The following is a 288358-nucleotide window of genomic DNA, read 5'->3' as shown; positions in this document are numbered from 1 at the left end:
AGCAAATAGTGAATGCCATTGAGTCTAAGAGATCCAAAACCAAATAACTTGAAATATATAGATTGTTCTTTTGGCTAGGTCATGTATGAGAAGAAATAATCTGCCGACTGAAGAAAATAGGTATTTGGACTCATTGATTGTTAAATCATATCTAGTCTGTAAATTATCTCTTTGAGGATTAATGACTAAGCTATCCTTTATGGGTCAAAGGGATAGGACTACTGAGATACTTATCCTAATATACACACAATGTGCATGGCCCATTTGATGAGTTAGATTAGGAGGTTATTACTACTTCATCACTTTTATCAATAAAAAATCATGGTATCGATATGTATATGAGATATAAATCTAAAAGACATTGAAAGATTCAAAGAATTCAAATATGAAGTAGAAAAGATAAATCAAAAAATTTTTAAAGGTACTTCGATTAGATCAAATATGCAATATCAAATAAAAAATTTATTGATTATCTAAAAAGAATGGCTTAATTTCATGCTGGAATTCTCCTTGTACACCTCAACTCAATGATGTATTTGTGAGAAGCAATGATGCTATATGAGATATGGTTCAGTCTATCATGAACGTCACTAATTTAATTATTATTTCTTTAGAAATAAAATTTAGTTTCTGAAATTTAAATTAGATTTCCTCTAAAGTTGGTTTCACCACACCATATGAGATATGATATAGTGAACAAGTTAGAGGATAGGTCTATGAGAGCTCATTTATGGGGTATCCCAAAAGAGTTTAGGATATCACTTTCTCTTTCCAGTGATTCACAATGTGATTGTGAACAATCATACTATTTTCTTAGAAACAGTGGGAGGATGAACTCAAAGAGAAAATCTCTAAAGAACAATGAGTCACAGGATCTGTACAACCTATTTAAGATGAGCCAGTATATGTAGTATATCCTCCACCTCGTAGATCCAGTAGGATCTCCCATCCTTTAGAAAGGTACTTGGTATTCTTACAAAGGATTCAGAGAAAGTATTTCTCGAGGGAGATTGAGAACATAGGGATGATCCCAAAATCTACAACGATGTGATATGAGAAATCATGTAGTTACATGAATGATAGTGGGAGGGTCTCATACTAACATCGATTATGATGTGGTTATATATAAAATTTTTTTATCAAAGATCTAGGTCAAATATTCTGAAAATAAAAGGTCTATAGAGATGATCCTAAAAGGATGTTTGGTTTTCACAGATACGTACATAGAAGAGGTGCTGAAAGAGTTCAGCATTGAAACCTTCAAAAGGGATCCGTTAGCCTCTTAGGTATGGGAGTATGCCATGCTATGTACTCGACTTGGTATATCTTACTATGAAAGTCACGAGTAGATATTAGTCGAATTCAAGCTTGGAGCATTGGATGGCTGTGAAAATATTCCTAAGTACTTGAGAAGCACTAAAGGATTATTCTTCATCTTTGAAGAAGGATTAGTGCTAAGAGTGGGAGGATATACTGATGTTGATGGTAGAATATCTACATCAACATATATTCTTGAGTTATATTGGTTTGATATATTAGAAGGGTTCCAGATAATCGATCAATGAAAGCTGAATATGTTATAGATATGCAGGATGCATTATAGTTCTTATGATAATTGTAAAATTTAATATCATACCGTTAGATGCTATGACATTATACTGCAAAGATAATGGTCCATAGTCTTCGCTAAGGAGCCAAGGTCTCACCAGAAGTCCATGCATATAGAGCAAAAATATGCGCAATTATCTCAAATAGAAATACATGGAGGTAAGGAGAGTAAACTCCACATAGAATATGGTAGGCCCGAGTCACTTAACCAGCTAAACACCAAAGTCTATCTTCAGAAGATAGGGCTCAGGTATATGGTAGATTGGCTTTAGTACAAATGGGAGTTTGTTAGATATGTGTCCTAGAAATCAATCTTGGCTGACATATACCTTTCTCTAGGACATGTTTTATACTTGATGGGTAGTCTTTATAACCAATCATATTTATGTGTCCATGATTTATCCTAAAAATTAACAAAGATGATTTTGTATATTCTCAAAGTGTTGAAAATTTGAGATATACATCATTAATGGTTAATTTCTAAAAGCTCCCGATCGAAGGATCATTACGGAGGACAGTGATCAATCTATTCAAGATCGGTGCATGGATCACCTCTCTTTTGAGTAGATGAGTCTCGAGTCTATGGTGTAGAGATACTGAGATGAGAGTGCAGGTGGTTGTTAGAGAATAACTTGCACTGAGTGTGATCAATACGTAAAACCACTTGGATATCTACTCACTCGTCAGTAATATTTTTGATGCTACAGTAGTGTGATTAATACTTTGACCTACGATGTGTTGGCTATTCGCAGCGAGGCTACTTAGTTTGACTGTACATTCTCTTGATCCCTAGCCATTTAGGTCTTTGCTATGTATGTTGGCTATTATAGGTTCAGGTTCACTGTTTGGAGTAGGATGAACCTAGACGAAATCTATCGATCTTAATAGAAAAGGAGAAGTCCTATGCGATTCGTAAGATTAAGTTTAGAAAATCTCTAATCAGAGTAAGTGTGAATACTATAAAAGAGTTTTCATGGGATTCACAAATGAACTTGAATCGAGCCAATCTAGTATATGACTGACGATGGGGTTTGATGAGTTTTTCATGACCTCCATCAAATCGGGACTCATGATAGAGAGATTGTATCACATGATAACTGTACCTAGGGGTTCACTTTTTTATTCTACTAGGTTGCCACTATATATTGCTAGATGTCACTGGTGGATCATGAGAACTCACTAAGATCATTTTCGAATCAACAATCTTTGTTGAGGTGAGTTGGAATTATTTTAGCCCATTGAAAAAAATTTCGATGATACTGTGACAGAGATCATGGTATGTCTCACTACCAGATGGAATAGAAACTGAGGGGTCATACACAAAAAGAGCATGACTTGATGAATGGCTTGGATCATATTCGAATTATCAATCAGATTGATAGTTTGAATTTTAGAAACTGCTAATTTGTAATCGTTATAGTTTTAGCAGCTGCTAATTGTTAACGTAGAGACTTAATTATAAATATTATAATTTTTTTGAGATTGATTAAATTATAAATTAAGTTTTAATTAATTTAAATTAAATTAAATTAAATTTAATATTAATTGGGTTCAATTATCCAAATCAGATTTGGATTTCAAACCTGATTGGATCAGGCTTGATAGTCTTTTCGAATTTGACTCGTTTGGGACTCAATTTGAACTCGATTAAGGCCCAACTTGAATCAGAAGAACCATGACTTGAAGAGCCCAAGTTTTCTAAGACTCTCTCTCCAAAAATTATGCCAAAAAGAGAAGAGAGGCATTATTTTTCTCATCCTTCACTTCTTGCACGCATGAAAGGAGAGGGGGCGCCAATAGTTGGTGCCCCACCTTATCTAGAATTCTTTCTCATCTAATTTTTTTTATTTAAATATGATTCAAAATAAAAACAAAATATATCTGATTATGGCATGAAAGATTTTTTTTTTGTAATAAAAAAAAATTGGAGAAGATGGGCATGTGCTAATTTGTGAGAAAAGATTTCTTTCTTACAACACAACTCTATCTCAATGCCCATCTAACATTTGATTTGGATTTGAACGCCTATGATTCAAAGAGATTAGATCTCTAGGGCATTAAGAAAGGTTTTAGGCATGAGATATGTGGTGGTGTGTGACAAAAATTAAAAAGGTGAAGAGGAGGCATGCGTGAGATGGTGAGGAGTCTTCTTTCTTACATCATATCTTCCTTCCCAACACCTCCTCCTCCCTTCTCCCCTTCATCCAACACCCAGATCTGATGGTGATCAGATCTAAGAAGAGAAAAGAGAGAGAAAAAGAGAAGAAGAAGGGTTGTTCTTCTCTTCATAGTGATCTGGTTCAGATCCCGTCAGATCTGTGCGAAAGAGTTCGCGCAGCGATCTCCTTCTTCAAGATCTTGAAGAAGAGATCTAGATCCAAGGATGAGAAACGAGATCTACAAGGTGCTAGCACACTGACAATCTTGGTGCTCTAATCAAATATCTCTATGTAGATACCAATAGAGGCCAGATGCGTGCGTGGCTACGATCAGAACCCGAAACATCCGGATCCGAGATATTGAGATCTGATCTCCATTTGATTTTTTCTAATTGATTGTTTTTCCTTTTAGATTTCAGAGTATGGTTGATTGTTTGTATCAAGATCCTAACTGTAGTTTTTAGATCAAATTTGGTACGTATTCAAATTAAAAATATTTTAATTTATTTATTTTCACTGCATAGATATCTAGAAAAATTTTTGAACTACACGTACAAAATCGGAGCGATTTTCTAGTAGTACATAGATACCATGCTGAAATGGTTCAGCATGGAGAATTTCAAGAAAGGCTATATTCCGATAGACTAAGGAATTTCTCTTTCAAAAGGAGATTATCTGACAACTCTTCAAGAAAGAGAGCATATAAATAAAATTTCATATGCTTCGATAGTGGATTCTATTATGTACGCCATGACATGTATGAGACCAGACGTGGCATACTCATTAGGGATAGTGAGCAGATACCAGTCTAATCTAAGAAAGAATCACTGAAAGGTCGTAAAGACCATTCTTAAGTATTTGAAAAATATTAAGGACTAGTGGCTTGTGTATGGTGAAACTGACTTGAAACTGATGGGGTTCACCGACTTCAGCTTTCAATCAGACCATGATGATAGTAAGAATGTGTTAGATTATATTTTTATTCTAAATGATGGAGCGATTTACTGAAAAAATTTCAAGTAGCACATTGTGGCAGACTATTTGCGAAGCAGAGTATGTCGTGGCATTCAATGCTGCAAAGAAAGTTGTATGGTTGTGAAAATTCATCGACGAGCTCAAAGTGGCACCCTCCGTTGATAGCTCTATCTTGTTATACTATGACAATACTGGAGCCATTGCTCAAGCTAAGGAGTCGAGGTCCTATTAGCGTACCAAGCATATTCTGTGCCGCTATCACCTTATCCGAGAGATTGTGGATCAAGGTGACGTCGACCTTCAGAAGATCGACAGAAAGAAGAACCTAGCTGATCCATTTACTAAAGCTTTCGAAATCAAAGAGTTCGATGATCACAAGTCGAAGATGGATATTCGATACTATACCGATTGGCTTTAGTCTAAGTGAGAGTTATTGAAAAATATGTCCCAAAACCAATCATTAGCATGTTGACGATTTTGCTCATCTTGTAAATTGTATATGAATTTTTATTAATAAAAATTATTTTATATTTTTATTATAAATTGATCATCTTTGAACTTCTATGTTGTAATGAAGTCTTTAAGACTATAATTAATCGATAAAGGAGAATTTATCGTTAAATCTTTAAAAATATTCGTGACCAAATGATATGCTATTAATAGGACGATAGTAATATCGAGTATAGGTCGTTGCATGCCATATGAGTTAGTTGTCCTTTTAACCAAAGAGTATGGAGATACTGTTATAGCATACAGATAGAATATAGACATACATTCGCATCAAACATGACAATGTGCCAAGCACCTACTGTCAAGAGTAGCTTGTGAAGGGTATGAATATAAGTGTCTCTCTGATCTGAGACCATCATGATGACTTGTAAGCAACTCATTATATTTTAGTATCGGACCATCTGAGTTTCTAACTTAGTGATAGAAGGATATTGGGTGTAATCAAGTACTTGTCAAGTCGGTGTGTGAGTCAAGATAAAATTGATCTCTCTGAATTAATAGGAGATGTTGGTGCAAAAATCCGCTCGCACCGGAGAAGCTGGAGTCGAGGGAGTCACGGTCGCTGTCGGGACCTGCAAAGGAAGTCTAAACCGGAGGTGGGGTTGCTCCGGTAAGACCCTTCGACGCTCAAGTCAGTTCTCTGCCTCAACAAGAATGGAGTGCTCGAACGGAGAATTTAACAGAGTTTTTAGGTAAAAAATGAGAGCTTATAGAATAACGTATATGGGGTTCCCTTTTTATAGACGGAGGGGGCAACAGATTGATAGCGATGCCTGTAACTGTCCGGTAGTGGGCCGCCCAGAGTCAGGAGGATTTTATTGTGGAGGGTAGTGGAGTGGGATCGTGGCTATCGCCATGACTCGCCATGTGGAATCAGTTACGGGGATTGGAGCAGCGTCCGCTATCGTGACTCGTCAGGGGGTGGTGGAATCGCACGGGATCCGCCGCAGGGAGTGGAGCAGAATCGTGACCGTTAATGCGGCCTGTCAAGGAGTAATGGAGCTGCGTACGGTCCGTCGCAGTGGGTGGAGCAGTGTTGTCCGTTACTGTGGCCTGCCAGGGGGTCCAGACTTATCGGCCGAAGTTCGGTTGGAGTTGGTAGCGAGGTCCGGCACCCGTAGGAGTTTGGGCGAGGTCTTCCCACAGTCGGAATGGAAGACAGAGTCTGGCTTCCATAGGAGTCTGGACGAAGTCTACTTGCAGTCGGGGTCATGGGCGGAGTCCGGCTCCCGTAGGAGTCCGGACGGAGTTTTCCTTGCTGCAGAAATTATAGACGGAGTCTGGCTCCCGTAGGAGTCCGGGCGGAGTCTACTTGCGGTTGAAGTCGTGGATGGAGCCCGACTCTCGTAGGAGCCCGGGCGGAGTCTTCCCTGTGGCAGAAGTCGTGGACGGAGCACGGCTCCCATAGGAGTCCGGGCGAAGTCTTCCTTGCGGCAGAAGTCGTGGACAGAGCTCGGCTCCCGTAGGAGTCCGGGCGGAGTCTTCCCTGCGGCAGAAGTCGTGGACGGAGCCCGGCTCCTGTAGGAGTCCGGGCGAAGTCTTCCTTGCGGCAGAAGTCATGGACGGAGCCCGGCTCCTGTAGGAGCCTGGGCGGAGTCTTCCCTGCGGCAAAAGTCATGGACGGAGCCCGGCTCCCGTAGGAGTCCGGGCGGAGTCTTCCTTGCGGCAGAAGTCGTGGACAGAGCCCAGCTCTCGTAGGAGTCCGGGCGAAGTCTTCCTTGCGGTAGAAGTCGTGGATGGAGCCCGGCTCCCGTAGGAGTCCAGGCAAAGTTTTCCTTGCTGCAGAAACTGTGGACGGAGTCCGGCTCCCGTAGGAGTCCGGGCGGAGTCTACTTGCGGTTGAAGTCATGGACGGAGCCCGACTCCCGTAGGAGCTTGGACGGAGTCTTCCCTGTGGCAGAAGTCATGGACAGAGCCTGGCTCCCGTAGGAGCCCGGGCGAAGTCTTCCTTGCAGCAGAAGTCATGGACGGAGCCCGGCTCCCGTAGGAGTCCGGATGAAGTTTTCCTTGCTGCAGAAACTGTGGACGGAGCCCGGCTCCCGTAGAAGTCCGGGCGGAGTCTACTTGCGGTTGAAATCGTGGACGGAGCCTGGCTCCCGTAGGAGCCCGGGCGGAGTCTTCCCTGCGGCAGAAGTCGTGGACGGAGCCCGGCTCCCGTAGGAGCCCGGGCGGAGTCTTCCCTGCGGCAGAAGTCGTGGATGGAGCCCGGCTCCCATAGGAGTCCGGGCGAAGTCTCCCTTGCTGCAGAAGTCACGGATGGAGCCCGGCTCCCGAAGGAGTCCGGGCGGAGTCTCCCTTGCCGCGGAAGTCACGGACGGAGCCCGGCTCCCGTAGGAGTCCGGGTGGAGTCTCCCTTGCTACAGAAGTCACGGACGGAGCCCGGCTCCCATAGGAGTCCGGGTGGAGTCTCCCTTGCTGCAGAAGTCACGGACGGAGCCTTGCGAGGGTTGACCCTGCCAAGAACTTCGGTCGAGGGTATTTTATGCCCAACACCAGTCCCCCTACTTCCGAGTTTGAATTTCGAATGAAGGAAGTACGGATAAGTTATCGCGGTCGAAGTTCTTCCCCTGACGTCCGGGCGCAACCATCCTTGGATATGTCGGCATTTAATGCGCGCATGCCAGAGCTCTTTTTTCGATTATGGTAACCTGAAGAGTCTTTTCGAAACTCCCACCGAGATGTGATCCCAAGCATCGCATCATGGAAATTTGCGAACAGTCAATCCTCGATAGCGATGAGTGGGACACGCGGGACACGTGGCAAGCCCCGGTTGGTCTGAAGATGCCCACCATCATAATTGTGCCAAGGTTCGCTGCCTATTTAAACCCCCTACCCTTCCCTCGGGGCTTTACTCCGCCAAAAGGATGGTTCCTTTCTTCCGTCTGAGAGCCTAGCTACTTAGCCACTCTCTCGGTGTCCCGGCCAACTTCGAGTACCTTCCGCACCGGTCTTTGCCGTCTTCAGCCCCTTGATTTCTCTCTAAGGGGTTTCCCCACCATGTCCTCCACCCCGGAGGCCATCCTCAAGGGGATGTCAGGGGCTTGGAGGGAGGCAAGGAGGATAACAGCGGTCCGTGAGTTCTCCGATCATCGAGCGGCCGCTGGAGGTCCCCGTTGTTTCAAAAGGGGCTCGAGGAAGGATTCCTTCAACAACAGGGGTTTACTATCGGGGACCGCCGGTAAAGGTGTTCTGCCCGAGAATTTTGGAGTAGCAAGATGGGGTGAAACCGGTCAGGAGGGCAGAGCTGTCGTCACGAGCCGTGGTGGGATCCTTGATGTCGCGAGGCCGAAGGACCAGAAGCAGTCGGCGTCGACGGTGGGGCAGTAAAGCTTGTTGCGGGGGCGGTGGAAGTAGCGCATGCCGACCTTGTCGGAGCATCTTGGACGGCGGCTGTCGCGGAGCATTCAATGATGGCACATATCTCTGGCACCACCGCTGCCCCCAGGGTGACTCCGGTTCTTCTTGAAACAGGTCTTCGTCACTGCTGTCGTTGCCCTTACGGCCCCCTGGAATCTATCCCATTTTTTTCCCCCTAGGGTTGGGACTTCGGAGATAGGGCGAAACAAGGCGGGGTGAGAGCCGATAGGCCTGCTACACGCACTAAAAAATGCGGCCGGGAAGGACAGAGACGGGAAGAGAAGTTTGCAGCTTGAAGCGGCCTCCGGTGTGTCCTTTCTAAGCCGTGTTCTCAAGCCTTGTAATAATGTATTCTTTTCTGGCCCTCCAGGTCTTGTAACGTACATCTTGTCAGTTGAAAAATGAGAAGAAGATTTTGTTACCTTGTCCGCACCTTGCATCGAATCGTTGTCTATCGAACTTCCTTCTTCTTCTTTCTTCTCTCTTCCTCTTCTTTCTCTCTTCTTTTTTTTTTTTTTTTGATGTCGTCCTAAGGTCGCCGGTGGCCCTTTTATTCATGTTGAATTGTCGTTTGCTGAGCTCCTTATCGGCTTTTACATCATTCGAAGGTACCTGGTTGTCATCGTATCAACCCATCTTTTCCGTCAGTGGCCGCAGGTTCGCCTGGGGCCATTCGGGCTTGGTGTCCCCTCAGGGCTTGAGCTCGGAGGTCCGAGCTTCTGTCGCCCTGAGGAAGTTATCATATTTTGCGTCGAAAGCTTCCTTGAAAGCTGGGACTCCTGATGGGAGCCTCAATCCTTGCTGTGACAGGGTTCTATGCACCTCGGGCGCTGTTTGTTTTCCAATCATCGTTGATGTGGTCCATCGCCTTCCTTTTTCTTTTTTGCTTGGAATCTTTCTCCGCTCTCAGCGAGGCGACGGGAGTTCGGCTCTCGTAGGCGAAGTCGGGGCGAAGTTCGGCTCCCGTGGGAGTCTGGGCGAAGATCGCCAGCAGTTGAAGTTGGTGACGAAGTCCGGCTCCCGTAGGAGTCCAGACGGAATCCTCCCTGTGATTGGAGTCGCAGACGGAGCCCGACTTCCGTAGGAGTCCAGGCGGAGTCTTCCTGCAATCAAAGTAGGGTGCGAAGTCCGGCTCCCGTGGGAGTCCGGATGGGGTTTATCAGAAATCAAAGTTGGCGACGGAGCCCGGCTCCCGTAAGGGTCCGGGCTGGGCTTACCACCGGTTGAAGTTGGTGACGGAGCTCGACTCCCGTAGGAGTCCGGGCCTTCGACTCTGCTCAATCCAGGGCGAGGTTCTCCTCCTGTCCTTAGCAGGGCTGTGGGGGCATGTATGGGCATTGCAGGGCCTCTGCCCCCATCCGGTCTAAATGGAACCGGACCTTCGACTTTGCTCAAGTTAGGGCGAGGCTCTCCTCCTATCCCTAATAGGGCTGTGGGGGCGCATATGGATGTTGCAGGGCCTCTCCCCCCATCCGGTCTAAATGGAACCGGGCCTTCGACTTTGCTCAAGTTAGGGCGAGGTTCTCCTCCTGTCCCTGACAGGGCTGTGGGGGTGCATATGGGCGTTGCAGGGCCTCTCCCCCCATCCGATCTAAATGGAACCGGGCCTTTGACTTTGCTCAAGTTACGGCGAGGTTCTCCTCCTGTCCCTAACAGGGCTGTGGGGGCGCATATGGGCGTTGCAGGGCCTCTCCCCCCATCCGGTCTAAATGGAACTGGGTCTTCGACTTTGCTCAAGTTAGGGCGAGTTTCTCCTCCTGTCCCTAATAGGGCTGTGGGGGCGCATATGGGCGTTGCAGGACCTCTCCCCCCATCCGGTCTAAATGGAACCGGGCCTTCGACTTTGTCGGGACGAGGTTTTCCTTTCGTTTTTGATACAGTTTGTTTGAATTGTCCGAAGACATATAGGTATGTAATTTTCAATTAAAATGAAGTTACTGGTAGTACATCCGCAAGTTTTTCGAGCTCCACGGTCGTGGGAGGTCGGCTTCTTCGAGTTTCTTAAGATAATAAGTTTCGGGCCGGACTACTTCTTTGACTTCATACGGTCCCTCTCAGTTTGGGGCGAGTTTCCCTCGGTCCTGAGGTTGCGAGACAGCGGCTCGTCGAAGCACTAGATCTCCCGCTCTAAAGGCTTTGTTCTTGACCCGGGCGTTGTAATATCGAGCGACTTTCTGTCTGTAGGCTGCCATTCGAACCTGAGCTATCTCCCATCTTTCATCCAGTCGGTCAAGGTTGGCTCTAAGACTTTGCGAATTTTGATGTTCGTCGAACGCCACGACTCGTGCTGATGGGAGTTTAAGCTCGATTGGGATGACAGCTTCCGTACCGAAGGCTAAAACAAAAGGAGTCTCCTCCGTAGGTAGCCTCTGGGTAGTTCGATACGCCCACAACACATGATAAAGTTCGTCCGCCCAAGTTTCCTTCGCCTTCTCAAGCCTTGTTTTAATTTCCTGCAAAAGGGTTCTGTTGGTTACCTCAGCTTCGCCGTTCGCCTGGGGATGGGCTACTGATGTGAAGTTTTATCCCTAACACGGCTGTAGGGGCACACATGGGCGTCGCTGGGCCCCTCCCCCCCATCCGGTCTAAAGAGAATCGGAACTTTGACTTTTCTCAAGTTAGGGCGAGGTTCTCCTCCTGTCCCTAACAGGGCTGTGGGGGTGCATATGGGCGTTGCAGGGCCTCTCCCCCCATCCAGTCTAAAGGGAATCGGGCCTTCAACTTTGCTCAAGTTAGGGCGAGGTTCTCCTCCTGTCCCTAACAGGGCTGTTGGGGCGCATATGGGCATTGCAGGGCCTCTCCCCCCATTTGGTCTAAAGAAAACCGGGCCTTCGACTTTGCTCAAGTTAGGGCGAGGTTCTCCTCCTGTCCCTAACAAGGCTATGGGGGCGCATATGGGCGTTGCAAGGCCTCTCCCCCCATCCGGTCTAAAGGGAACCGGGCCTTCGACTTTGCTCAAGTTAGGAAGAGGTTCTCCTCCTGTCCCTAACAGGGCTGTGGAGGCGCATATGGGCGTTGCAGGGCCTCTCCCCCCATCCGGTCTAAAGGGAACCGGGCCTTCAACTTTGTCGAGATGAGGTTCACCTCTTGCTTCTGATACAATTTATTTGGATTATCCTGTAGATGTAGGATAGTGCCAAAGACATGTAGATATACAACTTTTAATTAAAATAAAGTTATTGGTAGTACATCCGTAAATTCTCCGAGCTCCATGGTCGCGGGAGGTCGGCTCCTCCGAGCTCCTTAAGATAATAAGTTTCGGACCGGACTACTTCTTTGACCTCATACGGGCCTTCCCAGTTTGGGGCGAGTTTCCCTCGATCCTGAGGTTGCGAGACAGCGGCTCGTCGAAGTACTAGATCTCCTGCTCTAAAGACTTTGTTCCTGACCCGAGAGTTGTAATAGCGAGCGACTTTCTGTCTGTAGGCTGCCATTCGAACCTGAGCTATCTCCCGCCTTTCTTCCAGCAGGTCGAGGTTGGCTTTAAGACCTTGCAAATTTTGATGTTCATCGAATGCCACGACTCGTGCCGACGGGAGTTTAAGCTCAATTGGGATAACGGCCTCCATACCGAAGGCTAAAGCAAAGGGGGTCTCCCCTGTGGGCAGCCTTTGGGTAGTTCGATACGTCCATAACACATGATAAAGTTCATCCGCCCAAGTTTCCTTTGCCTTTTCGAGTCTTGTCTTAATCCCCTGCAGAAGGGTTCTGTTAGTTACCTCAGCTTCGCTGTTTGCCTGAGGATGGGCTACTGATGTGAAGTTGTGGAAGATGTTCAGATCTTCATAGAATTCGGCGAATTTTGCTCCCGCGAATTACCGTCCATTATCAGTGATCAGGGTTCTAGGCAGATCGAACCTACACACGATCGACTTCCAGACGAAATCTTGCACTTTTACTTCTGTGATTTTCGCTAGTGGTTCAGCTTCAACCCATTTGGTGAAGTAGTCGATCGCTACAAGGAGGAACTTCCTTTGCCCAGATGCCATGGGAAAGGGGCCAAGGATGTCCATCCCCCATTGTGCAAAAGGCCAAGGGGCACTCAAGGGTGTGAGCTCGGTGGCGGGTTGTCTCTGGACGTTGGCGTATCTCTGGCATCGGTCACACTTTTTGACATATTCAATCGAATCATGATGCATCGTTGGCCAGTAATATCCTTGGCGGAGCAACTTGTGGGATAAAGATCTAGCCCCCAAATGGTTTATGCAAACTCCTTCATGTACTTCCCACAAGGCGTAGTCAGCCTCCGAGGGCCGGAGACATTTCAAAAGGGGTAAGGAGTATGATCTCTTGTATAATTTACCCTCATAAAGGATGTATCGGGAGGCTTGATTTCGGAGCTTCCGAGCTTCCTTCGCATCCTGGGGGAGAACTCCATCTCTGAGATAGATGATCAGTGGATCGACCCAGCTGGGCTCATGGTCAATCTCCATTACGGGCCGCGATTCTTCTGTACTCGGGTGTTTTAGAACTTCGAAGAGGACGCCTTTGGGCAATTCGGCCGGAGCCGACGTCGCCAGCTTGGAGAGAAGGTCAGCCCTAGTATTTTCCAACCTTGGGATCTATCTAATGTTGAAGCCGCTAAAGGCGGGAGTGAGCTCCTTTACCTTCTCAAGGTATTTGGCCATACTGTCCTCCCGCGCTTCGTAATTCCCGCTGACTTGCCCCACCACCAGTTGAGAGTCACTGTGCACCCGAAGCTGACTTATTCCCAGCTCTCTGGCGATCCTTAGTCCTACGATCAGAGCTTCGTATTCTGCTCCATTATTTATTGTGGGGAACTCAAAATGCAGAGCGTATTCCGCGATGACTCCCTTCGGACTGACCAAGATCAGGCCCGTACCTACGCCCGACATGTTGGAAGATCCGTCCACATAGATGGCCCTAAAGCGATTAGCGGGATCGGCCTCTTCTTCGGGGGAGTTCGGTTGGGACTCCAGGTCGTCACCTTCGCTTTGTTCAAGTTCAGCCTCCTCTGGGATGGTACACTCTACTATAAAATCTGCCAGTATTTGGGCCTTCACTGCTGGCCTGGGTTGATAATTGATGTCGAATTTCGTGAGCTCGATCGCCCATTTCGCCATCCTCCCGGAGGTGTCCGCCCGGTGCAAGACCGCCTTGATTGGTTGGTCGGTGAGTAGTGTCATGGTGTGCCCTTGAAAGTAGGGACGGAGTCTCCGGGCTGTAATCAACAAGGCGTAAGTTAATTTCTCTAATTTGGTATACCTGGTCTCGGCATTCCTCAACGTGCGGCTAACGTAGTAGATCGGCCGCTGGACTTTCGTCTCTTCTTTGACAAGGACGGCCGTGAGGGCCATGGGAGAGACCGCCAAGTATAAAAATAGCTCCTCCCCAGGCTCAGGCTTTGCTAACAGCGGGGGTGATCCAAGGTAGCTTATTAATTCTTCGAACGCCTGTTGGCACTCAGGGGTCCAACAGAAGTTCTTCGGCTGCTTGAGGGTTTGAAAGAAGGGCAAACACCATTCGACCGACCTTGCAACGAAACGATTAAGGGCTGCTATCCTCCCCGTGAGGCGCTGAACCTCTTTTATCGATTTTGGGACGGTCATCTCCTGGATGGCGCGAATTTTCTCTGGATTGGCCTCGATTCCGTGTCCTGATACCATGAAGCCCAGAAACTTTCCTGAGGTTACACCGAAAGCGTATTTAGTTGGGTTCAGCTTCATTCTATATTTCTGGAGAGCGTCGAAGGTCTCCTCGAGATCGGTGACATGATCTCTGAAAGATTTGCTTTTTACGAGCATGTCATCCACGTAGACCTCCATGTTATGACCGATCTGCTCCTTGAAGATTTTGTTCACCAACCGTTGATAGGTTGCGCCCGCATTCTTGAGGCCGAAAGGCATGACCCTGTAACAGTAAAGGCCACGATTAGTGATGAAAGCTGTCTTTTCTTCATCTTCCGACGCCATTCTAATTTGATTATAGCCGGAGAACGCATCCATGAAGGTGAGGAGCTCATGGCCCAAGGTCGCGTCCACCAGTTGATCGATTCTGGGAAGGGGGTAGCTGTCCTTCGGAAAGGCCTTATTCAGCTTTTTGAAGTCTATGCACATCCTCCACTTGCCGTTTGCCTTTTTGACCAAGACAACGTTGGAAATCCAATCAGGATAATTGACTTCCTTAATGAATCCGGCCTTAAGGAGCTTATCCACTTCCTCGACTATCGCCTTCTGCCTCTCTGGAGCATGACTTCAAATTTTCTCTTTCGTCGGTCGATGTTTTGGATCGACGGCCAGATGATGCTCCATGACTTCCGTGTCAATCCCCAGCATGTCTGCTGGAACCCAAGCAAAAACGTCCACATTCTTTTGTAGAAAATCAATGAGACACGCCCGCACCTCCTCCCCTAGGTTGGAGCCGATCATTGCTACATGCTCCGAGTTTCCGTCATTCAAAGGGATTGGTACCAGATCTTCAATGGGGGCACCCCTCTCTTCGGTGAGGTCATCGCGAGCATCCAGTCCATCGACGGGGCAGGAATCAGATTGGTCGCCTCTTTGCAAGGCTATATTGTAACAGTGTCTGGCCAGGGCTTGATCTCCCCGGACCTCTCCGATCCCTTGGTCGGTAAGGAACTTCAACTTCAAATGGTAGGTTGATACGATGGCTCGGAGAGCATTGAGGCCAGGTCGGTCGAGGATTGCGTTGTAGGCGGACGGTGCCTTCACCACCAAGAAATTCACCAGAGCCCTGGATTGCCTTGGATATTGATCTGCGGCCACAGTCAAGGTTATTATCCCTTCCGTCGGAATGGCATCGCCGGTAAACCCTACCAAGGGGGAGCTAATCGGCCTCAGATGACCGTCAAGAGTGGTCATTCTTGAAAAGGCATCGTAGAACAAGATGTCGGCCGAACTTCCATTGTCGACAAGAATGCGACGGACGTCATAATTTGCTATATTCAAGGAAACTACGACCGCGTCATTATGAGGGAATTAGACTCCTTGAGTGTCTTCTTCGGTAAAAGTTATGGGCTCTTTAGTCTTTTATCGCTTGGGGGATACATACGGTATGTTGGTCGTTTCCCGTCGGGATCCTCCCGAGATGGTGTTGGCGGAATCCGTCGGAGGCCGATTGTCCGGCCACTCCATGCTGGCGACCATAGCTGGAGGATGCGGGGCCTGGGAAACCAAAGGCGTGACCGGGGTCCGGGATATGGCTGCGGAGGCTGTGGGTATTTGTGTGGACGCTTCGCGAGAAGGCATCAGGCGAGGATCCCGTGGGGGAAACAAGGAGTGGGTGCCGGAGGAGGCGATCGGAGGCGGTTTCGTTGAGCGCTCCTTTAAGAACAAGGGTATTGCGAAGATACAGCGCCCTTCCTCTAGCGCCAATCCTATTGGTACAAAAATCCGCTCGCGTCGGAGAAGCTGGAGTCGAGGGAGTCACGGTCGCCGTCGGGACCTGCAAAGGAAGTCTAAACTGGAGGTGGGGTTGCTCCGGCAAGACCCTCCGACGCTCAAGTCAGTTCTCTGCCTCAACAAGAATGGAGTGCTCGAACGGAGAATTTAGCAAAGTTTTTAGGTAAAAAATGAGAGCTTATAGAATAACGTATCTGGGGTTTCCTTTTTATAGATGGAGGGGGCAACAGATTGATAGCGACGCCTGTAACCGTCTGGTAGTGGACCGCCCAGAGTCAGGAGGATTTTATTGTGGAGGGTAGTGGAGTGGGATCGTGGCTATCGCCGTGACTCGCCACGTGGAATCAGTTACGGGGAGTGGAGCGACGTCCGCTGTCGTGACTCGTCAGGGGGTGGTGGAATCGCACGGGATCCGCTGCAGGGAGTGGAGCAGAATCGTGGCCGTTAATGCGGCCTGTCAAGGAGTAATGGAGCTGCGTACGGTCCGCCGTAGGGGGTGGAGCAGTGTTGTCCGTTACTGTGGCCTGCCAGGGGGTCCAGACTTATCGGCCGAAGTTCGGTTGGAGTTGGTAGCGAGGTCCAGCACCCGTAGGAGTTTGGGCGAGGTCTTCCCGCAGTCGGAATGAAAGACGGAGTCTGGCTTCCGTAGGAGTCCGGACGAAGTCTACTTGCAGTCAGGGTCGTGGGCGGAGTCCGGGCGGAGTTTTCCTTGTTGCAGAAACTGTGGACGAAGCCCAGCTCCCGTAGGAGTCCGGGCGGAGTCTACTTGCAGTTGAAGTCGTGGACGGAGCCCGGCTCCCATAGGAGCCCGGGCGGAGTCTTCCCTGCGGCAGAAGTCATGGATGGAGCCCGGCTCCCGTAGGAGTCCGGGTGAAGTCTTCCTTGCGGCAGAAGTCGTGGACAGAGCCCGACTCCCATAGGAGCCCGGGCGGAGTCTTCCCTGCGGCAGAAGTCGTGGACGGAGCCCGGCTCCCGTAGGAGTCCAGGCGAAGTCTTCCCTGCGGTAGAAGTCGTGGATGGAGCCCGGCTCCCGTAGGAGCCCGAGTGGAGTCTTCCCTACGGCAGAAGTCGTGGACGGAGTCCGGCTCCAGTAGGAGTCCGGGCGAAGTCTTCCTTGCGGCAGAAGTCGTGGACGGAGCCCGGCTCCCGTAGGAGTCCTGGCGAAGTTTTTCTTGCTGCAGAAACTATGGATGGAGCCCGGCTCCCGTAGGAGCCCGGGCGAAGTCTTCCCTGCGGCAGAAGTCGTGGATGGAGCCCGGCTCCCGTAGGAGCCCGGGCGAAGTCTTCCCTGCGGCAGAAGTCGTGGATGGAGCCCGGCTCCCGTAGGAGCCCGGGCGAAGTCTTCCTTGCGGCAGAAGTCATGGACGGAGCCCAGCTCCCGTAGGAGTCCGGACGAAGTTTTTCTTGCTGCAGAAACTGTGGACGGAGCCCGGCTCCCGTAGGAGTCCGGGTGGAGTCTACATGCGGTTGAAGTCGGGGATGAAGCCTGGCTCCCGTAGGAGTCCGGGCGGAGTCTTCCCTGCGGCAGAAGTCGTGGACGGAGCCCGACTCCCGTAGGAGTCCGGGCGAGGTCTCCCTTGCTGCAGAAGTCACGGATGGAGCCCGGCTCCCGGAGGAGTCCGGGCGGAGTCTCCCTTGCTGCGGAAGTCACGGACGGAGCCCGGCTCCCGTAGGAGTCCGGGTGGAGTCTCCCTTGCTGCAGAAGTCACGGACGGAGCTCGGCTCCCGTAGGAGTCCGGGTGGAGTCTCCCTTGCTGCAGAAGTCACGAACGGAGCCTCGCGAGGGTCGACCCTGCCAAGAACTTTGGCCGAGGGTATTTTATGCCCAACAGGAGATATGCATCAGTGTATTTCAATTCAGTAAAATCTTGGCCAAAATAATCTATGAGATGGATTTGAAAGGTTAAAATATAATGTGATCAACTAAATTAGGGTTGACAATTAAACTCTAGGTCACCTTGAGCATTTATCAAAAAGATGAATTATACGGTAACCATACGTCAGTAGGTTCTAAAAAGTTGCTTTGCAATACTTCGACCTATCTGGTCATCGGATCATCATTGCTAGATGATTACATCGACTGGTATAAAAAGTTATTTCTATACTATCGACTTAGGTTCGAACCTATGGAGTCACACGCATTAGAAGATTTGATCAGATCGGAAGGCTGAAGAGTTCAATTGGATTGTGACTCTAGTAAAGAGTCTTACTCAGACTAGGACTCTGGGGGAGAGTCCCATTGAGACTAAGACTCTACTATTTTTAAAAATTTAATAAATATTTAAATTATTAATTAACTCAATTTGATTGAGCAAAGAGCTTTGGATTATGTCTACTTGAATTAGATTCAGTTCGACTCTGATTGGGTTTGATATGATCGAGTCCGATTACAAGAAAAATTTGATCCTAATTCGATTAGGGTTTTGACTCGGCTAATTTTTAATTGAGTTAGAAATTTGATGAGATATTTAAATTTTTAATTAGGTTAGATTTATTTCTATTAGTGAGTTCAATCCAAATTTGATTTGGATTAGAATTGAATTAGAAATGAAGAGTCCAAGTCAAATTAGGACTCTATCCTTATCTCCTGCGCCACTCTTGAACCCATGCCAATTTCTCCATGTCTAATTGGATTTGGGATGTGATTTTTGGCATCATGATAGAGGGTCCAATAAGAGTGGGCAGCAATAGCTAATGAGTCATAATATTATCTCTTGCTTAATTCGAATGCGACCCAAATTAGAGATAAGAGGTAAACTATAAAAGAGATTTTTCAAATATAGAATATTATTGGTGCTGTATTAATTTTTTTCTTATTTTTCTTGAAGAATCTTTTGGTGTGTGAGACTCCAAAATCTTCTCCACATCCTAATAATTTTTTTGAAATTTTTTGAGATGCCAAAAGGAGGTTTTGGTGTTGACTCTTAGTGCCCTTCCTTGAAAAATCCTAATTCCTAGTCTATAAAAAAGGATCCTCTCTCTGGGACATCCCATGATCTATCCCTTGCTGGTTTTTATTTTCAGAGCCTCTTCTCCTCCTCCTCTATTTCTCTTCTTGATCCTCTCTTACTTTGGAGTGTCTAAGGTACTTGAAGAAGGGGGAACAAATCAGCCGTCGAAGTTGCTTGTAGGCTAGCACCTCCAAGTCCCTGATCTGCATCTGTCTTCACGTGGATCTTCCTATAGAGGTCAGACAACTCTGTGTGACTGCGAGGGACTTGAAGAACACCTTCTCTAATCATTGGACCAAAGAAGATCAAGATCAAATTTGTTTAGTAATGATCTCTAACTTATTTGATTCCTATGGTGGATCTAATAGTTAGATCTAGAATTTCAGCATCGATGAGATTGATGCGATTTTTATTTTTTAGATCTTAAGTGCATATTTTTATATCAAAGATCATGACATGGTAGTCTAAGATAGGATCTTATACATATGATTAGGATTAAATTATTTAATTTTTTATTTTCACTGCATAAAATTTTAAAATTGCATGTACTGCACTACCATATATTTCTTTTAGGAAAGTCATTTATTATCTACATAAGTACCGCACATATGAAAAATAACTCATTCATCAAAGCATCAAAAGTTGAAATATCTTGAATGCTCTATAACTATTTCAGCTCAGTAATAAGAGGCTATAAACAGACATCAATATCATTTCCTACCTCCATCGGTCTAGGGATGAGCACTACCATGAAAGTGAAGGGTTCACATATATTTATGGTGAGAGGTTGTAAACTCGAGTAAACACTAGCCATACACTATGATTAGTATTCATGTGCTTGAAGGGGTTAAAACCATCACATGACAAGCCCAACCTCACATTGCATATCTCTTGTGTGAAGTCGAGATATATTTCATTAAACTTTTGCCATACCTCTACATCGGCTGGATGCCTCAATGCATTATCTTTTGTTTGCTCCTCTTTATGCCATCTCATATCCTTCGATGTCCTTGCTGACATAAATAATTTTTGTAGTCTTGGTATCAGAGGAAAGTACCACATCAACTTTTGAGGAATACAGATCAATGTGCCATCTTTGTTTTGTTTCCATCTTGATACATTACACATTGTGCACTCATTTTCGTTGGTATCCCCCTTCTAATAGAGCATGCAATCGTTAAGGCATACATGTACCTTGTTGTAAGTAAAGCCCAACTACTCAATAATCTTTGATATCTTATAATTATTCTTCAAAATTTATACATTATCTAAAAGAATGTCTCTCAAAAGCTTTAGTATACAGTTCACTCCACTATTACTAAATCTATTGGAGCATTTTGCATAATTCAACCAGATTAAAAACTTAAGCTTCACCATCTTTTTACATCTGGGATACAATGGAATATTAGCATCCTCCATCAACTTACGGATTTTCTTCACATCCTCATTGTTTGTCATTCTACTAACCACAGGATTAGGCATGGACATAAATGCACCGTCATTGTAACCAAAAAATTAGAAGATATCACGAACTATTTGTTCCACTCCATCATATTGATCACCTCCTTGCAGTCTACACTCACCATGTTGATCCCAACAAATTTCATAGTCAGATTTAAAGCCATAAATAATGAGGTGATAATTTATATTTTGATGAGATAGCCAAGGCCTGTCCATACACTTCTTATAAGGATATTGGATAAGTCTATGGTCTTCGAATTTCTCTATAGTAAAATTAAAAAATATTTGAAGTCCAATCTCATATTCTCGCAAGAGCCTACTCAATTTCAACCACCCCATATCCATTAAAAAAATGATGATACTATAATTAAATCATGTGTGAAAATAAGACACAACACAATAACATCAAGATAATTTGATAGTAATTGCTCATAATTTATGCATGCATACTAATACTTAGAGTTCATAACATCATTATATAGGCAAAACAAAATATATTATTTTAATCATGACAAGTTGAGAAAGACTAACTAAATATTACATGCATATAAACAAATATTTGAAGGAACAAAAATACGTTAAATATCATTTTTAGATATGTAATAAATACATCCTATCATCAATTAATAGATAAAAATAGGTCCTATTCTATGCAAGAAATATATTAATTCTATAGGTCTATTACAATAATCAAACAATATATAACAGAGGCTGAAAGAAATTTTGGTAGTATTTTTTCTTAGTTCTTCCATGTAGGAAGAATAAAAAAAAATATTTTTCAAAATTTCTTTCGAACTCTCAACATACCATTTGATTACTATAATAACCTATAGAATTTTTTATATTTTTTAAACTATTCATAATAGACAATCAATTGACCAATGTACATAATTTTTTCATCCGTATAAAAATAAATAAATATATAGATATATTAGAATATGTACAACAATCAACTGATGGATCTATCACTCTATGCAATGTAAATTTTATTAAGATTAACACATAATTAATATTGTCTGACACCTTCCATTGGTCTGAGTGCACTGGACATGCAAGGATTAGATGCCTTGGATGCCAGATATGACTTGAAGCATGGGCACGCCCAGATCTCATGTTTGCAATGTTGCCCGACACCTTTCCACCAGCATGGTGCAGAACCCACCGGCACAGCCTAAAATCCATCGACATGATCCAGAACCCGATGGCCTAAAATCTAATGGCACGGCCTAGAACCCGTCGGTACGGCCCAGAACTCATAGGCACGGCCCAAAACCCACTAGCACGGCCCAGAACCTGATGGTCCAGAACCCGACGATATGACCGACAGCTGCCGGCACAGCCCACAACCCACCGATGGGGGTTGTCTTTAAATATTTTTATGAAATAATTATAAATATTATTATAAATATTATAAATGATTATAAATGATTATAAATATTATTATGAAATGAAATAAAAAAAAAGAAAAGTCATACTTGAGGCTGTGGGGAGGGGGTCGCGCAGAGCTGCGGGGGTCGCCGGCGGTGGCGCTAGAGGAAAGGGGGTGGCGGTGGGGCAAGGTGTGGGGCCAAAGGGGGTTGGGGCTGAGGAAGAGGGGTGGTGCTAGAAGGAGGGCAACGGCCAAAAGGGGTTGGGGCCGAGGGAGGCATGGCATGGGACCAAAGGGGACCGAGACAGAGCGAGGGGGATGGTGCTAGAGGGAGGGTGGCAGCGCTAAAGGGAGGGCGGTGGCCAAAGGGGGTTGGGGCTGAGGGAGACTGGGTCGAGAGAGGCGAGGCCGAGGGAAGAAGGGCCAAAGGGGGCCGAGGGAGGTGGGGCGGAGGGAGGTGAGGCCAAAGGGGGCCGACGACGGAGCTAGAGGGATGAGGCGGCACTGGGTCAAGCTAGCAGTAGGGGCAGGTAGGGTTTTGGGTAGAGAGGAGAGAGAGAGATGCCAATGCGTGAAATGAAGAAGAGAGGGTATGTTTGGAAGAAATTCGCAGACTTATGGTAGCTGTTTTTGAAAACCACCGTCATAGATCTATAGCAGTGGTTATCAACCATTGTAATAGATATTCAGGGACCTATGGTAGTGATTTTAAAAACCACTGCAATATACCTAACCACTGCTATAGAGCATAAATATAATTTTTTTCATATTTTTCTCTGAATATGATATAATTTTAAAATTTAAAGTCTATCTTCATCATTCATTATCTAAATAATTATTGTTAGAGTATTATGATAAAAGACCATCTTGATTTGATAGTCCTAGCTATGTCGATCAATAAAATTTGATATCGATGGTCACGAACGATCACATGATGATCTTACAGATAGAGTTTATCAATGGATCTGAAAACTTACAAATGATGATCTCGATGATATTTATAGCATACTATCAAAATTTTACTTCAATCAGATATTATTATCATGGTTAATTTAGCACGAGATAATTTCGGTCGCTAAATGAAAAATAAGTGATCAAAAAGCCAAATAGCATCCAATTATCAGATGATTTTTAAATAAATGATCTTTACTACTACTTTAATCATTTATATAGTGGTGATCGTAAAATTCAAACCACATATATATGAATGATCTAAAACTATATGTCTCTTGATATTCATTCTTAAAGTCCTTAGATAATTATGCTTGTACTTTTATGAGATCTACTTAACATGGATTGTTTATATAGGCACGGTTTAGATTTTATGATCACCGTCATACAAATAATTAAAATAGTAGTAAAGATTATTTATCTAAAAAATTATTTTATAATCGGATGCTATTTGACCTTTTGATCACTCATTTTTTATTTAACGGCTGAAATGATCCCGTGCTAAATTGATCATGATAATGATGTCCGATTGAAGTAAAATTTTGATAGTATGTTACAAACATCACTGAGATTATCATTGCAAGTTTTCAGACCCATCGATGATTTTTATCTATCAGATCATTATACGGTCGTTCGTAATCATTGAAATTGAATTTTATTGATCAATATAGCTAGGGCTATCATATTGAGACAGTCTTTTGTGACGATACTTTAACGATAATTATTTAGATAATAAACGATGAAGATAGACTTTAAATTTTAAAATTATATCATATTCAGAGAAAAATATGAAAAAAAATTATATTTAGGTCCTATAGCAGCAGTGATTAAGCAGCGGTTATTTAGGTCCTATAGCAGTGGTTGTTTAATAATCATCGCTATAGGTCTATTGCAATGGACAAGTAACTGTTGCCATAATAGTATAGCAGCAGTTATAAGTAATCGGTGCCATAGGTTTGAGATATGACCGTAGTTATATATAACCGCTGCTATAGGACGAACCTATGGCAGCGGTTATACGTAACAGCTGCGATAGGTAAAACCTATGGCAGCAGTTATGTATAACCACTACTATAGGTTCAATATTTGCCAGTGGTTAATTAACCGCTGCTACATCTCAAGCCTATGACCGCTGCCACTGGTCGAATCTATGGCAATAGTTATGCATAACTGCTACTACATTTGATCTGTGGCAGTGGTTATAAATAACCGCTATTATAAATCCCATCTATGGTAGCGATTTTTTATAACCGCTATATAAGCTATGGCAGTAATTTTCGAACCGCTATAATAGTAAGCGCTGTCATAGATTTTTATTATAATAGTGATAGTAATGTGTAATACATATAATGCTTTTTATAATAAAATATTATGAAAGAGTGTTATAGTAAAACTCTGGAACCTTATACTCTTTGGATGGTCATGATTGATGATATGTTGATCTATTTTGTTCCTCTTTTGGTTGTATTGGATGGGATCGGATGAATGCTGCAACACGTATCACACGTGGCTGGGAGTACGTGTAGGGAGGAAGGTTGGATGGGAACTTTGGGCTGTAACCAAAGTTCACGTATACGTTATTGCCCTCGTATGAATCCATTTTTACATTTTATTCTTGAAGTCCTGCTCGACCAGTACGTGTCGTCGCTGTATTTCCTGCTCCGAACAATTCAAAAAAGAGGACAACTGGCCACGGACCGGATTGATTTGGAACGGAATTAGTTCAATCATCTTGATCGGCTTGGTTTAGAAAAGGAAGCCATTTGGCTTGGCCAATACCAACTTTTGGAGGGATCCGAACCCTAGGAAAATTGGTAAGCATGACCGGATACAATCAAATATATAGATAAAAATGATATGGATATTATTCATCCAATTTTATTTTTATATTTAAATTAATATAAATTTAAAAATTTAATTAATATCTAAATTTTTTAAAAAAATTATGAATATAAATAGACAACCATCTTATTCATATTTAAATTTATATATAATTTTATATAATTTTATATAATATTTATTATTTTTTTAAAAAAATATAAAATTATATAAATATATTATTAACTTAATTTATCATCTATTTAATAGTATATTTAATACTTGTAGCCATAAAGTTTAATTATATAAGTTACAAAAATCGTTATATCTTTATTTTTTATTTCTAAATTATATCTATATCTATTTAAAATAAATATAAATATAATTTTTTATATTTAAATTATATTTATATTTTTATTTATTAAATAAAATAAATATAAATATAAATATATTGGTATCGGATCCGGATCTCATCTAATTTCAATCCTAATCAAATATTACCGATCTTTGATACCTTTCGAGGATGACGTTCGACTCAACTGGTTCCAGAGTTTACGCCAACATAATTTTCTTGTTTTACCTCTTTCTGACACTATTTATTCTTGATATATTTTCAACTTTCACTGTCAATTGATTAGTACAACTTTTTGGTTTTTAGTTGTTGTCCATTAACTATCCTATGCCTGTTTACCGTACTCAAAACAGAGCCCACACCCCGAGGCAAATCAAGCCATTGCTTATAGAACCAAGGATTAGTATAATTGGGTCCAAAGAAGAAGGGGGCAACAACCATCTAAAATTGAATCCCCACCCTTTATCTAGAGATGGAAATTTAATTATCTTATGAATACTGTATAGGTGCATGTATTGACATCTAAAGGCACCACCTTGGGTGTGCAATCATGAAACTCTTTGTGGGATGCAATAGCATCTCCCGAGTGTGATATAGTTGTATAACAAGATACAAACCCATCCAAACAGCTTCTAGCTCAACACAAGGTACTAAAGATGTTTACTAGCAGCCTATAACAGAGACCGATCATCATTTTTGTTAATATACATGGTAGCTATAGGCTTAGTGGCAGATTCAAAAATTTTATTTTATAAAATTAATATAATAAACAAAGCAAAGATGCTATGGAGAGAGAAAAAATAATAAAATATTTATTTTTTAAAAAATTTTAAAAAATATAAAAAAATAATATGTAATATCTTAAATATTTTTTATAACAAAATATTATAAAAGAGCATCATAATAAATTTTAGATATTATTAAATATTAAAATTATAATAGTGAAGCAAAAATTATTCTAGTCATATATATTTAATATGAGTAAAAAAAAAGAAGATAAAAATATAAAAAAATATTATAAAAAAAAAGAAGTTAAAAGAGAGATATCTAATTCAGATTGAGGAGAGAGATAAAAAAGGGCATACGCAGTAATTCAAAATATATGCATCACATTCATAAATTATAATTAATAGAATGTAAAAAATATTTGATAGTTTATTGATAAATCTAGAAAAAGTGATGCACCACTTACCTCACATGTACTCTAACAAACCTAAATAATTTTTAAATTTTTTTTTTCAAAATCTTCAGTTAATAGATCATATTGTAGTATTCCATTACTGGATATCTTTTTCTTAAGATGACCACACTCCTGTATAAGATCAAGTCCAATAATTAAAAAGGATATGAATAACTAAAAAAGGTAGGATGGATGGTAGTCACATCCAATGGTCCAAATCAATCCAATTATCTAACTTAATGCGATAAAAATTAGACTAAGATATAGGTAGTTTAACAGAGATTGAGCATGATCAATGCAGTAGTGTCCGACAAGAGTCAAAGTAGAGGTTGGCACACTATCCAACAATCAGAGGTTAGTTTGATTAGATCACTTCATTTAATCAAGGTCATTAAAGATGCAAGGATTTGATAGAAATCTATAAAACTAGATCTCATGATACCTACAAAGACTCAAATGGTATGGGCATACTATCCCACCAACAAGATAGTTCTAAGTCTATCTATTAGATCAGCTTAGACTCAAAGCTATGGAGCTTGGACCTTTTACTGATTTCATAAATCAAGTAAAGAGAGAATAGTAGAAGAAAGAGAAGTTAATAAGATGGAATAAGACTGATTAGATGGGCATTGTCAGGCATTCCCACCAAGCTGATCAAGATAATTTAATCGAATCATGATTAAACTAGTATATAGATTATTCAATAAACATGGATGATCATATCTGATAGACTCAATCGTGGCTAAGGGAAGTGCCGATATGCTACTCGATGATCATGGGTTAGGATTTTTCACTACACTCGATTAAAATCATTAAGAGAATTTTTTTTTTGAAGATCTAAAAAATACTTTTAGAGAAAAATAATTTAGAGGGAGAAATTTATAGAGAGAGAAAGTAGAGAAAGAAATTAGAGAGAGAAAGTGGAGATAAAGTGGAAAGAGAGTGGAAGGTAAGAGGAAGAGGGAAGAGAGAGAAACTCTTTTTTTTTTTCTTTCTTCTTCTCCTTTCTTTCTTAGTGGAACAGGGGACCTCCCATTCCCTTTGTTTCTTGGAATAGAAGAGAGTTTCTTATTGGCAGTGGCAGTGACTGAGGATGCAGGCCATACCGGCATAGTCAACGGATCTCAAGTAGATAGTCCGCAGAGACAACTGTCACTAGAAAAATCAAGAAAAATAGGTGGAAAACAAAAGAAAAATAGGGGAATCAATTGAGCCCTGGTTTCGACAAAATTAAGTGGTTCACTAGCCAAAATCCTTGATCTATGGTCATGGAGGATGGGAAACAAGATTATTCAATAGATTAGGGGAATCTTAGCTCATTTTTAGTGATGCTCAGGCTGTGGTAGTCATAAAAACCATTGGTGAAAGCTCAACAAACTCTGACAATTTTCCTTCAGCTTGAGTCCAATCTTTGATGGGAAGAAGAGGGAAGCCCTCTTCTCAATGCTTGGCTCTGATTAGGAGTGGATTAGGAGAAGAACATTCCCGATAAGAGTCTTCTCTCAAATATTTTTAGCCTTAGTTTAAGATTTGTGCAATTGGGTTGGGGTATCACGCTATCAGCTGTTATAAACTTAGGAATAGTTGATTTGAAAAATCCATCTTAACATTTAACAATGTGCGCCAATGAGTTGATGGTACATTGGATAACCAAGGGTGACTGAATACATTTTCTGAAACCCTGAACCAATAATCCATAAAGATGATGCTCAATTATAGGACCTATGCGACAATTTTTATTCCAAATAGCTGAACATGATATAGGTTTTTTATAAGAATACCATGATCTTGGAAATCTATGTTTGGCTTTGACTAATTGACCAAGGTATAAGATGAAGCCCTTTTTGATCCGAAATGTGCCCCACAAGAAGGATCAGAACGATCTGTCCAATGCATTGAGCACTAAGAAAAGAATATGAACACATGACATGGGATTTATACGGACCAAGGACCACCCATTGAAGGGTTGCCCATCTCACAAAGGATAGGGTCTTCCATTATCACCCCATGATCTTCCTCATGACCTTATCCATAAGATAATTAAAATGAGATGGGTTCAAAGCTGTACCTATCCTTGGGACACCCAAGTATTTCCACACTCCCCTCTTCACAAGCATCTGGAATAGGCTTGTAATCTGCACCTGAGTGTTTCTCGTGACTAACAGGTTGAATATAATATGGGGCTTATAGAAACATTAATTGCCACTCCAGGATATAAATAATAGCTTCCAAGTATATAAATTTTAAAGGTAAAGCATCCCTTACTACTGCTTTAGTGACTAACAAATAATCATCTGCATAGAACACATAAGATCATATCTTGAATAGTGCGTCTAGGCCAATAAACTTTTAGTGATTTTATTTGAACAATAGCCTATAGTGAGGAAGACAATATTTCAGAATATAAGATAAATAAATAAGGGGACAACGGGCAGCTCCAAATTATTTCACAGCAGGAGAACACCCAATTTGATGGGGTACCATTCACCAAAAGTGCAAATTGCAGGTGGGCAATACAAGACATGATCAACTTGACTAATCTTCTGTGAAAGTAGAATTGACTCACTTTGCATGCTGAACACTGCCTTCTCAATCTCATCTTCATCCATAGTAGCTACCAAGGCTTGATTCCGTTCCTCTTAAAAATGTTAGAAATTTCGAGAAGAAAAAATCTCTTAAAGTTGATAGAACAATTGTAAGTATTGCCGATAATTCAGTAGCAGCAAGTATCGAATCCTCTCTTCATCCTTCACTCGATCTCTTGCCCCATTAAGATGCATCAAGATATGATCTCTCTTGCATCCTAGGATTGTAGATCTATAAAAGAAACTAGTGTTCGCATCCCCCTCCTCATCCAAGTGACCTTGAGTTTTGCTGTCAAAAGACCTCTTGCATACACAGTGAATAATCTTGCAAAGTGACAACATTATTTGATGCTGTTGTTGCGTAAGCTTCCCTTGTTGGGCCTTAAGCTCCTATAGATGAATTGTAATACTCAAAACCAGTTCATACACACAAAAACTTTAGAAGAGATAATTGAGTCGATTTTGGTTATATATTTTAATTTAAGTCCTAACTTGGCAAAGCATCAGAAGATTTTTCTTATTAATCTTACTTATAGAATTTTTATTTAAAGTTGTCTAATTGAATTGATAAAAGAAATAAGATTTGATTCATTTTGAATTATAGTGAACCTATATGATGATTTTTGAACATGATATTAGATTTAAAGATTGAGTTAGATGGATATGGTCAATGCATATTGAGGATGAGGCTTAAAAATTTATTTTAACTAACTTGGATGCTAAAAATTTTGGATCTTCTCAATACAAAGTAATATTTGGATTGAAAATTTTTTATTACATTCAGAGAAATTTTGGTAGTTTAAACCATAGTGCATAGCGGAAGCACAGTGATCTGAATTACTTTGAGCTAGTCAGTAATAATGATTTTTTTTTTTGAGTTAAAAGTTTATGATAAATATGATTTGATATTCCTTATAAAGAAAATTCATTGATAATAGAAAGGATGATGCTTTTGATTTTGGATTACTTTGAGTGTCGCTGTGCGATTGTTATAAGTAGATATTCTATCTACCATGTCAAGAAAATTTTTAGCATCTTAAGTCTAGAATGAGTGAACCACTCATTATTGATCTTTGATTTGGAATAAAGGAAGCTTATACTTTTCTATCTATTAAAAAGAATGTGGGATTTTTTATCGATCTTAGACTTCGTACTTGAATGTTCATCTACTGAGAGCATAGTAAAGTTTGCTCATGATCTTATGATCTTATGAAAGATCGACTAACTCAAGAGCAATTGATGTTTTGGCAAGAAACTTGATACTCTTATCTAAAATTAAGATATTGATTTTGAATTATAAGACATGAATAGTTCTGATTTAAATCAACTCTTGAGATATTAATCTTTTCTTTATAAAAAGATTTAATGATGAATTTGCTTCAAAAATTAGAATGTTGAAAAATTTGAGAATGAGATTAGAACTATGAATCCAAAGTAGAAAATTTTGAGGACTTTAGCAAAAAAAATTTGAGAATGAAATTTCTTTTTAGGGGGGAGAATGTAATACCCAAAATCAGTTCACACACAACAAAAAAGACACATGAATTTCCAAGCCAGTCCAAATTGAAAAAAAAGAAAGAATGGTGGATAGGGGGCAGACGAGTGCGAACAGGACTCATCTTCATCTTCTCCTCAAATTCACCAAACGAAGCTTGAGTTTGAGAAGGAATCTGGCACCCTCCCCATCCTATTTAGGGACTTCCTACTTCTCCCTTTGATTTCATACTAAAAGAGCCAGATAGATGGAAGTTCGCTAGGGATCCCATCCATTTTTCTTCTCCTTCTTCGTGGGTGGTCATCACCAAGCCACCAAAAATCATGGTTGAATACCATCAGAATATTAGGTAAGCAGCCAAAATTCCCTAAGTTACCTCCTCTCTCTCTTCCTCAGCCCTTGTGAGCCTTGAATTAGGTCAAAAATCATCAGATTTCCCTTAAAAAAATCCCTGCCCTATTTAATTTCCTAATCTCAGCCCCTCTATCTTTTAATTTTTTTTGATGCTGGTAGTCATCATTGACCATCGGTTGGAGACTTTTTTGTTGTGCCATCGCAGCCCCAATTGCTGTTGGCCATAGCCATGCTAGCGGTGCTCCTCTATTTCAAAATAAAAAGGGGAGGACCATCCTTATTTCACGATGGAACCAAGAAAGAGAAAATGAAGAAAAAAAAGAAAAACAAGAGAAAAAGGAAAAAAGGAAAAAGAAAAAGGAAAAAGGAAAAATAAAAAAAAATTCCTCTTTCTTCTCTCTCTTTTCTCTCTAGTTTCTCATTTTACTTTTTCTCTCTCTAGATTATTTCTCTCTCTTGATGGATTTTTCTCTTTAGAAGTCATCTCTTTAAGATTGATCAAGTTAAGAGCCTTTTTTCAATGATTCTGATTTGATTTTAGTAAAGAGAGTCATGATCTGCGATCGTCGGATTATTTGCCACCACCCATCTTGACTAGATCGGATATCTTTAGATTTGATCATCCATTATTTTTATTGAACCATCTATATACTAATTTAATCATTATTTAATAAAATCAATCATCTTGATTAGATCAATCGAATTATTAGATAGTGTCGCCTAGTTAGCCCATTCCATCTTATCATTTCTCTCTCCTATGATTTTCTCCATTTATATGATTTATGAACCTATTGAATCCGATCTATTGCTTTGATCTAAGTTGATTATAGAATTTTAAACTGCTCTGTCAGTTGGATAACATATATATACCATCCGAATATTTGTTGAGCATCATAAAATCTGATTATTGTTGATCTTTATTGAACTATCTATTTTCTATTCTAATCATAATTGGATAAAATTATCATAATTTGACCAATTAGGATGTTGAATGCTACCACTTTTGTCCGCCTTGTGAGAGTATCAGAACTTAAGATTTTTATTAGTTATGGCTTAAGACTGATAAAAGAATATATTTTAAATAATAGATTCTGAAGGATACTTTAAGGATCGATTGAGTCTATCTGCATAGTATTCTGTAGAGGTAGGTAATGAACTATCTCCTCAAGATATTTCATAATTTATTTTAAAAATAAATAAATAATTTTTAAAATTATGTATGATTTATGACACTATATTTTAAATAAAAAGTAAATTTTAAAATAATATGATTTATTGATTGTGTATATATTCAATGGAATTATGAAATCTATATATTATGTTGTAAAAGTGCTTTGATATAAATCAGATTTTATACTCTCAGCCTATCTATGCTCTGACCCTGTCAATGGGGGTCATACGTTGGTTTTTGACCCCTACCAATGGGGGTTATATGTTAGTTTTTAATTTTACTAATGGAGGTTGTGTATTAGTTTTTAGCCCTATCAATGGGGATGGTGCATTGATTTTTGATCTTACCAATAAGGGTTATATTTTAGCATTCTGATTGAGCTCATTATTTCTAATCTTGCCATAAAGATAAATGTGGTCATCATCAAAGAATGTTGAATTATATATATTTTATTCCAATCAAATTTATGATTATGTATATATATATATATATTTGAAAGGTTTGATTTGCATTGAAATTAGCATGGAATATGCTCATAAATTGTTCATGATATTTATTTTTGAACATCGCATCTATGATAGTATCTAAAATATCTAGTTGACATATTCATTGCTTACTAAGCTATTAAGCTCATTATCTCTTTCTTTTATTTTTCAGATTCAAATTCTTAATTATAGACATGAGTATTGCTTTGGGAGTAAGTTAGAAGTAAAAGTTGATAACATTGGTTTATTATATATTTTATAGGATTATTATTTAAAGTTTAACCGATGTAAGATTTTTAAATATTGTTAAAAGTTTGTGAAAAATTGAAGTTGATTTAGTTAGTTAGATTTTAGATTTAATTTATTATGAATTCTACTATAATGCATTGATATGATTTTTGGAATATCTTGCATGCTTATGGAGAAAGTTTTTCACAAGTATGCGGTGGTTGCTGCGACTCTTGGCTCACGATCTCGGATTGGGGGCATGACATAAATAATGGCTACATTAAGAGCCTCCCTTCATATAAAAATGTTCCCCATCACTCCCTTGTTCCATGCTCTCCTTCTTCACATTATGAAGCAGCTTTGATAGCTCAACTCAAGAAGAATAGTTTCCATTTCACATTGCTAAGCATTTTGAATCACCACTTTAACAACTTCATCACCCATCTAGATTTACTAGCCTCTTGATTTATGCTGCAACACAGAGAGCATAATAAGGGAATGGTCTAAAGCAAATCTAACTAAATGAGGAACCTTATATTCTAGGAAAGGATCAAGCCAATATTCTAGTAAAGACTGTTATGCAAGAGAAATAATTCCATAACAACCAATCTATCAATGTAAGTAAAGTTTACTTCACCCACATCCATTCTCAAAGCTACAATAATGCACCCAAAAAGCCTCGAGGTTGAGCCACGTAGTGATCATTGTTATGCAGATGTACCACCCCAAGAGGAGGAATAAATTGAGTTCTTTTAAAATTTGAAACAACAATGTGCTTTAATTATGATTTGTAGGTTCAAGTGAGATGAATGTAACCGAATAAAACAACAGCAATATGTAAATATAGAGTAAGTGAAGAAGAAAGGCAATCATCAGTATAAAAAAGTTTATAGTGGTTTGGTGCCAAATAGCATCTATGTCCACTCTCCAAGAGGACCTATATAGAAATTATTGTCCCAAGAGACTACCTAAGAGGGGGGTTGAATTGGGGCTTTCAAAAGTTTAAATTTGCTGTGTGCTATTATTAAGCTATGTGAAGCGAGGTGAGCAGACGGTGAGTAGTACATACTAAAACAATATTGCAAGTATGGAGCATGCAAAGAAATAAGAAGGCACACATATAAACACCAAAATTTCATATTGGTTTGGTGCCAAACTCAGCACCTATGTCTACTATCCAAGCCATCCTTGAAAATTCTACTATAATCATTCCTTAAATTATAGTTTGATTATTTTTTGAGTTCATAATAAAAAATCTAGCTGATTTTCTCAATGCAAATCAACCAAAACCATACTCTCAAGTCAGTTTTAGGCTTTCACAATAATTTCAATCCAATTTAAGGCTTGGATAAGCCTTTTCCAGCCAAAATTTGCTTACAATAAAGAGTGAGTGTACCAATGATAACATGAAAAAAAGCCCCTAAAAGAATAAATAAAAATTTGATAAAGCTCTTCCAAGATTGAGTTGAGAAAGTTTTGCAATCAATAAGCTAGAAACACTTTTATGCTTGAAGGTTTTGAGTGATCAGATGCTTACAGCTCTCTCTTGAATGCTTAATAAATATTCTTGAGTTTTCATTTTTTTCTCTATTTCGTGGCTCTTATGTTTGTTTGGTAGCCTTTAAAACTTTTAAAAGAGCTAAAATAGTCATTTTTAGCTATTGGAGATCAAAAACTAGCTATTAAAAAGCATCTATGCGATTCTAGATTTTTTACAGAACTAATCTTTTGAGCTGTCAGCTATATTGAGTCAACTTGAGATCAAGTAGGGATCAACTCAAGCAAACTATGAGTCAGTTCTATAGAAATAGGAGTCGACTTAAAGATTAGTCTATAGAATATAGTTTTTTATCTTTTCTAAAAGAGTTGACTTGAGGCTAAGTAGGAGCCTACTCAAGGTTTGGCACTAAAAAAATTACTTTCTATCTAATTGAGATAGTCAGCTTGAGACCACGTAGGAGCAGACTCCTAGTCTATACCACTTCATATATGCATATTAGAGTGGACACTTTGAATTTAGGAGTTGGCTCTTAGTCTCTTCCTCTTGATTTTTCATGATATAGCTTTATTCCTTCAGCTTTCTTTAGCTCCAAATCTTTGTCATTCAATAAATACTTCTCAAGAATGATTTTAGCTTTTTGAAACTTTTTTTTACAAGAACTTTAATAACTCATTATTGTCATAATAAGTACTCAAATATTTTATATTCATCAAAATCAATTCTTAAGTCAATAGGAAATGAACTATAATGTCAAAGATTATATTTTGATTGTTTTAGGTAGGATCATAATTAACCTAGTTGGTTTTGCAGAGGTTTTCCAACAAAAATCTTCCCAACTAAGTCTTTCTAGACTTAGTTGATACAACCATTCAATTCTTCACTTGGTCAAGCCTCCCCCATAATTTTCTATCCCAAGGAACTTGTAAAGAAAATGAGCAATACAAGAAGGGATTGAATTAAATAAGCTACTGCTCAAGAAAAGAAATCTTGTTGAAGCTGGGTGGTAATCAAAGTAGATTACTCTTTAATGATTTGACTTATTCTCTTTAATGTATGAGAGGCTCTTGAATGTTTGTTGAAGTTGTACTCAAGGATTCTTAATCAGTAAATATTCTTAATTTCTCTCAAAGAATTGAAAGCACTCTTGAATGATGGCTTGTCGGCTCTAAGCTTTCAATTCACTGTTCATTACTTTTCTCTTTCTTTCCAATTTAATTTTATGTGTTTTATAGCACGAATTTTGGTTGGAAATGGTAATCTAGTGTTAGCCCAAGGATTGATTTTGATGATACTAAAATACTAGAGCACATTTGGTACTAATGGATTGAGAGGATGTGCGTATGAAGTTTCTTAATGCTCAAAGGTTGTACATATAATCATGAACAAGCTCTCTTCAAATTAGCTTAAGGAAAAGTTTTCAAAGATTTTTTATGAATGATGGAAGAGAAGAGTCAGCTCTGAGACATTTGAGCCGACTCTGACATGCCTAAAGAAAATTTACACAACCCATGAGTTGACTGTAACACATCTCAAATTGACTCTAATAAAATATGAGTGGACCCTAATAGAATAAGAGTCGACCCCGAAATGACCTCTAGATGCATATAGAAAGTAGTGAATAATGGTCTGATCTCGAGTTGACTTCAGTAAAATACAAGTCGATGCTAAAGATAAAGAGGAATTAAAATTAGTCAGTTTTTGAGTCAACTCTAGTTTCTCATGAGTTGACCCCAATAGCAATTGAGTTGACCTCAATAGCAGTTGAGTTGACCATTGAATAAATATACTCAAGAGTCAAAGAGTTATTTGAGACACTTTGTCTTGTGAGTCAAATGTTGACCAATACAACTCAACCATTAAAGATCAAGAGCCAGCTCCTTTGTGTCTGACAGCTCAATAACTAGTTTTGCAGAGTAGATCTAACAAGTAGAAAAATGCTATAAAAGCTAATTTAAGTTGACTAATAGTCTTTTCATCTTTTCTAGCTAGTTTTGGACATATTTAAGGAAAAAATTGAATTTGGAAGTACATCCTAGTACCTCTAAGCATATCTAAGGAAAGAAAAACACCTAAGCAAAAAAAATGAAAAGAAGAACTCAAAGAGCATTAGTTCTACCTTTTATTATTTAATCCATTTGAGAATAAAGCTTGAGTGCATTCATTATTCAAGCTACCAATAGAAGAAATCCTTCCAAACTTTTCTTCAAGCTTCTTTCAAGCAATTAAGGAGGAAGTCAATGCATTTATGAGCATTCATCATTGACTTTCTTAAGCTATAAAAAGTTTCATTTATTTGAACTTTAAATTGTCGATCTATTGTATTCTTGACTTGTAACAACTTTCTTACAGAAAGAAACATGGGGATTTATGTTGATCCAAGCTCAAAATTAGATGATTGTATATAATTAGCTCAAGAGGGACGTAGTTGGGTAGATTGTAATTGGTGAGCCTGAACAAAACAAAGTGAATTTGATTATGAGCCTATATAAAATAATCAGGCTGTCATCAAGGAGTGGTTATAATTGAAATTCCTAAGAGAAGGTCTTGGGGAGTGGATATAGGTACTAAATTTAGCTTCTAACTACCAAAAATTTACTTTATTTATGATTTTATGTATAATTTTATTTTACCTTATTGGATGTTATTTATTTCTCCCTTGGCACCTAATAAATATATTTAGATCTTGAATTATTGCACATATTTATTTTAAATATTAAAGAACCGAATTCATACCCCCCTCTCGGATTGCTATCTTTTGGCAAGTAGAAATATCAAAGTGAGGTATTTAGCCCATTTGTTCTAACAATCAAGATCTAAAGATTGTAGCAACCTTGATTGGATTTTCTCTCGCCAAGGGTCAATCTATCAATAGACCATCTCTTTTTAATGGCACTAATAATACATATTGAAAAGCATGAATGAATATATTTATTCAAGCACTTCACTATAAAATATAGAGTATTATAATCAATGACCCTTACACACCCATTGCTATTATTGATGGTGTAATCTATCTCAAGCTAGAAAAGTATTATGATGAGCTAAGTCAGATTCTTCATATGCCTATTATAGGGAGCTCATCTGATTGTCTGGAGAACTATAATATCGCATTGAGATAAATACTTGGTCAGGACGATAGTCAGGGAGTTAGAGAAGTCTATGCCAATCATTTGTCCATAGAAATGAGACTCCTTCATAACATTATTTGCAAACTTTCCTTCCCTAGAATGGAAGGATTTGACTTTGTGATAGAGCTAGATATGGTGGTAACGTACTACATTATTAGGGATCTTCCACTCAACCTCTTCCTCTTGATGCTATAGTAGATATCTAAGTCAATTAGTAGACCCAAGGCCTCTCTTCTCTATGGTATGGTATTCACTCTTGTATTTCAAGTGTAGGAGTTAGCCTGGTTGGAGAAGTGTCTAAGACTGTGGAATTTCTAGGTGATTAACATGCAGATTATTTTCATCTCATAAAAATATGCAGTGAAAATATAAAATTAAAATAATTTTAATTTTATTCATGCTCTGATCTAATCCTACAATCACCTAGGGATCGTTTAACATGCCATGAAATAAATTTTTTAGATCTAAAAATTAAATAGAGAAGAAAGAATGATTACCTTAATTACTTTCTTTTGATCTTACTCGGATCTAGATTTCTGTCAGAGCTACACAAGTATTCGACCTCTGTTAGTATCTACACAAAGATAGCCTGATCAAAGCACCGAGGCCATCAAAATGCTAGCACCTTATAAGCCTCACTCCTTAGCATAGATCTGGACTTCTTCTTCTGGATTTGAAGAATAGGGTTGCAGCATGAACCTTTCATGCTGATCTGACGGGATCTCTTTAGGATGCCAAGAAGAAGAAAGAAACACCTTTTTCTTCTCTTCCTTTCTCTCCAAAATCTTTGTCTAGATCTGATATAGGGAGAAATAGGGCACGGAGATGGAAGAAAGGAGGAGAGGGGCGGCGTTGAGAAGGATATGCGGCAAGGAAGGAGTGCCTCCATATATCTCACTCACTCCCTCATTTTTCTTTATTTTGTCGCACACAATCCCCACTCCAACACCTAAACCAGATAAAATCTGATTCAAACAACTTCCCATTTGAATTTAAATTGGTTTGAATCAGATCTTATCAAGAAAGAGTTCCAAAGCAGAAGGGGAGGTGCCAACTTGCACCTCCTCTACTCTTCACATGCATAAGAGAAGAAGCGGCATGATTTCCCACACCCCACTCCTCGATCATCCAAAAGAGAGAGAATCTTAGAGATATAAGGGTCCTTATAATCTTTTTTGATTTGATTTCAAATTGGATTCAATTTGAATCCAATTCGAGTCCGATGCGAATCAAATTCGAAAAGACTGTCAATCCTGATCTAATCAGGATTGTAATCCAAGTCCAACTTAGATAATTAAATCTAATTAGCCTTAAATTAAGATAAATCTAATTAAATCAGATCTGATTTAAATTAACAAGAACTTGATCCATAATTTAATTAAGCCCAATTACATTGTAATACTTGTAATTAAGTTTCTTTGTTAATAATTAGCAATTACTGAATATGTAACCCTTACATAATTAGCAGTTTCTTAATTCAAACTATCAATCTAATTGATAATTTGATTATGATCTAAGCTATTGATCAGGTCATTCTCTTTTTGTGTGTGATCCCTCAGGTTCTCTTCTGTCTGGTAGTGAGACACACTGTGATCTCCATCATAGTATCATCTAAATTTTTTTTGATGGGCTGAAATGATTCTAACTCAACCCAACAAGGATCATTGATCCAAAAATGATCCTAGTAAGTTCTCACAATCCATCGTTAATATCTAATAATATGTAGTGACAATTCAATAGAATAGAAAGATGAACCTTTAGATGTAGTTACTATATAATCAAGTCTTCTATCGAAAGTCCTGACAAGATGTAGGTCATGAAAACTCATCAAACTCTAAACATCCATTATATGCAAGACTTAATTAGCTTGAGTCTAATCATGAATCCCATGAAAACTTCTTTCCATTATCACACTGTTATGGCCACAGATTTAAGAACTCAGCTACTTAGGTTGCATAGGAATACTCCTCAACTACTAAGACCGATAGATCTCCTATAAATATACTCCTTCTTCTACAGTAAATCTACTGTAGCCAATGAATACCGAAAGGCTCCAAATGGCTAGGGATCATATTTATATGTTGTCAAACTATAGCAACTCCACTATGAGCAGCCAAGGCACCATAGATCAAAGAACTACTCATATGACTACAGCATCGAGATAGTCACTGATGAATGAGTAGACATTCATGTGATTTCTCATTCTTAGTTATGTTCAGTATCGTTATTCTCTAATAATTATAGAAAACATAAGTAGTGCTATGCATGTAATTTCAAAAAATTTATGCAATGGAGGAACAAGATTAAATATTTTAATCTAAATTACATACATAAGATCTAATCTAGATTATCATGTCAAGATAAAAATATGAATTAAGATACACTTTAGATTTGAAAATAAATACTTGTATCGATCTCATCGTGCTGCAATCTTAGATCTAACTATTAGATCTAACAAAACGATCAAGATAGGTTAGAAATAATTACCAAACTAAAGAAATCTTGATCTTCACTAGTCCAACACTTGGAAAGGCTCTTTTTTAGGTTGCTCATAGTCACACGAAGTTGTCCGGCCTCTACAGCAAGTTCACATGAAAATTGATACAGATCAGGGTCCTTAGAGGTGCTAGTCTGTAAGAAACTTTGAGGCTGATTTCTTCCTTCTTCTTCAAAGGCCTTGGAAGCTCCAAAGGATGAAGAAATCTAGAGAGAAGAGGAGGAGAAGCTCTGGAAACAAAAACACTAGCAAGAGAACAAAGATGTGATGCCAAGAGGAGAAGCCACCTTTTTATAGATAAAAGCTAGGGTTTTCATCTAAGGGGAGAAGGCACCATAGAGTCCACGCCCAACCCAATTTTGGGCATCCCAAAATTTTTTGAAAGAGGTCTTTAATGTCAAGAGGAGATCTGGTATCTCACATGCCCAAAAACACTCCAAGAAAATTAAGGAAAAAATCATTTAAGTGCCAACAACTTTCTTTATTTAAAAAATTTCTTTCCTTCTTATCACCTTATCTCTAATTCAGCTCGCATTTGAATTAGGCAGGAGATAGGATTATGACTCATCAACCTTTGCTGCCTACCCTTATTAGACTCTCTCTCATGATGCCAAAAATCTCAAGCCAAATCAAATTTGGCATTGAGATATGGGCATGAGTCCAGATGTGGCGCAAAAGATAAGGATAGAGTCCTTGCCAACTAGGACTCTTCATTTTCAAATTAATTCTAAATTAAATCAAATCTAGTTTGAACCCAAAGTTAAAAATGAACCTAATCAAATTAGGAGTCCAATAATCTCAATAATTTCCTAACTCAATTAGGAATTAGCTGAGTCCAAATTCTGATCGAATCAGGATCAAATTTCTCTTATAATCAGGCTTGATCATATCAAACCCAATCTGAGTCGAACTGAATCTAATTCAATTAGATTTGATCCAAAGCTCTTTACTTAATCAAATTGAGTCAATTAGTAATCTAATTACTAATTAATTCTTTATTAATAGTAGAGTTTCACTCCCAGTGGAACTCCTCACCAGAGTCATAATCCAATTGGACTCTTCAGTGATCAGATTAGACCAAATCTTCTAATGTGTGTGATCCCATAAGTTCAAACCTAAGCCGGTAGTATAGGAACAACTTTTTATATTAATCAATGTAACCATCTAGCAATGGGATCCGATGTCCGAATAGATCGAAAGATTGCAAAGCAACATTCTTAGAACCTATTGGCATATTGTTACCATATAATTCATTCTTTTGACCCTAATGCTCAAGATGACCTAGGATTTAACTGTAAATCTAATTTAGTCGACCATATTATATTTCAATCTTTCAAATCTATCACATAGATTACTCTAGTCAAGATTTTACTGAATTAAAATATACTGATGCATATCTCCTACTAATTTAGAGGGGTCAATACCTTCTTGACTCACACACTGACTTGATAAGTACTTGACTACACCTAGTGTCCTTTCATCATTGAGTTAGAAACTCAAATGATCTGATACTAAAGTACAGTGAGTTGCTTACAAGTCATCATGATGATCTCAGATCTGAGGGACACTTATGCCTATACCCTTCACGAGCTATTCTTGATAGCAGAGTACTTGACAAATAATCATATTTGATGCAAATCTACTCCTACATTCTATCTGCATGCCATACCAGTGTCTTCATACTCTTTAATTAAGAGGATAACCAACTCATATGGCATACAACAACCTATACTCGATATTGCTATCATCCTATTAACAGCATATCATTTGGTCGCAAATATTTTTAAGAACTAAATGACAAATCCTCTTTTATCGATTAATTATAGTCTTAAGAATTTCATTACAATACAGAAGTTCTAAGATAGACAATTTGTAATGAAAAAAATAAATAATTTTATTAATAAAAATTCATATATATTTACAAGTATGAGCACAATCGTCAACAGACTGACGATTGACTTTGAGACATATTTTTTAATAACTCTCACTTGGACTAAAGCCAATCGGTACAGTATCGTATACCCATTTTTGACTTGTGATCATCGAACTCCTTAATTTTGAGAGCTTTAGTAAATGAGTCGGTAAGGTTCTCCTTTCCATCAATCTTTTGAAGGTTGACATCATCTCGATCTACGATCTTTCGGATAAGATGATAGCAATGCTGAATATGCTTGGTGCATTGATGGGACCTCGGCTCCTTGGCTTGAGCAATGGCTCTGGTATTGTCGCATTATAACAAGACAGGCCATCAATGGAGGGTGCCACTCTGAGCTCGTCGATGAACTTTCGCAACCATACAGCTTTTGTCATAACATCAGATGTCGTGATATACTTTACTTCACAAATAGAGTCAGCTATAGTGTGCTGCTTAAAATTTTTCTAGTAGATCGCTCCATCATTCAGAATAAAAATATAACCCGATACACTCTTGCTATCATTATGGTCTGACTGAAAGTTGGAGTCAGTGAACCCCACCAGTTTCGAGTTAGTTTCACCATACATAAGTCACTGGTCCTTAGTATTTCTCAAATACTTAAGAATGATCTTTACGATCTTTCAGTGATTCTCTCCTAGATCAGACTGGTATCTACTCACTATCTTTAGTGAGTATGCCACATCTAGTCATGTACATATTATGGTGTACATAATAGAACCTACTGTCGAAGCATATGAAACTCTACTCATATGCTCTCTTTCTTAAGGAGTTATCAGATAATCTTTCTTCGAGAAAAAAATTTCATGACCTATTGAGAGATAACCTTTCTTAAAATTCTTCATGCTGAACCATTTCAGCATGGTATCTATGTACGTAAATTGAGAGAGCCTGAGCAGTCTCTTAGATCTATCTCTATAGATCTTCATCCTTAGGATATAGGCTGCTTCTCCCAAATCTTTCATGGAGAATTATGACGACAGCCATATTTTTATTTTTTGTAATACATGGACATTATTTTTGATTAAGAGAATGTGTCTACATATAAAACAAGAATTACAATTATTGAATCATTAGCCCTCTTATATTTGCAGGGTTCCTCTTCGTTCCTAATGAAGCCATACATTTTGATTATCTTATCAAAACGTATGTTTCAATTCTGAGATGCTTGCTTCAATCCATAAATAAATTTCTAAAGCTTGCACACCTTGGACTCGTCTGTGGGTGTGAACCCTTCAAGTGTATCATATACACCTCTTCATTCAGCTCTCTATCTAGAAAAGTTATTTTCACATCCATTTGCCAGACTTCATAGTCCAGATATGCTGCTATCGCAAGCATGATCTGAATAGACTTAAGCATTGCCACTGGAGAAAACATCTCATCATAGTCAATACCATAATGCTGATGATAACCTTTAGCAACCAAATAGACTTTATAGGTCTTCACCTTCTCGTCTGTGCCTCTCTTTCTTTTGAAGATCCACTTACACCCTATGGGTTTAACCCCTTCAGGTGATCAACTAATGTCCATACATCATTGACCTTCATGGACTCTATTTCGAATTTCATGGCTTCAACCCATTTATCAGAGTCAGACTCCGCATCACATCTATATAGATGATCGGGTCCTCATTATTTTCATCGAATTCAATAGAATCTCTATCTCAAAAACTATAGTATCTGTTCGACTGATGCAGTACTCTATCGGATTGCCTTAAGGATGTTTGTATATTGGATTTCGGATTTGATCTTATCAAATTTGGTTCAGATTCAATAATTGGTGTCGGTTCTTCTATCTATCAAATTTTATCAAGCTCAATTTTAGAGGCATTTATTCCTTCACTAAGAATTTTTTTTTTCAAAAAGTGTGCTTTATTACTGACAAATATCTTTTGTTCAGCAGGCTGGTAAAAGTAACATCCCATCATTTCTTTGAGATACCCTACTCAACTACGGATATATAAGAGCCAAAACTGCTCAAAGCATTCCATCCAGCATAAGCATCTGGATAATCTAGAATGCGATGTGGCATAACCGAAAGCCCTAAGAAATGCATGGGAAGCTAGCCACTTCATTCAATCAATCATATGTTCTATTTTGGGACACTGGAATTCATGACTTTTTTCTTTCTTCAATTTGGGATTGTTTTTAGTTTTAGATCTTCCAAATCATTCCCGCAGTAGATCCAGATCGATTTTTTTCTGATCCTTCGATAAAAAGATCCATTCTCTTCATAAAAAAGAAGAAGCTAGAACCAATAAAGATTTCAGATTTGAATTGATGTTCTTTCATTGATTCATCCTAAAGATTTTATTTCAATTAAAATTTGGTTATTCACGATGTAAATTATACTTATCAGACTTAGGTCCGAGCTTCTTAGTTTGTAATCATTTAACATAAGCCAGACACCCCCATACCTTAAAGTAAGAGAGATTCGGCCTACACCTTGCCCATATCTTATATGGTGTTTTATTAACTGACTTGCTCAAAATATTATTGAGCACAAGATAGGTTATCTCAAGTGCATATCCCGAAAAAGAGATCGACAGAGTTGCAAACCCCATCATGGATCGAACTATATTCAACAAGGTTCCAATCCTCCTTTCTGAGATATCATTATGCTGTGGTATCCCTGGAGGGATCCATTATGAGAGAATTCTATTCTGTTGTCCAGATATGGAGCCCAAGAGGAGGGGTGAATTAGATCTTTTTAAAATTTTTATGATTAGTGCACTTAAGAAATATGCTATACTTGCTAAGTGGAGTGAGTTGATTAGCTATGAAAATAAAATCAATCACAAATAATAGGTAGGTAAGTATAAAATACAAAGAATAAGTAAAGAGATGTAAGCATAACAAACACAAGAGATTTATAGTGGTTCGGTGCCAACTTTGCACCTATATCCACTCCCCACATCTCTATTTAGGAATTCAATCCACTAAACGGATTTCATGATACAAAATATCAGACAATCCCGATCCTTGCTATTCAAGGAAGAACACTTATTTTTTGGATACAAGCTAACCTTCAACACTTCAATTTCAGGTTCGGATCAACCTATCCGAGTTTTGAAACCCTCCAAAACTCAAAACCCAAAATACAATAGTAAGAAAAATAGTGTACAAGAATTTCAGCATAACAGCCCCTTAATGAGCACAATAAATATAATAAAAATATAATACTTAAGGAGAAGAAGTCTTTGCTGAATACCCTTAATGAATTTGCATATTTGAATACAGCTAGAGAGTAGTTAGTGAGCTGATTGAATGCTTCTTTCCTCTCTTTTAGAGATTTTTTGAACTTTCACAGATGTGAGCTTTGAATACTTAAAAATTTATTGATTTTTCACCTTAAGAGAGCATTTATATTCTTCATTTTTACTTAAGAGTATCTTAGTGTCAGTTTAGAGTCGTTGGAGAGTATTTAATGCGCATTAAATATACCAAAAATAGACTGAAAACTAGTCATTATGCATGCTCGCCAGAATAGGACGTCCCATGGGATGCCTCACTGGCAATGGGACGTCCCATGGGATGCCTCATTTGGCCAGGCAAAAAACTAGCTCTCTATTTTGATCTCAAGATCTCAGGGGTCGTCCCACATGGATCATCCCACTTCATGCCACAAGCCAAAACAGTGTGTGCCGGCTACCCAATAAAAGGAGATAATCCAGATGGGTTGCTCCATTTTGTGCCAACTCAATTTTTTATGCATTTAAGGTCCAAAACTCACCAAAATACTTTCAAATACTTTCAAATCAATTCGACACTTCCAAAAGGCTTCAAAAACTTCTCCAACTTGCAAAAACTTCAACTTTGGCACGCTTGATGGAGCTTTTCGAACCCAATATTTTGGACCACCTGAAACATCACTAAAATATTCTCTAAAGATAAGAAACTCATTAGTAGTCCCCTCAAATAGTTTGTGACCATCAAAATTAATTTTTGGAGCAACAATCTCTCCCTTTTTATGATGACAAAATATTTGAGTGTTCATAAAACAAGTCCATAAAGCTCAAGAAATTAAGTTTGTGAAGCACTTGAAAGAACATGCCAAAGATTAAGCATAGAAAATCATGAGATACATATTTTCAGTAAGTTACAATATTTTAAATCATTTTGCTGAAACTTATTTGTGAAGGTATCAGAGTTTTTCAAAAATTATTTCTAATTAGCAAAATCATCTCCTTTCTTGTATGAAATAGATAAAAGTAATCATTTTGATCATTTTGAAAAAGATCTCCCCCTTTCTTATATAAAGAGTGGTCAAGTTATAAAATTTTTCTAATTGGAGCAAAGATGGTTCATAGAAGAAATTTCTTCTTCTCTTCCTTATTTTTAGTATTAGAGCAATATGTACAAAAAGAATCTTTCTTTCTCTTTTTCTTATTTTGATATCAAGGCAAAGATAAAAATATCAGAGCAAGAATTAAAAAAGAAGGTATTAGAGTATTTTACAAAATCAAAAATAGATGTATCAGGATATTTTGGTATCAAGGCAAAGATGAAAATATCGAAGCACTCAAGAAAAATGGATGTATCAAAGCATTTTTCAAAAAGTGTTAAGATAAAAGTAAAGATAGACGTATTAGAGTAAAAGATGGGCGTATCAGAGGCATATCAAAGCAAAATACTGTATCGTATCAGAAAAAAATTTGCAAAAAATTCAGATAGACTACCATCTTAACAAAACTTCTCAACAAAAATTCAGTTAGACCAAAAATTCAGATAGATTGGACTGCACTACTTTCTCTCCCTTTTTGACATCATAAAAAATGGACTAGAGAGAGTAAGATTTTTCATAGTTGTGCATCAGGTATCAGAGTAATAGTGCAATCATTCAAGTGAATTAGTCATTCATTCATTCATTCATTCAAAAATAGAAGTGGATAACCTCATTCATTAATTACAACAAAAAGAGAGGTTACAAGAGTCATAATATATATCCATAAGCATAAAGCTCTCATATATTCAACTACTAAAATAAAATACAACAACTAAGCAACCTAAAAGTCTAGTACAAAAAGATCAGATCAGTGTGAGCGGGCATCGAGCTCAAGATCAAGATAAGTGAAACAAGATCAGCTTCATCCTCGACTGAAGGGTCTGGTCCGAGTGGAAGATATCGAGGGATAAAATGCAATGGATTGGACAAAGGCTGGCTCACTAGATGCGGAGGGCCTGGACTGAAGCTGAGTCCTAATGGCATCAAGCTGGGATAAGATCCCCTTCACTGAAACTCAGAGCCCATCAAGATCAGAAGATATAAAGTTCCTGGAGTCTCTAATATCTGCTTGGATCATCTTAAGTGAAGAATGAAGTTGGTTGTGAAGTCTCTCTATCTCTCGAGCAAAATCAGCCAACTGAGATGAAGAGGTAGTCGATGTGCTTGCTCCTACCGATAGAGAATCTAAAATCAATCTGATCTCTCTCTTCATATCAAAAATCCTGCCATTGAACCTGAGTAGAGAACTCTCCACACTCTCCAATCTAGAACTCAGATCAGATAAAAGCTCCATCAATGAGGATATGTGTGGTACGATTGAAAAATTTAAGAAAGGGTCAGAAAAAAAACTCGACGGAGGCTGACGATACTACTGCTACTGCTGCACCTGCTGGAGGATCTACTCCTGATACTGTTGAAACTGGTGAAGCTACTGAAGAAATTGATCCTAAAATCGCTGCTGCTAAACAGATAAAATGTCTGCCACTCTCTCAGCCAACAGTCCCATCTCATCCTTCCCCAAACTAAAAGATAGCATGGTATGGCTCGATGAAGGGGGTACACTGACTGAGGGTCCTGCCTCAGGCTCCGATATAGGGTGATCAACTGGGCACTGCCTGTGCACAGGTGGTGAAGGTGGACCCTCCCCCTCAACATGCTCCTCCTCCTCATCCTCCTCCTCCTCAGCTGTAGCTACACGGCCCTTGGCCCAATGGCCATCCACTCTGACAAACCCCATGCATCGAAGGGAGTGGTCATTGTAGGTGTCAGTGTTTGACAATCTACAAACAATCTCTCCCTCAAAGCTCACTCCAGACTCTCTAAAAATCACTGTAAGAGCCATACCATATGGCAAGGGAGCCTTGGATCTGTTCAATGCTTTCCTCATGGCATCGATCATCAAAAAAAGTAGATTCAGGGGAGTCTCGAAAACAACATGGTGCATCAAGCAAATATCTCTACCAGTCATCAAATCATATCTTCCCCCTCTGGGGAAGAAAATCCTAGACACCATGTGGTGGAGCAATCTCATCTCCACACTCAGATCCTTGACTTCAATTTTTAAAAATCCTTCTACATCCTCTCTTCCAAGAATAGTCCTAAGCCTGATTTTTTTTTCTGGGAAGCTCATCTAGGTAGCTACCCTCACAGGGCATCTGAAGAAGTCTACCTAGCCTAGGAGCATTAAGAATAATTTGGACACCCTTCACAATTGACCTCAAAACTCCATCAGTGAGAACTAAATTCGAATGAAACTCCTTGACAAGATCAATGTAAATGGGCTCGAATAAATTATAGAAAAATCTCCATCCTTGCTTAATCAATTTTTCACCAATAGAAAAACCATCACTCCTCAAAAAATAAAAGTCTACATTTCTTCCTAGGGCTACTTTTCTTGCAGATAAAGGGATCTTACTAGGTGTGATCGGTGGAGAGGCTTGAGCTAATGCTTGAGTAGTCTTTTTCCTTCGTTCCTCAGCCTCCTAGGACCTTACTGACTTTCTTCTCTGTGGCAACCTCATTTTGGGGGCCATTGTCCCAAAGAGAGTAGGAGAACTAGTCAAGGAGATAGAGAGGGATGAAGGATGGATGAAAAAGAAGAGGATTTCGGGGTGATTATCATAGATTTTGCAAACTAGGGCTTGAGATTTTGATGAAAAGCAAGGGGGTATGCTGAGAGATAGTGTTTGCTTTAGAATTTGAAATGGAAATCTAAGATTTTGGATGGATTTGAGGCCGGTGGAGAGCTAGGAGAGGTGCCTTAGTTTTGGGATGAGAATAAGAAGAAGATGTATAGTGTTTGAGTTGCCCCACATAGGTTTTAAAGGGGGGATTAAACGGGTCGACTCAAATGAAATTCATGAAGGAAAAATCGGCTTTTTTCTTGTAGGATCTTCCAGATCTAATGAGATCTAGGATGGAATATTTTAAAAAAAATTATCCTATGATATTTTAGATCTAAGATCTATTAGATCTAATTCCTATTATCTAATATTAAATCTAAAATTAAATCTAAAAATATGAGGAATAGAGAAATACCTCTAGGGTAACTAGATTACCCTGTAGATGATCGCAGCAATGCCCGAGGTTCTAAAATAGCCACATAGTCGTCTGGCCTCTACCAGTATCTACTCAAGTAGGATTTGCATCATCTTCTCCTTGCAAATCTTTGCTCCAAAAATTAGATCTGGATCTGATCTAGAAGATCTTCAAAAGATCTCCTGAAGCTGGAGCAGTAGCTTCTCGATAAATCTCTGCAGCCTTCTAATCAGGAAGCCACCACGCCTTGGACAAGCACCAGATGGATGCCCAACCTCTTGGACATGAAGAGGGGAGGGAGAGGTGCAGAGGGGGCATAGAGAAGTGGAGAGGATTTAGGCTTTTGCTAGTTATTGAGCAGAGCCTCTTAAACCCTAGGTGCAGATAGGGTTTAAATAGACCCTGCTGTGCCATGCAGTGCCACATCATTCGACCGAACAAAAAATTTCAATTAATTATGAAAAAAATTTGATTGGTGGAGTGATGTCATTTGATTATATTAGATAAAAATCTCCACAATCCCTCCTACTGTTGGCACCAAAACTGGATAAGCACAGTGAGATTTGCACCCCACAGTCCAAGTTGATCAAGGGATCAGAGTCCTCATCTCATGGGACTCTATCCTTATCCACTTAGAGCGCATGCCATATCTGATTATGGCACCCACATTGAGGGCTAATTTAGCAGGTGGACACTTTACTAAAACTCTCCAATGACCTCTTCCCAAGTGGCCTTCAGTCCAAGGTCCATGGGTCAACGTTTGACCAATGTCCTAAAACAGAAATGGTAGGTGACAGGAATTAGGTGTTGTCTTAAATTCATCTCATGAAGTCAGACAAATCTTTTCTGAGCTGGACTGACTTCAGTCAGACTGTGAGAAATCTTTTCAAGATTCTCTGGATGAGTCAAATCATATTTGGCTTAGTCGAGATAGAAAAGATTACACGAGGAGAAAGTTAGGCTCAATCGTGTGCTAGCATGATTTCTTTGAACCTAATTGGATCTAATCCAAATCAATCAAACTGGGCTAGCTCAATTGATGACATCTAGACCCTAACTTTTATTTGTGTGATCTAGTTAGGTTCATTTTCATATGGTAATGAGACATGTCGTGATCTCATCATTGACATCATCGAAACTCCTTTTGATGGACCAGAACTCTTCTGATTCAGACAATTAGAATGATCGATCATCAAGATCATTCTAATTGCTCCCAAAATCCATCAGTGACACCTAGCAGTATATGGTGGCAACCCATCAGAAATAAATATGAACCTCTCAGTGTAGCTACCTGTGTGATTGAGTTCTTCTATCATGAGTCCTGACTGAATTAGGGTTAAGGTGAACTCGTCAAACCCAACATCAGTCATATGAATCAATCGATCGATCCAAATCCGATGTGAAACCCCAATGGAAAACTCTTTTTCATTATTTCACTTTGTCATAGCCATGGGCTTAAGGACTCGATCTTTCGATTATCATAGGACTACTCCTCTCATCTACCGAGGTTGATAGATCCCTTTTTGGTGCAATCTGGTTCCTACAATGAATATGCTACAGCCAACATACACCTCAGAATTTTGAATGGCTAGGAGATCTAGTTATGGTATAGTCAAACTATAACACACTCAAGGTGAACTGTCGATGTATCTCAGGTCAAAGAACTAGACACACAACTATAGCATCGAGCTAGTCATTGACGAGAAGGTAGACTTCCTTATGACTGCTCGAGGTGGTCACGCTCAGTACTCTCATTTTCAATGAATACCTGTACTCTCGCTCTGATATCTCCACATCGTAGACTCAAGACACATCTACCCTAAGAAAATGATCGTACACCAACCTTCCGGATCGATCACCATCCTCGTGATGATCCTATGGTCAGGAGCTGTTTATGTGTTAGTTATGTAAATTCATGTCTTAAATTTTCAACTCTTGAAAATATGAATTAACATTCCTACTAACTCAAAGGATGTATCACAGACATAATATACACAATGTGATAGTAGAATAACCCTTTTTATTCATTTATAGTCAAAATTATAAATTTGCCCTTAGATTTGTACAGAAATATGTCAACCAATCTGACATCTAGGACACACATCTAACAAACTCCCACTTGACCTAATGTCAATTGGCTACATATCTAAGTCCCATCTTCTCAAGATGAGCTTCGATCTTCTGCTACTCTAATGACTTTGTCAGTGGGTCTGCCACATTGTCTGTGAAGTCGACTCTCTTAACCTCGACATAATCTTTTTCGAGGTAATCACAGATCAGATGGAATCGCCGCTCGATATGCTTGGACTTCTGGTAAGACCTTGGCTCCTTAGCTAGGGTTATGGTGCCATTATTGTCGCAGTAAAGAGGGATGACATTCGATGACATCACTCCAAGCTCTGCAGCAAACTTCTTGTACCAGAATGCCTCCTTCGTATCTTCCGATGCAGCAATATATTCTGCCTCCATGGTGGAATCAGCAATCACCGTTTGCTTGAAACTCTTCCAGCTAACTGCACCACCATTGCAAATGAATAGACTTCTAGATGTCAACTTTCGATCATCTATATCAGACATAAAGTCTGAGTCTGTAAATCTCTAAACTTGGAGTTCTCCATTCTCAAAGACTAGAAACATATCCTTAGTCCTTCTCAAGTACTTAAGGATATATTTCACAGAAGTCTAGTGCTCTTCATCTGGATTCGACTGATATCTGCTTGTGACACTCATAGCATGGGCTATATCAGGTCGTGTACATAGCATGGCATACATGAGGCTTCTTATTGTCTAAACATAAGGGATCTTGCTCATGCGTTCAATCTCCTCAGGTGTGTTAGGGCACATCTTCTTGGAGAGATGAATGCCATATCTAAAAGGTACTAAACCTCTTTTGGAGTTTTCCATGCTAAACCTTTTTAGCACCTCCTCTATGTACATCTTCTGTGAAAGTCTCAGCATCCTATTTGGTTTATCTCTATAGACCTTAATACCTAGTATAAAGGATGTCTCTCCTAGATCTTTCATAGAGAACTCCTTAGACAACTATATTTTGACTGAGGTCAACGTGAAAATATCATTTTCAATTAGGAGGATGTCATCTACGTACAGTACGAGGAAGACAACTGCACTCTCACTGACCTTCTTGAACAGACATAGTTCCTCCTCATTCTTGATGAAACCAAATATTTTGATCACATCATTGAAACGAGTATTCCAGCTCCGAGATGCTTACTTAAGTCCATAAATGGACCTTTGCAGCTTGCAGATCTTGTGATCTTCATCACTGGATGTGAAACCAGACGACTGTTCTATATAGATATCTTCCTCAAGATATCCATTTAAGAACGCCATTTGTACGTCCATCTGTCATATTTCATAATCGAAATAGGCTGCAATAGCAAGCAATGTGCGGATGGATTTTAGCATGGCTAGGGACGAAAAGGTATCCTGATAGTCAATGTCTTCGCGCTGACTATAACCTTTCGCTATGAGCCTAGCCTTGAATGTCTCCACATTCCCATCTGCACCTATCTTTCTCTTAAAGATCCATTTATACCTAATAGGTACAATACCTTCAGGTGGATCTACCAAGGTCCAGACTTGGTTTGAGTACATTGAGTCAATTTCTGATCTCATTGCCTCTAACCATTTCTCAGAGTCGATATCTGATATCGCCTCATCATAGGTCTTGGGGTCATCACCATGAGTCTCATTTCCTGTGAGAAACATTTTCTCTACTTCCTCTTGTATAGTACCTAAGTACTTTTCAGGAGGACGAAAAACTCCAGTCGATCTACGAGGTGGAAGAGGTTGTGTTAGGACTAGTTCTAATTGATTGGGTTCCTCAGGTTCTTTAGCTCGTTGCTCTTGGGAGACATTCTCCTTGAGCTTAATTATTCTTCTGATGCCACCATCTTGAATAAACTATTTTTCAAAAAAAATAGTATGTCGATTCACAATCACATTGTGATCTTTCAGAATATAGAAATAGTATCTTAATGACTCTTTAGGATATCCTATGAACCGAGCTCTAAAAGATCTGAACTCTAACTTGTTCGCCTGCTATCTCTTGACATGAGCCGGACAACCCTAAATTCTGAGATGACTCAGACTTGGCTTCTTACCATGCCATATCTCATACGGTATGGTAGGAACGATTTTAGAGAGAACTCTATTCAATACATATATTACTATCATGAGACAATATCCCCAAAGAAACTCAGGGAGATCCGTGAAGGTCATCATGGAACGGACCATATCTAATAGGGTCCGATTCCTCCATTCTGAAACTCTGTTGAGTTGTGGTGTTCTAGGTAGAGTCCATTGAGAGACTATGCCATTGTCCTTAAGATAGTTTAGGAACTCCCGACTAAGGTATTCACCTCCTCGATCTGATCGAAGAATCTTAATGGGTTTTTTTGTTTGTTTTTCTACCTCATGTCTGAATTCTTTGAACTTTTCAAAGGCTTCAGACTTGTATTTCATTAGAAACACATACCCATACCTAGACATATCATCGATGAAGGTAATGAAGTAGACATAGTTGCCTCTAGCTGGCACATCAAATGGGCCGCACACATCTGTATGTACTAGGGCAAGTAGGTATGGGGCCCTTTCCCTATGTCCTGTAAAAGGAAGCTTGGTCATTTTGCCTTGAAGACATGATTCACAAACTGGATATGACTCGAAAGTCAATGGACTCAATAGCCCGAATTTTTTTAATTTGTTAACCCTATCTTCTGCTATATGACCTAGCCTTAGGTGCCACAGATACCTATCATTTAGACTATCTCTAGGCCTTTTAATTTCTATGGCATGCACATTTTGCTCGATATGAAATACAGATACATCAATATGTAGCTGATAGAGACCATTAATAAGAAAATTATTTGCAACTTTATTATTTTCATAAAATATGTTTCAATGGTTCTTATGAAAGCTAATCACATAGCCTTCTTGTGCTAAACATGAAACAGAAATTAAATTTTTGCTTGCTGTAGGCATATAATAACAATCTCTAAGAACTAAACTAATCCTAATGGTAATCGCAGAGGGTAGGTTCCCACAGCCACAGCAGCAACTCTTGCTCCGTTCCCGACGCGTAGGATCATATCCCCATCCCTCAGCCTCCTGCTCTCCTCAAGATCCTGCATAGAAGTGCACAAATGAGCACTAGAACCAGAGTCAAGTATCCAACTAGATGCAGAAGAAACCGTAAGATTAGATTCTATAACAAGCATTCCTCCAGAAGGACCATCCTTCTTGTTCTTCAGGGTGGCCAAGTACTGAAGACAGTTCCACTTTCAATAGCCGTTTGAATTGTAGTGAAAATATTTTTCCTTTTCAGCAGCCTTCTTCTTCAGTTTCGTCTTCTTCTTCTTCCCATCCACCTTCTGCTTCTTCGCAGACTTCTTCTTCTTTCCAAAAGACTTTCTCTTGGAAGAAGTCTGCTCCATAGTAAGGACGGAGCCTTTTGAACCCTTCAAAGAAAGCTCAGCCGTAGCCAACATGTTCATTAACTCAGTCAAGGTACACTGCATCTTTATGCATATGGAAGTTCATGATGAACTGACCATATGTATTAGACAAGGACTGAAGGATCACATCAATCTAAAAATCTCTGTCTAAGATGACATCGAGCTTCTCAAGCTCTTCAAGGTCCTTGATCATTAACAAACAATGATCTTGGACTGACTGCCCATCATGCATTTTAGTCTTAAAAAGTCTTTGGCAGACTTGATACTTGGCTGCGCGACTTTGTTCACCAAACAACTCTTGTAGATGAGCCAATATTTGGTGGATAGTCATAATGTTCTCATGCTGACGCTGCAAGTCATCAGACATGGTACCCAACATGTAGTACTTGGCTTTGTTATCGTCATCCGTCAACTTTTTCAGAGATGCTCTCTATTTAGCAGTCGGACGTGCTGGTATGGCAGGTGGGTCCTGGTCCAAGATATGAGTCAGTTTCTCGAAATCCAGAATAATTCTGTAGTTCCTCAATCAGTTCTTGAAATTAGGTCCAGTCAATCTATGGGTGTCTAGTATTTTGGTCAGGGGGTTGGACGCAGACATGTTTCCTGTAGAGAGTCAAAAGTTTCTAGTTAGATTTTGTAATCAGACTTAACCAATTTGTTTAGGAGTTTTATTTTTAAATAAATTATGCTTCCACTATTTTCTCAGATCCCTACACTTCCTAGGTAGAGATGTGAAAATCTTCGTGATTAGTGATTTCTAGTGAGTGGTGTGGTCTCACCGCTCACCACCTCACCTAACAGTTATTGGTGATGGGTTAACCGATGAGTGGACAACTCTTGTCCAATGATTCTCTAATCATGGTGCACCCAAAACTTGGTCTCTAATTCATGAAGCTCACCGTGCTCGAAATATTGCTCCAATCTTTAGTTAAGTCAGACCCACCATTTGCATGAATTAAATTCCTGATTGGGTCCCTCACCATATCCGAAATATTGAACATAACCCATCCTCTAATCTGTAGCATCCAATGCCTAATGGATATAGTTGCATCTTTCCGGTGCAACTGAGCCACTGTAATCGCCGAGAACAATCAACCCCGGAAAGGGCCCGCACATCCACAATGGTGGAAGACCTTAGACTTAATATTTTCTTAGGGAGATTTGATTTAGGTCTTATTAAACTTGACTTGATAGTCATAACAATTATGACTAACCTAGTGACATGGGCTAGCTCGAATTGTTAACCACCTCAAATCAGAACTAGGTCGACACATATGGCCAGGTAAGTGAGATCGGTGGAAGGGATATGCCATTAACTTGACAAGAATGCATTCGAGTTGAGTAGCTCCCAATTAAAAACCAGTCGGTCACATCTGCCCAATTTATCTTAGACACCAAATTATCAAACCAGAACTAATTGGGTTAGTCTACAATCCAGGTTCTAACCACTGAGCCAAATTAGGTCTTAACTTGATCGAGTCATATCTAAATGTGATTCGACCTTGACCTAGACTTAATCCTATTAGGCTAGTCAATTATTAGCTTTCATGATCCCACCTAATCAACTTTTGATTCAGTTTGATCAACCGCTAGACCCAATTGAGCTACCCAAGTCTGAACCTAATTTTATGAAAATGACTTAGGTCTAAAATTCTCAATTTTAGACCTAATTTAATTTCATAAGCTTAATTCATTAATTAAGTCTTGGGTTCATAAATAAAACATGTAAAATAAATCTTAAGATTTCAGGATCTAGAGTTTTGCAGAAAAGTAAATTTTGATTTCTGATTAAAGATGAACGCGCAGCACCCCTACATGCTATAAGAACACCCCACTGAATGGGAGGAGAGGGTCTTAAACCCTACTTTGTTCTTATGACCGGACAGCCATGAGGAACATCTTAATCAAAAATATTAATTTAACTACAAAACTAGTTAGATCTAAGTTACATATCACATATATAATTTTAGATCTAACATATACATGCTTTGCATACATATCATGTATTAAAATCTGATCTAATTAGCATGATTTTAGATCTGATACATCACATATAATATCTAAAAATAAGATTTAAATTAAACTATTCAATATAAAATCTATTCTAGACAGTTACTAAAATAATTCTATAACTAGTCTAGGCATGCAACAGATCAATCTTATATATTAATTAAAATTTTATTTTTTATTTTTTGATCTGAATATAATTTTTATAACATCAAAAAAATAGAGAATAAATTAGATCTAATTTATATTTTAATCATATTAAAATATAAAACTATAAGACTATTCATAGATCAAACTACTCCTAGTCTAGTCATGCATCTTATTCATGTTAGATCTACTTAGATTTAATTTTAAATTTTTTTGATTTTAGATCCTATCATATCTGATATGACATCTAAAATCTATTAATATCAGATAAATAAAAATAAAAATTAGATCTAAATTAGATCTAAAATAGAGCCATCAACTTGGCTCTGATACCAGTTGAAGGAAAAATTGACTTTTTCCTTGTAGGATCTTCCAGATCTAATGAGATCTGAGGTAGAATATTTCAAATAAAAATAAATCTAAGATCTATTAGATCTAATTCCTATTATCTGATATTAAATCTAAAATTAAATCTAAAAATATGAGGAATAGAGAAATACCTTTAGGGTAACTAGATTATCCTGTAGATGATCGCAGCAATGTCCGAGGTTCTAAAATAGCCATGCAGTCGTCTGGCCTCTATCGGTATCTACTTGAGCAAGATCTGGATCATCTTCTCCTCATGAATCTTTGCTCCAAAAGTCAGATCTGGATCTGATCTAAATGATCTTCAAAAGATCTTCTGAAGTTGGAGCAGCAACTTCTCGACAAATCTCTGTAGCCTTCTAATTAGGAAGCCACCACGCCTTGGACAAGCACCAAATGGATGCCCAACCTCTTGGATGTGAAGAGGGGAGGGAGAGGAGTAGAGGGGGCATAAAGAATTGGAGAGGATTTAGGCTTTTGCTAGTTATTGAGTAGAGCCTCTTAAACCCTAGGTGCAGACAGGGTTTAAATAGACCCTGCTGTGCCATGCAGTGCCACATCATTCGACCAATCAAAAAATTTTAATTAATTCTGAAAAAAATTTGATTGGTGCAGTGATGTCATCTGATCATATCAGATAAAAATCTCCACAATCTCTCTTACTGTTGGCACCAACACTGGATAAGCACAGTGAGATTTGTGCCCCACAGTCCAAGTTGATCAAGGGATTAGAGTCCTCATCTCATGGGACTCTATCCTTATCCACTTAGAGCGCATGCCATATCTGATTATGGCACCCACATTGAGGGCTAATTTAGTAGGTGGACACTTTACTAAAACTCTCCAATGACCTCTTGCCAAGTGGCCTTCAGTCCAAGGTCCATGGGTCAACGTTTGACCAATGTCCTAAAACAGAAATGGTAGGTGACAGGAATTAGGTGTTGTCTTAAATTCATCTCATGAATTCAGACAAATTCTTTCTAAGCTGGACTGTCTCCAGTCAAATTGTGAAAAACTTTTTCAAGGTTCTCTGAGTGAGTCAAATCATATTTGGCTCAGTCGAGATAGAAAAGATTACACGAGGAGAAAGTTAGGCTCAATCGTGTGCTAGCACAATTTTCTTGAACCTAATTGGATCTAATCCAAATCAATCGAACTGGGCTGGCTCAATTGATGACATCCAGACTCTAACTCTTGTTTGTGTGACCCTGTTGAGTTTATTTCTGTATGGTAATGAGATATGTCATGATCTCATCATCGAAACTCTTTTCGATGGACTAGAACTCTTCTGATTCAGACAATTAGAATGATCGATCATCAAGATCATTCTAATTGCTTCCAAAATCTATCAGTGACATCTAGCAGTATATGGTGGCAACCCATCAGAAATGAAGACAAACCTCTGGATGCAGCTACCTGTGTGATTGAGTTCTTCTATCATGAGTCCCGACTGAATTAGGGTTAAGGTGAACTTGTTAAATCCAACATCAGTCATATGAATCAATCGATCGATCCAAGTTCGATGTGAAATCCCAATGAAAAACTCTTTTTCATTATTTCACTCTGTCGTGGCCATGGGCTTAAGGACTTGATCTTTCAATTATCATAGGACTACTCCTCTCATCTATCGAGGTTGATAGATTCCTTCTTGGTGCAATCTGGTTCCTACAATGAATATGCTACAGCCAACATACACCTCAGGATTTCGAATGGATAGGAGATCGAGTTATGGTGTAGTCAAACTATAGTACACTCAAGGTGAACTGTCGATGTACCTCAGATCAAAAAACTAGATACACAACTGCAGCATCGAGCTAGTCATCGATGAGAAGGTAGACTTCCTTATGACTGCTTGAGGTGGTCACGCTCAGTACTCTCGTTCTCAATGAATACCTGTACTCTCACTCTGATATCTCCACACCATAGACTTAAGACACATCTATCCTAAGAAAGTGATCATACACCAACCTTCCGGATCGATCACTATCCTCATGATGATCCTATGGTCAGGAGCTGTTTATGAGTTTGTTATGTAAATTCATGCCTTAAATTTTCAACTCTTGAAAATATGAATTAACATTCCTACTAACTCAAAAGATGTATCACAGACATAATGTACTCAATGTGATAGTAAAATAACCCTTTTTATTCATTTATAGTCAAAATTACAAATTTGCCTTTAGATTTGTATAGGAATGTGTTAGCCAATCTGGCATCTAGGGCACACATCTAACAATCCACATATCCGTTCAATTGGGACATCCCATCCATGGTGAATATCAGGAGATGGAAAAAAGATTTAAAAAGGAGGAAAAATTCAAGAGAAAAAATTTGAAAAGGTTCACATCGACTTGAGATGATCATGAGAAGTTCAGGTAAATTTTGATATTATTTTTGATGAAATATTTTAACGAAAAAAAAATTGAGATTGTATCTGAATAGCATTGATGATTTTTTAATTATCTTAAAAAAATCTAAAAAAAAAGATAGATGCCTCTCAAAATTAAGATAATGAAGTCAAAAAATTTTGGATAGATTTTGAGAGTGAAATTATAATTGAAGTTCAAGCAGAAGGATCTAAGATGTCCAATTCTCTTCTAATTTTACAAAATTTATTTTCATTTAGTGCTTTGGTGAAAATGTTAGCTAATTATTTTTTAATATTTATGTATTCAAGTGTTATATCATTATTTTGAACATGTTCTCTTATGGAATGATGTCTAATTTCAATATATTTTGACCTAGAGTGTTGGATTAAATTTTTGGTCAAATTAATAGCACTAGTGTTATCACATCTTATGGAGATATTTTTAAGTTCAATACTAAAATCTGAGTTATTGCTTAATTTATAGAATTTGAGCATAGCAACTTTCGACTACAATGTACTCGGCCTTAGCCGTAGATAATGCTATCGAATTTTATTTCTTACTAAACCAAGAGATTAAGTTCACTCCTAGAAATTGGCAAGTTCCATTAGTATTTTTTTTATGTAGTCTACATCCAGCAAAGTCTGCATCTAAATAATCTATTAAGTTCATAGAAGATTATTTTGAGAACCACAGTCCTAGATTTTGTATTCTTTTTAAGTATTTAAAAATTCTCTTAACAATATTTAAGTGAGATTCCTTAAGATTTCACTAATATCTAGCACACATGCATACATTGAACATTATATCAAGTCTACTAGCAGTAAGATATAATAGAGAGCCTATCATGCCTCTATAGAGCTTTGAATCAATATTTTTATCATGTTCATCTTTATCTAATTTACAGGAAGGGGTCATAGGTGTACTTATAATTTTTGAGCTCTTCATTTCAAATTTCTTTAATAGTTCTGTTATGTACTTACTTTGGATGATGGAGATCCCTTCCTTCATTTGCTTGATTTGAAGTTTGAAAAAAAAAATGAGTTCTCCCATCATGCTCATCTCGAACTCCCCCTACATGAGCTTGGCAAATTTTTGGCATAAATCTTCATTAGTACATTCAAATATAATATCATCAACATATATCTGTATGACTAGAATTTCTTCATCTTTTTTTTTTATAAGAAGAGTTGTATCAACTTTTTCTCTTGAAAATTTATTTTCTAGTAAGAACTTATTTAATCTTTCATACCAAGCCCTAGGAGCTTATTTTAAACTATATAATACTTTGCTTAACTTAAATACATGATCTAAAAATTTATGATTTTTAAAATTTGAAGGTTGCTCTATATATACTTCTTCAGCAATGTAACCATTTAGAAAAGTATTTTAACATCCATTTGAAATAATTTAAAGTTCATAAAATAAGCAAAAGTAAGCAGCATTCTTATGGCTTTTAGTCTTGCAACAGGAGCAAATATTTCATCAAAATTAATTTCTTCTTGTTGATTATATCCTTTAGCAACTAGTCTTGCTTTATTTCTGATTACTTTTCCATCTTCATCTAATTTATTCCTATATACCCATTTTATTTCTAATATGGGATGATTTTTATGTCTAGCAACATGTGTCCATACATTATTTTTTTCAAATTGATTTAGCTCTTCTTGCATAGCAATTATCCAGTTATGGTCTTTTTCAGCTTCATCTATTGTTTTAGATTCTAGGTATGAAACAAAAGCTACATAGTTACATACATATGTAAGAGAAGATCTAGTTCTTACCCCTTGTACTGGATCATCAATAATTAATTTTTTGGGATGATTGTGGATATACTTTCATTTTCTTGGAAGATTACCTGTATCTTGAGGTTGTTCTTGAATGTTCTGATCATTGATGCTTTCTTTCTCATATTTTTCTTTCAATTGATCTTTATTTCACTTATTTGAGTCATTGATGGTGAGTTTTTTTATTCCATCTTCTATGATACCTACATCATCAGCACCCTCTCTCTTCCTTGATGGAAGATCATTAGCTTCATCAAAAACTACATGAATTGACTCTTCCACTATTAGTATTCTTTTATTAAATACTCTAAAAGCTTTGCTAGAAGTGAAATAGCCAAGAAAGATAGCTTCATCAGATTTGGCATCAAATTTACCTAAGCTATCTTTGCCATTATTTAAAATAAAACAATGGCAACCAAAAATATGAAAATATCTTATATTAGATTTTCTACCTTTCCGTAATTCATAAGGTGTTTTCTTTAAAATTGGTTTTATTAAAGCATGGTTTAAGATGTAACATGCTATGTTGATTGCTTCTATCCAAAGTACTTTGGGAGCTTACTTTCACATAGCATGGTACGGGCCATTTCTTCTAATGTTCTATTTTTTCTCTTTACTACTTCATTTTGTTGTGATGCTCTAGGTGCTAAAAAATTATGATCTATGCCTTTCTCATCATAAAATTTTTCAAAATTTTTATTTTCAAATTCAGTGCCATGGTCACTATGAATTGAAACAATTGGTAAACCTTTTTTATTTAAAATCTTTCGATAAAACTTAGAAAATGCTGAAAAAGCTTCATCTTTAAATGCTAAAAATAAAACCCAAGTGAAACACAAAAATTATCAATAATTACAATATCATATCTTTTACCTCCTAGACTAGTTATTCTTGTAGGACCAAATAAATCCATAAGTAAGAGTTCTAAAGGTTTAGAAGTTGAAATAATATTCTTAGATTTAAAGAAAACTCTTATTTGTTTACCTAATTGACATGCATCATAAATTTTATCTTGGTCAAAATTAATTTTTGACAAACTAAAAAATTAAATCATTTTTAATAATTTTAAAAAGTGTGTGCATACTAATATATGCAAGCCTACGGTGCCAAAGCCAACTAGTCTCATTGATTTTAGCATTCATGGCCACAAGACATTACATGTTTTGTATGAAAAGATTATCCAAATCAACCATGTACACATTGCCTTGCCTATATCCAATGAATCTAGTACTATCATCAAAAGGACTAGTTATAATACACATAGATAATTCAAAAACTACTTTATAGTCTTTATCACATAATTGACTAATACTTAAAAGATTATGCTTGAGACCATCTACAAGTAACACATTTTCAATACAAGTGGAGGGAGTGATACTAATGTTACCAATGCCGATAATCTTCTCTTTACTATTATCTCCAAAGGTGACCATCCTTCCATTTTTAACTTTCAATGTAATGAATTTAGATTTTTCACCGATCATGTATCTTGAGCATCTACTATTAAGATACCACTTTTATTTTGTTGCTTGGGATGCAAGATACATCTGCATATATAAAGTCAAGTTTTAACCTTAGGTACCCAAGCTAACTTGAGTCCTTTGGGGTTAGTCACAATGGTTCTTTTTGAAATTTATATTTTTTTAATATTTTTATCAACAAATTTATTTGATAAGTATGTATAAGCTTTATGTCCTACTTTATCATATTTAAAACAAGTAATATTTGGCAATTTGCTCATGGATGCATTAACAAAAATATTTTTCAAAAACTTTTATTTTTAAAGAGTGTTATAGCCAAGTCCGACTTTATCATATATAGTTTTTTGACTATCAATAATCATTTAAAGTTTGTTTGAACTTAGAATAAATCTATCAACTATAGGTTTCAACTTGGTTACCTTTTCTTTTAGATCTTGATTTTCTTTTACAAGAGTTTTGTTTAAGCTTGAAACTTCATCTTTTTCTTTTAATAAAGATAGAATCTTTATTTCTAATTCTTTATTTTTACTATCAACTTTTTTTTTCTTTAGCTATTGCTTGGTTTCTTAATTTTAAATTTTTATTTTTTATTTTTAATTTTTTTAGATCATCCAAAAATTCATAAAAAGCTTCTTATAGTTCATCATAAGAAAATTCATTTTGAGTTTCAGGAATTACCTCATTTTCATATGCCATAAGGTATATATTGACTTCTTCATGAGATTTTTCATCTGTGGTGGAGTCATCACTGTCGCTCCACGTAGCCAACATAGCCTTTTTTTTTTAAACTTCTTTTGATCTTTCTTGAGCTGGGGACAATTCGATCTGAAGTGGCCCGACTTCTTGCACTCATAACAGATGATGGACTGCTCTTTTTTTTTTCTTTACTTAGCTCTCCCTTAGCTGGTGGTCTTCTCTTAATCCCTTGTCTTCTTTTCCTTATGAAATATCTAAATTTTTTGATGATTAGAGCTAAGTCCTCATCTTCTTCACTATTCTCAGATTTTTTTGAATCTTCTTCTTCTTGAGCTATTGACTTGAGAGCAATTATCTTCTTTCTTCTGGTCTCTTCCTCAGAATGTTGCTTCATTGTCAGCTCGTGGGTCATGAGAGATCCAAATAGCTCCTCCAAAAGTAGAGTGTTTAAATCTTTGGCTTCTTGAATTGTAGCAACCTTTGCCTCCTATGATCTTGGTAAAGACCTTAGCACTTTTCTCATAAGATCACTGTTAGAATAACATTTGCCAAGACTTTTCAAACCATTTATGATGTCAGTAAAATGGATGAATATTTGAGTTATTGACTCTTCAGGTTCCATTTTAAATAGTTCATAGTTGTGCACAAGCATGTTGATTTTAGACTCTTTTATTTAGTTTGTACCTTCATGTGTAACTTCTAATCTATCCTAAATTTCTTTAGCTGAATTATAAGTAGAAATATAGTTGAATTCATTTATATCTAAAGCACGTATAAGATATTCATGACTTTAGCATTGAGTTGAGCCATTTTCTTATCAAATTTATCCCATTCAACTTTCGACTTAAGGTGAGACACACCATCAATCAATTTAGTGGGTGTGTAGGGTCAATTTACTATGATACTCCACATATCATAGTCAAGTACTTGAATAAAAATTCTCATCGGAGCTTTTCAATAGGTGTAATTTGACCTATTGAAAAGTGAAGGTCGGTTGGTGGATTGCCTCTCGGCTAGGGATGTGCCAAATTGGGCTACCATTGACTTTTGGCTCTTGATGGTTAAATCAAGTAAGAGCTAGAGTATCGTGCTCTGATACCACTTATTGCCTAGATATGGAGCCCAAGAGGAGGGGTGAATTGGGTCTTTTTAAAATTTTTATGATTAGTGCACTTAAGAAATGTGCTATACTTGCTAAGTGGAGTGAGTTGATTAGCTATTAAAATGAAATCAATCACAAATAATAGGTAGGTAAGTATAAATAAAAAGAATAAGTAAAGAGATACAAGCACAACAAACACAAGAGGTTTCTAGTAATTCGGTACCAACCTTGCACCTATATCCACTCCCCAAGTCCCTACTTGAAAATTCAATCCACTCAATAGATTTCAAGATACAAAATGTCAGACAACCCCAATCCTCGCTATCCAAGCAAGAACACTTATTTTTCAGATACAAGCCAATGCTCAACACTTCGATTTCAGATTTGGATCAATCTATTTGAGTTTTGAAACCTCCCAAAATTCAAAACCCAAAATACAATAGCAAGAAAAATAGTGTATAAAAGTTTCAGCATAATAGCCCCTTAATAAGCATAATAAATGCAATAAAAATACAATACTTAAGGGGAAGAAGCTTTTGTTGAACACCCTCAATGAATTTGCACACTTGAATACAGCTGGAGAGTAGTTGGTGAGCTGATTGAATGCTTTTTTTCACTCTTTTAAGGATTTTTTGAACTTTCACAGATACGAGCTTTGAATACTTGAAAACTTGTCGATTTTTTACCTTAAGAGAGCATTTATATTATCTATTTTCACTTGAGAGTGTCTTAGTATCGGTTTAAAGCTGTTGGAGAGTGTTTAACATGCATTAAATGCACAAAAAACAGACTGAAAACTAGTCGTTACGCATGCTCGCCAGAATGGGACGTCCCATGGGATGTTTCACTGGCAATGGGATGTTCTATGGGATGCCTCATTTGGCCAGACAAAAAACTGACTTTCTGTTTTGATCTCAGGATCTCAGGGGTCATCCCACATGGGTCATCCCACTTCATGCCATAAGCCAAAATAGTGCGTGCCGACTGCCCAATGAAAGGGGATGATCCAGATGGTCTTCTCATTTTGTGCCAGCCCAATTTTTTATACATTTAAGGTCCAAAACTCATCAAAACACTTTCAAATACTTTCAAATCAATTCAACACTTTCGAAAGGCTTCAAAAACTTCTCCAATTTGCAGAAACTTCAACTTTGGTATGCTTGATGGAGCTTTTCAAACCTAATATTTTGGACCACTGAAACATCACTAAAATATTCTTCAGACAAAAAACTCCTTAGTAGTCCCTTCAAATAGTTTGTGATCATCAAAATCAATTCTTGGAGCAACACATTCTCTCCTAGATATGTCAGAAATTTACTGAAAAGGTATTCATCCCCTCGATCAGATCGAAGAGTTTTAATATTTTTTTTAGTTTGTTTCTCTAGTTTATTATGGAGCTGTTTGAACATTTCAAATGATTTAAACTTATATTTTATCAAGTAGATGTACCTATACCTAGATAGGTCATCTGTGAACGTAATGAAATAACTATACCCGCCTCTGGCACATATGCTCATGGATCCACATACATCAATATGTACAAAACCCAGAACATCACAGGCTCGTTCATTTTTTTCAGTAAAAGGTGGCTTGATCATCTTTTCAAGTAAATAAGACTTACATATAGATAACGATTCATAATCATTTTTATCAATAATCCCTTCTTGAGCTAATCTGTTTATCCTATTGTTGATATGACCTAGCTTACAATGTCAAACGTAGGCATTTGTGACATCATCTATTCTAGGGTGTTTATTAGAAATATACATTATATTAAGCCTAGATATAATATAGATACCATTGTTCAACTGTCCATGCAATTGTCACACTCCCGACCTGAGATCACGAGCCGAGGATCATGGCAACCGCCACATATGAAAAACTCTCTCCATAAGTATGCAAAAAATCTCATCATGATATCAATGCATCACAGTAGAATAAAATTCAAATAATTATTATTCAACTATAATTTAAATAATTAAATCAAATATTTTATATCGAATAAAGTTTCACTAAAAATAAAATAATAGATCTAAGTTCAATGAAGTTGACAATACTAAATCTTGCCTCTAAAAGCTCTGTCCCAACATTATTACCCACACTCTCAATTAATTATCTAAATCTAAGAAAATAAAAAAAAAGTAATGAGTTAGATAGCCTAGTAAGTAATAAATATTTCAACTAGATATTTCAGATATTATATAATATTCAAGAACAATACTGTGAATAAATATAAAAATATATTTTATGCTAATTTAATGCAAATCCAATCTTTTCAAATATTTATATATAATATAATTATAAATTTTATTTGAATCAAAATACTCATAACTCAACAGCCTCGATTATGACCAACTGTTATTGATAGGGTCTACTGAATACTAGCGCACAACCTCCACTGATAGGGTCCACTAAATACCAGCGCACAACCTCTACTGACAGAATCCATCGAGTACCAACATATAATCCCCATTGATGGAGCTCACTGAAATATAGTTAGGCTGAGAGCATAAATTCGATCTGTATCAAATATTTTTGTATCATAACATATCATAATTTCTTCTGAACATATGCATAATCAATAGACCATAGTGTTTCAGAATCACCTTTTATTCAAAATATAATTTCATAAATCATGTATAATTCTAAGAATAATTATATTTACTTTCAAAATAAATATAAAATATCTTGAGAGGATGATTCATTACTTACCTTTCACAGACCACTGAACGAATGAATCGATTAACTTTTAGAGGATTCTTCAGTATCCATTATTCAAAATTATATTCTTGTATTAATTTTAATTCAAAATTAGATCTAAATAAATTCTAAATCAAAACCTCACTTAGGATCGGATCCTTCATTGGGCTAATCTTAGAAAAATATCTTTGAGAGAGAAAAATCCATCAAGAGAGAGAAATAATTTAGAGAGAGAAAATTTTAGAGAGAGAAAGTTGAGAGAAAGTATAATATTCTAGAGAGAAAAAATAAGGGTTCAGATTGAAGGGAGAGAGAGAAGAGAGAGAAACTCTTTCTCATTTCTTTCATCATTTTTTTATTTTTTTTAGTTATTTATTTTTTTTCCCTTTTTCTTTTCTTTTTTTTCATTTTTTTTTCATGGGAAGAGAGGACCTGCGCGCCCTCTTCCCTTCCTTTTCTTCCTTAACAGAATAGGGGAGGTCTTCCTCCCCCTTGTTCTCAAACTAAGAGGCCTCCCTCCCCAGCCGACCACCACTCTGACCGATGGGGCAGTCTCAGGCAATATCGAGCTGTCGGGTCTGTCGACCGGTAGTGGCCAAACCACGATGGAAAATCAAAACAAAACAAAAAAATAGGGGAACCCAAAAATCGATAATTTCAATAGATTTTTGGCTGAAAATTTGGCAAAAAATCTCAACTTAAAACCTATAGAAGATTGAGTGGAAGATGATTAGAGAAATTTACCTGATTTTTGATGGGAATTGGTCTAATTTTTGTTGGCCAAATCAAGATTAAACTGCCAGTAATCTCAAAAGAAAAGAAGAGGAAGAAGGGCACCAAACTTGTGAGTTTTTTTATGAGAAAAAACCAAGGAGTTTAAGGCCTTTAAAAGGATCTCTAAGGGAAGGGTTGGAGATTGATTCTAATTTGATTTTCGAATGGATTAAGGATGTTCAATTGAAGAAGAACTCTTTCAAGGTTTCTCCATGTAATCCCAGCTTCTCATGGTAATTCCATCTTTCCCAGCACATGCAGAGCATGTGCTGGCCCCTTTTTTTTTAATAGCTGTTTTGAGATTTTGAGGTAGGGTGTTACATTCTCCTTTCTAAAAAGAAATTTGTTCCTTGAATTTTTTTTTTAGATTGGGATTCATTGTTCAAATCTCATCCTCAAACATTTTGCTTTCCAATCCTCAATATAATTTTCATCGTTAATACTGTAAAAGTTGATCTAAATCAGAATCATTCATTTTCTTAAAATCAAAAATCAATCTCTTAATTTTAGATAAAAATCAAGTCTCTAACAATAATATTAATTGCTCATAATTTAATTGATCTATCATAAGATCATGAATAAACTTTACTATACTCTCTATTGATAAACATTCGAATATGAAATCTAAAATCGACAAACAATCTCATATTCTTCCTCATAGATAGAGAAGTATAAGCTTCAATTCTAGGATTGCCAAATATATATTTTTAACTCAAAGATTCAATATTGTTGACCATGTCAAAATAATTCAGATAATCTAGATCATTATGCTTTCGCTACATACTTTGATTCAGATCCATCAATATATTTATGTTAAATCTAGGGTATCTAAGTTGTCACAATCAATATCAGTTATTGTCCCACTATTTCAAGTGTCTACCCATATACTCATGTTTAATCTATGTGTCATATATAATTTATCCACTTATGCTTTGATACCATATTAATTGTCATACCTCCAACCCGAGATCATGAGCCGAGGGTCATGGCAATTACCGCATATTTATAAAGAACTCTCTCCATAAGTATACAAGGCATCTCATCACAATATCAATGCATCATAGTAGAATAAAATTTAAATAATTATTATTCAATTTTAATTCAAATAACTAAATCAAATATCTTATATTCAATAAAGTTTCACTAAAAATAAAATAATAGATCTAAGTTCAATGAAATTGACAATGCTAAATCTCGCCTTTAAAAGCTCTGTCTCAACATTATTACCCATGCTCGCAATTAATTATCTGAATCTAAAAAAATAAAAAGAAAGATAATAAGCTAGACAACCCAATAAGTAACAAATATCTCAACTAGATATTTCAGATATTATATAATATTCAAGAATAATACTGTGAATAAATATAAAAATATATTTTATGCTAATTTAATGTAAATTCAATCTTTTCAAATATTTATATATAATATAATCATAAATCTAATTCGAATCAAAATACTCATAACTTAATAGTCTCGATCATGATCAATATTTAATCTTCATTGATAGGATCCACTGAATACCAGCGCACAATCCCTACTAGCAGGATTCACTAAATACCAGTGCATAACCCCCATTGATAGGATCCACTAAATACTAACGCATAATCTCCACTGGTAGGATCCACTGAGTACCAACGTATAATCTTCATTGACGAGGCCCATTAAAATATAGTTAGACTGAGAGCATAAATTCAATTTGTATCAAAATATTTTTGTATCATAATATATCATAATTTTCTCTAAACATATGCATAATCAATAGACCATAGTGTTTTAGAATCACTTTTCATTTAAAATATAATTTCATAAATCATATATAATTCTAAAAATAATTATATTTGCTTTCAAAATAAATATAAAATATCTTGAAAAGATGATTCATTACTTATCTTTCATAGATCACTGAACGAACAGATCGATTAACTTTTAAAAAATTCTTTAGTACCTATTATTCAAAATTATATTCTTATATTAATTCTAATTCAAAATTAGATCTAAATAAATTCTAAATCAAAGCCCCACTTAGGATCGGATCCTTCACTGGGCTAATCTTAGAAAAATAACTTCGAGAGAGAGAGAAATCCATCGAGAGAGAGAAATAATTTAGAGAGAGAAAATTTTAGAGAGAGAAAGTAGAGGGAAAGTACAACATCCTAGAGAGAGAAAGTAAGAATTTAGACTGAAGGGAGAGAGAAACTCTCTCTCATTTTTTTCATCATTTTTTTTAGTTATTTATTTTTTTTCTTTTTTTTCCTCTTTTTTTTTCACAGGAAGAGAGGACTTGTGCGTCCTCTTCCTTTCTTTTCTTCCTTCACAAAACAGGGGAGGTCTTCCTCCCCCTTGTTTCCGAACTAAAAGGCCTCTCCCCCCAATCGACCACCACTCCGATCGATGGGGCAGTCTTCGATGATGCCGAGCTGTGGGTCTGGTGACCAACGGCGGCCAAACCGTGATGAGAAATCAAAACAAAACAAAAAATAGAGGAACCCAAAAATCCACAATTTCAATGGATTTTTGGCTGAAAAACTGGCAAAAATCTCAACTTAAAACCTATAGAAGATTGAGTGGAAGATGATTAGAGGAATTTACCTAATTTTTGATAGGAATTAGTCTAATTTTCGTTGGCCAAATCAAGATTAAACTATTGATAATCTCAGAAGAAAAGAAGAGGAAGAAGGGCACCAAACTTGTGAGTTTTTTGATAAGAAAAAACCAAGGGGTTTAAGGCCTTTAAAAGGATCTCTAAGGGAAGAGTTGGAGGTCGATTCTAATTCAGATTTTTGAGTGGATTAAGGATGTTCAATTGAAGAAGAACTCTTTCAAGGTTTTTCTATGTAATCCCAGCTTCTCACAATAATTCCATCTTTCCTAACACGTGCTCTCCCCCTTTTTTTTTTAATAGCTGCTTTGAGTTTTTGGGGTAGGGTGTTACAGTAATATTGTAACACCATTCAAAATGATATTACAAAAATTCTTTTTATTGATATTTCATAATTAGACTTGGCTAAAAGGCCTATAGAAATAATGTTAAAAAAAAAATAGGGATAATAATGACATTCATTAAGAACAATATATTGAGACTCAAATACGAGCTTGATGATTCCTAAAACTAGAACTGGAGCTGATCTTTCATCTCCAACATTCAGAAATCTCTTGCCATCTTTAAATCTCCTACTGATCTGAAGACCCTACAATGAATTACAAATATTAATAGGGCTATCGATATCTAATACTTAGGTCATTGTATCAAAAAGAGAGAAGTTACAAGGTGTTATCACATAAGTATCTTATCCAGCAATTGATTGCTTCTTCTTCTTTGACCTGTTCGGATCAAGGAAAGCTATATACTAAGGATAGTTTCTCTTTTAGTGACCCTACTTCTTGCAACAGAAGTACTCTGCCTGACTTTGATCAGTCTTGAACTTGAATTTCTGGGACTGGCTCCCAGCACCTTGCACTTTCTTATTTTTTTTATTTTTTTCTTTCTTAAAGGGATGATGACTACCCAAAGAAGATCCTCCCACTAAATTTACCGTCTCTTTGTGGAGCTGGTTATCCTTCTCAAAATTCTGTAGCAACTCCAACAAATCATGGTAGTTGACTATAGACTTCGTCATTCTAAAATGATTGAGAAATGGCAAGTAGGGCTTGGATAGGGAGTTAAGGATCGCATCCTTCTTCAGCTATTCATGTAAAGAAAAGCCGAGCTTATTTAGTTTCTCAATCTGTTCGATCATGTACAATACATGATTGGTGACAGATGCCTCCTCCCTCATCTGAGCATTGAAAATGGTGTAACTAGTTTTGTGTCCCTCAACATCGTCAGGAGTACCAAAAGAATCTCTTAACACTTGGAGCATTTTCTCTAGCTCAGCCTCTTTGAATTTTTTGGCTGAACTCATCGTTCATAGAGACCCACAATATGCAATGAACTATGGTGCAATCGTTGAGCCACTTTAAATAAGTATCTCCAACAGTGCCACGGGCATTAGGAGTAGGCTCCTTAGGTGTCGGATCTATAATTACATACAGGATCCGCTCATACTCCAGCACAATCTTGAGCTTTCGATACCAGTTATTGAAATTTAGTCTGATTAATTTCTTACTATTCAACAGTGATTGGAGCGATAAGTTTGAGGCTATATCTGCATACATAAAGAAAAATCAAAACCTAATCAGTATATGAATTTATTAATCTTAAAGACATGGACTTTAGTTTAAAGGTCCTCCCATTATTTTATAAATTAGTAGCCTTTACCTTTAATTTGAAGAATTACTTTAATCCTTTAGTAGGTATTAGAATCTACACAGACTGCATACAGGCCCAAGGATGGCTCGATCAACCCATATCCACCTATAGGTAGGTTCTCAACTAATTATTTTTTCAAATAATTTTTAGTAGTTAATTTAGCTCCAAATTTCATTTCAATAGGCGATGGGCCTCCATCGAAAGTTTCGATTAGGTCAAACTATAACATGAACCTACTCAGTGATTCTAACCAAAAAATGATTAGGTCCGAGGATAGCTCGGTCAACCTAACCATTCATCAAATAGTACAATAGAGTCATTATATGATGAATGATAATTTCATCATTTTGAGAGAACACTAGATGGATGGTGCCTGGAATGTCAATAAAAAATAATAGACTCATTATCATTCACCTTAATGGGAGGCTGTGATCTAGTTATCACCATAATCAGCCCATTTTAGAGATCTAATAATTTAAAAAATTTAATTAATTTAAAGAAAAGAGAAGAAAAGATCAATTAGTAGACTACAATCCTCTCACTAACTTCACCAAGTCATTGAATCAGATTAAAATCATATTGATTGAAATGGCACCTAGATCAGTCACACTGATCAATCTTAATGGCATGGGCTAACTCAAATCACTCAGCGATCTAATCAAACTATAATTCACCAAATTGGTTAGATAAGTCAGATCGATGGGAGGGTTTGCAAAGCTTGCCTTAGACACCATCGAAATGGCTAGGTAAGCTGCTCTCAATTAAAAACCACCGATCGAAATGCCAAGCTTATCTTAGATACCAATTGATTAATTAGTTTTGATTTGACTAACTTAATAATTTAGGTTCACCCACTGAGCTACAATCAAGATCAATTTGATCTAATCAAAGATAAAAACTTGACCATCTATAACTATTGTATTAAAAAAATCTTGATTAATCTAATTCAACATTTAGTTAGACTTAATCAATTTCTCTACATAGTCAATTAATTTTTTGATTCTAATCTTAGGTCTAACCCAATTAATTGGACTTGATTTGAGCTAATCCATGCTCCATATTTTATCTAATGTCATTAGATCTTAAATCATAATTCTAGATCTAATCAATCTAATACTTTATTTTTAATTAAGTTTTTGCATCAACATAGTTTAAGTTTTGAAATAATTTTTTATATAAACTTTTTATATTAAATCATAAAATCTATTTAGATCAAATCTAAATTTTTATAATTTTAAATCAAAATAATTTTAATTAATTAAGATTAGATGTAACTAATTTCTTTGTAACTTGCATCACATATAACAACATCTAGGATTTCAAGATCTAAGGTTTTGTAAGAAAGTAAGTTTTTCTCTTTTTGCTTTCTTCTTCATGGGACCTCACAGTGGCACCCCTACACACCATAAGAGTACCCCATTGAATGGAAAGAGAGGGTCATGTAACCCCACTTGCTCTTATGATCGGATGGCCTGGTGATTACCCAATCCAAGTACTTTGCTGCTCAGACCATCTTATCTAAACAAGATAAAATTATATTAAAAAATAAATATATTTAGATCTAATATAAATCATAAATAATTAGATCTAATATCATAAAATCAGATTTAAAGGCATAATAAATCATATCATAATAACCTGGCTCTGATACTAATTGTAGAAAATATAGGTAGTGCTATGCATGTAATTTCAAAAAATTTATGTAATGAAAGAACAAGATTAAATATTTTAATCTAAATTATATGCATAAGATCTAATCTAAACTATCATATCAAGATAAAAATATGAATTAAGATGCACCTTAGATCTAAAAACAAATACTCGCATTGATCTCATTGATCCTTCAATCCTAGATCTAACAAAATGATCAAGATAGGTTAGAAACAATTACTAAACCAAAGGAATCTTGATTTTCCTTGGTCCAACACTTGAAAAGGCTCTTCCTCAGGTTGCTCACAGCCACATAAAGTCGTCTGGCCTCTACAGCAAGTCCACATAAAGACTGATGCAGATCAGGGTCCTTGGAGGTGCTAGCCTGCAAGGAACTTCCAGGCTGATTTCTTCCTTCTTCTTCAAAAGCCTTGAACACTCCAAAGGATAAAGAGATTTGGAGGAGGAAGAGGAGGAGAAGCTCTAGAAACAAAAGCACTAGCAAGAGAACAAAGATGTGATGCCAAGAGGAGGAGCCACCTTTTTATAGACAAAAGCTAGGGTTTTCATCCAAGGGGAGGAGGTGCCACAGAGTCCACGCCCAACCCAATTTTGGGCATCCCAAAATTTTTTGAAAGACGTCTTTGGCATCAAGAGGAGATCTGATATCTCACATGTCCAAAAAATCTCCAAAAAAATTAAGAAAAAAATTATTTAGGTGCCAACAACTTTCTTGATTTGAAAAATCTCTTTCCTTCCTATCACCTTATCTCTAATTCAGATCACATTCAAATCAGGCAGAAGATATGATTATGACTCATCAACCTTTGCTACCCACCCTTATTGGACTCTCTCTCATGATGCCAAAAATCTTAAGTCAAATCAAATTTGACATTGAGATATGGGCATGGGTCCAGGTGTGGCACAAAAGATAAGGATAGAGTCCTTGCCGACTGAGATTCTTCATTTCCAAATTAATTCTAAACCAAATCAAATCTGGTTGGAACCCAATGTTAGAAATGAACCTAGTCAAATTAGGAGCCCAATAATCTCAATAATTTTTTAACCCAATTAGAAATTAGCTGAGTCCAAACTCTAATCAAATCAAGATCAAATTTTTTTTGTAATCTGGCTTGATCATATCAAATCCAATTTGAGTTGAACTGAATCTAATTCAATTAGACTTGATCCAAAGCTCTTTATTCAATTAAATTAAGTCAATTAGTAATCTAATTACTAATTAATTCTCCATTAATAATAGAATTAGTAATCCAATTAGAAATTAACTGAGTCCAAACTCTAATCAAATCAAGATCAAATTTTTTTTGTAATCTGGCTTGATCATATCAAACCCAATTTGAGTCGAACTGAATCTAATTCAATTAGACTTGATCCAAAGCTCTTTACTCAATTAAATTAAGTCAATTAGTAATATAATTACTAATTAATTCTCCATTAATAATAAAATTTTTGTCCTAATGGGATTCTCCTCTAGAGTTCCAGTCCCAGTGGAATTCCTCACCAAAGTCACAATCCAATTGGACTCTTCAGCCATCAGATCAGATCAAATCTTCTAATGTGTGTGACCCCATAGATTCGAATCTAAGCTGGTAGCATAAAAATAATTTTTTATACTAATCGATGTAACCATCTAGCAATGGGACTCGACGTTCGGATAGGTCGAAAGATTGTAAAGCAACATTCTTAGAACCTACTAGTGCATGGGTACTATATAATTCATCCCTTTGACCCTAATACTCAAGGTGACATAAGATTTAACTGTCAATCCTAATTTAGTCGATCATATTATATTTCAATTTTTCAAATCTATCACATGGATTATTTTGACCAAGATTTTATTGAATTGAAATATACTGATGCATATCTCCTACTAATTCAGAGGGGTCAATTCCTTCTTGACTTACACACCGACTTGGTAAGTACTTGACTGCACCAGTGTCCTTTCATCATGGAGTTAAAAACTTAGATGGTCGCTACTAAAGTACAGTGAGTTGCTTACAAGTCACCATGGTGTTCTCAGGTCTGAGGGATGCTTATATCCATACCTTTCATGAGCTACTCTTGACAATAGAGTACTCGATAAATGATCACATTCGATGTGAATATACTTCTATATTTCATCTGCATGTCATATCAGTATCTCTACACTCTTTGATTAAGAAGACTACCAACTCATATAGCACACAACGATCTATACTCGATATTGTTGTCGTCCTATTAATAGCATATCATTTGATCATGAATATTTTTAAGAACTAAACAATAAATCTTTCTTTATCAATTAATTATAGTCCTAAGGACTTTATTACAACACAAGAGTTCTAAGATGAACCATTTGTAATAGAAAAGCTAAATAATTTTTATTAATAAAAATTTATATATATTTACAAGTATGAGCACAATCGTCAATAGACTGACGATTGACTTGGGATATATTTTTCAACAATAATCACCTACAGTCTTGTTCTAGTATCCTCATACTATAAACTTAAGACTCGTCTATCCGAAAAAAAAGTGATCTATGCATCGATCTTGATGGATCAATCACTGTCTCTGTGATGATTCAACTATCGAAAGTAATTTAGGAGTTAATCTATAATGACACATATCTCAAATTCTTAACTCTTGAGAATATATGTCATTGACCATTAACTCTTTAGATAATTCTAAAACACATTACTCTAGAATAGAAATAATTATCCATTTTATTAATTTCAATTAATCAAGTATAAAAATATCCTGAAACTAATATAATGTGTTAGCCTACAATTGGCTTTCTAGGTCATACATTCAACAGACTCTGCTCAGAACAGACATGTATAAGGACCACTCTCTACATTTCATGGGCTATAAAAAGGTTAATGATCAGTGGATGAGAAGGGATGCAGCAGTTGGAGAACCGAGACATAAGATGAGAGATATTGATAATGAGAGTGGACCCCTAGAGCCAGTTGTGCCCATCAAACCTGAGCAGCACCATAATGACTCCTAATCCCAGGCACCCCATAGCAGCTTTGTCAAATTAGACCCTGATCAATTGAGGATAATTTTGGATCAAGTGATATCTAGTTTGATGGCCTCTAATGCTACTCGATACGAGGAGAGCAACTCTATACCAATCAATGGTCTGGAGCCACATGTGCCCTCATTACACACATTAGTCATGGATTTACAACATTAGATGGTAGATGTTTGCTTATTGATCACTCATCTGATTCAATGAATCTCTGATTTTGAGGTGGAGGTCCAAGCCATTCATAGGAGCCCAAAGCAGGCTATACCTACAATACCTCCTATACAGACCCAACCCCTTATGTCCTCTAAATGACCCTCTTCTTTTAGGGCTTCTACCAGATGCGTAGCTTACCATCATAGAGCCAAGAGTCCATCTATTGAGTTTATTGATAGTGACTCCTCTTAGGATTCCCCACCCTCCTCCTTACCCTAATGTGCTTAAGACTTTATAACTTGTACTTAAGTGTACCTTGACATCCTATTTTGACACTCTATGGTTACAGAACTTTTTCTTTACATCTATGTTCTATTCTTTCTAGTTTTTCATCATTGTAAATGAATGTTTGAAATTATCTTTCTTTCTATACAATTTTATGGAATGAATGTCATATTTCAGTACATTATGCAATGAAATTGTTGTTTTATCTATATGAATGTTTTTGCTTTTTGATAATAATAAAAAGTTGAAGAAATGTATCACAAAAGAAAAGAATATAAGAAAATAGCTGTTGGAAAATGTATCCTAAAATCAATTATCTATCTATAGATGATTGTGCATCTTGCAATTGTATATGAATTATAAATTAATAAATATTATTTAACTTTTCACCATAACTCTTGCATATTTTTTATTTTAATTCTTATATTATGATGAAGTCCTTAAAACTATATATAATCGATAAAGAAAGATCTATCAAATAGTTTTTAAACTTATTCATGACCAAATGATAAATTATTACTAGGATGATAATGTTTATCAAGTTTAGGTCATTGTATGCCATATGGATTGATTGTCCTCATAATAAAAGAGTGTAGAGACACTAATATAGCATGTAGATAAAATATAGGAGTACATTTGTAGAAAACTTGATCCAACTATGGAGTACTCTGCTGTCAAGAGTAGCTCGTGAAGGATATGGGTATAAGTGTCTCTCCGACCTGAGATCACCTCGGCGACTTGCAAGTAATGCACTATGCTTTGGTGCTAGACTATCTATATTTCTAATACAGTGATAAAAATTTTTTGAGTTCAGTTAAGTACTTACGAAATCTGTGTGAATAAAGATGAAATTGACTACTCCAAGTTGTTGGAGATAATGCTTTGATATATTTTAATTTAGTAAAATCTTGATCAGAATAATTCTTGTGAAGAGTTACAGGATTTATAAGGTTGAGACACAATGCAGATGTACTGATTAAGAGTTGATAGTTTAACTCTGAAGTCATCCTAAGCATTGAGGGTTAAAGGGATAAATTATACAGTACCATATTTTAAGGTTCTTAAATGTTGCTTTGCAATAATTCAATCTATCTGGATGTCAGGTATCATTACTAGATGGTCATTTTGTTAGTACAAAAATTAGTTTCTATACTATCAGTTTAGTATTTGAACCTATAGAGTCACATACAAGAGAATTTTCTATTTGATCAAATGGCTGATTGATGATTATGAATCATTGAAGGATATAATCGTCAATATGATTGATGATTAAACTTATGCAAAGGTTGCAATGAATAATTTGCTAAGGATTAGTGAACTATTGGCAAATTGAATAGTAATTAGATTGCTGACTAACTTAATTTGATTGAGCAATAAGGTTTGATCAAGTTTAATTGAATTAGCTCCAATTAGATTATAAGATAACCTAATAGCTACGGAAGATTAATTCTTGATTTAATTAGGTTTTAGATTCAATTAGTTCCTAATTAGATTGGGATTTGACTAAGATAACAAAGAGCCTAATTGGATTGGGTTCATTTATTATTTGGGTCTAACCAAACTGGATGTGGTTGAAGCTTGAATTGAACCAAGAGTCCAAACTAGATTGGACTCTTCCTCCCTTGCACCGCCCCATATGAAACCCTATCTTATCCTCACGCGACCTCATTTTTGCATAAGATTTTTCATTCCCCTAGAACCTTCACGTGTGCCCCTTATCTCCTCTCATCGGCCCCTTTTGGATTAGGATTAGGATGGTTTAAATTTGATTTAAACCAATCCTTATTAAGTTGTTGATTGATCCCATCCTAATTGTTGAAAATTATGTCCCAAAGCTAATCATTAGCCTATTGATGGTTGAACTAATTATTATAATTATATATAAATTATTAAAATAATAAATATTATTTAATTTTCTCATCACTTTGAATACATCTTATTTGAACTCATATTTTATGATGAAGTCCTTAGGACTATTTGAATCAATATGGAGGATATATCATTTAGTCTTTAAACCTAATTCAAGGCCAAATGATATGCTATTATTAGGATGATAGCTATATTAAGTGTAGGTCATTGTGTACCATGTGAGTTGGTTGTCCTCTTAACTAAAGAGTGTAGAGATACTAACATGGTATGCAAGTGAGATGTAGGAATATATCTCACTGAACATAACCAATTGCTGAGCACTCTACTGTCAAGAGTAGCTCACGAAGGATATGGGTATAAGTATCCCTTCGACCTAAGATCACCATAGTAACTTGCAAGTAACTCATTGTGCTTTGATACTAGACTGCCTGAATTTTTAATTTAGTGATAAAAGATTTTTAGGCACAGTCAAGTACTTACGAAGTTAGTGTATGAGTCAAAATAGAATTGATCCCTCCGAATAAGTAGGAGTTAATGCATCAGTGTGTTTCAATTCATAAAACCTCGATCGAGATAATTCATATGATAGATTTAAAGTTAAAATATAATGTGGATGACCTTTCTAAGATTGACAGTTAAATCCTTGGTCACCTTGAGCATTAGAGTCAAAGAAATGAATTATACGGTAATCATATGTCAATAGATTCTTAATATTGCTTTGCAATCTTTCGACCTATCCGAATGTCAGGTACCATTGCTAGATAGTCACATTGATTGATATAGAAAGATTATTTTTATGCTATTGGCTTAGGTTCGACCCTATGGGGTCACACTTAAAAGAAATTTTTGATTGATTATATGGCTGATCGATGATTAAAAATTATTTTAAGATATAATTATCAATTTAATTGATGATTAACCTTATACAAAAGTTATAATAAATTAATTTATTAATTATTGATAAATTATAAGAAAATTAATTAGCAATTGATTGCTAATTAGCTTAATTTTATTGAACATTAAGGTTTGGATTAAATCAAATTGAATTAGATTCAATTTGACTTGACCGATTAGGTTATGAGATGACCTAATCGCTAAGGGTATTCGATTCTTGATTTGATCGAAATTTAAACTTGATTAATTTTTAATTTGATCAAAATTTAATTGAGATTATTTGTTATCTAATTGAATTAGGTTCAATGGTCTAATTGGGTCTAACCTAATTTGGTTGGGTTAAGAATCTAATTGGATAAGAATTTGAATTTGAATTCGAATTGAACCAACCTATGCGCCACCTCTTCTCTATGCCTGCTTTTTCTTCATGCAAGAAAGGTTCTTATGCAAATATTTTTCATGCCTAGAAGTGCATTGTCACCCCCTTCTCTAGTTCCTTTGGGATGAGGGTAAGTTGGTTCTTCATTTGAATTTAAATCATTTGAAATTTGACTTGAAACAACCTTGCACTTATCCTTATCCATACCTTTGCGCCATCACCTTTGGAAAATTGAAATTTGTATGACAAATTATGAAGTGAATGGTGTAAGAAATGTCTCACACCTCAGATTTTGTGGCACCCCACTTGGATAAGGATAAATGATTGAGTTTCGAATTCAAATTGGTTTGAATTTGATCTACATCTAACCACTTTATCTTTATCCTTCACCTCTCCATGCCACCTTAAAATCCCCTCTCATTTTGTGCAACAAAAAGAGAGAATTTTATCAGGAAATATCTCTTTTAAGAGAGAGGAGGCATGAAATAGAGGGGACGGGCTTCTGTGCATGAGAAATAGAGGAAGAGACTTTCCTCTTTTAGTGTGAGGTCTAGGGTGGGATCTAGGGTTTCGGCTCTAGGTTTTCATGTGAGAAGAAATTCAAGGTCTTGTTCCAATCTTCCACACTACCATCTCCTCATGTAGCTCAATTCTCTGATCTGGAAGAGTCTGGGTGATCCAAATTAAGAAGCTTATTCCAACCATTCAATGCATTCTATGCGAGCTAGCACTCCCGGGAAGGACGATCTGATTAGAACTTCAAGTGGATAACTTGTAGAGGTCGGATGAGCTATACAGCTGCTCAACATCAGTAAAAACCTTGTACCATACCTATCAATAGTAATGATCATCGATATGTGCAAAGATAATGAGTTCTGAACTCATCTGATTAGATCTAATGGTTAGACTTGATCTAGGTCATTGATGTGATCGATATAGTTTTTTCTTTACATCAGATTTTTTTTGTATGCAAATTTTATATCATAGATCTTTAGTAGATAGTTTAGATCTGATATAAATCATATATAGGAGATTAAAATATTTAATCTACTATCTTCCGCTGTGCAAAAATTTAAAATGCATGCTTTGAACTACCGATTTTCTTTCAAATGGTATCAGAACTTTGTTGCTTTTGACATGAATATTTTATATATAATTTAATTTTAATCTAATTTTAATTATTTAAATTAGATCTAAATAATTAATCTTAAATCTGAGTAGTGTAGTAATCTAATTGGATAGATCTCCATAGCCATCCAGTCATAGGAGAAAGTAGGGCTTTATGATCATTTCTTCCCATTCAATGGGGTTCTCCTATGGCATGTAAGGGTACTGCACGATATTTTTCATAAAGATGAATAATAAAAAGAGTTAAAAATTTTTTAATTTTAGATCTGATATGTTGTATGTTAGATCTGAAATTAAAGTTTATTTGATTGTATGATAGTTTGTAAAAATATTTTATAAAACTTGAAACTATTTTCAAATACCGAACCCCAATCCATATCAGCCCAAAACTTAATTAAGAATTAAGTGATCTAGATTTTAGAATCAAAGATCTAAGGTATAAATTTCATAAATCATGGGTTTATGGGTTAGCTCGAGTCAGGTTCGTTTAACTAGGTTAGACCTATGATTAGAAATCATTGATAATGGACTATATTAGTAATTGATCAAATCTAATAATGATTAATTTTAATTGGATTAATTTTTTTCTTGATCAATTCTCAATAGTTGTAGTTGGTCAGAGTCCATATCTTTGATTAGACCAAGATGGACCTTGATTGTAGCTCCATGGTCGAACCCAAGGCTATAAGTTGATCTAATTGAAACTGACTAACTAGTTAGTGTCTAAGATCAGTATGACGGTCTTGATCGATGGTCATTAATTGAGAGCTACTCACATAGATTGAGTCTATGACAAGTTAATGGCATATCTCTCCCATCGTTCTTACTTACTTGCCCAATGTGGTGAATCATGTTTTGATCAAATCACTTAATGATTAGGGTTGACTCATGCTAACTAGAAAATCAGTATGATTGATTTAGGTGCCCCTAGTTTGACTTGTCTAAAGTATTCTTTATGACTTGATGAAGTCAGTGGAAGGATTTATGACTGATTGGCTGGACTAACTTATGCCTAATCTTTTCTGATCTAACTCGGTGAAATCAGTGGGAGGACTAAGATTAACTGGTCAAATCTTTTCTCATCTTTTATTTTATCTAATTAAATCTTCTAAACTTATTAGGTCCTTAAAAATAAAATAGTTATGATAATAACTAAATCATAGCCTTCCATTAAGTTGGATGATAATAGGTCCAACAGTTTAGATGATCATTGAAGGTGCCACATGCCTGATGCTCATCTGGCCGTCGGAATTATCATTCATAATATGTTGATTTAGTTATATCTTTCTAATGATGGTCTGGTTGGTCAAGCCATACTCAAGTCTGATCACTCATTTGTTAGATGTACTAAATTTTGATATGTTAATAGTTAGACCTAATCAAAACTTTCAATGGAGGCACCACATGCCTACTGAAGAAATGTATGGGGCAAAATTAAATGCTAAAAATTATTTAGTGAAATAATTAATTAAGAGCCTACCCATGGGTGCATAGAGGTTGGTCCAGCCATACTCGAGCCCATGTACAGCCTATGAGAATTTTGGTACCCACTAAGGAATTAGTGTAATTGCTTGAATTGGAGATAGAGACTACCAATTTGAATAGAATAGTGGGAGGACCTTTAGACTAAAATTTATATCTTTAAGCTTAATCAATTTATATACTAATTAGGTTTTGATTTTCTTTTTTACAATTATGGCCACCACTTTGTCGCTCCGATCACTATTGGACAGTGATAAATTAATGGAACCCAATTTTGATAGTTGGTATCAAAAATTAAAAATAGTCCTGAAGCATGAACGGATCTTATATATGCTGACAGATCTGGCACCTAGGGAGCCAGCTTCGAATGCCCGTAGTATGGTTTGAGATACTTATCAGAAGTGGCTTAATGATCGAACTATGATTCGTTGCATTATGCTGGCGGCAATGAATGATGAGTTCACTTGTAGATTCAAAAATGCTCAGCCACAGAACATGTTACAAATATTGAACGAGCCCCTTTGACATGCCCGATGATGTTGAGAGGCATAAGACAAGTTGTGCCATATTCTACACTTGAATGAGGAAAGAAGCATCAGTCACTGATCATATGCTATACATGATCGAGATGATTGATGCCTAAGCAAGCTCGGCTTTCACCTGCATGAGTAGCTGGGGAAGGATGCCATTTTGATCTCTCTATCAAAATCCTACCTCCCCTTCCTTATTATCGAATGACAAAGCCTACAGTCAAATATCATGATTTGCTGGGGTTGCTGCAGAACTTTGAGAAGGATCATCAGTTCCATAAAGAGTCGGTGAATGTAGTAGGAGGGTCTTCTTCTAGATGTCAATTCTTTAAGAAAGAGAAGAAGAACAAGAAGAATAAGAAGAAGATGCAAAGTGCTGGGGCACCCAAGCCCAATTAGACTAAAAAACCTAAGTCCAATTAGAGTCAGGCAGAATGCTTTTGCTGCAAGAAGTAGAGAGACTGGAAGAGGAATTATCTCTGGTACATTGCCTCTCTGGATCCGAACAAGTCAAGAAAGAAGCAAGTTATTGCTGGACAAGATAATTATATGATAACATCTTATCATTTCTCAATTTGTGATTCTACTACCTGCATATTAGATATCGAAAGCCCTTTTAATATTTATAATTCATTGCAGGGTCCACAGGTCAGTAGGAGATTTGAAGAAGATGAAAGATTCTTTAACATTGGAGATGAAAGACCAGTTCCACTTCTAGCATTAGAGATTATTAAGCTTGTGTTCAAATCCAATATAATTATTCTTACTGAATATCACTTTTGTCCTTTGTTATTATTGAATATTATTTCTATAGGCTTTTTGGCTATGACAATTATGAAATTTTAATAAAAAAAATATTTTTAATATCATTATGAATGGTGTTAACATGATGAATGGATAGTTGAACAATGAGATTTATATATTGTCATAACCTGTTAGTATAATGTACATATCTAGCAAATGCCTTAGAATTGATGATGTCACTGATTCTACCTTTGGCACTATAGGTTAGGTCATGTTAACAAGAACAAAATAAATAGGTTGACTCAAGAGAGAATTCTCGAAGTCTGTGATTATGAATCACTTCCAACCTATGAGTCTTGTCTTCTTGAAAAAAATGATTAAGTCACCTTTTATTGAAAAAGATGAGCGAGCCAGTGAAGTTCTAGTTATGATACATATTGATATATATGGACCTATGAATACGAGTACTAGAGGTGCGTATTATTATTTCATTATGTTTACAAATGACCTATTGAGGTATGGACACGTCTACTTAATAATACATAAGTCTAAATCATCTGAAATATTCAAATAATTTCGTAATGAAGTAGAAAAATAAACTAAAAAGAGTATTAAAACTTTTCGATTTGACTGAGGAGGTGAATACCTTTTCAGTAAGTTTTTGACATACTTAGAAGAGAATGAGATTCTCTCACAGTGAATCCCTCCTGAAATATCACAACATAATGATGTGTCAGAAAGGAAGAATCGAAACTTGTGAGATATGGTTCGGTCTATGATGGGCTTTGCAAATCTGTCAATCTCCTTTTAGAGATATACACTCGAGTCAGCTTGTTATATTCTAAATAAAATTTTGAATAAGTCCATAAGTAAAACACCACATGAGATGTGGATTAGGTGTAAGCCAGTACTCTCTCACCATAAGATTTGGGGGTGTTCGGCTAATATCAAACATTTAAAAACTGATAAGCTTTGACATAGGTCCGACAAGTGTCTATTTAGAGGGTATCTAAAAGAGACTAAGAGATATTTCTTCTACCTTGCTAATGAATAAAAAGTGTTCATCAATAATAGGACAGTCTTTTTAGAAAAAGAGTTTCTTGGAGAAGGAACTAATACCTCAAAGACTAAACTTGATGAAGTTTGATCGGTAGAAGAACCGACACAATCTAGTAAACCAATAGAGTCAGATTTGACTACCGTGTCAACTGAGCAGATACTATAGTTTCTTGGTCTGGCATGGTGATCTTGTTGAACTTGATCCGAACAATGAGGATTTGATCACCTATATGGATGCAATGCAGAGGTCTGACTCTGATAAGCAGCTAGAAATCATAAAATTTAAAATAGAGTCCATAAAGATCAATGATGTATGGACATTGATTGACCCACCTGAAGGGATAAAATTCATAGGGTGAAGTGGAACTTCAAAAGGAAGAAGGGTGCAGACAGGAAGGTGGAGACCTATAAAGCTCATTTGGTTGCCAAGGATTACCGTCAGTATTATTGTATTGACTATGACAAGATATTTTCTTCTATGATAATGCTCAAGTTTATTCAGATCATGCTTGCGATAACAGCATATCTGGACTATGAAATCTGACAAATGGATGTGAAAACAGCCTTCCTAAATGGAGAGCTCGAAGAAGAGGTGTATATGATACAATTTGAAGGTTTTATATCCATAAATGAGTCTATGGTGTGCAAGTTTCAGAGGTCTATTTATGGACTTAAGCAGGCATCTTGAAGTTGAAACATGTATTTCGATAAAGTAATCAGAACATATGACTTCATTAAGAATGAAGAGGAACCCTACATATACAAGTGGGTTAATAACTCTGTGATAGTATTTCTTATTTTGCATGTAGATGATATTCTCTTAATTGAGAATGACATCCTTGCATTACAAGGAATAAAGATTTGGCTATCATCATAATTCTCGATGAAGAACTTGGAAGAAACATCCTATATCCTTGAAATGAAGATCTATAGAGATAGATCTAAGAAGTTGCTTGGATTATCCTAGTCCACATACATTGATACTATACTAAAATGGTTTAGCATGAAGAATTTTAAGAAAGACTATCTTCTAATAGGCCATAGAATTTCTCTCTCGAAGAAAAATTATCCGATAACTCCTTAAGAGAGAGAGCATATGAGTAGAATTCTATATACTTCACTAGTGGGATCTATTATATATGCCATAATATGTACGAGATCGGACGTGGTATACTCACTAAGGATAGTGAGTAGATACCAGTCCGATCTAGGTGAGAACCACTGGAAGGTCGTAAAGATCATCCTTAAGTATTTGAAAAATATTAAGGACCAATGATTTATCTATGGAGAATCTGACTTAAAACTTATGGAGTTTGCTGTTAGAAAATATACCTCAAAATTCGATCTACATTGAGCCCACAGCGAGATCCAAGATAAAAAATAGAGTCTAATGAGCCCAAAAACAATCCAAACAGAGCCCAAATGAAGGAGATACACACAAAAGAAGGATGGCACGGTGCATGAGGCAGTGGTGGCCGGTGGTGGGCCGATGGAGGTCGATAGATCCCCGTCGGGCTCAGTGGAGATGTGCGTGCAACCCAACACCTAGGTGGGCCCAGTATGGGCCGGCCCAATGTGCATGGACGGGCCGACCCAGTGCGAGCGGGCACCCAGGCCAGCACTCACATGGTCCACCATGGACCGTGGGGTACTGGCAGTCCATGGGAACCATGTGGACCGAACATGCAGTCTACACACGGTCCAGGACCATTTTTACATGATCAGAGGGCCCAAAATGCAGCTGATCATGATTGGACGACTGTAGTTGATTTTGGATTTGATCAAATGATCAGTGGCCCTATTTTGTGCCATTGGGTGAATCTGGTGCGAGTCGGTCACCATGGGTGATTCTAGGCTTGATTTGAACTCTATTTCCTACTGAAATAATATTTTTGTGATTTTGAAGTTTATAAAACTCTGATTGATGAGCCGTCAGTTAAGTTGAAAAGCTGGTGACATCTTGGAGGTGCAACAAGGCTTTAACAGAGGTTTCAGAGAGCTTTTGTGAGAGTTTTGGGGCTTTTTCTTGAGAGACTATTGTACAAGAATTGAGTGGTGAGTTTCTCTTGTATTGATTTTATTTTATTCTCTCATAGTAGACTTGCACATCCCGTGGAGGTAGGCTTGAGGCTGATCCACGTATTTATATTATGTTTCTTGTTTTGTTTCTTCTTTCTTCCTGTTGCAACTGTGTGGTACTGGATCCTGGTGTTGCAACAATTATATCAGAGCAAGGTGGTGCTAGAGCATAGGTTGCAGTGGTGGTGGTCGAAATAAAAGATAGAGAAGACAAACATAATCAAGGTGGAGATCAACAGGTTTGATGGAAAGAGTAATTTCTCCTTGTGGTAGGAAAGGGTGAAGGACGTGCTCATCCAACAAGGATTGATCGATGCTCTCTTATGCGATGAGAAGCTGACTATCATGAAAGTGCAGGATTGGAGGAGGCTCCAGATGTAAGCAATGAGTACGATCTGCTTGTACCTGATGGATGAGGTGGTGATCTATGTACTTGGCGAGACTTCTCCGATGATGCTATGGTCGAAGCTTGAGGAGTTATACATGGTGAAGTCTCTCACTAACACTCTCTTTTTTTGGAGACAGTTCTACCAGCTGTAGATGACTAAGGGACAGAGCATACAGGAGCATCTTAGTCACTTCCAGAAGATCCTCACCGACCTCCTCAGTGTTGGTGAGAAAGTTGAGGAGAAGACCAGGGTGCTAGTCTTGCTAGCATCGCTTTCTCCTTCGTATGAGTCTTTGGTGATTGCTCTTCTAGTAGGGAAGAGCACCATCAAGATGGATGAGGTTACTGCGGTGATTCTCCAGAATGAAGTTCTCAGGAGGAAGAACCCAACTTCGAGCTCAGGTGGTGGTAGCTCAGCTTTGGTGATTTTTGGAGGAGCAGGAGGTAGTAGATAGAGCGATAGGAGATTGCAACGAGGGTGGTCCAAGTCCAGGACAAGGGACTTGAACAAGATCAGATGTTATCGGTGTGACGAGTTGGGGCTTCTAGCCAGAGATTGCCCTCAACTTAGGGATCGGACGAGGGCCACTATAGTGACGGCCAGTAGCGACTCAGAGGATGATGTCCTGGAGATATCTGATGAGATATCTACTTCTTTTCAAGTATTCAATTTTAGATTCTGCATGCACCTATCATGTGTATTGCAGAGAAGAGCAGTTTGATTCCCTGGATAACAGTGAGAGTACTGTTTATCTGTCAGATGGATCGAGCTATGCGATCAGAGGTATTGAGATGATCAGCTGGAGGACACATGATGGTGTAGTGAGGAGATTGGGGGAGATCTGATATATATCTGATTTCAGATAAAATCTTATCTTACTGAGTAGACTGGATTTGAGAGGCTACAGGATGGTAGCTGGTGGAGGAATCCTGAAGGTGTTGCACGACGATAGGATTGTTCTGGAGGGAAAGAAGAGAATGAAAGAATATTACTACCTAGTGGAGAGTTCAGTGCGAGGTGGAGCTTCAGGAGCCAGGAGGAGTCCCGAGCAAGGTGGAGCTCCAGGTGAAGGTGGATCAAGCACTAGACGGGAGACTTAAGAGAACGAGAGGCGATGTCATAGGGTGAGATTTCTATTGCCATAGGAGGCTTCTCCAAGCAGGTCTTTGATCAGAGTGGACAGTCCATGATGGAAGTGGGATCGAGAGGCCTGGCTTGACTCCCACATTTGTCCATCCATGAGATAGCAGGCATGCCCTAGGATGTGGGGGTAAGATGGTTCTTAGAGATAGATGGAGGTCGAATATCGAGTCGAGATAGAGATTGTTAGAAAATATACCTCAAGATTTAGTCACATTGAGCCCACAGTGAGGTTTAGAATGAAAAACAGAGTCCAACGAGCCCAAGAACAACTTAAACGGATTCCAGACGGAGGAGGTATGCAAGATGGCACAGTGTACGAGGTGGTGGTGAATGCAACGGGCTAGTGGAGCATTATCAGGCCTGGTAGAGGCGCATGCGCAAGCGCACGTGGTCCAACGCCCGGGTGGGCCCAGCATGGGTGCATACAGGCTGGCCTAGTGTGCACTGGCGGGCCGACCCAGCATGCGCAAGTGCCTAGGCTAGCACTCACGCGGTCCACCATAGATCGTGGGGTGCTGCAGTCCATGAGAACTGCATGGATCGAACATGCGGTCCATGCACGATCTAGGGTTGTTTTTACACGATCGGAGGGCCCAGAATGTAGCTGATCACGATCGGATAGCTGTGGTTGATTTTTAGTTTGATCTGGTGATCAGTGGCCCTATTTTGCATGATCGGATGGCTCTGGTGTGAGCCAGTCACGATTGGACGGCCAAGGGTGATTCTAGGTTTGATTGGAACTCTATTTCTTGTTGAAACAATATTTTTATAATTCTAGAGCCTATAAAATTTCGATTGACGAGCCGTCAGTTGTGTTGGAAAACTGGTGATGTCTTGAAGGTGTAGAAAGACTTCAATAAAGATTTCAAAGAGATTTTATGAGGGTTTTGAGATTTTCTCTTAAGAGACTCTTGTACAAGGGTTGAGTGATGAATTTCTCTTGTATTGATTTTATTTTATTCTCTCATAATAAAGCTTACATAATATGTGGAGGTCGGCTTGAGGTCGATCCATGTATTTATATTATATTTTTTATTTTATTTCTTCTTTCTTTCTACCGCATCGTATGGTACTGGATCCTGATGGTGCAATATTTACATACTTCAATTTTCAATCGGATCATGATAATAGCAAGAGTGTGTTGGGATACATTTATATCCTGAACAGTAGAGCCGTCTGCTAGAAAAGTTTCAAGCAGCACACTGTGGCTGACTCTACTTGCAAGACTGAATATATCGCAGCATCTGATGCTGCGAAGGAAGCTGTGTAGTTACAGAAGTTCATCAATGAGCTTGGAGTGGCACCCTCTCTCGATGGTTTTATCTTATTATACTATGACAGTACTGGCATCATTGCTCAAGCGAAGGAATCAAAGTCACATCAATGCACCAAGCATATTCTGTACCTCTACCACCTGGTTCGGAAGATCGTAGATCAAGGTAACATCGAGCTTTAGAAGATCGATGAAAAATAGAACTTGACCAATCTATTTACTAAAGCCCTCGGTGTCAAGAAGTTCGAAGATTATAAATTGAAGATAGGTGTACGATACTGTGCTGATTGGCTTTAGTCCAAGTGAAAGTTGTTGAAAATCATGTCCTAAAATCAATCATCAGTCTATTGACAGTTGAGCTAATTATTATAATTATATATAAATTATTAAAATAATAAATATTATTTAATTTTTTTATCATTTTGAATACATCTTATTTGAACTCCTATTTTGTGATGAAGTTCATATAACTATTTGAATTGATATAGGAGGATATATCGTTTAGTCTTTAAACCTAGTTCAAGGCCAAATGATATGCTATTATTAGGATAATAGCTATATCAAGTATAGGTCATTGTGTGCTATGAGGGTTAGTTGTCCTCTTAACCAAGGAGTGTGGAGATACTGTCCTGGTATGCAAGTGAGATGTAGGGGTACATCTCACTAAACGTGACCAACTACTGAGTGAGCACTCTATTATCAAGAGTAGCTCGCGAAGTATGTGGGTATAAGTGTCTCTCTAATCTGAGATCACCATAGTAACTTACAAGCAACTCACTATGCTTTGGTCCGGACTACCTAAATTTTTAATTCAGTGATGAAAGGTTTCTGAGCATAGTCAAGTACTTGTGAAGTCGGTGTGAGAGTCAAGATAGAATTGACCGCTCCGAATAAGAAGGTGTTAATGCATCAGTGAGTTTCAATTCACTAAAATCTCGATCGAGAAAATCCATGTGATGAATTTAAAAGTTGCAATACAATGTGGATGACCTTTTCAAGATTGATAGTTGAACTCTTGGTCACCTTGAGCATTAGGGTCAAAGAGATGAATTATATGATAACCATATGCCAATTGGTTCTTAAAATTATTTTGCAATCTTTCGACCTATCCGGATGTCGGGTATCGTTACTAAATGATCACATTGATTAGTATAGGAAGATTGTTTCTGTGCTATTGGCTTAGGTTCGAACCTATGGGGTCATATTCAAAAATTTTTTTTGATTGATCATATGGCTGATCTATGATTAAGAATTGTTCTAGGATATAATCATTAATTTGATTGATGATTAACCTTGTGCAAAAATTATAATAAATTAATTTACTAATTATTTATGAATTATAGAAGGATTGATTAGTGATTAGATTGCTAATTAGCTTAATTTTATCAAACATTGAGATTTGGATCAAATCTAATTGAATTAGATTCAATTTGATTTGACCCAATTAAGTTATGAGATGATATAATTACTAAAAATGTTCAATTCTTGATTTGATCGAAACTTGAACTTGATTAATTTTTTATTTAATTAAGATTTAATTGATGCCAACCTAATTGAATTAGGTTCAATGGTCTAATTGGATCTAATCTAGTTTGGTTGGGTTAAGAACCTAATTAGATAAAAATTTGGATTCGAATTTGAATTGAACCAACCCATGCACCACCTCTTCTCTGCACCCACTATTTCTTCATGCAAGAAAGGTTCTTATGTGAATATTTTCTATGCCTAAAAGTGCATTGTCGTGCCCTTCTCTAGTTTCATTTGGATGAGGATAAGTTGGTTCTTCATTTGAATTCAAATCGTTTAAAATTTGACTTGAAACAACCCTGTACTTATCCTTATCTATACCTTGGTGCCATCTCCTTTGGAAGGCCAAAATTTGTGTGACAAATTGTAAAGTGAATGGCATGAGAAATATCTCATGCCTCAGCTCTTATGGCACCCCACTTGGATAAGGATAAGTGGTTGAGTTTCGAATTCAAATTGGTTTGAATTTGAACTACATCTAACCACTTTATCCTTATCCCTTCACCTCTCCACGCCACCTTAAAATATCCTCTCATTTTGTGTGGCAAAAAGAGAGAATTTTATCATGTAAAATCTCTTTTGGGAGAGAGGGGGCATCAAATAGAGAGGGGGCTCGCTCTATGCATGAGAAATAGAGGAAGAGACTTTCCTTTTTGGGTGTGAGGTCTAGGGCGGGTTCTAAGGTTTCGGCTCTTGGTTTTTGTGTGAGAAGAAATACAAGATCTTGTTCCAATCTCCCACACCTCCACCTCCTCATGTAGTTCCATCTTCTGATTCAAAAGAGTCCGGATGATCCAAAGGAAGAAGCTTATTCCATCCATCCAGTGCCTTCTATGCGATCTAGCACTCCCAAGAAGGACAATCTGATCAGGGCTTTGAGTGAACAACTTGCAAAGGCTGGATGAGTTGTGCAGCTACTTGACATCAGAAAAAATCTCATAACATGCCTATTAGCAGTAGTGATCATCGATCCGTGTAAAGATAATGAGTTCTAAACTCATCTGATTAAATCTAATAGTTAGATTTGATCTAGGACATCGATATGATCGATGTAGTTTTTTTCTTTATATCAATTTTTTTTTATATGCAAATTTCATGTCATAAGTCCTTAATAGGTAGTTTAGATCTAATCTAAAGCATGCATAGGAGATTAAAATATTTAATCTACTATCTTCTACTGTGCAAAAAATTTAAAATGCATATTTTAAGCTGTCGATTTTCCTTCACTAATCTCCATGCCAACCATAAAAGAGTTATGGGTCTTGGTGTGAAGGTTGATCATAGTTCACCATGCAAGCACTTGAGAGAGGGGTGTGAAACAGAGAGGAGGCAGGGTCTTCTAAACGTGAAATAGAGGAAAATTATTCCCTCTTTGGGCATGAGACTTTTGGTGTAGGTTCCCTTGGATTTCATCTAGGGATTTGAAAAGGTGAGAAAAGTGTTTCTCCACTTTCTTCTTCCACCTTCTTCTTCTTCTATAAATCAGCCATCAAGAGGGTCTCTACATGAGCTAGCACTCTCAAGAGATCATTCAAATCTGAGCTTCGAATAGATACCCATAAAGTTCGGACGTCAGTGTGGCTGCTGCGCAATAGGAAGAACTTCAAATTCACCATAATCAACTATGGTGAAAATCGACCCACGCTCAGGTATGAGATCAGATCTCAATTCCTTGTGGATATGATCTACTATTCAGATGTGATCTATACTATTCATTTTCAAATTATGCATTTATATCATATAAACAATCCTTACATAGGTAGATTTTAGATTAGATCTAATGCATGATAGATTAAATAGTTTAATTAAACTTGTTTTTGCTATTCTTAATTGAAAAATATTTTAAAAATCATGCATGAAACCGTCTGTACTTTTCATCAAATGGTATCAAAGCCAAGTTGCTTGACATGAACATATATGCATTTAGATTTGATATAAATCTGTTTTGAACAAATTTTTTATATATTTTTTGATCTATTTTTAAGTAGATTTTTAGATCCATTTCAAAGAGATTTTACAGAAATTTTTTTGATCTGTTTTGAATAGATTTTCAAATCTATTTTGAATAAATTTTTTTAGAAACTTTTGGATCTATTTTTGAATAGATTTTCAGATCTATTTTGAGCAAGTTTTTGGTTCTGTTTTGAATAGAATTTTTTATAGAGTTTCAAACATACTTTGAACCTAATTTTTATTTGTGTTCAAATCTAATTTCTGAATAGATTTCATGGATACATAGATCTGAAGTATATGATTTATATGATGTATAAATTTTGGTTCAGATTTGAAATTATTTTGTAATGTAAAATTATATTTAGATTAAATCTAAAAAGATTTCATAATTTGATTTATCATTGTTCCATGCATACATGATATGTGTAGTGTAGTTTAATGTATTAGTAGCCTGGTACTTGGAATGGGTACATCACCATGGCCGTCTGATCATAAGAGAAAGTAGGAATTTAAGTCCCTCTCTTGGCTAATCGACGGGTTCTCTTATAGCTTGTAGGGGTGCCGCTCGTGATGTCTCATAAAAAAGAACCACGAAAAAAAATGATTACATATTTTATGCAATAGTTTTACATTTGAAATTATTTCATTCCTGTGATTAATTGAGAATTAAAAGTAGAAATTTTAGATCTAAAATTGAGAATTTAAGATCTTAAGACATTGTATAAAACATGAGATATGGGTTAGCTTGAATCTGATCTTTTTGACTAGATTAAACCTAGGATTTAAATCAACTGGATAATAGACTAAATTGAGTAGTTGGTCAAATTTAATTAAAAGTTGATTTGGATTAGCTCAAAGTCACTTTAGATCAAACTCAATAGTTGTAGTTGATCAAGTCTATGATTTTGATTTACCAAATGGATCTGATTATGGCTTAGTGGTCGAGCTCGAGTCATTTGGCTAACCAAATCGAAACAGATGAATCAATTGATGTCTAAGGCAAGTGATTGAAAGAGATTTTTAATTGGGATTATTCTCTTTTCTAAGGCCCATCGTCTAAGTTGTAAATGGTTGTGCTCTAATATATAAACTGTAATTGAATTATATTAATAAAAATTATTTTTTTTGCAAGCTCATCATAATTTTGCATCTTCTTTTAGAATTTTTTTATGATGATGTCCTTAGAGCTATTAATCATTGATAAAGGAGGATTTATCGAATAATTTTTAAATCTAGTTTGCGATCAAATGACACATTATAATTAAGATGATAACATTTTCTAATTATAGGTCGTTGTGTGTCATATGGATTGATTGTCCTCCTAATCAAGAAGTGTGAAGACACTGGTATGATATATAGGTGAAATGTAGGAGTACATTTTACTGTACAATGACTTAAATGCGGAGCACTCTACTATCAAGAGCTGCTCGTGAAGGATATGGGTATAAGTGTCTCTCTGACCTGAGATCACCACGATGACTTACAAGTAACTCTCTATACATTGGTGCTGGATGTCTGTATTTCTAATATAGTGATGAAAAATTTTTGTGCATAGTCAAGTACTTGCGAAGTCTATGTGTGAGTCAAGATGAGATTGACCTGCTCTTAGTTTAAGGAGATAACACTATGTTATGTTTTAATTTATTAAAACTGTGGCCAGAGTAATCCTTTTGATCAATCATAAGATTTATAAGGTGGAAACATAATACGGATGATTTGTCAAGAGTTTGATAGTTTACTTTGAGGTCATCATAACCATTGGGTCAAAGAAATAAATTATACAGTAATCATATGCTAAGTCTAGAATATTACTTTGCAATTATTCAATCTATCCAGATATTGGGTATTATTGTTAGATGGTTACTTCGATTAGTACAAGAATTAATTTTTGTACTATTGACTTAGTGTTCGAACCTATGGAGTCACGTATATTGTCAAGCAATGTAGAAGAGGGCTTGACCTAGAGTCTGTAGTTCAATTTAGAAGTAGGTGATTTGATTGAACAAATAGACTTACTTAATTAAGAATTAAGTTTTGAATCATATAGTATTAAATACTAGCTATATACAGCTAGCACTACACATAAGCTATAAGATCAATTTCGAGAATGAAGTTAAATTTATTTCTGATCCAAGGAATTTGAGAGAATTGAGTTTGAGTCCTAATTTGATTAGGAACTGAACTTCTGATGAGGGTTGATCTATAATAGGATTGGATTCGAGATCCAATTAATTTAAATTAGATTTAATTTAACTAGACTCAAATTTATTTAAGGCCAATTGGGTTTTATCATCTAAGTTAGACTTGGAATTAAATCCTAATTGGATTAGGGTCAACAACCTTTCGAATATGATTTGAATAAGGTTTGAATCGGATTCGAATTGAGTTTTAGATTGGAACCAAATTTGACTTGGTTACTTAGCCCTAAAAACCCTAGACTTCTCTCTCATGTGGACTGGCTAATAGGGAAGAGGGGCACTAAGAAATCCCACCCCCTCCCTTGTGCATTCGGCAATGAGAGGAGGCGCAAATTTGGCGCCTTTCTTCTTCCTTGGGTCTCTTTAGGGATAAGAGGTAATTTGAATTGGATTCAAATTAGGCCTCTTAACTCTTGATGGCATGCCACCATAAAAGGGGGCATTGAGAAGGGGTGAGAGATATAGAGAAAATCACAAAAAGAAAAAAGGTGGGCGGTGGATTTGATCTAGGCGCCCTTCCTCCTTTCTCCATGCCATCCCTCCTCGCTTCTTCTTTGGTGTGACACCTAAGCCTTCATTCCCTCTATTCCATGGAGCGAGACATGCGAGCGAAGTAGAGGAGTCGCATCAGTAACTCTCGTGAAGCAGATTCAAAACGATCCGAAACTAGTTTCTTCCACTGTGTAGACGGTATATTGATACCTCATCCTAAAATTTTTAAATCTAAAATCTGTTATTTTTCCTGACATCTTATCTGAATTTGGATTTAGATTAGAAATTTTTTCTTCAAGTGGTATCAAAGCTAGGTTCCAATCTGAATGCAAATTGAAATCTGGTAGTAATCATCTGCACAGATTTTTTAAATCTGGTTTTGACCAGATTTCTGTAATGAAATCAGATCTGATTTTGATCTGTTTTCCTTGAAATTTTGATCTGATTTTGATCAGATCCTAATGGATAGGAATCAAATCTGATTTTATAATTTTTCTGTAAAGTTTTGGATCTGTTTTGAATAGATTTTTTTTAGGACTTGTAAATCTGTTTTAGAATAGATTTTTGATCTGTTTAGAACAGATTTTTTATGCATTTTGAATCCGTTTTTGAAATAGATTGTTAGATCTGTTTTGAACAGATTTTTTGGATATTTTGGGATCTATTTTTGAACAGATTTTCAGACATGTTCAGAATAGGTTTTTGGTTCTATTTAGAACAGAATTTTATGGCATTACAGTCCTATTATTAAACCAAATTTTAATTCATGTTTAGATCTAATTTTAGAATATATTTCACACATATTTCAAATCTTAATGAGATGATTTAGATGCTGTACAAGTTATAGGTTCAGATCTGAAATAATCATGATGTTATGTAATGATTTAATTAGATTAAATAAAAATTCTGCATGCTGTCATGTTATGAATATGTTTTGATCCAGAATTTTTCTTTTACATATATGATATGCTGTGCATAAATTTTTTTAGTAGCTAAGTACTCAAATTGAGTTGATCACTATAGCTTCCAGTCATAAGAGGAAGTAGAGATTAAAGTCCCACTCTTACCCAATCGATGGGTTCTTTTATGGTGTGTTGGGGTGCTGCTGTGATTATATCTCTTGAAGAAGAACAGCAAAAAGAATTTTTTTGAATTGTTCTAATCATAAGTAAATTTAGATTAGATTTAAAAGATTTATGATTAATATTTCTTGATTTAAGCAAAATATTTAGATCCAAAAAATAAATTTTATAATCTGAAATTTTATGACATATGATGCAAATTTTGCATGAAACTTTTGTGAAATAGTTTTACATTGAAATTATTTCAATAACTAATTTTATATGCTTAATTAAGGATTAAGATATGAAATTAAGAGATCTAGATTTGAGAATTGAAGATCTTGAGACATTCCATAAACTATAGGGCAGTGGGTTAGCTTAAATCAGGTTATTTAACTAAGTTAGACCTAGGGTTAGAATCAAATATAATATGGACTAAATTGAGAAACTGATTAAATCTAATCATGAGTTGAATTAGATTAAGTCAAGATTTCTCTAGATCAAACTCAAGAGTTGTAACTTGATTAAGTCCATATTTTGATTTTAACAAATGGACCTTGATTGTGGCTCATTGGTTTGAGCTTGGATCAAAAAATTGATCTGATTAATTCTTATTGACCAATAAGTATCTAAGATAAGTTTGACAATATGATTGGTGGTTTTTAATTGGCAGCCCATTTACTTTGTCATTCTGATGGTGTCTAAGGCAAACTTTGACAGACCCTCCCACCGATTTGATTTACCTGACCAACTTAGTCAATTAAGTTATGAGTTAGGTTGCCTGATTCGAGCTAACCCATACTATTGAGGTTAATCAGTATGGCTGATTCAGATGTCTCTGAACTAGCTTGTTCTTAGTCCTTTAAGATAACTTGGTTAAGTCAATGGGAGGATTTTTGAATTATTAGTCAATTTTTTCTCTTGACTTTAAAATAAATAATTAAATCTTCTAAATTATTAAGTCCTTAAAATGATAATGTTAAGGAGTTAACAAGTTCATAGCTTCCCATTAAAGTGGACAGTAATGGGTCCAATAGTCTAGTTAAGCATTCAAGGCGCCACACGCCTGGTGTTTATCTGACTATTAGAATTATTATTTATTATATAATGACTCAGATGTGATTTTCTAATGGGTAGTCAGGTTGGTCAAGCCACACTTAGACCTAATCATTCATTAATTAGACATATTAAGTATGGTCATCTTAATGGTTGGATTTAACCGAAACTTTCAGTGGAGGTGCCACACACCTACTAAAGAAGTGTCTAGGGCAAAATTATTACTAAAAATTATTTGAAGAAGTAATCGGTTAAAATCTATCCATAGATGCACAAGGGTTGGTCGAGCTACGCTCGAACCCGTGTACAGTCTATATGGATTCTAGTACCTACTAAAAAATTAGCCTAATTCCTCAAATTGAAGATAGAGGCTATCAATTCATATAAAATAGTGGAAGAACTTATAGACTAAAATCTAAGTCTTTAAGATTAAACAATTCATATACTAATACGTCATATGTTTTTTTTTATCCAGTAATGGCTAACACATTGTCACTCCGATCACTGTTGGATAGTGATAAACTTATGGGACCTAATTTCGATAGTTGGTATCGAAAGCTCAAGATTGTCCTGCAATACGAGCGGATCTTGTATGTACTTACATATTCGGCACCTAAGAAATCTGCTCTGAATGCTCGTAGTGCGGTCAAAGAGACTTATCAGAAGTGGCTCAATGATCGAACCCTATACGTCGCATCATGCAAGGGGCTATGAATGATGAGTTCAATTGCAAATTTAGGGATGCTCAATCAGAAGAAATGCTTCAAGTATTGAATGAGTCTTTCAACATTCCTGATGACGTTGAGAGGCACAAAACATCTTGTGCCATCTTCAATACCCAAATGAGGGAAGGGGCGTCGGTCATTGATCATGTACTGTATATGATCGAGCAGATCGAGCACCTGAGCAAACTCAGATTTTTCTTGTATGACCAGCTAGAAAAAGATGCGATCTTAAATTCTTTTCCCAAGTCCTACCTACCTTTTCTTACTTATTATAGAATGACTAAGTCTATAGTAAATTATCATGATTTGCTAGGATTACTGTAGACCTTTGAGAAAGATCACTAGCTCCACAAGTAGCCGATGAATGTAGTGGGTGGCTTCTCTTTTGGGCATCGTCCCTTTAAGAAAGTAAAGAAGAAGAATAAGAGGAAGGTGCAGCATGCTGGGGTGTCTAAGCCCAATCAGACCAAGAAGTTCAAAATAGATTAGAGTCTGATAGAGTTCTTCTTCTATAAGAAGTAAATCATTGAAAGAGAAATTATCCTCAATATCTTGCCTCCCTTAATCCAAATAGGCCTAACAAGAGAAAGCAGCAAGCAGTTGCTAGTCAAGATAACTATATGATAATATCTTGTAACTTCTCTATTGTGATACTATTACCTGAGTTTTAGACACTGAAAGTTCTGTTAATATTTGCAATTCGTTGTAGGAACTTTAGATCAGTAAGAGGTTTGAAGATGGAGAGAGATTTCTGAATGTGGGAGATGGAAGTCAAGTTTCAGTTTGAGATTTAGAAATTAGCAAGCTTATTTTCAATTCTAATATTATCATTTTGAATGAGTGTCATTGTTGTCCTTCGTTCTTTCTGAATGTTATTTCTGTAGGCCTTTTAACCAAAGACAGTTTTAACTTTTCAATAAAGAAAAATTATTGTGATAGCATTATGAATGGTGTTACTATAATACGTGGATAATTAAAAAATGGTATTTATCTATTATCACAATCTGTTAATATAATGTACACATCTAACAAATGTCCTATAGATTAGATGATGGCTCTGATATCTATCTTTGGCATTGTGGGTTAGGTTATATTAACAAGACCAAGATAAATAGGTTGACCCACGAGGAAATCTTTGAAGTCAATGATTATGAATCATTACTGACCTGTGAATCCTGTCTTCTTTAAAAAATGGCCAAGTCATCTTTTACTAGAAAAAGTGAATGAGCTTGTGAAGTTTTAAGTCTAGTACATAGTGATGTATGTAGATCGATGAACACATGTTCCAGATATTGAAATTTTGGGGTTTGGTGCATGCATATTTATTTCAAAATTTTATTTTCTAAACATCGTGATAGAATACAAGATTAAAATATTTTTAATCTAAATTATGCATGCATAAAAATATAAAACCATAAGGATCTAGTTCATGTGCTGAAATTGATATATGCTGGAATTCAGATTGTGATTAAATCATGTACCTGATTCTCAATCCCTTTCTTCAAATCTAGATTTAGAAGAGAAGAGATTTTCTTCTAGCTGTACAAATGTCTGGTCTCTATGGGTATCTACTCAGAATCAGCTTGGAATAGCTCTCTTCAATTTAAATTTTTTTCTCTAAGAAAATTCAGCCTGCTGAATCTGAACGAAGCCTGAATCACGATCAACACTTGATCTCTTTCTTTGTTCTTCTTCTTCTCCTCTTCTTTAATCTTTCTCCCTTACTTTTTACTACTGCTACAATTTGAAAATCGATAAGGAAGAAGATGCCCAAGCCTTGGCGTGGAAGAGAGGTGGGACGCCCAAACAAGAGGAAGGTGTGGGATGCCCAAAAGAGAAGAGAAAGGGAGAGGAAGAGAGGGCACGGGGCTTCTCTTTTGTGGCATGTGGGGTACTGGTTGGATGCACTAGAGACTTTAGGGGAGGTCTCTTTAAATAGGCATGTGGATTGAATCCTATTCAATCTCATAATACAAGTCCTACTTGCATTAGGTTTCCTAATAATTTAAATTATTTAACTTATATTAGGAATCCTATTAGATGCCAACTCTTGGAGCCCTTGCACCTAATTAAACACACCCTCTTTTACACTTAAGGGATGCCCAATATGAAATCAAAAAGTTCTCTAATCATATGCCTAACTTGATCAAATCAAGGTGGCGCCCATAATAACTATCAAGGAGAATAATTAGGGACTTGCACCCTTAATTAATATGATCCATAACCTTAGGTACCCAATAATTGAAGTCCAATAAATCTCATTCATGTAGGTTATTAGCAGATAATTAAGTTTGAATTATCTTATTAAATAAGAAATCTAAATAGAAAGAGGAATTGAGTCCAACCATGTGCCAGCAAGGTTATCATGACCCAATGGGTTTCTCTAAACCCAATTGATACCTCATAAGCTCAATTACTTATTCCAGACCAAATTTCTTTGTTGTGTGACCCCATAGGTTTAATTCTATCTGGTAGTGAGATATACAATGATCTCTATCATCGTATCATTAAAATTTTTTTCAATGGATCGAAATAATTTCACTCTAACTCAATAAGGATTGTCGATCCAGAATAACACTAGTGAGCTCTCACAATCCACCAGTGACACCTAGCAGTATGTAGTGACAATCTAGTAAAACTGAAATAAATCTTTAGATGTAGTTAACATGTGATTCAGTCCCTCTATCATGAGACTCAATGAGATGGCAGGTCATGGATAAATCGTCAAATCTCAACTCAGTCATATGATAGATTCGATCAGCTCAAATCCAGATATGATGTCTATGAAAAATTTTTTCCATCAATCATACTACTATGGCCATAGATTCTCAGACTTAATTTTGTAAATCTCTTAGGACTACTCCTTTCTATCAAGGTGTTGGAGTTTCATGGTTTCATGCATGCAAAATTATTCAAAACAAGTATGCAGCAGAATTTATAATTTTTTAGATTAAATTTAATTTAATTCTAGCATGTATAAGATCAAATCTTCAAACCATAAATAGGATCATCATATGTGAGATAAAATTTAGATATAAAAATCAAATAAAAAAATAAATAAAGAACATACCTTAGTACAGATCAATCTTCACCACGAACTGATGATCATGGATATTTTTCGAAGGTCTCTTGTAGCCGCACAAATATCCGACCTCTACGGGTATCCACACGAGACTCCGATCTGATCAAAAATCTTTTGATCTCACTGAGGTGCTACCTTCCTTGTAGAGATCGCATCTTAACGGTTGAAAATCTTCTTTTCTCTCAAGGTGTTCTTAGAGAAGAAGAGGTAGGAGGATCTTGATCTCCACGCTAGAGATCATGAGAAGAACTCTTTCTTCTCTTTTCTTTCTAAAACCCATATACCAAATCTCTACAATAGAAATATAAAAATTTTGTCCAACTTTTGGATAAGAAGGAGAGGAGACACCCATGTTTAAACATAGACAAAGGAGAGGGAGAGATGTCCTAACAACCAACACTTGGTTGTTAATAAGGAAGAAGGGATTACCATGAACTTACCTCATGCCATGAATCAATTCGTCATGTACTTCTCTCCTTGATTTTTCTCCATGCAAAAACCTCTCTTTTGGGCATCAAACCTGATCTCATCTGATTTCTTTAGCACCCCATATGGCTCCCACGTTTAAATAGAGAGAGGAGATTGAGTTTAGGAAGGAGATCAGAGTCCAACTCTCCTTGAACTCTATCTTTTCATGCCATCCAACCTAAAATTTTTGTACACCTCAAATCACACAAAAATAAGAGAGATTGCATGAATTATTACATGCTAAAAAGAGAGAGGGGGTGTGGAAAAAATATGGCATCCAATCTGGTTGGCGTGGGGCTTTCTTATGTGCATGGAGAGGAGGAAGTTTAAATCACTTAGGACTCCTATTTAGGTGGCAGATTTAAACCAATTTAAACCTCAACCAATCTTAATCATATTAGGACCAGATAAGACCCAAATAGATAGAAAACCAAATTTGATTTGGAGTTCAAACTTTTTAGATTAGATGTCACCTAATTAGAGAAGGAGTCCTAGTCCTTTTGGACTCTCCTTTGGTGCTTGAGTCAAATTCAATTTAATCCTAATCTAATTAGGATTTGGTGCATCCATGGAAATAAAAATTTTTAATCCAAATAGGAACTCATACATCCTAGTTTAATTAAGAATTGAGTCAAACCCAAATCCTAATTCAAATAGGAATCATTCTTCCATGCAATTTAGGTTATCTTATAACTCAATCAGGTTTGATCAAATCAAACCCATGTCAAGTCAAATAAATTCAATTTAATTAGACTTGATACAAGCCCCATAGCTCAATCAAATTGAGTCACTTAGCAATCCAATTATTAATTAATCCTTCTTTAACTCACTAATTCTTTAGCAAGTTACATAATGCAACTTTTGCATTGGATCAATCATCAATCAAATTGATAATCAAATCCTGTTACGATTCATAATCGTAATTCAACCATCTAATCAGTCAAAGGTCTCTTTTGTGTGTGATACTATAGGTTCTATTGTATTTGTTAGTGAGATATATTATAATCTCTATCATAATATCATTATAACTCTTTTCAATGGGTTGGAACAATTCCAACTCTGCCCACCAAAGATCATCGATCATAAAGATGATGCTCGTGGGTTTCACAATCCATCAGTGACACCTAGTAATATGTAGTAGCAATCTAGCAGAATTAAAGGTGATGAACTTGTAGGTGAAGTTAACATATGATACAGTACCTCTATCGTGAGTCCCGATCGGATGGCACATCATGGATAAATCATCAAACCTCATCATCGGTCATATGATAGATTCAATTAGCTCGAGTCCATATGTGATTCTATGAAAACTCTTTTTCATTAGTCACACTGCTATGGCCAAAGACTTAAGGACTCAGCCTCTTAACTCCCATAGGACTACTCTCTTCTGCTAGGGTCGATAGATCCCATCTTGATGCACACCCCACTCCTATAGTGGACCAACTGTCGTCAACATCCACTACAAGAGCTCATTGAGATCCATATTTATGTGTCAGTCAAACTCCAGCAGCCTCATTACGAGTAGTAGTGCCATCTCAGGTCAAAGGATAAGTCATACAACTGCAGCATCGAGAAAGTCACTAACGAGTGAGCAGACATCCACGTGACTTCCCGTGTTGGTCACGCTCAGTGTTAGTTTTCTCTAACAACCACCTGTATTCTCGCTCCAATGTCTCTATATTGCAGACTCAAGATCCATCTACCTGAAGGAAGTGATCCATACACTAGTCTATCCAGATCATCAATCATCATCCCCATGATGATCTAATGGCTAGGGGCAATTTAGGAATCAACCATCAATGATGCATGTCTCAAATTCTTAACTCTTTGAGAATATGTGTCATCATCTTGTTAATCCCTTGGATGATTCATGGACACATAAACATGAATGGTAATATAAATGCCCAATAAAGTATAAAACTATGTCTTAAAAATATGATACGTGTCAGCCAAGATTAGCTTCTAAGGCATACATCCAATAATCTCCAACTTGCACTAAAGTCAATTTGCCATGCACCAAGCCCTATCTTCACAAGATAAGCTTTAGTCTTAGGCTAGCTAAATGACTTACCAGTAGATCATCCACATCACATGTGGAGTTTGCTCTCTGCACCTTTATGTATTTCTAGTTGAGGTAGTCACGTGTTCTACTGCTCTATGTGCTTAGATATCTGGTGAGATCTAGACTCTTTAGCAAGGGCTATGATATCATTATCTTTGTAGTATAGTGTCATGGCATCTGATGGCACGACATTCAATTCTACAACTAACATTAGAATCAAAATGCATCTTACACATCTACAGTGTACTCAGCTTCCATCAATTGATTATTTGAAACCTTTTCAAGATATCAACATAGGAACACACCCCATGACGTAGACATTCTACCATCAATATCAGATATAAAATCTAAATTGGTGTATCCTCCCACTCCTAGCTTTGATCCTTCTCTAAATTGAGAATAAATCTTTAGTTTTTTTTTAAGAGCTTAAGGATGTTTTCACAGCAATCCAGTGCTCTCAGCCTAGATATAACTGATATCTACGCATGACATTTACAGTATTAACTATATCAATTCAAGTATATTATATGACATGTATCTGTATCTGAGAGGATAACAGACCCCTCTCTGAGATTGCTATGCTGAACCCTTTAGCATCCAGTCTCTGTATTTTATCTGTAAAAATACAAGTATCTAATTGCATCTATCTTTATAGATCTTTAGGATGCTCGCTTTATGTCTTTTATGGAGAAAACTATATTCAACCATATTTTAACTGATGTTAGTATTGGACATTCCCACTGACCCTTTTGAAAACCATATAATTCTTTTTTCTTGATCAAATAATTTGATCATGACTGTTCCAACTCCAAGATTATTATAGACTTTGTGATCTTCTATCATGAGAAGTGAAATCCATAGGCTATTCCATATAGAAATCTTCAAAAGATCTCTATTCAGGAAAGCTATTTCACATCCCTTTCTTGAAGTTGATGTTTCACATCGTCTCATTGTAGATTTTGAGATCATCTCTATACTCTCCATCTCCCATGAGAAATGACTTTCTCTATATCCTCTATTGAGCATACCCAAGTACCTTTCGAGAGGATTGGAGATTTTACTATATTTACAAGATGGAGAAGGAATATACGTTTACTAGCTCATCATGAATAGATTCTTTAGGTCCTATGGCTTGTTGCTCCTCAGAGACACTCTCTTCAAGCTTAACTTGGCTCCCACTGCTTCATCCTGGTCAAATAATTTTTCAAGAAGATAGCATGTTAGGTCACAATCACATTGTAATCCTTTCAGAAGGTAGCATCCCAAACTCTTTTAAGATAAGCTTTATAGACTTATCCTCTAACATATCCACCTGCTGTCCTCGACACAGGGTGGATATCCTTGGATCTTGAAATAATCAAGATTCAGTTCTTACTATGTCATATCTCATACGGTGTGGTAGGAACACATTTAGAGTGAACCCAATTCTTTAAAAATAAAGCATGTCTCTAAAGAAATATAAATAAATCTATAAAATTTATTATGGACCATACCATATCTCATATAGTCTCATGACTCTTCTTATCTCGTTGAGCTGAGATGTACTAAGAGCAGTTCAATATGAAACTATGCTATTTTATGAGATAATCGAGAAATTTTTTTCATTGGTATTGCATCTTCGATCCAATCGAAGTACCTTTAGAAATTTATCTATTTGCTTCTCTACTTTACATCTGAATTCTTTGAAACTTTCAAGAATTTCAAATTTGTATCTCATATACTTATCCATAGTATGACTGATCATCAGTAAAGATAACAAAGTAGAGACAACTCCTTAGTTAGCACATCATATGGGCTACACACATCAAATGTGTACAAGGATAAGTATTTCAGTGGTCTTTTTTCTCTTATCCTACAAGAGTAGCTTAATCATATTTTCTTAAAGAGATGATGCACAAACTAGATATGACTCAGCAGTCAATGAGCCCAAAAGCCCATAATTCTTTAATTTGTTAATCATTTCTTCTCTAATATGACTTAGCCATAGATTCCATATATACTCTAGGTTTATCTCAATTCTGGATCTCTCAGATTCAATGACATTCACTGCTTGCTCAATTAAGTTCATAGATGCATCACCATGCAAATGATAGAGACTATCTCTAAAAACTAAATCCAAAAGATAATCACAAAGGACAGATATCCATGGCGACAGCAGCAACTCTTGTCCTATTGCCAATTTAAGAGTTACTTCCTCAGCCCTCTACCTTCCCATCGACTCTATAAAACTACTAGAATCTATAGCTCAACTGAAAGAAGAGAAAATCATAAGGATAATATTGAGCAATATCGATATGCCTACTCTAAACGTGTCTTTGTTTCTTTAGGCTCTCCAGATATTTACCCCTGAACTCTTTTAGGGTTCCTTTATTATCAACATTTTGACCAATTCAGATAAGGTGCCAAGATAGTTTTTTATATGGTAGTTTACCATAAACTACCTATATAAACTAATCAGGGATCGCAGAATCAAATCCATAAGCAATACCTTGTGCATGGTCATGTCGAGCCTTTCAAGCTCCTTAATGTCTTTGATCATTATTAAATAATGATCATAGACAGACTGCTCATCACGCATCAGATGCACTGTGCGACTTTGATCATCTCACAACACTTGTAGATGAATCAATGTGTTATTGACAGTTTACATTTGCTCATGCATACGTTGGAGTTCATTTAACATGAACTTCAATATGTAGCACCTATTTTTATTGTCATTGTCCATCCACTCATCAAGCATAGCTCATTGACTATGTGTTGGATGGGTTGTTAACATCAGAATAATCTGGTAGAGAATATTACTTAATTTTTTAAAATTAAAAATAATTCTTAAGTTTGTGAGCCAGTCTATATAATTGATTTCGATTAATCGGTTGATATCTAAGATTCAAGCTAGAGGATTGAAAGCTGACATAATGAACAGTAAAGAGCAAAGATTCTAATTAGATGTTTGTACTTATTTCATAATTTACTTTAAAAATTTTTAGATGCAAAAAGAGACTCCCACTATTTTATCAAATCTTCCACACTCTCTGAGTGGAGAAACAAAAATTCTAACGTGACAACTGAGTTTCTAGTGGGTGCTGCGGTCCCACTGATGCCATGCACCTCACCTAATAGTTATTAGTAATATAAATGAACACTGATGCATGGATAACTCTTTACCCAAATGCTTCTCTAAGCATGTTGCAGTCATTTGATCTCTAACTTATGTGGGCTCACCTAACAGTTATTGCCCACACTCTTTAGTTAAGCCAGACCCACCGTTCACAAGCAGGTACAATGCCGTCATTGAGTCCCTCACCAAACAATTATTAGATCCAACCCCATCTTTATCCTAGAGCAACTCTTTGCTAATAGAGTGATTACATATTTTCGATGCAACTAAACCATTATGACCAGTCAAGAACAATTAACATCGATAGTACACCCATACATCTACAACGGTGGAAGACCTTGGACTTAATATTTATGGAGAGATTTGGATTTAGATCTCATCTAATCAGTCATCATATGACTGATCTAATTGGTATGGGCTAAATGAAACCACCAAGTAACTATATTTGAGACTCAATCTTTTAAATTGGCCAGATAAGTGAAGATTGGTGGGGGTCCCCCTGTTGCTTTCCTTAGACACCAATAAATTAACCAAATCAGCAAACAGAACCAATTAAATAACTACCTTTCAATTACTTACCTTAAATACCAATTGGATAATTGATCTAAATAGGTTAGTTTAGGTGAATCAGATTCAGTCCATAGAGCCAAATTAGATCCTTAGGTTAATCGATTTTATATATGGATGTCAATTGATTCGATCAACAATAATTGTATGATCTTGAGTTTCATTGACCTCATTCTAATCAATACTTGACTTGATTTGATCAATTGTTAAATTGATTTAGATCCAATATGATCAAATCAGAAATTTTTTGATGTAATCCAATTATATGACCTAATTTAATCGATTTAGACCCACTGCTCATGATGCCATCTCATTTCTTCAGCTATCTTTATGAATATATATAACTTTTGATGTCTTGAAATCAATAAAAAATACCTCAAAACTTAATGAGGTATCTTCTTTCCTTTCCTATTATCAGTTTTGTATCTAGACTCACTGCATTGTGGATATTCACTTGCTTGTTCATTCTCCTTATAAAATAATATATAATTATTTTTGTAGAAATATATAGAAATATAGCCAAGTCTCAATTTTTGCATATATGTTTTTACTTCAGAATATGATTTTGAAAGTTTCTCTTACAGAAAAAACAAGCAGTTCAAAGCATGCATTTTTAAAATTTTTATAGCAGAAGATAATAGATTAAACCCTTTAATCTCTTACATATACTTTAGATCAGATCTAAACTATCTTTTAAGGATCTATGATATGAAATTTTTACATACAAAAATTTGATGTAAATAAAAAACTGCACAGATCACATCGATGCCCTGAATTAGATCTAACTATTAGATCACATCGATTGAGTTCAAAACTCATTATCTTTGCATGGGTCAATGATTGCTGCTGTTGATAAGTGTGGTATGGGATTCTTCTTAATGTCGAGTAGCCGCACAGATCGTCCGGCCTCTACAAGTCATCCACGAAGCTCTGATCGGATCATCCTTTTCGGGAGTGCTAGCTTGTATCGAAGGCTCTGGATGGCTGATTCAAGCTCCTTTCTTTAGATCAACTGGACTCTTCCAGATTAGACGATAGAGCTTTACAAAAAGGTGGTGGTATGGGAGATTAGAACAAGACACTCTTGTGGTTTTTTTTCACACAAAATCTAGAGCTGAAACCCTCAAACCCACCTTAGACCTCACGCCCAAGAGAAAAATTACTTCCTCTGATTCTCATGCACAGAAGTCCACCCCACTCTCAGACTTTTCATGCCCCAACTTTGAAGTGTCTCATGCAAAACTAAGACTTATTTTTCGCACAAAAAAACATCCCTTCTTAAGGTGGCATCCCATGAAAGATAAGGATAAGTGGAGGTGGTTTGGCTCAAGTTCAAATGATGGTTTATTCTCATTACCAATTCAAATCAAATTCGAATTCAAACTCGAACAAAACTTCATCCTTATTCATGGAACTCAGAAAGAGGGTGACAAACACTTTTGGGCATGGAGAAAAATCATGCAAGAACCTATTTCATGCATGGAGAAAGGTGGTTGGTGTTTAAGGGAAGAGTCCAACTCGATTTGGACTCTAACTTCTCATTCAAGTTCAAACCTTTTTGAACTTAAATTTAAAACCAAATTCATCCTAATCCAAAGGAGATTAGAAGTGAGCATTAATCCTCTTCTAGGCATAAGAAAAAATTCACATAAAAATTTTTCTCGTATGAAGAAAAGGTGGGCATAAAGAAAGGAGGCACAGGGGATATGGCTAGATTGAATTTGAATTCAATTTCTTATCCAATTAGGTTATTAACCCAATCAAATTAGGTTAGACCTAATTAGACTACTAAATCTAATTTAATTAGATAATAAATAGTTTTGATTAAATTTTAATAAAATTAAAAATTAATCAAGCTCAAGTTTCGATCAAATCAGGAATCGAATACCCTTAGTGATTAGGTCATCTCATAACCTAATCGGGTCAAACCAAATTGAATCCAATTCAATTAGATTTGAGCCAAATTTCGATGCTCAATCAAATTAAACTAATTAAAAATCTAATTACTAATCAATTCTCTTATAATTTATTAATAATTAGTAAATTAATTTATTGCAACTCTTGCACAGGATTAACCATCAATCAAATTGACTATTATACCCTAGAGTGATTCTTAATTGTTGATTAGCCACATGATCAGTCAGAAATTTTTTTTGAGTATAGCCCCATAGGTTCGAACCTAAGTCAGTAGTACAAAAATAATCTTTCTATACTAATCAAAGTGACCATCTAGCTGAAGGAAAGAAAAATAGTTTCCCTTCAGAAGCTCAGGTTGCATCTGAAAATTTTTTTATTCTTCTATATGATTAAAGATAAAATCCTTACTTGATTAGCAATAGAACTAAAGATTAAATCTCAAATTTTCTAGATTAAACCTTTGTAGAGGCTTAGATGTGCAGATCCTCTACTTCGCATGCACATCAGACGTCACAGGAAAGTAGGATGAACTCCGATCTAATCACCTTTGCAACCCAATCAAATAAGGAAGAAGATGTGTTGATGTGACACCTCACACCAGCAGGTGGGACACCTAAAAAGAGCCCATGCCCAAATGAAGAGGGGCGGCAACAAGGTGAGAGGTCAAGGAGAAGAAGGGACCTCTCTCTTTTCTCATGCCTCTCTCTCTCTCTTTCTCTCTTCTCTCAATCTGATTTGTTTGCTATGCATCCATAGGTAAAAAGCCTCTCTATTTATAGATGATTCCTATGACTCAATAAGTATAGGAGTCCTAACTCAAATTTGATTTAAATCAATCCAATACTCATGAAAGAAGGATTCCTATATGACATAGAATTGCCATCACTTATGATAACCACTTTGCATCCACTCCCTCATCCACATGGGATGCCTCAAACCAACATAATTTCAAGTGTTGGTCAGCCCACATGAGAGGAGAATCCTAGTGCATGTGGGAATACTCATATCTCATCAAAATGGATCTGATTCGAATCCAATTTGAAGCTAGTTTGAAATAATTTTGAAAGACTGTCAATCCCAAACTCTTTAAGACTTTTGTACTAAGTATAACTTGAATTTTTGGATCTAATTAAGTCTAATTAATTCAAATTTAATTTAAAATTAATTAATACTTAAATTCAATATTTGATATGTTTCATGGATCATAGATCAGAAACTGTTCATCCCCAAGATCGAACCTGAACCTCATGTGTAGTCCTAGCTAGACATAGTCAACTCTTCAATTTTATTTGATATATAACTTAATTCTCAATCAAGTTAGCTTATATGTTCAATCAAGTCAAGTACTTTCAAATTGAATATATAAATATAGGTCAATTCTTTCCTACTTTGTCTGACTTATATGCGTGACTCCATAGGCTCAAATACTAAGTCGATAGCATAGAAACTAATTTCTATACTAATTGAGATACCATCTAGCAATGATTCCTAATATCCAGATAGATAGAATTTATCACAAAGAAATATTTTAGAACCTATACATATGGTTACCGCATAATTCATTCTTTTGGCTCCAAATACTCTAAGATGGTCTCAGATTAACTATCAACCGAGATTGCTTCATCCATATTGTATTTCAACCTTTCAAATCCATCTCATGGATTACCCTGGTCAAGGCTTTGCTAAATTGAAATACAATGATACATCAACTCCAAAAATCTGGAGGTATCAATCCCATCTTGATCCACACACAGACTTCGTAAGTATGTGACTGTACCCAGTAGCCTTCCATTACTACATTAGAAATCCAGGTAGTCTGGCACCAAAGCACAGTGAGTTGCTTGCAAGTCATTATGGTGATCTTAGGTTTGAAGGATACTTATACCCATATATTTTGAGAGTAGCTCTTGACAGCAGAATGCTCAGCAAGTGAATCACTTGTTAAGTGATGATGTACTCCTACATCTCATCTATATGCCATACCAGTGTCACTACACTCCTTGGTTAAGAGGACAATCAATCCATATGGCACACAATGACCTCTACTCGATAAATGTCATCATCCTATAATGATGTATCATTTGGTCGTGAACATGTTTACGAACTATACAATAAATCTTCTATTTATCGTACACTAGTATAGTTCTAAGGACTTCATCACAGCATAAAAGTTTAAGGAAGATGTTATTTTATGATGAAAAATATTAGAACAACTATTATTCATTAATCAATAATTCATGTATAAGGATAAACTCAATCGTCACACGATTGATTTTAAGACATAATTTTCAATAACTCTCACTTAGACTAAAGCCAATCGAGACAGTATCTTATACCCATCTTCCATTTGAAATCATCAAACTCTTTGATCCCGAGTGCTTTAATGAAGGGGTCGGTTAGCTTCTCCTTTCCATCGATCTTCTGAAGCTCGACATTACCTCGATTCATGATCTCTCGCATTAGGTGATAGCGATGCAAAATATGATGCAGCATCCGATGCAGCAATGTATTCCGCTTCGTATATAGAATTGGCCACAGTATGTTGCTTGAAACTCTACCAGTAAATAGCTTCTCCATTTAGTGTAACTACGTAGCCCGACATGCTTCTACTATCATCACAATCTGATTGAAAATTGAAATCAGTATATCCCACAAGTTTTAGGTCAGTGTCTCCATAGATAAGTTATTGATCTTTAGTATTTCTCAAAAATATAAGAATTGCTTTCACAATCTTTCAATGCTTCTCATCTGGATCAGATTGGTACCTACTCACTACCCCTAATGAATAGGCCACATCTGACCTCGTACATGTCATAGCGTATATGATAGATCTCATTGTCATAGCATATGGTATTCTACTCAGCGCTCTCTTTCCTCAGGAGTTGTCGGACAATCTTTTTTGAAAAGAATAATCCCATGGCCCATCAAAAGATAGCCTTTCTTGAAATTATTCATATTGAATCACTTCAATAAGGTATCAATGTATGAGGATTGAGAGAATCTAAGCAACCTTCTAGAACTATCCCTATAAATCTTCATCCCTAAGATGTAGGATACTTTTTCTAAGTCCTTCATAGAGAATTATGATGATAACCACAGCTTCACACTCTACAAAGTTAGAATGTTATTTTTTAGTAACAGTATGTCATCCACATATAGCATAAAAAAGATAACTACAAAATCAGAAGCCCACTTGTAGATGCAAGGCTCTTCTTCATTCCTAATGAAGCCATACATTTTGATCACCTTATCAAAATGTATATTCCAACTTCTAGATGCCTGCTTAAGTCCATAAATAGATTTTTTTCAGCTTGCACACTTTCGACTCATCAGTGGATGTGAATCCTTCAGGTTGTATCATATATACCTTTTCTTTCAGCTCCCCATTAAGGAAAGCAATTTTGACATCCATCTATCAGATCTCATAATCTAAGTGTGCAGCGATAGCAAGCATAATTTGAATAGACTTGAGCATTATCACAGGAGAGAATGTCTCATCATAGTCAATACCATAACGCTGACAGTACCCTTGGCAACTACATGAGCTTCATAGGTCTCTATCTTTCCATCTACTCCTCTTTTTCTCTTAAAAAGCTATTTACATCCTATGAGTTTTATCTCTTCAGATGGATCAACTAGTGTCCATACACCATTGATTTCCATAGATTCCATCTCGAACTTCATGGCCTCAAGCCATTTCTGGAGTCGGACCTTTGCATGGCTTCATATAGGTGATCGAATCCTCATCATTCTCATCAAGTTTGATGGGATCACCATCCCCGAACTAGAAAATCATAGTATCTATCTGGTTGATGCGGTACTCTATCGGATCTTCTTAATGGTGCCTCTACTGACTCTGAATTTGATTCACCAATCAAATCCAATCTGTGTGTGTCGGTCCTTCCACCTCATGAATTTCATCAAGTTTAATTTTACAGGCATTAGCTCCTTCACCAAGGAACTCCATTTTCAAAAAGACTATCCGATCACTGATAAACACCTTTTGCTCTACAGTGAGGTAGAAGTAGTACCCTTTAGTTTCCTTTGGATACCTTACGAACAAGCACCTATCAAATTTTGGTCCAAGCTTATCTATCTTTAAATGCTTGACATAAGTTGGAGACCCCCAGACCCTAAGGTGTGAGAGCACCGACTTACGTCCAGTCCATATCTCATATAAAATTTTATCGACAGACTTGCTAGGCATCTTATCCAAAATGTAGTATGCAGTTTTTAGAGCATATCCCCAAAAAGAGATTGGCAAACTCGTAAAGCCCATCATGGATCGGACCATGTCTAACAAGGTTCGAATCCTCTTTTCCGACACCCCATTATGTTGTGGTGTTCCAGGAGGGGTCCGCTGTGAGAGAATCTCATTCTCTTCCAGATATGTCAGGAACTCACTGGTGAGGTATTCACCTCTTCGATCTAATCAAAAAATCTTAATACTCTTTCTAATTCATTTCTCTACTTCAGCATGGAATCATTTGAATATTTCAAATGATTTTGACTTATGCTTCATAAGATAGATATACCCGTACCTTGATAGGTCATCTATAAACATAATGAAGTAGTAGTATCCTCTTCTAGCACTTATGTTCATAGGTTCGTATACATTAGTATGTATTAGACGTAGGATATCGCTGACTCTTTTACTATTTTTCTTAAAAAGAGATTTGGTCATTTTACCAAGTAGACAAGACTCGCAGGTGGACAATGATTCATAATCATCTATCTCAAGGATACATTTCTTAATCAACCTGTCAATCCTATTCTTGTCCACATGACCAAAACTATAATGCCAAAGGTATGATTCACTGACATTATCTAATTTAGGATGTTTGCTAGGTATGTACATTACACTAACAGGCCATGATATTATGTATATATCTTGTTTCAGTTGTCCATGCATGATTGTAGTATCTTTCATAATGATATCATAAAAATTATCTTTTATTATAAATTTGTAATCAAGTTTGGCTAAAAGGCCTACAGAGATGATATTCATTATAAAAAAGGGATAATAATGACAATCATCTAATATGACACTACTAGAATCGAAGACAAGCTGCAAAGTTTTCAAGGTCAGAACTGGAACAAGACTTCCATTTCCAATGTTAAGGAACCGCTCACCCTCTCGAAACTTCCTACTTATCTATAGTCCCTGTAATGAATTGTATATATTAATAAGATTTTCGATATCCAATACCCAGAGAGTAGTATCACAAACAGAGAAATTACAAGGTGTTATCATATAAGTACCTTGTCAAGCAACCACTTGCTTCTTTCTCTTATTTTTAGCCCTGTTTGGGTCAAGAGTGGCTATGTAAGCAGGACAATTCCTTTTTCAATAACCTAGTTTCTTACAAAAAAAGTACTCTGCCTGGCTCTTGTTAATTTTTGACAGTTTGCTCTGCTTGGGATCAGCGGCATGGGATTTCTGCAACTTTTTCTTCTTTTTTCTCCTAGAGGATCGATGCTCTGCAGATGAACCTTCGACTAAATTCACTGGCTCTTTCTGAAGCTAGAAATCCTTCTCAAAAGTCTGCAGTAACCCTAGCAAATCATGATAGTTTACCGCAAGCTTCGTCATTCTATAATGACTGAGAAAGTGTAGGTAGAATTTTTGTAGCGAATTGATGATAGCATTCTTACCTAACTATTTAGACAATGAAAAGTCAAGTTTGCTAAGGCATTCAATCTGCTCAATCATGTACAATACATGATCGGTGATTGAAGCCCCCTCTTGCATATGGGCATTGAACACAGTGCAGGAGATTTTGTGTCTCTCTGTATCCTCAGGGGTGTTGAAGGACTCATTCCATATTATTGTGATCCAGGTGGTGTGCCCAAGGCCCAGGGGACCAAGGCTAAGGCCAAGGTCCATCATTCATGAGGGCTTCATGGAGGCTCTAGGGCTAGTTGGGCCCTAGGTTGAAAGGCTGTGGGCTTTTCGGGTTCTTGAGGTCTAGGTTATGTGGGCCTCAAGGGACCAACTCTTTATGGGCCAGGTCTGGGCCCAGGATAAGTGAGATTAGGTCAAGTCATGGGTGTACATGAGCTTGGGTTAACCTAATCTCCCATAGAGTTGGTCAAGGGAGTTTTGGGTTTGGGTCACTTGACCCTGTGTTTATATATACATGCACTGTATAGGTTTGATTAAGCCAAGGAATACGAAAACCCTTTCTTCCAAGTCTCTCTCTCTCTTCTCCCTCTCTCTCCAGCTATTCTCCATGCCCCAGGAGCAAGAAACCCTAGGGTTTCTTGCTGCCAGGTCCATAGAAGGTAGGAAAAGCAGGGGAGGCGCTAGGATTTTGGAGCCCCTCCCCCTTTGTGCCGCCAACCATATTGCCTCTCCCTCTCTTTTAGCCACCAAAACATTAGGTCCAAGACTTGGAATCTCTTACTACAAGGTTGGTACAAGTTTCTCTCAGATCTGGAGTTGATCTGAGGTCGTTTGAGGTGCGGGTGAGATCTCCATCAACAGATCTACAGGAAAGGCTGCAGCAGGATAGATCTATAGGGTCTGGTTCTATCTACCTTCTTCCCTATCTAGAATACCCTGATTCGAGATCTACAAATTGAAAGACCTCAGTCCAAGCCTGATCTGGTTGGGTACTAGATCTTGGATTTTTTAGAGGTGATCTTAGAGGCATTCTTCATCTGGAACGAAAGGCTGACGAAGAAGACAGCAACTCGACTGATTTCGTCAAAGACCTTCGATCGAGTCCAGAAGTCTCCAAATTTATTCGTTGCTAGTTTTGCTACACCCAAGGTCTGTGGGAGGAGCCAAAATCATGCTCCAATAGTTGGTATCAGAGCCACATTGGTGAGGAAGCGGTTCCAAGCACGAGAAGTTGAAGATCCCAAGTGCTGAAAATTTTTAGCAAGGTACCATCAAGGTATATTCTACACTTCTTGATTTTATATTATTTGTTTGGCTTGGATCCAGTCATAGGCAGAAATATGAAGGTCGATTTCGAGAAGTTTGATGGCAAGAAAAATTTTTCCATATAGAAAATCCGGGTGGAGGATCTTCTGGTGCAAGCAGATCTGGATCAGGCTTTGGATGAGATGCCTGAGGGAATGACAGATAGACAGTGGGCATCATTGGAGAAGAAAGCATGCTCGATGATTAGAGGATATTTGGCGGATGCGGCGTTGTATTTGGTACTGAAAGAAAAGACCCCAAAGGGCCTTTGGTCGAAGTTGCACACCATGTATATGGGGAAGAATATGTGCAACAAGATAATGCTGAAGAAGAGGTTGTACAGTCTTCGGATGCAGGAGGGATCTGATGTGATTGGCCACATTCAGAGGTTTGACCAGTTGCACACAGAGTTGATGAATATCAGGGTGAAGCTAGATGAGGAGAACAAGTCCCTGTTGCTTTTGTGTTCGCTGCTCGGATCATATGACTCTTTGGTGACTACACTGCTCTACGATAAGGAGACTCTGGAATATGAGGACATGGTCTCGGTGCTGAGGTCTAATGAGCAAAGAAAAAAGTTGACTAGAGATCGGGCTCCCCAAAAATTCTATGGAAACTCTTTTCCATCAATCATATTGCTTTGGCCATAGACTTAAGGACTCAGCTTCTTAAATCTCATAGGATTACTCTCTTCTGCTAGGGGTGATAGATCCCATCTTGATGCACACCCCACTCCTACAGTGGACCAACTGTCGCCAACATCCACTACAAGGGATAATTGAGACCCATGTTGATGTGTCAGTCAAACTCCAGCAGCTTCACTGCGAGCAGTAGTGTCATCTCTGATCAAAGAATCAGTCATACAACTGCAGCATCGAGAAAGTTACTAACGAGTGAGCAGATATTCATGTGACTTCTTGTGTTGGTCACACTCAGTGCTAGTTGTTCTCTAGCAACCACATGCACTCTCGCTCCAGTGTCTCTACACTGCAGACTCGAGATCAATCTGTCCGAAAGAAGCGATCTGTGCACTAGTCTATCCGGATCAATCACCATCCCCATGATGATCCTATGATCAGGAGCAATTTAGGAATCAACCATCAATGACATATGCCTCAAATTCTCAACTCTTTGAGAATATGTGTCATCATCTTATTAATCCCTTGGATGATTCATGGACACATAGACATGAATGGTAATATAACTGCTCAATAAGTACAAAATCATATCCTAGAGATATGAAATGTATCAGCCAAGATTGATTTCTAGGGCATACATCCATTAATCTCCCACTTGCACTAAAGCCAATCTGCCATGTACCAAGTTCTATCTTCACAAGACAGGCTATAGTCTTAGGCTAGCTAAGTGACTTACCAGTGGGTCATCCACATCACATGTGGAGTTTGCTCTCTACACCTTTATATATTTTTACTCGAGGTAGTCACATGTTTTGCTGTTCTATGTGCTTGGATATCTGATGAGACCTAGGCTTCTTAGCAAGGGCTATGGTGCCATTGTCTTTGCAGTATAGTGTCACAGGATCTGATGGTATGATAACTAATTCTGTAACTAACATTACAACTAAAATACATCCTACATATCTACAGTGTACTCAGCTTCCATTGATTGATTATTTAGAATCCTTCTAAGATATCGACATAGAAATACATCCTTGATGTAGATATTCTATCATCAACATCAGATATAAAGTCTGAATTGGTATATCCTCCCACTCCTAGCTTTGATCTTTCTTCGAACATGTCCTCAGTTCTTCTTAAGAGCTTAAAAATATTTTCACAGTAATCCAGCACTCACAATCTGGATACAACTGATATCTACTTGTGATAATTATGGTATAATCAGTTCAAGTACTTTATAGCATATGACTATGCTTGAGAGGGTAGCAGACCCCTCTTTGAGATTTCTATACTGAATGCTTTTAGCATCCGATCTCTGTACTTTATCTGTGAAAATAAAAGCATCCAATTACATCTATCTCTATAGATCTTTAGGATGCTCATTTTATGTCTTTCATGAAAAAATCTATATTCAACCATATTTTAACAGATATCAGTATTGGACACTCCTACTGACCCTTTTGAAACCTATAATTCCTTATATCTGATCAAACAATTTGATCATATTATTGAAATGAATGTTCCAACTCCAAGGGTATTATGGTCTTTGTGATTATCTATCACTAGAAGTAAAATTCATAGGCTATTCCATATAAAAATCTTCAAAAGATCTCTACTCAGAAAAGCTATTTCACATCCTTTCTTGAAGTCGATGTCTCACATCGCCTCGTTGTAGGTTCTGGGATCATCTCTATGTTTCCTATCTCCTATGAGAAATAATTTTCTCTACATCCTCTGTTAAGCATACTCAAGTACCTTTCGAGAGGACTGGAGATCCTACTATGTGTACGAGCTGGAGGAGGAATATACACCTACTGGCTCATAGGTTCTTAAGGTCCCAAGGCTCGTTGCTCTTCACAGACACTCTCTTTGAGCTTAAAGTTCCTCCCACTGCTTCATCTTGGTTAAATAATTTTTCGAGAAGATAGAAATGGGTCACAATCACATTGTGATCCTTTCAAAAAGTAGTATCCTAAAATCTTTTAGGATGAGCTTTATAGATCTATCCTCTAACATATCCACCTACTGTGCTAAACACAGATTGGACATCCCTGAATCTCAAAATAAGTAAGATTCAGTTCTCACCATGCCAAATCTCATATGGTGTGGTAGGAACAGATTTAGAGAGAACCCAATTTCATAGAAATAAAGCATGTCCCTAAAGAAACATAAATCAGTGATGCTCATCACGGATCAGATCATATCTCATATAGTCCTTTGACTCTTCTTTTCTTGTCGAGTTGAGATTTACTAAGAGAGATCCAATGCCATTTTATGAGATAACCAAAAAAATTTTTTTATTGGTAATGCATCCTCAATCTGATCGAAGTACCTTTAAAAATTTTTGATTTATTTCTCTACTTACATCTGAATTCTTTGAACCTTTCAAAAATTTTAGATTTATATCTCATATACAAAGTAAAGACAACTCCTTAATTAGTACATCACATGAGCTACACACATCCAATGTGTACCAGGATAAGTATCTCAGTGATCTTTTTCTTCTTGTCCCACAAGAGTAGCTTGGTCATATTTTCTAAAAGAGATGATACACAAATTAGATTTGACTCCATAATTAATTAGCCCAAAAGCTCATATTTCTTCAGTTTATTAATCATTTCTTCTCCAATATGACTTAGCCATGGGTTCCACATATACTTTAAATTTTATCTCAATTTTGGATCTCTCAGATCTAATGGCATTCACTGATTGCTCAATTAAGTTCACATATGCATCACTATGCAAATGATAGATACTATCTCTAAAAATTAAATTCAAATGATGATCGTGAAGGATAAATACCCATGGCCGTAGCAGCAACTATTGCCCAATAGCCAATTCAAGGGTTACTTCCTTAGCCCTCTATCTTTCCATCGACTCTACATTAGAGTCCATAGCTCAACTGAGAGAAGAAAAAATTGTAAGGATAATATTGAGCAATCTTGACATGCCTACTCTAGGTGTATCTTTGTTTCTTTAGGCTCTCTAGGTATTTATCTCTGAACTCTTTCAAAGTTTCTTTGTTAGCAACACTTTGCCCAATTTAGATGAGGTGCCATGATAGTCTTTCATATGGTAATTTATCACAAATTACTTATACAAACTAATCAAGGATCACAGGATCAAATCCATAAGCAATTCAATGTGCATGATCATGTCGAGCCTTTTCAGGCTCCTTAATGTCCTTAATCATTATCAAATAATGATCATAGACTGACTGCCCATCATGCATCACATGCACTGTGTGATTCTGATTATCTCACAGCACTCGTGGATGAATTAACATATTATTGGTAGTGTACATGTACTCATGCATAATACCTATCTTTATTATCATTGTCCATCCACTCATCAAGTATAGCTCGTTGACTATAGGTTGGATGGGTTGTTAACATTAGAATAATCTGGTAGAGAACATTGCTTAATTTTTTAAAATTAAGAATAATTTTTAAGTTTGTAAGCCAGTCTATGTACTCGATTTTGGTTAATCGGTTGATATCTAGGATTCATGCTAGAGAGTTGGAAGCTGACATAATGAACAGTAGACAGCAAAGATTCTAATTAGGGGTTTGTATTTATTTTATAATTTTATTCTAAAAATTTTTAGATGCAAAAAGAGACTCTCACTATTTTATCAGAACTTCCACACTCTCTGAGTGGAGAAACAAAAATTCTAACACGATAATTAGATTTCTAGTGGGTGTTGCGGTCCCACCGATGCTGTGCACCTCACCTAATAGTTATTCGTAACACGAACAAACACTGATGTGTGGATAACTCTTTGCCCAGATACTTCTCTAAGCATATTGTAGCCACTTGGTCTCTAAGTCATGTGGGCTCACCTAACAGTTATTAGCCGTACTTCTTAGTTAAGTCAGACCCATCATTCATAATCAGGTGTAAAGCCGTCATTGGGTCCCACACCTAACAGTTATTGGGCCCAACCCCATCTTTACCCCATAGCAACTCCTTGCTAATAGAGTGATTGTGCGTTTCTGATACAACTAAACCATTGTGACCAGTCGAGAATAATCAACGTCAGTAGCACACCCGCACATCTACAACGGTGGAAGACCTTGAACTTAATATTTTGTAGAGAGATTTGGGTTTAGATCTCATCTAATCAGTTATGAGATTTGGATTTAGGTCTCATCTAATCAGTCATCACATGACTGATGTAATTGACATGGGCTAAATCAAACCACCAAGCAACCATATTTGTGACTCAATCTTTCAAATTAACCAGGTAAGTAGAGATTGGTGGGGCTTCCCTCGTTGCTTTCCTTAGACATCAATAAATTGACTAGATAAGCAAACAAAATCAATTAAATAATCACTTTTCAATTACTTACCTTAGACACCAATTGGATAATTGATCAGAATTGGTTAGCTCAAGTGAATCGAGCTCAAATCAACAAGCCAAATTAGATCCTTAGGTTAATCGATTCTATATATGGGACTCAATCGATTTGATTAACAATAATTGTATGATCACTAACTTAATTGATCTAACTCAATTCAATATTTGACTCAGTTTAACCAATTACTTAATCGAATTAGATCCATATGACTCAAATCAAAAATCTTAGATGTAATTCTATTACATGACCTAATTTTTGATTTTTTTCATGATCAAAATCCTCATGCACAAACATAAATTTTAGATTTTAAAATTATATTTTAGATCTAAATTTTTTACATGAAAGTAAGTATTAAAATATGAAAATAATTTTTAAGTTCTAACATACAAACATATATCATATATATGCATGTAAAATCAGATCTAAACAAAATTATGGATCTAAATGTGACATTATATATCTTATATACTAATCATAGATCAAATTAAAACTAAATTTATGATCTAAATATGTAATCATATATCATACATATGAATCAAAATTTAGATAATAAAAAAATTCAGGTTTCATGCATGTATCTATTTCACATGAAGTAGAACTCTTTCTAGATCAATTTTCAGATCTATGCATGCATCAACATATCAACTATATATTCTAGAATTAAACCTAAAATAAAATTTTAAATTTGAAGATCCATCCATACATCTCATGTATCAAGAAAAAAATAATTTTAAAATCTTTTCAAAAAATATGTATATTAAAATTCAACATATGAAAATTCGTGGCTCTGATACCATTGTTGGATTTCGGAGTTTGAAGCATGCATATGTATTTCAAAATTTAATTTTTTAAAAATCATAGTGGAGAATAAGATTGAAATAATTTTAATCTAAATTTTACATGCATAAAAATATAAAATCACATGGACCTATTCATATGCTGAAATTGATATATGCTGAAATTTAGATTGTAATTAAATTACATACCTGTTTTGCAATCTTTTTCTTCAAATCTGGATCTGAAAGAGACGAAGCTCTCTATTAGCTACACAAGTATTCGACCTCTATGAGTATCTACTCAGGATCAGTTTGGAACAGTCCTCTTTAATCTGAATTTTGGTTCTCCAAAATTCAGCCTGCTGAATCTGAACAAAGTCTGGATTACGATCAACACTTGATTTTTCTCCTTGATCTTCTTCTTCTCCTCTTCTCTAGAGTTTCTCTTTGCTATGTGCTACTACCAGATATTAGAAACTAGCAAGAAAGAGGCACCCAAATTCTTTTGGACATGAAACTCCCTGGGATGCGCATCCCAAAGAAGGGGTGTATAGAACACCCAAGAAGAGAGAAAGGGAGAGGAAGAGAGGGCGTGGCGAGAGGCTTTGGGTGTGAGGGACTGCTGATTTTTTAATTCTCTAGGGACCTTAGAAGTAGTCCTTTTAAATAGACATAAGGATTGAATCCTATTCAATCTCATAATATAAGTTCTACTTGCATTAGGATTCCTATTAACTTAAGCTATCCAACTTACATTAGGAAGCTCATTAGGTGCCAACAATTGGAACCCTTGCACCCATAATTAGATACTTCAAAACACACCCAAAAGATGTCCCATATGAAAATAAAAGGCCATCTAATCAATGGACATGCCCAAATTAATCAAATCAAGGTGGCGCCCCATAATAACTATCAAGAAGATTCATAAGGGACTTGCACCCTAATTTATGTGATCCATAACCTTAGACACCCAACAATTAGAGTCTCATGAATCTTATTCATGTAGGTTATTAGCAGGTAATTAATAGAATTAACTTATCAAATAAGTAATCCCAATGAAAAGAATAATTGGATCCAACCATGTGCTAGTAAGGTTACCATGAACCCAATGGGTTTTTTTAAATCCAATTAACACTTCATAAGCTCAATTATTTATTTTAGGCCTAATCTCTTTGTTGTGTGACCTCATAGGTTCAATTCTATTTAGTAATGAGACATACAATGATCTCTATCATCGTATCATTGAAACTCTTTTCAATGGATCAGAATAATTTTACTCTAACTCAACAAAGATTATCGATCCAAAACAATCCTAGTAAGCTCTCATAATCTACTAGTGACACCTAGCAATATGTAGTGGCCATTCAATAGAACTGAAATGAACCTCTAGGTGTAGTTAATGTGTGATTCAGTCTCTCTATCGTGAGTCCCGACTAGATGGCAGGTCATGGATAAATCGTCAAACTTCAACATCGATCATATGATAGATTCAGTCAGCTTATGTCTATATGTGATTCTATGGAAACTCTTTTCCATCAATCACACTGCTATGGCTATAGACTTAAGGACTCAGCCTCTTAAATCTCATAGGACTACTTTCTTCTACTAGGATCGATAGATCTCATCTTGATGCATACCTCACTCCTACAGTGGACCGACTATCACCAACACACTACAAAGGCTCATTGAGATCCATGTTGATGTATTAGTCAAACTCTAATAGCCTCACTGTGAGCAGTAGTGTCATCTCACATTAAAAGATCAGTCATACAACTGCAGCATCGAGAAAGTCACTAACAAGTGAGCAGGCATCCATGTGACTTCTCGTGTTAGTCACGTTCAGTGCTAGTTATTCTCTAACAACTACCTGCACTCTCACTTCAGTGTCTCTATACTATAGACTCGAGATCCATCTATCCGAAGGAAGCAATCCATGCACTGGTCTATCCAGACCAATCACCATCCCCATGATGATCCTATGATCAAGAGCAATTTAAGAATCAACCATCAATGATATATGCCTCAAATTTTTAATTCTTTGAGAATATGTGTCATCATCTTGTTAATCCCTTGAATGATTCATGGACAGATAGACATGATGCTAATATAACTGCCCAATAAGTATAAAATCATATCCTAGAGATATAAAATGTGTCAGCCAAGTTGGCTTCTAAGGCATACATCTAACAGGAGGAGGGGTTCCACCAAGAGAGAGCGAGAGAGATGTAGAGAGAGGGGGGGATGGAGGGTTCTATCAAGCAAGAGTGTGAGTGAAAATGAGAGAGAGGGGGGAATGAAGGGGGAGTGAGGACCCACCAATCGCTGACCAAGAGAGAGAGGGGGATCACTACAAAAAAATAGCTTATTAGTGACGACTATTAGCGATGGCAATAAGCCATTGCTAATAAGTATATTTACCGACAATTTATTATGATGGAAACTGGACCCATCATAATAAGTGCAAAGAGTTATTAACGACGATGATTTTTGTTATTAGTGACTGCTGTCCGTCACTAATAAGTTAAATCCCTATTAGCAATGGCTTTAGCAATGCAATTTATCCATCGCTAATAATAAGTCCTAAACCCCCCCCCCCGATCCCCAACGGGCTCATAGAAGCCCCCACTACCTCCCCTTTCTCCCTCCCCAGCTCACCTTTTGCCCCTTTCTCCAATGCCCTTCTCCCATGCTGCACCGTCGGAGCCCCCGACCTCCTTCCCCCAATCTCACACCACCGTCCACACCTTGAATCTGGCATCCTCATGTCGGATTGATGGTTCTTGAGCCAACTTCCTATCGCCTTGGCCTCCCCTCTTCTTCCCAGCCTCCCCTCTTCCTTCCCCGTTGGATCGCCCTTTTCCTTGCCAAATCGGTCGTGCCCTGCCTCCCCCTTGTTCCCCCACCTCCCCCCTTCTTCTCTCACTGCACCACCAGAGCACCGCACTGCTGGACCCGCACCCCCACCTTCCCCCTCAGAGCGCCCAGCCGTCGCACCTGCACCGCCATCAGACTGCGTAATGCCTGATGAGTATTAGCAACGACGGTGGTGATGACTCCATCACCATCGCCACCGCCACACCCTACTCCCATCTTTTTAAATTTTAAATATTTAAAATTAAATTTATCTAATTAATTTAAATTAATAATATTTGAATTTAAATATTATTAATTAAAAAATAATAATATTTAAATTAGTAATATTATTAATTTAAATAATATTATTAAAATTAATAATATTATTAATAATATTATAATATTATTTAAATTAATATTATTCTCGAAAGATGGAACCACTCCGGGAAGCTCTCTGGCGAGAGTAGCCTTATTGCTTTCGACAGTAGGGGTTCGAGGTCAGGCCACCATCGGACTAGTTCTGATTCACTTATCTACTCCAATGATGATCTGAGTAGCTCAACAATTGGATTTTAGACCCTAGGCCCAGTCCAAAGCTCGAAAAAAAATTTTAGACCAAACTTATGGAGGGACGTAGCTCGATGTAGCTTGATCCATTTCTAGTTCTATTTACAATGCTGCTTAGTATTTTGGAATCTTTAGGATGTGATTTGCCTAGATGCCATATTGGTGTGCTCGTGCGGCCTAGTCATCTTGCACGCTCTAAGCCCACATGGCGGGATGCATATCCTGACCATCTCCATTTACAATGATGCTACATACTTTGGAACCCACTAATTTAAAAGTTTTAAGAATATTGCATTGCATATTACCATAGACTCATCTTTTGATTAATGTATATATTGTACGACATTCAAATATTTATATATTTTTATACGGGTGTAAGAATTATATACATTGGTTAATTGATTATTCAGTATAGATAGTTTGGAAAATATTATTAATTCTATAGGTCATTACAGTAATCAAATGGTATGGTGAGGGTTCAAGAGAAATTTTAGACAGTATTTTTTTTAGTTTTTCTCACACATTTTATCTATATGAGGGAGAACTAAGAGAAGATGCTGTCAAAATTTAATTTCTTTCAGTCCCTATTATATATTATTTGATTACTGTACTTAACCTATAGAATTAATGTAATTTTTGAATGAGATAGGATCTTCTATACCTATTAGTTGATGGTAGGATGTAATTATCACATAAGCCATTTGAAATGATAAAATAATCATTTAGCTATTGCCTTACATTTGTATATGCAGAATCCTTAGGTAGTGCACCATAAATCATAGTTGGATGAACCATCGAGTAGTTGACGGGGTGATTCTACTAAATACAAGGATGGTGTAGAGTGCTTTTGTAATTATGCTTTTAGGAATATGGCACTCTTACATCAAGGATGGGCTCGTTGCCGTTGTAAGAAATATGATAATAGAAAAATATTTGATAAGGATACAATGACTGTTCATTTATATAGAGTAGATTTATGTCCAACTACAAACATTGGTACCTGCATGAGGAGACATGGAAGACAGTTGCAAGAGTTTGAAATGAGCAAGACAGCGACATAGATAGAATAGTAGATATGGTTATGGATGCTGCTGGTCTTAAATTTAATTAAAATATGGAGAACGATCCAAAAGCTGGCAACAGTGATTTCTATCATATGCTGAGAGATGCTGATGAATCACAGCAATCGGGATATAAAATACACACTGTATTATATGCTGTGTTAGAGCTATTGAACTTGAAGGTTGAGTTTAATATGACAGTCAACTGTTATGAAAGAATAGTAGTAATCATTAAAAAAATGCTACAGAAGGATGAGAAGTTTGTTGGAAGTTTCTATATTACAAAGAAATTGATGAAAGGGTTAGGCATGAGATTTCAAATCAAAGTATTACCTTCTCTGTAGATTCAACCCAACTTACTACTCTCTATATATTTTTAATTTTTAAAAATTAAAATTAGTTTGATAATCACGGTGCCCTAACGACAACATCGCGAGCCTATCAATTTTTCGTGCCATTGCTGGGGAAGGTACCAGTTTTAACTTTTGATTTCTTTGATTTTCTTATGAATATAGCTTACTAACTTTTTTTGATTTTTTGTCTTTCTTGTAAAAAAAAGTAGAAGAAAAAAAAAGAAAAAAAGGGTGAAACGCTTCAAGTTGGTGAGGTCAATCCTAACCCTAATCCTAAACTACTTTCTTTCTTTTTTTAGTATTAATTACTATTTTTTTTCAAATTAATATAAAATTTACCAACATAAATCTAATAAAAATCGCATGACAAGAGTAGAAACTTAATTATTTAGAAATATTCATCATCTTAAATTTATTTTTGGTGATCGCTGGAGACAAGATAAGCTTTAAGTTTGATTAATTTCATGCATCTACTTTAGTTATATAGAACCTCTTGTTTAAAATTAGTTGTGCATATTTATATTAAAATAACTTAAGGGCAACACCCATTAATAAGATAAGGTAGAGATTTTATCACCCTTCTTTAGTCCAAAAATAACTAACTAGCATCCCGCATAAATCCAATCCTAATTAAAATTTAGTAGACGTTGGCCCTTAGGATCAATTGAGTTTAGCTTGAGTATTGTAGTGAAGTCAAGTACAAAGTAAGTTTGGACTCATCTCTAAAATTAGTGTCTAAGGCAAGAAATTACAAAGGCTAAGCCTAAGTGGACTCATGATTATTTAATTAGTTCCTTTAGCTTGCCTGGCCAATCTAATTGATATCTAAGGCAAGCAATGGGGGGACCCCCCATGACCCTACCTCTTATCTGGCTAGTTGAAGAAAGTGAAAACAAACCCAACTTACATCTAGGCCAAGACACTCTATATCGAACTATTAGATCTAAGAAATCCGTAGATGTCCTAGGTTTAATTGCTTGCTAACTTGATTGCAATTAACACTTAACCACAACTAATTCTTCTCATCTATCATCTCTAGGTTAGGGGTTTTCTTAAAGTTCTTACCTTTAGAACTTTTCTCTTTTTTTCTCTTCTCTTATCTTTCTCCCTCTTCTTAAAAAAAAAATCTGAACCACACACATTAGGGTTTGCATTGGTACATGCACGGTAGAAGATCTTTTTATCCTGACCTAGTTGAACCTAATCCTGAAGTTGAATGGCTGATTCATGTTAAACCTGAAAATCAAATGGCTGAAAATCCTGGAGAACCACCTAAGCAGATGAAAGAATATTTTGTTCCTTCCACCTATAATCCTTTGACTTGTATCCACTTATCTAATATCCTTACAAGCCATTATGAGATCAAGTCGACCATAATCCAGATATTCCCATCTTTCTATGGGAACACCAATGAAGATCCTTACAAGCATTTAGATGAGTTTTTAGAAATCTATTCCATAGTGAAGATCCAAAATTTTACTGATGATGCACTTAGACTGACCTTATTCTCCTTCTTACTTAAGGATAAAGCTAAATACTGGCTTGGCATAATAAAGAGATTGATCCGAACTTGGACTGAAATACAACATGAGTTTCTTAAAAAATTCTATCCCATAGGTCGAATCAACAACATGAGGCAAGCCATCACTAAATTTGCTCAACTTTCAGGAGAATAAATTCATGAGTCATGGGAGAGACTTAAGAAACTTCTTAGAAAATACCCACACCATGGTCTATCTAAGTAGCAAATTGTTCAAGCTTTCTATGAGGATTTAGGTGACCAGTATAGACAGATGGTTGATGCATCTTATAGAGGTGCATTCATAAATAAGAATGAAGATGAAGCCTATATCTTGTTTGAAATATTGAGTGAAAACTCGATCAACCATGCTTCATTATCTTTCTATGAAAGATCGATTCCTCACCAAAAGTGAGCAAAAATTTTTGAGATCAAACAAACAAACTCTAGTTCTAAGGTTGATTTGAACCCAATAGCTTAGAAATTAGATAAAGGCGACCTTCTTGCCCAGAAGTTAGATCAATTTTTAATCTTAGGTCAACAATCTCCTGCATAATACATACCATCTTTCAATTATCAGGAGATTTGTTCTATCTATGTTAGCCCAGCCCATCATGTGAGTGAATGTCTCATGGCTATACAGTTTTTACCTTTTATCTAAAAATAAGTTCAAGCTACTTATGGTTACTCCAAGCCTATCAATGACCCATTCTCAAACACATAATCTAAGTTGGAGGAACCACCCCAATTTTTCTTGGAGACCCCAACAAACTCAGGCTCAAACCCAAATTCCTCCCATGCAAAACTTTCAAAATGGATCCCAATATCAAAATTATACCCATAATAGAGGTCAGCCTAATCAGCCTACCCAGTTACCATATTACAATCAATCATCATACCCACCTCCTCAATAGATCAATCTAGCCAATGATAGATTTAATCAACTCCAATAATTGATTATAATCTAACAGCAATCTATCATTAGGCTAGAAGCATAAATAGGATAATTAGTTGAGTTTACTATGAGGAGAGAACCAGATCAATTCCCAGCCAACCGATACTAAATCTCAAGAACAACCCATCCACCCACCAACCATCTGGACCTAATCATCAATTCAATATCCTCCCTAAGAATCCTCAATTTGAGAATATCAATACAATTACTGACCTTAGAAGTAGTAGGATTCTTAAGGATCCATATCAAGATCAGGTGAGAAAGGCTAGGACTGATGCTAGCCAAAATGAGAACTTGAAAGAAGAGGTTAGTACTGAGACTAACCTAATAGAAAAACCTAAACCCGAAACTGATACTGATGCTAGTTCCAATTTGAGTGAGAAAGACAAAGGGAAGAAGAAAGCAGATGATTTACCTGAGTCATATAAACTTAAAGTCTCATTCCCTTCAGCCCTAGAAGCCAGTTCTTCCCACAAAAAATAAGGAGCATGCAATGAGGAACTAATAGAATTATTTAAGCAAGTTCATATTAATCTATCCCTCCTTGATGCGATTCATCACATTCCAGCTTATGCAAAATTTCTTAAGAAACTCTGCACACAAAATCATGAACCAAGAGCAATAGAGAGAATTATTCTATCTAAGGATATCAGTGAAGTCCTGTTGGACCCATTGCCTCAGAAAATGAAAGACCTTGATGCTCCTTTAATTTCATGTGTTATAAGAGGCATCACCTTTGACCAAGCTCTGTTAGATTTAGGAGCTAGTGTCAACCTTCTTCCAATCTCGGTCTACAAAAAATTTAAGATAGGAGAACTGAAACCCATATCAATTATTTTGCAGCTAGCTGATAGATCTGTAAAGATGCCATGTGGTCTGATCGAGGATGTCATAGTCAAAGTAAACACATGCTATTTTTTAGTAGACTTTCTCATACTTGATATGGAACCATCCTAAGAGCTGAATCAAAATTCTATAATTTTAGGATGTCCATTCCCAGCCACTGCCAATGCCAATATCAATTGTAAAACAGGAGCCATGGATATTTCTTTTGGAGATCAAAAGGTAAAAATTAACATCTCTAATGCCTCAAAGTATGCTTAAAAAGAGAAAAGCTATTCGATAATTGATCTGAGAGATGAAATAATTGAAATTGATTCTTCCTTAAATTTGATGGAAGATGATTTTTTGGATGAGCCCATTGAAGAAACTCAAAATCAGGAGGTGAATGCCTTGCTTGATTCACCTCATCCAGCACATTCATTACCTTGGTCAATGAGAATTAAGCCCTTACCTAAGCTAGAAATTGAACCTTTATATCCTTCAATTCAGGCCCCACCATAACTTGAACTAAAATCTTTGCCTGAATCACTTAAGTACATATTTTTAGGATCTGAGAAAATTCTATCAATAATCATTGCTTCTGACCGAACCCCTGAGTAGGAAGACCAATTGTTGAATATGTTGAAAACATATAAAGAGGCCATAAGATGGACTATTGCTGATTTGAAAGGTATTAGTCCATCAATATGCATGCACCATATTTATACAAAGGACAATGCCAAATCCATCTGAGAAATGCAAAGATGGCTTAACCCAAATGTGCAAGATGTAGTCAAGAAGAATGTAATTAAAAGGTTAGATGCTGGTATCATTTACTCTATTTTTGACAGCCACTGGGTGAGTCCCACTCAAGTTGTTCTAAAAAAATTTGAACTCACGATTGTCCACACCGACCATAGAGATCTAGTGCCAACACAACTTTTCACTAGGTGGCGTGTCTGTATAGATTATAAAAAACTTAATGCAGCCACCCGTAAAGATCATTTCTCTTTATTCTTTATTGACCAAATCCTAGAGAGACTACCTGGCCAACAATATTTCAGCTTTTTAGATAGATACTCAGGATACAATCAGGTAGTAATCTGTCCAAGAGATCAGGAAAAGACCACCTTCATATGTCCCTATGAAATCTTTGCTTTTCATAGAATGCCTTTGGGACTGTATAATGCACCCACGACCTTTCAAAGGTACATGATGTCAATATTTTTGGATAAGGTAGGAGATTTCTTAGAGATATTCATGGATGATTTTTCAATCTTTGAAGAATCCTTTGAGAGTTGCCTGAATAATTTGAAGAGAATATTAAAATGATGCATTGAGGCCGATCTAGTTTTAATTTGAGAAAAGAGCTATTTCATGGTTCGAGAGGGGATCGTCTTAAGGCATATTATATTAAAGAAAGGGAATGAAGTTGATAGAACAAAAGTTGAACTAATTTCTAAACTTCCTCCACCCACTTCTGTCAAACAAATTTGATCTTTCTTTGGCCATGTAGGATTCTACCGTCACTTTATCAAAGACTTTTCAAAAACATCCCATCCTTTGTGTAATCTACTCGCTAAGGATGTTCCTTTTAACTTTGATGAAGAATGTCTTAAGGCTTATGAATTTTTGAGAGAAGCTGTGACCAAAGCTCCAATCATCCAACCTCCAGACTGGTTACTACCTTTTGAGATCATGTGCGATGCTTCTTATTTTACCATAGGAGCAGTCTTGGGCCAAAGAGTAAACAAATGTCCCATAGTGATCTATTATGCCAACAGAACTTTGAATGAAGCTCAAATAAATTATATTATAACTGAAAAAGAGTTATTAGCTATAGTGTTTATCCTAGAGAAGTTTCGATCATATCTGTTAGGATCAAAAATTATTATTTATTTGGATCATACGGCATTGAGATATCTTCTCTCAAAGAAAGATTCTAAATCATGATTGATTAGATGGATCTTACTACTACAAGAATTTGATATTGAAATTCGACACAAGAAGGGATCTGAAAATATTATAGCAGACCATCTATCGAGGATCTTAGTTGAAGATTATGAACCTGCATCAATTAGAAAATCTTTTTCAGAGGAGCAACTTCTAGTAGTTTCACACATAAAAGCCCCTTGGTTTGCAGATATTGTGAATTACTTAACAGTTGGATAAATTCTTGATGGTTGGTTTAAGAATTAAAAAGATCGATTCTTTACTCAAATCAAGTATTATTTTTAAAAAGATCCTGAATTTTTTTAAATTTATGCTGATCAAATCATTCATAGATGTGCTCCTGAAACTGAACAATTGAGTATCTTAAAATTCTATCATACTCTTGCTTGCGGAGGACATTTTTCTAGATGAAAAATTACGGCCAAAGTATTACAAAGTGGTTTTTACTAGCCCACATTGTTTAAGGATGCTTATACTTTTAGCCAGAAATATCTTAGGTGTCAAGCTTTAAAAAATATTTCAAAGAAAGACATGATGCCTTTGAACCCCATCTTGGTAGTTGAAATTTTTGATATTTGGAGAATTGATTTTATGGGACCCTTTCCACCCTCCAATGGTTTTGAATACATTTTGGTGACTGTCGATTATATTTCTAAATAAATTGAGGTAATGGCAAAATAAACCAATGATTATAAAATAGTCATAAAATTTGTTCAAAGGATCTAGGTTCGAATTTTCATGTACTATCATTAACGATGGAGGTACCCATTTCACAAACTATCAGTTCCAAACACTGCTGCGAAAATATGGGGTCACACATAAGATAGCTACACCATACCATCCACAAACAAGTGGCCAAGTTGAAGTATCTAATAGGAAGATCAAGAACATCCTGCAAAAGACTATTGGCCTGATCGTAGAGATTGGTCAGATCGATTGGATGATGCATTATGGGCCTATAGGACAGCTTATAAAAACCCTATTGGAATGTCTCCCTATATATTAATCTATGAAAATGCATATCATCTTCTGGTAGAACTTGAACACAAAGCATATTGGATAATCAAGCAACTGAATTTTGATTTGAACAAGCTGGTTCTAACTAGATATTGCAACTGAGTGAATTAGATGAATTGAGATGAGAGATTTATGAAAATTCATGAATTTATAAAGAGAAAATGAAAGCCTTTCATGATAAAGATATTTCAAGAAAAACCTTCAAGCCAAATCAACAAGTCTGCTTATTTAGTTTAAGGCTAAAATTATTTCCAAAAAAATTAAGATCTAAATGGGATGGACCTTACATAGTAAATCAAGTATTCCCATACAGTGCAATCAAACTTTATGATCCTAAATCTAAATTCTTTTTTAAGATAAATGGTCAAAGATTGAAACCATATATTGAAGGGATGTCACTAAATCGAACCATTGATCAAGTAGCATTAACAAACCCATACTGAACTGAGCTACAATGTGTCTGGCTGAAGACGATAAACTTAGTACTTTCTGAGAGGCAATCTAGCTTCTATTTTTTTTGATATCTTTTATATTTTGTTTAGGTTAATTGAGTCTTACTTAATATATTTTGTAGGAATTTGAAACCAATATTGGCTAAGTTGGTGGGAGAACCAATTTTGAAAAGACTTCTGGATCAAGTGATATCTCTTTTTTTTTTCTTTGTATGCATCATTTATTTTTCTTACTCCATTGAGAAAATATTGATTAAGTTGGAGGGGAGAATAATAAAAATTTTTAAATTTTTAAGTCCTAAAGTAAGTTAGTATTTAGTATTTAAGCATCTGATTATACTTCAGAATCAAGTTGAACCAAATATTTTTAAAAGAAAATTGACATATAGACTAGAGAGTTTATGAGATATTGAGGGATCATGTATTAAAAAATCTAATGAAAAGTTAAGTTTAGAACTTAAATAATTTTTTTGAGTATTTTTAAATTTTTCTACTAGCATCAAAGAAGAGTTTACTTCCTATGGACTTGTGTATGGTAACTATATATTTATATATATATATATGTAAAAAAATTAAATATTTCATGCTGAGTAATCGAGTCTCTTTGCCTAAACAAGTATTGAGTTTCGCATCAAAAGGTATGAAGGACAAAGAAGTTTTATTGTAAAACTAGTTTTAACTCATAACCTGTTTAATTCGAGCAAGTAAGTTCAAGGGATATTTTATACCTAGTGCTCTAAAGTCATCTGGTTCCAGAGTCATTGGCTGAAAACTCATTATATGAGTCAAACAGAAAGCTTAAGGAATTAAAACACTTAATATTTGTATAATGTTAAAAAAAAATTAATAAATGAAGGACGGAAGTAACAATATACTTGTCCATTTGAAGGTTAATGATTTAAAGATAAAGATAGGGGTAATTTAGAAAAAAATTAGAAAAAATTTCTTATTCTTAGCTTAACTCCCATATTGATTAGTATTAATATCTCAATGACATACCTTACTCACGCTATACTGAATATCGATGGTCTTTTTGAAAATTATCTGGTGAAATTTGAAACTCTAAGTTAAATGATATTTAACTCTAAATTTTTTTTTTACTCGAGGATAAGCAAAGTTCAAGTTGGAGGGTATGATAAGTCAAATATTTATATATTTATTTTAGATATTTTTGTTAATTAATGGTGCTAACATCTTTTAAAAAATTTAATTTCATAAATAAATTAGATTTTTTTATAAAAATAAATAATTTTAAAAATATAAAATTAGAGTATATTTATGAAAAATAGATATCAAGCTAATTGAGCAATTTAAGCACCAAAATAAATAAAAAAATTAATGAGCAATTTAATTTATTTGTTTTTATTTTCACGCATAAAATTCAAGCAAAAATACCAAAAAAATTATTTTAAATAGCCTTCAATGCATGGTGGACCGACTGCTCGATCTACAGATCAGGGGCACGGTCCACAGAAATTCAAGCAGTCCACAACACGGCCATGGGTGGGCAGATGGCTTTCGCACGATTGGACGGCTGAGATTGGCTGAGACATGCGATCGGATGGTCTAGAACATGCTTTACCATATCAATCGGTGGTGGCCCACAGTAGTTGCACGATCCAATGATTAGGAGTGATCCTGAGCGAGATCTGATGGTCCGTATTCATTGCCGATGGGAGAACTAAACAGAAGAGAATTTTTTTGACACAATCTGACGGTCCAAAACCAATCTGAAGCCCAATCCGACAGTCAGCATTCTGCCCGACTGTGAATAGGAGATCAAGGGTAAGATCCGATGGTCCAGAGCCAATGTGATGAAGGATCTAATGGCCAGCATTGAATTTGACTTTCATAAGGCACTGGGCCATGATTTTTGGGCTGATCTTGTGCATCCAAACAAGATCCAACAGCCAGAAGCAAGAGATGCGGGTTTGACATGATTTTGAGGATTTTTGGGACTCAGTTTGCTACCAGATGAAAGTGAAAAATTCACCTATAAATAAAGAGGTCTGAGAATAAGAAAAAAAGTAGAGAAAAATAATGAAAAGATAAGAAAAAAATAGAAAAAAAATTAGAAAAAATTTAGAGATCTAAGGAGAAGAAGGACAGAAGTCGGTTCACTCCATAGAGTATGAAGGAAGAAGGAGAGATCCTCAACCATCTTTTCGATGAGACTGCATTGATTAACTTTAGATTTTTATTATAGTTTTATTTTATTTTATTTTATTTTATTATTATTTTTTTAAATTTTTATAATTAAATTTTAATTTTAATTAATACAATTTATTTTCTTGCACTTTAAATTTCTGTCTTTTATTTTTATTGTAAATAGATGCTAAGATCTAATTAGTTGATCTTAGTATTAATTTATTTTTATATTTTTTAAATTTTTGTTATTTATTTTTATTACAAGAAGAAGGTAGGATCTAAATAGTAGATCTTGGTATTTGATTTATTTTTTACACTTTTTATTTCTATTTTCTGACTTAAATTACTTTTCTCAAATTTTTTTTATAAATCAAAGATTTCAAATCAAAGTACTACTTTTTCTACAGATTCAATCCAACTCGCTACTCTCTACATATTTTTAATTTTTAAAAATTAAAATTAATTTGATAATTATGGTATCCTAATGATAACATCGTGAGCCTATCAATAAAAAAAAAAAAAATATATATATATATATATATATATATATATATATATGTATGTATGTATGTATGTATGTATGTATGTATGTATGTATATATATCTTTGAAAACTATTTTCTCTCTTGCCTTATCCTTCCTTGCTCCCCCAATCTTATCCATCCATTCTTCCTTGCTTCTTCATCTCATCCATCAATCTCCTAGCCCTTGTCCACATCATTAGTCCCACATCAAAAAAATATAAAAACTTCCTTCTTCCTAATACCTATAAATAAAGGTCAATGCCTATACTCTTAAACATATCTCTCCACACCATATCTCTATTAAGTTCTGACCACGTAGTGGAAAATAATTTTTAAAAAATTTAAAATAAACAGATCTAGCTTTATCAAATAGAACTATCGAGCTAGAATCCAAACCCTAGAATCACCTTGTCGATATCGATAAAACAAAAACAAGCATGCAAAAGGGATAGAATTTTATACTTTCATCAAAATAAAAAAATTGCATGTTGGTGTTCTCCACAAGACCCCAAAGTAGAAGTTCTCTAACGGTGATCCACACGAAAGTTGGCCAAAATCTTTCCCAATCGGTGCACTACTGCAGCCTTGTCTTTTCAAGAACACTACCAACTTCGAACTTGCATCACGACCACATCAAAGCCTAGTTGCTTTTGATCTTGCCACCAGAATGACACCAAGAAGACACTCTTCAGATGTCATACAACCTAAGATTTGATTTTTAGCTCTAACATATGGAAAAACCAAATCCTAGGGCACACTAGCAACACTTGCCAAAAATTTCACCACCCTTCTTGCAACTTTTGCCACTCAAATTTTCCTTTCTTTTTCTCAAATTTTTTCTAGAATTTTTCTTATGATTTTTACATCCCTGCTCTCTAATTTTAGCTAAAAATCTCAGTAGGAAACCAAGTGAGGCATCCCCTATAAATAGGGGACCAAGGGATGTCTCATGGGATGAAGGGGCGCCAACCTTTGGTGCTTCAACTTCCCATGTGGTGAATAAATTCATTGAGTAAATTTTTTGATATTCTAGATACTTGAAATAGAAGGAATGTTCCTTCTCTACATGCCATAAAAATTTTATTCAATTTTGGTGACAAATCATTAGGATTCTGATTGAGAATTTAAGGCAACACGTAAGACTAGTTCCTTCTTTAAGAAAGACTCTTCAACTTCTCACGCTGATTTGAGGTGGGCGGAATTTATTTTTTGTCATTGCTTCTAGTGGATGTAGATAAGACTTTCTCCACTTGAAACTAGTCCAAGTTGGATAAGGATCCAATTTAAATTGACCCAATCTCATTAGATCAAAGGCAACCGATGTAGGTTAGCTCAAACACTTCGAACCAAACTAATTTAGGAATTTGGGTTAATACAATGTACTAGCATATTAAATTAACCCATAAAATTTATATTAAACTCTAATTAGATCAAACCAAGGCTAAATCTCAAAGTGTGTGATCCATTGGGTTTCAAATCTAGATCAAGACTTTCGACGTAACCATAATCCGATGAGATTAGGTTACTCGAAGAGTCCAAATCAACTTGGACTCTTTCAAATTGATTCCAAAATTAAACTCTTTTAATTTTGATGAATTCATAAGTCAAGATTGATATTTAGCAACATATTATGACTATCTAAAAGATTTAAAATTTTGATAAAAAATTATCAAAATATCCTTCAATGGCAAGTTCCTGTGTAATTCAATCCTTCAGTCAAACAACATCTCAGATGAGCTGTAGGCATGAAAATATGTCAAACCCAATCACTTATCATTATATATCTCGATCTGAAGGTGATGATTTAGTTGATGATATATTAAAAATTTTTTTCTAATTATCATCCTGCTTTGGCCAAAGACTTTCAGAATCACCTGTCCTATAGGATCACGTAGGATGTTCGCTCTCCTTATTAGGATTGACTGATCCCTTATTTATCACTCACAATCTTCATATATACTTCACCATATCCAGAATACCCCACACAAGAATCAAAGAACCAAGTTAGGTAGTGAACCAAAATATGGATCCATATACATAAGGTACCATAGTGACCTCAGATCTAAGGATCACTTACATAACTCTCACTAGAGAATCATCAGTTGATATGTAAATAAAACTGTATCTGATATTCTCTCACAGGTCAATTCAGTGAACTTATTCTTTAATGAGCATCCATATCCTTGTATTAGTGTCACCACACAAATGGTTGTGAGATCAACCACCCTCATTTTTGAGCATACATAGGATATGCAAGTCTTACCAGTATCATTGATCTCCAACTCAATATACCAACGACTAAGAATATTTTAGGTTAAGGCTATCAAAGATTTAGATCTCACTAATGTGATCTCATCACGGTCCTAAAATTATTGCCCTGACCTATGGGGTTCATTATTGTTGCTCCTAGATTGATTTTGATGATTACAAAGCAGATTGAAGGGATACAAATAATTTTAAATTGAAAAAGTCCTTATGCTCTTCAAGGGTAAAATCATAATTTTACTAAAATCCTAATTTGATAGTATCAATTGGTAGAATAAGTGATTTGTAATCTATTGATGAAAATTTCATTGATTTTGGACTTGTATTTTGAAAGTTATGCATGTTTGAAAATCATGAGTCGACCCGTGAGTCAACTCATGGCACTATGAGCTGATTGGCACGCAGAATTTTTGTTGGCACACCCTGTGAGTCGACCCTCATGAGTCGATCCCCAGGCATGAGTCGACCCCCATGAGTCGACCCCTGCGGCGGAAAATGTCAGCAACGGCTATTTTTTTGCCCGTTTTAATTGCCTTTTATGCTTCCTAAAATTGCTCTAACGGCTCTTTATCTGCCTAAATTATTTTCTCTTGTTTTTTATTGCTATAAAATGTTTCAAATGGTGAAAAAAATTGCAGATCAAAAAGGAGAGATCAAACCTATATACAAAAGGATCCAAAAATCTACACGAGAAAGCCTGAGATCAACGAAATACCCAAAAGAAAAAGAGAGAGGATCCACAATATACAAGAGAGATTGTGAAAGAGAAAAGCAAGAGCATTCAAAGAGAGGATCTTTCAAGCATATTGTTCAACCTTGATCAAGAGATCTTTCAAAGTCTTCAAGAAGTTCTCAATCAAAGATCATCTTCTTCTCAAGCGTTCATTCAAGCATTCATCCACCTTGAGAAAATTCAAAAAGGGTTTCTTCATTTGAGTAAAGTGTTTTTATTATTATATTCGCTCATTTAAGGAGCTGTTATTGTATTAATTTATGCTCTAAGCTATTTTACTCTTTATGAGTATTTGTTCTTGTTTTTGGAAAATTTCCAAAATAAGGGAAGGTTGATCCGAACCTGAAATCGGAGTATTTTTGGGTTAGCTTGTACCCGAGAAACAAGTAGACTAGCTTGGGATAGCTAGTGTCGGAGTTTTCGACATTTTGTATTCGGATTGAATACAAGTTTAGTGGATTGAAATTCCTAAGTAGGAGCTTGGGGAGTGGATGTAGGTGCAAGGTTGGCACCGAACCACTATAAATCCTTGTGTTTGTGGTGTGCTTTATTATTTCTCTTTATTTCTTTATTATATCCTTGAATTCCTGCCTTTGGTAATTAATATTGAATTAAAATCTTTGTTTTGTTCATCATAAGTAATTAATTAAGCCTGAAATTTTTAGAAACTCAATTCACCCCCCCTCTTGGGTTGCATAGCTGGGCAACAAGTGGTATCAGAGCCCGGTGCTCTAGCCCTTCTTTGATCTAACAATCAAAGAGCCAAAAATCTATGGCAACCCATGTCGGTACTTCTCTAGCCGAGGGGCAATCTACAAACCGACCTCCACTTTTCAATGGGTCTAATTACACCTATTGGAAAGCTCGGATGAAGATTTTCATACAAGCACTCGACTATGATATGTGGAGTATCATAGTGAATGGTCCTCACACACCCACCAAGATTATAGATGGTGAGGAGTCAACCAAACCCGAGAAAGAATGGGATGAGGTTGATAAGAAATTGGCACAATTAAATGCCAAAGCTATGAATGTTCTTTATTGTGCACTAGATGCAAATGAATTTAATCGCATTTCTACTTGTGCATCTGCTAAAAAAATATGGGATAGGTTAGAAGTAACCCATGAGGGAACAAATCAAGTAAAAGAGACTAAAATAAACATGCTAGTGCATAAATATGAATTGTTCAAAATAGAGCATGATGAGTCCATAACTGCTATGTTTCCTCGTTTTACTGATATAATTAATGGTTTGAAGAGTCTTGACAAATCTTATACTAACAGTGAGCTTGTAAGGAAGATTCTCAGGTCATTGCCTAGAACTTGGGAAGCCAAGGTGACTGCCATCTAAGAAGCAAAGGACTTGAACACTCTACCTCTAGAAGAGCTTCTTGGATCCTTGATGACTCATGAACTTAGCATAAAGCAACATCAAGAGGATGAAGTCAAAAAGAAAAGAACCATTGCCCTCAAATCCACAGCTTCGCCTGATTATGAAACAGATGACTCTGAAGATGAAGAACAGGATGAAGAGATGGCACTCATCACCCGGAAATTTAAGAAGTTTCTAAGAAAAAGGAAACAGGGGATGAGAAAGAAGTTCACAAAAGGGGAACAAAGCAAAGAGAAAGAGAAAGATCAACCCCTTATATGCTACGAGTGCAAGAAGCCGGGACATTTCAGATCCGAATATCCACAACTGAAGAAAGGTCCCAAAAAGCTCAAAAAGAAAGCAATGATGGCGACCTGGAGTGCGAGTGATGACTCAAGCTCCGATGAGGAAACCTCAACAGAACAAGCCAACCTGTGCCTGATGGCACACGAAAATGAGGTAACTTCTGAATCCACTAGTGAATTTACTTTTGAAGAATTGCATGAAGCATTCTATGATTCAATTGATGAATTAAAGAAACTAGGGAAGAAAAACAAAGAACTGAAATTGGAAAATCAGTCCTTAGTGAAACAAGCTGAAAACCTTTCAATTGAAAAATCCACCTTGATTCAAGAAAATCAAAACTTAAAGAATGAAATTAACAAACTGAAACCTATAGTAGATAAGTTCACCTTAAGTTCAAAAAAACTAAATATGATCCTTGATAATCAGAAAGCTATATATGATAAGGCTGGACTTGGCTATAAACCTCTGAAGAAACAAAAATTTCTGAAGGATATTTATGTAAATTATTCAAGTAACAAGTCTACAAATATCACTTGTTTCAAATGTGGTAGAATAGGACATAAATCATACACATGCCTCAAATCTGCAAACACAACTATAAAGAAAATATGGGTTCCAAAAGGAACCATTCTGACTAACCTAAAAGGACCCAAGAAAGCTTGGGTACCTAAGACAGAAACTTGACCTTTGGTTGCAGGTGTGTCTAGCATCCCAAGGAGGAAACAGGAAATGGTATCTTGACAGTGGATGCTCGAGACACATGACTGATGATGAATCACAATTCATCACGCTTGATGCTAAGGATGGAGGGATGGTCACCTTTGGAGATAATGGCAAAGGAAAGATCATCGGGATAGGTAACATTGGTATCACTCCCTCCAAATATATTGAGAATATTTTATTAGTTAAAGGTTTAAAGCATAACTTACTTAGCATTAGTCAATTCTGTGATAAAAGGTATAAAGTAGTTTTTGAATCATCTGTTTGCATTGTGACTAGTCCTGTTAACGATGGCATTAAATTTATAGGACATAGGCATGGCAATATTTATATGGTAGATTTGAATGAATTAGCCAAATTAGACATGCAATGCCTAGTATCCTTGAATGCTAAAGTTAATGAAACTAGTTGGCTGTGGCATCGTAGACTTGCACATATTAGCATGCATTCGCTTTCAAAATTAATTAAAAAGGAATTAGTTCTCGGTTTGCCAAAATTGAATTTTGAAAAGAATAGAATCTGTAATGCATGCCAATTAGGTAAACAAACTAGAGTTTCATTTAAATCCAAAAATACTGTTTTAACTTCTAGACCTTTAGAGCTCTTACATATGGACTTATTTGGACCAACTAGAACCACTAGTCTAGGAGGAAAACGATATGGCTTTGTAATAATAGATGATTACTCTCGTTTTACTTGAGTTTTCTTTTTGGCACACAAAAATGAAACTTTTCATATTTTCACTAAATTTTATCGAAAAGTCACTAATGAAAAAGGGTTTTCAATTCAAAATATTAGAAGTGATCATGGAACTGAATTTGAAAATCAAGATTTTGAAAATTTTTGTGATGAAAATGGAATAGGCCATAACTTCTCTGCTCCTAGGACACCCCAACAGAATGGGGTAGTTGAAAGGAAAAACAGAACCTTAGAAGAAATGGCCCGTACCATGCTTTGTGAAAGCAACCTTCCAAGATATTTTTGGGCGGAAGCAATTAACACAGCATGTTACATTTTAAATCGTGCCTTGATTAGACAATTTTTAAAGAAAACCCCCTATAAACTTTGGAAAGGAAGAAAACCAAATATTGCATATTTTCATGTTTTTGGTTGCCGATGTTTTGTATTAAATAATGGCAAAGAAAAACTTGGTAAATTTGATGCAAAATCAGATGAAGCAATCTTTCTAGGTTACTCCTCCACTAGTAAAACATTTAGAGTTTTCAACAAAAGAACTTTAGTAGTTGAGGAGTCCGTATATGTTATTTTTGATGAATCTAACGATCTTCCTTCAAGGAAGAATGAGGGTGTTGATGATGCAGATCTACTAATAGAAGGTATGAAGGAAATCACTCTGAAAGATTCAGCAATTCCAGAAGACAAGGATCAAGAAGACAAACAAGATGAGAGAGGTGAAGAAATTCAAGAACAACCTCAAGGTACAAATGACCTACCCAAGGAATGGAGGTATGTTCACAACCACCCTAAGGAGTTAATTATTGGTGATCCTATGCATGGGGTAAAAACTCGTTCTTCACTTAGAGATGTAGTTAATCATTGTGCTTTTGTATCTCATCTTGAACCTAAAAAGAAGCTGAAAATGATCATAATTGGATTAATGCAATGCAAGAGGAACTTAATCAATTTGAAAGAAATAATGTTTGGACCTTAGTATCAAGACCTAAAAATTATTCAATAATTGGCACAAAATGGGTCTTTAGAAACAAATTAGATGAGCATGGAAATGTAATTAGAAATAAAGCAAGACTGGTTGCTAAGGGATATAATCAAGAAGAAGGAATTGATTTTGATGAAACCTTTGCACCTGTTGCTAGATTAGAAGCTATTAGACTTCTACTTGCATATGCTTGCTTTATGAAATTCAAGTTATTTCAAATGGATGTTAAAAGTGTATTTTTAAATAGATATATTGCTGAAGAAGTATATGTAGAACAACCTCCTGGATTTGAAAATCATGCTTTTCCTAATCATGTCTTTAGATTAAATAAAGCTTTATATGGATTAAAACAAGCACCTAGAGCATGGTATGAAAGGCTAAGCAAATTTCTACTAAATAATGGTTTTACAAGAGGTAATGTAGATACAACCCTATTTATTAAAAAAAATGAAAATGATATGCTAATTATACAAATTTATGTTGATGACATAATTTTTGGGTCTACTAATGAATCCCTTTGTCAAGACTTTGCTAAGCTTATGCAGGGGGAGTTCGAGATGAGCATGATGGGAGAACTCACCTTCTTCCTCGGACTCCAAATCAAACAATCAAAAGAGGGAATCTCCATCACCCAAAGCAAGTACACCAAGGAACTACTCAAAAGATTTGGAATGGAGAACTGCAAACCAATTGGCACACCAATGAGTCCCTCATGTAAGCTTGACAAGGATGATGAAGGTAAAAGCGTAGACTTAAAATACTATAGAGGTATGATTGGCTCATTATTATATTTAACTGCAAGTAGGCCTGATATCATGTTTAGTGTTTGCTTATGTGCTAGATATCAATCTAATCCTAAAGAATCTCATCTGAATGCTGTTAAAAGAATCCTTAGATACTTAAATGGTACTCAAACTCTAGGGTTATGGTACTCTAAGGACTCACAAATTGATTTATTAGGATATTCAGATGCTGATTTTGCTGGATGTAAATTAGATAGAAAAAGCACAAGTGGAACTTGCCAATTTCTTGGAGTTAACCTAATCTCATGGTTTAGCAAGAAACAAAATTCGGTGGCACTGTCTACGGCTGAGGCCGAATACATTGCAGCCGAAAGTTGTTGTACTCAAATCTTGTGGATTAAGCAACAACTCGAAGATTTTGGAATCAAACTTAATAAAACACCAATAAGATGTGATAACACAAGTGCCATAAATCTATCTAAAAATCCAATTCAACACTCAAGATCCAAACATATTGAAATAAGACATCATTTCATAAGAGAACATGTTCAAAATAAAAATATAATTCTTGAATATGTTTGCACTGAAAATCAATTAGCTGATATCTTTACAAAGGCCCTTAGTGAGGATAGATTCTGTAAAATTAGGAGAAATCTAGGAATTCTAGATCCATATGCCTAAAATTTCTCAATTTCCAAAGAATTGATGTCAAAAACTCTTAGAGCTCAATTTCCAACATCTATCCTGATCCCAAAAGCTCAAGTTTATCATTCCAAAAACTTATCTTTGAGCAAAACTCCTTCTCCCAAAATTTCAAATTTTTCTGGAATTTATTCATATTTTTTCTGAATTTCTGAACTTCATGAGTCGACCCCCATGAGTCGACTCAATGGCAAACTTGTTATTTCCTCAAACTTCCCACGGGCTCATTGTTTTTATACTGGATCCCTGTTCGTGAGACGACTCATCTTCTCATCATCCTCCTTCCAAAAGCCGTCTTCTCCAATTCTTTTTGCTCAAAATCCAAGGATTTATCTCGAGGCAATTCTCCCTCCTCCTCTCCATCAAAAATCGCCTCCTTGGAAAGGAATTTTTTGTGCTTTCTCGCATTGTTTGGCGCGGTTGGAACGTGCCCTAGCACTTCACCGATCTTCCCAAATCCACTTCTTTACTCCACCAAAATCCCTCTTCACTCTCTTGTGATCCCTCCTCCACTCAATTCAAGTCTCCTTGCCTGCTACTATATTGAATATGGCTCCAAAGATGAAACTTCCCCAAAGAAGAAAGTCAATCCGTGAGCCTGAAGAAATTGTTAGAAAGAAAAGGCAAGCTGGTCAGTCTTCTAGTGCTCCCACTCCAGTTTCAGTATCTGCTCAAGGTCCCTCTCAATCCCTCCTAAGCCCCAGTAAGAATCCTCTTTCAGATAGAAAAGTCGAAACCGGGAAGAATATAGATTTTCGGTTCTTTGAGAAAGAAGGTTTTACTTTTGCAAGTAAGATTAAAAACCAAGGATGGGAATTCTACTGCTCCCTTAAGGAAGTCACCTATGTTGACCTAGTTAGAGAATTCTACCAGAACCTACATTATGGAAATGGGTCAGTGACTTCAACAGTCAAGGGAATTGATATCTGCTTGGATTCTAGGATATTGGGAGAAATACTTCAGTTGCCTAGTGAAGGTTACTCTTATATGGAACTCCCAGTTAAAGAAGAGGGGATCAGAATTATTTTAGGAGAAACTTATTCAGGAAGTTTAAACAAATTGGAAGCAAAGGTTTTGTCCATTGAGATGAGGATCCTGCATCAGATGGTAACGAAGCTCTTCTTTCCTAGGAGTGGTAGGCATGACTTACTTTCCAGTAGAGATATATGTATTATGTTTTATGTCATCACTCAGACCCCCCTGAACCTCCCTGCACTTATGATAGAGGCCATGAGAGAAACTTTGAACAGATCCAAGGCATACTTGCCTTATGGTATGGCCCTTACTAGAGTATTTAAAAGGTTTGGAGTTAGCTGTGAGGGGGAGGCACCTACCAAGCTATCTCATGTGGACACTTTCAACCAACACAGCCTGCACCGAATGAGATTTACAAAGACTGATGGTGGTTGGATCAAGGGATCTGAGGAGAGAACTGAGGAGAGAATTGAAGAGAGAACTGAGGAGAGAGCTGAAGACAGAACTGAAGGCAGAGTAGAAGAAGAAGGTCCATCATCTCCTGTCCATGACTTCAGGGCAGCATCACCAAATATCCAGTTCATTCCTGATACAGAGGCTGGCCCTTCAGAGTTTACTAGGATGCCCACACCAGTGTATCAGCCAGAGAGCAGAGCACCTCATTCAGAGTTCAGACTGGCTGACGATCAGATCGAGCATATATCACAGCATGTGGCTTCTTTGCTCACTAGTCAGTGGGGTAGTACTTCTTTTGCACCTGGAGCCACTTCTTCTGATCAGACCATTACTCCCCACATCTCCACTATGTTTCAGATGATATCAGATCAGTCCATCCGGATCCAGCAGCTTGAGGACACAGTTTGGAGACTGACTGGCAGAGTTCTAGACTTGCAGGGGCAAGTCCTTGCTTTGGCCCATCCCAAGCCACAGGAGTCAACTATTGAGGTCACAGACCTCACTGCAGAGGCTGGCAGGCTCAGAGGAGCACTAGAAGGTGGATATGAGTTGCTGAGGAAAGAGATCCGAGGATCGAGTGAGCATGCTACCACTCAGTTCACTGCTCTACTTCAATCTATTTTCAGAGCACTGAACGTACTTGATTCTATCAAACTCACCCTTTCTGTTCAGTCCTTAGCATCTCAGCGTACTCAGCCTCCCAGTTCATCTCGCTCTCCTGCTCGTGCCAGAGGCAGACGGGGTAGAGGACGCACTTCTGATCCATCAGCTTCTCATCTCATATCTGATGACTCCGATCCTTGACTTGTCTTGATCATTACTAGATCCTAGGTGTTAGTGTCTTATTTTAGGATCTGTATTTTGGGGCCATGTATTGACATTTAGCTGGTTGATTATTATAATATGAACTATGTATTGAAACAATTATGGTTTTAATGGAATCATCTTTTACTTATATTTCTACCTTTTGTAATGATGTTGATCATATTTTGGTTATATATATTCTCCTTGTTGAAATATTATCTTCTCTTTGTTGTTGTTTGCTGTTAATAATTGCTGTATTAAGGGGGAGTAAACATCTGTGATTAACTCTAAAGGGGGAGAAATTAAAGAATGTTTCAGAAAAAGGAGAAGTTAACCATGTCTGATGATGTCAAAAAGGGAGAGAAATTAAACAAAAAGCAACTCATTAAAAGCAAAACCCTAAATTATGAGAAAAAGGGGGAGAAATTAAACAAAAAGCAACTCATCAAAAGCAAAACCCTAAAAGCAAAACCCTAAATTATGAGAAATTTGGCATCAAACAGAAATTAAACAAAAAGAAATTCAATTATGAGCAATTAAAGAAAAAGCAACCCATCAAAAGTAAAACTACAAATTATGAGAAATTAATGAATGAATTGAAGAATTTAAAGAATAATATCAAAAGTACAATGCTAAGTACAATGCAATTATGTAACTTTTAAATTACTTATTTACATATGCTCTGATTTACTTAAAAATTTAAATATGCTCTGATATACTTCAAAATTCAAACTTGCTCTGATACATCTTTTGAAATTTTATTTACCTTGATACATCTTAAGAAATTTAACTTACTTTGATACATCCTAAAATTTTTTAACTTGCTCTGATACATTATAAAATTTGCTCTGATACAATGTGAAATTTTCTCTAATACATTATAAAATTTGCTCTGATATAATGTGAAATTTTCTCTGATACATTATAAAATCTTTTCTGATAACATTGTAAAAATTGTTTTTCTTGCTCTGATACATTGCAAAATTTATTTTTCTCTCTTGCTCTGATATATCTTAAACTCAAAATGATCTAATATTCTTTTCAAATCTTTAAGAAAATGGACAAACTATTCTTGCATATGACCATTTATATTACATGCCAAAAGAATCTTACTCTTTTCAAGCATATAAATGTATAATGCATTCTTTTGAAATTAATGAATTCACATAAATGCTTTTGTTCAAGTGTTTTGTCATCATCAAAAAGGGGGAGATTGTTGCTCCTAGATTGATTTTGATGATTACAAAGCAGATTGAAGGGATACAAATAATTTTAAATTGAAAAAGTCCTTATGCTCTTCAAGGGCAAAATCATAATTTCACTAAAATCCTGATTTGATAGTACCATTTGGTAGAACAAATGATTTAAAATCTATTGGTGAAAATTTCATTGTGTTTGGACTTATATTTTGAAAGTTATGCATGTTTGAAAATCATGAGTCGACCCGTGAGTCAACTCATGGCACTATGAGCTGATTGGCATGCAGAATTTTTGTTGGCACACCCTGTGAGTCGACCCTCATGAGTCGACCCTCAGGCATGAGTCGACCCCCATGAGTCGACCCCTATGGCGGAAAATGTCAGCAACGACTATTTTTTTGCCCGTTTTAATTGCCTTTTATGCTTCCTAAAATTGCTCTAACGGCTCTTTATCTGCCTAAATTGTTTTCTCTTGTTTCTTATTGCTATAAAATGTTTCAAATGGTGAAAGAAATTGCAGATCAAAAAGGAGAGATCAAACCTATATACAAAAGGATCCAAAAATCTACACGAGAAAGCCTGAGATCAACGAAATACCCAAAAGAAAAAGAGAGAGGATCCACAATATACAAGAGAGATTGTGAAAGAGAAAAGCAAGAGCATTCAAAGAGAGGATCTTTTAAGCATATTGTTCAACCTTGATCAAGAGATCTTTCAAAGTCTTCAAGAAGTTCTCAATCAAAGATCATCTTCTTCTCAAGCGTTCATTCAAGCATTCATCCACCTTGAGAAAATCCAAAAAGGGTTTCTTCATTTGAGTAAAGTATTTTTATTGTTATATTCGCTCATTTAAGGAGCTGTTATTATATTAATTTGTGCTCTAAGCTATTTTACTCTTTGTGAGTATTTGTTCTTGTTTTTGGAAAATTTCCAAAACAAGGGAAGGTTGATCCGAACCTGAAATCGGAGTGTTTTTGGGTTAGCTTGTACCCGAGAAACAAGTAGACTAGCTTGGGATAGCTAGTGTCGGAGTTTCCGACGTTTTGTATTCGGGTTGAATACAAGTTTAGTGGATTGAAATTCCCAAGTAGGAGCTTGGGGAGTGGATGTAGGTGCAAGGTTGGCACCGAACCACTATAAATCCTTGTGTTTGTGGTGTGCTTTATTGTTTCTCTTTATTTCTTTATTATATTCTTGAATTTCTGCCTTTGGTAATTAATATTGAATTAAAGTCTTTGTTTTGTTCATCATAAGTAATTAATTAAGCCTGAAATTTTTAGAAACCCAATTCACCCCCCCTCTTGGGTTGCATAGCTGGGCAACAATTATAATCTTAAACAAGCTATAAGATACAACATATAATGAATCAAAAATATCTATTTTATTAATAACATAAATATCACTTACATGAGTCTGGAAGATAAATTACAATAAATACTCTATCGCATCTCATATGCGATTGGCTTGTAGGACATTATTCTTTCAATCTCTCACTTGCACTTAAATCCAATCACCCCTACACTTGATACCCATGCTATCAAGGTGGCGGTCAAACTGCTACATTGACAAGATCTTAGTGAATGGATTCGCTATATTATTCTTGGTGTCACTCACTCCACGATCACATCGCGTCTTTCGACAATCTCCTGAATGAGATGGAACTGTCTTAGGATGTGCTTGAATTTATGATGAGACCTTGGTTCTTTGATTTGAGTAACTGTCCCAGTATTATCATAATAGAGATGCTCTGGTTGTTCAATCCCTGAAACCACACCCAACTTAGAGATAAATTTTTTCATCCAGACAGCTTCCTTAGCAGTCTCACTTGCAGCAATATACTCAGCCTCAATGATCGAGTCAGCAATAGTTTGTTGTTTGAAATTTTTCCAGCTTACTGCCCCACCATACAAGGTGAATACATATCCAGATATAGATTTGCTATCATCTGGATCAGATTAAAAACCAGAATCAATATAACCTTTCAATTTTAATTCAGATCCATCATATATCCAAAAAATATCTCTAGTCCTTCTCAAGTATTTGAGTATATTTTTTACAGCTTTTTAGTGATCCTCTCTGGGATCAGTCTGAAATCTACTTACAATGCCCAAGGCATAAGCTACATCAGGTCTGGTATATAACATTATATACATTATTGATCCTACTGCCAAAGCATAAGGAATAGAACTCATTCTATTTCTCTCTTCAGGTATCTTAAGAGACGTCTTCTTAGAGAGTTGTATGCCATGACCTATGGGCAAGTAACCTTTTTTACTTTCCTCTATGTTGAACCTCTTCAACATCAGGTCAATGTACCTAGACTAGGATAAGCCTAGCATCCTTTTTGATCTATCCCTACAGATCTTTATACCAAGTATATAGGATGCCTCACCCAAGTCTTTCATGAAAAAATTTTGTAATAACCAAGTCTTGACCGATTGCAACATCAGGATATCATTCTCAATAAGCAGTATATTGTCCACATACAAGATCAATAAGATAATAACACTTCCACTAGTCATTTTGTACACACAAGGTTCATCCATATTTTTGATAAAGCCAAACAATTTGACTGTCTCATCAAAACGGATGTTTCAGCTCCTCGATGCTTGCTTCAATCCATAAATGGATGTATTCAGCTTGCATACCTAATTTGCTCTCCCATCTGAGATAAATCCCTCTGGCAGAGTCATATAGACTTCTTCCTCAAAGTTTATATTGAGGAAGGTGGTCTTGATATCCATCTGTCAGATCTTATAGTTATAGTATGCTGTAATAGCAAGCATTATTCAAATAGACTTGAGCATGACTACCAGCGAAAAAAATTTTTCATAATCAACATTTTGTTTTTGCCTAAAACCTTTTGCCACCAGCTTAGCCTTATAGGTCTCTACCTGACCATCTGCTCCAATCTTCTTTTTGAAGACCCATTTGCATCCTATTGGGGTCACACCCTCAGGTGCATCAACCAAAGTCCATACTTGGTTGACATACATAGAGTCCATTTTGAATTTCATGGCATTTAACCACTTGTCAGAGTCACTACTCATGACAGCTTCCGAATAGGTCGTAGGTTCATCATTCTCAATGATGTGGGTTGTATTGTCATTCTCAATGACAAACCCATACCTGAGTGGTACACTACGTACTCTACTTGACCTTTGGAGAGAAGGTGTGTGTAGTGGCTATGCCTCAATAGTGGGCACATCTGGTTGAGAATTATTTTGTGAATCCTAGATGGATTGTAGGTTTTGAACTTCCTCAAATTCAACAGACCTCCCACTGCCTCCTTCTTGGATAAACTCTTTCTCCAAGAATATGACATGCCTACCAACAAACATCTTTTATTGAGTAGGATTATAGAAGTAGTATCATATACTCTCCTTGGGATAACCTACAAACCTGTATTTTTCTGATCTAGCATCCAACTTATATCCATCAACATTTTTCACATAAGCTGGACAACCCCAAATCTTAAGATACTTAAGATTGGGTCTTTTCTCTTTTCATATTTCATATACAGTGCTAGAAACAGATTTGGAAGGTACTTTATTTAAGATATACGCTGTAGCCTCGAGGGCATATCCCCAAAAGGATATCGAAAGATCCGTGAAACACATCATGGATCGCCCCATATCTAATAAGGTACGATTCTTCTTTTTCATAATTTTATTTAATTGTGGAGTAAAAGAAGGTGTCTATTGAGAGAGTATTCTATTTTGTTTCAAATAATCGAGAAACTCACTAAACAAGTATTCTCCTCCTTGATCCAATCGAAGAGTTTTAATACTTTTATGAGTTTGTTTCTTGATCATTCTTTGATACTCTTTAAATTTATCAAAGACTTCAGATTTATATTTCATTAAATATACATATCCAAACCTAGACCTATCATCAATAAATATGATGAAGTAAGAGTATCCACCTCTAGCTTGAGTCGACATCAGATCACATATATTAGTATGTACAAGATCCAATATGTCACTCATCCTTTCTTTATGTCTAGTAAATAGAGTCTTGATCATTTTTCTCATGAGGTAAGATTCATAAGTTTCATATGATTCATAATCATAAGGATCAAAAAAATTATCTTTATATAACTTGTTAATCCTTGACTCATTTATATGGCCAAGTCGGCAGTGCCAGAGGTATGTGACATTCACATCCTCTCTATTTTTTTCTTCATATTATCAACATAAAGCACATTATCATTAAGTAAAAAAAATATAAGACCATCATCAATAAAAGCACTTCCATAATATTCATTAGAAAAGTAAATAGAATAACCATTGTTCTTTGTAATTATTTTAAAATTTTGTTCCAATAATAATGGTACAGAAATAATATTTCTAACAATATCAGAAATATAATAACAAATCTTTAGTTTCAAAACTTTGCCCGAAGTAACTTTAAAATTTTGATTCCTATGGCTTCGGCCTGAATGGACTCTCCACTAGCACCGAATAGCTCAAAATCATCTTTATTTAAATTCCTTACTTTCTGTAGACCCTGCAATGATTTACAAAGTGTAAGCCACAGGTGGTATCCAATACTCAAGAATCTGAAAATTAATGATAAATTATTTGTATCATATACAAACTTTTAGCAATATTTGCCAATTTCATGGTTGCAAGGTACTCCTTGCAATTTCTCTTCCAGTGGCCCTTCTTGCCACAGTGATAACAAGTACCTTTGGTAGAGACCTTCTTCATCTTCTTCTTGGAGATGCTAGCCTTAGGATTCATCTTTTTCTTAGAATCCTTCTTTGTCTTCTTCTTGCTAATCTTATTAACATGAAGGACCTAAGCCTTTTCATCCTTGAAATGGCTCTCTGCTGTTTTCAATATATTCAGTAGTTCAGGCAGGCTGATGTTCAATTTGTTCATGTAATAATTTTTAACAAACTGAGAAAAGAAGTCAGAGAGAGACTACAAGATTAAATCTTGGCTAAGTTCACCATCCATGGCAAAATCCAGTTGTCCCAGACGAGTGATCAAATCAATTATTTTTAAGACATATGTTTGCTCAGAAGAACCTTTAGTAATGTGATAAGTAGTATATTTTTATATTTATTGAAGATATTTTTGATAATTTATGGTGCTAAAATCTTCTTAAAAATTCTAATTTCATAAATTTATTGAATTTTCTTAAAAAATAAGTGATTTTAAAAAAAAATAAAATTAGATATATTTATAAAAAAATAGATATTAATTTAATTAAGTAATTTAAGTACCAAAATAAAAAAAAAATTTTGAAAAATTTAATGCATATTTTTTCTTATTTTTCAGGCAAAAAATCAAAGCAAAAATGAAGCCAAAATACCCTAAAAAATAAAGAAAATAGCCTTCGGTGTACGGTGGATCGGCCACTCAGTCCAAAAAGCCAGAGCACAGTCCACAGGCATGGTTCACAGTGAGAGAAAGATTCTGGACATGATCCAATGGCTGAGATTCAATCCGACCCAGTTCCAATGGCTGTTATCGCTCCCGACTTTAAATAGGATTCTTTTGTGCGATCCGATGGCTAGAACTTCATCAGAACCTAGATCCAACGGCTGACATTCGATCTGACTTTGATAAGAATTAAAACTATGATTTTTGATCAGATCTAGGTGGTTCAAGCTCCATCCGACGGTCAGGAATATTCCTAAAGAGATTAATACGATTTCTAAGGGTTTTTGGACTCCTTTTTTTACCAAAAAATTATGAAAAATTTATCTATAAATAGGAGGTTTGGGAATAAGCTTTGGAAGAACAGAAAAATTGAGTAGAAGATATAAAAAAAATAAAAAAAATAAAAAAGCTTTAGGGACCCAAAGTAAAGAAGGAGAGAAGTCGGTTCGCTCTACAGAGTACGATGGAAGACGGAGAGGTCATCAACCATCTTTTCGACGAGGCTTGGCTGATCAACTTCAGATCCTTATTATAATTTTATTTTTATTTTATTTTATTATTTCTTTTAAATTTTTTGTACTTAAATTTTAATTTTAATTAATGCAAAATTTATTTTTCTGCACTTTAAATTTCTATCTTTTATTTTTTGTATGTAGATGCTAGGATCTAATTAGTAAATCTTAGTACCAATTTATTTTTATACTTTTTAAATTTTTGTTGTAAGTAGATGATAGGATCTAATTAGTAGATCTTAGTACTAATTTATTTTTATATTTTTTAAATTTTTATTATTTATTTTTATTATAAATAGATGCTAGGATCTAGTTAGTAGATCTTAGTATCCGATTTATTTATATATATATATTTTAAATTTTTATTATTTATTTTTATTATAAGTAGATGCTTGGATCTAGTTAGTAGATCTTAGTATCCGATTTATTTTTTATACTTTTAATTTTAATTTTTTGACTTAAATTACTTTCTTCAAAATTTTATTTTATTTTTATAAAATTAAAGATTTCAAGTCAAAATTTTGCCTTCTCTATGGATTCGACCCGACTCACTACTTTCTACATATTTTTAATTTTTATTAAAATTAAAATTTGATTGATAATCATGATGTCCTAACGACAACATCGCGATCACATCAATTTTTGGCATCGTTGTCGAGAAAAGCATCAATTTTAATGTTTGATTTTTTTAATTTTTTTATGACTATTGCTTACTAACTTTTTTTTATCTTTTTGCAGAAAAAAATTTAAAAATTCAAAAAAAAAAGGGAGATAGAAAGCTTCCAAGTTGGTAAGATCAATCCTAACCCTCACCTTAACTATTTTTTTAGTATTAATTATTATTTTTTTTAATTAACCTAAAATTCATCTACATAAATCTAATAAAAATTGTATGACAAGAGTAGAAACTTAATTTTTAGGACCATTCATCATTGTAGATTTATTTTTGGTGATCGCTGGAGACAAGGTAAGCTTTCAAGTTTTATTAGTTTCATGCATCTAATTTAGTTGTATAGAACTCCTTGTCTAAAATTGGTTGTGCATATTCATCTCAAATCAATTTAAGGGCAACATCCATAACAAGATAAGATGAAGATTTCATCACCCTCTCTTGGCCCAAAAACAACCAACCAGCATCCCACATTAACCCTAGCCTAACTAAAATCAAGTAGACATTGGCTCCTAGTATTAATCGAGTTTAGTTCTGAGTATTGTGGTCAAGTCAAGTGCAAAGTAAGTCCGGACTCACTCCTGAAACTGATGTCTAAGGCAAGTGGTTATAAAGGTTCAACCTAAGTAGATTTGTGATTATTTAATTGGTTCCGTTAGCTTACTTGACCAATTCAATTGGTGTCTAAGGCAAACAACGGGGGGACCCCCATGATCCCACCTCTTACCTGGCTAGTTGAAGGAAGTGAGAACAAACCCAATTTGTATCTAGACTAAGCCATTCTACATCGAACTGTTAGGTTTAAGAAACTCATAGATGTCTAGGTTTAATTGTTTGCTAACTTGATTGTAATTAACACTAAACCATAATTAATTCTTCCCACCTTACATATCTAGGTCTAGGGCTCTTTCTTTCTTCTCTCTCCTTTTTCTCTTAAAAAAAAAAAAAGAGATGAAACAAAAACAAAACTTGAATCATACATTAGGGTTTGCACTGGTATATGCAAGGTAGAAGATCTCTCTATCCTGACCTAGTTAAACCCAATCCTGAGATTGAACGATTGATTCATATTAAACCTGAAAATTAGATAGCTGGAGATCTTAGAGAACCACCTAGGCAGATAAAGAAATATTTTATTCCTTCCACCTATAACCCATCAACTTATATCCACTTACTTGATATCCCTACAAGCCACTATGAGATCAAGTCGACCACAATTCAGATGCTTTCGTCTTTCTATAGGAATACTAATGAAGATCCTTACAAGCATCTGGATGAGTTCTTAAAAATTTATTCCACGATGAAAATTTAAAATTTTACTGATGATGCACTTAGATTGACCTTATTCCCCTTCTCACTTAAAGATAAAGCCAAGTACTGGCTTGGCACAATAGGGAGACTAATCTAAATTTGGGCTGAAATGCAGTACGAGTTTCTTAAGAAATTCTATCTCATAGGTCGAACCAACACCATGAGACGAGCCACCACTAGATTTGCTCAGCTTCCAAGAGAACAAATTCATGAATCATGAGAGAGACTTAAGGAACTTCTTAGAAAATGCCCACATCATGGTCTATCTAAGTGGCAAATTGTTCAAGCTTTTTATGAGGGTTTAGGTGACCAATACAGACAGATGGTAGATGCATCTTGTGGGGGTGCATTCATGAGTAAAAGTGAGGATGAAGCCTATACTTTATTTGAAACTTTGAGTGAAAATTCAATCAATCTGTTGGGAATAGTGTCCCAAAGTCAATTGTCAGCCTGTTGACAGTTGTGCTCTTTCTTGTATTAGTATATGAATTATAAATTAATAAAAGTTATTTTGATATTTTTTATCATAAATTATTTCATCTTCTAATGAACTCCTGTATTGTGGTAAAGTTCTTAGGAGTATTTAGACTCGATAAAGGAGGATTTGTCGTTTAGTCCTTAAATCTGTTCGCGATCAAATGATACATTGTTACCAAGGACAATAATGTTTATCAAGCATAGGTCGTTGTGTGCCATATGGGTTGATTATCCTCTTAACCAAGGAGTGTGGAGACATTGGTATGGCATACAGGTGAGATGTAAGGGTACATCTCCACTGAACGTGACTGACTCTGGAGTTTTTTCTGCTGTCAAGATTTACTCCGATGGGATATGGGTATAACTGTCCCTCCGACCTGAGACTGCCACAGTGACTTGCAAGCAACTCACTGCACTTAGGCACTGGACTACCTGAATTTCTAATTCAGTAATGGAAGGCTGCTGGGTGTAGTCAAGTACTTGACTTGTCAGTGCGTGTGTCAAGATGGGATTGACCACTCCAGTTCAGGAGCTGTGTATAGTCATGTTTCCATTTAACAAAATCTTAGCCAGGGTAGTCTTAGTGAGGAGTCACAGGACTGATTGAGTTGAGCACGATTCGGATGATCTGATCAGGATTGATAGTTTAACCCGGAGTCATCCTATACACAGGGGTCAAAAGGGATGAATTATAGAGTAACCATATTCGCGTAGATTCTGAGTGTTGCGATTGTGACTATTCGACCTATCCGGATGTTCGGTACCATTGCTAGATGGTCACTTCGATTAGTATAGAAATTGGTTCCTGTGCTACCGGCTTAGGTTCGAACCTGCGGGGTCACACACATTAGAGGTTCCTATCTGATCTGATGGTTGGTGAAGAGTCTCACTGGACTGAGACTCTTCGACCAAGAGTCCTAATACTTGGAGACTCTGAGTCCTATGTATCTGAGATTCTATGATCGAGAATCAAGATTCTCTGATCATGAGTTCCACACATTTTGGATACCGGGGTCAAGAGTCCCACTGGTTTGGGACTCTTCGATCAAGGTTTCATATCGATGGACTTTGATGCCCGATTGCCCTTCAGATTTGGACTCAGTATTTATGAGAGGTTTAATTAGTAATTTGATTATTAATTAACTCAATTTAATTAAGTAATTATTTTTGGATCAAGTCCAATTGAATTGGATTCAGTTGGGTTTGACCCGATTAGTTTAAGAGTTGACCTAATCGCCAAGGTAGTTTGGTCCCTGATCTGATCAGAGATTGGGCTTAGTTAATTCTTGATTTGATTAGGATTTTATTGAGCCTAATTAAGCCTAATTGTGTTGGGTTTAAATTAGTCTAATTGTGCCTAACCTATTTTGATAAAGTTGGTTCAATTAGATTGGTTTAAAATTTCAAACCATCTTTGACTTATCTCCATGCGCCACCTCACCCACCTGCGCCTATTTGAATTCATGAAAAGCAAGTTCTTGTGAATTTTCTCTCATGCAGAAGCCTTCCCACGCCCCTCCCTTGTGTGCCATTTGAGTGGATAAAGATTGATTAGTTGCCATTCAAATTCAAATGATGTTTGAATTTGAATGAGCAACTAATCCCATGCGCCACCTTATCCACTTGTGTGCCACTTGCTCTACATAAGAAAAAGTTTCTCATATAAATTCTCCACGCACAAAGAACCCACGCCCCTTCTCTTCTCATGCCTTGAGTGGATAAGGATAGGTTGGTTGGCATTTGAATTCAAATTCGATTTGAATTCAAGTGAGCAACCACCTAGCTTTATCCTCTCACGCAGTGAAAACGCTGTAAAGATGCGGTCTTGCACCATTTTAAAAAGAAAGAGAAGGTGGGGTGTGTGCAAATATCTGATCCATGAGAGAAAGGGTGGCATGAAAAAGGCCTTCTGCGTGAGAAAAGAAAAGAAAAGAAAAGAAGAGAGAAAGGGTGCAGGGTCTTTTGTGAGTACCCTAGGGTTTCTGCCTAGGGTTCGGGAAGTGACAAGGTGAGCTACGAGTGTCGTGAGCCCATCAGACTTCAGGGAGAGCTTCATCAACCTCTCAAATACCTTTGCTGATGATCTGAAGCATCCGAGGAGTCGACAAACATCGATCAAATGAGTTCGATCAGCATCGACCGTCGAAAGGGTTCTTCAACGAACTAGCATTCATGAGGAGCCGATCAGACAGGGAGCTTCGTGTGGATGATCTACGGAGGTTAGACATACTGTGTGGCTACATTGCAATGATCAGACCTTTTCGACGGTGATCAGACTACAGCGATCGACTACCTACACGAAGGTAATATGTTCTGAACACATAACAGTAAAATGTTTACTGTAGAATTCAAAATTTTAAATTTAAATGCATGCTATACATATCATATTTAGATCCTTGTGTAGGGTTAATACATGTTAATTAATTAGATTAATTAATAATTTTCACTATAAAATTATAATTTTGAAAAAGTTTTAAAATTACCATTTTATCCCTGCACTGAAATTCACCACACAATCATGCTTCATTATCCTCCTATGAAAGATCAATCCCTCACCAAAAGCGAGCAGAAATTTTTAAGATCAAGCAAACAAACTCTAGTTCTAAGACCGATCTGAACCTAATAGCCCAAAGATTAGATAAAGTCGACCTTCTTGCCCAAAAATTTGATCAGTTCCTAGCATTGGTGAACAATCTCCTGCACAATACACACCACTACCTAATTATCAGGAGATTTGTTCTATCTATGCTAGCCCAATCCATCATGTGAGCGAATATCCCACGGCTGCATAGTTTCCACCTTTCATTCAAGAATAAGTTCAAGCTACCCAAGGTTACTCCAAACCTGTCAATGATCCATTTTCTAACACATATAATTCAGGCTGGAGGAACCATCCTAATTTTTCTTGGAGACTCCAACAGACTCAGGCTCAGACCCAAATTCTTTCTTTGCAAAACTTTCAGAGTAGGCCTCCATACCAGAATTATGCCTACAATAGAGGTCAGCCCAGTCAATCTATCCAGCCACCATATCAAAATCAGCCACCATACCCACCTCCTCAATAGATTAATCTAGCCAATGATAGATTGAACCAACTTCAACAAATGATTATGACCTAACAACAATCTATCGCTAAGTTAGAAGCACAAATAGATCAATTAACTGAATCTATCATGAGGAGAGAACTAGGTCAATTGCCAAACGAACAAATATCAAATTTTGAAAATGACCCACCCATCCACCAATCACCTGGACCTAGTCATCAGTCCAATGGCCCACATAAGAATCCCCAATTTGAAAGTGACAATGCAATTTCTGAGCTTAAAAGTGATAGAATTTTTAAGGACCCATACCAAGATCAGGTGAGTGAGGCTAGTACTGATGCTAGCCAAAAGGAGAATTTAGAAGAAGAGATTAGTACTGAGACTAGCCCAATAGAAGAACCTGAGCCCAATATTGATATTGATCTAAGTGATAATGAGAAGAGAGCGGATGAGTTACCCAAGATATATTCACCAAAAATTTCATTCCCTTCAGCCCCAAAAATCGATTCTTCCACTTTAAAATCACCTCCTCCAGAATTGAAATTACCCTTGGTCACATCTGAGTACACATGTTTAAAATCAACTGACACCCTTCCAGCATTCCGTGCATCAAACTCAACTTCTAACCTAAAAACTCAATTCATGAGCATTTTAGAAGAACAAATAGGAGAAATTCTCGATAAACAAGGGTTTGTAAATGGGTTTGTGAACTATCTTTCTAAAATTAAGAACGGAGATGTGAACTACTTTCTAAAGATTGGCAATAAAATACTAAAATTTATCATAGGCGATCTTCATAATATTGGCAATCCAAAACCATTAAAATTTGTCAATCTAATATTCGACATGGGATAGGTGAGAGAATCAGCATGGTCTGACTGAAGACGGTAAACTTAGTGCTTCTTGGGAGGTAACCCAGTTTTCAGTTTTCAGTTTTATGCTTTTTGCTATCTTTTGCATTTTGTTTAGGTTAATCGAGTCTTACTTAGTATTTTTTGTAGGGATTTGAAAATAATCTTGGCTAAGTTGGGGGGAGAATTAGTTTTGAAAAGACTTATGGATCAGGTGATATTTCTCCTTTTCTTTCTCTTTACATGCACCGTTCATTTTTTCTACTCCATTGAGGACAATGTTGATTAAGTTGGGGGGAGAATAAAAATTTTTATTTTTAAAATCCTCAAGTAAGTTAGTATTTAGGATTTAAGCATCTGATTATACTTAAAAATTAAGTTAAATCAAGTATTTTTTTTAAAAAAATTGATGTACAGACCAGAGAATTTGTGAGATATTGAGGGATCAAGTATTAAGAAAACTCAATAAAGAGTTAAGTTTAAAACTTAAATAGTTTTTTTTGAGTATTTCTAAATTTTTTTACCAGCATCAAAGAAGAGTTTACTTTCTATGAATTTGTGTAGAGTAACTATACATTTCTTTATATATTTAAAAAAAAAAATTTCTAAGTACTTCATGCTGAGTAACCAGACCTCTTTGCCTAACCAAGCATTGAGTTTCGCATCAAAAGGTATGAAGGGCAAAGAAGCTTTGTTGTAAAGCTAGTTTTAACTCGTAGCCTGTTTGATTCGAGCAAGTAGATTTGAGGAATATTTTATACCTAGTGTCCTAAAGCCATATGATTTGGGAGTCACTGACTAAAAACTCGCTACATGGATCAAACAGAAAGCTTAAGGGATTAAGATACTCAATAGCAGTATAATATTTAAAAAAAAAATAATCAATCAATAAATGAAGGATGGAAGTAACAATATACTTGTCTTTGTGAAGGTGAATGATTTGGAGATAAAGGTAGCGATAATTTGAAAAAGTTCAGAAAAGATTTAGTGTTCTTAGTTTAACTCTCATATTGACTAGTATTAATACCCCAATGACATACCTCATTTACACTCTATTGAACATCAGTGGTCCTTTTGAAAAATTATTTGGTAAAATTTAAGATTTTAAGTTCAAAGGTACTTGATTCTAAATTTTTTCTTTACTCGAAGACGAGCAAAGTTCAAGTTGGGGAGTGTGATAAGTAGTATATTTTTATATTTATTGAAGATATTTTTGGTAATTTATGGTGCTAACATCTTCTTAAAAATCTTAATTTCATGAATTTATTATTTTTTTTAAAAAAATAATTTAAAAAAATATAAAATTAGATATATTTATAAAAAAATAGATGTTAATTTAATTGAGTAATTTAAGCACCAAAATGAATAGAAATTTTTGAAGAATTTAATGCATATTTTTTTATTTTTCAGGTAAAAAATCGAAGTGAAAATGGAGCCAAAATATCCTAAAAAATAAAGAAAATAGCCTTCGATGTACGGTGGACCGATCGCTCGGTCCACAGAGCCAGGGTGCGGTCCATAGAAAACTTCACGCGGTCCACAGGCATGGTTCACAATGAGAAAAAGATCCTGGGCGCGATCCAACGACTGAGATTCAATCCAACCTAGATCCAATGGCTGTTATCGCTCCCGACTTTGAATAGGATTCTTTTACGCGATCCGACGGCTAAAACTTCATCAGAACCTAGATCCAATGGCTGACATTCGATTCGACTTTGATAAGGACTAAAACTATGATTTTTGATCAGATCTGGGTGGTTCAAGCTCCATCCGACGGCAAGAAATATTCCTAAGGAGATTAATATAATTTCTAAGGATTTTAGGACTCCTTTTCCTACCAAAAAAATATGAAAAATTCATCTATAAATAGAGAGTTCAGGAATAAGCTTTAGGGGACCAAAAAAATTGAGTAGAAGATATAAAAAAATAAAAAAAATAAAATAGTTTTAGGGACCTAAGGAAAAGAAGGAGAGAAGTCGGTTTGCTCTACGGAGTACGATGAAAGATGGAGAGGTCATCAACCATCTTCTCGATGAAGCTTGACTGATCAACTTCAGATCTTTATTACAGTTTTATTTTTATTTTATTTTATTATTTTTTTTAAATTTTTTGTACTTGTATTTCAATTTCAATTAATGTAAAATTTATTTTTCTACACTTTAAATTTCTATCTTTTATTTTTTGTACGTAGATGCTAGGATCTAATTAGTAGATCTTAGTACCAATTTATTTTTATACTTTTTTAAATTTTTATAGCAAGTAGATGTTAGGATCTAATTAGTAGATCTTAGTATCAATTTATTTTTATACTTTTTAAATTTCTATTATTTATTTTTATTACAAATAGATGCTAGGATCTAGTTAGTAGATCTTAGTATTTGATTTATTTTTATATATATATTTTTAAATTTTTATTATTTATTTTTATTGCAAGTAGATGCTAGGATCTAGTTAGTAGATCTTAGTATCCAATTTATTTTTCATACTTTTAATTTTTATTTTCTGACTTAAATTATTTTTTTCTAAAATTTTATTTTTTTTATAAAATCAAAGATTTCAAGTTAAAATTTTGCCTTCTCTGTGGATTCGACCCGACTCACTACTTTCTACTATTTTTAATTTTTATTAAAATCAAAATTTGATTGATAATCACGGTGTCCTAACGACAACATTGCGATTGCATCATAATGCGGGCATGGAACAACTGCTTTGATATCTCATATCGAGCAGTTCGACTTTGTTCCCCATATAACTACTTAAGGTTAAGGAGAATAGAGAGAACATCCATGTCCTCATGTTGCCTTTAAAGCTTGTTGATCATGGAGGCAAGCATGATGCATTTGACAGTCACACTGTCATCTTTCTACATCTTATATGCAGCCCTATCCTCCTCGAAAGCATCTTCCCCAAGAGAATCTGGAGCAGGTATATTCAGAATGTAGGAGATTTTCTCCCGAGTGAGAACAGTTCTCAAGTTCCTTAACTAGTTGACATAGTTGAGTTCGATTAACTTATTTGCATCTAGGATACCTCTAAGTGAAAGTAAGGATGCCATCAGTGTAGTTAATCTACAACAACAAGAATACAACATAAGCAGAAGACTCATGATAATATTCACAACTAGACTAAGACTTTTATCTAATTGTATCTCCCACTATTTTATCAAACTTTATAGCCCTCAAAAAATGAAAATCAAGGAACATTCTAATATTTCTTAGTAGGGTTGAGATCCTTATTCCTCACAAACACCTTGTGGATAGCAAAATAAGTATTCATGAGTTCAAGAGTAGGTAACTCTTTACCAATTGTACCTTTATAATTCTCAACATCTTTCACTCTAGCCTCTAGATCATATATAGTCTTGTGGATAGTACAACAAACTATAGTATTCTAGTTAAGTTGACCCTTCAATCCTATATGGTCATATCCAAACAATGCTGCTCTTGTGGATAGCACAACAAAACAACACTATTCAAATATGCCATAAGCATCAATATGTACTTGATCAACATAATGTCAATTTCTATAGTAAGTTTTGTAGATAGCACAACAAGCTCATTAAGATTTTGATATACTCTATCGATCAAGTTTGAAGGAAAGCCCTTATAGTGTCTATATCACTAATCAATCTAAGTCTGAAATTCAACAAGATCAAATTGGCCAGGTAAGTAAGTGGAAGGCTTCCCATAGCTTTTCTTAGACACCAATAGAGTTGGCTAGGCCAGCATACGGGCCTAATTAGAAAACCACCTTTAACACTTTTTTTGACATTAATTGATCTTAAAGAATTCAACTTTTGATTAAAAAGTGAATCCTGACATTACAGCTTAATATAATTAAATGAGGGACTTTAAACTGATCTCAGCACATCCTAATTATAAGCGCATAAAATATACACTACAAATTTGTATGTATCTACTATTCAAAATAGCAATCACATTATCATGCCAAAAATTATATAAGGGTACAATCGAAGTCATAACATATGACTAACAAATTCATATAATATAACAAATCCTAATCTAATTAGGCATGCATAACACCCTTATTTTCTATACATCGATTTTAGCATCATATAACCATGATAATAAAATTCTAAATTATCATAAATTTATAATTTAATAATTAAAATTTAGAATTATGGTTCACTAAAAGTCAAAAATATTTTTTGAGTTTGAAGAATTAAGGCTAAAAATAATGCTACATTTTTGGCAGGATATAAACAATAATGATTCTATGCTACCATATTATACTTGTTTGATCGAGTTAGACAAGGATGGCTCTAATACCACTATTGAATTTCGACCATGCAATAAAAAATAATTTTTAAAAAATTTAAAATAAATAAATCAATAGCTTTATCAAATAAAACTAACGAGCCAAAATTCAAACCCTAGAATCACCTTGCCGATATCGATAAAACAAAAATAAGCGTGCAAAAGGGATAGCATTTTATACTTTCACCAAAATAAAAAAGTAGCATGTTGGTGTTCTCCACAAGATCCCAAAGTAGAAGTCCTTCAATGATCATCCACACGAAAGTTGACCAAGGTCCTTCCCAACTGGTGCACTACTGCAGCCTTATCTTTTCAAGAACACTGCCAGCTTCAAACATATGTCACGATTGGACCAAAACCCAGTTGCTTTCAATCTTACCACTAGAATGACATGAAGAAGATACTTTTCAGATGTCATACAATCTAAGATTTTATTTTTGACTCCAATATATAAAAAAATCAAACCCTAGGGCACACTAGCAATACTTGCTAAAAATCTCACCACTCTTCTTGCAACTTTTGCCACTCAAATTTTCCTTTCTTTTTCTCAGATTTTTTCCAAACTTTTTTTTATGATTTTTACATCCCTTCTCTATAATTTTAACCAAAAATCTTAGTATAAAACTAAGTGGGGCATCCCCAATAAATAGGAGACCAAGGGACATCTCATGGGATAAAGGGGCACCAACCTTTGGCACTTCAACTGCCCATACAGTGAATAAATTCACCGAGTTAATTTTTTAGCATTTTAGATACTTGTAGTATAAGAATTATTCCTTTTTTACATTCCATAAAAATTCCATTCAATTTTGGAAACAAATCATTAGGATTCTGGTTGAGAATTTAAGGCAACACGTAAGACTAGTTCGTTCTTTAAGAAGGACCCTTCAACTTCTCATGCTGATTTGAGTTGGGCAGCATTTATTTTTTGCTGTGGCTTCTAGTGGGCATAGAGGAGTTCTTCTCCACTTAAAACTGGTCCAAGTTAGATAAAGATTCAATTTAAATTGACCCAATCCCATTAGATCAAAGGCAACTGGTCTAGGTTAGCTCAAACACTTTGAACCAAACCAATTTAGGAACTTGGGTTAATACAATGTGCTAGCATATCAAATTAACCCATAAAATTTATATTAAACTCTAATTAGATCAGATCAAGGATAAATCTCAAAGTGTATGACCCATTGAATTTTAAATCTAGCTAGCAGTGGATCAAGACTTTCGACGTAACCCTAATCCGATGAGATTAGGTCACCTAAAGAGTCTCAGTCAACTTGGACTCTTTCAAATTGATTTCAGAATTAAACTCTTTTAATTTTAATAAATTCATAAGTCAAGATTAACATCTAGCAATGTATTATGACAACTTGAAAAATTTAAAATTTTGATAAAAAATTATCAAAATACCCTTCAGTGGTAAGTTTCTGTATAATTCAATCTTTCAGTCAAACAACATTCTAGATGAGCTGTAGATATGAAAATATATCAAACCTAATCACTTATCATTATGTATTTTGATCTAAAGGTGATGATTCAGTTGATGATATATTAGAAACTCTTTTCTAATTATCATCTTGCTTTGACCAAAGACTTCCAGAATCACCATCCTATAAGATCACATAAGATGTTCGCTCCCCTTATTAGGAATGACTGATCCCTTATTGATCACTCATAACCTCTATGCATACTTCACTATATCCAGAATATCCCACACAAGGATCAAAGAATCAAGTTAGGTAGTGAACCAAAATATGGATCCATATACACAAGGTACCATGGTGACCTCAAGTCTAAGGATCACTTTCACAACTCCCACTAGAGAATCATCAGTTGACATGTAAATAAGACTCCATCTGATATTTTCTCATAGGTCAATTCAGTAAATTCATTCTCTAATGAGCATCCATATCCTTGTATTAGTGTCACCACACAAGTGGTTGTGAGATCAACCACCCTCATTTCTGAGCATACGTAGGACATGCCAGTCTTATCAGTATCATTGATCTCTAACTCAATGTACCAAAGACTAGGAATATTTTAGGTTAGGGCTATCAAAGATTTAGGTCTCACTAGGGTGATCTCATCACGGCCCTAAAACCATTGTCCAGACCAATGGGTTTCATTATAATCTTGAAAAAACTATAAGATGTAGCACATAATGAATTAAAAATATCTATTTTATTAATAACATAAATATCAATTACATGAGTCTGAAAGATAAATTACAAAAAACACCCTATCGCATCCCGTATGCGATTGGCTTATAGGACATTATTCTTTCAACCTCTTGTAGGGGCCTGCATGATAGATGAGAATACCTACTTTTTAAATTTTTTAGCCACCTTATTCTCACTTTCTTCTGTCCTTCCAATACATGAGAAGGAGAGTCAACTAGGAGGAGGTGCAAGAATCAGAAGAAGAGTAAGCTCTACAGAGGAAGAATGTGAGAAGAGGTCCTAGTTAGGTGATTTTTTCTTTTATTTTTGGAGAGTAAATTGATTCTTTAAACTTTAATCTTGTATTTTTTCTTTCTTATAATTAGATAATCTTGTAAGCTTTTGAATTTCAATGAATAAATTTTAGTTTTGCTTTTAAGACATTATGCTTAATGTTATATGTTGTTAATCTTTAAATAGTTTATGTGTTCGTTGAGATGGATTGTGATTGGGAGATATAGTCTATGCTCAGATGAAATAGGCAACCTTAAGGATCAACACATAGATCTATTTGTTTGTTTGATTTAAGATTCTTCTTATGATTTAAGTATGAATAGCTTATACTTTAGGGAGATAGACCATGATCAAAAGATACGATCCGTGCTCAGGTGAAATGGGCTATGCTCAAACCTGAACATAAAAAATTTTAATCAATTGATCTAATTATTTTTAAAAAAAATATATTTAGATTATAGTTAAAGATGAAATCGAAACTTGAGACATTTTCCTACTTGAGATCTTTTCCTATCTGATATCTTGTTAGATTGTTATTTTCCTGCAACTAGTTAATTTTCTAATCATCTATATTTTCTAAAACAAATCTTTTTCTATTTTATTCATCATTGTTTTACTACTACTTAGCCTTCTGATCCCTCTGGAATCGACACCCAACGCACCCTATACCATTGTTTTATTTATTTGCATCAGGGTATTTTATCTTTGATCACTCTCGTGATAAGAGCACATAAAAAATCATTTGTGTAAATCTAGATTTACTGTAGAACTAGCCATTAAAGCTATCAGCCATAGTCGAGTTGACTCAAGATTAAGTAAAGATTAACTCAAACAATCTATGAGTCAGCTCAATAGAAACAGAAGTCAACTTGAAGACTGGTTTATAAAATATGATTTTCTATCTTTCCTAAGAGAGTTGACTCAATGCCAAATAGAATTCGACTTGAGGTCTGGCATTAAAAGTTTTGCATTTTGTGTGACTGAGAGAATCAACTCGACCAAAGTAAGGACCGACTCCTAGTCTGTGCCACTTCGCATATGCATGCTAGAGTCAACTTTTTGAAACTAAGAGTCAGCTCTTAATCTTTTCCTCTTGATTTTTTATAATGTGTTTTCACTATTTAGCTTTCTTTGGTTCCAAAACTTGTCATTTGATAATTGCTTTCAAGAATGATTTTAGCTTTCTAAAACATTCTTCACAAGAACTTCAACAACTAATTATTACCAAAATAAGTATTAAAATATTTTATATTTATCAAAATCAATCCTTGGATCAATACAACTTTTTCTCTTTTAAAATTATTTTTAAGCAAAAATTTACTTAATTCTTCATACCAAGCATGGGTTGCTTATTTTAATCCATACAGTGCTTTATTTAGTTTAAAAATATGGTTTGAAAATTTATGATTTTCAAAACTAGGAGGCAGTTCAATATAAACTTTTTCTACAATATATCCATTCAAAATATCCACTTTTAACATCCATTTCAAAGGGTTTGAAATTTATATAGCAAGCAAAAGTAAGAAGTAACCTAATATTTTTTAATCTAGCTACTAATATAAAAGTTTCTTCAAAATCAATGCCTTATTCTTGATTCTACCCTTGTGCCACTAACCTAGTCTTACTCCTAACTAAATTTGCTTATTTATTTATAGTCCAATTATTTTAGTTGGGTTTACAATCAACCTAGATTATTTTGCATAGGTTCACCAACTAAAACCATCCCACTAAGTCTCTCAAGGCTTAGTTAATACATCCATCCAATTTAGGACTTTGGCAAACCTCTCCCATAAGTTTCCATCATAAGAGCTTTTAAAAAAACTAAGGAATATAAGAAGGGATTGAGTTAAATGACCTATTGCTTAAGAAGAAAAAACTCATTGTAGCTCAGTTGATGTCGAAATAGATTGCTCTTTAATGCTTGAATACTTCTCTGTAATGCATGCGTGGCTCTTGAATGACTACTAAATATGTACTTAGGGATTCTTAATCAGTAAATACTCTTAATTCTCTTAAAAAATTGAATGCACTCTTGAATGATGATTGGTGGACTCTAAGATTTTAATTCACTATTCACTACTTTTATCTTGCTTCCTAATTTGATTTCATATCTTTTATAGGTTTAATTTTGGTTGGAAATAATAATCTAGCCATTATGGAAGCCATAATAGCCATTGGAGTTGAGTTTTGCCCGTTAGAAGTTGTCAGAGAAACTAGCTGTTAGGCTGTCACTTGTAGAGTAGTCGACATGTTTGTTTTAAGAGTGGACTTGTTTGACTCTCAAGTCAGCTTATGAAAACTGCATTTTTGGTCATTCTCTATCTTTCATTTTGGAGTTGGCTCATGTAGAACCAAGAGTCGACTCATTAACCTCTAAATTTTGGGCACTCTCTATCCTCTGCTTGTGGTCACTCTAGAACTAGCTCTTGCAGAACTTGGGGTCAACTCATGAAACATGCCTATTTCTTCCAACATGTCGGAGTTGACTTATAGATTTTTAGGAGTCAACTTGAGAGACCTTCAAAAATATGGGTTCTTTGTATCTATCTATGGTCATTCGGGGTTAACTTGTAGTATTAGGAGTCGACTCCTAAACTTGTAAAATTTATCTTAGAGATCCTTTTGACTTGGCTTATTTGAGAGGCTTCCTTTATTGTGGATTATTTTGACTTCATGAGAAGTCCCACAACCATTTTTAAAGTACTTTATTGGTAACATTTGTTCACAAATATTTTTATTATCACCAAAATCAAAGCTTTGGATCAGTAATCACATAGAGGCCTGATAAGTCATATATTTTTATATTTATTTTAGATATTTTATGATGCTAACATCCTTTAAAAAACCTAATTTCATAAATAAATTAGATTTTTTTATAAAAATAAATAATTTAAAAAAAATAACATTAGAGTATATTTATGAAAAATAGATATCACGCTAATTGAGTAATTTAAGTATCAAAATAATGGAGAATTAATGAGTAATTTAATGCATATTTTTTTTTTATTTTTCAGGTACAAAATCAAAGCAAAAATCAAACCAAAATACCCAAAAAAATATTTAAAATAGCCTTCAGTGTATGGTGGACTGCCCGATTGGTCCACAGATTCAAGGGCATGATCCACAAAATTTCACACAATGCACGATGTGGTCTACAATGGACGACTCATTTTTGCATGATCAGACGGTGGAGATTGCTCCAAATACAAGATTGGATGGTTGAATCACATTATCCCATATCCAGCAGTGGTGGCCCACTCTCAGTGTGCGATTTGATGGTCCAAATTGATTTGAAACGAGATTCAACAGCTACTATTCATTACCAGCTGAGAACTAAATGAAAAAGGAATCTGATGCGCCATTTGATGGTTGAAAAACTATTTATCACGTAATCCGACGGCCAAAAATGTTTCCGACTATGAATAGGAGAGATTGAGCATGATCAGATGGTCGAAAACAAATCAAACATGTGATCGGATGGCCAGCATTGATTCTGATCGAGAGAAGGATTTAAATGCTGATTTCTGGGCTGATCTAGGCAGTCCAAATGTAATCCAATGGCTAGAATTAATAAATATAGATATAATACGAATTTTAAGGATTTTAGAACTCCTTTTGCTATCAGAAAAAGGTAAAAAATTTATCTATAAATAGAAGGTCCAAAAATAAGAGATGAGAGTAGAGAAAATCAATAAAAAAATAAGAAATAAATAGAAAAAATATTAGAAAAGTTTAGAGATCCAAGAGGAAGAAGAAGAGAAGCTGGTTCGCTCCACGAAGTATGAAGGAAGAAGGAGAGGTCGTCAACCATCTTCCTGATAAGGCTGCTACTGATCAACTTCAGATCTTTATTACAGTTTTATTTTATTTTATTATTTTTTTTAAATTTTTTATACTTAAATTTTAATTTTAATTAATATAAAATTTATTTTTTTATACTTTTAAATTCTTATTTTTTATTTTTATTGCAAGTAGATAATAAGATCTAGTTAGTAGATCTTAGTACCAATTTATTTTATATACTTTAAATTTCTATTATTTATTTTTATTATAAGTAGAATCTAGGATCTAAATAGTAGACCTTAGTACCTGATTTATTTTTTATACTTTTAATTTTTATTTTTTGACTTAAATTACTTTTTTCAAAATTTTATTTTTTTATAAAATCAAAAATTTTAAATCAAAATATTGCCTTCTCTATAGATTTAACCTGACTCACTACTTTCTATATATTTTTAATTTTTTTATAAAGTTAGAATTAATTTGATAATCATGGTGTCCTAACGACAACATCATGACTCTATCAATTTTTGATGCCATTGCCGGAGAAGGTACCAATTTTAATATTTGATTTCTTTAAATTTTTAATGAATATAGCTTACTAATTTTTTTAATTTTTTTATCTTTTTGTAGAAAAAAAGAGAAGAAAAGAAGGATGAAATGTTTCAATTTGATAAGATCAATCCTAACCCTAACTCTAACTATTTTTTTAGTATTAATTCCTATTTTTTTTAAATTTAACCTAAAATTCATCCATATAAATCAATAAAAATCGTATGACAAGAGTAGAAACTTAATTGTTTAAAAGTATTCATCATCTTAGATTTACTTTTGGTGATTGCTCGAGACAAGATAAGCTTTCAAGTTTGATTAGTTTCATGCATCTAATTTAGTTGCATAAAACACCTTGTTTGAAATTAGTTATGCATATTCATCTCAAATCAGCTTAAGGACATCACCTATTAACAAGATAAGGTAGAGATTTCATTACCCTTTCTTAGCCCAAAAATCACCAACCAGCATCTCACATTAACATAAGCCTAATTAAAATTCAGTAGACATTGGCCCCTATGATCAATTGAGTTCAGTTTGAGTATTATGAAGTCAAGTGCAAAGTAAGTCTGGACTCACCTCTGAAACTGGTGTCTGAGGTAAGAGGTTACAAAGACTAAGACTAAGTGGACTTGTGGTTATTTAATTGGTTCCGTTAGCTTTCTTGGCCAATCTAATTGGTGTCTAAGGCAAGCAATGGAGGGACCCCATGACCCTACCTCTTACCTAGCTAGTTGAAGGAAGTAAGAACAAACCCAACATGCATCTAGGCCGAGCCACTCTCTATTAAACTGTTAGGACTAAGAAATTTGTAGGTGTCTAGGTTTAATTGCTTGCTAACTTGATTGCAATTAACACTTAATCACAACTAATTCTTCTCATCTATCATCTTTAGGTCTAGGGCTTTCTGAAGGTTCTCATCTTTAGAACTTCTCTCTTTCTTCCTCTTCTTTTTTCTTTCTCCCTCTTCTTAAAAAAAAAATCTAAACCACACACATCATGATTTGTGCTAGTTTATGCATGGTAAAAGATTTTTTCTGACCTAGTTGAATCAAATTATGAAATTGAATAGCTGATCCATGTTAAACTTGATAATCAAATGGCTGAAAATCTAAACCACACACATCATGATTTGTGCTAGTTTATGCATGGTAAAAGATTTTATTCCTTCCACCTATAACCCATCGATGTTTTCATCATTCTATGGGATCAAACATTCAGACTTTAGTCCTAAGGCTGATTTGAACCTGATAAACCAAAAATTAGATAAAATCAATCTTCTTATAGATAAATTTTTAATCCTAAGTCAATAATCTCCTACACAATACACACCACCTTTCAATTATCAAGGGATTTATTCTATCTGCGCAAGCCCAGCCCATCATGTGAGTAGATATCCCACAACTGCACAGTTTTCAACTTTCATCCAAGAACAAGTTCAAGCTACCCAAGGTTACTCCAAGTGTGTCAATGATCCATTCTCAAACACATATAATCCAAGTTGGAGGAATCATCTCAATTTTTCTTAGAGACCTCAATAGACTCAAGCCCATATCCAAATTTCTCCTGTGTATAACTTTCAAAATAGACCCCAATATCATAACTATGCTTATAATAAAGGTCAGCCTAGTCAACCTATCCAGCCATCCTATTACAATCAATCTTCATACCCACCTCCTTAATAGGCTCCTCCAGCGAATGATAGATTTAGCCAACTTCAACAAATGATTATGACCCAACTACAATCCATCACCAGGCTAGAAGCACAAATAGATCAGTTAGCTGAGTCTTCCATGAAGAGAGAACTAAGTCAATTGCTGAGCCAACCAATACCGAATTTCAAAAACAACACACCCACCCACCAACCACCTAAACCTAGTCATCAATCTAATATCCCACCTAAGAATCCTCAATTTGAAAATGACAAAGCAATTTTTGAACTTAGAAGTGATAGAATTCTTAAAGACCCATATCAAGATCAGGTGACAGAAGCTAGTACTGATACTAGCCAAAATATAGACTTAAAAGAAGAGGTTAGTACTGAGACTAACCACATAGAAGAATCTAAGTTCGAAACTAGTACTGATGCTAGTTCAAATTTGAGTGAGAAAGATAAAGATAAGAAGAGAGCAGATGAGTTATCTGAGATATATAAACCAAGAGTTTCATTTCTTTCATCCCCAAAAGTCAGTTCTTTCTCCTTAAAATCACCACCTCCTTCAGAACTGAAGTCACCCTTGGTCAAACCTGAGTATGCATGTTTAGAATCAAATGACACCTTTCCAGCACCCATTGTATTGAACTCAACTCCTAATCTAAAAACTCAATTCATGAGTATTTTAGAAGAACAAATAGAGGAAATTCTCAACAAACAAGGGTCTTTGAATGGGTTTGTAAATTATCTTCCTAAAATTAAGAATAGAGATGTGAACTACTTTTTAAAGATTTGCAACAAAATATTGAAATTTATCATAGACCATCTTTCTGAGATTGGCAATCCAAAACTATTAAAATTGATCAATCCAATATTCGACATAGGGTAGGTAAAAGAATCGATATGATCTGGCTGAAGATGGAAACCCAGTTTTAGCTTTTGCTTTTTGATATCTTTTGTATTTTGTTTAAGTTAATCAAGTTTTACTTAGTATCTTTTATAGGGATTTGAAGACAATATTGGCTAAGTTGGGAGGAAAAGCTGTTAGATTTGTATCCTAGAAGCCAATTGTTGGCTAACACATTATATAATTCTAGAGCCTAAACTTGTACTTGTAATCTTTTTATTATCAATAAAAGATTTTTTTATTTCAATCATATTTGTGTCCATAATTTATCTTAAAAATTAATAAAGGTAATTTTTGTATATTCTTAAAGTGTTAAGAATTTGAGACATATATTAATTAATGGTTAATTTCTAAATACTCTCGATTAAAAGATTGTCACGGAGGACAGTGATCAATCCATTTGAAATCTATACATAGTTCACCTCTCTTGTGGGTAGATAAGTTTCGGGTCTGCAGTGTAAAGATATTCAATAAAGGTGCAGGTGGTTGTTAGAAAATAACTTGCACTGAGCATGACCAACACGAAAATTACATGGATGTCTACTCACTCGTCAGTGATCTTCTCGATGCTACAGTGGTGTGAGTGGTCCTTTGACCTACGGTGCCATTGGCTATTCACAATGAGGCTATTGGGTTTTACTGCACGTTTCCTTGGTCCCTAGCCATTCGGGTCCTAGCTGTATATGTTGGCTTCAGTAGGTTCAGGTTCGCTATTTAAAGTAAGATGCACCTAGATGGAATCTATCGACCTTAGTAGAAAAGAAGAAATTCTATGTGATTTATGAGACTGAGTTCAAAAAGTCTTTTACCAAAGCAAGTGTGAATACTAAAAAAAAATTTCTACGAAATTCACAAACGAACTCGAGTCGAGTCAATCTAGCATATAACTAATGATGGAGTCTGACGAGTTCTTCATGACCTCCATCAAATCGAAACTCACGATAGAAAGATTGAATCATACGATAACTGCATCTAGAGGTTCATACTTTCATTCTACTAAGTTGCTACTACATACTGCTAGATGTCACTGATGGATTGTGAGACTTATCGGGCATCATCTTGATGATCGATGGCTCTCGAAGGATAGAATTAAAAATATTTCAATCCATCGAAAAGAGTTTCGATGATATTATGATGGAGATCATAATATATCTCACTATCAAATAGAAAGAAACCTATAGGGTCACACATTAAGAAATTTAATTTCGAATTTATCAACTGAGCCTATGAAGTTTCAATTGGGTTATGATTTATTGAAATCCTAATAGGTTTATGAGAACCATGCTAGCACATGGTTAAACCCAATTTTTCTTGAGACTTTGATTTGATCAAGTCCATAGCCTTGAACCTAATCTAAATCTATTTAGATTTAATTGGGCTCTTAATTATGAATTCAAGAAGATTTGATTAAGTTAATTAGTTGGCATACTTATCTTAATATTATCTTTTCTTTATCTCCTAATTATTTCTAAGTGTGCATGTGGAAGAAATGAAAGATTAGGTGGCACCTTCCTTCTCTTTTGGCAAGAATCGGGCGCCAAATCCTAAAGGGGCCCGCCCCCTCTTATATGGCATGGTATGGAGGAGACAGAGTGGGCCACGCCCCTCTCTTATTTGGTGTAGAAATCCTTTTGTGGGGTGCCAAGAGTTGGCACCCTAACTATCTGACATGTATTCCTATGACGTCTCTTGTACATGCTTAAACAGGCTGATCATATATTATTTATATCTGATTTTAGTTGGAATAAATCAAATTAAAAAGGTAGAAGATTCTTATGAGATAAGGATCTACCTTTTTAAGATAATTGGGTTCCTATTATGTGTCAGGATAGTATCTATATAAAGGGATGTCTCTAGGTTTTCTAGCTAATTGATTTTTGATGAAAAATCTCTCTCTCTCTCCCTTCTCCACACTTTCTCTTCTCTCTCTTCTCTTCCATGCCCAAGAGTTGGGTGTCCCCTTTTTCCACACACTAAGAGGTGCTGCTTTGTCTTCAAGAGTGAAGATCGAGGAGAAGAAGAAGAAGACTGCTAATCAAGGAGTTGATTCCATAGTCTAGATCAAGGTGTTGATCAAAGTGCTCAAGATTAAAATTTTTCTTAAGAAGAAGAGTCTTCTATGAGAAGAAATTAATTTAAAATTGATCCTGATGGATATCCATAGAGGTCGGACACGTGTGTAGCTCGAGCGTCTATGAATCTGTGATCATCAGAAGTGATGAATATCTACCTGCACCAAGATAATGAGATCTGATCTCATTTTTATTTCTAAATTCTATATTATATATATATGTTTTCTTCTGAGCTTGGATAGAATTAGATTTGATCTCTTACATGTGGGGTTAAAGGATTTAACTCATTTTATTTTTCACTGCATATTTCAAAAATTTTAAAATCTACATATGCTGCTTATCCAATTTTCTAATAGTGGTATTAGAGCCACAGATTTTTAAAAATATATATAATCTAATTTTTAGGTTAGATATGAAGGTTTTAATAATTTAAAATCAATTTTATGCTAATATAAGGTTGTCCTGGTATAGGATTTATTCCCTATATTGCAAAGGTTGTCCTAGCATAAGATTGATCGATTTTGAAAATTATTTTTGAAATAATTAAATTAAATTTTTTAGATCTAAAAATTAGCATGTGATATGTTTAATTTATGATTAGATCTAAAATTAGAATGATTAAAAATTTATGTTGGGTATAAAAAACCCCCCGGCCAATGTTTGTAAAAGACCGACCCTTCCAGGACTTTTTCGGCTTCCGACCTTGTGTGGCGTCTCTCTGAACCCCCTCGACCGTCCGAGCTTCCATAATACCGTCCAAACTTCTCCGACAATGAGCTTCTCCACCCACCTATCGGGCCACCCCAAAGGCTCTCCGGGCTTCACTATCAGCCGATCTTCTACAGCAATCAACTATTCTCCGAATCTCTTTCGGACTTCTTCCAGCCACGATCGACTTTACTCCGGACTCCTTTTGGGCTCCATTGACGTCCGAGCTTTCCCAACAACAGGGCTTTTGCAGTAGCCAGGTTCCATCCAAGTTTCCACGATGGTTGATCGCCTTCCGAATTTTATCCGAGCTCCTACGGGAGCTGGATCCCGGACGAACTTCTATCGCAAGCAGTCTACTCCGAGCTTCTACCGCAAGCAGTCTACTCCGAACATCTACCGCAAGCAGTCTACTCCGAGCTTCTACCGCAAGCAGTCTACTCCAAACTTCTACCGCAGGCAGTCTGCTCCAAACTTCTACTACGAGCAATCTACTCTGAACTCCTACAGCGGGTGGTCTACCCCAGATATCTGTTGTAAGTGAATTCCGTTCGAGCCTCTACTATAAATAAATTTCTTTTGAACTTCTATTACAGGTAGACTTCAGTCGAGCTTCTTCGTGGCCGGATCCCAGATGAGCTTCTACAAGGAGACAGGATCCACCGGCCAGGTCGCTACTCTGAGCTCCCACGACAATCGATCTTCGATCGAGCTTCTACAATAAGCGGTCCCCTTTCAGCCTTCTACAGGAACCAGACTCCGTCCGAACTTCTACAACGGATGGATTCCAAATAAACTTCTACAGCGGACGGACTCCAGCAGCCAGATTTCTACGGTGACCGACTGTCTCCAGTGTCTTCCGTACCTCTCTAGCCACCAAACTTCAACAGCACCGACCGGACTTCAACAGTTCCCAACCAGACCCCTCCAACGGACAAATTTCATCTAGCCTCCTCAAGCAGCCGACCTTCCACAATGTCCTTCAAACTCCTCTGACGGATGAACTTCCATAATGCCTTTCGGACTCTTCTATCGGTCAACCTTCTACAACGCCTTCAGAATTTTGCTATCGGTCGACCCTTCGCCAGATCCTTCATGAAACTGAACTTCTTCGATGGATAACCTTCAAATGAGCTTCCACATCAGGCGAATCCCAGATGGACTTCTCTAGCAATCGGATCCCTACCGGACTTCACCAATAGAAAGTCTCCATTCAAGCTTCTACAGCAGATGACTCCCACCTGTAGCATCTCACCTGAGGCATCCGACAACGGTAGACTCATCAACAGCCTTGGAAATATCCGAGCTTCTCCTAGATCGATGGGACAAAGAACCACTCTGCTCCATCAGATATCCCAGCCGAGCTTCAGCCGACAGGTCTGAACTCTCTGGCAAGTCACGACAATGGCCACTACCCTACTCCACTCTCCGCAACAGATTCTACGTGGCTCCACCACTCTCTGGCAAGTCACGACAACAGACACCACTCCACTCTCCGGGCTCTACCACTCTCTGGCAAGTCGCGACAATGGACACCACTCCACTCTCCTTAACAAACTCCACGTGGCCCTGAATGACCCCTGACGCCATTACTCTCCATAACAAACTCCGTGCGGCTCTGAACAACCCACTACCAGGCGGTTACAGACGTCGCTGTCAATCGATTACGCTCTCCATCTATAAAAAGGGGACCCCCAGATACGTTCTTCTCTAAGCTCTGAACTCTATCTCAAAACTCTGCTAAAATTTTTCTTCGAGCACTCCATTTCTGTTGAAGTAGAGTACTGACTTGAGCGTCGGAGGATCTTACCGGAGCACCCCCAACTCCGGTTTAGACTTTCCTTGCAGGTCCCGACAGCGGCCGCGGTCATCCCGACTCCAGCTTCTCCGGCTTCGATGAAATTCTGCACCAACAGAATTGGTGCTAGAAGAAGGGTCTGTGTCTTCACAATACCCTTATTCTTAAATGAGTACTCAATGGGACTGACTCCAGTCATCTTCTCCGGCACCCTCTTCTCCTTCTCCCTCTAGATCTCCACCTGATGCCTCCCTGAAAGGCATCCACCAAGCAATCCACGGCCTCCACGGTCAGATCTCAACGAGCTTCGCAAGATCCATAATCATCTCCAATTTCCTAGGCTCCTCCTCCTCCTCCGACAATGGCAGTCGGCATGGAGTAGTTTGACCTACTGATTCAGTAGGTCAGAGGCCTCACCGAAGCAGTGCAGGCCATGCAGCATTAGCCACGACAGCCGCAGGCATCAGTGCAGCTAGAAAGAGCATCATCGGAGTTCCAGAATCTGGCAATCGGGCGGGCCACTTGGGCAAGTCACCCTGTCTTCCCCGAGAAAGGGAAGCAGAAGGCGGAGAGCCTACCATCCGACCATGATTCCACCCCCAGAGTCCCTACCACCGTTCCATCAGAAAATCCTCGAGACCCGTAGTCGAGAGGACCTCCTGGATCGAAGACTCTAGGAGATGAACTGGCAGATCGAAGAGCTCCACTACGCTCTCCCTGCTTATGGTGAGGACATCTGTACTGACCCTCCTTTCTCTCAAATGATCATGCAGGAATCGATCCTGTCAAACTTCAAGCTATCCCAATTCGAGAGCTACGATGGGACTTCAGATCTGGTCGACCACCTGGAGGCCTTCCAGACAATGATGCTGCTCCATGGCATGCCAAACGCCATCTTATGCCGAGCTTTCCCGTCAACCTTGAAGGGAGCAGTGAGAAACTGGTACTCAGCACTGAAGTCGGGTACTATCTTTTCCTTTGACCAGATGAGCCAGCAGTTCGTTGCTCATTTCGTTAGCAGTCGGTGTCCCCAGAGAGGTTCAGAGTCCCTCATTAACATCAAGCAAAAGGAGGAAGAATCCATCCGAGCTTACATCAACCGTTTCAACATCACCGCGTTGGAGGTCTGGAACTTGGACCAATCGGTTGCGATGGCCACCCTGAAGGGTAGCCTTCAAAAGAATGATCTCTTATTTTTCCTAGAAAAGAAGTATCCCAGGGACTTCGCCGATTTGCTGGCCCAGGCCGAAGGATATGCCCGCACAGAAGAAGCCTTCAAGATGAAGGACGAGGAGACTGTGAAGAAGTGGCAGGAGGGAGGTTCCAGCAAGCCCACAGTTGAAAAAGGGTCAAGTGAAGCTCGGCCATGTTTTCAAACTCCCTCCGGACACAAGCATGTCCAGACTCCTCCCCGGGCCCGTAGGCAAAGAAGCCCGGACCGCAGAGTTCGACGGGGCTCTCCCTCGGAAAGATTTCACAGCTACGCCCCTCTCAACGCATCGAAAACTCAAGTGCTGATGGAGGTTAGGGAGCAGCTGTCGAGGTTGGAAAGATGCGCACACACCCCGAGAAACGCAACCCTAATAAGTTCTGCCTCTACCACCGTGACCATGGCCACGACACAGAGGAGTGCATTCAGCTCCGAGATGAGATCAAGGAGCTCATCAGGCAAGGTCGGCTCGACAAATTCATCCGACGCCAACCTGAGGGTAGGGAAGATCGGCCAAGGGCCCTGCCATAACTGGAGATGCCAAGGAGGGAGGACCAGCCTGAAGATCGGCCTCCAATTGAGATCATCAACTTCATCTCTGAAGGACCCCGACGGGGGGTAGACCTTTCGCGACCATGAGATTTAAAAAATTTATGAATGTACTACCAATAACTTTGTCTCAAATAAAAGTTTCTTTCATATTTGTATATCTTCTTTTTGGCTTGAGCTCATAACGACAGAGAGCAGCTCCTTTCGACAATCAAAATTAAGCATGTTAGGAACAGGAGGAGAACCTCATCCTAACATGAGTAGACTCGAAGGCCCGATTATTTAAGACCGGATGGGGAGAGAGGCCCTTACAACGGCCTTTATGTGCCCCCACGTCTTGTTAGGAACAGGAAGAGAACCTCATCCTAACATGAGCAAAGTCAAAGGCCCGATTATTTAAGACTGGATGGAGGGAGAGGCCCTTACAACGGCCCTTATGTGCCCCCACAGCCTTGTTAGGAACAGGAGGAGAACCTCGTCCTAACATGAGCAAAGTCGAAGGCCCGATTATTTAAGATCGGATGGGGGGAGAGGCCCTTACAACGGCCCTTATGTGCCCCCACAGCTTTGTTAGGAACAAGAGGAGAACCTCATCCTAACATGAGCAAAGTCGAAGGCCCAGTTATTTAAGATCGGATGGGGGGAGAGGCCCTTACAACGGCCCTTATGTGCCCCCACAGCCTTGTTAGGAACAAGAGGAGAACCTCGTCCTAACATTGGCAAAGTCGAAGACCCGGTTACTTAAAGATCGGATGAGGGGAGAGGCCCTTGTAGCGGCCCTTATGTACCCCCACAGCCTTATTAGGAACAGGAGGAGAACCTCATCCTAACATGGGCTGAATTTGATTGTGTCGGGAATAAGAGGAGAACCTCATCCTGACACAAATAAAGATCCGATCGATCAAGATCGGACGAGAAGGAAAGCCTCCTCAATGGCTCCTTTACACTCTCATGATCCTGTTAAGAGCAGAGGAAAAATCTTCACTCGAACATAAAAAAAAAAGATAGGGGGAGATGAAAAGGAAAAGTGACGAACTACACCAGTGATAAATGAAAAACAAACTACGTCAAAGACACAAGGGACCTCACCTCAACAAGGAGGGATACTCCTATCAAAAAATCCTCAATCACTAAAAGGGCACTCGACATAGGTCGAGAAGAAATCGACTTTCTTAAAGTAATGAGAAGTTCGAATCCCCAAGCTCGAGCACCGAGAGAAAGCGTCAAACTCAAATAGCCTCGAAAAAACCTATGGTCATGAACAAAAAAGGCAAATCAACACGGCAACGATCAGGAACCTTCAAACAACGTCGACGTCAAACAAGACGAAAGACAAAAGAAGTTCGATAAACAACAATTTAATACAAGAATGGATAAGGTAATGAAAAATTTTCTTTTCATTTCATTTGTGAAGTGTACATTGCAAAGCCTTGAAGGCCAAAAAAGAGAAACAACAAAAAAAAGAAAGGAGCTCTAAGGAAGCCCAGCTTCTTCCAACTTCGAGCTCTCGATTTCGGTCCTTATTAGGGATTGCCTTAAATTTTCAACTTCTTCATCTAGTTTCATCTTTCTCAACAGCATATCCCGGTACATCTGGTGGAACCACTGGCTCTCATCCTCCGACTCCTGAAGCCTCTTCCTCAGGACCTCGGACTCCACCTCGGCATCTTTGACCGCCTGCTGCTCATGGACAAGCTAAATCTTCAGCCGCTGCAGTTCGGCCTCCTCCCGCCTAAGGGTCGTAGACAGTTCTGCCATGGTCCCCCTCAAGGAGCAGAGCTCGTCGGAGCCTTGTGCAGAGGCAAGATGGACTCTCTCAGACAACTGTCTCCGAAGGCGGGCAACTCATTGGCTGTCGTTTGGAGCTTCCTTCGATAGTCCTTTACTTGTCTGCTCCAACCGACTCGGTAGATGTTGTAGTTCGCCTCGATGTCCTACAGCTGCTTTTGAAGGTCGGAGAATTTCTTTGACCAGTCTCGGTCGCGGTCGGCTTGGATTGTGAGCCAGGACGAGCTCCCTTCCAGCTGGCCAATCTTCTCCCGTGCGGCCACCAGCTCGACTTCAAGGGAGCTGATCTTGGAAGCCTGAGTCCAAGATCGATCGCTGGCACATTTTCGGAGTTCCTCAAGCTCCATCATGAAGTTGGCCTTCCTCCTGGTATATTCCATGAGGCCCTTCCTATGGAGGTCTTGAAAGCGAGTAGCCTCTGCAGTGACTTCCAAATGGCTCTTCCTCAACCGATGAAGTTCATCTTCCAGCTTATCAGACTTCTTCATCAATTGACAAACTTCCCTTCTGAGGTCACGGATCATCGACTTCAGAGGAATCCCCTGTGGCAGGGAAAGAGCTTCGGCAGGGCACTGTCGTTGGGAGGCAAAAGCGCCACAACTCAAATTAGTACAAGAAGACAAAAGAGAAGGAAAAGAATTCAGAAGAAAAAAAAAGAAAAGAAGGGGCCCTCTGTAAAGAAGAATCCAATTTCATTGATTAAATGATTTTCAAATACAAGAGAACAAAAAAGAAAAAAGTCACCACAAAGGAAAAATACAAAGCTAGAGGTTCCAGACTTTTGGGACAGAAGTGGAGGGACTCAGCGTCCCCAGAAAATCGACAGCGGCGGCCGCAGCGGTCGATGAGGTCTCGGCTAGAGGAGGACCGGCAGCGGCTTCGGATGGTCTGGCTTCATCATCGGATGCCTCATCTAGAAAACCAAGATCCAGTTCGGGAAACCTTCTAGCCACCTTCTCTTGGCAGAGTTTGAAATCCTTGATGAAGGTGTCTTGGCCGAACCAAACCGAACCTGTAGATCCTCCATCTCGGAGGAGGTCTTGAACTTCTCCACTGCTCGGGCCCCTGCCTCCGAGATCAGGGACGGGATCCATGCTTTCAGCTCAGAAACCTGCGCCTTCAACTCGAAAACCTGTGCCTTCAGTTCGGAGACCTCGGCCTCAGCCTTCTTTCTCTCCTCCTCTAAGGCGGTCCTCAGATCGGACGAGGTTTGTCCCTCTTTTTTCAGTGCCTCCGGAGGCTTAGGACCTCGACGATCTTCTCCTCGAGGCGGGCAGCCCCAGTCAGGTGGCCTTCCTTCGCCTGGATGGCCTCCTTCATGGCATCGTTCATCGCCTCGATGTTGGCGATGAGCTGGTGTCCCACTTGCAAGAGCGGCCAGGGAATCAATATAAAAGCCGAAAGGTAAGCAAAGTAAAGAGACAGGAAGAAAGAGTGAATTGATCTACCTCGAAGAAGGACCTCAGAGAGTCCCAGGCCCACTGCTCAGGGTCGGCATGGACGATCCTGCAGACAACCTCGGGCAAGATGCACCCGTTGATCAATTCCTTTATTAGATCCCTATTATGGAAGGGATTTTCTCCTAGATCTTCCTCGGATCTGCCTGCCTCCTCGATGGTAGCCTTGCGTCTATGGCTCTTGTGGGCTAGAGTCTTCTTTCTTCTCCTCCTTGTGCCCTCGAGTGCCCCCTCGGGACGAGCCTTTGGAGCGGGATCCGCGGTCGGAGGACTCATCGAAAGGGCTCAAGGAGCTTCGGGCTTGACATCAAAAGGGACGTCGATGGCAACGACCACCTGAGCAGGCACGACCGAGCTTGTCCCTTCTGTCCTAGATTTCTTCGCCGACCCCGGGGTTGAGACGCCTTTTCTCTTGTGGGTCTTGAGGCCCAGGGCTAACCTCTGAGCCACGCCTGCGTCCATGTCTGCAATACAAGAAGATCAACACGGCTCAGAGATAGAATAAGAAAAAGGAGAAGCAGCAAAAAAAGAAAAAAGAAAAAATAAAGAGAGAGATAATGGTATCGGCAGGGTTAAGAGGACTCAGGCCGACGTTGAACAAGAGTTGTTCCTTCAGAAGTTCGGAAAGGAGGGGGGCTTGATAAGCCTCGAGCTTTTTGGAGGCTTCGAGGTTGTCCCTTTCCAGGATAGAAGCCCGGCAGATGGAATCCCTCAGAGAGCCCCAAGGGGGTAATCCTAGCTCCAAGGTCGGGCATCGGACATAGAAGAACCTCTCCTTCCAGTTGTGGATAGAAGAGGGGGTGCCTTTCAGCAACCCCTTTCTATCGAACTGGGGGGAGAAGTACCACCAGTCTTTTACCGAGGGATGACACTTGAAGGTGTAGAAGTTCCTAAACAAAGAAAGAGTCGACCGAACTTCAGCTAAACTATAAAGAGAAAGAAACCCTATCAAAAATCTAAAGGAGTTCGGTGCTACTGAGACTAGAGAAATGTTTAGAAAATTAAAGAGAGTGATGACAAAAGGCAGAAGTGGAAGCCAAGTCCGACACAGAAGGCCTCCTGATACAGACAGAAGCGGCCAGGAGGAGGGGTGCTAGCCCGATCAGTTGGCCCAGGAAGCTCCAGCTCGTACTCTGAAAAAACTCCATACTGAATCCTTATCAGTGAGAGTTCATCCGAAGTCAAAGAGCTGGGGATGGTGTCCGACACAAAGACCAGATGAGGTTCGATCCTAACCATAGGTTCGTCTACGCTACAAGGACTTTGAGAAACTGGGGCTGACGAACTCCTAGAACCGCTAGAGGAGGAGATATCGGAAGATATTTTTGGATCAAATGGAAGCCACAAAAAATCTCGAAAAAAAAATCAAGAAAAACAGCAAACAAGCTCTCGAGGAAGCTAAACGAACGGAATATGACGAAGAAAGAACAGAAAAATGGCAAGAAGTTTCGAAACTAACCTAGGTTGGCCCGAGGAGTGCAGAAAGATGGCAAGGATGATGGAAGTCGACCCGGAGGATGCCTAAGGTCGAGAAGGATGCTAAAGGGGGCTGGAGCTCTTGGGGAAGAAGAGGGGACCGAGGGACTCTCTCAGCCAAAGTGAAACCCCTGAAGGAGGAGGACGTGTTTAAATAGGCAACAGGGCCCGGAGCAGTTATGATCACGGATCTCCTCTAGCCGACCTATACTTGCCGTGTGTCCCACTCACTATGACAGGCTGCTGAAAATGACTGGCAGCTGACAAAATCATTATTGCACCGTACCTAGAGCCATGCCCCAGCGAAAATTTCAAAAAAATCTTTTCGGATCGCTTTGATTTGAAAAGACTCCGACATCGGTGCGCCAATTGCCAAAATATCTGGCAACCACTGAGTGCAAAAATCGAGGGGGGCAACTTCGGCCGTAAAAATTTTTCTGTACTCCCTTCATTCGGAACCCGAACTCGAAAGTAGGGAGACTGGTGTTGGGTATAAAAAACCCCCCGACCGAAGTTTGTAAAGGACCAACCCTTCCAGGACTTTCCAGACTTCCGACCTTGTGTGGTGTCTCTCTGAACCCCCTCGACCGTCCGAGCTTCCATAATACCGTCCGGACTTCTCCGACAATGAGCTTCCCCACCCACCTACCGGGCCGCCCCAAAGGCTCTCCGGGCTTCACTATCAGCCGATCTTCTACAGCAATCAACTATTCTCCGAATCTCTTTCGGACATCTTCCAGCCATGATCGACTTTACTCCAGAGTCCTTTTGGGCTCCGTCGACGTCCAAGCTTTCCCAACAATAGGGCTTCTACAGTAGCTAGCTTCTATCCAAGTTTCCATGACGGTCGACCGCCTTTCGAATTTTATCCAGACTCCTACAGGAGTCGGATCCCAAACGAACTTCTACCGCAAGCAGTCTACTCCGAACTTCTACCATAAGCAGTCTACTCCGAACTTCTATCGCAAGCAGTCTACTCCAAACTTCTACCGCAGGCAGTCTGCTCCAAACTTCTACTATGAGCGGTCTACTCCGAACTCCTACAGCGGGCAGTCTACCCCGGATATCTGTTGTAAGCAAATTTCGTTTGAGCCTCTACTGTAAACAAATTTTTTCCAAACTTCTATTACAGGTAGACTTCAGTCGAGCTTCTTCGTGGCTGGATCCCAGACGAGCTTCTACAAGGGGACAGGATCCATCGGCCAGGTCGCTACTTCGAGCTCCCACGACAACCGATCTTTGACTGAGCTTCTACAATAAGTGGTCCCCTTTCAGCCTTCTACAGGAATCAGACTCCGTCCGAACTTCTACAACGGATGAATTCCAGACGAAGTTCTACAGCGAACGGACTCCAGCAGCCAAATTTCTACGGTGACCGACTGTCTCCGGTGTCTTCCATACCTCTCCAGCCACCAAACTTCAACAGCATCGACCGGACTTCAATAGTTCCCAACCAGACCCCTCCAACGGATAAATTTCATCCGGACTCCTCAAGCAGCTGACCTTCCACAGTGTCCTCCAGACTCCTCTGACGGATGAACTTCCACAATGCCTTTCGGACTCTTCTATCGGTCAACCTTCTACAATGCCTTTAGAATTTCGCTATCGGTCGACCCTACGCTAGATCCTTCATGAAATTGGACTTCTCTGATGGATAACCTTCAGACGAGCTTCCACATCAGGCAAATTTCAGACGGACTTCTCTAGCAATCGGATCCCTACCAGACTTCACCAACAGAAAGTCTCCATCCGAGCTTCTACAGCAGATGACTCCCGCCTTTAGCATCAGTGCTTGAGGCATCCAACAACGGTAGACTCGTCAGCAGCCTCAAAAAATTCGAGCTTCTCCCAGATCAACGGGACAGAGAGCCACTCTGCTCCATCAGATATCCCAGCCGACCTTCAGCCGACAAGTCCGAACTCTCTGGCAAGTCATGACAATGGCCACTACCCTACTCCACTCTCCACAATGGATTCCACGTGGCTCCACCACTCTCTGGCAAGTCACGATAATGGATACCACTCCACTCTCCGGGCTCTATCACTCTCTGGAAAGTCATGACAACGGGCACCACTCCACTCTCCTTAACAAACTCCACGTGGCCCTGAACGACCCCTGATGCCACTACTCTCCGTAACAAACTCTGTGCGGCTCTGAACAGCCCACTACCAGACGGTTACAGACGTCGCTGTCAATCGGTTATGCTCTTCGTCTATAAAAAGGGGACCCCCAGATACGTTCTTCTCTAAGCTCTGAACTTTATCTCAAAACTCTGCTAAAATTTTTCCTCGAGCACTCCATTTCTGTTGAAGCAGAGTACTGATTTGAGCATCGGAGGGTCTTGTCGGAGCACCCCCAACTCTGATTTAGACTTTCCTTGCAGGTTTCGACGGTGGCCGTGGTTATCCCGACTCCAGCTTCTCCGGCTTCGATGAAATTCTACACCAATAATTTACATCAAACTGATATAAGGTTGTCCTGATATAGGGTTTACCCCCTATATTATAAAGGTTATCCTAGTTTAATGTGAATCAATTTTTAAAAAATATTTTTAAAATATTTTAATTATTATTTTAAATCTAATTATATATATATTTGATATGTATAAATTTATTTTTAGATCTAAAATTTGATGTATATATGATGTATTTTTATTTAGATCTAAAATTATAAATATTTGATATATGAAATTAGGTTTAGATCTGAAACAGTTTCAAGATCATAAGCCATTAATTATATGCAATGAAATATAATCTAAAAATTATTTTTAGATCTAAAATTATATAGTTGTATATGGATATGGGATGAACAAATTAGGTCTAAATGATCAAACTATAATTAGGGTCTAATTGATTAGATCAGGCTAGAATCCGTTCCCAATTTTGAGCAGTTGATTGAACCTAATCGATGGATGATTAAGATTAGATCAAAGGGGCTCAAAGTTGAGTTTAGTTATAGTTGATCACATCAATTCATATTTTGATGTAAGTTGATTGACTCAAGATTGAATTTGGCTCAGTAATTCGGATCTATTTCAATAGGCTAACCTAATCAATTCTAATCGATCAATTTGATGTCTAAGATAAGTATTTAGATGGGGGTTATTTAATTGATTCTGTTGTCCGATCTGATCAATTTTGATTGGTGTCTAAGAAAAGCAATAGTGAGACCCTCACACATCTTAGCTTATCTGGCCATCCTGGGAGATTTAGTTTTCTGTTAGGTTACTTGTTGACTCAAGTTTACCCATGTCGACTAGGATGGTTAGACATATTGATGTGCTGACCTAATTTAATCAGTGGATGTCAGATCTACTGATTTAGAAGAGACCTAAACCTAAATCTCCTTATTAAATATTAAGTTTAGAGGTCTTCTATCGTTGTAGAGATGCGGGTGCCTTCTTGACATTGATCGTTCTCGACTGGTTATAGTGGTTCGATTGTATCGAAAAGGTATAACCATTCTATTGATATTTGATGTCCCAGGGTAGAGATGGGGTTGGGCCCAATGACTATTAGGTGAGGGTTCCTATTGGTGTAGAATTTCACCGAAGCCGGAGAAGTTGGAGTCGGGATGACCACAGCCACCGTCGGGACCTGCAAGAGAAGTCTAAACCAGAGTTGGGGGTGCTCCGGCAAGATCCTCCGATGCTAAAGTCAGTACTCTACTTCAACAAAAATGGAGTGCTCGAAGAAAAATTTTAGCAGAGTTTTGAGATAGAGTTCAGAGCTTAGAGAAGAACGTATCTGGGGATCCCCTTTTTATAGATAGAGAGCGTAACCGATTGACAGCGATGTCTGTAACCGCCAGGTAGCGGGCTGTTCTGAGCCACGCAAAGTTTGTTATGGAGAGTAGTGGCGTCAGGGGTCGTTCAGGGCCACGTGGAGTTTGTTAAGGAGAGTGGAGTGGTGTCTGTTGTCGTGACTTGCCAGAGAGTGGTAGAGCCCAGAGAGTGGAGTGGTGTCCATCATCGTGACTTGCCAGAGAGTGGTGGAGCCACGTGAAATCCGTTGCGGAGAGTGGAGTAGGGTAGTGGTCATTGTCGTGACTTGCCAGAGTGTTTGGACCTGTCAGCTGAAGCTCGAGTGGGATATCTGATGGAGTGGAGTGGCTTTGTCCCATCGATCTGGGAGAAGCTCGAATGTTTTCGAGGCTACTGATGAGTCTATCATTGTCGGATACCTCAAGCGTTGGCGCTACAGGTGGGAGTCATCTGCTGTAGAAGCTCGGATGGAGACTTTCTGTTGGTGAAGTCCGGTAGGGGTTCAATTGCTAGAGAAGTCCGTCTGGGATTCGCCTGATGTGGAAGCTCATCTGAAGGTTATCCGTCGGAGAAGTTCGATTTTATGAAAGATCTGGCGGAAGGTCAGCCGATAGTGAAATTCTGAAGGCATTGTAGAAGGTTGACCGATAGAAGAGTCTGGAAGGCATTATGAAAGTTTGTCCATCGGAGGAGTCGGGAGGACACTGTGGAAGGTCGGCTGCTTGAGGAGTCCGGATGAAATTTATCTGTTGGAGGGGTCTGGTTGGGAACCATTGAAGTCCGATCGGCGCTGTTGAAGTTTGGTGGCTGGAGAGGTATGGAAGACACAAGAGACAGTCGGTCCCCATAGAAATCTGGCTGCTGGAGTCCGTCCGCTGTAGAACTTCATCTGGAATCCATCCGTTGTAGAAGTTCGAACAGAGTTCGATTCCTGTAGAAGGTTGAAAGGGGACCGCTTATTGTAGAAGCTCGATCGAAGATCGGTTGTCATGGGAGCTCGGAGTAGCGACCTGATCGGTGGATCCTGTCTCCTTGTAGAAGCTCGTCTGTGATCCGACCATGAAGAAGCTCGGCTGAAGTCTACCTGTAATAAAAGTTTGAAAGAAATTTATTTGCAGTAGATGCTCGAATAGAATTTGCTTACAACAGATATCAGGGGTAGACCGCCCGCTGTAGGAGTTCGGAGCAGACTACCTGCGATAGAAGTTCGAAGCAGACTGCCTGCGGTAGAAGCTCGGAGTAGGCTGCTTGCGGTTGAAGCTCGGAGTAGGCTGCTTGCGGTAGAAGTTTGTCCAGGATCCGGCTCCCGTAGGAGCCCAGATAAAATTCGAAAGGTGGTCGACCATCGTGGAAACTTGGATGGAACCTGGCTACTGCAGAAGCCCTATTGTTGGGGAAGCTCGAACATCGACGGAGCCCAGAAGGAGTCTGGAGTAAAGTCGATTGTGGCTGGGAGAAGTCCAGAATAGATTCGGAGAATAGTTGATTGCTATAGAAGATCGGCTGATAGTGAAGCCCGGAGAGCCTTTGGGGTGGCCTGGTAGGTGGGTGAAGAAGCTCATTGTTAGAGAAGTCTGGACGATATTATGGAAGCTCGGACGATCGAGGAGGTTCAGAGAGATGCCACACAAGGTCGGAAGCCAGAAAAGTCCTGGAAGGGTCGATCATTTACAAATTTTGATCGGGGGGTATTTTATACCCAACACCAGTCTCCCTACTCCCAAGTTCGGGTTCTGAATGAAGGGAGTACAGAGAAATTCTCACGATCGAAGTTGCCCCCCTCGATTTTCGCACTCGGTGGTTGTCAGATATTTTGGTGCTTGGCATGCTGATGTCGGAGTCTTTTCAAATTGAGGCGATCCAAAAATATTTTTTCGGAATTCCCGCTGGAGCGCTGCCCTAGGTACGGTGCAATAATGGTTTTACCAACTGTCGGCCACCTTTAGCTGCTCGCCACAGCGAGTGGGCCACGCAGCAGTTATAGATCGGCCGAAGGAGTCCTGCAGTCATTACTGCACCAGCCCCCATCGCCTATTTAAATCCACCTCCCCCCTTCGGGGATCTCACTTTACATGGGAGTTCGTTCTGTCCCTCCTTCGTTGCCGATATGGACGCAGATGCGGCTTGGATGTCAACCAAGAGTTTCAAAGCCCACAAGAGGGAAGGCGCTGCAGCTTTCGGGTTGGCGAAGAAGGCGAGGATAGAAGAGATAGATCTGGCCATGCTTCGCCTCGATCGTCCAGAGCCCCCGCTTGTGGCACATCTTCGACCATGAGTACTTCCCGATCTTATGAAAGGGGGAAGCCGAAGGGGGACTGGAAGAAGAAATCAAAAAGAAGGGGAAACCCAATCTCAGGAAGAAGGTCATGCCTGCCGTCATTGTGAGGCAGCGGAAGCCATGGCACAAGAAGGGAGGCGCCTACATGTACTTTGAAGATAATGCTGGAGTAATTGTGAATCCACGGGGAGATTGGAAGAAGAAGTCAGACACTTAAAGCAATCCTCGATGATGGCTGAAACTGAGAGTTCGAAGTCCGACGGCACCGAGCTTCCTTGGAGCTCTTTTGCCATGTATTCTTTTTCTTTCTTGTCATTTTTTTTTGGGCCTTCAAAGGCTCTGTAATGTATACTTCACTAATGAAATGAAAAAAAAAATTTTCATTACCTTGTCCATTCTTATATTAAATTGTTGTTTACCGAACTTCTTTTGTCTTCCGTCTTGTTTGGCGTCGATATTGTTTGTGATTCCTCATCTATTCTTGCTTTGAGTCATTATTTATCGAACTTCTTTTATCTTCCGTCTTGTTTGATACCGATGCTGTTTGAAGGTTCCTGGTTGCCGCCATGCTGATTTGCCCCATTTTGTTCATGACCGTAGGTCATTTCGAGGTCGTTTGAATTTGACGCTTCCTCCTGGTGCTTGAGCTTGAGGATCTGAACTGCTCGTTACTTTGAGGAAGTCGATTTCTCCCCGGCCTGTGTTGAATTCCCTCTTAGCAACCCAGGGTTTTTTGATTGGAGTATCCTTTCTCATTGAGGCGAGGTCCCTGGGGTCTTTGGTTTAACTTGTTTTTCACTTATCGCCGGCGTAGCTCATCGCTTTTCCTTTCCATCTCTCCTTTTTTTTTCGAGTGAGGATTTTCTCTCTGCTCTTAACGGGGTCGTGAGAGCGTAGAGGAGCCATCAAGGAGGCTTTCCTCCTCATCTGATCTTGACCGACCTGGTCTTTGTTTGTGTCAGGATGAGGTTCTCCTCCTGTTCCCGACATAATCAATTTCAGCTCATGTTAGGATGAGGTTCTCCTCCTGTTCCTAACAAGGCTGTGGGGGCACATAAGGGCCGTTGCAAGGGCCTTTCCTCCCATCCGGTCTTAAATAATCGGGCCTTCGACTTTGCTCATGTTAGGACGAGATTCTCCTCCTATTCCTAACATGACTGTGGGGGCACATAAGGGCCATTGTAAGGGCCTCTCCCCCCATCCGATCTTAAATAATTGGGCCTTCGACTTTGCTCATGTTAGGACGAGGTTCTCCTCCTGTTCCTAACATGACTGTGGGGGCACATAAGGGCCGTTGTAAGGGCCTCTCCCTCCATCCGATCTTAAATAATCGGGCCTTCGACTTTGCTCATGTTAGGACGAGGTTCTTCTCCTATTCCTAACATGGCTGTGGGGGTACATAAGGGCCGTTGTAAGGGCCTCTCCCCCCATCCGATCTTAAATAACCGGGCCTTCGACTTTGCTCATGTTAGGACGAGGTTCTCCTCCTGTTCTTAACATGGCTGTGGAGGCACATAAGGGCCGTTGTAAGGGCCTCTCCCCCCATCCGATCTTAAATAATCGGGCCTTCAACTTTGCTCATGTTAGGACGAGGTTCTCCTCCTGTTCCTAATGTGCTTGGTTCGGATTGTCGGAAGGAGCTACTCCCTGTCGTTAGGAGCTCATGCCAAAAGAAAAGATATACAAATATGAAAGAAACTTTTACTTAAGGCAAAGTTATTGGTAATACATTCATAGATTTTTCGAATTCCATGATCGCAGAAGGTCTACTCTTTCGAGCTCTTTCAAATAGTACATTCTGAACCGAACCACCTCCCTGACTTCATATGGGCCTTCCCAGTTAGGGGCGAGCTTCTCTTGATTCTGAGGTTGTGAGATAGCAGCTCGTCGAAGCACTAAGTCCCCCACTCTGAAGGCCTTGCTCTTGACTCGGGAGTTGTAATAGCGAGCCACTTTCTGCCTGTAGGCAGCCATCCGAACTTGAGCTGTCTCCCACTTTTCTTCTAACAAGTCGAGGTTGGCTTTGAGATCCTGTAAGTTGCACTATTCATCGAAAGCAACAACTCGCACCGATGGAAGTTTGAGTTCGATCGAGATCACGATTTCTGCTCCGAAGGCTAAGGCAAAGGGGGTCTCCCCTGTGGGCAGCCTTTGGGTAGTTCGGTATGCCCACAACACATGATAAAGCTCATCTGCCCAAGTTTCCTTTGCTCTTTCAAGTCTCGCCTTGATCCCTTGCAGCAGAGTCCTGTTAGTAACCTTGGCTTCACCGTTTGCCTGCAGATGGGCTACCGAAGTGAAGTTATGGGAGATATTTAGATCCTCACAAAATTCAGCAAACCTTGCTCCAGTAAATTGTCACCCATTATCAGTAATGATAGTTCTGGGTAGGCCGAACATACAGACAATTGACTTCCAAACGAAGTCCTGCACCTTAGCTTCTGTAATTTTCATCAGAGGTTTAGCTTCTACCCACTTGGTGAAGTAGTCAATTGCCACCATGAGAAACTTCCGCTGCCCGGATGCCATGGAAAAAAGGCCGAGGATATCCATGCCCCATTGCGCAAACGACCATGGGGCATTCAAGGGTGTGAGTTCGGAGGTGGGTTGCCTCTGGATATTGGCATATCTCTGACACCGATCACATCTTTTGACATATTCGATGGAGTCGTGGTACATGGTAGGCCAGTAATAGCCTTGTCGGAGCAGCTTGTGGGATAAAGATCTGGCCCCTAGGTGACTTCCACAGACTCCCTAATGTACCTCCCACAAGGCGAAGTCGGTTTCAGAAGGTCAGAGACATCTCAAAAGGGGCAGAGAGTATGATCTCTTGTACAGCTTGCCTTCATAAAGAATATATCGGGAGGCCTGGTTCCTAAGCTTTCGAGCTTCTTTTGCATCAGGAGGAAGAACCCCGTCCTTGAGATATGCTACCAATGGATCGATCCAACTGGGTTCATGGCTGATCTCCACTACAAGCTGTGGTTCTTCCGTACTTGGACACTTCAGAACTTTGAAGAAGACTTCCTTAGGCAGCTCAGCCGGAGCCAGTATGGTCAACTTGGAGAGAAAGTCGGCCCTGGTATTTTCTGCTCTTGGGATCTGCCTGATGTCAAAGCTGCCAAAGGTAGGGACGATCTCCTTTACCTTTTCGAGGTAGTTGACCATACTGTCCTCCTGAGCTTCATAATTTCTGCTGACCTGTCCCACCACCAATTGAGAGTCACTGTAGGCTCAAAGTTGTTCTACTTTTAATTTTTTGGTGATCCTCAGTCTTGCAATCAGAGCTTCATATTCTGCTCCATTATTTATCGTAGAGAATTTGAAGCGCAGCGCATACTCTATGATAATTCCATTCGGATTGACCAAGATCAGGCCCGCACCTGCGCCTGACACATTGGAGGAACCGTCCACATAAAGGGCCCAAAAGTCATCAGGGAGATCTGTTCTTTCTTCAGGGGAGTTCGGCAGGAGCTCTGGGTCGACAGCTTCATCTTATCCAAGTTCAGCCTCTTCCAGGATTATGCATTCCAGTATAAAGTCTGCTAATATCTGGGCTTTGATCGTCGGCTGAGGTTGATAGTTGATGTCAAATTTCATGAGCTCCACTGCCCATTTTGCTATCCTTCCAGAAGCATCCGCTCGATACAGGATCGTCTTGATCGACTGGTCAGTGAGCAGTGTTATGGTGTGCCCTTGAAAGTAAGGTCGGAGCCTTCGAGCTGCAATCAACAAGGCGTAAGTTAGTTTCTCTAACTTAGTGTATCTGGTTTCGGCGTCTCTCAATACTCAGCTTATGTAGTAGATCAGCTGTTGAATTTTTGCTTCTTCCTTAACCAGGACAGCTGCGAGAGCCACCGGGGAGACCGCTAGGTATAGGAACAACTCTTCTCCGGGTTCGAGCTTTGCCAATAGTGGAGGCGAGCCGAGGTAGTCCTTCAGTTCTTCAAAAGCTCGCTAACATCCGACGGTCCAGCAAAAGCTCTTTGGCTGCTTGAGAGTCTGAAAGAAAGGTAGGCATCGCTCGGCCGATCTTGAGATGAAGCGATTTAGAGCCGCTACTCTCCCAGTAAGGTGCTGAACTTTCTTTATTGACTTTGGGGTGGTCATTTCCTGGATGGCGCGAATCTTTTCTGGATTTGCTTCAATCCCGCGCCCCGATACCATAAAGCCTAGGAATTTTTCTGAAGTTACTCCAAAAGCACACTTGGCTGGGTTTAGCTTCATCTTATATTTTCGAAGGGCGCTGAAGGTCTCCTCAAGATCGGCGACGTGGTTCATAGAGGATTTGCTTTTTATGAGCATATCATCCACGTAGACCTCCATATTGTGGCCGATCTGCTCCTTGAAGATCTTGTTTACCAGCCATTGATAGGTTGCCCCTACATTTTTTAGGCCAAAAGGCATGACCCTGTAACAATAAAGGCCACGGTTAGTAATAAAAGCAGTTTTTTGTTTGTCCTCTGGCGCCATCCAGATTTGATTATAGTCGGAGAATGCATCCATGAAAGTGAGAAGCTCGTGGCTCGAGGTTGCATCCACCAATTGATCGATTCTAGGCAGGGGGTAGCTATCTTTCGGGCAGGCTTTATTCAGCCTTTTGAAGTCTATACGCATCCTCCATTTACCGTTCGCCTTCTTAACCAAGACCACATTGGAAACCCAGCTCGGATAGTTGACCTCTCTAATGAACCCGACCTTCAGGAGTTTATCAACTTCCTCAACTATTGCCATTTGTCTTTTTGGTGCATGACTTCAAACTTTTTCCTTCGTCGGTCGGTGCTTGGGATCAACAGCCAGACGGTGCTCCATAACTTCAGTGTCGATCCCTGGCATGTTTGTCGAAGCCCAAGCGAAAACATCCGCATTCTTTTGTAGAAAATTGATAAGCTGCGTCCGCACCTTTTTTCCCAAGTTGGAGCCGATCTTCACCACGTGCTCTCCATTCCCATCATTCAAGGGAATTGAGATAAGATCTTCTATTGGCCCACCCCGCTCTTCAGACAGGTCGTCGCGTGGGTCCAGTCTGTCAACCGGACAGGGGTCAGGCTGTCCACTTCTTTGTAGGGTGATGTTATAGCAATGTCTTACAAGGGCTTGATCTCCTTTGACTTCTTCAACCCCCTGGCTAGTAAAAAATTTCAATTTCAAATGGTAGGTCGATCTACAGCTCAGAGGGCATTGAGGTCAGATCGGCCGAGTATTGCATTGTAAGCAGACGGCGCCCTCACTATCAGAAAATCCACTAGCACTCTAGATTGTTTTGGATACTGACCTGCAACTACAATCAAAGTTATTACCCCTTCCACTGGTACGGCATCGCCAGTGAATCCTACCAACGGGGAGTTAATCGGCTCTAACCGACTATCCGGAATGGATATTTTTGAGAATGCCTCATAAAATAAAATATCGGCCGAGCTTTTGCTGTCAATAAGAATGCGGCGTACATCATAATCAGCAATATTCAAAGATACTACAACCGCATCATTATGTGGGAATTGAATCTCCCGAGCATCTTCTTCTGTAAAAGTAATGGACTCTTTAGTCCTTTGCCGCTTGAGCGGTCCGATCGATCTATTGGCCGCTCCCCTCCGGGGCCCCCCAGAAAGGGTGTTGACGATCAGAGTCGGAGGGTGATCTTTAGGCTGTTCCTCCCTCTTTGTCGGCTCTGGCTGTAGAATGGCCTTCGACCGATCCTCCCCACCCTCGGGTCGATGTCGGATGAACCTGTCGAGCCGACCTCATCTGACGAGCTCCTCGAACCGCCAGTTCATTTCCTGGAGCCTTTGATTCAGGAGGTCCTCTTGACTGCTGGTCTTGAGGGCCCCCTAGTGGAACGGAGGTAGGGACTCTCCGGGGGTGGAATCATGGTCGGATGGTAAGCTCTCCACCTTCTGCTTCTCTTTCCCAGGGAAGACAGGGTGACTTGCCCAAGTGGCCCGCCCGATTGCCAGATTCTGGAACTCCGATGATGCTCTTTCCAGCTGCACTGATGCATGCGGCTGCCGTGGCTGCTGCTGCATGGCCTGCACTGCCTCGGTGAGACCTCTGACCTACTGAACTAGCAGGTCAAACTGCTTCATGCCTACTACCGTTGCCGGAGGAGAAGGAGGAGCCTGAGAAACTGGAGACGAGGTCGGATCTTGTGGAGCTCGTTGAGATCTGGCAGTGGAGGCTGTGGATCGCCTGGTGGATGCCTTTCGAGGAGGCATCAGGTGGAGATCTGGAGGGAGAAGGATAAGAGGGTGCCAGAGAAGATGATCGAAGTCAGTCCTGTTAAGCACTCCTTTAAGAACAAGGGTACTGTGAAGACACAGGCCCCTTCCTCTAGCGTCAATTCTGTTGGTGCAGAATTTCATCGAAGCCAGAGAAGCTAGAGTCGGGATGACCACGGCCGCCATCGGGACCTACAAAGAAAGTCTAAATCGGAGTTGGAGGTGCTCTGGCAAGACCCTCCGATGCTCAAGTCAGTACTCTGCTTCAACAGAAATGGAGTGCTCGAGAAAAAATTTTAGCAAAGTTTTGAGATAGAGTTCAGAGCTTAGAGAAGAACGTATCTGGGGATCCCCTTTTTATAGATAGAGAGCGTAACCGATTGACAGTGATGTCTGTAACCGCCTAATAGTGGGCTATTCTGAGCCATGCGGAGTTTGTTACGGAGAGTAGTGGCGTCAGGGGTCGTTCAGGGCCATGTGGAGTTTGTTAAGGAGAGTGGAGTGGTGTCCGTTATCGTGACTTGCCAGAGAGTGGTAGAGCCCGGAGAGTGGAGTGGTGTCCGTCGTCGTGACTTGCCAGAGAGTGGTGGAGCCACGTGGAATCCATTGCGGAGAGTGGAGTAGGGTAGTGGTCATTGTCGTGACTTGCCAGAGAGTTCGGACCTGTCGACTGAAGCTCGGCTGGGATATCTGATAGAGCGGAGTGGCTCTGTCCCGTCGATCTGGGAGAAGCTCGAATATTTTTGAGGCTGCTGATGAGTCTATCTTTGTCGGATGCCTCAAGCGCTGGCGCCACAGGTGGGAGTCATCTGCGGTAGAAGCTCGGATGAAAACTTTCTGTTGGTGAAGTCTGATAGGGGTTCGATTGCTAGAGAAGTCCGTCTGGGATTCGTCTGATGTGGAAGCTCGTCTGAAGGTTATCCATCGGAGAAGTCCGGCTTCATGAAGGATCTGGTGGAAGGTCGGTCGATGGAAGGTCGGCCGATAGTGAAATTCTGAAGATGTTGTAAAAGGTTGACCGATAGAGGAGTCCGGAAGGCATTGTGAAAGTTCGTCCGTCGGAGGAGTCTGGAGGACACTGTGGAAGGTCGGCTGCTTGAGGAGTCCGGATGGAATTTATCCGTTGGAGGGGTCTGGTTGGGAACCGTTGAAGTCCGGTCGGCACTGTTGAAGTTTGGTGGCTGGGGAGGTATGGAAGACATCGGAGACAGTCGATCCCCATAGAAATCTGGCTGCTGGAGTCCATCTGCTGTAGAACTTCGTCTGGAATCCATCCGTTGTAGAAGTTCAGATGGAGTCCGGTTCCTGTAGAAGGCTGAAAGAGGATCGCTTATTGTAGAAGCTCGGTCGAAGATCGGTTGTCATGGGAGCTCAGAGTAGCGACCTGGTCAGTGGATCCTGTCCCCTTGTAGAAGCTCATCTGGGATCCGACCACGAAGAAGCTCGGCTGAAGTCTACCTGTAATAGAAGTTCGAAAGAAATTTGTTTACAGTAGAGGCTCGAATGGAATTTGCTTACAACAGATATCCGGGGTAGACCGTCCGCTGTAGGAGTTCGGAGCAGACTGCCTGCGGTAGAAGTTCGGAGCAGACTGCCTGTGGTAGATGCTTGGAGTAGGCTGCTTGCGGTAGAAGCTCGGAGTAGGCTGCTTGCGGTAGAAGTTTGTCCGGGATCCGGCTCCCGTAGGAGCCCGGATAAAATTCAAAAGGCGGTCGACCATCGTGGAAACTTGGATGGAACCTGGCTCCTGCAGAAGCCCTGTTGTTGGGGAAGCTCGGACGTTGATGGAGCCCGAAAGGAGTCCGGAGTAAAGTCGATTATGGCTGGGAGAAGTCCGAAAGAGATTCGAAGAATAGTTGATTGCTGTAGAAGATCGGCTGATAGTGAAGTCTGGAGAGCCTTTGGAGCGGCCTGGTAGGTGGGTGGAGAAGCTCATTGTCGGAGAAGTCCGGACGATATTATGGAAGCTCAGACGGTCGAGGGGGTTTAGATAGATGCCACACAAGGTCGAAAGCCGAAAAAGTCCTGGAAGGGTCGGTCTTTTACGAACTTCGGTCGGAGGGTATTTTATACCCAACACCAGGGTTCCAATGATGGTTTTGCACCCTACTGATGAACGATGGGTCTGACTTAACTAAAAAATGTGCCAATAATTGTTAGGTGAGGCCACAAGACTTAGAGACCAAGCCCACTACATCTTGCTTAATGAAGCAATGGATAAAATATTGTCCACTCATTGCTCTATACTCATCAAAAACTGTTAGGTAAGGTTTGTATAGATTAATGGGACCGCAGTATTTACTTAAAACTGATCGTATGTAGGCTTCTGTTTCTCCACCCGAGGAGTGTAGGAGATTCGAGAAAATAGTGGGAGTCTTTATTTATTTTTTAAAGTTTCTAAAAGAAACAATCTTATTAGTACAAAATTTAATTAAAACTATTATCTCTGCTAATAACCATGTCGAGTTCAAATCCCTTAGCTCAATTCCTCGATACAAATAGGTTGACCGGTACTAATTACAAAGACTGACTCTGAAATTTGAGAATTATTCTCAATTTCAAAAAAACTCACACATGTCTTAGACCAAAAAATGCCTGTATTACCTCATCGCCCATCTGCTGATCAACGAGGTGCACTTGAAAAGTGGATGGATGAAGATAACAAGGTGAAGTGCTACATCTTAGCATCCATGTCCAATGATCTTCAGCAACAGCATGAAGACATAAAGATTGTCAAAGAGATGTTGGTTCACCTGCAAGAGTTGTATGGTGAACAGAGTCACACAACTCGCTTTGAGGTCTCTCAAAGATTTTTCAGAGTGAAGATGCATGATGGACAGTCTGTCAATGATCATTATCTGACAATGATAAAGGACATAGAGGAGCTTTAGAAGCTTGGAATGAACATGGACAAGAAATTGTAGGTGGATCTGATCCTCCAGTCTCTTCCTGATTCATATGGGTAGTTCATTATGAACTAGCATATGAATAAAATTGATGTCACTTTGCCTAAGTTATTGAATATGCTGGTGACTACAGAGGGCACCTTGAAGAGTTCAAGAGGCATAGTTCTGACTGTGGAGTGGGCTTCCTCTAAAAGAAAATCTTTTTTTAAGGAAAAAAAAAGCTCACGAAGAAACAAAAGAATGAGGTCAAACCCAAGAAATAGGTTCCTAAGAAGGCTGACGATAAAGAAAAATATTTCTATTGCAATGTCGAAGGCCACTGGAAAAGGAACTGTCTGGCCTACCTGGCGACTGTCAAGAGCAGGAAGAAGTATGGACCTTCTATAGGTATGTCTGAAATGCTTATTATTAAAACTAATCTAATGGTTTCCTCTTCTTCTAGTTGGGTTCTTGATTCTGGTTCAAGTGCTCATTTGTGCACTTCAATGCAGGGTCTTAAAGAAGTTAGGGGGCTGAGGAAAGGCGAGATCACTCTTCGAGTCGGCAATAGAATAAGGATTGCTGTTGTAGCCATTGAAACCTACCTTCTATGACTACTATTAGGATTTAGATTGCTTTTGAAAGACTATTACTATGTACTTGTAGCTAGTAAAAATTTAATTTCTATCTCTGTATTGGTATAGGATAATTATAATTTTTATTTTAATAAAGACATGTGCTCTATTTATTTTAAAAATAAACTTGTAGCACATGCTTTCTTAATTGACGATTTTTACCATTTACATATTGATGCAAGTGTAAACATTAACGAGCAAATAGTGAATGCTATAGGGTCTAAGAGATCTAGAGATAGAATCAGCCAAAAGTATCTATGGCACCTTAGGCTAGGCCATATTGGAGAAGACAGACTCAACAAACTGGAGAAAGATAGTCTTCTTGGATCATTGACTTTTGAGTCTTATCCAATCTGTAAATCATGTCTTTAAGAAACAATAGCCATGCTGCCCTTTGTAGGACAAGGAGAAAGGGTCACTAAGATATTAGCCCGAGTACACACTGATATGTATGGTCCATTCGATGTACAAACCAGGGATGGCTATATCTACTTCATAATTTTTATCGATGATTTTTCACAGTATGGATTTGTGTATTTGATACACCAAAAATCTGAAGTCTTTGAAAAGTTCATAGAGTTCAGACATGAAGTAAAAAAATAGATTGAAAAACTTATCAAGATTCTTCGATCAGATCGAGGAGGAAAATATCTTAGTAAAAAATTTTGGACCTATCTCAAAGATAATAGCATAGTCTCATAGTAGACATCTCCAAAGACACCTCAGCTCAATGGGATATTTGAAAGGAGGAATCGGACCCTATTAGATATGGTCCGATCCATGATGAGTTTCACAAACCTTCCTGACTTTCTCTGGGGACATGCTTTGCTTACTACGATTCATCTTTTGAATTGGATTCTCTCAAAATCTATTCCTACCATACCATATAAATTATGGCATGATAAGAAGCCAACTCTTGAGTATCTCAAGATTTAGAGATGTCCGATCCATGTCAAGTGACAACAAGCAAACAAGTTAGACACTAGATCCTTTAGAGCTTATTTTATATGGTATCCTAAGAAAATCATTGGACACTACTTCTATCTTTCTGAGGATCACAATGTGATTGTAAGCCGTCATGCTGTATTCTTGAAAAAAAAGTTTATCCAAAATAGAGACAGTGGGAGGAAAATTGAGCTCGAAGAAAAAATCTCTGAAGAGCATCGAGTCCAAGAACCTGAACCCAGTAATGAGCCAGTAGATATAATACCTCCTCCACCTCATAGATCAAGTAGGGTCTCCCATCCTCCTGAAAGGTACTTAGGTATTCTTACAGAAGATTTAGAGGAAACATTCCTTATGGGAGATATGGATATTAGGAATGATTCCAAAATCTACGATGAGGTAATGTTAGATGTAGACTCTAAAAAATAGATGGATGTGATAAAGTCAGAAATTGACTCTACGCATTCTAACTAGGTTTGGTTCTTAGTAGATCTACCTGAAGGTATTATACCTATTAGGTGTAAATAGATTTACAGAAGGAAGATAGGGTCAGATGGTAAGGTAGAGACCTATAAGACAAGGCTAGTCATGAAAAATTATAGTCAACATGAAGGTATTGACTATCATAAAATTTTTTTACCTATAGCCATGCTGAAATCCATCTATACTCTGCTTGCCATAGCAGCATTTCATGATTATGAAATTTGATAGATGGATGTAAAAACTGTCTTTCTAAATGGATACCTTGAGGAAGATATCTATATGGAGTAGCTCCTGGATTTCACATCCAATGATAGTGATCACAAGGTCTGTAAGCTACAAATGTCCATTTATGGACTCAAGCAAGCATCTCGAAGTTGGAACACTCGTTTCAATGATGTAATCAAAATGTTTGATTTTATTAAAAATAAGGAGGAGCCATGTGTGTACAAAAAGGTCAGTGGGATAGCAGTTACATTCTTCATATTGTACATGGATGACATCCTCCTGATTGAAAATGATATTTCCATGCTGATGTCGGTCAAAGTATGGTTATCAAAATAGTTCGCCATGAAAGACCTAGGAGAAGCTTCTTATATTCTTGGTATAAAGATCTATAGAGATATATCTAAGAGAATGATAGAACTCTTACAGCATATATACATAGAGGAGGTGCTGAAGAGGTTCTTTATGAAAAACTTCAAGAGGGATCTTTTGCCGCTTAGACATGACATTCATTTTTTCAAGAAGATGTGCCCTGACACACCTGAGGAGATCCAGCGCATGAGCAAGATCCCTTATGCTTCGATAATATAGAGCCTCATGTATGTCATGTTATGTATATATCCTGATATAGCACTTGTCGTGAGTGTCACGAGTAGATATCAGACGAATCCAGATGAAGAACACTGGATTGCTGTTAAAAATATCCTTAAGTACTTAAGGACTAAGGATTTGATGTTGGTCTTTGGTGGAAGATCAGAGTTGAAAGTTAAGGGATATACCGATTTAAATTTTATGGCTAATATCGATGATAAAAAGTTTATATCAGGGTGTATCTTCTTGTATAATGATGGTGCAGCTAACTGAAAGAATTTCAAGCAGCCGATCATTGTAGATTTGACCATGGAAGCCAAGTACATCGTCGCCTTTGAAGCTGTTAAGGAAGCTTTTTGGTTCAAAAAGTTTATTACGGAGCCGGGTGTGATGATATCAGATGCTATTGTACTGTACTATGATAACAACAATATCATAGCCCTCGCTAAGGAGCTAAGGTCTCACTAGAAGTCTAAGTATATAGAGTGACGGTTTCACATCATATGCGAATACCTCGAGAAGAAGTTCGTCGAGGTGCAGAGAGTCGACTCCACGCTACATGTAGCAGACCTGCTGACCAAGTCTCTCAGCCAGCAGAAGATCGAAGCTCACCTTGAGAAGATAGATCTTAAGTATATGGTCAATTGGCTTTAGGTTAAGTGAGAGTTTGTTAGATTTGTACCTTAGAAGCCAAGTGTTGGCTGACACATTATGTAATTCTAGAGCCTAAACTTATATTTATAATTTTTTTATTATCAATAAAGGACTTCTTCATTCAAATCATATTTGTGTCCATAATTTATCTTAGAAATTAACAAAGATAATTTTTATATATTCTTAAAGAATTAAGAATTTAAGACATATATTAATTAGTAGTTAATTTTTAAATACTTCTAATCAAAAGACCATCATAGAGGATAGTGATCAATCCATTTAAGATTGATGCATGGTTCACCTCCTTTGTGGACAGATGAATCTCGGGTCTATAGTATAGAGACACTGGGGTGAAGGTGCAAGTGGTTGTTAAAGAATAACTTGCACTGAACATGACCAACATGAGAACTACATGGATGTTTACTCACTCGTTAGTGGTCTTCTCGATGCTCCAGTGGTGTGAGTGGTCTTTTGACATGCAGTGCCATTGGCTATTCATAGCAAGGCTATTGGGTTTGACTGCACGTTCTTTTGGTCTCTAACCATTCGGGTTCTTGATGTGTATGTTAGCTTCAATAGGTTCAGATTCACTGTTTGGAGTAGGATGCACCTAGATAGAATCTATCGATCTTGATAAAAAAGGAGAAGTCCTATATGATTTATGAGACTGAGTTCAGAAAGTCTTTGGCCAAAATAAGTGTGAATACTGAAAAAGAGTTTCTACGAAATTCACAAATGAACTCGGATCGAGCCAATCTAGTACATGACTGATGATGGGGTCTGACGAGTTCTCCATGACCTTCGTCAAGTCAGAACTCATGATAGGAGGAGTGAATCATACGATAACTACACCTAAAGGTTCATACTTTTATTCTACTAGATTGCTACTACATACTGCTAGGTGTCACTGATGGATTATGAGACTCATCGGGCTTCATCTTGATGATCGATGACCCTCGAAGGGTAGAATTGAAAATATTCCATGTTCCAATCCATCGAAAAGAATTTCGATGATATTGTGATGGAGATCATAATATATCTCACTACCATATAGAATGAAATCCATGGGGTTATACATTAAGAGATTTAATCTCAAATTTGCCAATTAAGCTTATGAAGTTTCAATTGGATTAAAGTTTATTGAAATCCTATTAAGTTTATGAGAACCATGTTAGCACATGGTTAAACCTAATTCTTCAAGAAACTTTGATTTGATCAAGTCTATAGCCTTGAACCTAGCCTAAATCTATTTGAGTTTAATTGGGCTCTTAATTATGAGTCTAAGAGGATTTGATTAAGTCAATTAGTTGGCATAATTATCCTAACATTATCTCTTCTTTATCTCCTAATTATCTCTAAGTGTACATGTGGAATAGATGGAAGATTGGGTGGCGCCTTCCTTCTCTTTTGGCAAGAATTGAGCACCAAATCCTAAAGAGGCCAACCCCCTCTTATGTGGCATGGTGTGGACGAGAGAGAGTGGGCCACGCCCCTCTCTTATTTGGCTAGAAATCCCTTTGTGGGGCGCCAATTCTTGGCGCCCCAACTACCTAACATATATTCCTATGACGCTTCTTGTACATGCTTAAAGGGGTTGATCATATATCATTTATATCTGATTTTAATTGAAATAAATCAAATTAAATAGGTAGAAGATTCTTATGAGATAAGGATCTATCTTTTTAAGATAATTGGGTTCTTATTATGTGTCAGGGTAGTACCTATATAAATGGTATGTCTCTAGGGTTTCTAGCTAATTGATTTTTGGTAAAAAATCTCTCTCTCTCCCTTCTCCATGCCTCCACTCCTCTCTCTTTTTCTCTTCCATGCCTAAGAGTTGGGCATCCCCTTTTTTTACACATTAAGAGGTGCTGCTTTGTCTTCAAGAGTGAAGATCGAGGAGAAGAAGAAGAAGGCTTCTGATCAAGGAGTTGATCTCGCAGTCCAGATCAAGGTGTTGATCAAAGTGCTCAAGGCTAAAATTCTTCTTGAGAAGAAGAGTCTTCTATGAGAAAAAATTAGTGCGAGATTGATCTCGTTGGATACTTGTAGAGGTCGGACATGTATACGGCTCAAACGTCTATGAATCCGTGATCATCAAAAGCAGTGAATATCTACCCACACCAAGGTAATGAGATCTGATCTCATATTTATTTCTAAATTTCAGATTATATATATATATATTCTCTTAGACTTAGGTAGGATTAGATTTGATCTCTTGTATGTGGGGTTAAAAGGTTTAATCCATTTTATTTTCTGCTATGTATTTCAAAAGTTTTGAAATCTACACATGCTGCCTACCCGATTTTTTAATAAAAGTAATTTTGAAAAGACTTTTGAACCAGGTGACATCTCTCCTTTTCTTTCTCTTTGTATGCACTCTTCATTTTTCTAACTCCATTGAGGACAATATCGATTAACTTATGGGGGAGAGAATAAAAAAAATTTTAAATTTTAAAGTCCTCAAGTAAGTTAGTATTTAGTATTTAAGCATCGATTATATTGAAGAATCGAGTTAAACCAAGTATTTTTAAAAGAAAATTGATGCACAGACCAGAACATTTATAAGATACCAAGGGATTAAGTATTAAGAAAACTCAATAAAGAGTTAAGTTTACAACTTAAACAGTTTTTCTTGAGTATTTCTAAATTTTTCTACCAATATCAAAGAAGAGTTTACTTTCTATGGGCTTGTGTAGGGTAACTATATGTTTCTTCATATATATAAAAAAAAAAGAAAAAAAAAATTTAAGTACTTTATGACTGAGTAACTGAGCCTCTTTGCCTAAGCAAGTATTGAGTTTCGCATCAAAAGGTATAAAGGAAAATGAAGCTTTGTTGTAAAACTAGCTTTAACTCATAGCCTATTTGATTCGAGCAAGTAAGTTCGAGGAGTATTCTATATCTAGTGCCCTAAAGCCATCTAGTTCGGGAGTCATTAGCTGAAAACTCGCTACATGAATCAGACAGAAAGCTTAAGGGGTTAAGACATTCAATAACGATACAATATTAAAAAAAATAAAAAAAATCAATAAATGAAGTACAGAAATAATAATATACTTGCCTATATCAAGGTTAATGATTGGGAGATAAAAGTATGGATAATTTAGAAAAAAATTAGAAGAAATTTAGTATTCTTAGTTTAACTCCCATATTGACTAGTATTAATACTCCAATGATATACCTCACTCATGCTCTACTAAACATTAAAGGTCTATTTTTAAAATTGCCTAATAAAATTTGAAACTCTAAGTTAAATGGTACTTAACTCTAAATCCTTTCTTTACTCGAGGACGAGCAAAGTTCAAGTTGGAGGGTGTGATAAGTCATATATTTTTATATTTATTTTAGATATTTTATGGTCCTAACATTTTCTAAAAAATCTAATTTTATAAATAAATTAGATTTTCTTATAAAAATAAATAATTTTAAAAAATATGAAATTAGAGTATATTTATGAAAAATAGATGTCAAGCTAATTGAGCAATTTAAGCACCAAAATAATGAAGAATTAATGAGCAATTTAATACATATTTTTTTCTATTCTTCAGGCATAAAATCGAAACAAAAATAAAGCCAAAATACCTCAAAAAATATTTAAAATAGCTTTCAGTGCATGGTGGACCGGCCGCTCGATCCATAGATTCAAGGGTGCGATCCACAAAATTTCATGCAGTGCATGATGTGATCTATGATGAGCGACTCATTTTTGCATGATCGAATGATGGAGATCACTCCAAATACGAGATTGGATGGCTGAGATCACGTTATCCCATATCCAGCAGTGGTGGCCCACTTTCAGTGCACGATCTGACGGTCCAAATTAACTTGAAGTGAGATCCAACAGCTGCTATTTGTTGTCGGTTGAGAACTAAATGAAAAAGGAATCTGATGTGCCATCCGATGGCTGAAAACCCATCTATCATGCAATCCGATGGCCAGAAGCATTCCCGACTGTGAATAAGAGAGATTGAGCATGATCTGATGGCCGAAAATAAATCAAACACGCGATCAGATGGCTAGCATTGATCTCAATCGAGAGAAAGATTTAAATGCTAATTTTTGGCTGATCTGGGTGGTCCAAATGTAATCCAATGGCCAAAATTAATAAATATGGGTATAATATGAATTTTAAGAGTTTTAGGACTCCTTTTGCTACCAAGAAAAGGTAAAAAATTTATCTATAAATAGGAGGTCCAAAAATAAGAGAGGAGAATAGAGAAAATCAATAGAAAAATTTAAAAAAAATTAAAAAAATTTAGGAATCCAAGGAGAAGAAGAAAAGAAGTTGGTTCGCTCTACGGAGTACAAAAGAAGAAGGAGAGATCATCAACTATCTTTCTGACGAGACTACATCGATCAACTGCAGATCTTTATTATAGTTTTATTTTATTTTATTATTTTTTTAAATTTTTTATACTTAAATTTTAATTTCAATTAATACAAAATTTATTTTATTGTACTTTTAAATTTTTATCTTTTATTTTTATTACAAGTAGATGCTAAGATCTAGTTAGTAGATCTTGGTATCAATTTATTTTATGCACTTTAAATTTTTATTATTTATTTTTATTACAAGTAGAAGTTAGGATCTAAATAGTAGATCTTAGTACTCGATTTATTTTTCGTACTTTTAATTTTTATTTTCTGACTTAAATTACTTTCCTCAAAATTTTATTTTTTTAATAAAATTAAAGATTTTAAATCAAAGTACTGTTTTCTCTGTGGATTCGATCCGACTCACTACTTTCTATATATTTTTTATTTTTTAAAAAGATAAAATTAATTTAATAATCATGGTGTCCTAACGACAATATCACGACTTTATCAAGGTCCAATCAGTCTATTGGCCTAAGGCATAGACTCTTCTAAGAGTCTCATTTCAAGAAAAGCACAGAGCTCCAGAGCACATTGACCAATCAAAGACCTAGCACATTTAACACATGAGAGCTTAGCAGTACATCTATAGTTTCAATTAGATATTTTATGAAGATAAAACAGTATAGACTGGAAGTCCCCCCATCCCATTACCTTCACTATCATCATCAGTACCCCTCTATTGACCATGCTCCATAGACATTATCTAACTCTATCTCAATACAAAGTTTGATCGAACAGAGACTATGACTCCATAGTCAACAGCACTTCCCACCACCCTCTATTATTTAGTAAAGCATGCTTGGTGAGGAGGGATATTACCAAAATTTTAGTTACTAGCTAGGAGATGTCCAAACCACCAAAGCTGGAGAAATTGATGACAACAAATCTAGCTAACAATTTGTAGACAATTTAGAGTTGGCCATCATTTCCCTCCAGACCTCCTTTTTATAGGATGATGGGCTGACACACTTGAAGAAAAGAAGTACTCCATCGGTTGAAGTTACCAGTGGCTTGATCTTCCAAGACTAGGACTTTTTGCTGCAAAAAAAATTCTGATCCAATGGACTAGGAAGAGTGTTCAAGTTTTCCTAGGGACATCTTCCTTTTCTCCATTTGTTGGGTACATAAAATACTCATTTTCAGTTTACCTTGGCAGCATTAGCCTCCATAAGCTGTGTAGCATCTAGCTCCTAAGAAACATCCTGAGTCAATAGATTAAATCGAAACTGTGCTATAGCTAAATCCTATGCCTTAGAAACTGCTGGCGATTTAGGAGGAGACTTTTGTGTTGATCATGCTGGTCACTTCTAGCGAATAATAGACTAACTACCAAATAGAGGTGGAGTGGGAATCACCTCTTGTCTTGGCTTGCAATTGGAGAAGCCAATGCTCGAGCAGCATGAATTCATGCACCATAGATTGGTTTCTTTCGAACCTCTTCCTCAACTCATGCACAATCACACTCCTCCATTACCATGCTTATCTTCCCACATAAAATGAATGCATGTTGGATTTTGTTGACTACTTCTAAACACTTGCTCATCCTTTGCAACCAAATTTCATGCATAATATAATCAACAAAAGACCTAGCAGGTCTTAACAACCCCCTACCTTTAAGCCTTAGCTTTCTTAATGGGATGAAATTCCACAACCATTCAAATCCAATCTCAAGTACCATATATGTAGTAAGAAATAATATGACCAGCCCAAAAAGAGAGCACAATGCACTGGTGATGGATCCCATACTCTATTATGCATCTCAAGTTGTCGCCTATAGAGGGTTGTTGGCTGACATTGATGTAACCACCAATCTTGTCGACCTTTACTTTGGCTATAGTCATGCATCCTTGAACCCCTTCATTGATGGTCCCTATCATGCTACTTTCTTCAAATTGAACTTTCATTCCACAATTTAGATAGTTGCCATCCCAATTTGGCCGGTTCAAACTACTAAATAGGATTACCCAGCCAACCTTGTTCTTCTTTCTTTCTTATATTTTTTCTAAGTGTAATCACACCACGATCTACCCTAATCATTAGTTTCAGGTCAATATAGGGATGCAATCATTTTGACAAAAAGACTTTGAGCAGGGGTTTGACATTATAGCCCTCAAATCATGGTAAAACCCTAATCATTTATGTGTTTAGTTTTCGAACTAGGCTAGCATAGAGAAATCTAGGATTAAGGGAAATTCGAACATCAAAACTTTAAAATTGAAAAATTAAAGAATAACTAAATATTATCAAAATTCATGATAGTTGATCAAGGGCAAGTTGGTCATATATAGATTTTAAGTTTTTTGGACATGTTAGGCATGTATTAAGATTGACAAACACTGTATCTAGAGTTAGTTGGTTCTAGAGGTATGAATCTCTTTGCATGGTAATTTTTGTGGATGTACGATGTACGTACGTACGTATGTATGTATGTATGTATGTATATATGTATAAACATTAATATTTATTTTTTTTTTTGGATGAATGATTTTAGTTGTGCATAAAATGTGGTAGTCATTCATCATGCACTCGACTATATGAGGATATATGGTCCTATATGAACATATCATCACTCATTGATGAGTTCAGTTTATATGGAATGTGGTACCTCTGTGCATTGAATTTTACAAGAAATATCATACTAAATGGTATTTCATTTCAAAGTAAGAAATTGAAGTTTTCTTATAATGGGATGGTTGGTTATGGTTATTTGAGACTAGGCATGTTGTGGTTGTCCCACCATAGAGTCGAAATATGACATTATGCTTGCACTATCATAGGTTGGAAATGTGGCATTATGGTTGCCACATCATGGGATGGAAATGGGGCATTCTTCATTCCCCCATCATGGGCTAGATATGGTTGTAGTTCATCCAAGGCTAAAAAGCTAAATACCATCAATTCTAAAACATGCTAATTAGAAATAAATAATTTATTTGAAACCACTGTTGCTTGGAATTGTTTTTTTACTTTTCAGATTCATAGGTTGCTTGGAAAAGAAAGTTGCAGGATAATCATTCATTGATGGAGTAGTTAGTGTAACTCTTATAATAGATAAACAATTGAACTATGAAGTTGAATAAATTTGGATATTTGTTAATGATGGACTTTTATTTGGATTGATATAGCAATTATATAAATTTGTAAAACTTTCTAGTATCATCGAGGTTTTGATCATTCAGAAGGCCTTATATGTTCTCTGTGGGTTATAACTTTAAGATCGTATCGCCATGTCACATGACCAAAGTAAGTCATGGTTTTGGGTGTGACAATACGAGAACACTTCGGAGCCACTCACAGGATTTCTTTCATGTTCTCTTGATGACCCATCATAGTTCTTGTCTCTGTAGAAATATAGGCTAGAAAATTTGGCTATTCAAGCAACATAGTGACAAGTGTTCTACATCTCCTACAGTTATTTTTCAACTCAAGGCAAACCAAAGTCTAGGCCTCAACAACATAGTTGCAAACCTTAAAGAGTAATAATGTGTGTATGTGAATATATGTTTGTGTACACATGCGTGCGCGCATGCACACGCAGGCACACACATACATACATACATCAATACAAATACACATATACATATGTACGGATGTATGTATATGTATGTACATATGTATATATGTGTGAATGTGTGTATGTATGTATGTATGAGGATACATGTAACATGTCACCATCGTAAAGATAGATGGTGGGCAGTGGATGGAGATCTCTCATCCCATTTGAGTAGAAATAATTCTACAACATGTCTCTTAATCAAGATTATAATCTCCAGGAACCCATGCATAAAGATTATAATCTCCAGTTCGAACATTTCTAATTGTGAAAATTCCATTTGCATCTGCTCTGGTCCAAAATTGGTATCCCTGGCACCATGATAATACATAAGATTTATTTATGCTGAAACACAACCAGAAAGTAACAAACATCACGAAGCAAATTTTATAAAACAAAAATAAAACTTAAACGCCCAACCTTGCATTCTCTTTGCCACGATCCTACTTCTCCTGGCAAAGCCAAACCAACATAAGCACCATTTGCTTGCATGTCTTCACCTTCCATGTATTTGAGGATCATATCCCAACTTAATTATATATATGGAGATCATCCCTTACCAAGCAGTAAGCCCATTATTAAGCCCATTAACCCAAAAGAGTAATGCGAACCACGCTAAGAATATTCAGAAGCGGCTATATTATTTCTTTTGCATGTATTTATAAAGTAAGCCAATATATAGTTATCATACTGGCTTATCCTTATCCATAAACATGTTTTTCAGCACCCAGGAATAGTATTGGATTATGTAAATGTATGCAAAGAACAATAAGAATCAAGCCATGATGAACTATATTCCAATGCTCTTTAATATAACTGAAATAAGAACCACTAATTAACTTCTAAGCAAACATATGAAATTGGAGAAGGCAACTTACCTATCTCGAACTAGTAATTTACCACTAACAGAACCTCTTTGCCAGCTCTTTTGGAAGTCCTCAGAAATTGGAAAGTTATAAGGCCAAGTCTCTACTTCCCTCAGCATCTGAATATAAAGAATAGAAGCATGGAAGTATAAGCATGATCCAGTTGCATCTACTGTTAATTACACTAGTACCTTTCAATAGATGCATGCTGTGACTACTTGGCCATAGCCCTATTTGCAAGAAAATCTAGTAATTGACTTATCAAATTGGTTAGCATTGCCAGATTAATATAGTAGTACTACTGGATGATCTCGATTCAGGATCACTGAAGATAGATCTTGATTACTAGTATGCTAATAAGTTTATATGATTACCTGCATTTTTGCATCCTCCCAGAGCATTTTTGGATCTCTCCTATCCGAGGCAGAATTAAGATAAATAAACATTGGGCCAAAAACTTTTTTCCAATATTCTCCATTCCTAAACTTAGGTACAAGGTCTTCTCCAGAGTAGTGAGTACTAAGAAATACCTAGACACAGCAATAAAAACAATACATAGATATTAGATAAAAATAAAGATCTTTAAATCATGGGCATCAAATGCAGCAAATAAGAACAAAAAATTTTGAGTCATTGCATCGGATGAGTTTTTATTGAGCAATAACAATTTCTATAGAATTTAATATAAATATAATATTCTAGCCAGCACCGTGCAAAGAAACATATACGTCTTAGATGATAACCATTATGTGTTAAGTCATCTAGATGTGTTATGCATTAAGTCATCAACCACCGGATAAAAATCATTATTCTAGAATAAAGGAGAAGCAACACTTTGAGGCAAGAAAATAGCTTACAAGATAATGCATTTTTAACCAAAAATAATGATGGGTGTGAGTGCATGCATAGAAGGGCAAAACCCGACAAGAAAATTTCTTATACCAAATTCATGGGGAAACACATTCCAGTAGCCAACCGTAGAACCCCTTCCATATGAAAGAGGATAGAAATGCATGGGTATAGCCCAGTTTGCTATATAACCACATAGATTAAAAGATTTAAGACAATGAAAATAAACCTATCGTTTTATTATTGTAAATGATGAAATGACTCTTGTGAAGAGGAAGTGGTATTTGAAGCATATCACAAACTCTAAAATTCTAGATCCAGAACTTTCTTAAAAATATCAACAATATCAATTATGACAAATTTAGCTAAAAAGTGATGACATCTCTTATTATCAATGAGGGGCATCTTTTAGGGAAAAAAATTGCATAAACAAACTTAAAAAGATCTAATTCCAAAAACATGCTGTATCCTTTCCGTTGATTATCGAAGATACTATCCCAAAGATAGTAAAGGGGCAAAGGAAAATATGGAATAACCATAAGAAAATATTGAACTTCTAGAAATTGCATGATCAAATGAGAAATCAAAGAATTTCAAGCTAATAAAATGCATGTGAAAGCATAACATAAATGAGCCGGAAGTAGGATCATCAATTGTCAGCTTGGTTATGATGTAATAGTTGTTTTTACATAGCCACATGCAAACACCACTAGAATTCTCTTTGCGTTCATATTAATTTTTGCTTGTCTTCGCATTTGTTGTTCACAAACAAAATGATACTATAATCTATATCATAATTTAACTTGCTAAGACTGAATGTCACAATCTAGTGAACATTAAGAAGTTCTAAAATATGCCAATGGGACTTCGGTCCGTTGGTTCGAAACTCTCTCCTCAATCCACATGCTGGGAAGAGGTTCCAGGTTTGATCTGTTAGTGTGGCATTCCCACTTTATTTATAGAATAGTTATGGCAAAAAAAAAATAAATAAATATGAATAGGCCTTTGGAGATACTAAGACTACATACAAGAACTTGATAATAAGAAATTCCCACAATTATAACATATTTATAGTAGAAGCTTTTTGGTCTTCAAATAATAATAATAATAATAAGAATAACATATATATATATATATATATATATATATATATATATATATATATATTTCATTAAGAGAGATTTTTTTCCTGCAAGTACACTAAATGTGATGTTTAGAGGAAATACAAAATTAAAAAAAAATGGTGGGTGTCCAATCTTGAGTCTTACTGCACATTAAATACTTGGACTGCTCTAAGACTCAAATTCAGTATTTTCACTTGGAAAGAAATCCCACTCTGATCACTTGAGTAGTTACCACTTAATATCAAATCCAGATTCTATGACCTATGAGCAGATAGATATCATCCCAAAGATAATTATCTGCATCACATCGGATATTTTGTAAGTGGAAACTGTGCAAGGCTTGAAACACTGCACCGTTCAGACAAAAAGCCATTCATGTTCTTTCCACTTCCATTCTACTCAATGAAATAAAATATCCAATTTACTAGAAAAGAAGCTACAATTGATATATGAATAAATATTCTATCCTTTTTTTTTTTTTTGATCTTGGCTGACTAGTCAGCAGCTTGATTCCCTTCCGACAAATGTGAGTGATCAGGAGGGTATTTGAGATCTTGTTCCATGCTAGAATATCCTTGAGTAATGGTATTACGCTTCCCTTGCAATTTGATGGCTTATTAATCTAAGTAATTACCGTGAATAATCACCTTGCAATACGATCTCCATTTCTGCTAATATATGCAGCAGCTGTAGCATATTCACAAACAGCAGCCTCAAAATTAACCTTCATACCCTATAGGGGGAGGTAACCATGAAATAAAATCAGGTACAGAAAAATTACTTTGCAGCATAAAGGTGTTATCCTAGTGCGTGTAATGGGGACTAAAGACCATATTCCCTTGATGGTGCAAATCAGCAAAGTATCAAGTAACTGGCCTTACCAATCTAATACACTGCAAGAAAACAGGCCATCAGTGATGGAATATTTGTGACAGAAAAATTCTATCACAAAGCATTATGGATTTATGATGGAATATTTGTGATGGAAAAATTCTATCATAAAAGTTGTCCAAAAATTTTGCGAGGGAATTTTCTCTTAGCAAATAGTTTGTGAAGAATTTTTCAAGGGATTGTTCGAATTTTCAAGCTACTTTTTTGTATTTTCGAGGAAATTATCCCTCGATAAATAGTTTTCCAAGGGGATAATCCCTCGCAAAATAACTTTCTGAGGAAAAGTAATCTCTCACAAAATATATTTTTGAGAAAAATGCTCCACTGCAATATTTAAATCCGACCATTAAAAAGAACCTAAAATATCTTTTTTTTATGCACCTGATCATATACAAATAATCCATATAACAACAAATTCATATTTATAAATATAGCATATTAATCTTAATAGAAAATCATAATCATCACAAACATCATCCTTTTCATATATCTAAGTCCATAAATAAAAGAAGTTCCTCAAGTATTATCATCCTCATCATATCTAAATCTATAATAAATAAAAAAGTATGACAAGCATCATCATCCCTGACATAACAAAAAAGAAAAATCATAAGTGACTATCCTCCTCCTCCTCCTCCTCCTTTTGATCACCATCATCATCATCACAATTATCATCATTTGCAGGGGTACCAGCTGGAGGCGGCGTTGGAACTATAGATGAACATTGCACTAAGATAGATGGATTGACCTACATCTTCTCCATCACAAGGCATATGAACTTCTCCATATGGGAAATACGAGCAGATAAGTCATTGTTTGGGGTGGCTAATTCATTATTCTGGACTGCTAATTGACTGTTCTGAGCAACTAACTCATCATTTCGAGCAAATACGATCTCAAACATACTATAAATCTTTTTTCGCTCCTGAATCCACTCCTCATAGACTCGTGAGGATGTGCGGCCAGAAGATGAGGAGCCTGTCGGCAAGCTAGCCTATAATCCGAGTTCGTAAATCTGTTCTTTATTCACTCCAACTCTCTTTCTATATATGCATCATGGATGGCTGAGGCTGCTACTGTGATGATTCTACACCATCCTCTCCAGTCGAGCTCTGACTTGATTGCACCTCTTGCCACTTCTATGTAAAATTAGTCTACGAAAGATATTAGATACAATAAGTTAAGCATACAAATGGTATAAATATATGAATTAAAGCATAATTTTTTGAATACTTACATATGCTGTCTCTGTTCTCTTCTTCACCCATTGATTGCCATCCTTTTTCTTTTGATGGATGTGTCTAAAGAGCTCATCCAATGTGGATATCCGATTAAAATTCTGCATCTGAATTTCACAATACAAACAACATTAGCAACTTTAAAAATAAAATTATATTATTAATAGTATGAAGTGGATAAAGAATATATATGTATTAATAATATATAAAAAGATGTGTCACAAAGAATAAACTAATACCAATTTTATCGCATGGTTGTTAATGCTAATAGAACCACCAATGTGAAGTAGAAAGCCCAATCCACTACAATCGAATGTGCGATTCTTCTTGTTCTTCTGACTTCTGGCCTTAAACTTATCACTATCCCAATATTTTCACAGCTCCTGCCATACACCCTCCCCAATCCAATTTGGCTTGTAGTCATAATTTTTACGAGGCTTGTTAAAAATATCGGTAAGATGATTTGAACCACGACGCTCTCAATTTCTTTGGATATGCTACTTATCCTCTAGATCCCATTGAAATTTTTTGTATAAAAAGAAAAAAAAATTGGTATCAACAAAATATATAGATACCTTAAATCAAATAAAAACAAACAAAAGCACCTAACAAACTTAAAAATATTCTTGCCTCAAACTCATGAAACCACATATCTCGTGTTCTCATTACAATCTTCTTCCATGAAGAGTAAAGACTGTCGTACTTGCTCTTAAAGATTTTAACCAAAGCACGGGTCACCATATGGTCATCATTGAAACTGTATAGATTAACAACAGTCGAACAATCATGTATATTCATTTCAACTGAATAAAATAGTATAATAAACTAAATATTATATAGTTTTATCCATAACCATTTAGAATTAATGCTGCCCTCTCTAATGTCTATGTATGAAAGCCCTCCTGGCTAAAAGTTATAGTGGTAGAAGTGTGCATATGTTAGATAAGTGGTTACTGCCCAGGTGGGACCACAGTGTGGGAAGAGGATAGGTTGTAAGTAGGGCTAGGTGTGTGTAGCATGGTATTTGGGTATTGGAAATAAAATAATGGATATGTAGAAAATAATGGTGGCATAGTGGAGGAAGAAAATGGGGTAGTGAAAGTGGTAGGAATGAAAGATGGAATGAAACTAGAATATCATGGTTGAGTAGTGAAACCCCTGAGATCATAGTAGGGAGATGTGGTGGAATAAGAGGGAAAAGAGGCAGCATGGTGGAGGAGAGTGGTGTAATAGGAGAGGAAGAGGGTGTGATGGTGGTAGAAGATGGCGAGTGAAGCATTTGGGGGGCCATGGTGGTCGAGGGTAGTGGTAAGTCTGTGATGGTTGTGAGCATATGATCAAAAAGCAAGAGCTGACAATGATAATCAAACCACTGTACTCCATCTTCACAACATAGCATATGCCGAAAAATCATTAATTGTGCATATGAAGGCAGCCCTCTTGAGAAAATTTTGCTTCAATGAAATGTTATAAGTAAATACACCCTCATTCTATAGAACTTTTAACTTATCTATCAGTGGTTACAAATATGCATCTATTATGATCTTTGGATTATGCGGTCCAAGAATGAGCAAGGTTAAAAATATATATGAAGCGGTCATACACATATCAAGAGATAGATTGTAAGGTGTATCAATTACTGACCAACAAGAGTGTGGTGAAGCAGATAGACTCTACGGAGTAAAGCAGACATGCATAGTCAAAATGTTTCTATGCTTCTCCATTTGATGGGTGGCACAAAATACTCCATTCCCGTCTATTCTCATAATGCCATCTCATGCGTCCATTCGATCTATTCAAGGCACAAAGCCTCTTAAGTCTAGAGATGAGTGGCAAATAATGCATCATCTTGTAAAGTACTTGTCTATGATTCCCACTTCCTGTCCTACTTGATTTGTATCGAGGATGCCTACAAAACTTGCAATCAGTTAAAGACTCATCATCTTTGTAACATAACATACACTCATTGAAGCAATAATCTATATTTTTAGCAAATAGGCTAAGTTTCAAAACTAAATTTTTTATCTTATAGAAGTCAGGAGGTATTAGATTACCGGCAGGGCTTATCTCTTTCATAAGCCCCACAAATTGATTAAAATAATATTGAGACACATTGTTATCAGACTTGATGCTCATCATTCTAACCACAACTAACAACTCTGAGTGATTAGTATAACCTGGCCATAGTGGTTGTTGTGCTGTATGCAGCATCTTATAAAACCTTTCAGCCTCCCTATTTGGAGGCTCCTCTACATAATTTAGAGCATCCCTATTCTGATGAGCATTCACTTTGCTATTATAAATATCTTCGAAATTCAGCCTAGCAGCATCAAAAACCATGGCTTCGTATCTACTGGTTTGCTCATTATTGCCCAATTGACTATGATTAGGAGCACTAAATTGAGCAGTACTTGAAACAATAAACTATGTTTGATCAACACGATAATTCATAGTTGATTCATATTCTCCATTTTCTATCTAATGCCAATAGTCAGGTTTGAAACCTTTCTTATAAGGATGTACCTTAACTTCCTCTACAGTCAACTAATTTATATTTTTGCACTTGAAACAAGGATACCTAATTTTTTTCTCACTCAAAAATATAGGTTGTCGGAATGCAAAGTGAACAAATCATTCCACCCTCATTAGAAACTCATCTATATAACCCTTTCAGTTTGATAAAAATCTATTATACATCTAACTACGATAATAATGAATGTCTATATTTTGCCAAAAATGCAACATACAAGTTAATCAATAATAAAATTTCATCATTTTCTAATGCAATAAAAAAAATAAGTAATTATCTTTGCACCCCATTACTTCATAACATGCAATCAACCAAATCCATAGCAACCAATTGGAAGGCACAATTTCTTCCCCAAAGTCTGTTCTTCTTCTTCATTCCATATATATATATATAATAGACAAAAGTCTGAAATCACCAAGTATTTTTTGAACTCCCGAAATAAGATCCTTACCCTATGTGGTGGCACCGTGGCGTTCCCCATAGATCTTGGAAAAACAGAATATGAAATGAAAATAAAAAAACAAAGGAACACACCATAGACCTTGGAGGAATAGAATGAAATGAAAAGAAAAAGAAATGAAAAGAGAAAAAAATAAATGGGAAAAACCAAAGAAACAAAATGAAATGAAAAGGAAAAGAAATGAAAAGGGAAGGAAAAAAAAAAACCTCTAATTTTTTCGTGCTCAAGGGTCTTCGTCGGGTGGGAGGCTTGGAGCGGTTGAATAGGGAAGCTTAGATGATGGCGATGGCCTTTGTGCAGTCTCAATTGAGTAAGAGGCTTGGAGCGACCCAATAGGGATTCTTAGACAATGGCTCGGGTTTCGACATCAAGCCATCGCCACCGCTAGGTGTGGGGGTGGAGGGGTTCCACCAAGAGAGAGCGAGAGAGATGTAGAGAGGGGGGGGGATGGAGGGTTCTGCCAAGTGAGAGTGAGAACGAGAGAGAGAGAGGGGGGGATGGAGGGGGAGTGAGGACCCACCAGCTGTTGAGCAAGAGAGAGAGAGGGGATCACTATAAAAAAATAGCTTATTAGTGATGGCTATTAGCGATGGCAATAAGCCATGGCTAATAAGTATATTTACCGATAACTTTTTATGATGGAAACTGAACCCATCATGATAAGTGCAAAGAGTTATTAGCGATGGTGATTTTTGTTATCAGTGATGGTTGTCTGTCGCTAATAAGTTAAATCCCTATTAGCAATGGCTTTAGCGACACAATTTATCCATCGCTAATAATAAGTCCTAAACACCCCCCCTCGATCCCCAACGGGCTCATAGAAGCCCCCACTGCCTCTCCTTTCTCCCTCCCTAACTCCCTTTTCTCCCCTTTCTCCAATGCCTTTCTCCCATGCTGCACCGTCGGAGCCCCCGACCTCCTCCCCCCAATCTCGCACTGTCGTCCCCACCTCAGATCTGGCATCCTTGTGTCATATCGACGATTCTTGAGCTCTCTTTCTTCTTTGACACTGTCGATCGCCTCTCAGAGCCAACTTCCCACCACCCTGGCCTCCCCTCTTCTTCTCGGCCTCCCCTTTTCCTTCCCTATCGAATCACCCTTTTTCTTTTCAAATCGGTTGTGCCCTGCCTCCCCCTTGTTCCCCCACCTTCCCCCTTCTTCTCCCGTTGCACCACCGGAGCACCGCACTGCTGGACCCACACCCCCGCCTTCCCCCTCAGAGCACCCAGCCGCACCTGCACCGCCATCAGACTGTGTAGTGCCCAATGAGTATTAGCAACGGTGGTGGTGATGACTCCATCGCCATCACCATCGCCACACCCTGCTCCCATCTTTTTAAATTTTAAATATTTAAACTTAAATTTATCTAATTAATTTAAATTAATAATATTTGAATTTAAATATTATTAATTTAAATACTAATAATATTTAAATTAATAATATTATTAATTTAAATAATATTGTTAATAATATTATTAAAATTAATAATATTATTTAAATTAATATTATTCTAGAAAGATGGACCACACTAGAAAGCTCTCCGACGAGAGTAGCCCTATTGCTTTCGACGGTAGGAGTTCGAGGTCGGGCCACCATCGGACTGGTTCTGGTCTGCTCATCTACTCCAACGATGATCTGAGTAGCTCAACAATTGGATTCTAGGTCCTAAGCCTAGTCTGAAGCTCAAAAAAAAATTTCAGACTGGACTTAAGGAGGGATGTAGCTCAATCTAGCTCGATCCATTTCTAGTTCTATTTACAATGCTGCTCAATACTTTGAAATCTTTAGGATGCGATTTGCCTAGATGCCATGTTGTTGTACTTGTGTTGCCTAATCATTTTGCACGCTCTTAGCCCGCATTGCGGGATGCATATCCCGACCATCTCCGTTTGCAATGATGCTACGTACTTTGAAACCCACTAATTTAAAAGTTTTAAAAATATTACATTGCATATGGCCATAGACCCATCTTTTGATTAATGTATATGTTATACAGCATTTGAATATTTGTATATTTTTATACGGGTGTAAGAATTATATACATTGGTTAATTGATTATTCAGTATGGATAGTTTGAGAAATATTATTAATTCTATAGGTCATTACAATAATCAAATGGTATGGTGAGGGTTCGAGAAAAATTTTGGACAGTATTTTTCTTTAGTTTTTCTCACACATCTTATCTATATGGGGGAGAACTAAGGGGAGATGCTGTCAAAATTTAATTTCTTTCAGCCCCTATTACATATCATTTGATTATTGTACTTGACTAATAGAATTAATATAATTTCTGAATGGGATAGGATCTTCTATACCTATTAGTTGATGGTAGGATGTAATTATCACATAAGCCATTTGAAATGATAAAATAATCATTTAGCTATTGCCTTACATTTGTGTAAGCAAAATCCTTAGATAGTGCACCATAAACCGTAGTTTGATGGACCATTGAGTAGTTGATGGGGTGATTCTACTAAATACAAGGAGGGTGTAGAGTGCATTTGTGATTATGCTTTTGGGAATATGGCAATCTTACATCAAAGATCGGCTCGTTGCCCTTGTAAGAAATGTGGTAATAGAAAAATACTTAATAGGGATACAATGACTGTCCGTTTATATAGAAGTAGATTTATGCCCAACTATAAGTATTGGTACCTACATGAGGAGACATAGAAGACAATTGCAAGGGTTAGAAATAAGCAAGATAGTGACACAGATAGAATGGTAGATATGGTTATAGATGCTGCTGTGAAGGAAAAATCGGCTTTTTTCTTGTAGGATCTTCCAGATCTAATGAGATCTGGGGTGGAATATTTAAAAAAAAAATTATTCTACTTTATTTTAGATCTAAGATCTATTAGATCTGATTCTTATTATTTGATATTTAATCTAAAATTAAATCTAAAACTTGAGGATTAGAGGAATACCTCTAGGATAACTAGATTACCCTGTAGATGATTGCAACAATATCCGAGCTTCTAAAATAGCCACACAGTCACCTAGCCTCTACCGATATCTACTCAAGCAAGATTTGGATTGTCTTCTCCTCACGAATCTTTACTCTAAAAATTAGATCTAGATCTGATCTGCAAGATCTTCAAAAGAACTTCTGAAGCTGGAGCAGCAGCTTCTCGATAAATCTCTGCAGCCTTCTAATCAGAGAGCCACCACACCTTGGACAAGCACCAGATGGATGCCCAACCTCTTGGACATGAAGAGGGGAGGGAGAGGAGTAGAGGGGATATGGAGAAGTGGAGGGGTTTTATATTTTTGCTAGGTATTGAGCAGAGTCTCTAAACCCTAGGCGCGATAGGGTTTAAATAGACCCTGCTGCATTATGCAGTGCCACATCATTTGATCAATCAAAAAATTTTAATTAATTATAAAAAAATTTTGATTAGTGGAGTGATGTCATCTTATCATATCAGATAAAAATCTCTACAATCCCTCCTACTGTTGGTGCCAACACTGGATAAACACAGTGAGATTGGCGCCCAACAGTTTGAGTCGATCAAGGCATAGAGTCTTCATCTCATGGGACTCTATGCTTATCCACTTGGGGCGCATGCCATATCTGATTATGGCACCCACTTTGAGAATAAAATTAACAAGTGAATACTCCACAAAAACTCTCCAATGACCTCTTGCCAAGTGGCCTTCAGTCCAAGGTCCATAGGTCAACGTTTGACCAATGTCCTAAAATAGAAATGGCAAGGACAAGAATTGGCAGGTGTTGTCTAAAATTCATCTCATGAATTAAGATAAGACTTTTCTAAGCTGGACTGGCTCCAGTCAGATTGAGAGAAACCTTCTCAAGATTTTCTGGGTGAGTCAAATCACATTTGGCTCAATCGAGATAGAAAAGATTACGTGAGTAGAAAGTTAGGCTCAATCGTGTGCTAGCACGATTTTTTTGAATCTAATTGGATCTAATCCAAATCAATCGAATTGGGCTAGCTCAATTGATGACATCTAGACCCAAACTCTTATTTGTGTGACCCAGTTAGGTTCATTTCTATATGGTAATGAGACATGTCGTGATCTCATCATCGACATCATCGAAACTCCTTTCGATGGACCAGAACTCTTCTGATTCTGACAATTAGAATGATCGATCATCAAGATCATTCTAATTGCTTACAAAATTTATCAGTGACACCTAGCAGTATATGGTGGCAACCCATCAAAAATGAAGATGAACCTCTCGGTGTAGCTACCTATGTGATTGAGTTCCTCTATCATGAGTCCCGACTAAATTAGGGTTAAGGTGAACTCGTCAAACCCAACATCAATCATATGCATCAATTGATTGATCCGAGTCCGATGTGAAACCCCAATAGAAAACTTTTTTCTATTATTTCACTCTGCCATGGCCATGGGCTTAAGGACTCGATCTTTCGATCATCATAGGACTACTCCTCTTATCTACCGAGGTTGATAGATCCCATCTTGGTGCAATCTGATTCCTACAATGAATATGCTACAACCAACATACACCTCAGAATTTCAAATGGCTAGGAGATCGAGTTATGGTGTAGTCAAACTATAATACACTCAAGGTGAACTGTCGATATACCTCAGGTCAAAGAACTAGACACAGCTACAGCATCGAGCTAGTCATCGACAAGAAGGTAGATTTTCTTATGACTGCTCGAGGTGGTCACACTCAGTACTCTCATTCTTAATGAATATCTATGCTCTCGCTTGGTGTCTCCACACCGTAGACTCAAGACACATCTACCCTAAGAAAGTGATCGTACACCAACCTTCCGGATCAATCACCATTCTCATGATGATCCTATGGTCAGGAGCTATTTATGAGTTAGTTATGTAAATTCATGCCTTAAATTTTTAACTCTTGAAAATATAAATTAACATTTCTACTAACTCAAAGATGTATCACAGACATAATGTACACAATGTGATAGTAGAATAATCCTTTTATTCATTTATAGTCAAAATTATAAATTTGTCCTTACATTTGTATAGGAATGTGTCAGCCAATCTGGCATTTAGGGCACACATCTAACAGACTCCCACTTGACCTAATGCCAATTGGCTACATATCTAAGTCCTATCTTCTCAAGGTAGGCTTCGATCTTCTACTGGCCTAATAGCTTTGTCAGTGGATCTGCCACATTGTCTGTGGAGTCGACTCTCTTAACCTTGACATAATCTTTTTTGAGGTAATCATGGATCAGATGGAATCACCGCTCGATATGCTTGGACTTCTGGTGAGACCTTGGCTCCTTAGCTAGGGCTATGGTGCCATTATTGTCATAGTTAAGAGGGATGGCATCCGATGACATCACTCCAAGCTCTGTGGTAAATTTTTTATACCAGAATACCTCATTCGCAGCTTTTGATGCAGTAATATACTCTGCCTCCATGGTGGAATCAGTAATTACCATCTACTTTGAACTCTTCCAACTGACTGCACCACCATTGTAAATGAACAGACTCCCAGATGTCGACTTTCGATCATCTATATCAGATATAAAGTCTGAGTCTGTAAATCCCAGAACTTGGAGTTCTCCATTCCCAAAGACTAGAAACATATCCTTAGTCCTTCTCAAGTACTTAAGGATATATTTCACAGAAGTCCAGTGCTCTTCGCCTGGATTCGACTGATATCTGCTTGTGACACTCACAGCATGGGCTATATCAAGTTGTGTACATAGCATGGCATACATGAGGCTCCCTATTGCCGAAGCATAAGGGATCTTGCTCATGCGTTCAATCTCCTCAGGTGTGCTAGGGCACATCTTCTTAGAGAGATGAATGCCATGTCTAAAAGGTACTAAACATATTTTAAAGTTTTTCATGCTAAACCTTTTTAGCACCTCCTCTATGTACATCTTCTGTGAAAGTCCTAGCATCCTATTTGGTCTATCTCTATAGACCTTAATACCTAGTATAAAGGATGCTTCTCCTAGATCTTTCATAGAGAACTCCTTAGACAACCATATTTTGACTGAGGTCAACATGGAAATATCATTTCTAATTAGGAGGATGTCATCAATGTACAGTATGAGGAAGACAACTGCGCTCCTACTGACCTTCTTAAATACACATGGTTCTTCCTCGTTCTTGATTAAACCAAATATTTTGATCACATCATTGAAATGAGTATTTCAGCTCGGAGATGCTTGCTTAAGTCCATAAATGGACCTTTACAGCTTGCAGACCTTGTGATCATCATCACTGGATGTGAAACCAAGCGGCTGTTCCATATAGATATCTTCCTCAAGATATCCATTTAAGAACGCCGTTTTCACGTCCATCTGTCATATTTCATAATTGAAATAGGCTGCAACAACAAGCAATGTGCGGATGGATTTTAGCATGGCTACGGGCAAGAAGATATCCTGATAGTCAATACCTTCACGCTGACTATAATCTTTTGCTACGAGCCTAGCCTTGAATGTCTCCACATTCTCATCTGCACCTATCTTTCTCTTGAAGATCCATTTATACCTAATAGGTACAATACCTTCAGATGGATCTACCAAGGTCCAGACTTGGTTTGAGTACATCGAGTCAATTTTTGATCTCATTACCTCTAACCATTTCTCAGAGTCGATATCTGATATTGCCTCGTCATAGGTCTTGGGGTCATCACCATGAGCCACATTGCTCGTGAGGAATATTTCCTCTACATCTTCTTGTATGGTACCTAAGTTCCTTTCAGGAGGACGAAAAATCCTAGTCGATCTACGAAGTGGAAGAGGTTGTGTTAGGATTGATTCTAATTGATTGGATTCCTCAGGTTCTTTAGCTCATTGCTCTTGGGAGACATTCTCCTTGAGCTTAATTATTCTTTCGATGCCACTATCTTGAATAAACTATTTTTCAAGAAAAATAGTATATCGATTCACAATCACATTGTGGTCTTTCGAAATATAAAAATAGTATCCTAATGACTCTTTAGGATATCCTATGAACTGAGCTCTAAAAGATTTGAACTCTAACTTGTCTGCCTGCTGTCTCTTGACATGAGCCGGACAATCCTAAATTCTGAGATGACTCAGACTTGGCTTCTTACCATGCCATATCTCATACGGTGTAGTAGGAATGGTTTTAGAGGGAACCCTATTCAATACATATATTGCTGTCTTGAGACAATATCTCCAAAGAAACTCAGGGAGGTCCGTGAAGCTCATCATGGAATGAACCATATCTAATAGGGTCCGGTTCCTCTGTTCTGAAAGTCCATTGAGTTGTGACGTTCCAGATGGAGTCCATTGAGAGACTATGCCATTGTCCTTAAGATAGTCTAGGAACTCCCAACTAAGGTATTCACCTCCTCGATCTGATCGAAGAATCTTAATGGACTTTTCTGTTTGTTTTTCTACCTCATGTCTGAATTCTTTGAACTTTTCAAAGGCTTCAGACTTGTGTTTCATTAGAAACACATGCCCGTATCTAGACATATCATCGATGAAAGTAATGAAGTAGATATAGTTGCCTTTAGCCGGTACATCAAATGGGCCACACACATCTGTATGTACTAGAGCAAGTAGGTCTGTGGCCCTTTCCCCATGTCCTGTAAAAGGGAGCTTGGTCATTTTGCCTTGAAGGCATGATTCACAAACTGGATATGACTCGAAAGTCAACGGACTCAATAGCCCAAATTTTTCTAATTTCTTAATCCTGTCTTCCGATATATGGTCTAGCCTTAGGAGCCACAGATACCTATCATTTAGACTATCTCTAGGCCTTTTAATTCCTATGGCATTCACATTTTTCTCGATATTAAATACAGATACATCAATATGTAGCTGATAGAGATCATTAATAAGAAAACTATTTGCAACTTTATTATTTTCATAAAATATATTACAATGGTCCTTATGAAAGCTAATCACATAGCCTTCTTGTGCTAAACATGAAACAGAAATCAAATTTCTATTTACTGCAGGCACATAATAACAGTCTCTAAGAACTAAATCTAATCCTAACGGTAATCGCAGAGGGTAGGTTCCCACGATCACAGCAGCAACTCTTGCTCCATTCTCGATGCGTAGGATCATATCTCCATCCCTCAGCCTCCTGCTCTCCTCAAGACCCTGCATAGAAGTACATAAATGAGCACTAGAACCAGAGTTAAGTACCCAACTGGATGCAGAGGAAATCATAAGATTAGATTTTATAATGAGCATTCCTCTAGAAGGACCATCCTTCTTGTTCTTCAGGGTGGCTAGGTACTGAGGACAGTTCCACTTCCAATGGCCGTCTAAATTGTAGTGAAAATATTTTTTCTTTTCAGCAGCCTTCTTCTTCGGTTATGTCTTCTTCTTCTTTCCATCCACCTTCTGCTTCTTCGCAAACTTCTTCTTTCCAAAAGATTTTCTCTTGGAAGAAGTTCGCTCCACAGTAAAGACTGAGCCTTTTGAACCCTTCAAAGAAAGCTCAGCCATAACCAACATGTTCATTAACTCAGCCAAGGTACACTGCATCTTATGCATATGGAAGTTCATGATGAACTGACCATATGCATCAGATAAGGACTGAAGGATCACATCAATCTGAAAATTTCTATCTAAGATGACACTGAGCTTTTCAAGCTCCTCAAGATCCTTGATCATTGACAAACAATGATCTTGGACTGACTGCCCATCACGTATTTTAGTCTTAAAAAGTCTTTGGCAGACTTGATACTTGGCTGCGTGACTTTGTTCACCAAACAACTCTTGTAGGTGAGTCAATATTTGGTGGGTAGTCATAATATTCTCATGCTGGCACTGCAAGTCATCAGACATGGCACCCAACATGTAGTACTTGGCTTTATTATCGTCATCCGTCCACTTTTTTAGAGACGCTCTCTGTTCAGCAGTCAGACATGCTGGTATGGCAAGTGGGTTCTGGTCCAAGACATGAGTCAGTTTCTCGAAACCCAAAATAATTCTGTAGTTCCTCAACCAGTCTTTGAAATTAGGTCCAGTCAATCTATGGGTGTCCGATATTTTGGTCAGGGGGTTGGACGCAGACATATTTTCTGTAGAGAGTCAAAAGTTTTTAGTTAGATTTTGTAATCAGACTTAACCAATTTATTTAGGAGTTTCATTTTTAAATAAATTAGGCTCTCACTATTTTCTCAGATCCCTACACTCCCTAGGTAGAGATGTGAAAATCTCCGTGATTAGTGATTTCTAGTGGGTGTGCGGTCTTACCGACTGGCTCATCACCTCACCTAACAGTTATTGGTGATGGGTCAACCGATGAGTGGACAACTCTTATCCAATGATTCTCTAATCATGGTGCATCCAAAACTTGATCTCTAATTCATGAAGCTCACCGTGTCCGAAATATTGCTCCAATCTTTAGTTAAGTCAGACCCACCATTTGTACGAACTAGATTTCTGATTGAGTCCCTTACCATATCCGAAATATTGAGCACAACCCATCCTCTAATCCGTAGCATCCAATGCCTAATAGACATGATTGCATCTTTCCGATGCAACTGAACCACTGTAACCAGTTGAGAACAATCAATCTCGGGAAGGACCCGCACATCCACAATAGTGAAAGACCTTAGAATTAATATTTTCTTAGGAAGATTTAATTTAGGTCTCATTAAACTTGACTTGACATAGTCATAACAATTATGACTAACCTAGTGGCATGGGCTAGCTTGAATTGTTAGTCACCTCAAATCAGAATTGGGTCGACACATATGGCCAGGTAAGTGAGACTGGTGGGAGGGATATGCCATTAATTTGACAAGAATGCATTCGAGTCGAGTAGCTCCCAATTAAAAACTAGTCAGTCGCATCTGCGCAACTTACCTTAGACACCAAATTGTCGAACCAGAACCAATTAGGTTAGCCTACAATCCAGGCTCTAACCACTGAGCCAAATTAGGTCTTAACTTGATCGAGTCACATATGAATGTGATTCAACCTTGACCTAGACTTAATCCTATTAGGTTGGTCAATTATTAGCTTTCATGATCCCACCTAACCAACTTTTGATTCGGTTTGATCAACCGCTAGACTTAATTGAGCTACCCAAGCTCGAATCCAATTTTATGAAAATGACTTAGATCTGAAATTCTCAATTTTAGATCTAATTTAATTTCATAAGCTTAATTTATTAATTAAGTCTTGGATTCATAAACAAAAATGTAAAATAAATCTTAGAATTTTAGGATCTAGAATTTTATAGAAAAGTAAGTTTGATTTTTGATTAAGGATGAACGTGCAGCACCCCTACATGCCATAAGAACACCCCATTGAATGGGAGGAGAGGGTCTTAAACCCTACTTTGTTCTTTGATCAGACGGCCATGAAGAACACCTTAATCAGAAATATTGATTTAACTACAAAACTAGTTAGATCTAAGTTACATATCACATATATAATTTCAGATCTAACATATACATGCTTTGCATACATCTCATGTATTAAAATCTGATCTAATTAGCATGCTTTCAGATCTGATACATCACATGTAATATCTAAAAAATAAGATTTAAATTGAACTATTCAATATAAAATCTATTCTAGACAGTTACTAGAACAATTCTACAACTAGTCTAGGCATGCAGCAGATCAATCTTATGAATTAATTAAATTTTATTTTCTATTTTTTGATCTAAATATAATATTTATAATATCAAAAAATTAAAGAATAAATTAGATTTAATTTATATTTTAATCATATTAAAACATAAAACTTCAAGACTATTCATAGTTTAAACTATTCCTAGTCTAGTCATGCATCTCATACATGTTAGATCTGCTTAGATTTAATTTTAAATTTTTTAATTTCAAATCTAATCACATCTGTTGTGATATCTAAAATCTATTAATATTAGATAAATAAAAATAAAAATTAGATCTAAATTAGATTTGAAATAGAGCCATCAACCTGGCTCTGATACCATTTGAAGGAAAAACTGATTTTTTCCTTGTAGGATCTTCTAGATCTAATGAGATCTAGGGCGAAATATTTAAAAAAAAAAAATTATCCTACTTTATTTTAGATCTAAGGTCTATTATATCTGATTCTTATTATCTAATATTTAATCAAAAATTAAATCTAAAACTTGAGGATTAGAGGAATACCTCTAGGGTAACTAGATTACCCTGTAGATGATCGCAGCAATGCCCGAGGTTCTAAAATAGCCATGCAGTCGCCTGGCCTCTACTAGTTTCTACTCAAGTAGGATCTAAATCATCTTCTCCTCACAAATCTTTTCTCCAAAAATCATATCTAGATCTAATCTGTAAGATCTTCAAAAGATCTTCTGAAGCTGGAGCAGCAACTTCTCGACAAATCTCTGCAGCCTTCTAATCAGAGAGCCACCACGCCTTGGACAAGCACCAGATGGATGCCCAACCTCTTGGATGTGAAGAGAGAAGGGATAGGAGTAGAGGGGGTATAGATAAGTGGAGGGGTTTCACATTTTTGCTGGGTATTGAGTAGAGTCTCTAAACCCTAGGCGCAGATAGGGTTTAAATAGACCCTGCTGCATCATGCAGTGCCACATCATTCAACCAATCAAAAAATTTTAATTAATTTTGAAAAAAATTTGATTGATGGAGTGTTGTCATTTGATCATATCAGATAAAAATCTCCACAATCCCTCCTACTGTTGGCACCAACACTGAATAAACACGGTGAGATTGGCGCCTAATAGTTTGAGTCGATCAAGGCATAGAGTCCTCATCTCATGGGACTCTATCCTTATCCACTTGGGGTGCATGCCATATCTGATTATGGCACCCACTTTGAGGGTAAAATTAGTAGGTGGACACTTCACAAAACCTCTCCAATGACCTCTTGCCAAGTGGCCTTCAGTCCAAGGTCCATGGGTCAACATTTGACCAATGTCCTAAAATAGAAATGACAGGTGACAGGAATTGACAGGTGTTGTCTTAAATTCATCTCATGAATTAAGATAAGATTTTTTTGAGCTGGACTGGCTCCAGTCAGACTGAGAGAAATCTTCTTAAGATTCTCTGGGTGAGTCAAATCACATTTGGCTCAATCAAGATAGAAAAGATTACACGAGAAGAAAGTTAGGCTCAATCGTGTGCTAGCACGATTTTCTTGAACCTAATTGGATCTAATCCAAATCAATCGAACTGGGCTAGCTCAATTGATGACATCCAAACCCTAACTCTTGTTTGTGTGACCCAGTTAGGTTTATTTTTGTATGATAATGAGACATGTCGTGATCTCATCATCGACATCATCGAAACTCCTTTTGATGGACCAGAACTCTTCTGATTCAGATAATTAGAATGATCGATCATCAAGATCATTCTAATTGCTCCCAAAATTCATCAGTGACACCTAGCAGTATATGGTGGCAACCCATCAAAAATAAAAACAAACCTCTCGATGCAGCTACCTATGTGATTGAGTTCCTCTATCATGAGTCCCGATTAAATTAGGGTTAAGGTGAACTCGTCAAACCCAACATCAGTCATATGCATCAATCGATTGATCTGAGTCCGATGTGAAACCCCAATGGAAAACTCTTTTCCATTATTTTACTCTGCCATGGCCATGGACTTAAGGACTCGATCTTTCGATCATCATAGGACTACTCCTCTTATCTACCGAGGTTGATAGATCCCATCTTGGTGCAATCTGGTTCCTACAATGAATATGCTACAGCCAACATACATCTCAGAATTTTGAATGGCTAGGAGATCGAGTTATGATGTAGTCAAACTATAACATACTCAAGGTGAACTGTCAATATACCTCAGGTCAAAGAACTAGACACACAGCTACAGCATCGAGCTAGTCATCGACAAGAAGGTAGATTTTCTTATGACTGCTCGAGGTGGTCATGCTCAGTACTCTCATTCTCAATGAATACCTGTACTCTCGCTCGATATCTCCACACCGTAGACTCAAGACACATCTACCCTAAGAAAGTAATCATACACCAACCTTCCGGATCGATCACCATTCTCGTGATGATCCTATGGTTAGGAGCTGTTTATGAGTTAGTTATGTAAATTCATGCCTTAAATTTTCAACTCTTAAAAATATGAATTAACATTTCTACTAACTCAAAAGATGTATCACAGATATAATGCACATAATGTGATAGTAGAATAATCCTTTTATTCATTTATAGTCAAAATTATAAATTTGCCCTTATATTTGTACAAGAATGTGTCAGCCAATCTGGCATCTAGGGAACACATCTAACATGCTGGTCTTAAATTTAACTAGAATATGGAGAATGATCCAAAAGCTGGCAACAGTGATTTCTATCATATGCTGAGAGATACTGATGAATCACAGCAGTCGGGATATAAAATACACACTGTATTATATGCTGTGTTAGAGCTATTGAACTTGAAGGTCGAGTTTAATATGACAGTCAACTGTTATGATAGAATGATAGTAATCATAAAAAAAATATTACTAAAGGATGAGAAGCTTGTTGGGAGTTTCTATGTTTCAAAAAAACTGGTGAAAGGGTTAGGCATGAGATTTCAAATCAAAGTATTGCTTTTTCTGTGGATTCGGCTCAACTCATTACTCTCTATATATTTTTAATTTTTAAAAATTAAAATTAATTTGATAATTAGGGTGTCCTAACGACAACATCACGAGCCTATCAATTTTTGGCATCATTACCGGAGAAGGTACCAGATTTCTTTGATTTTCTTATGAATATAGCTTGCTAACTTTTTTTGATTTTTTATCTTTCTTATAAAAAAAATAGAAAAAAAAAGAAGAAAAGAAGGGTGAAATGCTTCAAGTTGGTGTGATCGATCCTAACCCTAATCCTAAACTATTTTTTTAAAATATTAATTATTATTTTTTTAAAATTAATATAAAATTTACTCACATAAATCTAATAAAAATTACATGACAAGAGTAGAAACTTAATTGTTTAGAAACATTCATCATCTTAAATTTATTTTTGGTGATCACTGGAAATAAGATAAGCTTTCAAGTTTGATTAATTTTATGCATCTACTTTAGTTGCATAGAACCTCTTATTTGAAATTGATTGTGTATATTCATATTAAAACAACTTAAGGGCAACACTCATTAACAAGATAAGATGGAGATTTTATCACCCTTTCTTAGTCTAAAAATAATCAACCAGCATCCTGTATAAACCCAATCCTAATTAAAATTCAGTAGACGTTGACCCTTAAGATCAATTGAGTTCAGTTTGAATATTGGGGTGAAGTCAAGTGCAAAGTTAGTTTGGACTTATCTCTAAAATTGGTGTCTAAGACAAGAGATTACAAAGACTAAGCCTAAGTAGACTCGTGGTTATTTAATTGGTTCCTTTAGCTTACCTAGCCAATCTAATTGATATCTAAGGCAAGCAACGGGGGGACCCCCATGACCCCACCTCTTACCTAGCTAGTTGAAGGAAGTGAAAACAAATCCAACTTGCATCTAGATCAAGACACTCTATATCAAACTGTTAGATCTAAGAAATCCATAGATGTCCTAGGTTTAATTGCTTGCTAACTTGATTGCAATTAACACTTAACCACAACTAATTCTTCTCATCTATCATCTCTAGGTTACGACTTTCTTAAGGTTCTCATCTTTAAAACTTCTCTCTTTCTTTCTCTTCTCTTACCTTTCTCCCTCTTCTTAAAAAAAAAATTTGAACCACACACATTAGGGTTTGCATTAAAACATGCACAGTAGGAGATCTTTTAATCCTGACCTAGTTGAACCTAATCCTGAAGTTGAATGGCTAATTTACGTTAAACCTGAAAATCAAATGGCTGAAAATCTTGGAGAACCACCTAAGTAGATGAAAGAATATTTTATTCTTTCCACCTATAACCCATCGACTTGTATCCACTTATCTAATATCTTTGCAAGCCATTATAAGAGCAAGTTGACCACAATCTAGATATTCCCATCTTTCTATGGGAATACTAATGAAGATCCTTACAAACATCTAGATGAATTCTTAAAAATCTATTCCATGGTGAAGATCCAAAATTTTACTGATGATGCACTTAGACTGACCCTATTCTTCTTCTTACTTAAGGATAAAGCCAAATACTGGCTTGGCACAATAGAGAGACTGATCCGAACTTGGGCTGAAATACAGCATGAGTTTTTTAAGAAATTCTATCCTGTAGGTCGAACCAATAATATGAGGTGAGCCATCACTGGATTTGCTCTACTTTCAGGGGAACAAATTCATGAGTCATGGGAGAGACTTAAGAAACTTCTTAGAAAATGCCCACACTATGGTCTATCTAAGTGGCAAATTGTTCAAGCTTTCTATGAGGTTTTAGGTGACTAGTATAGATAGATGATTGATGCATCTTATGGAGGTACATTCATGAATAAGAGTGAAAATGAAGCCTATATCTTGTTTGAAACATTGAGTGAAAACTCGATCATCCATGCTTCATTATTTTTCTATGAAAAATTGATTTCTCACCAAAAATGGGCAAAAATTTTTGAGATCAAACAAACAAACTCTAATTCTAAGGCTAACTTGAACCCAATAGCTTAGAAATTAGATAAAGTCGACCTTCTTGCCTAGAAGTTAGATCAGTTCCTAACCTTAAGTCAACAATCTCCTACGCAATACATACCACCTTTCAATTATCAAGAGATTTGTTCTATCTATACTAGCCTAACCCATCATGTGAGTGAATGTCCCAGGGCTATACAGTTTTCACCTTTTATCCAAGAACAAGTTCAAGCTGCCCAAGGTTACTTCAAGCCTGTCAATGATCCATTCTCAAACATATATAATCCAGGTTGGAGGAACCACCCCAATTTTTTTTGGAGATCCTAATAGACTCAGGTTCAAATTCAAATTCCTCTGGTGCAAAACCTTCAAAATAGACCCCAATACCAGAATTATACCTATAATAGAGGTTAACCTAATCAGCCTACCCACCTACCATATCACAATCAGCCATCATACCCACCTCCTCAATAGATCAATCTAGCCGATGATAGATTTAATCAACTCCAATAATTGATTATAATCCAATAGTAATCTATCGTTAGGCTAGAAGCATAAATAGGATAGTTAGCTAAGTCTACTATGAGGAGAGAACTAGGTCAATTGCTTAGCTAACCGATACTAAATCTCATGAACAACCCATCCACCCACCAACCATCTGGACCTAATCATCAATTCAATATCCCCCTTAAGAATCCTCAATTTGAGAATATCAATGCAATTACTGACCTTAGAAGTAGTAGGATTCTTAAGGACCCATATCAAGATCAAGTGAGAGAGGCTAGTACTGATGCTAGCCAAAATGAGAACTTGAAAGAAGAGGTTAGTACTGAGACTAACCCAATAGAAGAACTTAAGCCCGAAATTAATACTGATGCTGGTTCCAATTTGAGTGAGAAAGATAAGGGAAGAAGAGAGCAGATGATTTACCTGAGTCATATAAACTTAAAGTCTCATTCCCTTCAGCCCTAGAAGCCAGTTCTTCTTGCAAAAAGTAAGGAGCATGCAATGAGGAACTAATAGAATTGTTTAAGTAAGTTCACATTAATCTACTCCTTCTCGATGTGATTCATCATGTTCCAGCTTATGCAAAATTTTTTAAGGAACTTTGCACACAAAAGCATGAACCGAGAGCAATAGAGAGAATTATGCTATTTGAGGATATCAGTGCAATCCTGTTGAACCCATTGCCTCAGAAAATGAAAGACCCTAATACTCCTTTGATTTCATGTGTTATAAGAGGCATCACCTTTGGCCAAGCCCTGTTAGATTTAGGAACTAGTGTCAACCTACTTTCAATCTCGATCTACAAAAAATTTGGGATAGGAGAACTGAAACCCATATCGATTATTTTGCAACTAGCTGATAGATCTGTAAAGATGCCATGTGGTCTGATCGAGGATGTCATAGTCAAAATAAACACATGCTATTTTTTTAGTAGATTTTTTCATACTTGATATGGAACCATCTCAAGAGCTGAATCAAAAACCTATAATTTTAGAACATCCATTCCTAGCCATTGCCAATGCCAATATCAATTATAAAACAGAAGCCATGGACATTTCTTTTGGAGATCAAAAGGTGAGAATTAACATTTTTAATGCCTTAAAGTATGCTCAAAAGGAGGAAAGCTATTTGATAATTGATCAGAGAGATGAGATAGTTGAAATCAATTCCTCTTTAGATTTGATGGAAGATGATTTTCTGGATGAGCCCATTAAAGAAACCCAAAATCAGGAGGTGAAAGCCTTGCCTGATTCACCTCATCTAGCACATTCATTATCTTGGTCAATAAGAAATGAGCCCTTACCTAAGCTAGAAACTGAACCTCTACATCCTTCAATTCAGGCCCCACCACAACTTGAACTAAAACCTTTGCCTGAATTACTTAACTACATATTTTTAGGATCTGAGAAAATCTTATCAGTAATCATTGCTTCTGACCTAACTCCTGAGTAAAAAAATTAATTGTTGAATATGTTAAAAACAAATAGAGAGGCCATAAGATGGATCATTACTGATTTGAAAGGCATTAGTTTGTCAATATGTATGCACCATATTTATACAAAGGACAGTGCCAAACCCATCCGAAAAATGCAAAGATGGCTTAACCCGAATGTGCAGGATATAGTCAAGAAGGAGGTAATTAAATGGTTAGATGCTGGTATCATTTATTTTATTTTTAACAGCCATTGGGTGAGTCCCACTCAAGTTGTTCTAAAGAAATCTGAACTCACGACTGTCCGCACTGACTGTGGGGATCTAGTGCCAACACAACTTTCCACTGGATAGCGTGTCTGTATAGATTATAGAAAACTTAATGCAGCCACCCATAAAGATCATTTCTCCTTATCCTTTATTGACCAAATCCTAGAGAGACTTCCTGGCCAACAATATTTTGGCTTTTTAGATGGATACTCAGGATACAATCCAATAGTAATCTATCCAAAAGATCAAGAAAAGATAACCTTTACATGCCCTTATGGAACTTTTGCTTTTCATAGAATGCCTTTGGGACTATGTAATGCACCCACGACCTTTCAAAGGTGCATGAAGTTAATATTTTTGGATATGGTAGGAGATTTCTTAGAGATATTCATAGATGATTTTTTAGTTTTTGGAGAATACTTTGCGATTTGTCTCAATAATTTGAAGAGAATATTAAAACGATGCATTGAGACCGATCTAGTTTTAAGTTGAGAAAAGAACCATTTCATGGTTCAAGAGGGGATCATCTTAAGGCATATTGTGTCAAAGAAAGGGATTGAGGTTGATAGAACAAAAGTTGAACTGATTTCTAAACTTCCTCTACCCACTTCTATCAAACAAATTTGATTTTTCCTTGGCCATGTAGGATTCTACCGTCACTTCATCAAAGACTTTTCTAAAACATCCCATCCTTTGTGTAATCTGCTCGCTAAGGATGTTCCTTTTAACTTTGATGAAGAATATCTTAAGGCTTATGAATTTTTGAGAGAAGCTGTGACCAAAGCTCCAATCATCCAATCTCTAGACTGGTCACTATCTTTTGAGATTATGTGAGATACTTCTGATTTTGCCATAGGATCTATCTTGGGCCAAAAGGTAAATAAATGTCTCATAGTGATCTATTATGCCAACAGAACTCTGAATGAAGCTCAAATAAATTATATCACAACTAAGAAAGAGTTATTAGCTATAGTGTTTATACTAGAGAAGTTTCGATCATATCTGTTAGGATCAAAAATTATGATTTATTTGGATCATACGGCTTTGAGATATCTGCTCTCAAAGAAAGATGCTAAATCATGATTGATTAGATGGATCTTACTACTATAAGAATTTGATATTAAAATTCAACACAAGAAGGGAACTAAAAATATTGTAGCAGACCACCTATCGAAGATCCTAGTCGAAGATTGTGAACTTGCATCAATTGGAGAATCTTTTCTAGATGAGCAACTTCTAGTAGTTTCACACATAAAGGCCCCTTAGTTTGAAGATATTGTGAATTACTTAGTAGTTGGATAAATTTCTAATGGCTGGTCTAAGAATGAAAAGAATCGATTCTTTGCTCAAATCAAATATTATTTTTAGGAAGATCTTAAATTTTTTTGAATTTGTGCTGATTAGATCATTCGTAGATGTGTTCCTGAAACTGAACAATTGAGTATCTTGAAATTCTATCATACTCTTGCTTGTGGAGGACATTTTTTTGGATGAAAAACTGCGGCCAAAGTACTACAAAGTGGTTTTTACTAACCCACATTATTTAAGGATGCTTATACTTTTAGCCAGAAATATCTTATATGTCAAGCTTTAGAAAACATTTCAAAGAAAGACATGATACCTTTGAACCTCATCTTAGTAGTTGAAATTTTTGATATTTGAAGAATTGATTTTATGGGACCCTTTCCACCCTTCAATGATTTTGAATAAATTTTGGTGACAATCGATTATGTTTCTAAATGAATTGAGGTAATGGCAAAACAAACCAATGATCATAAAATAATCATAAAATTTGTTCAAAGGATCTAGGTTCAGATTTTCATGTGCTATCATTAGCGATGAAGGTACCCACTTCACAAACTATCAGTTCCTAACACTGCTGTGAAAATATGGAGTCACACATAAGATAGCTACACCATACCGTCTGTAAACAAGTAGCCAAGTTGAAGTATCTAATAGGAAGATCAAGAACATCCTGTGAAAGACTATTAGGCCTAATCGTAGAGATTGGTCGGATCGATTGGATGATGCATTATGGGCCTATAGGATAGCTTATAAAAACCCGATTGGAATGTCTCCCTATAGATTGATCTATGAAAAAGCAAGTCATCTTCCGATGGAACTTGAACACAAAGCATATTAGATAATTAAGCAACTGAATTTTGATTTAAAATAAGCTGATTCCAATCGAATATTGCAACTGAGTGAATGGGATGAATTGAGATGAGAGGCTTATGAAAATTCATGAATTTATAAAGAGAAAATGAGAGTCTTTCATGAAAAACACATTTTAAGAAAAACCTTTGAGCCAAATCAACAAGTCTGGTTATTTAGTTTAAGGCTAAAATTATTTCTAAAAAAATTAAGATCTAAATAGGATGGACCTTACATAGTAAATCAAGTATTCCCATATGGTGCAATCAAACTTTATGATCCTAAATTTGAAAATATTTTTAAGATAAATGGCCAAAGATTGAAACCATATATTGAAGAGATGTCACTAAATCGAACTATTGATCAAGTAGCATTAACAGACCCATACTGAACCGAGCTACATTATATCTGACTGAAGATGATAAACTTAGCACTTTTTGAAAGGCAACCAAGCTTCTATTTTTTTTTGATATCTTTTGCATTTTGTTTAGGTTAATCGAGTCTTGCTTAATATCTTTTGTAGAGATTTGAAACCAATATTGGCTAAGTTGGAGGGAGAACCAATTTTGAAAAGATTTTTGGATCAAGTGATATCTTTATTTTTCTTTTTCTTTTCTTTGTATCCATCCTTTATTTTTCTTACTCCATTGAGGATAATGTCGATTAAGTTGAGAGGAAGAATAATAAAAATTTTTAAATTTTTAAGTCCTCAAATAAGTTAGTATTTAGCATTTAAGCATCTGATTATACTTAAGAATCGAGTTGAACCAAGCATTTTTTTAAAAAAAATTGACGTACAGACTAGAGAGTTTATGAGATATTGAGGGATCAGGTATTAAAAAAATCCAATAAAAAGTTAAGTTTAGAACTTAAATAGTTTTTTTTTAACATTTCTAAATTTTTCTACTAGCATCGAAGAAGGATTTACTTCTTATGGACTTGTGTATAGTAACTATACATTTCTTTATATATGTATAAAAAAAAAATTTAAGAACTTCATGCTAAGTAATCGGGCCTCTTTGCCTAAGTAAGTATTAAGTTTCATATCAAAAGGTATGAAGGGCAAAGAAGATTTATTGTAAAACTAGTTTTAACTCGTAACCTGTTTGATTCGAGCAAGTAAGTCCGAGGGATATTTTATATCTAGTGCTCTAAAGCCATTTGATTCGGGAGTCATTGATTGAAAACTCACTATATGGATTAAATAGAAAGCTTAAGGAGTTAAAACACTTAATAGCAGTATAACAATAAAAAAAAATCAATAAATGAAGGACAGAAGTAACAATATACTTGTCTATTTGAAGGTTAATGATTTAGAGATAAAGATAAGGATAATTTAAAAAAAATTAAAAAAGATTTATTATTCTTAGTTTAACTCCCATATTGATTAGTATTAATATCCCAATGATATACCTTACTCAAGCTATACTGAACATCGATGATCTTTTTGAAAATTATCTGGTGAAATTCGAAACTCTAAGTTAAATGGTTCTTAACTTTAAATTCTTTCTTTACTTGAGGATGAGCAAAGTTCAAGTTGGAGGGTGTGATAAGTCATATATTTATATATTTATTTTAAATATTTTTGGTAATTAATAGTACTAACATCTTTTAAAAAACCTAATTTTATAAATAAATTAGAACTTTTTATAAAAATAAATAATTTTAAAAATATAAAATTAGAGCATATTTATGAAAAATAGATGTCAAGTTAATTGAGTAATTTAAGCATCAAAATAAATGAAAAAATAATGAGCAATTTAATTCATATTTTTTTTTATTTTTCAGGCATAAAATTCGAGCAAATCAAGCAAAAATATCAAAACAATCATTTTAAATAGCCTTCGATGCACGGTGGACTAGCCGCCCGATCTATAGAATCAGGGGCATGGTCCACAGAAATTCAAGTGGTCCACAACATGGCTCATGGTTGGGCGGAAGGCTTTTGCATGATTGGATGGCTAAGATTGGTTGAAACATGCGATCGAACGTTCCGGAACATGTTTTACCATATCAATCAGTGGTGGCCCACAGCTGCTGCATGATCCAATGATTAGAAGCGATCCTGAGCGAGATCCGATGATTTGTATTCATTGCCGATGGGAGAACTAAATAGAAGAGAATTTTTTTCATGCAATTTGACTATCCAAAACCAATTTGAAGCCCGATCCGATGGTCAGCATTCTTTCTGACTGTGAATAGGAGATCAGGGGTGCGATCCGACAGTCCAGAGCCAATGTGATGAAGGATCTAATGGACAGCATTGAATTTGACTTTGATAAGGCACTGTATTGGAGCACGATCCCGGCTCCTCCCATGGATTTTGGGTGCAGTGGAACCAGCAACGAACAGATCTGGAGACTTCTGGACTCGATCCAAGGCCCTTGACGAAATCAGTCTGGTTGCTGTCTTCTTCGTCAGCCTTTCGTTCCAGATAAAGAATGCCTTTGAAATCACCTCTAAAAAAGTCAAGATCTAGTACCCCACCAGATCAGGCCTGGACCGAGGTCTTCCAATTCATAGATCTTGAATCGGGGTATTCTAGATAGGGAAGAAGGTAGATGGAGACAGACCTTACAGATCTGTCCTGCTGCAGCCTTTCTTGTAAATCTGTTGATGGAGATCTCACCCGCTCCTCAAATGACCTCAAATCAACTCCAGATCTGAGAGAAATTTGTATCAACCTCTTCTCAAGGGATTCTAGGTCTTGGACCTGATGCTTGGGTGGCTGCAAGAAAGGAGGGGAGCAATCTGGTTGGCGGCTGCAAGGGGGAAGGGGCTCGCGCCTCCTTGCTTTTCTTTCCTTTTAGGACCTGGCGGCAAGAAACCCTAGGGTTTCTTGCTCCTGGGGCATGGAGAAAGGCTGGAGAGAGAGGGAGAAAAAAGAGAGAGATTTGGGAGAAAGAGTTCTGTATTTTCTTGGCTTAATCAAACCTATACACAGTACATGTATATATAAACACAGGGTCAAGTGATCTAAACCCAAAACTCCCTTGACCAACTCTATAGGAGATTAGGTTAACCCAAGCCCATGTACACTCATGATTCGATCTAATCTCACCTATTCTGGGCCCAGACCTGGCCCATAAAGAGTTGGTCCCTTGAGGCCCACATAACCTAGACCTCAAGAACCCGAAAGGCCCACAGCCTTTCAACCTAGGGCCCAACTAGCCCTAGAGCCTCCATGAATCCCTCATGAATGATGGACCTTGGCCTTAGCCTTGGTCCCCTGGGCCTTGGGCACACCGTCTGAATCACAACAATCTCCACCTTGGTGTCCTAAGGCCTCAACCAGCTCCACTCTATCCTTGTGACTGTAGACCCATTTGCAGCCAATGGGCCTCTTCCCCTTTGGCAACTACACCAATCGCCATGTTTGGTTCTTGTGAAGAGACTGCATCTCCTCGGACATCGCCTGGACCCACCGCTCTCTGTCCTGGCTCTCAATAGCCTCCTGATACATATATGAGTCTCCATTCACTATCACCAGGGCATATGACAGCATCTCCTAGAAGCCATATCGGTCTGATTGCCTGATGGTCCTCTTGGGCTTGTGTAGGGCAACGCCGATATCAGTCTTCGGTCCAGCTCGCTCCTACTGGACCTCTCTCCCTCAATCATCCGTCCGAGTCCTCTCCACCTGTGGAGACACCTTAGGTAGGTTCTCCACCTGAATGTCATGTCCTCCCATAGTACCTGCAAGAGGCAAAATCAAAGAGATTAGCTGTCCAGTAGCACCCTGCTGGACCTCCTCCTGCTCCTGCGCTCCTCCATTCTTGCTCACCTTCGTAGGACTGACTCCTCATCAAAAGTCATATCCCGACTAATGATGACCTTTTTTTCTAAGGGATCCCACAGCCTGTATCCCTTGACTCCTCACAGATAGCCTAGAAACACCGTCTTGCGTGATCTGGCGTCTAGCTTGCTCCGCTCACCAGCTCCAATGTGCACATAGGCCGTGCACCCAAATACCTGTAGATGGCCCAGCCCAACTATCCTCCCAGACCACACCTCCTCTGGAAGCCTGCCATCCAACCTGGTGTGAGGTGACCTATTGACCAAGTAACCCGCTGCGTCTACTATGTCAACCCAGAACTCCTTTGGAAGCCCTGCCTGCAGCCTCATGCATCATGCCTTTTTCAGAAGTGTTCTATTCATCCTCTCGGCCACCCCATTCTGCTGTGGAGTCTCCTTAACTGAGAAGTGTCTTCTGATCCCACACTCCTCACAGTAGTCCTGGAACTCTCTGTTGGTGTACTCTCCGCCATTGTCTGACCTCAGACACTTCACGCTCCTCCCCTTCTCCTTCTCCACCTCAGCTCTCCAGATCTTGAACTTGGTGAAGACCTCTAACTTCTCTCTCATGAAGTAAATCCAGAGTTTCCTTGAGAAATCATCAATCAGGGTCATGAAGTATCTGGCCCCATTCCTAGCTAAAACTGGGGCTGGTCCCCATACATCCGTGTGTACTAACTCCAGAGGGGCTGCACTGCGGGCTGTACTGATGTTGAACTGAACTCTCCTCTGCTTTCTCATCTGGAAAGGTTCACAGATCTCTCCTGTAGCACCATCCTCCATATCAGAGATGAGTCCTCTCCTGCTCAACTCCCTCAGCCCCTTGTCACCCATGTGGCCTAGGCGGTAGTGCCACATCCTATAAGCACCCTGCTGGTCCTGTGCTGCAGCTGCTGCATCAGACTCTCCGGTCACCACAGATCCCTCCATGCGATAGAGGTTATTGTCCAACCTCCTACCTCTCATCACTACCGTAGCTCCATTGGAGATGTTCAGTACTCCACTTCTAGCCCTACTGCTGAAGCTGTATCTACTGCGCTCCAAGTAGCCTAGTGACACCAGATTCTTTTCCAGCTCTGGGATGTGCTTTACATTTGTCAATGTCCTCACAATCCCATCAAACATCCTCACCCTGACTGTCCCTATCCCAGCCACCTTGCAAGGATGATTGTCATCTAGAGTCACTGATCCCTCATCTGTCTTGGTGTATGTCGCAAACCAAGACCTGTGTGGTGTGTAGTGATGTGAGCACGCAGAGTCTAGTGTCCACTCCTCTGTGTAATGCCTGTGACCATCTGATACCACAAGTAGATCATCCTCCACCTGCTGCCCAGCAACTGCACTCACTGATTCTGAGCCACTTCTTTCTCCCTTCTTGCTCTTCCATAGTGGACATTCTCGCTTGAAGTGCCCGAACTCGTTGCACTTGAAGCATTTCACCTCTTTCTTTCCCTTCCTAGACTTGGACCGCCCTCTGGACTTGCTTCTGCCTCTGCCTCTACCTGTCCTCTCCCCTACTACCAAACCCTCCTAGGGAGCCCGATCTCTGGTCAACTTTTCTCTCTGCTCATTAGACCTCAGCACCGAGACCATGTCCTCATATTTCAGAGTCTCCTTGCCGTAGAGCAGTGTAGTCACCAAAGAGTCATACGATCTTAGTAGTGAACACAAAAGCAACAGGGACTTGTCCTCCTCATCTAGCTTCATCCCAATATTCATCAACTTCATGCACAACTGGTCGAACCTCTGAATGTGGCCAATCACATCAGATCCCTCCTGCATCCGAAGACTGTACAACCTCTTCTTCAGCATTAGCTTGTTGCACATATTCTTCCCCATATACATGGTGTGCAACTTCGACCAAAGGCCCTTCGGGGTCTTTTCTTCTAGCACTGAATACAACGCCGCATCCGCCAAATATCCTCTGATCACCGAGCATGCTTTCTTCTCCAACGATGCCCACTGTCTATCTGTCATTCCCTCAGGCTTCTCATCCAAAGCCTGATCCAAATCTGCTTGCACCAGAAGATCCTCCACCCGGATTTTCCACATGAAAAATTTTCTTTGCCATCAAACTTCTCGACATCGACCTTCATATTGCTGCCCATGACTGGATCCAAGCCAAACAAGCAATATAAAATTAAGAAGTGTAGAATATACCTTGATGGTACCTTGCTGAAAATTTTCAGCACTTGGGATCTTCAACTTCTCGTGCTTGGAACCACTTCCTCACCATCGTGGCTCTGATACCAACTATTGGAGCATGATCTTGGCTCCTCCCATGGACCTTGGGTGTAGCAGAACCAGCAATGAATAGATCTGGAGACTTCTGGACTTGATCCAAGGCCCTTGATGAAATCAACCTGGTTGCTGTCTTCTTCGTCAGCCTTTCGTTCCAGATGAAGAACGCCTTTGAAATTACCTCTAAAAAATTTAAGATCTGGTACCCAACCAGATCAGGCCTGGACCGAGGTCTTTCAATTCATAGATCTTGAATCAGGATATTCTAGATAGGGAAGAAGATAGATGGAGACAGACCTTATAGATCTATCCTGTTGCAGCCTTTCTTGTAGATCTGTTGATGGAGATCTCACCCGCTCCTCAAACGACCTCAGATCAACTCCAGATCTGAGAGGAATTTGTATCAACCTCTTCTCAAGGGATTTCAGATCTTGGACCTGATGCTTGGGTGGCTGCAAGAGAGGAGGGGAGCAATCTGGTTCGCGGCTACAAGGGGGAAGGGGCTCGTGCCTCCTTGCTTTTCTTTCCTTTTTAGGACCTGGCGGCAAGAAACCCTAGGGTTTCTTGCTCCTGGGGCATGGAGAAAGGCTGGAGAGAGAGGGAGAAGAGAGAGAGAGACTTGGGAGAAAGAGTTCTGTATTTCCTTAGCTTAATCAAACCTATACACAGTACATGTATATATAAACACAGGGTCAAGTGACCCAAACCCAAAACTCCCTTGACCAACTCTATGGGAGATTAGGTTAACCCAAGCCCATGTATACCCATGACTCGACCTAATCTTACCTATCCTGGGTCCAGACCTGACCCATAAAGAGTTGGTCCCTTGAGGCCCACATAACCTAGACCTCAAAAATTCGAAAGGCCCACAGCCTTTCAACCTAGGGCCCAACTAGCCCTAGAGCCTCCATGAATCTTTAGCCTTGGTCCCCTGGGCCTTGGGCACACCACCTGGATCACAACACACTGGGCAGTGATTTTTGGGCTGATCTCGTGTGTCCAAACAAGATCCAACGGCCAAAAGCAAGGGATACGGATTTGACACGATTTTGAGGATTTTTGGGACTCCGTTTGCTACCAGAAAAAAGTGAAAAATTCACCTACAAATAAGGAGGTTCGAGAATAAGAGAAAAAGTAGAGAAAAGTAGTGAAACAAAAAGAAAAAAAAATTAAGAGAAGTTTAGAGATCTAAGGAGAAGAAGGAGAGAAGCCAATTCACTCCATAGAGTATGAAGGAAGAAGGAGAGATCCTTAACCATCTTTTCGATGAGACTGCACTGATTAACTTCAAATTTTTATTATAATTTTATTTTATTTTATTATTTTTTTAAAATTTTTTATAATTAAATTTTAATTTTAATTAATGCAAAATTTACTTTCTTGCATTTTAAATTTTTGTCTTTTATTTCTATTGCTAAGATCTAATTAGTAGATCTTAGTACTAATTTATTTTTATATTTTTTAAATTTTTATTATTTATTTTTATTGTAAGTAGAAGGTAAGATCTAAATAGTAGATCTTAGTACTTGATTTATTTTTTATACTTTTAATTTTTTATTTTTTGACTTAAATTGCTTTCCTCAAAATTTTATTTTTTTTATAAATCAAAGATTTCAAATTAAAATACTACCTTCTCTGTAGATTCAACCCAACTCACTACTCTCTACATATTTTTAATTTTTAAAAATCAAAATTAATTTGACAATTATGGTGTCCTAACGACAACATCGCGAGCCTATCAATATATATATATATATATATGTATGTATGTATGTATGTATATCTTTAGAAACTATTTTTTTCTCTTGCCTTATCCTTCCTTGCTCCAATCTCATCCATCCATTCTTCCTTCTTCTTCATCTCATCCATCCATCTCCTAGCCCTTGTCCACATCATTAATCCCACATCGAAAAAATATAAAAACTTTCTTCCTCCTAACACCTATAAATAAAGGTCAATGTCTCTACTCTTAAACATCTGTCTCCACACCATACCTCTTGTAGGGACCTGCATGATAGATGGAAATACCTACCTTTTAAATTTTTTAGCCACCTTATTTCCACTTTCTTCTACCCTTCCAACACATGAGAAGGAGAGTCAACCGGGAGGAGGTGTGAGAATCAGAAGTGGAGCAAGCTCTGCAGAGGAAGACTATGAGAAGAAATCCTTGTTAGGTGATTTCTTCTTTTATTTTCGGAGAGTAGATTGATTCTTTAAACTTAAATCTTGTATTTTTTCTTTCATATAATTAGATAATCTTGTAAGCTTTTGAATTTCAATAAATAAATTTTAATTTTGCTTTCAAGATATTATGCTTAATATTATATGTTGTTAATCTTTAAATAGTTTATGTGTTTGTTGAGATGAATTGTGATCGGGAGATATAGTCCATGCTCAGACGAAATAGGCTACCTTAAGGATCAACACATAGATCTATTTGTTTGTTTGATTTAAGATTCTTCTTATGATTTAAGTTTGAATAGCTTATGCTTTAGGAAGATGGACTGTGATTAGAAGATATGATCCGTGCTCAGATGAGATAGGTTATGCTCGAACCTGAACATAAAAAATTTTAATTAATTGATCTAATTATTTTTAAAAGAAAAATATTTAGATTGTAGTTAAAGATGAAATCAAAACCTGAGACATTTTCCTACTTGAGATCTTTTCCTATCTGATATCTTGTTAGATTGTTATTTTTCCGCAACTAGTTAATTTTCTGATCATCGATATTTTCTAAAACAAATCTTTCTCTATTTTATTCATCATTGTTTAACTACTACTTAACCTTCTGATACCTGTGGAATCGACACCCAATGCACTCTATACTACTGTTTTATTTATTTGCATCAGGGTATTTTATCTTTGATCACTCTCATGATAAGAGTACATCAAAAATCATCTGTGTAAATTTAGATTTGCTATAGAACTAGCCATTAAAGCTATCAGCCATAATTGAGTTGACTCAAGATCAAGTAGGGATCGACTCAAGCAATCTATGAGTCAGCTCAACAGAAACAGAAGTCAACTTGAAGACTGGTCTATAAAATATGATTTTTTATCTTTCCTAAGAGAGTTGACTTAAGGCCAAATAGAATTCGACTTGAGGTCTGACATTAAAAGTTTTGTATTCTATGTGACTGAGAGAATCAACTCAACCAAAGTAGGGACCGACTCCTAGTCTATGCCACTTCACATATGCATGCCAGAGTCAACTTTTTGAAACTAAGAGTCAGCTTTTAATCTTTTCCTCTTGATTTTTTATAATGTGTTTTCACTATTTAGCTTTCTTTGGTTCTAATACTTGTCATTTGATAATTGCTTTGAAGAATGATTTTAGCTTTCTAAAACATTCTTCACAAGAACTTCAACAACTGATTATTACCAAAATAAGTATTAAAATATTTTGTATTTATCAAAATCAATCCTTGGATCAATACAACTTTTTCTCTTTTAAAATTATTTTTAAGCAAAAATTTACTTAATTCTTCATACCAAGTGTGGGTTGCTTATTTTAATCCATACAATGCTTTATTAGGTTTAAAAATATGGTTTGAAAATTTATGATTTTCAAAACTAGGAGGCAGTTCAATATAAACTTTTTCTACAATATATCCATTCAAAATATCCACTTTTAACATCCATTTCAAAGGGTTTGAAATTTATATAGCAAGCAAATGTAAGAAGTAACCTAATGTTTTTTTAATCAAGCTACTAATATAAAAGTTTCTTCAAAATCAATGCCTTATTCTTGATTCTACCCTTGTGCCACTAACCTAGTCTTACTCCTAACTAAATTTTCTTATTTATTTATATTCCAATTATTTTAGCTGGGTTTACAATCAACCTAGATTATTTTGCATAGGTTCACCAACTAAAACCATCCCAACTAAGTCTCTCAAGGCTTAGTTAATACAGCCATCCAGTTTAGGACTTGGGCAAACCTCTCCCATAAGTTTCCATCATAAGAACTTTTAAAGAAACTAAGGAATATAAGAAGGGATTGAGTTAAATGACCTATTGCATAAGAAGAAAAAACTCATTGTAGTTCAGTTGAAGTCAAAGTAGATTGCTCTTTAATGCTTGACTACTTCTCTATAATGCATACGTGGCTCTTGAATGACTACTGTTGGGTACAAAATACCCCAACAATCGAAGTTTGCACCAGGAGTGACCCTCCGGGGATTCTGCCAACTTCCAACCTTCGATGAAATCTTTCCGAACCTCTCTGGCGGTCGAGCCTCCACAGCACTCCCGAGTTCTGCCGATGGATAAACCCCCACCAGCGTCGACCAGATTCTTCACGACAGACGGACTGCTACGGGAGCCGAGCTTCGTCCCCGACTTTGGCTACAGGAAGACTTCGTCCGGACTCCTACAGAAGCCGGGCTTCGTCCCCGACTTTGACTACAGGAAGACTTCGTCCGGACTCCTACGGGAGCCGGGCTTCGTCCCCGACTTCGACTACAAGAAGACTTCATCCGGACTCCTATGGGAGCCGGGCTTCATCTCCGACTTCGACTACAGGAAGACTTCGTCCGGACTCCTATGGGAGCCGGGCTTCGTCCCCAACTTCGACTACAGGAAGACTTCGTCCGGACTCCTACGGGAGATGGGCTTCGTCCCCGAATTCGACTATAGGAAGACTTCCTCCGGACTCCTACGGGAGCCGGGCTTCATCCCCGACTTCGACTACAGGAAGACTTCGTCCGGATTCCTACGGGAGCCGGGCTTCGTCCCCGACTTCGGCTACAGGAAGACTTCATCCGGACTCCTACAGGAGCCGGGCTTTATCCCCAACTTCGGCTACAGGAAGACTTCGTCCGGACTCCTACAGGAGCCGGGCTTCGTCTCTGACTTCGGCTACAAAAAGACTTCATCCGGACTCCAACGGGAGCCGGGCTTCGTCCCCGACTTCGATTACAGGAAGACTTTGTCCGGACTCCTACGGGAGCTGGGCTTCATCCCCGACTTTAGCTACAGGAAGACTTCATCCGGACTCCTACGGGAGCCGGACTTCGTCCCCGACTTCGGCTACAGGAAGACTTCATCCGGACATCTACGGGAGCCGGGCTTCATCCCCGACTTCGACTACAGGAAGACTTCGTCCGGACTCCTACGGGAGCCGGGCTTCATCCCCGACTTCGACTACAGGAAGACTTCGTCCGGATTCCTACGGGAGCCGGGCTTCGTCCCCGACTTCGGCTACAGGAAGACTTCGTCCGGACTCCTACGGGAGCCGGGCTTCATCCCCGACTTCGGCTACAGGAAGACTTCGTGCGGACTCCTACGGGAGCCGGGCTTCGTCCCCGACTTCGACTACAGGAAGACTTCGCCCGGACTCGTACGGGAGCCGGGCTTCGTCCCCGACTTTGACTATAGGAAGACTTCGCCCGGACTCCTACGGGAGTCGGACTTCATCCCCGACTTCAACTACTGGAAGACTTCGTCCGGACTCCTACGGGAGCTGGGCTTCGTCTCCGACTTCGACTACAGGAAGACTTCGTCCGAACTCCTACGGGAGCCGGGATTCATCCCCGACTCCGACTGCAGGAAGCCTTCACCAGACTCCTGCGAAAATCGAACTTCATCTACAGAAAGCCTCTGACTGGGCTCCTACAGTAAATAGCCCTCGTCTATAGTACTAACGCCCAAGGCACCCAACGGTAAACGGCCCGTCAGCAACATCCGAGCTCCTTTCAGAGGGATAGCTGCCTCTCTCTGTCAGGCGCATCAATCGAGCTTCGACCGACAGGCCTGGACTCCTTGGCTGGCCGCAGTAACGGCCACAACTTTGCTCCACTTCCTACGACAGATTTCGTGCGGCTCCATCACTCCCTGGCTGGCCGCAATAATGGCCATGATTCTGCTCCACCTCCTGCGACGGATTCTGTACGGCTCCACCACTCCCTGATGAGTCGCGACAACGGACGTCGCTCCACTCTCTGCAACTGACTCCACATGGCAAGCCATGGTGATAGCCACGACTCCCCCCATTACTCTTCATAATAAACTCTTCCTGGCCCCGAGCGGCCCACTATTATGCGGTTACAAACGTCGCTATCAATCCGTTGCTCCCTCTGCCTATAAAAAGGGGACCCCAGATACGTTATTCTCTAAGCTCTAATTTTCTATCCAAAAACTCTGCTAAAATTTTCATTCGAGCACTCCATTCTTGTTGAGGCAGAGAACTGACTTGAGCATTGGAGGGTCTTGTCGGAGCAACCCCAACTCTGGTTTAGGCTTCTTTTGCAGGTCCAGGTGGCGACCGCGACTCCCTCGACTCCAGCTTCTCCGACGCAGGTGGATTTTTGCACCAACAGGATTGGTGCTAGAAGGAGGGCGTGTCTTCGTAGTACCCTTGTTCTTAAAGGAGCACTCAATGGGACCACCTCCGATCATCTTTTCCGGCATCCTCTCCTCCTTCCCCCACTAGATCTTCGCTCGATGCCTTTCCGTGAGGCATCCATATGGCGACCCACGGCCTCTGTGGTCAGATCTCAGGCTCTGACCTCGCCTCCAGTTTTCCAGACTCCTCCTCCGGCAACGGCCGCCGGCATGGAGCAGTCAGATAATCGGCCTCCGACGGATTTCGCCAACACCATCTCGGAGGAATCCCGACGGGGAGCGACCGGCGTATTGGTCGGACCTCCCAAGAAACAAAAGATCGAGGAATCCATAACTTTCACTGAAGAAGATGCTCGGAGAGTTCAATTTTCTCATAACAATGCAGTTGTGGTTTCCTTGAATATAGCTGATTACGATGTCCGCCGCATTCTAGTTGACAATGGAAGTTTGGCCGATATTTTGTTCTACGATGCTTTCTCAAGAATGTCCATCCTTGACGGCCATTTGGGGCCGATTAGCTCCCCTCTGGTAGGGTTTACCGACGATGCTGTCCCGGTGGAGGGAGTAATAACTTTGACTGTAGCTGCGGGTCGATATCCAAAACAATCCAGAGCTCTGGTGAATTTTTTGGTGGTGAAGGCGCCGTCGGCCTACAATGCAATCCTCGACCGACCTGGCCTCAACGCTCTCCGAGCCGTCGTGTCAACCTTCCATTTAAAATTGAAGATCCCTACCAACCAGGGGGTCGGAGAAGTCAGGGGAGACCAAGCCCTGGCCAGACACTGCTACAACATAGCCTTGCAAAGAAGTGACCAATCCGACCTCTGTCCAGTTGATGGGCTGGACGCCCGCGACGACCTCACTGAGGAGAGAGGCGGCCCAATCGAAGATCTGATTTCGATCCCTTTGAACGACGGGAATGCGGAGCATGTGGTGAAGATCGGCTCCAACCTGGGGGAAGAGGTGCAGGTGCATCTCGTCGATTTTCTATGAAAGAATGTGGACATTTTCACTTGGGTCCCAGCCGACATGTCGGGGATTGACACGAAAGTCATGGAGCACCGTCTGGCCATCGATCCAAAGCATCGACCGACGAAAGAAAAAATTCGAGGTCATGCACCGGAGAGGCAGAAAGCGATAGCCGAGGAAGTGGACAAACTCCTGAAAGTCGGGTTTATTAGGGAAGTCAATTATCTTGACTGGATTTCCAACATTGTCCTAATCAAAAAGGCAAACGGCAAGTGGAGGATGTGTATAGACTTCAAAAAGCTGAATAAAGCCTGCCCAAAGGACAGCTACCCTCCACCCAGAATTGATCAACTGGTGGATGCGACCTCGGGCCATGAGCTTCTTACCTTCATGGATGCATTCTTCGGCTATAACCAAATCAGGATGGCGCCGGAAGATGAAGAAAAGATCGCTTTCATTACTAACTGTGGCCTTTACTGTTACAGATGCCTTTTGGCCTCAAAAATACAGGTGCGACCTATCAGCGGCTGGTGAACAAAATCTTCAAGCAGCAGATCGGCCGCAACATGGAGGTCTACGTGGACGACATGCTCATGAAAAGAAAATCTTCCATGAACCACGTCGCCGACCTCGAGGAGACCTTCGGTGCCCTCCGAAAATATAAGATGAAGCTGAACCTGACTAAATGTGCTTTCGGAGTGACCTCGGGGAAGTTCCTAGGCTTCATGGAGTCGGGACGCGGGATTGAAGCCAATCCAGAGAAAATTCACACCATCCAGGAAATGGCCGCCCCGAAGTCGATAAAAGAGGTTCAATGCCTTACAGGGAGGGTAGCAGCCCTGAATCGCTTCGTCGCGAGGTCGGTCGAATGGTGCTTACCCTTCTTCCAAATCCTCAAGCGGCCGAAGAACTTCTATTGGACCCCTGAGTGCCAACAGACATTCGAAGAGCTAAGAAGCTACCTCGGCTCACCTCCATTGTTGGTGAAGCCCGAGCCTGGAGAGGAGCTATTTTTATACCTGGCGGTCTCCCCTATGGCTCTCGTAGCAGTCCTTGTTAAGGAAGAGGTGAAAATTCAACGATCGATCTACTACGTCAGTCGTGCATTGAGAGATGCCGAAACCAGGTATATTAAATTAGAGAAACTAACTTATGCCCTGTTGATTGCAGCCCGGAGGCTCCGACGCTACTTCCAAGGGCACACCGTAACATTACTCACCGACCAGCCGATCAAGGTGATTCTGCACCGGGCAGATGCCTCTGAGAGGATGGCGAAATGGGCGATCGAGCTCACCGAATTTGACATCAACTATCGACCCAGACCGGTGGTAAAAGCCCAGATATTGGCAAATTTTATAGTAGAGTGCACTATCTCGGAGGAGGCCGAATCGGAACAGGGTGAAATGGACGACCCCGAGCCCCGACCGAACTCCCCTGAAGAAGAGGCCGACCTCCCTAGTTGCTTTTGGGCCCTCTACGTGGATGGGTCTTCCAACATGTCGGGCGCAGGCGCAGGCCTGATCTTGATCAGTCCAGAGGGGATCGTCGCGGAGTACGCTCTGCGTTTCGAGTTCCCCGCAACAAACAATGGAGCTGAATATGAAGCTCTGATCGCAGGGTTGAGGATTGCCAAAGAATTGGGAGTAGATCGGCTCCAAGTTCACAGTGACTCCCAATTGGTAGTGGGACAAGTCAATGGAAACTACGAAGCGCGGGAGGACAGCATGGCTAAGTATCTTGAAAAGGTAAAGGAGCTCGTCCCCGCCTTTAGTAGCTTCCACATCAGGTAGATTTCGAGAATGGAAAATACCAAGGCTGATCTTCTCTCCAAACTGGCTACGTTGGCTCCGGCTGAATTGCCTAAGGGTGTTCTCTTTGAAGTTCTGAAGTGCCCAAGTATGGAAGAATCGCAGCCCGTTATGGAAATTGATCACGAGCCCAATTGGATCGACCCACTGATGGCATATCTCAGGGATGGAGTTCTCCCTCATGATGCAAAAGAAGCTCGAAAGCTCAGAAATCAAGCCTCCTGATACATCATTTATGAGGACAAGTTATACAAGAGATCATACTCTTTGCCCCTTCTAAAATGCCTCCGGCCTTCGGAAGCTGAATGTGCCTTGTGGGAGGTGCATGAAGGAATCTGCGGAAGCCATCTGGGGGCTAGATCTTTATCCCACAAGTTGCTCCGCTAAGGATATTACTGGCCGACAATGCATCATGACTCGATTGAATACGTCAGAAAGTGTGACCGATGTCAGAGATATGCCAACATCCAGAGACAGCCCGCCACTGAGCTTACACCCTTGAGTGCCCCATGGCCTTTTGCGCAATGGGGGATGGATATCCTTGGACCCTTTCCTGTGGCGTCGGGGCAGAGGAAGTTCCTCCTGGTAGTGATTGACTACTTCACCAAGTGGGTCGAAGCCGAACCACTGGCAAAAATCACAGAAGCTAAAGTGCAAGATTTCGTCTGGAAGTCAATCGTTTGCAGGTTCGGCCTGCCAAGAACCCTAATCACTGATAATGGGCGACAGTTTGCAGAAGCAAGATTCGCTGAATTCTATGAAGATCTAAACATCTCCCACAACTTCACATCAGTAGCCCATCCTCAGGCGAACGGCGAAGCTGAAGTGACCAACAGAACCCTGCTGCAAGGGATCAAGACAAGGCTCGAAAAGACGAAGGGAACTTGGGCAGATAAACTTTATCATGTACTGTGGACGTATCGAACTACCCAAAGACTGCCCATGGGGGAGACCCCCTTCGCTCTAGCCTTCGGAACGGAGGCTGTTATCCCAATTGAGCTTAAACTCCCGTTGGCACGAGTCGTAGCATTCAACGAACATCATAATTTGCAAGGTCTTAAAGCCAACCTTGACTTACTGGAAGAAAAGTGGGAGGTAGCTCAAGTTCGGATGGCAGCCTACAGACAGAAAGTCGCCCGCTATTATAATTCCTGGGTCAAGAATAAAGTCTTTAGAGCAGGAGATCTAGTGCTTCGACGAGCCGCTGTCTCGCAACCTCAGGATCGAGGGAAGCTCGCCCCAAATTGGGAAGGCCCGTACGAAGTCAAAGAAGTAGTCCGGCCTGGAACTTATTACCTCAGGGAGCTCGGAGGATCAGACCTCCCGTGACCATGGAGCTCGAAAAACTTACGAATGTATTACCGATAACTTTATTTTAAATAAAAATTTCATATCTACATGTCTCATCTCTTGGCACAAGCCTATATCGACAGGACAGTCAAAACAAACCGTGTCGGGAGCAGGAGGAGAACTTCATCTTGACAAAATCGAAGGCCCGGTTCTCCTTAGACTGGATGGGGGGAGAGGCCAAACAGTGCCCATATGTGCCCCCACAGCCCTGTTAGGGACAGGAGGAGGACCTCGTCCTAACTTGAGCAAAGTCGAGGGCCCGGTTCTCCTTAGATCGGATGGGGGAAGAGGCCAAACAGTGCCCATATGTGCCCACACAGCCTTGTTAGGGATAGGAGGAGGACTTTGCCCTAACTTGAGCAAAGTTGAAGGCCCGGTTCTCCTTAGACCAGATGGGGGGAGAGGCCAAACAGCACCCATATCTGCCCCCACAGCCCTGTTAGGGACAGGAGGAGAACCTAGCCCTAACTTGAGCAAAGTCGAAGGCCCGATTTTCCTTAGACCGGATGGGGGGAGAGGCCAAACAGCACCCATATGTGCCCTCACAGCCCTGTTAGGGACAGGAGGATGTTGCTCCTAGATTGATTTTGATGATTACAAAGCAGATTGAAGGGATACCAATATTTTTATTTGAAAAAGTCTTTGTGCTCTTCAGGGGCAAAATTATAATTTTACCAAAACCCTGATTTAATAGTATCATTTGGTAAAGCAAAAGATTTGTGATCTATTGATAAAAATTTTATTATTTTTGGACTTGTATTTTTGAAGTTATGCATGTTTGAATTCCATGAGTCGACTCATGAGTCAGCTCATAGCACAATGAGCAGCTTGGCACGTTGAATTTTGACTTGGCACGCTGGATTTTTGGCTTGGCACGGCCTATGAGTCGACTCATGAGTCGACCCACAAGGCATGAGTCGACTCATGAGTCGACTTCTGCAGTTTTGGGCCAAAATTTCCAGAAACCCATTTTCTGGTTGTTGCAACAGAGGTCGACTCATGAGTCGACCCCTGCGATGGAATTTCTCCGCAACGGCTAGTTTTTAACCCATTTTAAGTGCTTTAAATGCTCATTTAATGTGCTCTAACGGCTCTTTTTCTGCCTAGAATATTTTCCTCTATTTCTTAAAGCTATAAAAGGTTTCAAAAGGTGGAAAACAAGAAAGAGATAAGCAAGACATTAAGAAGAGAAAGAAAGAGATTTGAAGAGCATTCAAGAGAGCATTTAAGAGCATTCAAAAGAGAAAGGGTTTCTCAAGCCTACTTTTTAGCCCTAATCAAGAGCTCATTTAAAGCCTTCAAGAAGCCAACAATCAAAGCTCACCAACTCCTCAAGCTCTCAATCAATTCCCATCCAACTTTGAGGAAATCCAAAAAGGGGCTTCTTCACTTGAGTAAAGTGTATTTAAAGTTATATTCGCTCATTAAAGGAGCTTTTCTTATACTTATTTGTGCTATAAACTATTTTACTCTTTGTGAGTGATTGTTTTTGTTTTGGAGGGGTTCCAAAACAAGGGAAGGTTGATCCGAACCTGAAATCGGAGTGTATTGGGTTGGTTTGTACCCGAGAAACAAGTGGACTAGCTTAGGATAGCTAGTGTCGGAGTTTCTGACGTTTGTATTCGGGTTGAATACAAGTATAGTGGATTGAAATTCCCAAGTAGGAGCTTGGGGAGTGGATGTAGGTGCAAGGTCGGCACCGAACCACTATAAATCCTTGTGTTTGTGGTGTGCATAATTGTTTCTCTTTAACTCTTCTTTATTTCCTTGCTTTCTTCCCTTTAGACAAATTAATCTTGAACTAAGGTTTTTCTCCTCATTCATTTAGCTATTGACAAACTTTTTTCACAAGTCATTAGTTAAGTTAAAATTTTTAAAAAACCTAATTCACCCCCCCCCTCTTGGGTTGCATAGCTGGGCAACAGAGGAGAACCTCGCCCTAACTTGAGCAAGGTCGAAGGCCCGATCACACTTAGACCGGATGGGGGGAGAGGCCCCGCAACACCCATATGTGCCCCCATAGCCCCGTTAGCGATAACAGGAGGACCTCGTCCTAACCTGAGCTAAAATCGATTACGTCAGAAATAGGGGAAGAACCCTGTCCTAACAACATTAAGGTCTGGTCATTCATGATCGGATGGGAAAAAGGAGACCTTCCCAGCGGCCCCTTCATGCTCTCGCAACCCCACCAAGAGTAGAGGGAAAACCCCCACTCGAAAAAGAAAAAGGAGAAAGGGGAGGGGAGTTAAAAAGGAAAGCGACGGACTGTATCAGCGACGAATGAAAAACAAACGGCATCAAAGATGCAGGGAACCTCATCCCAGCAAGGATTGGGATTCTTATCAAAAACCCCAGCCTTCAAGAAAGCCCTCAACGTAAGCTCGAGATAAGACGACTTCCTCAGGGTGACAAGAAGCTCGGACCTCCGAGCTCGAACTCTGAAAGAGGGCGTCAAACCCGAGCGGCCCCGGACAAATCTGCGGCCATGGACGAAAGGATGGGTCAATGCGATGGCAATCGGGTACCTCCGAATGTCATCGATTTCAAGCAAGGCAAAAGCCGAAAGAAGCTCGGCAAGCGATAATTCAACACATGAGTAAAAGAGGTAGCGAAAGATTCTCTTCTCATGTTATTTATTAAATATGCATTACAGAGCCATTAAGGCTGAAGAAGAAGGATGATTGGAAAAGTGAGCCGACGCGGCAACGATCAGCGACCTCCGAATGATGTCGAAAAAAAAAAAGAAGAAGAAGAAAAAAAAAAGAGAGAGAAAAAGAAAAAGAAGGGAATACAACAATAACAATGGTAAATGAAAGAAGTTCGGCAGGCAGCAATTCGACGCAAAGTGCGGACGAACTAACAAAATCTCCTTCTCATTCTTGATTAACAAAGTTGTACGTTACAAGGCCCTGGGGGCCGAGAAAAAAAAATATTACTACAAAACTCAAAAGGAACACATTGGAGACCACTTCGAGCTCCCAACTTCTCCTTCCGGTTCCATCCTTCTCGACAGTATTTTCCAGTGCGTGTGATAAATCCCTCAGCTCTCACCCCCCACCTCGTTCTGCTCCATCGTCGAAACCCCAGCTCTAGGGGGAAAAGGGGGGGATAGAATTCAAGGGGCAGCGACGGCAACGGCAGCGGCGACGACGACCTGCATCAAGAAGAATCGGAGGCACCCGGGAGGTCGCGATGGTGTCAGAGGCATGCACCACCACCGTGTGCTCCACGACAACCACCGTCCTAGGTACTCCGGCAAGGTCGGCATGCGCTACTTCCACCGTCCTCGCAACAAGTTTTACTGCCCTGCCGTCAGCACTGACCGCTTCTGGTCCCTCGACCTCGACGACATCAAGAATCCCGCCACAGCTTGTGATGACAACTCTGCCCCCTTGACCGGTGTCACCCCGTTCAACTACTCCAAAATTCTCAGATGGAACGCGCTCACTGGTTGTCCCCGTTATTAAATCCCTATTGTTGAAGAAATTCTCCCTCGAGCCCCCTTTGAGGTGATGGAAACCCTCAGTGACAGTTCGACAGTCGGAGAATTTGCAGGCCGCTGTTTTCTCCCTCATACTCCTCTCGGTCCGTGGCATCCTCTCGAGGTTGGCCTCCAGGGCAGAAGCCCCGACAGGAGAACCCCCCGAAGGGGCTCGGAAGACTGAAGGCGGCGGGGAGCCGGTGGAGATGGCAAAAACTGGTGCGAAGAGTGCTTGGAGTCAAGAAGGGTGCCGATGGGGGTGGCTAAACTCTAAGGCGGAAGAAGGGCGCCAACTCCCAGGTGAAGTGAAGCCTCAGGAGGGAAGGAGGGGGCTTAAATAAGCGACGGGGCCTGGCGCAGTTATGGTGGCGGATATCCCTAAGTGCACCAGTGCCCGCCACGTGTCCCACTCACCACGACGTAGGGCTGACCACTGGCGGGACCATTATGGTGTGGCGCTTGGGACTACGCTCTGGTGGAAATTTTGAAAGGACCCTTCGGATCACCCCGGTTGGAAAAAGGCTTCGGCACGCACGCATTAAATACCAAAATATCTGAGGGCGATCGTGCACAGGATTCAAGGGGACAACTTCGGCTGTGAAGTTTCTTCGTACTTCCTCCATTTGAAACTCGAACTCGAAAGTAGGGAGACTGGTGTTGGGTAAAAAATACCCCAACAGCCGAAGTTCGCGCCAGGAGTGACCCTCCGGGGATTCTGCCAACTTCCGACCTTCGGTGATATCTTTCCGAACCTCTCTGGCGGTCGAGCCTCCGCAGCATTCTCGAGTTCTACCGATGGATAAACCCCCACCAGCGTCGACCAGATTCTTCACGACAGACGGACTCCTACGGGAGCCAGGCTTCATCCCCGACTTCGGCTACAGGAAGACTTCGTCCGGACTCCTACGGGAGCCGGGCATCGTCCCTGACTTCGACTACAGGAAGACTTCGTCCAGACTCCTACGGGAGCCGGGCTTCGTCTCCGACTTCGGCTACAGGAAGACTTCGTCCGGACTCCTACGGGAGTCGTGCTTCATCCCCGACTTCGACTACAGGAAGACTTTATCCAGACTCCTACGGGAGCCGAGCTTCGTCCCCGACTTCGACTATAGGAAGACTTCATCCGGACTCCTATGGGAGCCGGGCTTCGTCCCTGACTTCGACTACAGGAAGACTTCATCCGGATTCCTAGGGAGCCAGGCTTCATCCCCGACTTCAGCTACAGGAAGACTTCATCCGGACTCCTACGGGAGCCAGGCTTCGTCCCCGACTTCGGCTATAGGAAGACTTCATCCAGACTCCTACGGGAGCCGGGCTTCATCCCCAACTTCGACTACAGGAAGACTTCGTCCGGATTCCTACGGGAGCCGGGCTTCGTCCCCGACTTCGACTACAGGAGGACTTCGTCCGGACTCCTACGGGAGCCGGGCTTCGTCCCTGACTTCGACTACAGGAAGACTTCGTCCGGATTCCTACGAGAGCTAGGCTTCATCCCTGACTTCGGCTACAGGAAGACTTCGTCCGGACTCCTACGGGAGCTGGGCTTCGTCTCCGACTTTGACTACAGGAAGACTTCGCCCAGACTTCTACGGGAGCCGGGCTTCATTTCTGACTTCAACTACAGGAAGACTTCGCCCGGACTCCTATGGGAGCCGGACTTCGTCCCCGACTTCGACTACTGGAAGACTTCATCCAGACTCTTATGGGAGTCGGGCTTCATCCCCGACTTCGACTACAGGAAGACTTCGTCCAGACTCCTACGGGAGCCGGGCTTCGTCCCCGACTCCGGCTGCAGGAAGCCTTCGTCCGGACTCCTGCGAAAACCGAACTTCATCTGCAGAAAGCCTCTGACTGGGCTCCTACAGCAAATAGCCCTCACCTATAGTACTAACGCCTAAGGCACCCAACGGTAAATGGCCCGCCAGCAACATCCGAGCTCCTTTCAGAGGGATAGCCGCCTCTCTCCGCCAGGCGCATCAACCGAGCTTCGGTCGATAGGCCTGGACTCCCTGGCTGGCCGCAGTAACGGCTACGACTCTGCTCCACTTCCTGCGACAGATTTCGCACGGCTCCATCACTCCCTGGCTGGCCGCAATAATGGCCACGATTCTGCTCCACCTCCTGTGATGGATTCTGCACGGCTCCACCACTCCCTGATAAGTCACGATAATGGACGCCGCTCCACTCTTCGCAACTGACTCCTCGTGGCAAGCCATGGTGACAGCCACGACTCCCCCCATTACTCTTCATAATAAACTCTTCCTGGCCCCGAGTGGCCCACTACTAGGCAGTTACAAACGTCACTATCAATCCGTTGCTCCCTTTGCCTATAAAAAGGGGACCCCAGATACGTTATTCTCTAACCTCTAATTTTCTATCTAAAAACTTTACTAAAATTTTCATTCGAGCACTCCATTCTTGTTGAGGCAGAGAACTAACTTGAGCGTCAGAGGGTCTTGCCGGAGCAACCCCAACTCCGATTTAGGCTTCTTTTGCAGGTCCCGACGGCGACCGCGACTCCCTCGACTCCAGCTTCTCCGACGCAGGCGGATTTTTGCACCAACAACTACTAAATATGTACTTAGGGATACTTAATCAGTAAATACTCTTAATTTCTCTTAAAAAATTGAATGCACTCTTGAATGATGATTGGTGGGCTCTAAGATTTTAATTCACTATTCATTACTTTTATCTTGCTTCCTAATTTGATTTCATATCTTTTATAGGTTTAATTTTGGTTGGAAATAATAATCTAGCCATTATGGAAGCCAAAATAGCCATTGGAGTTGAGTTTTGCCCATTAGAAGTTGTCAGAGAAACTAGCTGCTAGGCTGTCACTTGTAGAGTAGCCGACATGTTTGTTTTAGGAGTGGACTCATTTCACTCTCAAGTCAGCTTATGAAAACTGCATTTTTGGTCATTCTCTATCTTTCATTTTGGAGTTGGCTCATGCAGAACCAAGAGTCGACTCATTAACCTCTAAATTTTGGGCACTTTCTATCCTTTGCCTGTGGTCACTCTGGAATCAGCTCTTGCAGAACTTCTAGTTGACTCATGAAACATGCCCATTTCTTCCAACATGTCGGAGTTGACTTATATATTTTTGGGAGTCAACTTGAGAGACATTCAAAAATATGGGTTCTTTGTATCTATCTACGGTCATTCGGGGTTAACTTGTAGTATAAGGAGTTGACTCCTAAAAGCTAAAACTTGTAAAATTTATCCTAGAAATCCTTTTGACTTGGCTTATTTGAGAGGCTTCCTTTATTAAGTGGATTATTTTGATTTCATGAGAAGTCCTACAACCATTTTTAAAGTACTTTATTAGTAACATTTGTACACAAATATTTTTATTATCACCAAAATCAAAGCCTTGGATCAGCAAACACATAGAGGCCTGATAAGTCATCTATTTTTGCATTTATTTATGGTACTAATATCTTCTAAAAAATCTAATTTCATAAATAAATTAATTTTTTTTATAAAAATAAATAATTTAAAAAAAATATAAAATTATAGCATATTTATGAAAAATAGATGTCACACTAATTGAGTAACTTAAGCATCAAAATAATGGAGAATTAATGAGTAATTTAATGCATATTTTTTTTTTATTTTTCAAACACAAAATTGAAGCAAAAATTAAGCCAAAATACTTCAAAAATATTTAAAATAGCCTTCAGTGCATGGTGGATCGGTCGCTCGATCCACAGATTAAAGGGTGTGGTCCACAGAATTTCATGCAGTACACGATGCAGTCTATGACGGATGACTCATTTTTGTACGATCAGATGGTAGAGATCGCTTTGAATATGAGATCGAATGACTGAGATCATATTATCCCATATCCAGCAGTGGTGGCCCACTCTCAGTGCGCAATCCGATGGTCCAAATTGATTTGAAGCGAGATTCAATGGCTGCTATTCATTGCCAGCTGAGAACTGAATGAAGAAGGAATCTGATGCACCATCCGATGGCTAAAAAACTATCTATCATGCGATCCGATGGCCAGAAGCATTTCCGACTATGAATAGGAGAGATTGAGCACAATCCAATGGTCGAAAACAAATCAAACATGTGATCGGATGGCCAGCATTGATTTTGATCGAGAGAAGGATTTAAACACTAATTTTTGGGCTGATCTAGACGATCCAAATGTAATCCAACAGCCAGAATTAATAAATATGGATATAATATGAATTTTAAGGATTTTAGGACTCCTTTTGTTATCAGAAAAAGGTAAAAAATTTATCTATAAATAGGAGATCTAGGAATAAGAGAGGAAAGTAGAGAAAATTAATAAAAAAATAAAAAAAAATAAAAAAAATTAGAGAGATTTAAGGATCCAAGAAAAAGAAGAAAAAAAGTCGGTTCGCTCCAAAGAGTATGAAGAAAGGAGAGGTCGTCAACCATCTTCCCGATGAGGCTGCATCGATCAACTTTAGATTTTTATTATAGTTTTATTTTATTTTATTAGTTTTTAAATTTTTTTTACTTAAATTTTAATTTTAATTAATATAAAATTTATTTTATTATACTTTTATATTTTTATCTTTTATTTTTTGTTGCCCAGCTATGCAACCCAAGAGGGGGGGGGTGAATTGGGTTTTAAAAAATTTTAAGCTTAACTAATTACTTATGAAAAGTATTTGTCAAAAGCTTGATGAATGAGGAGAAAGACTTTAGTTGGTGAGCTTTGATTGAAGGCTTCTTGAAGGCTTTAAATGAGCTCTTGATTAAGGTTAAAAAGTTGGCTTGAGAAACCCTCTCTTTGAATGCTCTTGAATGCCCTCTTGAATGCTCTTGCTTTTCTCTTTCAAAATCTCTTGTATGTCTCTTGTGTATATTGTGTATATCTTTTTTATTTTCCACCTTTTGAAACCTTTTATAGCTTTAAGAAACAAAGAAAAACATTCTAGGCAGAAAAAGAGCCGTTAGAGCACTTAAAGTGAGCATTAAAAGCAACTAAAATGGGTTAAAAACTAGCCGTTGCGGACAATTTTCGTCGCAGGGGTTGACTCATGAGTCGACTCATGCTTCAGGGGTCGACTCATGAGTCGACCTCTGTTGCAACAGCCAGAAATGTGGTTTCTGGAAATTTTGGCCCAAACCAGCAGAGGTCGACTCATGAGTCGACTCATGCCTTGTGGGTCGACTCATGAGTCGACTCACAAGTCGTGCCAAGCCAGAAAACCAGCGTGCCAACAGGAATTTCAGCGTGCCAAGCAGCTCATTGTGCCATGAGTTGACTCATGAGTCGACTCATGCACTTCAAACATTCATAACTTCAAAAATATAAGTCCAAAAATAATGAAATTTTCACCAATAGATCACAAATCATTTGTTCTACCAAATGATACTATCAAATCAGGGTTTTGGTAAAATTACATTTTTGCCCCTGAAGAGCATAAAGACTTTTTCAAATAAAAATATTTGTATCCCTTCAATCTGCTTTGTAATCATCAAAATCAATCTAGGAGCAACAATCTCCCCCTTTTTGATGATGATAAAATATTTGAACAAAAGTATTTATGTGAATCATGAATTTTAAAAGAATGCATTATAGATGCATATGCTTGAAAAGAGTATGATTATTTTGGCATGTGATACAAATGGTCATATGCATAAATAGTTTGTCCATTTGCTTAAAGATTTGAAGATATGCTCATTGGATTATGATTTTGGTGTTAGAGCAGAAAATTTATTTTTGTTATCAGAGCAAGCTGTATTTTGAAAATTTGCTCATTCTCATTTGATTTTAGTTTTAGCATCAGAGCAAAAAATAATTATGTGTGCCAAAGCATGTTTAAGAGTTGATTTGGAAAGTGTATTAGAGCATTTTAAGTTTAAGATGTATCAGAGCAAGAGAAAAAAAAAATTTTGCAATGTATCAGAGCAAGAAAAATAATTTTACAATGTATCAGAAAAAAAAATTTTACAATGTATCAGAGCAAGTTAAGAATTTTAAGATGTATCAGAGTAAGTTAAATTTCTTAAGATGTATCAAGGCAAGTTAAATTTCTTAAGATGTATCAAGGCAAGTTAAATTTCTTAAGATGTATCAAGGCAAATAAAATTTCAAAAGATGTAACAGAGCAAGTTGAAATTTTAAAGTATATCAGAGCATATTTTGATGGATTTCTTTTTGTTTAATTTCTCCCCCTTTTTGACATCATCAAACATGGTTAACTCCTCCTTTTTCTGAAATATTCTTTAATTTTTCTCCCTTTAGAGTTTATCATTGATGTTTGCTCCCCCTTAATACAGCAATTATTAACAGCAAACAACAACAAAGAGAAGACAATATTTCAACAAGGAGAATATATATAACCAAAATATGATCGACATCATTACAAAAGGTAGAAATATAAGTAAAAGATGATACCATAAAACCATAATTATTTCAATACATAGTTCATAATATAAAAGTCAACCAGCTAATGTCAATACATGGCCCCAAAATACAGATCCTAGAACAAGACACTAACACCTAGGATCTAGTAATGATCATGACAAGTCATGGATCGGAGTCATCAGATATGGGATGAGGAGCTGATGGATCTCGATCAGAAGTGCGTCCTCTACCCCATCTGCCTCTGGCACGAGCAGGAGAGCGAGATGAACTGGGTGGCTGAGAACGCTGAGAGGCTAAGGACTGAACAGAAAGGGTGAGTCTGATGGAATCAAGTACGTTCAGTGCTCTGGAAACAGACTGAAATAGAGCAGTGAACTGAGTGGATGCATGCTCACTCGATCCTCGGATCTCTCTCCTCAGTAACTCATATCCACCCTCCAGTGCACCTCTGAGCCTGCCAGCCTCTGCAGTGAGGTCTGTGACCTCAATAGTGGACTCCTGTGGCTGAGGATGGGCCAAAGCTAGGACTTGCCCCTGCAAGTCAAGAACTCTGCCAGTCAGTCTCCAGACGGTGTCCTCATGCTGCTGAATCCGGATGGACTGGTCTGATATCATCTGAAACATAGTGGAGATGTGGGGAGTCATGGTCTGATCAGAAGAAGTGGCCCCTGGTGCAAAAGTAGTACTGCTCCACTGACTAGATAGCAAAGAAGCCACACGCTGTGATATCTGCTCGATCTGATCATCAGCCAGTCTGAACTCTGATGGAGGTGCTCTGGTCTCTGGCTGATACACTGGTGTGGGCATCCTGGTGAACTCTGAAGGGCCAGCCTCTGTATCAGGAATGAACTGGATATCTGGTGATGCTGCCCTGAAGTCATGGATAGGAGATGATGGACCTTCTTCTTCAGCTCTGTCTTCAGCTCTCTCCTCAGATCTCTCCTCAGAGCCCTTGATCCAACCACCATCAGTCTTTGTAAATCCCATTCGGTGCAGGGTGTGTTGGTTGAAAGTGTCCACATGAGAGAGCTTAGTAGATGCCTCCCCCTCACAGCTAACTCCAAACCTCCTAAATACTCGAGTAAGGGCCATACCAAAAGGCAAGTGTGCCTTGGATCTGTTCAAAGTCTCTCTCATGGCCTCTATCATCAGTGCAGGGAGGTTCAGGGGGGTCTGAGTGATGACATGAAACAAGATACAAACATCTCTGCTGGAAAGTAAATCATGCCTACCACTCCTAGGAAAGAAGAGCTTCGTTACCATTTGATGCAGGATCCTCATCTCAATAGACAAAATCTTTGCTTCCAATTTATTTAAACTCCCTGAGTAAGTTCCCCCTAGTATAACACTGATCCCCTCTTCTTTTACTGGGAGTTCCATGTAAGAGTAACCCTCACTAGGCAAATGTAGTATTTCTCCCAATATACTAGGATCCAAACAAATATCAATACCCTTGACTGTTGAAGTCACTGACCCACTCCCATAATGCAAATTCTGATAAAATTCTCTGACTAGGTCAACATAGGTGACTTCCTTATGGGAGCAGTAGAAACCCCATCCTTGGTTTTTAATCTTGGTTGCAAATGTAAAACCCTCTTTTTCAAAGAACCGAAAATCTATATTCTTCCCGGTTTCAACTTTTCTATCAGATAGAGGATTCTTACTAGGGCTTAGGGAGGATTGAGGAGGGCCTTGAGCAGACACTGAAGCTGGAGTGGGAGCAGTGGAAGACTGAGCAGCTTGCCTTTTCTTTCGGACATTTTCTTCTAGCTCACGGACTGACTTTCTTCTTTGGGGAAGCTTCATCTTCGGAGCCATATTCACTACAGTAGCAGGCAAGGAGACTTGGAGGAACAAGTGGATGAGTGGAAAAATGGATTACAAGAGAGTGAAGAGGGATTTTGATGAAGAGAGGAGGTGGATTTGAGAAGAACGGTGGAGTGCTAGGGCACGCTCCAACCGTGTCAAACAATGGAAGAAAGCACAAAAATCCCTTTCCCAAGGTGGCGATTTATGGTGGAGAGGAGGAGGGAGAAGTGCCTCGAGCTAGATCCTTGGATTTGGAGCAAATGGAAATGGGGAAGTCGGCTTTTGGAAGGAGGAAGATGAAAGGATGGGTCGGCTCACGAACAGGATCCCATATAAAAACAATGAGCCCGTGGGAAGTTTGAAGAAATTACAAGTTTTCCATTGAGTCGACTCATGGGGGTCGACTCATGAAGTTCAGAAATTCAGAAAAAATATGAATAAATTCTAAAAAAAATTAAAATTTTGGGAGAAGGAGTTTTGCTCAAAGATAAATTTTTAGAATGATAAACTTGAGCTTTTGGGACCAGGATAGATGTTGAAAATTGAGCTCTAAGAATTTTTGACATCAATTCTTTGGAAATTGAAAAATATTTAGGCATATGGATCAAGAATTCCTAGATTTCTCCTAATTTCACAGAATCTATTCTCACTAAGGGCCTTTGTAAAGATATCAGCTAATTGATTTTCAGTGCAAACATATTCAAGAATTATATTTTTATTTTGAACATGTTCTCTTATAAAATGATGTCTTATTTCAATATGTTTGGATCTTGAGTGTTGAATTGGATTTTTAGATAGATTTATGACACTTGTGTTGTCACATCTTATTGGTGTTTCATTAAGTTTGATTCCAAAATCTTCGAGTTGTTGCTTAATCCACAAGATTTGAGCACAACAACTTCCGACTGCAATGTATTCGGCCTCAACCGCAGACAGTGCCACCGAATTTTGTTTCTTGCTAAACCATGAGATTAGGTTAACTCCAAGAAATTGGCAAGTTCCACTTGTGCTTTTTCTATCTAATTTACATCCAGCAAAATCAGCATCTGAATATCCTAACAAATCAATTTGTGAGTCCTTAGAGTACCATAACCCTAGAGTTTGAGTACCATTCAAGTATCTAAAGATTCTTTTAACAGCATTCAAATGAGATTCTTTAGGATTAGATTGATATCTAGCACATAAACAAACACTAAACATGATATCAGGCCTACTTGCAGTTAAATATAATAATGATCCAATCATACCTCTATAGTATTTTAAGTCTACACATTTACCTTCATCATCCTTATCAAGCTTACATGAGGGACTCATTGGTGTGCCAATTGGTTTGGAGTTCTCCATTCCAAATCTTTTGAGTAGTTCCTTGGTGTACTTGCTTTGGATGATGGAGATTCCCTCTTTTGATTGTTTGATTTGGAGTCCGAGGAAGAAGGTGAGTTCTCCCATCATGCTCATCTCGAACTCCCCCTACATAAGCTTAGCAAAGTCTTGACAAAGGGATTCATTAGTAGACCCAAAAATTATGTCATCAACATAAATTTGTATAACTAGCATATCATTTTGATTTCTTTTAATAAAGAGAGTTGTATCTACATTACCTCTTGAAAAACTATTATTTAGTAAAAATTTGCTTAGCCTATCATACCATGCTCTAGGTGCCTGTTTTAATCCATATAAAGTTTTATTTAATCTAAAGACATGATTAGGAAAAGCATGATTTTCAAATCCAGGGGGTTGTTCTACATAGACTTCTTCAGCAATATATCTATTTAAAAATGCACTTTTAACATCCATTTGAAATAATTTGAATTTCATAAAGCAAACATACGCAAGTAGAAGTCTAATGGCTTCTAATCTAGCAACAGGTGCAAAGGTTTCATCAAAATCAATTCCTTCTTCTTGATTATATCCTTTAGCAACCAGTCTTGCTTTATTTCTAATTACATTACCATGCTCATCTAATTTGTTTTTAAAGACCCATTTTGTGCCAATTATTGAATAATTTTTAGGTCTTGATACTAAGGTCCAAACATTATTTCTTTCAAATTGATTAAGTTCCTCTTGCATTACATTAATCCAATTATGATCATTTTCAGCTTCTTCAAAAGTTTTAGGTTCAAGATGAGATACAAAAGCACAATGATTAAATACATCTCTAAGTGAAGAACGGGTTTTTACCCCATGCATAGGATCACCAATAATTAACTCCTTAGGGTGGTTGTGAACATACCTCCATTCCTTGGGTAGGTCATTTGTACCTTGAAGTTGTTCTTGAATTTCTTCACCTCTCTCATCTTGTTTGTCTTCTTGATCTTCGTTCTCTGGAGTTGCTGAATCTTTTAGAGTGATCTCCTTCATACCTTCTATTAGAGGATCTGCATCATCAACACCCTCATTCTTCCTTGAAGGAAGATCGTTAGATTCATCAAAAACAACATGTATGGACTCCTCAACTACTAAAGTTCTTTTGTTAAAAACTCTAAAAGCTTTACTAGTGGAGGAGTAACCTAGAAAGATTGCTTCATCTGATTTTGCATCAAATTTACCAAGTCTTTCTTCGCCATTATTTAATACAAAACATCGGCAACCAAAAACATGAAAATATACAATATTTGGTTTTCTTCCTTTCCAAAGTTCATAAGGGGTTTTCTTTAAAAATTGTCTAATCAAAGCACGATTTAAAATGTAACATGCTGTGTTAATTGCTTCCGTCCAAAAATATCTTGGAAGGTTGCTTTCACAAAGCATGGTACGGGCCATTTCTGCTAAGATTCTGTTTTTCCTTTCAACTACCCCATTTTGTTGGGGTGTCCTAGGAGCAGAGAAGTTGTGGCCAATTCTATTTTCATCACAAAAATTTTCAAAGTCTTGATTTTCAAATTCAGTTCCATGATCACTTCTAATATTTTAAATTAAAAATCCTTTTTCATTAGTGACTTTTCGGTGAAATTTAGTGAAAATATGAAAAGTTTCATCTTTGTGTGCCAAAAAGAAAATCCAAGTAAAATGAGAGTAATCATCTATAATTACAAAACCATATCATTTTCCTCCTAGACTAGTGGTTCTAGTTGATCCAAATAAGTCCATATGCAAAAGCTCTAAAGGTCTAGAAGTTGAAACAATATTTTTGGATTTAAATGAAACTCTAGTTTGTTTACCTAATTGGCATGCATCACAAATTCTATCCTTTTCAAAATTCAGTTTTGGCAAACCAAGAACTAATTCTTTCTTAATTAATTTTGAAAGAGAATACATGCTAATGTGTGCAAGTCTACGATGCCAAAGCCAACTAGTCTAATTAACTTTAGCATTCAAGGATACTATGCATTGCATGTCTAATTTGGCTAAATCATTCAAATCTACCATATAAACATTGTCATGCCTATGTCCTATAAATTTAATGCCATCGTTAATAGGACTAGTCACAATACAAACAGATGATTCAAAAACAACTTTATACCCTTTATCACAAAATTGACTAATGCTAAGTAAGTTATGCTTTAAACCTTTAACTAACAAAACATTTTCAATGTATTTGGAGAGAGTGATACCAATGTTACCTATCCCGATGATCTTTCCTTTGCCATTATCTCCAAAGGTGACCATCCCTTCATCCTTAGCATCAAACGTGATGAATTGTGATTCATCACCAGTCATGTGTCTCGAGCATCCACTGTCAAGATACCATTTCCTGTTTCCTCCTTGGGATGCTAGACACACCTGCAAGCAAAAGTCAAGTTTTTGTTTTAGGTACCCAAGCTTTCTTGGGTCCTTTTTGGTTAGTCAAAATGGTTCCTTTTGGAACCCATATTTTCTTTATAGTTGTGTTTGCAGATTTGTTAAAAAGGCATGTGTATGATTTATGTCATATTCTACCACATTTGAAATAAGTAATATTTGTAGACTTGTTACTTGAATAATTTACATAAATATTTTTCAGAAATTTTTGTTTCTTCAAGGGGTTATAGCCAAGTCCAGCCTTATCATATACAGCTTTTTGATTATCAAGAATCATATTTAGTTTGTTTGAACTTAAGATGAACTTATCTACTATAGGTTTCAGCTTGTTAATTTCATTCTTTAAGCTTTGATTTTCTTGAAGCAAGGTAGATTTTTCAATTGAAAGGCTTTCAGCTTGTTTCACTAAGGACTGATTTTTCAATTTCAGTTCTTTGTTTTTCATCCCTAGTTTCTTTAATTCATCAATTAAATCATAGAATGCTTCATGCAATTCTTCAAAAGTAAATTCACTAGGGGATTCAGAAATTACCTCATTTTCGTGTGCCATAAGGCACAGGTTGGCTTGTTCTGTTGAGGTTTCCTCATCGGAGCTTGAGTCATCACTCGCACTCCAAGTCGCCATCATTGCTTTCTTTTTGAACTTTTTGGGACCTTTCTTTAGTTGTGGACATTCGGATTTGAAATGTCCTGGCTTCTTGCACTCGTAGCATATAAGGGGTTGATCTTTCTCTTTCTCTTTGCTTTGTTCCCCTTTTGTGAATGACTTCTTTCTCATCCCCTGTTTCTTTTTTCTTAGAAACTTCTTAAATCTTCGGGTGATGAGTGCCATCTCTTCATCCTGTTCTTCATCTTCAGTGTCATCCGTTTCATCATCAGGCGAAGCTGTGGATTTGAGGGCAATGGTTCTTTTCTTTTTGACTTCATCCTCTTGATGTTGCTTCATGCTAAGTTCATGAGTCATCAAGGATCCAAGAAGCTCTTCTAGAGGTAGAGTGTTCAAGTCCTTTGCTTCTTGGATGGCAGTCATCTTGGCTTCCCAAGTTCTTGGCAATGACCTGAGAATCTTTCTTACAAGCTCACTGTTAGTATAAGATTTGCCAAGACTCTTCAAACCATTAATTATATCAGTAAAATGAGTAAACATAGTAGTTATGGACTCATCATGCTCCATTTTAAACAATTCATATTTATGCACAAGCATGTTTATTTTAGACTCTTTTACTTGATTTGTTCCCTCATGGGTTACTTCTAACCTATCCCATATTTCTTTAGCAGATGCACAAGTAGAAATGCGATTAAATTCATTTGCATCAAGTGCACAATAAAGAACATTCATAGCTTTAGCATTTAATTGTGCCAATTTCTTATCAACCTCATCCCATTCTTTCTCGGGTTTGGTTGACTCCTCACCATCTATAATCTTGGTGGGTGTGTGAGGACCGTTCACTATGATACTCCACATATCATAGTCGAGTGCTTGTATGAATATCTTCATCCGAGCTTTCCAATAGGTGTAATTAGACCCATTGAAAAGTGGAGGTCGGTTGGTGGATTGCCCCTCGGCTAGAGAAGTACCGACATGGGTTGCCATAGATCTTTGGCTCTTTGATTGTTAGATCAAAGAAGGGCTAGAGCACCGGGCTCTGATACCACTTGTTGCCCAGTTATGCAACCCAAGAGGGGGGGGGGGTGAATTGGGTTTTAAAAAATTTTAAGCTTAACTAATTACTTATGAAAAGTATTTGTCAAAAGCTTGATGAATGAGGAGAAAGACTTTAGTTCAAGATTAATTACCTAAAGCAAGAATGCAAGGATATAATGAAGAGTTAAAGAGAAACAATAAAGCACACCACAAACACAAGGATTTATAGTGGTTCGGTGCCAACCTTGCACCTACATCCACTCCCCAAGCTCCTACTTGGGAATTTCAATCCACTATACTTGTATTCAACCCGAATACAAACGTCGGAAACTCCAACACTAGCTATCCCAAGCTAGTCCACTTGTTTCTCGGGTACAAGCCAACCCAATACACTCCGATTTCAGGTTCAGATCAATCTTCCCTTGTTTTGGAACACCTCCAAAACAAAAATAATTACTCACAAGGAGTAAAATAGTTATAGCACAAATAAGTACAAGAATAGCTCCTTAAATGAGCGAGTATAACATTAAATACACTTTACTCAAATGAAGAAGCCCCTTTTGGATTTCCTCAAAGTGGATGAAGAGTTGAATGAACGCTTGAGGAGTTGGTGAGCTTTGATTGAAGGCTTCTTGAAGGCTTTAAATGAGCTCTTGATTAAGGTTGAAAAGTTGGCTTGAGAAACCCTCTCTTTGAATGCTCTTGAATGCCCTCTTGAATGCTCTTGCTTTTCTCTTTCAAAATCTCTTGTATGTCTCTTGTGTATATTGTGTATATCTTTTTTGTTTTCCACCTTTTGAAACCTTTTATAGCTTTAAGAAACAAAAGAAAATATTCTAGGCAAAAAAAGAGCCGTTAGAGCACTTAAAGTGAGCATTAAAAGCAACTAAAACGGGTTAAAAACTAGCCGTTGCGGACAATTCCCGTCGCAGGGGTCGACTCATGAGTCGACTCATGCTTCAAGGGTCGACTCATGAGTCGACCTCTGTTGCAACAGCCAGAAATGTGGTTTCTGGAAATTTTGGCCCAAACCAGCAGAGGTCGACTCATGAGTCGACTCATGCCTTGTGAGTCGACTCATGAGTCGACTCACAGGTCATGCCAAGCCAGAAAACCAGCGTGCCAACAGGAATTTCAGCGTGCCAAGCAGCTCATTGTGCCATGAGTTGACTCATGAGTCGACTCATGCACTTCAAACATTCATAACTTCAAAAATATAAGTCTAAAAATAATGAAATTTTCACTAATAGATCCAAATGATACTATCAAATCAGGGTTTTGGTAAAATTACATTTTTGTCCCTGAAGAGCATAAAGACTTTTTCAAATAAAAATATTGTATCCCTTCAATCTGCTTTGTAATCATCAAAATCAATCTAGGAGCAACATTTTTATTACAAGTAGATGCTAAAATCTAGTTAGTAGATCTTAGTATCAATTTATTTTATATACTTTAAATTTTTATTATTTATTTTTATTATAAGTAGAATCTAGGATCTAAATAGTAGATCTTAGTACCTGATTTATTTTTCATACTTTTAATTTTAATTTTTTGATTTAAATTACTTTTTTCAAAATTTTATTTTTTTTATAAAATAGCTCAAAGTACTGTCTTCTCTGTAGATTCAATCCGACTCACTACTTTCTATGTATTTTTAATTTTTTTTATAAAATCAAAATTAATTTGATAATCATGTTGTCCTAACGACAACATCATGACTCTATCAATTTTTGATGCCGTTGCCAGAGAATGCATCAATTTTAATATTTTATTTCTTTGATTTTTTTTATGAATATAGCTTACTAATTTTTTTATTTTTTTATCTTTTTATAGAAAAAAAGAGAAGAAAAGAAGGATGAAATGTTTCAATTTGATGAGATCAATCCTAACCCTAACTCTAACTATTTTTTTTAGTATTAATTACTATTCTTTTTCAAATTAACCTAAAATTTATCCATATAAATCTAATAAAAATCACATGACAAGAGTAGAAACATAATTGTTTATAAGTATTCATCATCTTAGATTTACTTTTGATGATCGCTGGAGACAAAGTAAGCTTTCAAGTTTGATTAGTTTCATGCATCTAATTTAGTTGCATAGAACCTCTTATTTGAAATTGGTTATGCATATTCATCTCAAATCAACTTAAGGGCACCACCCATTGATAAGATAAGGTAAAGATTTCATCATTTTTTCTTAGTCCAAAAATCACCAACCAGCATCCCACATTAACACAAGCCTAATTAAAATTCAATAGATGTTGACCCTTAGGATCAATTGAGTTCAGTTTGAGTATTGTGGTGAAGTCAAGTGCAAAGTAAGTTTGAACTCACCCTTAAAACTGGTGTCTAAGGCAAGAGGTTATAAAGACTAAGCCTAAGTGAACTCATGGTTATTTAATTGGTTCCTTTAGCCTACCTGACCAATCCAAATGGTGTCTAAGACAAGCAATAGGGGGACCCCCATGACCCCACCTCTTACCTAGCTAGTTGAAAGAAGTAAGAACAAACCCAACTTGCATCTAGGCCGAGCCACTCTCCATTAAACTGTTAGGTCTAAGAAATCTATAGGTGTCTAGGTTTAATTACTTGCTAACTTGATTAATACTTAACCACAATTAATTCTTCAACTAATTCTTCTCATCTATCATCTTTAGGTCTAGGGCTTTCTAAAGATTCTCATCTTTAGAACTTCTCTCTTTCTTCCTCTTCTTTTTCTTTTCTCCCTCTTCTTAAAAAAAAATCTGAACCATACACATTAGGGTTTGTGCTAGTTTATGCATGGTAAAAGATTTTTTCTAATCTAGTTGAATTGAATTATGAAATTGAACAGTTGATCCATATTAAACCTGATAATCAAATGACTAAAAATCTTAGAGAACCACTTAGGCAGATGAAGGAATATTTCATTCCTTCTACCTATAACCCATCGATGTTTCTATCATTCTATGGGATCAAATATTCAAACTTTAGTCCTAAGGCTAATTTGAACCGGATAGTCCAAAAATTAGATAAAGTCGACCTTCTTATAGATAAATTTTTAATCCTAAGTCAACAATCTCCTACATAATACACACCACCTTCTAATTATCAAGGGATTTATTCAATCTGTGCTAGCCCAGCCCATCATGTGAGTGAATATTCCATGGCTGCATAATTTTCAGCTTTCATCTAAAAATAAGTTCAAGCTATCCAAGGTTACTCCAAGTCTGTCAATGACTCATTCTCAAATACATATAATCCAGGTTGGAGGAACCATCCTTATTTTTCTTGGAGACCTCAATAGACTTAGGCCCATATCCAAATTCTCTCTATGCATAACTTTCAAAATAGATCCCAATATCATAACTATGCCTATAATAGAGGTCAGCCTGGTTAGCCTACTCAGCCATCCTATTACAATCAGCCTTCATACCCACCTCCTCAACAAGCTCCTCTAGTGGATGATAGGTTTAGCCAATTTTAACAAATGATTATGACCCAACAGCAATCCATCATCAGGCTAGAAGCACAAATAGGTCAGTTAGCTGCATCTTCCATGAAAAGAGAACTAAGTCAATTATCGAGCCAACCAATATCAAATTTCAAAAACAATGCATCCACCCACTAACCACTTGGACCTAGTCATCAATCTAATGTCCCACCTAAGAATCCTCAATTTAAAAATGATAAAGTAATTTCTGAACTTAGAAGTGATAAGATTCTTAAGGACCCATATCAAGATCAGGTGAGAGAAGCTAGTACTGATGCTAGCCAAAATATGGACTTAAATGAAGAAGTTAGTATTGAGACTAACCACACAGAAGAATCTAAGTTTGAAACTGGTACTGATGCTGGTTCTAGTTTGAGTGAGAAAGATAAAGAAAAGAAGAGAGCAGATGAGTTATCCGAGATACATAAACTAAGAGTTCTATTTCCTTCAGCCTTAGAAGTTAGTTCTTTCTCTCTAGAATCATCACCTCCTCCAGAACTGAAGTCGCCTTTGGTCACACCTGAGTATGCAAGTTTAGAATTAAGTGACACCCTTCCAGCTGAAGGAAAAACTATCATTTTCCTTGTAGGATCTTCCAGATCTAATGAGATCTGGGGTAGAATATTTAAAAAAAAAAACTTATCCTACTTTATTTTAGATCTAAGGTCTATTAGATCTGATTCTTATTATCTGATATTTAATCTAAAATTAAATCTAAAAATATGAGGAATAGAGAAATACCTCTAGGGTAACTAGATTACCCTATAGATGATCACAGTAATGCCCAAGGTTCTAAAATAGTCATGCAGTCGCCTGGCCTCTACCAGTATCCACTCGAGTAGGATCTGGATCATCTTCTCCTCGCAAATCTTTGCTCCAAAAATTAGATCTGGATCTGATCTAGAAGATCTTCAAAAGATCTTCTGAAGCTGGAGAAGCAGCTTCTCAACAAATCTCTGCAGCCTTCTAATCAGGAAGCCACCACGCCTTGGACAAGCACCAGATGGATGCCCACCCTCTTGGACATGAAGAGGGGAGGGAGAGGAGCAGAGGGAGAATGGAGAAATGGAAAGGATTCAAGCTTTTGCTGGTTATTGAGTAGATTCTCTAAACCCTAGGCACAGACAGGGTTTAAATAGACCCTGCTGTGCCATGCAGTGCCACATCATTCGACCAATCAAAAAATTTTAATTAATTCTGAAAAAATTTTAATTGATGGAGTGATGTCATCTAATCATATCCAATAAAAATTCCTACAATCCCTCCTACTGTTGGCACCAACATTGGATAAACACAGTGAGATTGGCACCCAACAGTTTGAGTCGATCAAGGCATAGTCCTCATCTCATGGGATTCTATCCTTATCCACTTGGAGCGCACGCCATATCTGATTATGGTACCTACTTTGAGGGTAAAATTAGCAGGTGGACACTCCACAAAAACTCTCTAATGACCTTTTGCCAAGTGGCCTTCAGTCCAAGGTCCATGGTTCAACGTTTGACCGATGTCCTAAAATGAAAATGGCAGGTGACAGGAATTAGCAGGTGTTGTTTTAAATTCATCTCATGAATTAAGACAAGACTTTTCTGAGCTGGACTGGCTCTAGTCAGACTGAGAGAAATCTTCTCAAGGTTCTATGGGTGAGTCAAATCATATTTGGCTCAATCAAGATAGAAAAGATTATACGAGGAGAAAGTTAGGCTCAATCGTGTGCTAGCACGATTTTCTTGAACTTAATTGGATCTAATCCAAATCAATCGAATTGGGCTAGCTCAATTGATGACATCCAGATCCTAACTCTTATTTGTGTGATCCAGTTAGGTTCATTTTGTATGGTAATGAGACATGTCATGATCTCATCATCGACATCATCGAAACTCTTTTCGATGGATCAGAACTCTTCTGATTTAGACAATTAGAATGATCGATCATCAAGATCATTCTAATTGCTCTCAAAATCTACCAGTGACACCTAGCAATATATGGTGGCAACCCATCAAAAATGAAGATGAACCTCTCGATGCAGCTACTTGTGTGATTGAGTTCTTCTATCATGAGTCTCGACTGAATTAGGGTTAAGGTGAACTTGTCAAACCTAACATCAGTCATATGAATCAATCGATCGATTCGAGTCCGATGTAAAATCCCAATGGAAAACTCTTTTTCATTATTTCACTCTGCCATGGCCATGGGCTTAAGGACTCGATCTTTCGATCATCATAGGACTACTCCTCTTATCTACCGAGGTTGATAGATCCCATCTTGGTGCAATCTGGTTCCTACAATGAATATGCTACAGCAAACATACACCTCAGGGTTTCGAATGGCTAGGAGATCGAGTTATGGTGTAGTCAAACTATAACACACTCAACGTGAACTGTCGATGTACCTCAGATCAAAGAACTAGACACACAGCTGCAGCATCGAGCTAGTCATCGATGAGAAGGTAGCTTCCTTATGACTGCTCGAGGTGGTCACGCTCAGTACTCTCATTCTCAATGAATACCTATACTCTCACTCAATGTCTCCACACCGTAGACTCAAGATATATCTATCCTAAGGAAGCGATCGTACACCAACCTTCCAAATCGATCATCATCCTCGTGATGATCCTATGGTCAGGAGCTGTTTATGAGTTAGTTATGTAAATTCATGCCTTAAATTTTCAAATCTTAAAAATATAAATTAACATTTTTACTAACTCAAAGGATGTATCACAGACATAACGTACACAATGTGATAGTAGAATAATCTTTTTATTTATTTATAGTCAAAATTATAAATTTGCCCTTACATTTGTACAGAAATGTGTCAGCCGATCTGGTATCTAGGGCACACATCTAACAAACTCTGACTTGACCTGATGCCAATTGGTTACATATCTAAGTCCCATCTTCTCAAGGTGGGCTTCGATCTTCTGCTGGCCTAATGACTTTGTCAGTGGATCTGCCACATTGTCGGTGAAGTCGACTCTCTTAACCTTGACATAACCTTTTTCAAGATAATCACGGATCAGATGGAATCGCCGCTCAATATTCTTGGACTTCTGGTGAGACCTTGGCTCCTTAGCTAGGGCTATGGCACCATTATTATTGTAGTAAAGATGGATGGTATTCGATGACATCACTCCAAGCTCTGCGACAAACTTTTTATACCAGAATGCCTCCTTTGCAGCTTTTGATGCAGCAATATACTCTGCCTCCATGATGGAATCAGCAATCACCATCTGCTTGGAACTCTTCCAGCTAACTGCACCACCATTGTAAATGAACAGACTTCCAGATGTCGACTTTCGATCATCTATATCAGACATAAAGTCTGAGTCCATAAATTCCTGAACCTAGAGTTCTCCATTCCCAAAGACTAGAAACATATCCTTAGTCCTTCTCAAGTACTTAAGGATATATTTCACAGAAGTTCAGTGCTTTTCACCTGGATTTGACTGATATCTGCTTGTGACACTCACAGCATGGGCTATATCAGGTCGTATACATAGCATGGTATATATGAGGCTTCCTATTGCCGAAGCATAAGGGATCTTGCTCATGTTATGGTCCAGATGGTGTACCCAAGGCCCAAGGGACCAAGGCTAAGGCCAAGGTCCATCATTCATGAGGGCTTCATGGAGGCTCTAGGGCTAGTTGGGCCCTAGGTTGAAAGGCTGTGGGCCTTTCAGGTTCTTGAGGTCTAGGTTATGTGGGCCTCAAGGGACCAACTCTTTATGGACCAGGTCTGGGCCCAGGATAGGTGAGATTAGGTCGAGTCATGGGTGTACATGGGCTTGGGTTAACCTAATCTTCCATAGAGTTGGTCAAGGGAGTTTTGGGTTTGGGTCACTTGACCTGGTGTTTATATATACATGTACTTGTATAGATTTGATAAAGCCAAGTAATAGATGACTCTTTCTCCCAAGTCTCTCTCTCTCTCTTCTCCCTCTCTCTCCAGCCATTCTCCATGCCCCAGGAGCAAGAAATCCTAGGGTTTCTTGCCGCCAGTCCATAAAAGGAAAGAGAAGAAGGGGAGGTGCTAGTCCCTTCCCCCTTGCAGCTGCCAACCATTTTCTTCTCTCCCTCTCTTGCAGTCATCCAAATACTAGGTCCAAGATCTGAAATCTCTTGAGAAGTGGTTGGTACAAATCTCTCTCAGATCTAGCATTGATCTGAGGTCGTTTGAGGCACGGGTGAGATCTCCATCAACAGGTCCACAAGAAAGGCTGCAGCATGATAGATCTGCAAGGTCTGTCTCCATCTACCTTCTTTCCTATCTAGAACATCCTGATTTATAATCTATAAATTGGAGTACCTCAATCCAGGTCTGATCTAGTTGAGTACTAGATCTTGGATTTTTTAGAGGTGATTTCAGAGGCGTTCTTCATCTAGAATGAAAGGCTGACGAAGAAGACAGCAACCAGGCTGATTTCGTCAAGAGCCTTGGATCGTGTCCAGAAGTCTCCAGATCTGTTCGTTGCTGGTTCTGCTGCACCCAAGGTCCATGGGAGGAGTTAGGATCATGCTTCAATAGTTGGTATCAGAGCCACAATGGTGAAGAAGCTGTTCCAAGTGCGAGAAGTTGAAGATCCCAAGTGCTGAAAATTTTCAGCAAGGTACCATCATGGTATATTCTACACTTTCTGATTTTATATTGCTTGTTTGGCTTGGATCCAGTCATGGGCAGCAATATGAAGATCGATTTTGAGAAGTTTGATGTTAAGAGAAATTTTTTCATGTGAAAAATCCGGGTGGAGGATCTTCTGGTGCAAGCAGATCTAGATCAGGCTTTGGATGAGAAGCCTGAGGGAATGACAGATAGACAGTGGGCATCGTTGGAGAAGAAAGTATGCTCGGTGATCAGAGGATGTTTGGCGGATGCGGCATTGTATTCGGTGCTGGAAGAAAAGACCCCGATGGGCCTTTGGTCGAAGTTGCACACCATGTATATGGGGAAGAATATGTGCAACAAGCTAATGCTGAAGAAGAGGTTGTACAGTCTTCGGATGTAGGAGGGATCTGATGTGATTGGCCACATTCAGAGGTTCGACCAGTTGTGCATGGAGTTGATGAATATCGGGGTGAAGCTGGATGAGGAGGACAAGTCCCTGTCGCTTTTGTGTTCACTACCAGGATCATATGACTCTTTGGTGACTACACTGCTCTACGGCAAGGAGACTCTAGAATATGAGGACATGGTCTCGGTGCTGAGGTTGAATAAGCAAAGGAAAAAGTTGACCAGAGATCGAGCTCCCCAGGAGGGTTTGGCAATAGGGGAGAGGACAGGTAGAGGTAGAGGCAGAAGCAAAACCAGGGGGCGGTCCAAGTCCAGGAAGGGAAAGAAAGAGGTGAAATGCTTCAAGTGCAAAGAGTTCGGGTACTTCAAGCGAGAATGTCCACTATGGAAGAGCAAGAAGGGAGAAAGAAGTGGCTCAGAATCAGTGAGTGCAGTTGTTGGGCAGCAGGTGGAGGATGATCTACTTGTGGTATCAGATGGTCACAGGCATTACACAGAGGAGTGGATACTAGACTCTGCATGCTCACATCACTATACACCACACAAGTCTTGGTTTGCCACATACACCAAGACAGATGAGGGATCAGTGACTCTAGGCGATAATCATCCTTGCAAGGTGGCTGGGATAGGGACAGTCAGGGTGAGGATGTTTGATGGGATTGTGAGGACATTGACAAATGTAAAGCACATCCCGGAGCTGGAAAAGAATCTGGTGTCACTAGGCTACTTGGAGCGCAGTGGATACAGCTTTAGCAGTAGGGCTAGAAGCGAAGTACTGAACATCTCCAATGGAGCTATGGTAGTGATGAGAGGCAGGAGGTTGGACAATAACCTCTATCACATGGAGAGATCTGTGGTGATCGGAGAGTCTGATGCAGCAGCTGCAGCACAGGACCAGCAGGAGACTTACAGGATGTGGCACTACCGCCTAGGCCACATGGGTGACAGGGGTCTGAGGGAGTTGAGCAGGAGAGGACTCACTCTGATCTAGAGGATGGTGCTACAGGAGAGATCTGTGAGCCTTGCCAGATGGAAAAGCAGAGGAGAGTTCAGTTCAACATCAGTACAGCCCACAGTGTAGCCCCTCTGGAGTTAGTACACATGGATGTGTGGGGACCAGCCCCAGTTTTAGCTAGGAATGGGGCCAGATACTTCATGACCCTGATTGATAATCTCTCAAGAAAACTCTGGATTTACTTCATGAGAGAGAAGTCAGAGGTCTTCACCAAGTTCATGATCTGGAGAGCTGACGTGGAGAAGGAGCAGGGGAGGAGGGTGAAGTGTCTGAGGTCAGATAATGACAGAGAGTACACCAGCAGAGAGTTCCAGGACTACTGTGAGGAGTGTGGGATCAGGAGACACTTCTCAATTAAGGGTACTCCACAGCAGAATGGGGTGGCCGAGATGATGAACAGAACACTTCTGGAAAAGGCACGATGCATGAGGCTGCAGGCAGGGCTTCCAAAGGAGTTCTGGGTTGACACAGTAGATGCAGCGGGTTACTTGATCAATCGGTCACCTCACACTAGGTTGGATGGCAGGCTTCCAGTGGAGGTGTGGTCTGGGAGGACAGTTGGGCTAGGCCATCTACGGGTATTTGGGTGCACGGCCTATGTGCACATTGGAGCTGGTGAGCGGAGCAAGCTAGACGCCAGATCATGCAAGGCGGTGTTTCTGGGCTATCCGCGAGGAGTCAAGGGATACAGGCTGTGGGATCCCTTGGAAAATAAGGTCATCATTAGTCGGGATGTGACTTTTGATGAGGAGTCAGTCCTACGGAGGCGAGCAGGCATGGAGGAGCAGTAGGAGCAGGAGGAGGTCCAGCAAGGCACTGCTGGACAGCTAACCTCTTTGATTTTGCCTCTTGCAGGTACTATAGGAGGATATAACATTCAGGTGGAGAACCTACCTAAGGTGTCTCCACAGGTGGAGAGGACTCGGATGGATGATCGAGGCAGAGAGGTCCAGCAGGAGCGAGCTGAACCGAGGACTGATATCGGTGTTGCCCTACACAAGCCCAAGAGGACCATCAGGCAATCAGACCGATATGGCTTCTAGGAGATGCTGTCATATGCGCTGGTGACAGTGAATGGAGACTCATATATGTATCAGGAGGCTATTGAGAGCCAGGACAAAGAGCGATGGGTCCAAGCGATGTCCGAAGAGATGCAGTCTCTCCACAAGAACCAGACGTGGCGATTGGTGTAGTTGCCACAGGGGAAGAGGCCCATTGGATGCAAATGGGTCTACAGTCGCAAGGATAGAGTGGAGCTGGTTGAGGCCTTGGGACACCAAGGTGGAGATTATTATGGTCCAGGTGGTGTACCCAAGGTTCAGGGGACCAAGGCTAAGGCCAAAGTCCATCATTCATGAGGGCTTCATGGAGGCTCTAGGGCTAGTTGGGCCCTAGGTTGAAAGGCTGTGAGCCTTTCGGGTTCTTGAGGTCTAGGTTATGTGGGCCTCAAGGGACCAACTCTTTATGGGCCAGGTCTGGGCCCAGGGTAGGTGAGATTAGGTCGAGTCATGGGTGTACATGGGCTTGGGTTAACCTAATCTCCCATAGAGTTGGTCAAGAGAGTTTTGGGTTTGGGTCACTTGACCCGGTGTTTATATATACATGTACTTGTATAGGTTTGATGAAGCCAAGTAATAGATGACTCTTTCTCCCAAGTCTTTCTCTCTCTTCTCCCTCTCTCTCCAGCCATTCTCCATGCCCCAGGAGCAAGAAACCCTAGGGTTTCTTGCCGCCAGTCCATAAAAGGAAAGAGAAGAAGGGGAGGCGCTAGCCCCTTCCCCCTTGCAGCCGCCAGCCATTTTCTTCTATCCCTCTCTTGCAGTCACCCAAACACAAAGTCAAGGACCTAAAATCTCTTGAGAAGAGATTGGTACAATCCCTCTCAGATCTGGAGTTGATCTGAGGTCGTTTGAGGCACGGGTGAGATCTCTATCAACAGATCCATAAGAAAGGCTGCAGTAGGACAGATCTGGAAGGTCTGTCTCCATCTACCTTCTTCCCTATCTAAAATGCCCCGATTTGAGATCTACAAATTGGAAGACCTCGGTCTAGGTCTGATCTGGTTGGGTACTAGATTTTGGATTTTTTAGAGATGATTTCAGAGGCGTTCTTCATCTGGAATGAAAGGCTGACGAAGAAGACAGCAATCAGGCTGATTTCGTCAATGGCCTTGGATCGTGTCCAGAAGTCTCCAGATCTATTTGTTGCTGGTTCCGCTGTACCCAAAGTCTGTGGGAGGAGCTGGGATCGTGCTCCAACAGCTCATGTATTCAATCTCCTCAAGTGTGCTAGGGTACATCTTCTTGGAGAGATGAATGCCATGTCTAAAAGGTACTAAACCTCTTTTAGAGTTTTTCATGCTAAATCTTTTTAGCACCTCCTCTATGTACATCTTCTGTGAGAGTCCCAGCATCCTATTTGGTCTATCTCTATAGACCTTAATATCCAGTATAAAGGATGCCTCTCCTAGATCTTTCATAGAGAACTCCTTAGACAACCATATTTTTACTGAGGTCAACATAGAAATATCATTCCCGATCAGGAGGATATCATCTACGTACAGTACGAGGAAGATAACTGCGCTCCCACTGACTTTCTTGAACACACATGATTTCTCCTCATTCTTGATGAAACCAAATATTTTGATCACATCATTGAAACGAGTATTTCAACTTCGAGATGCTTGCTCAAGTCCATAAATGGACCTTTCTAGCTTGCAGATCTTATGATCATCATCACTGGATGTGAAACCAGGCGGCTGTTCCATATAGATATCTTCCTCAAGATATCCATTTAAGAATACCATTTTCACATCCATCTGTTATATTTCATAATCGAAATAGGCTGCAACAGCAAGCAATGTGCTGATGGATTTTAGCATGGCTATGAACGAAAAGGTATCCTGATAGTCAATACCTTCGCGCTTACTATAACCTTTCGCTACGAGCCTAGCCTTGAATGTCTCTACATTCTCATCTGCACCTATCTTTCTCTTGAAGATTCATTTACACATAATAGGTATAATACCTTCAGGTGGATCTACCAAGGTCCAGACTTGATTTGAGTGCATCGAGTCAATTTCTGATCTCATTGCCTCTAACCATTTCTCGAAGTCGATATCTGATATTACCTCATCATAGGTCTTGGGGTCATCACCATGAGCTCCATTTTCCATGAGAAATATTTTCTCTACATCCTCTTGTATGGTACCTAAGTACCTTTCAGGAGGACAGAAAACTCTAGTCAATCTACGAGGTGGAAGAGATTGTGTTAGGACTGGTTCTAATTGATTTGGTTCCTCAGGTTCTTTAGCTCATTGCTCTTGGGAGACATTCTCCTTGAGCTTAATTATTCTTCTGATGCCACCATCTTGAATAAACTATTTTTCAAGAAAAATAGCATGTCTATTCACAATCATATTGTGATCTTTTGGAATATAGAAATAATATCCTAATGACTCTTTAGGATATCCTATGAACCGAGCTCTGAAAGACCTGAACTCTAACTTGTCCATCTGCTGTCTCTTGATATGAGCCGGACAATCCCAAATTCTAAGATGACTCAGACTTGGCTTCTTACCATGCCATATCTCATACGGTGTGGTAGGAACGATTTTAGAGGGAATCCTATTCAATACATATATTGCTGTCATGAGATAATGTCCCCAAAGAAACTCAGGGAGGTCTGTGAAGCTCATCATAGAACGGACCATATCTAATAGGGTCCAATTTCTCCATTCTGAAATTTCGTTGAGTTGTGGCGTTCCAGGTGGAGTCTATTGAGAGACTATGCCATTATCCTTAAGATAGTCTAGGAACTCCCGACTAAGGTATTCACCTCCTCGATCTGATCGAAGAACCTTAATGGGCTTTCCTGTTTGTTTTTCTACCTCATGTCTGAATTCTTTGAACTTTTCAAAGGCTTCAGACTTATGTTTTATTAGAAACACATATCCGTACCTAGACATATCATCAGTAAAGGTAATGAAGTAGACATAGTTGCCTCTAGTCGGCATATCAAATGGGCTGCACACTCTGTATGTACTAGGGCAAGTAGGTCTGGAGCCCTTTCCCTATGTCCTGTAAAAGGGAGCTTGGTCATTTTGCCTTGAAGGCATGATTTACAAACTGGATATGACTCGAAAGTCAACGGACTCAATAGCCCAGATTTCTCCAATTTGTTAACCCTATCTTCTGCTATATGACCTAGCCTTAGGTGCCACGAATACCTATCATTTAGACTATCTCTAGGCCTTTTAATTCCTATGGCATTCATATTTTTCTTGATATTAAATATAGATACATCAATATGTAGCTGATAGAGATCATTAATAAGAAAATCATTTGCAACTTTATTATTTTCATAAAATATGTTACAATAGTCCTTATGAAAGCTAATCACATAGCCTTCTTGTGCTAAACAAGAAACAAAAATCAAATTCCTACTTGCTGTAGGCACATAATAACAATCTCTAAGAACTAAATCTAATCCTAATGGTAATCGCAGAGGGTAGGTTCCCACGGCTACAGCAGCAACTCTTGCTCCATTCTCGATGCGTAGGATCATATCCCCATCCCTCAGCCTCCTGCTCTCCTCAAGATCCTGCATAGAAGTGCATAAATGAGCACTAGAACCAGAGTCAAGTACCCAACTTGATGCAGAAGAAATCGTAGGATTAGATTCTATAATGAATATTCCTCCAGAAGGACCATCCTTGTTCTTCAGGGTGGCTAGGTACTGAGGATAGTTCTGCTTCCAATGGCTGTCTGAATTGCAGTGAAAATATTTTTCCTTTTCAGCAGCCTTCTTCTTCGATTCCATCTTCTTCTTCTTCCCATCCACTTTCTGCTTCTTCGTAGACTTCTTCTTTCCAAAAGATTTTGTCTTGGAAGAAGTCCACTCCACAGTAAGAACTGAGCCTTTTGAACCCTTCAAAGAAAGCTCAGTCAT

This window comes from Elaeis guineensis, chromosome 14 (assembly GCF_000442705.2).
Source record: "Elaeis guineensis isolate ETL-2024a chromosome 14, EG11, whole genome shotgun sequence".
NCBI classification, from domain to species: Eukaryota; Viridiplantae; Streptophyta; class Magnoliopsida; order Arecales; family Arecaceae; genus Elaeis; species Elaeis guineensis.
The sequence above is the reverse complement of the archived record's forward strand: the minus strand, read 5'-3'. Positions refer to the sequence as shown.